Genomic DNA, 284477 nt, shown 5'->3' with positions numbered 1-284477 from the left:
AGGAATGGAAGATGATGAGCTAAGCAGGGTGGCAGGGGGGGCTGCATCTTTGGAGATTTATAGTCACCAGCCCCCAGTCCAGACGGACTTCTTGGCTAACATCAACAAGCAGCCGCAGAGCTTGTAAATGCAATGAACCATCAAGGTTAGAAAAAACTGCATCCGGCAGCTTTGAGTTCAGCATCCTTTTATCAAATGGGTTATTTGGCTATTTGAACAATCTATTGTAACTCAGTCCATTGATACAGACAAGAAGGTGATCAGATTAGGATCTGAAGAGGATGAGAAGCACCAAATCACATCTCCGATGTCATGGAGGCTAAATCTACACATAACCCAGATCCACACATAACACGTCATTCTCTAAGAGGCACCCGTGCAATCGCAGGATTTCAGCATTTACAGGCTATTTCCAGCACCATAGCAACCCAAATTGCACAATACATAACAGTGTCTGGAGATTCTCAGCCCTGAGCCAGGGGCCTAAGAAAAAGAAGTCACGGCAGCGTTGAGATGACACGTTTATTCACTGAAGGCATTACAATTTAGAATTTAAGATACAAAAGTTCAATGACTTATGGACTTGATGACAATTTTCTCCCATATAATCTAGAAGAGGAAAAAAGGGGGTATTACTGTGCCTCTGCTCTTCATTTTGATCAACAGGAGAGTGCCAAGTGGCAGGGACAGAATGGCATCATTTCGAGGGAGGGCCATTGCAGAATGGCCAAAGATACAAGAGCTGGACAACTGACTTAGACAGTTATCCTGACCCTTTTTTTTTTTTTTGAGACAGGGTCTCTGTCATCCAGGCAGGAGTGCAGTGGCGCTGTAAGGGCTCACTGCAGCCTCAATCTCCCAGGCTCAATCCATCCTCCCACCTCAACCTCCTGAGTAGCTGGGACTACAGGTGCATGCTACCACACCCAGGTAATTTTCTTTTTCTTTTTTTTTTTTTTTTTTTTTTTTTGTAGAGGCTGGGTCTCTCTCTGTTGCCCAGGCTGGTCTTGAAATCCTGGGCTCAAGAGATCCTGTCACCACAGCCTCCCAAAGTGCTCACGGATGACAACCATGAGCCACCATGCCCGGCCTGTTCTAACTCTCAAGAAAGCGGCTCTCAAAATGCATAGAGATAAGGTATATGTGTCCCAAGGGTCTGGAACATTCTGATTTTACACCTACAGAGGCCCCCAATGAAGGGCAATGGAGTGCAAAAAAACATAGCTACACAAGGATGAGACGCCGCCAGCACAAGGCAGGGGCCTGGGAAGGTCAGAGGGCCTCATCAGTCCCGGGCCACCAAAGGGCAGAGTGGCACTGCAGCAGCCTGCCCAAGCTCCCCGCTGGAAAATGCTCCACTTCCCAGATCGTTTATCCTCCTGGGTCCTGGTGGCTCATGGCCTTTTCCCAACAGCCACTGCTGCCACCTTCACTTCTTTTTTTTTTTTTTTTAAAGACGGAGTCTCCCTCTTGCCCAGGCTAGAGTACAGTGGCATGATCTCGGCTCACTGCAACCTCCGCCTCCCAGGTTCAAGCAATTCTCCTGCCTCAGACTCCACAGTAGCTGGAATTACAGGTGCCTGCCACCACGCCTAGCGAATTTTTTTTATTTTTAGTAGAGATGGGGTTTCACCATGTTGGCCAGGCTGGTCTCAAACCCCTGACCTCAGTTGATTCACCCACCCCAGCCTCCCAAAGTGCTGGGAGTACAGGTGTGAGCCACCGTGCCCAGCCTCACCTTCACGTCTCTCCCTTCACTTGGTGGCCCTAAACTCATGCTTCCTGTATCCCTCCAGGCTGTGGCTCTTTGAGGCTGTAGGTCCTGCTATTATCAACTATTGCTGGTCCCAGAAGTTAGAGAGGAGTTTTGCCAAGACATTGTCCATTGCTCTTTAAAGGCAGCAGGCAGAGCAGTCTGCCATGCTGAGAGAACCACGGTTGGCTGTGCACACAGAAGGAGACTCAGGGCAGTACTACTCCACCATGATCATGTTGGCCAACGTTTCTACCATTGTAAGTATTGTCCCCATTGAGTTGGCACATTATGACTCTGTCCATACAGGAGGCACAAGTACTCCTTAAAAAGCCTTGCAGGGCCAGGTGCGGAGGCTCACACCTGTAATCCCAACACTTTGGGAGGCTGAGGTGGGCGGATCACCTGAGGTCAGGAGTTCGAGATCAGCCTGGCCAATATGACGAAACCCTGTCTCTACCAAAAATACAAAATTAGTTGGGTAGGGTGGCAGGTGCCTGTGATCCCAGCTACTCGGGAGGCTGAGGCAGGAGAATCACTTGAACTCTGGAGGTGGAGGTTGCAGTGAGCCGAGATCACGCCATTGCACTCCAGCCTGGATGACAGAGCGAGACTCCATCTCAAAATAAATAAATAATAAATAAAAAGCCCTTCAATTTCCCTCCTATTTGTCCCAGGAGTGTGACACCCTCTACCCCAACCTTTGCAGTTCATCTGGTTCTTTGAGTGTGCACCTGAATTGTCCATCTTGCTAGCCTATTCCAGTTTATGACGCATTAGACAGTTTATCTGGCTTTCTGCTGTGACATTTCCCCAGTATCCTAACTTTCAAGCTGTACTGTAGGGCCAGATGAGCCGCCCAACCAACCTGGCTTCTCAGTACCCACCACCTGCTCACCCAGGGCCCACTTCTCTAGGAGGATAAAAATCAGACAAAAGTAATACTGATTCTTTCTTTCTCTCTCTCTCTTTCTCTCTCTCTCTCTTTCTGTCTCTCTCCCTCTCTCTTCTCTTTGTCTTTTTTTTTTTTTTTTGAGACAAAGTCTCTCTCTGTCACCCAGGCTGGCGTGCAGTGAGCCATCTCGGCTCACTGCAACCTCCACCTCCTGGATTCAAGCAATTCTCCTGCCTCAGCCTCCCAAAGTGCTGGGATTATAGGCGTAAGCCACGGCACCTGTCCTTTCTCTTTCCCCCTCTCTCTCTTTCTTTCTCTCTGAGATGGGGGTCTCACTATGTTGCCCAGGCTGGACTATAATTCCTAAGCTCAAGTGATCCTTCCTCTCAGCCTCATAAATAGCTAGGACTAGAGATGTGTGCCACCATGTTCAGCCTAATACTCATTTCTTTCTTTCTTTTTTTTTTTTTTTTAGAGTCTCGCTCTGTTGGCAGGCTGGAATGCAGTGGCATGATCTTGGCTCACTGCAACCTCCACCTCCCAGATTCAAGCAATTCTCCTGCCTCAGGCTCCTGAGTAGCTGGGACTACAGGTGTGCGCCATCATGCCCAGCTAATTTTTTTATTTTTAGTAGAGACAGGGTTTCACCATGTTGGCCAGGATGGTCTCGATCTCTTGACCTCGTGATCCGCCCATCTCAGCCTCCTAAAGTGCTGGGATTACAGGCGTGAGCCCCTGCGCCCAGCCTACTCATTTCTTAACAGAAGATTTGGGCCAGTGTAGTGGCTCACATCTGCAATCCTAGCACTTTAGGAGGCTGAGACAGGAGAATCACTTGAGCTCAGGAGTTTGAGACCAGCCTGGGCAACATATCAAGACCCTGTCTCTACAAAAAATTAAAAAGTAGCTGGGTGTGGTGGTACAATCCTGTAGTGTCAGATGCTTGGGAGGCTGAAGCAGGAGGATCGCTTGAGCCCAGGAGTTTGAGGTTGAAGTGAGCTACTACACTCCAGACTGAGCAAAAGAGTGAGACCCTCCAAATAAATAAATAAATAAATAAGAAAATATGGAAAATATATTGGGAGGCCGAGGCAGGCGGATCACAAGGTCAGGAGGTTGAGACCATCCTGGCTAACAGGGTGAAACCCTGTCTCTACTAAAACTACAAAAAATTAACTGGGCTTGGTGGCAGGTGCCTGTAATCCCAGCTACTCGGGAGGCTGAGGCAGGAGAATGGGGTGAACCTGGGAGGCGGAGCTTGCAGTGAGCCGAGATCATGTCACTGCACTCCAGCCTGGGCGACAGAGCGAGACTCTGTCTCAAAAAAAAAAAAAAAAAAGATATGGAAAACATAGATAGAAGTAAAGAATGAAATGAAAGTTATCCATATATCGCAAACCAAGAGATATAACCACAGATAAAATTTTAAGAAATTTCCTGAAAGATATTATTTGAATATATCATTATTGGACTTGGTTTGTGTATGTTTTTATGTATATATTCTGCTTTTGAAAACTCACATTGGTCATTTCCCTATGTAATTACAGGTACATGTGTGTGCACATTGTACATAGATACATACCCACACCTAAACCAAGTCCTTAACACTATTATAAACAACACTTGCAGTGAACATATTTGTCCTAAAGTTTTTCTCTACATCTCTATTTTAAACATACCTTATCAACATACAAACACTGTCGAAATGAATCTGTTTCGTAAACGCTCCCACTTCTTAACCCTTACATTCTAATGGACAGCCTGATGTCACAGAAAGCAACACGGAATCTGGAATCAGAATTCCTGAGACGGTTTGGCAGCATCACCGCCTCCTTCCTGTGACTTGGGCAAATCACTGAATCTCCCTGAGCTGTTTCCTCACCTATAAAATTGAAATTAAGGTAATGATAACACCTGCCGAGTCTCTTCCACCTCATGGGGTTAGAGTGAGAAGCAAATGAGATCACAGATGTGAGAAACTTTGTGTGGGTAAGTGAGTAGGCAAGCTGGTTATACTTCAAAAAAGAGCACTGCACACATTTTTGTCTATTTTAGCTCAGACCTTTGGTCTCCTGGAAAGATGTGAAATGACGTGGCATTCAGAAAAAGAGGTCCATGAAGCTGAGATGAATTATTCCCTGCTATAAGTACAATGTTTCTTTAGAAACAGAATGCTTGTGCTTTGGTACTGCGAGGAAAAATCGGCATTTAGGTAAAAAGTTTTCTTAGCAAGGCAGTTTTACTTTCTGCAGGAAGGGTGCTCCTCGCAGATGGAACAATGGTGAGAGCACACTTGAACAGAGGAGGGAAGCAATTTTTATCCCTTACGCAGCTTGTCCCTGTGACTGTGTCCTGCTTCCATTGGCTGGAGCCGGACCTCACAGTCTAAACTGAACCTGATTGACTGACAGCTTAAACATTTTTTAAATAGGTAAAAGCAATGGAGAACAGAGGAAAATAGGAAGTTGCTTGTGAAAGGACTTAGAAAAGTAATAATATTCTTAAATAAGGAAGGGGTATAGGCTGCGAGCTGGGGCATGCCTGTGAGCACATCCAGTACAAATATTTTGGTTAAAGTACAAGGACACAGAATGTACTACTTGCCTGTGAACATGTCTAGCACAAGCATTTTGGTTAAAGTGTAAGGACATAGAATGTGCTTATTCCTTTATATCTAACAGCTACATAGGATAGGGCTTAACAAAGAGTTATTAGCACAAAGCAAGAAGGCTTGAAGGGAGTTAGTCTTTAAAAGAAACTATTATTTCTAACACTTGAGATTTATTCTTTAATAAGAAGGAAAACTTCGAAGAGGAATTTTTTACTTGCTACATTTCCCTTTAATTCTTGGGACAGTTGGGACTACTTATTTCTATGTGAGGACATTTAATAAACAGAATTTGCTAATGAGTTTGAAAAAGGCCTGTGTTTCCCTAACCTTTACAGTAGCTAACCTGCTTTTAACCATTTTTGATTATTGTTTCCTTTTTTATTTGCTTTTTTTTTTAGACAGTTCTCACTTTATTGCCCAGACTGAAGTGCAGTGGTGCAATCATAGCTTACCACAGTCTTGACCTCCCGGGATCAAGCAATCCTCCTACCTCAGCCTCCCAAGTAGCTGGAACTACAGGCACATACCACCACAACTGGCTAATTTATACCCGGGCCTGCCATGTTCATTTCTTTTCATTCATTAACTCAACAAACACTGAGCAGTCTCCATGTGCCAGAATGTGCTCAGCGCAGGGGTAAGAACTGGTGCTTGCCCTTGTGGCCCTTAGTGTCCAGATAAACCGCAGAGTAAATGTGTGCTGTGACAGAGTGGGCACGGGGGCCAGGTAGTCCTTGTCCAGGAAAGTTCCTCAGAGAAGGACCACCTGAACTGAGTTTCGAAGGATTAGTAGGAAGAACTAGAGGGCTTTCTGGCACCTTCTTTATTATACAGTAAGGGCAACCCAGTTCTTTTTTCTTTTCTTTTTTTTTTTTAGACTGAGTCTCACTCTGTTGCACAGGCTGGGGTGCAGTGGCACAGTCTCGGCTCGCTGCAACCTCCGCCTCCCAGGCTCAAGCAATTCTCCCACCTCAGCCTCCCCAGTAGCTGGGACTACAGGCACCTGCCACCATACCTGGCTAATTTTTGTATTTTTTGTAGATACAGGGTTTTACCATGTTGGCCAGGTTGGTCTTGAACTCCTGATCCTCCTGCCTCTGCCTCCCAAAGTGTCGGGATTACAGGGCGTGAGCCACCGTGCCCGGCCAGGTAACCTAGTTCTTAAAGAGGCTGGACTTGCTGCAGTCAGGAGTGAGCCATACTTTCCTCCCATCGCTGCTTTGCAAACCTCCTTTGCTGACTCTTCCCCTCCCGAAGGACACTCCAACAGATCCCATGCCTTCCCAGTGGCTTCTAGGTGTTGGCCAACCATTCTTATTTTATATAATGAGTGTGGTCTGATTTAAATCAAAACCGCAATTTCATTACCAGTTCCAAGCTTCTCCCCTTCTCCCAAGGTGAGCCCAAAGAGGGGCCAGAGCCCATCTTTCCTGTCTTCTGCATCCTACCTCCTCAACTTGCTGACTGCTGCTAGCAGCTCCTCCAGGCTTGGGGCATGGAGAAGGAAGGGAGGGCAAAGGATCACACGTGTATTTTTACTTAGCTTGTTATGTTCACTGTGTTATCGAATGCCTGTATGATGGCAGGTGGCTAAATGCTGACTTTCTCTTGGGATCAATTGGGAAGGGTAGAGGTGGGGTTTAGGGACCCACTCACACCTCCAGGGCTCTCTGACACAAACAAGTCCCTGATACAGGTGGGGACTGACCTCTCCCCTACTCCCAGCTCTCATGCCACTGCCCCACTCCTTCACAGGCAGCCTTTGGCCCACTCTGACCCACCCATGGGCTTTTCTAAACTCATCACTAGTAGCGCCTCCGGGGGAATCTCTGCAGTCCTGCAGACATCAACCTGAGGGGTGAACTAGCAGTTTCTCTTTCTGGCAAGCACCCCACTCCCTAGAATGGTCCTGTCAGTGCCCCCCTTCCTTGCCTTGAGGAGGGAGAGTGTGAGGAGAGCCAGGCGCTCGCTACTCCCCAGTCTGGCCGTCCTTCTCAGCCACTCTTCACTCCCACGTATGTGGTGGGTGGGGGCGGGGCACACCTGCAGATCCAGCCTGGCTCTCTCTCTGCCTTTCTGCTGTGATGTGTCCCTGTCCTATCTCTGGAATAGGGGGACCCTTGTCACTCACCAACCTTTCTTCCTAGACAGGAAAAGTTACATAAACAAATGGGACTACATTTCAATCAACCGCTGCGGGTCATTTGACTGCATCCATCGCAGGAACAGGCTTTGCTTTGTTGTCGTCATTGAAGTCGTTTTATTTATTTATTTTTATTTATTTATTTTTTTGAGACGGAGTCTTGCTCTGTCGTCCAGGCTGGAGTGTGGTGGCGCAATCTTGGCTCACTGCAACCCCCACCCCCCAGGTTTAAGCAATCTCCTGCCTCAGCCTCCCGAGTAGAGTAGCTGGGATTACAGGCGCCCGCCACCACACCCAGCTAATTTTTGTGTTTTTAGTAGAGATGGGGTTTCACCATGTTGGCCAGGCTGGCCTCAAACACTTGACCTCAGGTGATCTGCCTGCCTTGGCTCCCAAAGTGCTGGGATTACAGGCTTGAGCCACCACACCTGGCCAAAAGTCATTTCATTAGCTAAATAGAGGAAAGCAACCTGAAGTGGAGGTTCCACATAAGTGTCAGTGACTACATGGTCACCAGCTACAGAATTCTGTTCTCAGCATCAGGGCAGTGGAAGAAGCCAAGTGGGAAGGGCTGAGTGGGAGGCCTGCCCCACAGGTCCAGCTGGACTAGGAACTGGGAGAACTGGCTGGAAGTGACCAGGAAGTTTGTGCTAGGACTCCTGGAGCCAGGAACCTGTAAAGATGGCCCAAGGAGAGGCTGGTGGAGGGGTCATTGGAGCTGAAGCCTCACTAGTCATAGTTCAGGCCTGGTACGCAGTGGGTCCGCAATACTTTTTTTGAGTCCCACCTTAATATAGCTATTCAGACAAGAGAATTGTCAGTACCATATCTTGCTTTCAGGAACTCTTATGCAATGACTATGAAGACAAAGCAAGGCTTTTCCCCTAGCACTCTTTGTTTGTTTGTTTTTTGAGACAGAGTCTTGTTGTGTCACCCAGGCTGGAGCACAGTGGCACAATCTCAGCTCACTTCAATCTCCGCCTTCTGGGTTGAAAAAATTCTCCTGCCTCAGCCTCCTGAGTCGCTGGGACTACAGGCATGCGCCATCACGCCTGGCTAAATTTTTTGTATTTTTAGTAGAGACAGGTTTTCACCATGTTGGCGAAGCCTGTCTTGAACTCCTGACCTCAGGTGATCTCCCTGCCTCAGCCTCCCAAAGTGCTGGGATTACAGGGGTGAGCCACCACACTTGGCTAATTTTTGTTTTTGCTTTTGTGTCTTTTGAGACAGTTTCACTCTGTCGCCCAGGCTGGAGTGCAATGATCTTGGCTCACTGCCACCTCCGCCTCCCAGATTTGAGCAATTCTTGTGCCTTAGCCTCCTGAGTAGCTGGAATTACAGACATGCATCACCCACGCCTGGGTAATTTTTTTGTATTTTTAGTAGAGACAGAGTTTCACCATGTTGGCCAGGCTGGTCTTGAACCCCTGACCTCAAGTGATCTGCCAGCCTCAGCCTCCCCAAATGCTGGGATTACAGTCATGAGCCACTGCACCTGGCTTTTTCCAACACTCTTTAATGAATTAATTTATTTTTTTGAGACAAGGTCTCAGTCTGTCACCCAGGCTGGAGTGCAATGGTGTGATCATGATGCACTGCAGCTTCAATTTCCCGAGTTCAAGTGATCCTCCTGCCCCAGGCTACCGAGTAGTTGGGACCACAGGTGTGTGCCATCACGCCCAGTTAATGTTTGCATTTTCTGTAGAGTCAGGGTTTTACATGTTGCCCAGACTGATTTCAAACTCCTGAGCTCAAGCAATCTGCCTGCCTCGGCCTCCTAAAGTGCTGGAATTACAAGGCGTGAGCAACCTCTCCTTTTTTTTTGAGATGGAGTTTCACTCTTGTTGCTCAGGCTGGAGTGCAATGGCGTGATCTCGGCTCACTGCAACCTCCGCCTCCCGGGTTCAAGTGATTCTCCTGCCTCAGCCTCCTGAGTAGCTGGATCACAGACACCCACCATCACACCTGGCAAATTTTTGTGTTTTTTTTTTTTTTTTAAGGGAGACGGGGTTTGTCATGTTGGCCAGGCTGGTCTCGAACTCCTGACCTCAGGTGATCCAACCACCTCGGCTTCCCAAAGTGCTAGGATTACAGGTGTGAGCCACCGTGCCCAGCCTAGCAACCTCTCCTTAAAATGAATTTTGAAGCAAGAGCATTTACATCTTGGGGGACCCACATTAATTTTTAAGATCATACTAGAAAGGCCAGGTGCAGTGGGAGATAGGGGCTATGGTAAGCTATGATTGTGCCACTGCACTCCAACCTGGGTGACAGAGGGAGACCCTGTCTCAAAAAAAATAAAAAAGGTTATACTAGATTTGCCATGTAAGAAGAATCAATACATTATTTTATTTATTTTATTTTATTTTATTTTTTTGAGATGGAGTCCTGCTCTGTTGCCCAGACTGGAGTGCAGTGGTACGATCTCGGCTCACTGCAAGCTCCGCCTCCCAGGTTCACGCCATTCTCCTGCCTCAGCCTCCCGAGTAGCTGGAATTAGGGATTACAGGCGCCGGCCACCACGCCCAGCTAATTTTTTTGTATTTTTAGTAGAGACGGGGTTTCGCTGTGTTAGCCAGGATGGTCTCGATCTCCTGACCTCGTGATCCGCCTGCCTCGGCCTCCCAAAGTGCTGGGATTACAGGTGTGAGCCACCGCGCCCGGCCTATTTATTTCTGTATTAAGTAAATTAAAGGTAATAGTAGAATTTCTGGGTTGAAATGATGGATTGAACATATGTATCTAACTTCACTTCCTCCTGAAATCCCACTAACCCTACAATAAACAGATTAATAAACAAACACAGTTAGAAACCAACAAAGAGAGAACAGGAGAGGAAAACAGCAGCCACGTTTTGGAAACCAGAAAGCCAGTGAGCCGAGGGGAACTGGTTTAGAAGACCCAGGAAAGGCAGTTTCTGCCCCGGCAGAGAGGAGAGCTGACAGCCAACTTGGTTTATGCTGCAGAACCTCAAAAAAGTACAGAAGCTGGCAATACCAGGGCCTCTGGCACTGGAGGAGAAAGGGAATGGACTAAAATCAGGGCTGCTGGAAGCTATTAGTCATCAGTTGGATTCCTAGATGCCCTCCTCGTCCATGTGGCTGGCTGACAGCTCCACCCCAGGCCCACCTCTGTAAAACAGAATGTCTGAATTGGGGGATGCCGGGCATGGCTGAAGATGTGGACTCCCTACCAAGTGCACACGAATATGTTATTCAAATCCCGCACAGCCTCCTGCTGGGCTCCTAGAAGGCTGGCAGCCAGGCTGTTACTCTCCAACAATAAACTGGAAGACTATTTCCTGGGGAATTTGGCTGGCCGTGAGGAAGTATCTGAAGTTATTGACAACAGGAGTTCCCTAATAAGTGGGTAACCTGATCATGCCAAGAAGGAGCACAAAGTCAGCAAGTCGCACTCGTATGCACAGAGCTTCCAATATGTTTTTTTTTTTTAGCCTCCATGTCTTAATTGCAAATAGATAAACAAGAATTATTGAAAATTTGAGAAAACTGATCTGAGGAGATTGAAAGAGGAAAACAGTAGTTTAGAGGAAACAGACTATGTAGAGAAAGAAAACTAAATTTAAAAAAGATTGGCCAGGCGTAGTGGCTCACGCCTGTCATCCCAGCACTTTGGGAGGCTGAGGCAGGTGGATCATGAGGTCAGGAGATCGAGATCATCCTGACTAACATGGTGAGACCCCATCTCTACTAAAAACACAAAATATTAGCTGGGTGTGGTGGCGGGCGCCTGTAGTCCCAACTACTCAGGAGGCTGAGGCAGGAGAATCATTTAAACCCAGGAGGCAGAGGTTGCAGTGAGCCGAAATTGCACCACTGCATTCCAGTCTGGGCGACAGAGCGAGTCTCCATCTTCAAAAAAAAAAAAAAAAAAAAGAACTCTCATTCATTGTTGGTGAGAATATAAAATGGTACCACCTCATTGGAAGACAGTTTGGCAGTTTCTTACAAAACTAACCATACTTTTACCATACAATCCAGCAATCACACATTTATCCAAGTAAGTTAAAGATTTATGTCTACACAAAAACCTGCAGATGGATGTTTATATCAGCTTCATTCATAATTGCCACATTGAAAGCAAACAAGATGACCTTCAATGGATGGATAAGTAAACTGTGGTACATCCAGACAATGGAATAGTATTCAGCCCTAAAAAGGAAATGAGTTGTCAAGCCATGAAAAGACCTGAACTTCAATACATATTGCTAAGTGAAAGAAGCCAACTGAAAGGCTACATGATGTATGATTCCACCTATACAACATTCTGGAAAAGGCAAAACCATGGAGACAGTGAAAAGATCACTGGTTTCCAGGTGTTAGGGAGAAGAAGGTTGATTCAGGCCAAGTCCCAGCTTTGTCGACAGGGACTGGTCCCCAGACCAGGAGCTATAGTGTCTTCTGGAATCCTGAGGCCTCAGCCTCCCACCTGGGAGAGGGATCCAGGAGTGTATCTGGCTGTGCAGGAGCCTCTTAAGTCAGCATTAGGAGCCATGAGGCAGCTGGGACCCTGATGGGCACGCACTAGTGACTGGGCAGGCAGGATTCCAACCTGAGCCCTTCTGCTGTGCATCTTGGGCAAACCCTTAACCTCTCTAAGCCTCATCTGTAGAGTGGAGGCTTTTTTTTAATTATTGAGGTAAAAATTACCAACAGTAAAATGCATATGCTTTGTAGTACAATTCAATTAGTTTTGACAAAGTGTAACCAAGCCCAAATCAAGATCTAGAGCATTCCATCACTCCACTGAATTATCTCAGACAAGTCCCTGTCTCTCCATCCACTAGGCACTAATCATCCATCACCAGAGATTAATTTTGCCTTCTTGGACTTCCTACAAATGGAATCATATGATATGTATTCTCCTGTGTGTTGCTTCCATGTAATGTTTCTGAGATTCGTCCATATCATTGCACGTATCAGTACTTCATTCCTTGTTTTACACTTAAAAACAATTTTTTTTTAACAAATGGGATCTCACTCTGTTGTCCAGGCTGGAGTCCAGTGGCACAATCATAGCTCACTGTAGCCTTGAACTCCTGGGCTCCAGTGATTCTCCCACCTCAGCCTCCTGAGGAGCTGGGACTATAGGCCCATGCCACCATGCCCCACTAATTTTTTAATTTTTCGTAGAAATAGGGTCTCCCTGTATTGCCCAGGCTGGTCTTGAGTTCCTGGGCTCAAATGATCTGCCCACGTCAGCTTCCCATGAAAGGGCCAGCCACTGCGCCTGGCCCTTTCATTCATTTTAATTCATATCCATCATTGCGTGTGCAGTGGCACGATGTCAGCTCACTGCAACCTCCGGCTCCCAGGTTCAAGCAATTCTCCTGTCTCAGCCTCCCCAGTAGCTGGGACTACAGGTGCACGCCACCACACCCGGGTAATTTTTTGTATCTTTAGTAGAGACAGGATTTCTTCATGTTGGCCAGGCTGGTCTTGAACTCCTGACCTCTAGTGATCCACCCACCTCCGCCTCCAAAAGTGCTGGGATTACAGACGTGAGCCACCCTGCCCGGCCCCATTTCTTTGTCACTTTGCCTGTCTACGGGCAGGTGGGTGGTTTCCAGTTGGTGGTGATTATGATAAAGGTGCTAAGAACATTTTTGTATAACTTTTTGTAGACAGGTGTTTCCACTTATATTGGGTAACTATTTATGCGATGGCCACAGAAGCACACCAGTCGTGTCTCCCTCACGAGAACCTGCCCCACTGGGGGCCCAGGTGGTTAACAGCCAACACTGCCCCTTGGGATGCACTTCTCTTAGCTCCTCCCCGCCCATGACTGGGGATGGTGGGAACTAGTTCTGGCCCATTCCTGCAGGACACAGGACTCCCCACTGGGCTCTGGGCCTCCCCATCAGCCTGGCTGAGACTTTCTCAGAGCTGCACTGAGACCTAAGTCTCACTCTTTTTTTTTTCTTTTCTTTTTTTCTTTCTTTCTTTCTTTCCTCTTTTTTTGAGACAGAGTCTTCTCTGTCACCCAGGCTGAAGCACAGTGGCACGATCTTGGCTCACTGCAACCTCCACCTCCCCAGTTTAAGAGATTCTCCTGTCTCAGCCTCCCAAGTTGCCGGGACTACAGGCATCCACCACCACACTTAGCTAATTTTTTGTATTTTTGGTAGAGATGGGGTTTCACCATGTTGGCCAGGCTGGTCTCAAACTCCTGACCTCAAGTGATCTGCCTGCCTTAGCCTCCCAAAGGGCTGGGATTACAGGCATGAGCCACTGCGCCCAGCCTCTTTCTTTTTTTCAAAACAGAGTCTCCCTCTGTTGTCCAGGCTGGAGTGCAGTGGCATGATCTCAGCTCACTGCAACCTCTGCCCGCCAGGTTCAAGCAATCCCTGTGCCTCAGCCACTCAAGAGTATCTGGGATTACAGGTGTCTACAATCGTGTCCAGCTAATTTGTGTATTTTTAGTAGAGAAGGGGTTTCACCATGTTGGTCAGGCTGGTCTCCATCTCCTGGGACCTGGGACTCTTTCTATCCAAACCTCCTTCCTTACCGCTCCTTGCACAGAGGTGAGACCTGTATTACCACCCGAAGGTCCTCCCTGCTCCTCCTGCTTCCCCTCCTTGTCCTTCCCCCATAGGAAAAAACGTGTCTAATCCTGTCCTGGTGTCTTCTTGGAAGACTCACACTGACACCACCAGGGGTGAAATGATGGGCTCATGCGTGGCCCACATTTTGGGAAGGACAAGCCAGTGAGGTGGAGACTAGGAAGCACCCTGCATGGAACCAGCCCCCGACATGGCGTGGTCAGCTGGGATTCTTGTCTGACAGCGGAGGAGGTGGGTCTGCAATGCTACTTTGCAAGCTGGAGCTGGAGAGGAGGTCCTCTCTTGCCCACCCAATGCTTCAGGCAGGAAGGTACAGGAAACCCCGGACACATGGGCAGCCCTCAGGTTCTCCTGGCCCCAGAACAGCAGTTTCATAGCAGGAAAGGGCCTCAGAGGAGTCTCTGGAACATGGGAAACTGAGCCCAGAGTGATGGTGCTGTGCTTGAGGTCGGCAGGCACTCAAGCCCATGGGTGCCTCAATGGCTTCGACTGACATAGGGACAGAAATAACACCCCAATGGCATTGCCGGCCTGAGTTTAAGGAGGCCCTGCAGGTGTGTGCACTCTGCTAGCTGCATTCAGCTCCCTGCCACACCCAACCTGCCTACCCAATGCACCACCCCCATTCACCAGTCTGTGGCTGTAAAGACTCAGGTGAGGCCTGGCATGGTGGCTCATGCCTGTAATCCCAGCACTTTGGGAGGCCGAGGTGGGTGAATCACCCGAGGTCAGGAGTTGGAGACCAGCCTGGCCAACATGGTGAAACCCCGTCTCTACTAAAAACATAAAAACTAGCCACGCATGGTGGTAGGCTCCTGTAATTCCAGCTACCTGGGAGGCTGAGGCAGAAGAATCACTTGAACCTGGGAGGCAGAGGTTACAGTGAGCCAAAATCACGCCACTGCACTCCAGCCTGGGCAACAGAGTGAAACTCTGTCTCAAGAAAGGAAAGAAAGAAAGAGAGAAAGAGAGAGAGAAAGAAAAAGAGAGAGAGAGAAAGTGAAAGAGAGAGAGAAAGAGAGAGAGAAGGAAGGAAAGACTCAGGTGAGCCATTCCCTAACAGGCAGGTGAAGGTGCAGGCCACCATCTGCTGCTAGCAAGGCTCTGAGATTCTCCGAGCTGCCGCAGGGGAAAGCTGAAGGGGCTTCCGGAGGAAAGTTAGGGTCAGAGGCATTCGCTTTCAAGACTGAAGCAATTGCAAGAGTGTGGCAGGCAAGGGGGCAAGGTCTGAGGGTATTCAGTGGGAGAAAGTGGGAGAGTCAAAAAGAAAAAATAAAAAACGGAGGGAGGAAAAGAAGGAAGGGAAGAAGAAAGGAGGAAAGGAAAAGGGTGGAAGGGAGGACGTTAAAAATAGACAAATCTTGCTCTTTATAGGTTATAAACACTTTCCCAAACACTAGTTTTTTTTTTGTTTGTTTGTTTTTTTTTTTTTGAGACAGAGTCTTGCTCTGTCACCTAGGCTGGAGTGCAGTGGCGCCATTTCGTCTCACTACAACCTCCGCCTCCCAGGTTCAAGCGATTCTCCTGCCTCAGCCTCCCATGTAGTGGGACTACAGGTGCCGGCCACCAGGAACGGCTAATTTTTGTATTTTTAGTAGAGGCGGGGTTTCACCGTGTTGGTCAGGCTGGTCTCGAACTCCTGACCTCAGGTGATCCGCCCGCCTCAGCCTCCCAAAGTGCTAGGATTGCAAGCGTGAGCCACTGCACCCAGCTTCTTTTTTTTTAATTCAAATATTTATTGAGCAGCTAAGGAGATACAAAGGTGATTTAAAACACGGTCAGAGGTGAGCAAATGCACAAGTAATAGAAAGCAAAGGGCGTTTCACCAATCACAGCAGTCAGAAGAAAGTGCTTTAGGGAACCAAGAGTGAGACTGTTTCCAGCCTGAAGAGGCATGGGTGGCAAATCAGAAAAGGGGATTGAGATTAAAATAGAAGACTACAGTCTAGATTGTTGATGGCACTCAGTATGGGCTATATTTGTCTCTCCTTTTCCTTTCTCCCCATCTTTGGGCTTAATTTATCAGTAGTGCCCACGACTGTTCAATGTGCTTTTTCTATACTTCCTTGCATATTTGCTTTGATATCTTCTACAGAACTAGATCTTTCGGTATTTTAGTTTTTTCCCGTTTTTTGAAGGATTCTTGTCTTTTTGATCTTGATGTTGATGGTTTTGAGTCTTTTCCATTCTGATTTGACTTGTGTGCATTTTTGGCTGGAGCATCTTGTACAGATTTCTCCACTGGCGCTTTTTCTTCAGTTTCCTCTTCATCAAAATCATCATCATCTTCATCACCACCATCATCATCATCATCTTCATCTTCATCAGCAGCAAGTTTTACTTTTTTCTGTGGAACCTTGCTACCACCGCCAGGGGCAGATTGCTTCCCAGATATACTGAAAGAGTTTCACATCCTCCTCCTCGCCATCTTCTGATTGCATCTTCCTCCACAGCTACTCAGTGCTGTCCACTAATATGCCCTGACCCTGAGCCACACTTCAACCGTAAGACCGCTGGTGGTGTGATTTCAAAGCCCCCAAGGGAAACCGTTGACCGTACAGACATTTTCAAAGTTGCCAGTGTTACTTTAATTGGACTGCCTTCGTAATTCATTGCCTCTGCTTCAACAATGTGCAATCATCCTTTGCACCAGCCCGTAAACTGATCGTTCTTTTTTTTTTTTTTTTTTTTTTGAGACGGAGTCTCGCTCTGTCGCCCAGGCTGGAGTGCAGTGGCGCGATCTCGGCTAGCTGCAAGCTCCACCTCCCGGGTTCATGCCATTCTCCTGCTTCAGCCTCCCGAGTAGCTGGGACTACAGGCGCCTGCCACCATGCCTGGCTAATCTTTTGTATTTTTAGTAGAGACGGGGTTTCACCGTGTTAGCCAGGATGGTCTTGATCTCCTGACCTTGTGATCTGCCCGCCTCAGCCTCCCAAAGTGCTGGGATTACAGGCATGAGCCACCGCGCCCAGCAAACTGATGGTTCTTAAAGATAACTGGTGCTCATTTTCATCATTACCCACCTCGAAGTGATCATCTTTGTTGGCCTTAAGTTCACAACTGAAAAGATAGATCTGGGGCCTCAGGGGACTCATGTCCATGTCCATGTCCATCGAATTTTCCATCGGGTGGCAGCATGCACTTAGGTGGCAGAGAAGGCGGACGGAGGTAAACAACCACTGCTCAAGAGAACAGCTGCGCAGGATGGAGTCACACCAGCTTTCTTTTTATTTATTTATTTATTTTTTTTTTGAGACAGGGTCTGGTTCTGTCACCCAGGCTGGAGTGCAGTGACATGATCTTGGCTTACTGCAAACTCTGCCTCCCAGGTTCAAGCAATTCTCATGCCTCAGCCTTCCAAATAACTGGAATTATAGGTGTGCACCACCACGCCTGGCTAATTTTTGTATTTTTAGTAGAGGCAGCATTTCACCAAGTTGGTCAGGCTGGTCTCAAACTCCTAGCCTAAAGTGATCCACCCACCTTATTAGGCAGGCAGATCAGGTCCTGCTGGCTGGCCTTTGAAGTCCTGCTTTTAACTTAGCCCCATGGCTGGGATGGGGCCAAGTGAGGAGACCTCATGAGGCTAAACTATCAATTCCCTGAAATGACAGTTCTCTTATCAATGGATCTTCCCCCTGGCTGCACTTCAGAATCCCTGGGGAGCTTCAGCAACTACCACCGCCAGGGCCCACCCCCCAGGGCTTCTGGAGCAGGGCTGGGGCCAGTGGTAGGGTTCAAGAGCCCTGCAGGTGATTTTAATGAGCAGCCAGGGTTGAGACGGCCTCAGTGTGGCTGGCACATGGGAGGAGGTTGGCCAAGCCCACCGGAAGGATCCAGAGCAAAAACGTAGCTGAGTGACAACTACCTGACCAAGAGGCAGAAGATGGCAGCCACAGGTCCATGTCTACAGACACGCTGATGTGCCCGGAGTCTTGCCTCTGACGCTTCCCATCCACACAGTGGGCACCTTCCGGAGCAATCTCTTCCAGGGTCATAGGAAGAAGGCAGGCACGCAGGCAGCAAACCCATTTTGGAAGGAATGAGACGTTCAGGGTACTTGCGATTGTTGGCCACGATGTCAAAGACTAAACCAGGTCCCTGCACACCTTTCAGAACACAGTAAATTGTCCCTATCGGGGGTACCTGGGCACGAGGACGGGAGAGTGTGTGGCTTTGGGGAAGCAGCCATTTTCCTTCTGGGTTCACCTTGCACCCCCAAGGGTGGTCCCATTACTTTGACTGAGTGATGGAGTGATTATGACCACAGGCTTTGGGGCCAGGCCCTCCAAGTTCCAGTCCTGGCTCCATGCTTCAAGTCCCAACCTAAATGCATGCAAGATACTTTGTTCCTCAGTTTCTCTAGCCATAAACAAAAACGAATAACAGTAGTTATCTCTTAGGCTGTTCTGGGGAATAAACAAGATACCGGTGTGAGGAAGCCTGACCCTTCGTAAGGGCTTGACAAATGTTAGCTATGGTTCTAAGCCTGAATGGACCATCCCGGGATAACCAGATCTGTCATCATTACAACACACCAGGAGTTGAAGTGGGCAAAAAACATCAGGTCAGACCTGCTGACGGGCCAAGGGCTTTGCAGCTTTCCATCAGACACTCAGACCGTCAGAGCTGGGGGCTTGGCAGCCTGCTGGCCAGGCGTTCCCAAACCTGGCTGTGCTTCAGAGAGACGAGGAGCTTAAAAGGCAACAGACCAAGAAGCTCTCCAGGTCATCCTGATGGGTGGCTAGGTTTGTGGACAGCTGGGCTGCTGCAGCTCCTTACCAAACAGCGGTGGTGGGGAGGTGGAGGCACAGGGAGAAGTGATCTATCCGAGTTCCTGAAGTCAGTCGGTGGCCAAGCTGAGCCCAGCACTTGCCATGTGACCCTCAAAACCCTACCATCTACCCTTCACTCAAGGGCTTCCTACAGCCATGAGGCCACAAGAGAACGCCTCATGTCCTCGTAAGCATTTTTGTAATCTAAAAGGCAGAAGAGTGCATTTTCTACCTACATAGTTAAACGCTTTCCTTTAGAAGAAAGGCTGGGGCCGGGCACAATGGCTGGCTGGGTGCAGTGGCTCATGCCTGTAATTCCAACATTTTGGGAGGCTGAGGCCAGCAGACTACTTGAGGTCAGGAATTCAAGGCCAGCCTGGCTGACATGGGGAAACCCCATCTCTACTAAAAATACAAAAATTAGTCAGGCGTGGTGGTGCGTGCCTGCAATCCCACCTACTCAGGAGGCTGAGGGAGGAGAATCACTTGAACCTGGGAGGCAGAGGTTGCAGTGAGCCGAGATCGAGCCATTGCACTTCAGCCTGGATGACAGAGCAAGATTCTGTCTCAAAAAATAAATAAATAAAAGAAAGTCAACTTCATGAAGTGACATTTTAGGTGAATCTGAATAGGAGCCTTAACCTTGTGGACAGAGGACCCCCTGGCTGGGAGGCTGGGTTGAGACCTTTACATTTGGAGGATTGTTTCCTGCAAATCAGGAAGAGGTGAGCCCAGCCGTCTGTTTTAGAATCCACTCTTTTCGGGCGGAGGGTAAATACCAGTCTGCCATTTGGAAATGGAGCTTGGATGTCAAATGACAGTCATTTCTCTTTAATGGCAGACATTTGTTAATGATTATATAAGTGTCCAGAGGTAAGGCTGAGACAGCCCGGACATCACTGATTTCCTAGAAATATATTTGCACCGAGGACCAGATGGCATTTGGACTGCCAGAGACACTGAGCCTCAGACAAGCAGGTCTTTGCTCCTGCCTCTCTCTCCTCTTGTTGGCCCGGCTGGCAGTGCCAGGACGGGACTCCTGTCCGCTGACTCCTGCACTGGTGGTCTCCTCCCCTGGGAGGGAGGGGTAGAGGAAGGGTTCATGGGACACACGCAGGCCTCAGGGTCAGTCAGCTTTGGAATGATTCCTGCCTGGGTCACTTCCTCCCAAATGGCCTTTGGCCAAGTGGGCCTCACTGTCATCACCAGAGAGCGTGGACAATGCCACCTATGTGGTGGAAGGAAGGTGTCCGCCCAGAGCCTGGCAGGCAGTGGGTGTGCCCTGAGTGACAGCAGTTATGGTCACCAGGCCTGGACTCCTCCCTGGCGTGACCTGTTTTGGGGCTGAGATGCTGGCTCACTGCCGTGCTGTGCTCTAAAAAAGGAATGTAGTCGCAGGTCCTAGGCAGGCAGGAAACAGAGACCGTCATTCCCAGCCCAGGGGCTCCTTGCAGACCTCAGTCTCTCCGTGTAAGATGAGGGCCAGATGGAGGGGCTCTGGAGCTCTTCTAGCCTCAACAGGCTATACTATATGAATGACTAGAGGCTTAGACTAGCCATCTCAACTCTGACTGCTCGTTAAAATCACCTGCTGAGGCCGGGTGCAGTGGCTCGTGCCTGTAATCCCAGCACTTTGGGAGGCCGAGGAGGGCGGATCGCCTGAAGTTGAGTTCAAGACCAGCCTGGCCAACATGGTGAAACCCTGTCTCAACTAATAATACAAAAATTATTCATGCGTGGTGGTGGGCGCCTGTAATCCCAGCCACTTGGGAGGCTGAAGCAGGAGAATCGCTTGAACCCAGGAGGTGGAGGTTGTAGTGAGCCGAGATCATGCCCCTGTACTCCAGCCTGGGTGATAGAGTGAGACTCCATCTCAAAAAATAAATAAAATCACCTGCTGAGCTCTTGAACCCTGCCAGTGGCCCCAGTCCTGCTCCAGAAACCCCGGGGTTGGGCCCCAGCCATGGTAGTTGCTGAAGCTCCCCTGGGGATTCTGAAGTGCAACCAGGGGAAGATCCACTGATAAGAGAAATGTCATTTCAGGTTATTGATTAGTTTATCCTCACGGGGTCTCCTCACTTGACCCCGTCCCAGCTATGGGGCTAAGTTAAAAGCAGGACTTCAAAGGCCAGCCAGCAGGACCTGCTCTGCTGCCCTGGCTGGGGAGAAAACAGGTTGGAGGAGGCAGGAGACTTGCCTGGAATCTGTTAGGGGAAGACATCAAGCATAACCTGGGCTGTGGGCCTGGTAGGGCTTCCTTGCACAAGCCCAGAGGGTCCTACTCCCAAGCACACCCACCCTGGGCTGGAAAGCGCAGCTCGCTCCAGGAGGAATCCGCGGTTCTTCCTACCTTTACCCAGGCCTCTTTCCAACAGCTGGGCCAGCCAGGCGGCAGCCTCTGACCCCTTCCAGGTCTTTGGCGGTCTGAAAAATGCTAAGGATTCAGACCCCAGTGGTCTTTTCTTCTTCTTTTTTTTTTTTTTTTTTTGGAGATGAAGTCTCACTATGTTGCTGCTCAGGCTAGGCTGGAACTCCGAGGCTCAAGCAATCCTCCTGCCTCAGCCTCTCAATTAGGTGGGACGGCACGTGTGAGCCACCAGGCCCAGTGAGGCCCAGTTACTCTAACAACATCATTACCATCCATTTCTTCAGGGCTGGCTCAGTACCCAGCCGGTACTATCTACTTTACATACATTAGCCAAGGCCAGGGCGGTAGCTCACACCAGTAATCCCAGAACTTTGGGAGGCCAAGGCAGGAGGATCGCTTGAGCCCAGGTGTCCAAGACCTGCCTGGGCAACATGGGGAACACCCGTCTCTATTTCATAAAGAAATAAGCAGTTGGGTGCAGTGTCTCACACCTATAATCCCAGCACTTTGGGAGGCGGAGGTGGAAGGATCACTTGAGCCCGGGAGTTTCCGACCAACCTGAGCAACATGCTGCAACCCCATCTCTATAAAACATTTTAAAAGGCCAGGCACAATGGCTCACACCTGTAATCCCAGCACTTTGGGGAGCCGAGGCAGAAGGATTGCTTGAGCCCAGGTGTCTGAGACAAGCCTGGGCAACCCAGTGAGACTTCATCTGTACAAGCAATAAAAAAAATTAGCCCAGCATGGTGGTGCCTGCTTGTAGTTCCAGGTACTCGGGAGGCAGCGGTGGGAAAATCACTTCAGCCTGGGAGGTCAAGGCTACAGTGAGCTGAGATTGCACCACTGCACTCCAGCCGAGGTGACAGAGTGAGACCCTATCTCTTAAGTAAATAAATAAGTAGAATAAATAAATTCAGCTGGGCACAGCGGTGCACACCTGTTGTCCCAGCTACTCGGGAGTCTGAGGTCTGAAGCTGGCTTGAGCCCAGGTGGCTGAGGTTGCAGCAAGCCATGTTCATACCACTGCACTCCAGCCTGGGTGACAGAACAAGGCCCCATCTAAAAAAAAAAAAAAAAAGAGTAAAAGAACTGAAAGAAAGAAAGAAACTTGGTAACTAGCTCAAAGTCTCACCAAGAGTAAATTTGCCAAGCCAGAATTCACTCCTAGCGTCCTAGTGTGACAGGCCCAATTGTCCATACCCCTTCTCCCAAACCACCCTGCTCCTGCTCCCCATGTGGGTCTGAGTCTACCACTGTCTAAAAGTGCAACCTTGTTGGTGCATGTGAAGCTGGGGTTTGAGCTCTTCACACAGCTAGTTCTTTCAGCTATGACCCACTTGCAGCAAAGCCCCATTCAAGAGCTCATCAAGGATTCTACTTTCAGCTGCGATGCAGTAGCTTTGAGCATATGCCAATTTTCCCACTGAAAACTAGAAAACCCAGATAAACACACACACACGCACAATCAGTTTGAAAGGGTTTGATAAATCCTGAGACAGCTAGAACTTAAAATAATAGTAAATACCTGATTTTTCCAAAGAAGGAAAAAAAAAAGAGAAAAAAGAAATAAAACTGGTAGATAAATAGAAAATAAATATTAAGGCTGGGTGCGGTGGCTCACGCCTGTAATCCCAGCACTTTGGGAGGCTGAGGTGGGAGGATCATCTGAAGTCGGGAGTTTGAGACCAGCCTGGTCAAAATGACAAAACCCCATCTCTACTAAAAATGCAAAAATTAGCCAGGTGTGGTGGCACGCACCTGTAATCCCAGCTACTCGGGAGGCTGAGGCAGGAGAATCGCTTGAACCGGGGAGGCAGATGTTGCGGGGACCCGAGATTGTGCCACTGCACTACAGCCTGGGTGACAGAGCAAGATTCCATCTCAAAAAAAGAAAAATAATAATATTCTTAAATTGTTATTGTTATTTACCTCTTTAAACTCTTACTCTTTCATGAGTGTATGGTGGAGTTTTTGAGGGGCTACAGATTGAATGTAGAAGCTAATATGAAAATCTGTCTTCTATTAAGCCATACATTAAGGAGATTTGTAAAAGTGTAAAATAATACTACTGTTCTCACTAAGCATTTTTGTTTTAGAAAATGTAGTTACTTGGCCGGGCACAGTGGCTCACACTTGTAATTCCAGCACTTTTGGAAGCCAAGGTGGGCAGATCACTTGCAGTCAGCAGTTTGAGGCCAGCCTGACCAACATGGTGAAATCCATCTCTACTAGAAATACAAAAATTAGCTGGATGTGGCGGTGGGCTCCTGTAATCCCTGCTACTCAGGAGGCTGAGGAACAAGAATTGTTTGAACCCAGGAGGTGGAGATTGCAGTGAGCAGAGATCATGCCGCGGTACCCCAGCCTGAGCAACGGAGTGAGACTCTGTCTCAAAAAAGGAAAGAAAATGTACATCTCTTTTAAAAAAATGTTATTTGTCTTCACACTAGCAGGTTTACTGTTATTTTAGAATGAATTGATGAAAATTTTAAATTTCCTCAATTTTCTGTCCAGGCTCTTGCCTGTAAAACCCAGCACTTTGAGAGGCAGTGTGGGAAGAGTGCTTGAGTCAATTAGTTTGAGACCAGCCTGGGCAATATGGCAAGATCCCAATAAAATAAAATGTCCTTAATTTTCATTTTTAATAGGAGTCGTTGATACATATAATCCACCTAACAAAAGCCCTAAATTTAGAGTCTTCAAACATTTTAAGAGTCTAAAGAGGTCCTAGGACCAAAAAATTTGACAGCTGCTATTTGAGAGCAATAAAAATAAAAACTTAATATAATCTGCCAGCAACTGTGAAAAAGTTTTCCCGTAGTAGAACACAAAACTTCCCTAGTCATTCATCAAATGAACAGACTTTCGTATTTTTTCCCAGTTTTTGGGAGGTAGCTTTGAAGAATATGTATTCAGATTTTTTAAATTTCTTTGAGCTTCTAAATTTCTCTCTCTTTAAAAATATTAGACACCATGCCCTTAAAAAGTTTAACAGCCCTCAACTGATCCATCCATAACCTGTCTACCATAACACAGCTCAACATTCTTTAAAGGAATACAACAAAATATAATACTCAAAAACACAAAATGTAATACTCAAAAACACAAAATGTACCTAGTTTGAAATTACCAGGCATACAGAGAAGTAGAAATATGTGACCCAAACTAGGAGAAAAATCAGTCATTAGAAATAGACCTAGCCAGGCACAGTGGCTCATGCCTGTAATCCCAGCAGTTTGGGAGGCAGACATGGGCAGATCTTTTGAGCTCAGGAGTTTGAGACCAGTTTGGGCAATATGGTGAAACCCCGTCTCTACAAAAAATATATAAAAATTAGCTGGGGGTGGTGGTACATGACTGTAGTCCTAACTACTTAAGAGGCTGAGGAGGGAGGATTGCAGGGAGGTTCAAGGCTGCAGTGAGCCGAGATTGTACCACTGCACTCCAAACTGGGTGGCAGAGTGAGACACTGCCCTGTCTCAAAAAAAAAAAAAGGAAAAAGAAAAATAAATAGACCTAAAAGGACAGATTATTAAATTAGTATGCAAGGATATTTAAACAGCTATTAGAAATATGTTCAATGGCCGGGCGCGGTGGCTCAAGCCTGTAATCCCAGCACTTTGGGAGGCCGAGACGGGCGGATCACGAGGTCAGGAGATTGAGACCATCCTGGCTAACACCGTGAAACCCCGTCTCTACTACAAAATACAAAAAAACTAGCCAGGCGAGGTGGCGGGCGCCTGTAGTCCCAGCTACTCGGGAGGCTGAGGCAGGAGAATGGCGTAAACCCGAGAGGCGGAGCTTGCAGTGAGCTGAGATCCGGCCACTGCACTCTAGCCTGGGCAACAGAGCGAGACTCCGTCTCCAAAAAAAAAGAAAGAAAGAAATATGTTCAATATGCTGACATATTTAAAGAAAAGGGTCCCAATGGAGAGAGAAATTGAAGAGCTAAAAGAAACCCTCCTGGAAGTTCTAGAGATGAAAATTACAATATCTGAAATAAAATTGTACTGAATAGGTTTAACAGAAAATAAAATACTACACAGGAAAAGATCAGTAAAGCTGAAGATGTAGCTACTACAAAAACTATCCAAATTGAAACACACAAAGAAAAAAAGACTGAAAGAAAGAGAACAAAACCTCGTGACTTGTGGGATAAAATTCTATAGCTTAACATTTGTTTAACTGGAGCCTCAGGAAGGGAGGGGAAAGGGCAGAAAAACTATTTGAAGAAATAATGACTGAACATTTTCCAGATTTGATGAAAAATTACTAACCCACAAATCCAGAAATCTCAACAAGCTTCAAGCAAGATAGACACAGGGAAAACGACACCAAAGCACATTATAATCCACTTGATGAAAACCAGTGATAAGAAAGGAGGTCCTAGAAACAGCCAGAGTTGGCCAGGCGCCGTGGCTCACGCCTGTAATCCTAGCACATCGGGAGGCTGAGGGGAGGCTGAGGTGAGCGGATTGCCTGAGCTCAGGAGTTCGAGACCAGCCTGGGGAACATGATGAAACCCCATCTCTACTGAAAAAAAAAAAAAAAATACAAAAGAATTAGCTGGGCATGGCAGCGTGTGCCTGTAGTCCCAGCTACTCAGGAGGTTGAGGTAGGAGAATTGCTTGAACCCGGGAGGCAGAGGTTGTAGTGGGCCGAGATCACGCCACTGCACTCCAGCCTGGGCGACAGAGTGAGACTCTGTCTCCATAAAAAAAAAAAAAATTAATAATAATAATAATAATAATAATAATAGGCCGGGCGCAGTGGCTCACGCCTGTAATCCCAGCACTTTGGGAGGTCGAGGTGGGCGGATCACCTGTGGTCGAGAGTTTGAGACTAGCCTGACAAACGTGGAGAAACCCCATCTCTACTAAAAATACAAAAAATTAGCCGGGCGTGGCCTGTAATCCCAGCTACTCGGAAGGCTGAGGCAGGAGAATTGCTTGAACCTGGGAGGCAAAGGTTGCAGTGAGCCAAGATCGTGCCATTGCACTATAGCCTGGGCAACAAGAGTGAAACTCTGTCTCAAAATAATAATAATAATAATAATAAAAGGAAACAGCCAGAGTTTTTTAATTTAAAAAGCACATTACAAACAGAGGAACAAAGATAAGAAATGGTGGTAGACTTTCATCAGAAACTTTCTAGGCCAGGAGATTATATCCAAAGTACTGAAACAAAAAAGTCATCAAACTATCTTTCTATGTACAGTGGAAATGTCTTTTTTTTTTTTTTTTTTAATGTCTTTTTTAGGCCAGGCGTGGTGGCTCATGCCTGTAATCCCAGTACTTTGGGAGGCTGAGGCAGGCAGATCACCTGAGGTCAGGAGTTCGAGACCAGCCTGGCCAACATGGTGAAACACTGTCTCTACTAAAAATATAAAAATTAGCCGGGTGTGGTGACAAACCTGTAGTTCCAGCTGAGGCAGGAGAATAGCTTGAACCCAGGAGGCGGAGGTTGCAGTGAGGCAAGGTCACGCCATTGCATTCCAGCCTGGGCAACAAGAGCGAAACTCCATCTCAAAGAAAGAAAGAAAAGAAAATATCTTTTTTTAAATGAAAGCAACATAAAGACCTTTCTCAAAGGGGGAAAAAAAAAAAAAGAAGAAGAAGCCAGGCAAGGTGGCATGCACCTGTAATCACAGCTGCTCAGGAGGCTGAGGCAGGATGATCCCTTGAGCCCAGGAATATGAGTCAACCTGGGCAACATAGTGAGATCCCATCTCTAAAAGAAAAGAAATAAAGCCAAGGGAATTGATCGCTAGCAGACCTGATCTGCAGGAAATGTTAAAAGCAATGTTTCAGGCAGAAAGAAAATGATACACGATGGAAATGCAGATCTACACAAAGAAATAGAAAGTGCCAGAAAGAGTTAATATTTGGACAAATACAAAATTTGTGGTGTTCAGATAAAGGTCTACTTAGAAAGACATTTACAGTATTAAAGGCATATATTAGAAAACAAGAAAGGCTTTATCCATTATAAGAAACTAGGAAAAGGTTAACAGTAAAATTCAAGTAAAATAGAAGAAACCAAATAATAAGGATATAAGCATAAATTAATGAAATAAGAAATGTGGTTGGGGGTGGCGGCTCACATCTGTAATCCCAGCACCTTAGGGGACTGAGTGAGAAGGATCACTTGAGCTCAGGAGTTCAAGATTGTCCTGGGCAACACAGGGAGACTTCTCTACCAAATGATAAAAGATTACCCAGGACTGATGGCACGAGCCTGTAGTCCCAGCTATTGGGGAGGCTGAGGTGGGAGGCTCGCTTGAGCCCAGGAGGTTGAGGCTGCAGTGAGCCATGATCACCTTACTACACTCCAGCCTGGGCAACAGCAGGAAAACCTGTCTCAAAAAAGAAAAATGTGCAGTTGAAGGCTGAGCATTGTTGTTCACACCTGTAATCCTAGCACTTTGGGAGGAGAATCACTTAGGCCCAAGAGTTGGAGACCAGCCTGGGCAACATAGCTAGACCCCATGTCTACCAAAAAAAAAAAAAAAAGAAAGAAAGGAAAGAAAGGAAAACAACTTAGCCAGATGTGGTGGTGAACCCCTACAGTCCTAGCTACTCGCGAGGCTAAGGCAGGAGGATTGCTTGATCCCAGAAGTTTGAGGCTGCAGTGAGCCATGATCATGTCTCTCTCTCTCTCTCTCTCTCTCTCTCTCACACACACACACACACACCAGGTACATATGGCTTTACTAGATAATTATTTCAAACAGTTTAAGAAAAAATAACCCCAATGTTACACAAACTCTTTGAGAGAATGGTAATAGATGGAACACTGCCCAGCTGATTTTACAAAGCCAATATAACCTTGATTTTAAAATCTGATAAGGATGTTACAAGAAAGGAAAATTACAGGTGAATCTTTCATGAACATGGATGTAAAGTCCCTTTGCAAAATATTAGCAAATGAAATCCAGTGACATATGAAAAGGTGAATACCTCTAACAAGAAACTTAGCTTATTCTACAAATGAAAGATTATTTTAACATTTAAAAATCAATATAGTTTACCACATTAAACTAAAAAAGGGGAAAAATTATATGTGTTTGATAACATTTCATATTCATTTGTAGTAATAAAAAGAAACTGACCAGAAAACAAGGAATAAGGCTGGGTGCAGTGGCTCACGCCTGTAATCCCAGCACTTTGGGAGGCCGAGGTGAGTGGATGGCTTGAGCCCAGGAGTTAGAGACAAACCTGGGCAACATGGCAAGACCCATCTCTACACAAAATACAAAAATTAGCCGGGCATGGTGTCACATGCCTGTAGTCCCAGCTACTCAAAGGCTGAGATGAGAAGATGGCTTGAGTCTGGGAGATGAAGGCTGCAGCCATCACACCACTGCACTCCAGCCTGAGCGACAGAGTGAGACCCTACCTTTAAAAAAAAAAAAAAAAAAACCAGAAAAAGGAAGAAAGAAATAAAAACAAAAGGAATAGAAGATTATAGAAAGTTAAGGAAAAATCCTCAATCTGATAGAATATCTGCCAAAAAAGAAATCTAGAGGAAATATCTTTGTATGTATGTATGTATGTATGTGTGTATGTATGTATGTATTTACTTGAGACAGAGTCTTGTTCTGTTGCCCAGGCTGGAGGGTAGTGGCATGATCTCGGCTCACTGCAACATCCACCTGCAAGGTTCAAGCGATTCTCATGCCTCAGCCTCCTGAGTAAACTGGGATTACAGGCATGCGCCACCATGCCTGGCTAATTTTCGTGTGTGTGTATTTTGTAGAGATGGGGTTTCACCACATTGCCCAGGCTGGTCTCGAACTCCTGAGCTCAAGCAATCTGCCTGCCTCGGCCTCCTAAAGTGCTGGGATTACAGGTGTGAGCCACCACACCTGGTCAGGAATCATCTTACTGAGTATGAAATATTGGAAACTTTCTCTCTGAGATCAGGTTTGAGACTAATACTTTTTTTTTTTTTTTTTTTTTGAGACGAAGTTTTGCTCTTATTGCCCAGGCTGGAGTGCAATGGCGCAGTCTTGGCTCACTCCAACCTCCACCTCCTGGGTTCAAGTGATGCTCCTGCCTCAGCCTCCCAAATAGCTGGGATTACAGGCGCCTGCCACCACACCCAGCTAATTTTGTATTTTTGGTAGAGACAGGGTTTCACCATGTTGGCCAGGCTGGACTTGAACTCCTGACCTCAGGTGATCTGCCCACCTTGGCCTCCCAAAGTGCTGGGATTACAGGCGTGAGCCACCATACCCAGCCAAGAGGAATACTTCTATTTAACATTATGCTTGAGGTCCAAAGGTAAAAAGAGAAGTAAAAGGTGTAAAGACTGGGAAAGAAGAAATAAGGCTGTCTGTATTGACAGGAAACATGATTGTATACATAGAAAGGAAAAAAATTATAAACTGTTAGAATGAATAATCAAATTTAACAAGGTTGCCAAATACAAGATCAATGTCAACAAAAGTCACTTGCATTTCAATGCATTCAGAACAAATAAGTAGAATATAAAATTAAAATAATACTATTTACAATAATACACATCTGCATGCAAACACACAGCACACATTGACTGCCTTAGAGCAAAACAAATGAAAGGCATGCAAGCTATCTATACTGATTCCAAGTCAGTATAGTGAGAAATGTGGCTCAAGCCTGTAATCCCAGCACTTTGGGAGGCCGAGACGGGCGGATCACGAGGTCAGGAGATCGAGACCATCCTGGCTAACACGGTGAAACCCCATCTCTACTAAAATTACAAAAAACTAGCCGGGCGAGGTGGCGGGTGCCTGTAGTCCCAGCTACTCGGGAGGCTGAGGCAAGAGAATGGCATGAACCCGGGAGGCGGAGCTTGCAATGAGCCGAGATCCGGCCACTGCACTCCAGCCTGGGTGACAGAGCAAGACTCCGTCTCAAAAAAAAAAACAAAACAAAGAGAAATGAATAAAGATCAAAATATATGGACAGGTCTGGGCGCAGTGGCTCACGCCTGTAATCCCAGTACTTTGGGAGGCCGAGGCAGGTGGATCACCTGAGGTCAGGAGTTTGAGACCAGCCTGGCCAACATGGTGAAACCCCATCTCTACTAAAAATACAAAAATTAGCTGGGCATTGTGGCAGGCACCTGTAATTGCAGCTACTTTGGAGGCTGAGGCAGGAGAATCGCTTGAACCTGGGAGACGGAGGTTGCAGTGAGCCGAGATCGTGCCACTGCACTCCATCCTGGGGAACAAGAGCGAGACTGCGTCTCAAAACACACACACGCACGCATGCGCGAACATGGACAGCTAGTTCATGGATTAGAAGACTCAATATTGTAAATATGTCAATTCTTCCCAACTGGTCTATAGATTCAATGCAACGTTTTAAAAATCTCAGCAAGATTATTTGGGGGCAAGCAGAAGTTGACAAGCTAATTCTGACATATATGGAAATGCAAACAGCCAAGAGTGACCAAGAACAAAGCTCCAGGATTTATACTACCAGACATTAACAGTTATTGCTAGCCTACATTAAGATAAATAGGCCTCGGCCGGGCACGGTGGCTCACACCTGTAATCCCAGCAGTTTGGGAGGCCAAGGCAGGCAGATCACCTGAGGTCAGCAGTTTGAGACCAGCCTGGCCAACGTGGTGAAACCCCGTCTCTACTAAAAATACAAACATTAGCTGGTCGTGGTGGCGGGTGCCTGTAATCCCAGCTACTCGAGAGGCTGAGGCATGAGAACAGCTTGAACCCAGGAGGTGGAGGTTGCAGTGAACCGAGATCAGGCCACTGCACTCCAGCCTGGGGGATAGAGGAAGACTCTGTCTCAAAAAAAAGAAAAACGAAGCTGAGAAACAGATCTGTCTGATTTGACTTATAACAAATGTAGTAATTCAGGGCAGTGGGAAAGGATAATTTTTAACAACCAGGGCTGAATCATCCAGACATTCTTTTTTTTTTTTTTTGAGAGAGGGTCTAACTCTGTCACCTAGGCTGGAGTGCAGTGTCTATTCATAGGCACGATCAGAGCACACTGTAGCCTCGTCTTCCCGGGCTCAAGCATTCCTCCCACCTCCACCTCCCCCTCCCAAGTAGCTGGGACTACAGGTCCATGCCACCATGCCTGGCTAATTTTTTTGTATTTGTAGAGATGGGGTTTCCCCATGTTGCCCAGACTGTCTGAATATTCACAGGGAAAAAGTAAATGTTGGCCTTTAGATTACAAAACATTTAAAAAATTTGACCACTCCTTCTTACCATATACAAAAATAAAAATGTGAAAAGTTAAAACAATAAATCTTCTTTAAAAAAAACACAAAACAAACTCAAAGTTTCATGGCCTTGGATAGGTAAAGATTTATTAAACAAGATACAAAAAGAGCCATAAAGGAAAACGATTGGTAAATTAGATTGGATTGTAATTGTGAATTTCTGTTCAGCAAAAATCATCTTTAAAAGAGTAAAATGGCCTGGAGAGGTGGTTCACACATGTAATTTCAACACTTCAGGAGGCCAAGGTAGAAGGATTGCTTGAGTCCAGGAATTCGAGTCTAGCCTGGGCAACATAGCACAACCTTGCCTCTCTGAAATTTTTTTAAAAATTAGCCGGGAGTGGTGGTGTGAGCCTGCAGTCCCAGCTGCATGAGAGAATCACTTGAGCGTGAGAGGTGGAGGCTGCAGTAAGCTAGGATTGTGCCACTGAATTCCAGCCTGGGTGACAGAGCAAGACCCTCTGTTTCCCGCCCCCCCAAAAAAAAGAGAGAAAAAGAGTTAAAAGATAAGCTATTATAATGGGAGAAAGAAGATAGTTGTTATATATACATATGTATGTATACCAACACATATGTATACATTCACATGCATATATATCTTAAACCTCATATCTGGAATATATGAAGTCTGCAAATCCGTAAGAAAAAGGCAGACGACATGACCAAACAAACAGGTGCAGGACCAAATAAGCTTGTCAGTTTCTGGGGCAATGTAACTGCAAATCACAATGATCTACAGGCTAAGCAGAATGGCTAAAATGTTTCAAACTGGCGATACCAAATGTGGTTGAAGATGGGGTTCCTGGAATGCCCATACTTTGCTGTGGGAGTGTGACTTGGTGGGACAACTTTGGGAAACTGTTGACTCTACTAAAGTTGAACATTTGCAGCCTTTCTGACCAGCAATTCACTCTTAGCTATGCATACCCCAAATAAATGCAGACATCTGACATACATTTACCAAAACACATGATGGGAATGTTCACACCTGCATCATTTGCGCCCTCCTTTCAAAATCTCAAATGTCCATCAACAGTTGACCATGGGGTACTCAACAACCTGAATGAATCGTACGAGCATCATGTTGGGTGAAAGAAGTAGGAAAGTCTATAACCAGACAAAATCAATTTTTTTTTTTTTTTTTTGAGACGTAGTCTCACTCTTGTTGCCCAGGCTGGAGTGCAATGGCGTGATCTCAGCTCACCACAACCTCCGCCTCCCGGGTTAAAGTGATTCTCCTGCCTCAGTCTCCTGAGTAGCTGGGATTACAGGTATGCGCCACCACACCTGGCTAATTTTGTATTTTTAGTAGAGATGGGGTTTCTCCATGTTGGTCAGGCTGGTCTTGAGCTCGCAACCTCAGGTGATCTGCCCGCCTCGGCCTCCCAAAGTGCTGGGATTACAGACGTAAGACACCGTGCCTGGCCCAGACAAAGTCATTTTATATTGAGAGAGGTTAACAGAGTGATGGTAACAACCAAGAGGGGACATGAAGGGGCATTGCAAGGCACAGGCATGTTCTGTTTTGTTTTGTTTTATTCTGTTTCGTTTGAGACAGAGTCTCATTCTGTTGCCCAGGCTGGAGTGCAGTGGTGCCATCTCGGGTCACTGCAACCTCTGCCTCCCGGGTTCAAGCGATTCTCCTATCTCAACCTCTGGAGTAGCTAGGATTACAGGTGCTTTCCACCCCGCCCAGTTGCTCTGTCGCCAGACCAGAGTGCAGTGGTGTGATCTGGCCTCACTCCAACCTCCGCTTCCCAGGTTCAAGCACTTCCCCTCCTTCAGCCTCCCAAGTAGCTGGGACTACAGGCATGCACCACCACTCCTGGCTAATTTTGTTTTTTGTTTTTTGGTTGTTTTTTTTTTGTATTTTAATAGAGGTGGGGTTTCACCATGTTGGCCAGGATGGTCTCAATCTCCTGACCTCAGGTGATCTGCCTGCCTTGGCCTCCCAAAGTGCTAGGATTACTGGTGTGAGTCACCATGCCCGGCCTGCATTTTATTTTTATTTTTATTTTTGAGAGTTGGAGTGGTGCTCTGTCTCCCAGGCTGGAGTGCAAGTGCACGATCTCAACTCACTGCAGCCTCCATCTCTGGGTTCAAGCGATTCTTATGCCTCAGCCTCCCAAGCAGCTGGGATTACAGGCACGCACCACCACACCCAGCTAAGTTTCGTACTTTTAGTAGAGATGGGGTTTTGCCATGTTGGTCAGGCTGGTCTCGAACTCCTGATCTCAGGTGATCCACCCGCCTCGGCCTCCCAAAGTGTTGGGCTTACAGGCATGAGCCACCGTGCCTGGCCAATGTTTTGTTTCTTAATATTCGTGCCAGTTACATAGGTATGTTCACTTTGTGAAAATCTGCCAAGCTACACATTTATGGTTTGTGTCCTTTTTTGTATATATGTTACACCTTGATAAAAATTTACTCAAACAAAAGAGAAGAGAAGGGAAGGGGTGGGGAGAGAGGGAAGATTGGAGAACAGAAAAACAGAGAGAAAGAGTGAAGGAGGGAGACAAGATGCTAAGAAAACGGGGCTGCACATGGGTCCCACCTGGTCTCCAGGTGCCTGGAGCACCCTCTCCCAGCGTCTGCTCAGGCACAGCGCACTCAGGCTAGGTCGACAGCAGATGGCTACAGCAAGGTGCCAGGGCTCTCTCTCACCATCCTCCTTCTCCTGAGGGCTTGGATGTCACTCAGCCTCACCCGTAACTCTGTGCCCACTCTCCCTGGGTGGGTGGAGATTTGAATGTCAGCCTCCGGATGAAGAAGGGGATTAATTTGATCCTCCACCTGGGTACCTCTGAGCAGGCAGGCCGAGGACTGAGCAGGTGGAAGGTGTGGATGAGCTGCAGAAATGAGCTTGACTTCTATTTGATGCAGCCTTCCCTGTCACGGTCTGAGCATGGGGAGGAGTCTGCTTGTCAGGACAAGGGTCGCCGAGATTGCAGCTGCCCCAGGCGAGCTTCCAGCTCTGGCCTGCCTGCATCCAAGGTGCCAGGACACTATGAAGAGTATCCCAGGCTGGGCCGGGGACAGCCACACTTCCTGAGCAGGATGCCAAGCCCCGTGGGGCCCAGAGCAAATGCTCCAGCCTGTTCTTTGTTTATTTCAATCTGGGACAAATGTTGCCGGAGAGGATCTCTACCGTCCTTTCCTGGGCTGACATTCTCCAAGCCCGTCATGGTCTGGAGCAGATGCAGCTGTAGGAGGAGGCAGGAGGCCTGGGCTCTGGGTCTTTCAGTGGCTTTGTGACCTTGGGCCCATCACCATGCTACTCTTGCCTCGCTTGTTCCCTCTGTGAAATGAGGGGTCAGCATCCTTTGTCATCCAATATGGTAACCATTAGCCATATGGCATGCAGCTTCTTAAATCTAGATTTAAATGAATTAAAATTTAATGAAATTTAAAACTCAGGCCAGGTGCAGTGACTCACACCTGTAATGACAGAATTTTGGGAGGTGGCAGTGGGTTGGAGCAGGGTAGATCGCTTGAGGCCAGGAGTTCGAGGGCAACCTGAGCAACAAAGTGAGACCCCTTTTCGATTTTCTTTTTCCTTTTTTTTTTTTTTCTGAAACGGAGTCATGCTCTGTCGCCCAGGCTGGAGTGCAATGGTTCGATCTCAGCTCACTGCAACCTCTGTCTCCCAGATTCAAGCGATTCTCCTGCCTCAGCCTCCTGAGTAGCTGGGATTACAGGCACATGCCATCATGCTCAGCTAATCTTTTTATATTTTTGGTAGAGAGGGGTTTCACCATGTTGGCCAGGTTAGTCTCGAACTCCTGACCACAAGTGTTCCGCCCGCCTTGGCCTCCCAAAGTGCTGGGATTATAGGCAAGAGCCACCACACCCAGCCATGTGGCTATATGACCTTTTCAAATTTTTCTGGGCTGGATGCAGTGGCTCATGCCTGTAGTCCTAGCACTTTGGGAGGCCGTGGCGGGTGGATCAACTGAGGTCAGGAGTTCGAGACCAGCCTGGCCAACATGGTGAAACCCCATCTCTACTAAAAATACAAAACTTAGCCGGGCTTGGTGGTGGGTGCCTGTAATCCCAGCTACTCAGGAGGCTGAGGCAGGAGAATCAGTTTAACCCAGAGGGCGGAGGTTGCAGTGAGCCAAGATCACGCCTCTTCACTCCAGCCTGGGTGAAAGAGCGAAACTCCGTTTCAAAAAAATAAAATAAAATTTTTCTGAGCAAAGTTTGCCCAAAGCCCAATCTAATCAACAGATAAAATGAGGAAGAGGTGGCCTGATCCCCCTGTGTTTCCCACAGTGATCCCCAGGCTCCTCCATGGGGCCCCATCTGTAAAGAAGGTCTGAGTACAGCAGTCCTACACTTACAACACCAATTGACCTCTGGTCTATAAAACGATGCCTCTTGGAAGAAGACTTAGTTCAAGGCAACAGTAGCCACAACTTATCAGAGTTTATTGTCTTCCAGGCTTGTTTTAAAGCTTCTATACTCTAACTCACATAATCCTCCAATACCCTATGAAAAAAGTATTACCATCCATCCATATTTACTGTACCTACAGATGAGGCTCAGAAAGGTTGAATAACTTGCCCAGGGCACACAGTTATGGAAATGGCAGGGCTGGAATTCAAGCGTCAGGTGAGTCTGACTCCAAAGCCCACTGTTGTAAGCTACTTCCCAGGCCTGGGATGGGTGGCCCGGAATCTCCTGAGGTCACCACACCAGAATACAGGTCTCCATCACCACTGGACAGCGAGTGAGTGTGTACAGAAAGTCTTAGTGTTTCCCTGGGACAGAGGTGTGCTTGGGGAAAGGGGGCTCAGCAGAGAAGCCAGGGCTGGATGGACAGGGAATCAATCCTTCCAACTGGACCAAAGCTGATGGCCTGGGGAAGTGATGGGGAGCAGAGATAGTCCCTCCACTCTGAAAGGAGAGAGGATTTGAAGGCCACTCTTATAGAACACTCCATGGCAGGAGGGATGGCCCCCATTACTTGGAGGACACCCTGGCTTAAGGCATTTTGAGGAGGCCAGCTCTGGTTTCTTCACCCTCCTGCCACACCCTCCCAATGGATTTCTCCCCTGTGGTTCTTCTTTAAGCCACAGTCGCTGTTCATCCAGGAGTGTTCATTTCTTCTCATCTAGGAAGCCTGTAAGTGATTACATTCAACATAGAGTTTTACTGGCCTGGATGGCTCAGGATGCTCCAAGGCTTTGCCAATGTCTCCCAGGGGAAAAACAAGCTATTATTGCAGGCTGGGCGGCATCCTCCAAAACCACCATTCCCTAAATACCTTTTGATTTGGATCCTTGGGTTCAGTTTACACAGAAGGTCAGGTGACCAACCATCTAGAGGAGTTTCCAGGACCTGGAGATGTCAATGCTAAAACCGGGGGGATCCTGGCAAACCAAAACAGTTTGTCACCCTAATGAGTGGCTACTGTCCAAGAAATTCATCCTTACTTTCAAAATGCTGCTGGTCCCATGGACTTCAGCACTCGAGGGCATTTTTAGAAATGTCAACTGGAGAACGAGGATGAGGGCGGAGGCCTTGCATCCATGCTGCACACGGCCAGGCAGGACCACAGAGTCGCCCAGGTCATTGATGCACACGAACATGTCCATGCACCTGGGAGCTTGGAACCCCTCAGTCAACACCGTGCAGTTGTGAAACTGGAGGAAAACCGTGGTATGGGCTGAGCTCACATCCGTAATCCCAGCACTTTGGGAGGCTGAGGTGGGCGGATCGCTTGAGCCCAGGAGCTAGAGACCAGCCTGGGCAACATAGTGAGACCTCATTTCTACAAAAAATTAATTAATTTTTTTTTCTTTTTGAGACAGAATCTCACTCTGTCGCCCAGGCTGGAGTGCAGTGGTGTGACCTTGGCTCACTGCAACCTCCGCCTCCCGGGTTCACACCATTCTTTTTTTTTTTTTTTTTTTTTTTTTTTTGAGACGGAGTCTCACTCTGTCGCCGAGGCTGGAGTGCAGTGGCCGGATCTCAGCTCACTGCAAGCTCCGCCTCCCGGGTTCATGCCATTCTCCGGCCTCAGCCTCCCGAGTAGCTGGGACTACAGGCGCCCGCCACCTCGCCCGGCTAGTTTTTTGTATTTTTTAGTAGAGACGGGGTTTCACCGTGTTAGCCAGGATGGTCTCGATCTCCTGACCTCGTGATCCGCCCGTCTCGGCCTCCCAAAGTGCTGGGATTACAGGCTTGAGCCACCGCGCCCGGCCGAGTTCACACCATTCTCCTGCCTCAGCCTCCCAAGTAGCTGGGACTGCAGGCACCCGTCACCATGCCCGGCTAAATTTTTGTATTTTTAGTAGAGACGGGGTTTCACCATGTTAGCCAGGAAGGTCTCAATCTCCTGACCTCGTGATCCGACTGTCTCAGCCTCCCAAAGTGCTGGGATTACAGGCATGAGCCACCGAGCCTGGCCTAAATTTTTTTTTTTTTAATTAGCCAGGCTGGCCGGGTGCAGTGGTCTTGCTCTGTTGTCTAGGCTGGTCTTGAACCCCTGGGCTGAAGTGATCCTTCCACCTTGGCCTCTCAAAGTGCTGGGATTACAGGCATTAACCAACATATCTGGCCAAAATGTAAGATTTTTTTTTTTTTTTTTTGAGACAGAGTCTTGCTCTGTCGCCCAGGCTAGAGTGCGGTGGCGCGATCTCGGCTCACTGCAACCTCTGCCTCTGCGTTCACGCCATTCTCCTACCTCAGCCTCTGGAGTAGGCTGGGACACAAAATTAAAGATTTTAAAGATATATATAATGCTTTCTGTTGTCCTATGAACAATACTAGAAATAACATACTAAGGCTGGACGCCGTGGCTCACGCCTGTAATCCCTGCACTTTGGGGAAGCTGAGGCGGGCAGATCACGAGGTCAGGAGATCGAGATCATCCTGGCTAACACGGTGAAACCTCGCCTCTACTAAAAACACGAAAAATTAGCCGGGCGTGGTGGTGGGCGCCTGCAGTCCCAGCTACTCGGGAGGCTGAGGCAGGAGAATGGTGTGAACCCAGGAGGCGGGGCTTGCAGTGAACCGAGATTGCACCACTGCACTCCAGCCTGGGTGACAGAGTGAGACTCTGTCTCAAAAAAAAAGAAGAAGAAGAAAAAAAAAATAACATACTGAGCTTTATTGTTGACTATTCAAAAGAAATGATTCCATTGAGAAGAATTTACAAGTAAACATTGATTTCATGTAGATAGTGTCAGTGTAATGTTACAAAGAAAGTCTAAAGTTTTGGCTAGAGTTTAGAAAATTTTCTGGATGTTTTCTTTTTCTTTTTTTGTTTTTTTTTTGAGACAAAGTCTCACTCTTGTCTCCCAGGCTGGAGTGCAATGGGGTAATCTTGGCTCACTGCAACCTCCGCCTCCTGGGTTCAAGCGATTCTCCTGCCTCAGTCTCCCGAGTAGCTGGGATTACAGGCACCTGCCACTGCGCCTGGCTAATTTTTGTATTTTTAGTAGACACGGGGTTTCACCATGTTGGCTAGGCTGGTCTCGAACTCACAACCTCAGGTGATCCACCCGCATCAGCCTCCCAAAGTGCTGGGATTACAGGTGTGAGCCACCGCACCCAGCCGTGGATGTTTTCATATGATACTAAGCGGAATATATTCAATTATTTGTCAATAGTGTAATAAAAGATATATCAGTTAAATCACCTTATATCTTTTTTATAAAAAATTATATTTACAACTCTATCAAACAAAGAGAGAAAATTAAATAATATATTAAAAGAGCTGAGAACCTAAAAATTAAAAATTAGAATACTTGGACCTCAGTGGGCAATCTGAGGAGCTAGAGCTACAAAAGTAGTTTGGAAATTGAGTCTTCAATATTCTCTTTAATGGAATTTATAAAAGAGAAGTAGTCAAATGTCTGACCAATGGAAACACTTAAAGAGAAATGGCTTTGGTAAACAATAGTCTTTTATTTATTTATTTATTTTGAGATGGAGTCTCGCTCTATTGTCCAGGCTGGAGTGCAGTGGTGTGATCTCAGCTCACCGCAACCTCTGCCTCTCAGGTTCATGCAATTCTCCTGTCTCAGCTTCCCAAGTAGCTGGGATTACAGGCATCTGCCACCATGCCGGGCTAATTTTTGTTTGTTTTTTGTTTATTTGTTGTTTTGAGACAGAGTTTCACTCTTGTTGCCCAGGTTGGAGTGCAATGGCACTATCTTGGCTCACGGCAATCTCCGCCTCCCGGTTTCAAGCGATTCTCCTGCCTCAGCCTCCTGAGTAGCTGGGATTATAGGCATGTGCCACCATGCCTGGGTAATTTTGTGTTTTTAGTAGAGACGGGGTTTCTCCATGTTGGTCATGGTAGTCTCCAACTCCTGACCTCAGGTGGTCCATGCGCCTTGGCGTCCCAAAGTGCTAGGTAAAGATGGGGTTTCACCATGTTGGAATCAAACTCCATCTCAAGTGATTCGCCTGCCTCAGCCTCCCAAAGTGCTGGGATTATAGGCATGAGCCACACCACCTGGCAGTAAATGTTATTCTAACAGAGATGTCAGTACTTTCTTTAAGTCTATAAGGAATAAATGATTAAAGTTGACAAAATAATAAAAGTGATTGGATATATAAAACTGATAAAGCTTGAAAAGGCAGAAAGCATTAGAAAAACAAAAAATGTAAGAGCCTTTTGAAATAATAAAGTGCCAATTCCCAGAAAAACTATTAAATTGTCTAACAAACTACATGAGAATGTATTTGCTGTTTTATGATAAACATAAACAAATATAGTAAACTTTGAGGTCTTTTAATTTACTTAATCCTGACATTTGGCCAGCTGACGTTTGCAAAGTTCTGTGGATTTTAAATAAACAAAAATTAATGAAACAGCCATTCTAACAGTGTTTTCAATACAGTTAATGACAGAGATACTGGCTATGTTAAAACCTAAGTATGATTAAGGCTAGAGAAATTCTAAATGTGGATGCTTTGGGGCCAGCAGAAGTTAAGAGGGAATCCAGCATTGTGAACATGATTGTTGATGATAGAAATGATCCTCTACTTAAACTTACCAAGAAAGCCATTGAAAGAGTTTGATGCAATTCCTATGTCAAATCGTGGTCCAGACTGGGGCGCCATTTAGCTAGCGATAGCTAACTAAACAGCGTGCTGAGAATCTGTAACATCAAAAACTGATTTGGAGATTATTACAATAATATGGTGAATAATTTATACTCTACCCTTTCATTCAAGATGTATATACATATTTGAAATATCTTCATACATTTTATTTTATTTTATTTTTTGAGACTGAGTCTCACTCTGTCACTCAGGCTGGAGTGCAGTGGCGTGATCTTGGCTCAGTCCAACCTCCACCTCCCTGGTTCGAGCAATTCTTGTGCCTCAGCCTCCCAAGTAGCTGGGACTACAGGCATGTGCCACCATGCCCGGTAATTTTTGTACTAGCTGGGACTACAGGCATGCGCCACCATGCCCGGCTAAATTTTGTACTTTTAGTAGAGATGGGGTTTTACAATGTTGGCCCTGCTGGTCTCAAACTCCTGGTCTCAAATTATCCACCCGCCTCGACCTTCCAAAGTGTTGGGATTACAGGCATGAGCCACCGTGCCCAGCCTCTTTATACATTTTAGTGTATTTCAAAAGTAAAAGAACATATATCAGTTTTATTATTTCTAGCATAACTTATGTTCCATACCAGTCATTGAACATTTTTAATATCATTCTGCCTATGGAATGGTGGAGTAGAAATTATCAGCCCTTCTTTTACTTTTTCCCAACTTTTATTATGTAAAATTCCAAACATACAAAAAGGTTGAAAAACTAGGACACAGACATTCATATCCCCATGAGCTACAATCAACAATCTAACCTGTGCCATGATTGTCCTTCTCCGTACATGTGTGTTTTTGAGCCATTTGAATGTGAGCTTCAGACATCATGACTCTTCACCCTTAAACACACAGCCTGTGTTTCTTAAAAATCAGGAGACTCTCGGCCGGGCATGGTGGCTCACACCTGTAATCTCAGCACTTTGGGAGTCTAAGGCAGGTGGACCACGAGGTCAGGAGGTTGAGACCATCCTGGCCAACACAGTGAAACCCTGTCTCTACTAATAATACAAAAATTAGCAGGGCATGGTGGTGCATGCCTATAATCCCAACTACTCAGGAGGCTGAGGCAGGAGAACGCTTGAACCAGGGAGTCAGAGGTTACAGTGAGCCAAGATGCTGCCATTGCACTCCAGCCTGGCAACAGAGTGAGACTCTGTCTTAAAAAAAAAAAAAAAAAAAAAATCAGAGACTGGTATGTGAGAGGAGACTCGCTCACACATCCAAACCATTATTATGCCTAAGAAAACTCACAATCATTTCCCCAAAGGTCCCATGTTTTTTCCAGTTTTTTCAAAGTTGAGGCCAATCCAGGGCGCTATGTTTCTTTCTTTTTATTTACAAAATAGATGGAGCTTTGCTCTTGTTGCCCAGGCTGGAGTGCAGTGGCGCGATCTCAGCTCACTGCAACCTCCGCTGCCCGGGTTCAAGTGATTCTCCTGCCTCAGCCTCCACAGTAGCTGGAATTACAGGCACCCGCCACCATGCCCAGCTAAATTTTTTTTGTATTCTTAGTAGAGATGGGGGTTTCACCATGTTGGCCAGGCTGGTCTTGAACTCCTGACCTCAAGTGATCCACCCGTCTCGGCCTCCCAAAGTGCTGGGATTACAGGCACAAGCTACCGTGCCCCGCCCAAGCTTGCTTTAAAAGAAGATAGCAGGCCAGGCGCAGTGGCTCGAGTTCAAGACCAGTCTGGGCAACATAATGAGACCCCCATCTCTAAAAAAAAAACTTAGCTGGGCACGGTGACACATGCCTGTGGTCCTCAGGAGGCTGAAGCAGGAGGATTGGTTGAGCCCAGGAATTTGAGGCTGCAGTGGGCTATGATGGCACTACTGCACTGTAGCCTGGGTAACAGAGCAACACCCTGTCTCAGAAACAAAATAAAAAAAACCAAATAAATAAATTAAAAATTAAAAGAGGATAGCAATAACTTTTTAACAGAAAGGGGGTTGATTAAACAAGGGTGTCAAATAGTTGATAATCCTTGAAAGTGAGGAAGGAAAAAATTGTGGTTCTTTTACTGTCTCACTTTTGTATGTCTTTTAAAACTTTCGTATAAAAAATTTTAAAATGGCCGTGTGGCCGGGTGTGATGGCTCATGCCTGTAATCCCAGCACTTTGGGAGGCCAAGGCGGGTGGATCACCTGAGGTCAGGAATTCAAGACTAGCCTGACCAACATGGTGAAACCCCATCTCTACTGAAAATACAAAAATTAGCCAGGTGTGGTGGCGGGCGCCTGTAATCCCAGCTACTTGGGAGACTGAGGGAGGAGAATTGCTTGATCCCGGGCAGCAGAGGTTGCAGTGAGCTGAGATCACGTCACTGCACTCCAGCCTGAGCAACAGAGTGAGACTCTGTCTCAAAACAACAACAAAAACAACAACAACAACAAAAACGGGTAGGATCGCGACAGATTGAGAAGATAAAGAACTCTTTAAGAAGATGTATAAAATGCATCTCCAAACTTCCCATCTTACGTGTGTGCCAGGGATTTACCCTGTGCTTCGTATTTCCAGAGAGCAGTTACTTACTGTTCCCCAATTCCACTCACATACCTTGAAACTATGGACAAAGTCTTTTTTTGTTTGTTTTTAAGATGGAGTCTTGCTCTGTCACCCAGGCTGGAGTGCAGTGGCACAATCTCAGTTCATTGCAACCTCCACCTCCCGGATTCAAGTGATTCTCCTGCCTCAGCCTCCTGAGTAGCTGGGATTACAGGCACGCACCACCACCCTTGGCTAATTTTTTGTATTGTTAGTAGAGACAGGTTTCACCATTGGCCAGGCTGGTCTTGAACTCCTGACCTCAGGTGATCCACTCACCTCAGCCTCCCAAAGTGCTAGGATTACAGGCGTGAGCCACCTTGTGTGGCCCTGGACAAGGTCTTCTGGATGATACACATTCTAGTATAGATAAATTATGCTTCAAATCAGTTGAGACCGAATGGCCCCCAACTCTACCAAGCAGAGCCCACAACTGATTGGCCACAACAAATGTCCCAAACAAGAATAGATTTACTCTGCAATAAAACACCTCCCAGATTTGTTTGTGTGCGGACTGGACTAACAAGGGTCTACATCTCCTAATACTTAATACGACCTAAGGGAACACCTGGCAGGAAAGGCATTGTTCAGCATTACAGCAAGCATGACACAAGAATCTTTCAAACAGGCCGGGTGTGGTGGCTCGTGCTCGTAATCCTAGCACTTTGGGAGGCCGAGGTGGGCAGATTGCTTGAGCTCAGGAGTTCAAGGCCAGCCTGGCCAACATGGTGAAACACCGTGTCTACTAAAAATACAAAAATTAGCTAGGTGTGGTGGCACACGCCTGTAGTCCCAGCTACTTGGGAGGCTGAGGCAGGGGAATCTCTTGTACCTGGGAGGTGGAGGTTGCAGTGAGCTGACATTGGCAGCACTACCCTCCAGCCTGGGCATTGGAGCAAGACTCCACCTCAAAAAAAAAAAAAAAAAAAAAAAGAAACTTGCAAAAAATCCAAAAAAAAAAAAAAAAAAAGAAAAAGAAAAAATCTTGCAAAGAGAGTATCTGCAAGATCAAGGAAAGCTGGCCTGATATTTTAAGACTCAAAACATCCATGTTGTAGAAACTTTTGCCTTGAGAAAAATATAAATAATTGCTCCAGTTTTGAATTACCTTCAGTCTCTGAAGTTATTTCTTAAGTGCTTCTTGGAAATTTAGGAAATGGGTTCTGAACTAAGTAAAGTCGAACAGGCTCCAGATTTATTAGAAAAAAAATCAGTGTCAAGGCAAAACAAAACATGATTTTTATCTGGAAATGAGATAAAGGTTGACGGAAGTGAAGAGAAGAGCATCAACAAGGTTGATCTTATACAGGCCACAGATCTGAAAAATTCAAGCGTGGTAAATAAACCCAGAGAATCCAGAATGTTTCTAGAATCCCCTCTAAGGTGGTGTGCATGAAATAACTCATGTAGTCAGTGACCACCATTTCTGAAGTCTTTTATTATACAAACACTTACTGCAGAAAAATTATAAAATGCAAACAAATGAAAGAGAGAAAAATTATCCATCTTGCCACATCCCAGGACCACATTGTTAACACTTATGTGAATACCCTTCCAGATTGTTTTCTATCAAGAACAATACTAATTTTTTCCCCACAAAAATCAGATCAAACATGCTGTTTGGACACCTGGGTTTCTTCATTTGGTATCTCCATGTAAAGAAATCTTTTTTTTTTTTTTTGAGACAATCTCACTCTGTCGACCAGGCTGGAATGCAGTGGTGTGATCTCAGCTCACTGCAACTTCTGACTCCTGGGTTCAAGCAATTCTCGTGCCTCAGCCTCCCCAGTAGCTGGGATTACAGGTGTGCGTCAACCACACCTGGCTAATTTTCGTATTTTTAGTAGAGATGGGGTTTCACCATGTTGACCAAGCTGGTCTGGAACTCCCTACCTCAGGTGATCCACCCACCTTGGCCACCCAAAGTGCTGGGATTACAGGCGTGAGCCACTGCAAGTGGCCTTGCTTTGTTTGAATAGAGACAGGGTTTCACCATGTTTTCCAGGCTGGTTTTGAACTCCTGAGCTCAAGCGATCCGCCCACCCCAGCCTCCCAAACTGCTGGGATTACAGGTCTGAGTCACTGCGCCCACCCATCTTTTTTATTTCTACCTAAATATTGTTAATGGCTGCAAAGACTATTTCTTCTGGAGTGTATCAAAATTCACCATTCCCCTACATTAGCATTAATGTCACTTCCAGGTTTTTGCTATTAGAAATATGCTGCAATGAGCTTTCTTTTGTTAAGCACTACATTCTGGACTACATGTCACATCTGGCATCCAGAGGGACATTTGCTTGCAGATGTTACAAAGCCTCACTGCTGGAAGGTACTCCTCCCCCCATCTCTAGGGATCAGAAGAACCCTAGAGTAACCCAGTTTGGAGGTACTCTATGTCTGGACTCGCCTTATTTAGGACATTACGAAGATCACTGTATAAAAGGAAGACAGCTAAGCTAAATCCCAGAACTTTTCCGAAATCTGTTTGTCATAAAGTTGAAAAGTAAACATTTTCCATTATTTATTAGCACTACATTTACGAATCCATTTGCCTTCAGGCTTCCTGCCTGTCTGGCGGAATTCAGGTTTGCTATGGGAAAGGATGAAGCAGATCCTAATGAAAAAAGGAAGATTTTTCAGTAACTGAAATGAAACCTACAGCCAAGGCAAGTCAGACCCAGAACACAGTTAATAACCATTAGTTATTTCCACTGTATTCTTATTTTACATCATCCCAGATTCTTTTTATCTCCTTAAAACACAGACTGACAAGAAAATTTAAATATTTTTGTTAAAGCAGTTACGGTCAATGCCCCACTGTGTCTGCAATTAAAAGAAATATGTATCCTGAATATTTGGGGATGAGATTTCTGTTTTGATTTTACTCCAGAAAAACCAATTACAACATGTAACCCGGCATTTCCAGACTTTGAAGTAAGTAAAAAGAATCCAGTTTCCTTTTCTCCAAATTCTTGGAGATGTCAAGTAGAACCCTAAAAGGCTGTAATTCACACGTTAAAACCCTGCTGAAAACACTCTCCCCTTGCATTTTGGAAGAGATACGTCACTCAACAGGAATGGCTCCCTCAGAATCCAGAATACACTCGTCAGCCAGCCGACCCTTGTTCTCAAGTGATCTCACGATTCCTAAGATGCTCTCAGGCAGCAAGTTCTACAGTATCTCAATTATTAGGGGATCCAGGCTGAGGGGTCACTTTAAACAAGATCAGTTCCTCTTGGAAGATGCCTTGTGGGGACCTTTCCAAGACTCAATTTTATACTCAATTGATACTTAGTTCTGTAGGTAACAAGAAAACAACAGAAACATTTTGGAAACAGAAACTCCTGAAAATCACAGAAACATTTTAGCAAGTTGTGTTCCTGGATGTCTCCTGAAAGCAGCCTGACAAAAACTTTGTATGGAGATGAGTTTTAATGCCCTTTAAAAAGCTCTTTTAAGTCCATTATTAATTGCCAGAATGAGTACACTGAGGAAAGGCCTTGTCCGGTGCTGAGACAGACATTAAAACAATGGTACCATGATTAAATAAGTTTTTTATTGTCACATTTAACTGCTTTGTCAGATATACATTGTAGATTTCAGTATGGCATCAAAATAAAAATATTTTCCTGAATGTCAAAATCTGAACAGAGGAGATGGTAATGGCACTTAAAAAAAATAAATTCACACTGGCGCTGAAGCTGCGTAGTAGGTAGCTGATAAAAACTGGAACACATTTGCAGATAAAGTGGTCTGCAGCGTTTTAAATCGAATGGCAGTGGTGTAAGGCCAACCAAACCAGAAGAGTAGTTAAAAGACAGACCCCCATAGAGGGGCGATCCAAAGAACGGCAGTTCTAGCGTTTCATTTTCGGTCTATATGATACTGTCTAATTTAGTACTGGAACTGGAGCTCAGTGAGTAAATGTCTATCCTATAAACTGAAACTACTTTTTCAGAACCCAGATTTTAAGCCTCTCCAACAACTTCCTTATTCTTACAGGTTTTAACTAGTTCAAAGGAAAGGCAGTTAAAACTCCAAGTATTAACCTCTTGGCTGTCCTTGTCATAAATGGCGGGTCTTGCAGTTTCCAAACCAGAAGCCCAACATGCTCCTGAATGTCTTAGTGGTTTCACACGTTGTGGGCAAAACTAGAAAACAAGTAGTCATTAAATAAAAATATAAGTGCATCCCAAGAGAGTCTCTACACATACCGCAATTATTCCCTAAAGGGCAACTTAAAATAAAATAAGTATGGTTATTCAGCTTGAAAATGAATCTTTATTCACCAAGATTCCCAAACAGTTTATTATTAAATGTCTTTCCTCCACAAATAAAACTAACACTAGGATTTGTCAGAAGATCTAAATGAGTTATATCTCCTCTGTATGAACTCAGCTAAACCTACCGTGTCTGGAATCTGTTCATTATAAAACTCACTCCTTCTATTCTCCACTGCTGTGTGTCCTCTAAGATTCCATACAGGTGCCAGTGCAACACAGTAGTCACTGTAATCCACCAAGAAAAAAATAATTAATTTATTTTATGACATATTTATTTGGATGATTACTTACTGGTAATTAGTATCTCTACTTTTTTTTTTAAAGGCAACCATTTTAAGTGATAATACATATCAAGCTAGTAGAAAAAAGTTGAAAGCCCTCTCTTTTATCTCACAAAGTCATGCAGACAAGAGAAGGTATATCTGATTTGTTCCAATCAGGTTTCTTGGAATTATCAAAATTTCTTTTCTGGCAAAGATGAATTTGGCTCATCATAGAAAGGAGTTCTTTGAAGGCTGCTGCTAAACTTGTTTCCCTTTGAAAAAGTAAATTTCAAGGCATGATAGTGCAAGAGGTAAGTTTTTGATTTATAGAACATTTATAGACTAATTGTGCTTAGTCTCTAATTTCCAATTTATTTTAAAGAACAGAAACTATGCTGATAAGTTTCACTTTGCCTAAATTTACCAGTACATCCATGAATCGCACCAGAATTAGGACAATTTGATTATCTTAATGATTCTGCCATGAAGCTTGCACACTGTATCCAAAGGAAAAGACCCACGGATGGAGCCTCCCACAGGTTCTGTGCACAAGGACTCTCTTCTTGGGAGTCAAGGTATCTGAGAAAGCAGTTCCCCCCAGATTAAGTTCTCAAAAACCCTCTCAGTAAGCAATGAAGAAAACCAGTGCTAGGTGGAGAGTTCCTTTTGTTTAGTTAAATCTGGGAGGTCTGAGTGTTCCTGGGGTCCTCGTCGGGATGTGTCACGGGTCGAGAATCTTTCGAATGTGAGTATTCACTATTAGAAGGCTCTGTAGGGTCAATCAAATTTTCATAATCACTGTCGTCTGAATCCTCGCCACTGTCTCCAGCTGCTCTTTGGGGAGGAGGAAGGTCAGCCCCACTTCCAGGATACTTCAGTCCGGCACTGGTGGAAGCATAATTGGAAGAGCCCACAGCTTGAGGTCGAGGCATAAAGACACTCCTTTCCATGCGAGAGTGGCTCAAAGTACTTTCTTGATTGTTTGGGTGAAAATCAGAATAGGGGGGAGGAGGATCAGAGGCCTCTGCATCTCCAAGTGTACTTCTACCTTCAGCTGCAAACCCAGAAGAGGGCATCCGAGGACTGAATGCCGGGTCCAAACTTTCAGACGGCATCTGTCTGCTTAACACTGCCTGCTGCAATCCTGGATGAAAAAAAAGAATATTCTAACACTTTCTAGATTCTCACAGCTTTTCATCTCAATGTATAACATGGTCAACCCGAATGTTCCGGAAAACAGCAGTGAGGCAATGAAGCTGACTGTTACTATTAATTATTTTACAATTGCATAGTACTTGATAATTTACAAGATATTTCCCTACACATTAATTCATTTAAGGCCATGACAAATTTCTGAAGTGTTATCATTATCGTTATGACTACTGTTTCCATTATAGATGCAAAGAAACCAGAGTTCTGAAAGGTGAGGTGATGTGGCTAAGGGGACAGCTGGAAGTGGGCCTGAGACTCAGAATGCAGGCTCTGCCGCTCCACATCCTGTGCTGGTTCCCTGGCGTGGGGCTTGCTGTGTCACGCTGTGGGGCCCAAAGGTTGAAATGGAAACGTCCTGTCCACGGAATGGAAATGTGAGATTCTTTCTTTGGCAGCCTCCTATCAAAAAACCGATTTCTTTATAGCTACCTGTCATAATACACTTATACACCTTAAAACTTTAAAAGCCCTATGTTAAGTAGGTACTGAACCACAGCTTTACTCTATTTTTATTAATGCTGTGAAAGAACCCACATAGTCCACATAGTCTTGAAAGTTTTTGTAGGTAACATTTAAATTTTTTAAAAGTATTATAAAACTGATACACACTCGTACAATATTTAGATTATTTAGAAAGGATGAAAGAAAATAAAAGCTGCCCACAATTCCATCATCCCAATAACACTGTCAGGATGAAAAGGACACAGGATTTCTTTTTTTTTTTTTTTTTTTGAGACGGAGTCTCGCGCTGTGTCACCCAGGCTGGAGTGCAGTGGCGCGATCTCGGCTCACTGCAAGCTCCGCCTCCCAGGTTCACGCCATTCTCCTGCCTCAGCCTCCGAGTAGCTGGGACTACAGGCGCCCGCCACCACGCCCGGCTAGTTTTTTTTTGTATTTTTAGTAGAGACGGGGTTTCACCATGTTAGCCAGGATGGTCTCGATCTCCTGACCTCGTGATCCGCCCGTCTCGGCCTCCCAAAGTGCTGGGATTACAGGCTTGAGCCACCGCGCCCGGCCAGGACACAGGATTTCAAGCGAAGAGACCTAAATTGTAAGTATCAGGCCCTCACTTCCTTGCTGTGTTACAGAAGTCACTAATCCTTGCTGAACTCGGTTTTATTATCCAGCTTTGAGTGTTTGTCTGTACACATGTGTATAAAACATGGCTGACATCACCTAGTTTATACTGTTTTATATCCTAGTTTTTTGTTTGTTGAGACAGGGTCTCACTCTGTCACCCAGGCTGGAGTATAGTGACACAATCATGGCTCACTGTAGCCTTGACCTCTCGGGCTCAGGTGATTCTCCCACCTCAGCCTCCCAGGGAGCTCGGACTAGAGGTGCATGCCACCACACCTGGCTTTTTTTCTTTTCTCTTTTTTTTTTAAGTAGAGACGGGGTTTGCCATGTTGCCCACGCTGGTCTTGAACTCCTGGGTGCAAGTGATCCACCTGCCTCGGCCTCCCAAAGGGCTAGGATTACAGGTGTGAGCCACCATGGTTGGCCTAGTTTTTTTTTTGTTTGTTTGTTTTTTGAGACGGAGTCTCACTCTGTCGCCGAGGCTGGAGTACACTGGCGCTATCTCGGCTCACTGCAAGCTCCGCCTCCCGTGTTTACACCATTCTCCTGCTTCAGCCTCCCGAGTACCTGGGACTACAGGCGCCTGCCACCACGCCACCACACCCGGCTAATTTTTTGTATTTTTAGTAGAGACGAGGTTTCACCGCGTTAGCCAGGATGGTCTTGATCTCCTGACCTCGTGATCTGCCCATCTCGGCATCCCAAAGTGCTGGGATTACAGGTGTGAGCCACCGTGCCCGGTCTAGTTTTTTTACTTAAAATTATATATTGGGGCCAGGCGCAGTGGCTCACGCCTGTAATCCTGGCACTTTGGGAGGCCAAGGCAGGTGGGTCATGAGGTCACGAGATCGAGACCATCCTGGCTCACGTGGTGAAAACCTCTCTTTACTAAAAATACAGAAAAATTAAGCCAGGCGTGGTGGTGGGTGCCGATAGTCCCAGCTACTCAGGAGGTTGAGGCAGGAGAATGGCATGAACCCAGGAGGCAGAGCTTGCAGTGAGCTGAGCCACTGCACTCCAGCCTGGCTGACAGAGTAAGACTCTGTCTCAAAAAGAAAAAATAAAATAAAATAATATATTGGGCATTAACTCAAATTCACTTCAATGGCTGTATAATATTCCATCATACATATATATACTATAAATAAAATTTATAACTGTAAATTGACAAATTATAGCTATACATATTTATAACATACTGTAATTTATTCAATTATTTTACTTTTGTTGACTTAACTACTTTAAATTCCTATTTTGGCCAGGCATAGTGGCTCACACCTGTAATCCCAGCACTTTGGGAGGCTGAGGCAAGAAGATTGTTTAAAGCTCAGGAGTTTGAGACCAGCCTGGGCAACAGAGTGAGACTTCATCTCTAAAAAATGAAAATAAAAATTCCTATCTGTATTTCTTTCTTTTTTCTGAGATAGAGTCTCGCCCTGTGGCCCAGGCTGGAGTGCAGTGGCGTGATCTTGGCTCACTGCAACCTCTGCCTCCCGGGTTCAAACGATTCTCCTGCTTCAGCCTCCCAAGTAGCTGGGATTACAGGTGCCTGCCACCATGCCCAGCTAATTTTTGTATTTTTAGTAGAGATGGGATTTCACCATGTTGGCTAGGCTGGTCTCAAACTCCTGAGTTCGTGATCCGCCCGCTTTGGTCTCCCAAAGTGCTGGGATTACAGGCATGAGCCAGCATGCCCAGCCTCTATTTTGTTGTTTTTTTTTTTTTTTTGAGACAGTCTCACTGTGTTGCCCAGGCTGGAGTGCAGTGGTGTGATCTTGGCTCACTGCTACCTCCACCTCCCAGGTTCAAGCAATTCTTCTGCCAAGTGCACGCCACCATGACCAACTAATTTTTGTATTTTTAGTAGAGATGAGGTATCACCACATTGGCTAGGCTAATCGAACTCCTGACCTCAGGTGATCTGCCCGCCTCAGCCTCTCAAAGTGCTGGGATTACAGGCGTGAGCCACTGCGCCTGGCCCTATCTGTATTTCTGATTATTTCTAGAAAAATGTAACAGTAAATCAGACTGTTATATTTGCCTGGAAACATGAATTACATTTTAACTGGATTATATATATATTCTTATTAAATTAGAAAAGTTTAGCCCTAACCTTATCTTTTACACTTGATATTATCTGCCATATGTTTATAAATTTTACATACAGATAATAATTCTGGTGGTGTTACAGCAAACATGGCTGTTATGCTGGAATTACTAGGTTCATGGGCCTAATTCTCATTCAGTTTGTTCCTTAGCCTAATGGTGTCTATTCATCCATGGTTACGAAAATTAGACATTTAAAACCTTTACTATGACCGAACATAAAGCTAAAAGAATATTTGGTAGCTCCTCTATGAGGCTATATTAAGACAGGACACAGGCTGGGTGCAGTGCCTCACGCCTGTAATCCCAGCACTTTGGGAGGCCGAGGCGGATGGATCACCTGAGGCTGAGACCAGCCTGGCCAACATGGTGAAACCTCGTCTCTACTGAAAAAGCAAACAAAAAAAACAATTAGTTGGGCATGGTGGCGGGCACCTATAGTCCCAGCTACTCGGGAGACTAAGACAGGAGAATCACTTGAAACCAGAAGGTGGAGGTTGCAGTGAGCCAAGATCACGCCACTGATTCCAACCTGGGTGACAGAGGGAGACTCTGTCTAAAAAAAAAAAAAAAAAAAAAATACAGGACACAGTGTTCTGCTGGGTATGCCAGGGTTAACTAAGTAGCAACCACCACATTCACTGTAACTACATCCGATTGTCAATATATACACAAATCTATATCAATAACTTATTGGGATTTATTCTAATTTCCACTTCAGCTTTTCTACCTTTGGTCTTCTTTTTCTTCAAGTGTCAGAGAATTGAGGGGGCTACTATGAAAAACAGCACTTGCCCTCCAGAGAAACTGAACAAGAGACTACTCTGCCGCAGCCAGGCTAATCTGAGACTTGATGAGCATAGAAAGAAGCATATCATTTATTGTATAATATAATCTGATGTTTAAAACAACATTTCCCTGATACTGAATCGTAAAATTAATAAGAAACTTACTTCTTTCTTGTTCCTTTTCATTTTTCCTCTGAGTGATTTGTCTTCTTAATTTGTTCACTTCCGCCTGACAAGATTCAACAACTCGCTCACTCTTTTCAACATCTGCACACACTGCCTGAGGAAAAAAACGACAACAAGGTTAGCTTCAAGTTCAAGCACAAGGCATTCCATAAATTCAGCGCTGATTACAACTCCAGGAAAAGTCCAGATGGTTTATTGAGTTAAAAAGCAGCCACATAAGGTAGAACAAAATCAAGAAAGCCCAAAAGACTAGAATTGTTATTATTCACTGATTCGCTTTAATTTTAAGATGATTACGCTATTTAGCTTACAAATTGGTAAGATAGGAAAGATTTACTCTTTGATTAATCATTTTTATTGAAATGAAAAGGGAACTGTTGGTACCAGTTTAGCATACAAAGGAAGAACAAAAGATAAGACAGGAATAAGATGCTTTCAACTTTTATTTATCACCAACATTCAAAAAATCAGATAAGACAATTTAACAGAAAATATTTATAAAGAAAAGTTGAAAAAAAGTTTCAAAGTCAAGGTTTAATAAATGGTAGTTTTTGAGACTGCATCTGTGTAATGTAGCTATTTATAACCCTGAGAAAACTATGTGATTTGGTATTTTCAAAGCAGGCCTTATTCAATCAACAATGAAATATAACAGCCACTTTTGGCCAGTGCTGATATTCTGAAAAGGGCATGGTCATGAATTCAGGACAAAAAGCTATTTTCCACTGCACGTTCCTTCCATAGCAGAAATACCAGAAGCTTCCAGAAAGTAGGCTGGTTATCAGTGAGTCTGTATAAAGCTCCCTATACTGGTAGGTGCACAGTGACCCTAGTTTGGAGCACTAGACTGGAAATGGCTCTTGTATGCTTCTCCTTTTGCCCCGGGCTGAACTCAGCCTGTTTTCCTCTTTTTCAGTATCTGCCTTCATTCCTCTTTCTACTCATTGAGGCCTTCATCCTTTTTATTTTTATATTTTAGAGTTGGGGTCTCACTCTGTCACCTGGGCTGGAGTGCAGTGGCAGTGGCAGCACAATCGTAGCTCACTGCAGCCTTGACCTCCTGGGCTCGAGCAATCCTCCTTCCTCAGCTTCCCAAGTAGCAGAGGACTACAGGTGCATGCTGCCACACCTGGCTAATTTTTAACTATTTTGTAGAAATGGGGTCTCATTATGTTGCCCAGGCTGATTTCGAACCCCTTGGCTCGAGAGATCCTCTTGCCTAGGCCTCCCAAAGTGCTGGGATAACAGGTGTGAGCCACCATGCCTGGCCAAAGCCTTTTTCCTTAAAGTCAGGCCTTTCTCTGGATCTCGAGCGCTTCATCTTTACCACTTTCTTTGCTGTACTCAAAGGCAAGTTCAAAGGCTCTTCTGTTCTTAGATTTTAGAGCAAACTACTCCTAAGAAGACAGCGGGGATGATGAAAAGAATGTGGGAAAGTATCGTTAGCATCTAGCTCAGTAGTTGGCTCACAGATGTTTCCATCGATGCCTGTTGCATAAATGACTAGGAATGAACAGGCTCTGCCGAGATCCTTTCACTTCAGGGAGGCAGCTGGGGGCAAAATGAGTGAAATAGGATGAAGAAGCAGAGCTGCAACCAGTTATGGGTGCCTTTTGATATTGTCTCGACTTAGAATATAACTGATGGAGATAGCTGTGTTCTTAGCAAGACTTTCTACATTTTCCTAGAAAAACTACTATCACAAATGGGGCCGTAAGTATTTGAAACAGTAGCATTAACAATCTACTTCAGGCACAGAGTGAGTGAGCCGGGCTTCTGCAAGACGGCACGAATCATTATTCCACAGCTTGACTCTGTTCTGGGAAAGCAGATTCTGACTTTCGGATCCTAACTCTATTTGTCAGTTGGAAGATAATTAAAAATTAAAGTAGAATTAAAAACTTTTGGGCAAGACAAATAAGATGAAAACTAATAAATAAATCAGTTACCTGAACTTTCTCCTGAAGTGCATTGTAAACCTGATAAATCGCCCTGATATCTTTCATTACTCCATCCTTGTCAAAAAAGTCAGTACTAGAAGGCAAACAGAAAAAGATGTCACAAGGTTACCATAACCGCTGTGAAATGGAAAGGCATTTTTCCTATCTCTTCCACTTTATTGTTTAAATGCTGTGACTCCAAGGTGACAGTGTTGAAGGAATAATGCTCATACCACAAGAATTACAGAAATTTTAAAAACCCATGTTACCAAGATCATTTAAAAAATAATAAAAAGAGGCCGGGCGCGGTGGCTCAAGCCTGTAATCCCAGCACTTTGGGAGGCCGAGACGGGCGGATCACGAGGTCAGGAGATCGAGACCATCCTGGCTAACACGGTGAAACCCCGTCTCTACTAAAAATACAAGAAAATTAGCCGGGCGAGGTGGTGGGCGCCTGTAGTCCCAGCTACTTGGGAGGCTGAGGCAGGAGAATGGCGTGAACCCGGGGGGGCGGAGCTTGCAGTGAGCCGAGATCGCGCCACTGCACTCCAGCCTGGGGCACAGAGCAAGACTCCGTCTCAAAAAAAAAAAAAAAAAAAAAATAATAAAAAGCTATGTATTTTTCAGTGACTATGTTTAGGTTTTAGAACCTCAGAAATAATACTCTACCCAAAACTTTTGTATCAATTACAAAAAATATTGTGGTAAATGATTTTAAAAATTCATGAAAGTAAATTCTCTTTTCAATAAGAACAAAATTTTGATACATGGTGGTGGTATCTAGACAATTATCTTACTGTATTCTTCAGTTTTAATCATATCAAACTTGGTTTTACATTTTTCCATACACCTTTTAAATGTTATTAACAAAAGAAATATTGCTGACAAAAGAAAAAACTAGCACTTTACCTTTCAACTTACCCATGTTCTTTAATCACTTTGGCATAACTCTGAGAAGTATTTGGCACTGAAGACACTTTGTACTCTTGCTGGCTAGTATTTCCTAGATTGGGAATAGCAAGTGATATCCTTTGATTATACCTATGGGAAAAATTCAGAAAGAGATCATGTTAAATGTACCATTCTATCATATTCAAGTGAGATTGACAGTTTGAAAAAAAAAAAGGGCTAGGTGTGGTGGCTCACACCTGTAATCTCAGCACTTTGGGAGGCCGAGGTGGGCAGATCACCTGAGGTCAGGAGTTCGAGACCAAGACCAGCCTGGCCGACATGGTGAAACCTTGTCTCTACTAAAAATGAAAAAAAAATTAGCTGGGCATGGTGGTGCACACCTGTAGTCCCAGCTACTCAGGAGGCAGAGGCAGGAGAATCACTTGAACTCAGGAGGTGGAGGATGCAATGAGCCAAGATTGTGCCACTGCACTCCAGCCTGGGCGACAGAGCGAGACTCTCTCTAAATAAATAAATAAATGAATAATTCTTTAAAAAGGGCATGTGTGGTGGCATGTGCCTACAGTCCCAGCTACTTAAGAGGCTGAGGTGACAGGATCAGGAGTTCAAGGTTACAGTGAACTACGATAGTGCCACTGTACTCCAGCCTGGGTGACAGAGCAAGACCCTATCTCTAAATAATAATAATAATAAAGTTAAAATAAATAAAATTAATTAACTAAGAAAAGAATGGGGCTTGGTGATAGGAGTCTTAGTTGCTGACATTGGTAAACTAACAGGAAGGTCTCATGGAGCACCTCCTTCTACAGAAAACCCAAGGATACATGAGTTAGTAATGTTTTCCCTCCTATAAAGTAGAACCTTGCTTATCAACTCCTTGAGAGCAGAGGTCATGCCTTACATATCTTTCATATACCCACAGTGACTGACACAATGCTGAGCCTATTGTAAGCGCTCAAGAAATACCTACAGATTATGTAATGAAATCTTATAAAAACCTTTTTAACAATTAACAATTATTTTCACTGATGTCAATTTAATTTATTCTACAACAAATAAACTTCCAGAGGGAAACCATTCTGCTGTTTACAAACAGACAACATGATCATATAATCATATGGGTGTTTTTTTTTTTTTTTTTGCTTTAACAAGTTCACAATGCAAAACCCTTATTAACCAGCAGGTGGATCAATTTCACAATTTTGTATATGAAATTTATGTTTCAAAATTATAGTCAGACTTCCGCAGCAATAAAACTGCATTTCCACACAGTGGATTATGGAGAAGCAAATGATGATTTCCAGCTATTTATTCCTTATAAGGATTTATGCATAATAAACACATCTTATTAATGCTTCTTGATCCAAAAACAATTTTATGTAAATAACTGACAAGAAAAATACCTTCTGTAACCACAAAAAGAGCTAAAGAGAATAATACAAATTTTTATTTAAAGATGCATAAAATTTTGGGAGGCCGAGGCAGGTGAATCACCTGAGGTCAGGAGTTCGAAACCAGCCTGGCCAACATATCAAAACCCTGTCTCTACTAAAAATACAAAAAAATTAGCCAGCATGGTGGTGTGTGCCTGTAATCCCAGCTACTGGAGAGGCTGAGGCAAGAGAATCGCTTGAACCCGGGAAGCAGAGGTTGCAGTGAGCTGAGATCGTGCCACTGCACTCCAGCCTGAGTGACAGAGCTGGACTCCGTCTCAAAAAAAAAAAAAGCATAAAATGCACTATAATGCACATTTTCAAAGTCATGAATCTCAATGACTTGTACCAACGTCCGTCCTTTTTTTTTTTTTTGAGATGGATTCTTGCTCTGTTGCCAGGCACGATCTCAGCTCACTGCAACCTCCGCCTCCAGGTTCAAGCGATTCTTCTGCCTCAGCCTCCTGAGTAGCTGGGAATACAGGCACATGCCACCACACCCAGCTAATTTTTGAATTTTTTTTTTTGTCTTTTTTTTTTTCCTTTTTGTGGAGAACGGGGTCTCGCTATATTACCCAGGCAGGTCTCGAACTCCTGGGCTCAAGCTATCCTCCCGCCTCTGCCTCCCTGAGAGCTGGGATTACAGGCTAGAGCCACCGCACCCGGCCTAATTTTTGAATTTTTAGCAGAGACGGGGTTTCACCATGTTGGCCAGGATGGTCTCGATCTCTTGACCTCATGATCTGCCCACCTCGGCCTCCCAAAGTGCTGGGATTACAGGCGTGAGCCACTACGCCTGGTCCCAACATCCTTCTTATATGTGAGACAGATGGAAAAGAAAGCTTTACCTTCTATTTGGTCTAAAGAGTACGTATTCTAAAGCGTGAGTGGAATTGTTGGCAGTGGAGATGAAGCTGAAGAGGAGAAAGACGAGGTCGGGCACACCGAGGATGCGGGTGAGCTGCTTGTGAAGAACCTGCTCTCTGTAGGACATCTGCTGCTGTGTGTTGCGCCGGAATCTGTACCACCCAATGACTTTCTGAAAGAAAAGTGTGAAGAGTTGCATGAAATCTTACAAATTTAATTCTGAATGTATCCATACAAACACAAGTGCACAAATGTTCACAGAAGCTTTATGTGCAAAAGCCCCACACTGAAACAACCCAAGTGTCCATCAGCAGGAGCATGGATAAACAGACTGGTTCCGGCACACACTGGATCCTGCTTAGTAAGAAAAAGAACACGAATGAGTCCCAAAATAACTATGCTGAGTGAAAGAAGCTAGACACCTCCTCACTAAAACAAGTATAGGTTATAGGGTTCTATTTATACAAAATGCTAGAAAATGAAAACTAATCTACAGTGACATAAAGCAGATCAGTGGTTAACAGGAATCAGGGGAGAAGGCAGGACTGGAAAGGCATAAGGAAGCTTTTGTAGGTGATAGAGATGCTCGTTATCTTAGTATGGTGATGGTTTCACAAGTTTACACATACATCAACCTTCTAAGAGTATACATTTGAAATATGTATGATATGTCAATTTTACCTCAATAAAACTATTTTAAAAGTGTGGCTTTGTCAGCTCTAACTACAGCATAACTAAACTAGCTGATGAAACTGTTATGCTCTCTAGAAGAATACTTCTCATAATGAGATTTGTTGGTCATCAGGAAGACAGATGACTTTAGGGATATCCGAAAGACTGCTGAAGTGCAGATTCCTGGGCCCCACCCAAATCTGCAGAATCAGAACCTCCCAAGACAGAGCCAGGAATCTGAATTTAAGTAAGTTTCTGAATTTTTCTTTTGCACACTGAAATTTAAAAACATCTGTTGTCAAAACATTTAATTATTTATTAGAAGATCAATCTTCATACAGCTTCCTTCTTTGAAACCAACTCTGGGCTAAAATCTTGTTTTAAGAAGTAAAGGTAGTTTAAATCTATTAGTGTCATATTAAAATTAAAATTAACAGTAAATTGAGATTGTTTTGACACTTTCATGTAGAAAGTAAACCAACTTTTGCTGAGGCTAGCTATGTCACAAATATTTTCACTAATTATACCACTCTAAGTGAATAATGTTTTCTCCATTGAGTTCATATCACATGCAAAGAACTACAGAGAACAAAGAAATAAGTTCCCGACTCAAGGAGTACTACTGAACCTAAAACAAGTCTTCCCATAGATTAAAGCAATTAATTCTGATATTCCTTAAATAAAAAGAAAACCCAAGCTTTTCTTTCAGGGTATAATCTTTTTTTTTTTTTTTTTTTTTTGAGACAGAGTCTTGCTCTGTTGCCCAGGCTGGAGGGCAGTGGCACGATCTCGGCTCACGGCAACCTCCACCTCCTGGGTTCAAGTGATTCTCCTGCTTCAGCCTCCCGAGCAGCTGGTATCACAGGCATGCGCCACCATGCCCAGCTAATTTTTTTATTTTTAGTAGAGATGAGGTTTTGCCATGTTGGCCAGGTGGGTCTTGAACTCCTGACCTCAAGTGGTCCATCCGCCTCAGCCTCCTACAGTGCTGGGATAACAGGCATGAGCCACTGTGCCTGGCCTCAGTATATAATCTTATAGAAGAGATGTTTTGTCCAAAGTTACAGAGCTCATAGTGACAGCCAAGATGTGGAATCAAGGTGCCTGCCTCTTTCCACTGGGCAACACTAACTTTCACATTCTACATTAGACATGATGGTGGCCATAAAAAAGGTAAAAGTAGTTTTCATTTCAAGAAAATGTGGATACAATTAGATAGAGCTATTGATGTATGTGAACACGGCACATTTCATTCTAAGATTCAATACTCTGTACCCAACTCCTATTTGGAATGTTGGAATTACCTACTCAGTAGACCTCAGGCATGCCCCACACTTCCCCTGCCTTCCTGCAAAGACCTGAACGGTGCTCAGCACACTGGCTGTTTTCATGAAATACTCATTGACTAATAGAATCTTTCAAGTGGCTATTGGATGAATAACAGTGCTTTTCAGTTATGCCAATTTGAACTATTTTATTTCATTGTTTTTCCTAGCTGCCTTTTTTTTTTTTTTTTGGTTTTTGAGATGGAGTCTTGCTCTGTTGCCCAGGCTGGAGAGCAGTGGCATGATCTTGGCTCACAGCAACCTCCACCTCCTAGGTTCAAGCAATTCTCATGCCTCAGCCTCCCAAGTACCTGGGACAACAGACGTATGCCACCACGGCTGGCTAATTTTTTGTATTTTTCGTAAAGATGGCGTTTCACCATGTTAGCCAGGATGGTTTTGATCTTCTGACCTCATGACCCACCAGCCTCAGCCTCCCCAAATGCTGGGATTACAGGCATGAGCACCGTGCCCAGTCGATTTCTTCTTTTGTGAATTTCCTGTTCAAGGTCGTTACTCATCTTTCTCACTTAAAATTTTGAAATCTGCCAGGTGCAGTGACTCACACCTGTAAACCCAGCACTTGGGGAGGCCAAGATGAATAGATCGCTTGAGCCCAGGGCTTTGAGACTAGCCTGAGCAACATGGCAAAACCCCGTTTCTACTAAAAAAAAAAAAAATTAGCCAGGTGTTATGGCGCATGCCTGTAGTCCCAGCTACTTGGGGGGCTGAGGTGGGAGGATCACCTGAGCCTGGGAGGTCAAGGCTACAGTGAGCCATGATCATGCCACTGCACTCCAGCATGGGTGACAGCGTGAGACCCCCATCTCAAAATAAACAAATACAAATCAAATCAAATAAAAATTTGAAATCTGTTTAAAAAAAAATACTTCCTGGTACTTCTAATATGTAGTGAATGCTCTAGAAAATTGTGCTCCAAAAAGAATCTGTATAGAACAAATTTTAGTTTTAGAAAGTATAATTAAGATTCATGGCTGGGTGCGGTGGCTCATGCCTGTAATCCCAACAATTTGGGAGGCTGAGGCAGGTGGATCACTTGAGTTTGAGACCAGCCTGGGCAATATGGTGAAACCCCGTCTCTACCAAAAATGTAAGAATTAGCCGGGTGTGGTGGTGCACCCCTATAGTTCCAGCTCCTCAGGAGGCTGAGGCAGAATTGCTTGAACCTGGGAGGTGGAGTTTGCAGTGAGCCGAGATCGCGCCACTGCACTGCAGCCTGGGTGACAGAGTGAGACTCCATCTCAAAAAAATAAATAAAAAGTTTTTTAAAAAAGTATAATAAAGGTTCATAATTTAAAATATGAAAAATGAGGGTGTAAGGTAGCATCTGAGAGGTGAGGGATGGGCTAAGAGATTCCAGAATGTCTGCTCACAGGCAAATCACTAATATGAGAGTGCTGGACCATGTGATGCCTGTGGCTGCTTTAACACCCCTTCCTGGTTGGGCAGGCAGCTTGGTTAGACTACTAGAATGGAGCACCTCTTCAGCTTACTATCATGTATAAAGCCATTTGCCTTTCTTCTGACCTATCCTTCCACACTTCCTATTCTTCCTTTTATCCTTACCTCCTCCTGTACATTAGAAAGGCTATTGTTTTAATCTAACTGCACTTACTCCTAACACTGTTAAACAAAGTCATTTTGTTTCCCGCTTGACAAGTTGAAAACCTTTTTTTTTTTGAGACGGAGTCTCACTCTGTCGTCCAGGCTGGAGTGCACTGGCGCCATCTCGGCTCACTGCAAGCTCCACCTCCTGGGTTCACACCATTCTCCTGCCTCAGCCTCCCAAGTAGCTGGGATTACAGGCGCCTGCCACCACACTCGGCTAATTTTTTGTATTTTTAGTAGAGACGGGATTTCACCATGTTAGCCAGGATGGTCTCGATCTCCTGACCTCACGATCCTTCTGTCTCATCCTCCCAAAGTGCTGAGATTACAGGCATGAGCCACTGTGCCCGGCGACAAGTTGAAAACTTTTATTGGTACTTTCTTTCTTAAGAAATGGTTAGTAATGGATCTGTTTTTATAGAATTAATATCCCAAGGTAAAAAGTAAAACCCATACATAGTACAACACAGTAAATTACAAATGGCATTATTAGTCACTACTGCAACAAGAAAACTTTGGTTTATTTTCAGTTGTATTCAGACTTGCTTACCTAGTCTATACATAACTAGAACATCATATGCAAATGTTGATAGAAATAATAAACACATGACCTTTTGGAGAAACATCTGTGTTCACCTTTTTTTTTTTTTTAAATTGAGATGGAGTCTCGCTCTGTCTCCCAGGCTGGAGTGCAGTGGTGCGATCTCAGCTCACTGCAACCTCTGCCGCCCGAGTTCAAGCAATTCTTGTGCCTCAGCCTCCCGAGTAGCTGGGATTACAGGCGTATAATAATAATGGTATCAGGCTATAAATATCTAAATTTTTTTCTATTCATATATCAAAAAATCTATGTAGGTTAACAAAACTCTTACATATTAACATCAAATCTTATTGTTCCATTTTACATTCCTGTCTGGTTTTAGCTTTGGGAGATAAGGAACGATTTCAGAATCACACTGGGCAACAAACAGAACATACCTTTCTCCGATCTTTAAGAATCCTGTCCAAACTCTCCTCATTCACTTTGCTTGCGTAGTCATAAAAACTGTTTAAGAGAAAAAAATCTTTTACTAAAACCACATAGTTTTGTGACATAGACGTGCTGAGCTACACGTGTCTGTGGTAACCCTAATGAAGACCTAATTTCTCACCTTACGTAGGCACACAAAGAGAAATCAGTCTAAATGCTTTTCTGAAATGAGGTACCTTTTGCATCGAAGAATACTCAAGAGATTGGTACATTCAAGAGATATTACTTCCACATGTGGGAGGTGCCGATAGCAAGTAATTATAAAATATGGGGTTTCAAACGGCTATGACATCTTTTCTTTGTTTCTAGGTATCAATTACTTACGAAAAAAAGATAACATAGCAGCTCATTTTCTGAGAAATGAAGAAGGGAAATAAACATTTGTGGGATGCGGAAGACGACGCTGGGCTGCATACTTTTTCAGGTTGTTTCATTCCATTCTTGCCTCAGTGCTGGGAGGTATTAGTTTGACCCAACAATTCCACAAGTTTTATTCCCAGTTTCATAGATAAACGCACCAAGGCCAAGTGACTTCCTCCAAATCACATGGCTGGCAGACAGAAGGGCTGGAATTTGAAGCCAGGTCTGGCTAGCTTCAAACCTAATACAATCACCTCCAAAATAGACCAACATGACCAGGATCCCGTGGTATACATCCAGGTATAATGATGCATGGGCCTCCTCTATCACTTGATGTGGGCTTGGGAAAGCCACACTTCTACCTCTTTCCCTACCACCATAAGCTCGGGCCTTGTAAGACAGAAAGGAATTCAAGATATGGTTAAAAACAAACAAGCAAACAAACAAACAAAACCACTGACTTGAAAGGCAAGTGACACAAGCTCCAGCTCCTGTTCTGTTTCTCACTGTATGATCTGGGGCAAGTCACTTCACCTGGTTTCCATTCCATTTTTTGCAAAATAAGGAGTTTGGACTAGACAGATATTATCTAAGGTTTCTTTTGGCTCTAATAACTGAGTCTATTCTTTAAACTCAAATCCTTGTTCTAGTACTGCTTTGCTGACAGTATTTTAATGAATTCCTCAGAAGGCTGAGGCAGGGTACACCTAGTGAAGCTTTGGACAGTCAAAACCAAATCAGACACCTTCGTAGACCAGAGGCAATGTGTGAACCAGAGTCTAAACAATTTCACTTGCTCTGAGATTCCTCTCAAACGAACTGCTGACTGCTCATCTTGCTTCCCCATTCCTCGTTCGGTTATGTGTAAATCTCAAAGAGGTGAGGTTCTCAGCAACTGATGGCTTCATTTATAGGTAGCCATCTTGCATGGTGACAATTCTCTGAAGCAATCAATAGGTGGGGGTGGATGTGCGAGGGTGAATGTGACACAAGTCTCCAGGGGTTTGTGGGCAAGGGGGCTAGGTGTTTGGGCCACCTGACAGTGGGAGAGTGGTCAGGGTGAAAGCTGCAGGGAACAGCAGGAAGAGGCAAGCGAAAGGGCTGGCTGGTGTTACGGAAGGAAGTGCTGATCAGGAATGGTGATAGTATTCATGTGGGCAATGCTAGAAGGAAAGTATTGGCCTGGCTTTTGGAAAGGGATAAGAAGTTGGGTCTTGGGGGAGTTTTATGAAACACAGAGTTGAAATCATGATCCCAGCCATTAGGTGGAAGGATTTAGGGCTGAGAAAGAAGGCATAGGCCTGGTGGTGGTTTGGGAGGAAGTCCAGTGAGTAAGAGACCCTGGACTTACTCTTCCTCACTCCTTTCCCTCCAGATGTCTCTCTGTTGTATGCTTTCTCCTTTCCGAACGTTTCTCCCCTTATTTCTTTTTCATTTTGTCCTTTAGTTGGTCATAATATGGCATTAGTGAATACAGTAGTCCCCCTCTTACCTGTGGTTTCACTTTCCAGTTTCAGTTACCCTTGGTCAATCTCTCAAATATGTTTGAGAGTTAGTGGACACATTCACATAACTTCAATCATCTCTTACTGTGCCTCATTCATAAGTGAAACTTCATGATAGGTATGTACATATAGGAAAAACCACAGTACATATAGATACGGTTCAGTACTATCCACAATTTCTGGAGTCTTGCCACATATCGCCCGAGGACAAGCAGGGACTACTGTATTCACTTCAATGAACACAAAAAGAACATTTTATATTCCCTTTTCTTACTTTTTTTTTTTTTTTTTTGAGACGGAGTCTTGCTCTGTCACCCAGGCTGGAAGTGCAGTGGCGCGATCACGGCTCACTACAAGCTCCACCTCCCGGGTTCACGCCTTTCTCCTGCCTCAGCCTCCCGAGTAGCTGGGACTACAGGCACCCGCCATCACGCCTGGCTAATTTTTGGTATTTTTAGTAGAGACAGGGTTTCACCGTGTTAGCCAGGATGGTCTCAATCTCCTGACCTCGTGATCCACCCGCCTCGGCCTCCCAAAGTGCTAGGATTACAGGCATGAGCCACCGCGCCCGGCCTTTCTTACATTTTTAAAGTTGAACACTAAACATTTTTTATTCCTCTTAAGAACATCCATTGAATTATTTTATGTTGATTAACTTTTTTCTCTATAACTGAAGAGCCCTTGATAGGCTGAGAGGAAATACTTCCATTCTAAATCACTATGGCCACAACTGACACTCTCCCCTTCCCTTTTCCTAACCTAACACAATGCCGTGTACATAGCACTCAATAAATCCATGGATTTGGGTACCCTCGTGACTTTACAGCCACAATCAGCTACAGGCCAAAATTCACTAGCTTTTCATCAATCAATCCTTTCAATAAGGACTAAAAGCTTACACGTGGCTTACCTAAAAAGTTTTGAACAAGGCTGATGGTTATGGATTTCTGTAATTAGAAAGAGGAAATACATCTTAGTTAATCATATAAGACATAGGCAACTATAAAATAGCTCAGGATTTTTTTTTTAAACCAAAATCTCTGACAACAAAGACAGCTTTTTCCTCTGCTAAACAGTTGCTACGTGTATACCAGTGAAGGCAGCACGACCTCTGAACACTCACCCTCAGTGACACACTCTCAGAATAAAGGAGACTACAGAATGAAAGTTCTATTTCTATTTGCCCATGTATGATGAGCACACGTCTGAAAGATATTATTCAGGAATATGCAGCTATTATGTGCCTTATTCAATCTTATCTATTTAAAAAAGCATCACAGGAAAAAGCAACCACTGACTGGAAGCATTTAATCAAGTGGGATAAAAGCTGTGAGGTGACTGGGTGTGGTGGCTCACGCCTGTAATCCCAGCACTTTGGGAAGCCGAGGCGGACGGATCACTAGGTCAGGAGTTCAAGACCAGTCTGGCCAAAGTGGTGAAACCCCGCCTCTACTAAAAATACAAAAATTAGCAGGGCGTGGTGGTGGGCACCTGTAATCCCAGCTACTCGGGAGGCTGAGGCAGGAGAATCGCTCAAACCCAGGAGGCTGAGGCTGCAGTGAGCAGAGATCGTACCGCTGCACTCCAGCCTGGGCGACAGAGTGAGTTTCTGTCTCATTAAAAAAAAAAAAAAAAAAAGCTGTGAGGACAGCCTGGGGACAGAGGGCCTTAACCACCCTCGTCCTACCATTAATAACCAATAATAACTCATGACAACTTGAGCCAGGTGTTTTGAAGTGGAAGGAACTCTGGAAGTCTATTAATCCTTTCAAAGATGGTCAGTACCGAGGGAAACAATCACTACAGGGTAGATTGTAACAGCTTCTGAAAAGTTGCTGTGATTAAGCAGAGTGAACAATTTCTTCGAGCTCATCAGGGGGCTTAGAGTCTGGGTTTCTTTATAAGACCGTGAAACTAATTGACCATTCAGTTATATTAATCACATTCTCCTAGAGAGCAGCTCATTACCTGCTGTTTAAAAAACCACAGCCTCAGAGTTCTAGGCTGTAATCTTAACTCAATTAAAAGGAAACCATAGGCCGGGCACGGTGGCTCAAGCCTGTAGTCCCAGCACTTTGGGAGGCCGAGGTGGCGGATCACAAGGTCAGGAGATCGAGACCATCCTGGCTAACACAGTGAAAACCCGTCTCTACTAAAAATACAAAAAAAAAATCATCTTCTACCTTAAAGAACTGTCATTTAATGAAATTCCTGGAGTAAGTTCTGAACTCTGAATGCACACTGTTACCAAAGCAGTTTCTTTCAACTTGACAAACTGGATTAGAAGCACGCTAAAGACATTCTATGGAGATTGTGTGGTATTTTTTGAAGTTAAAGCTTTCTAAGATGTTTTGCAATACTAAGCACTCATGGAAAAACAGGGTGATTATCTCAAACATGAAAAACTGCAGATCGAAATGAAGTTGGAGGACACCTTAATAGACAGGTAAACCTCTGGAAGCAGGCAAGGGCTGGGCAGCCTCACCTGGAATTTCCAGAGTTTCTGTGCCTCAACAACACAGTAGACACCTGTTCATGTACACGTCGCCTCGCAGCACACATTTCTTTACAAATCCCTGCTGTGTGGCACCATTGTTCTTGCTTTTCTTTCTGTTGGGTGAGTTGAACATTTCTTCTCCTTCCTCCTTCATTCTTTCCAATAATTGTTACTGCATCACCTCATTAACTAGGGACACTTCTGTTGCTGCCTTCTCCCTGCCACTCCTAGAACTAAGGGTGGACAGCTCTGCTTCAAGTGAGTTAGCACAGCTTTTTCAATTCATACATATTCAAAACAAGATGCAGACATTTCATGTTCAAAAGGTGATATTCTTTTTTGTTGCTGTTGAGACAGAGTCTCACTTTGTCACCCAGGCTGGAGTGCAGTGGCACAATCTCGTCTCACTGCAACCTCCGCCTCCCACGTTCAAGCGATTCTCTTGCTTCATTTCCTTTTTAATTTTTTTTTTCTGTTGCCCAGGTTAGAGTGTAGTGGCACAATCTCTGAGCCACCGTGCCCGGCTGTTTTAGGGTTTTAAAGAATTAAGCAAAATGAAAATAAAAACAAAAACACCCTTGATGGGCCAGTGCAGTAGCTCACACCTGTAATCCCAGCACTTTGGGAGGCCAAGGCGGACAGATCACAAGGTCAAGAGAGCAAGACCATCCTGGCCAACATGGTGAAACCCCATCTCTACTGAAAATACAAAAATTAGCTGGGAGTGGTGGTGTGCACCTGTAGTTCCAGCTACTAGGGAGGCTGAAGCAGGAGAATCGCTTGAACCCAGGAGGTGGAGGTTGCAGTGAGCCGAGATTGTGCCACTGCTCTCCAGCCTGGTGACAGAGCGAGACTCTGTCTCAACAAAACAAAACAAAAACACCTGTGATGAAAGACTAGCTCTACTGTCTTACACATCACAAGTCTTTTCTTTTTTGAGATGAGATCTTGCTCTGTTGCTCAGGCTGGAGTGAATTGGTATGATCACAGTTCACTGCAGCCTCAAACTTTCGGGCTCAAGCAAACCTCCCACCTCAGGCTTCTGAGTAGCTGGGACTACAGTAGCACAACACTACGCCTGGCTAATTATAAAAATTTCTTGTAGAGACAGGGTCTCGCCACCTTGCCCAGGCTGGTCTTGAACTCCTGGCCTCAAGCCATCCTCCTGCCTCGGCCTCCCAAAGTGTTGGGATTACAGGTATGAGCCACTGCACCCAGCCTCAAGCCTTTACTTAGTAAATAAGTCAATAATGTGGTGAGTGAGTTTTATACTTTTGATCCACTAGGGCAGGGGTATCCAGTCTTTTGGCTTCCCTGGGCCATACTGGAAGAAGAAGAATTGTCTTGGGTCACACATTAAATATACTAACAATAGCTGATGAGCTTTAAAAAAAATTGCAAAAAAATCTCACAGTGGCCGGGCACGATGGCTCACACCTGTAATCCCAGCACTTTGGGAGGCCGAGGCAGGCAGATCACCTGAGGTTGGGAGTTCGAGACCAGCCTGACCAACATGGAGAAACCTCGTCTCTACTAAAAATACAAAAAAAATTAGCTGGGCGTGGTGGTGCATGCCTGTAATATCAGCAACTCAGGAGGCTGAGGTAAGAGAATCGCTTGAACCTGGGAGGCGGAGGTTGCAGTGAGCCAAGATCGCACCATTGCAATCCAGCCTGGGCAACAAGAGCGAAACTTGGTCTTAAAAAAAATTTTTTTTAAAAACCTCATAATGTTTGAGGAAAGTTTACAAATTTGTGTTGGGCTGCATTCAAAGCTGTCGTGGGCCACATGCAGCCTACAGGCCGTGGGTTGGACAAGCCTGCATTAGTAGGTAGTTCAGTCTCTTGATTCCCCCTAATCCTGACCTAACTTCAATACATACCCTTGGGGCCAGACGTGGTGGCTCACACCTGTAATCCCAGCACTTTGGGAGGCCGAGGCAGGTGGATCACCTGAGGTCAGAAGTTCGAGACCAGCCTGACCAACACGGAGAAACCCCGTCTCTACTAAAAATACAAAAATTAGCCAGGCGTGATGGCATGCACCTGTAATCCCGGCTACTCGGGAGACTGAGGCAGGAGAATTGCTTGAACCCAGGAGGTGGAGGTTGCAGTGAGCCGAGATCACACCACTGCACTCCAGCCTGGGTGACAGAGCCAGACTCTGTCTCAAACATAAATAAATAAATAAAACACCCTTGTCCCCTACCCCACATACTAGAAGCCTATCAGAACAGGCTTAAAATTAATTATTTGCTCCCAACATGACCAAACTTGCCATTTGCCAACAGTATTTCCTTCTTTTTCTTTTCTTTTCTTTTGAGACAGAGTTTTGCTCTTGTTGCCCGGGCTGGAGTAGAATGGCACGATCTCAGCTCATCGCAACCTCCGCCTCCCAGGTTCAAGCGATTCTCCTGCCTCAGCCTCCCGAGTAGCTGGGATTACAGGCATGTGCCACCACATCCGGCTAATTTTTGTATTTTTAGTAGAGACGGGGTTTATCCATGTTGGTCAGGTTGGTATTGAACTCCCAGCCTTGGGCGATCCGCCCGCCTCGGCCTCCCAAAGAGCTGGGATTATAGGCGTGAGCCACTGTACCCGGCTAGCCAACAGTGTTTCAAACCATAAACCACTCATCTCCACATATTCTGTATTTTAGTCATATGAACAGGCCAGATTCCCTGTGTGTTTTATGCAGACCTTGTTCTGTGCTCCCCTGAATGTACTGCCCATTTAGTTTACCTCCTGACACACATCTTAACTGATTTCCCCACTAGCAGTTTTCCTCTCAACTTCGGGCACTTCGGGGATTTTCTTTATTACTTTCTTACAGCATTCTTCTCATACTGTCTGGTATTTCTTCCTGCCTGTCTAATCCTCCCCGCAGCTCTGGAAGGCAGGGATGATTCTGGGTATTTCCTTCACTGCCCAGCACACACCTCACATATGAAAGTTCTTCAATAAATGTTTGCCGCATAAATACATGAAAAGTTCCTTGCTTTGTTCAGAGTATTAGGATATGCGGTTTGGTGATCTGCCTGAAGTGTACCTGAAAGGACTATGACCTCTATTCACCAAAAGGAGGCTGATCCACAGAGAGTGGGTGCATCTATATCTACAAAGACTCCTTCATCTTCCCCAGATATCTCCTCCAAAGTGGTATCTGGCTTATCCCTCAGAAGGCTGTATAGGTTTAGTAATATCCCATGTAAACAAATGTAAATATCCTTGCTGGATCCCTTTAGGAAGGACCAGCACAACAGATGCATTTGTTATAGTATGAGGTGATATTGGCAATGGGGAGAGCCTAATTTGCAAACTTGAGGTTCATGGTGGTTTTGAAGAGACTATCGATCAAGTGGTCACACAGAAATTCAGTGAAAGTCACCCCCATCGGTGGGAAAGGAATACTTTAGAGAAGACCCATACTTATAGTTAGATATTCTGTTTTCTCTGACTTTATAGTGACATAAAAACATCTCGTATCATTTATTAGTGCAAATAATCTTAGTTTTTTTCTTTCTTTCTATTTTGAGACAAGATCTTGGCTCACTGCAACCTCCACCTCCTGGGTTCAAGCGATTCTCCTGCCTCAGCCTCCTGAGTAGCTGGGATTACAGGCACCTGCCACCAAGCCCGGCTCATTTTTGTATTTTTAGTAGAGACAGAGTTTCACCATGTTGGCCAGGCTGGTTTCAAACTCCTGACCTCAGGTGATCCACCCACCTCAGCCTCCCAAAGTGCTGGGATTACAGGCATGAGCCACCATGGCCAGCCTTTTAGTTTCTTTTCTACATACTCTTTGAAATTTTTTTTTTTTTTTTTTTTTTTGAGATGGAGTCTTGCTCTGTCCCCCAGGCTGGAGTACAGTGGCACGATCTCGGCTCACTGCAACCTCTGCCTCCCTGGTTCACACCATTCTCCTGCCTCAGCCTTCCAAGTAGCTGGGACTACAGGCACCAGCCACCATGCCCGGCTAATTTTTTTGTATTTTTAGTAGAGACGGGGTTTCACTGTGTTAGCCAGGACGGTCTCGATCTCCTGACCTCGTGATCCGCCTGCCTAGGCCTTCCAAAGTGCTGGGATTACAGGCTTGAGCCACTGTACCCGGCATACTCTGAATTCCTTAGGATAAAATCAGTTCAGGGCAAAACAACAAAACAAACATTAAGTAAACATACAAAAAAGATATTTCTGAAGTCATTGAGAAATTTACTTACCAATTACTTGCAGAAATTCTGTGTTGCTGATTTGTGAGTCACTGATGCTAAACGTTTCCTCTTGTCTTACCTCTCCCAGTAAAAATCCTTCCTAAAAGTAATTAAAGAAAATAGTTGCAGACTAAAAATAAAAATGACTTTTACTGAAATTAAGAGGAATTGAGGACATATAAATTTATAATTTTCACAATAATCCAAACAAGCTTCCCATGTAAACCACTGCTCCATAAACCAACAAATAGTCTAAAGCAATCTGAGGTATATCTATTAATTGGATTGTTCCAAAAAAGGATTACAAGATAAAATATTATTTTAATCCCTTCAATTCTTCCCAGTTTTTGGAAGAGTGAATTTCATCACCTAAATCTTTTTTTTTTTTTTTTTTTTTGAGACGGAGTCCTGCTCTGTCGCCCAGGCTGGAGTGCAGTGGCCAGATCTCAGCTCACTGCAAGCTCCACCTCCCGGGTTTAGGCCATTCTCCTGCCTCAGCCTCCCGAGTAGCTGGGACTACAGGTGCCTGCCACCTCGCCCGGCTAGTTTTTTGTATTTTTTAGTAGAGACGGTGTTTCACCGTGTTAGCTAGGATGGTCTCGATCTCCTGACCTCGTGATCCGTCCATCTCGGCCTCCCAAAGTGCTGGGATTACAGGCTTGAGCCACCGCGCCCGGCCTCATCACCTAAATCTTAAGGATCATAACCAATGCCAAAAAACTCAGGAAGTAGAACTATTTCATAGTTGTTTTCTTGAAATCACATACAATGTATTTCGTTGTTGGAAAAACATCGCTGATGATGAAAAGATAAAGTTAACACAATGACAACTAAATGCTTTTATACGGGCTGGCATAGAAAATTAGGATTTTAGCAAAACAATTTCCTATCATTCACATGAATCTTTTTCTTTAATAAATGCAGAGGTTAATTTATTTACACTTTTGGAGGGTATTAACCATCACAGTTGATTCTAGATTACTTGGCTTATTACCTACTCTTTGTGTACTTGCTGCCATGTTCTGCACAAGCACAGCTGGGAGGAAACATACTCTAAATCTTAAAGTAACTTTCCTACACAGAGGGTTGAACTGAGAAGCTGTCCTGGAATCTCTCACCCCAGATACCACACGGCTTACTCCTTTCCTTCATTCAGGTCTCTAGTCAAATGGCACCCTATCAGAGAGGTCTTGCCTGATCAACTTAATGGAAATAGCATCTGCCAGGCACTCTGCCCCTTTTATCTTACATTCTCTTTCTTCTTAGTCTTCTCATTATCCATCATATTACATATTTATAAATAAATACATTTATTATCCCTTGCCAGAACGTAAACTCCACGAGAGCAGGGACTTTGTGCTTGTTCACTGCTCTATCTCATCACCCGGCACAATGCCTAATACTTACTAGGTGCCTCACTAACACTCGTAGAATAAATTTGTTGAAACAATGCCCTTGTACAATATATCCTTCTATTCTAAGTTGATCCTTCAAATCAATTAATGAAGTTTCCTAGTTTAAAAACATTTCCAGTTTAAAGTGAGAATCTATGGGAGTGGGGAAAGACAGACACTTTACAGCCTAATTTTTGTATTTGATTTGAGGAGGGGGAGTGTCCTAAAATACCAAATCATCACAGAGCATTTCTCAAACTTAAGAAATACGTAGGCTGGGCACGGTGGCTCTCACTTGTAATCCCAGCACTTTGGGAGGCCGAGGTGGGTGGACTGCCTGAGGTCAGGAGTTTGAGACCAGCCTGGCCAACGTGGAGAAACCTTGTCTCTACTAAAAATACAAAAACTAGCCGTGTGTGGTGGTACGCACCTGTAATCCCAGCTACTAGAGCGGCTGAGGCAGAAGAATTGCTTGAACCCAGGAGACAGAGGTTGCAGTGAGCTGAGATTGTGCCACTGCACTCAAGCCTGGGTGACAGAGCAAGACTCCATCTCAAAAAAAAAAAAAAAAAAATATATATATATATATATATATTCCCTTTAAAAAAAAAACCTCTGAGACCCAAAGGAGTGTCCATGACTACTAATTTGAGAAACACTGCCTAAATAAGCTTGTTTGACCCTATGAAAATCTTTCAGTTATGAATTCTCACCACAAAAGCAGTTTTGTCTTGTCACAAGCAAAAGACAAAACCAAACCAAAACCCACTTTCAAAAAATCAAAGGGAAAAAATAATTTCATATTCACACAGAACTTTAGACCTTAAGAACTTAGCTATATTCCTAGTGTTCTACACTATTGGGTTGCTGGATTTAGCAAAAAAGATACAAGACACACAATAAAATTTTAATTTCAGATAACAAATAATTTCTTCTGTAAGTTTTGGGATATACTTATACTACAAATAAATTGCTATTTATCTAAAATTCAGATTAACTCAGTGTGCTGTATTTCATCTGGTAACCCTACAACAGTCTTCCGTTTGTGGAATAACGATATAACTCAACAGTGACATCAAGAAATTCTAGGTCAGGGCCGGGCGCGGTGGCTCAAGCCTGTAATCCCAGCACTTTGGGAGGCCGAGACGGGCGGATCACGAGGTCAGGAGATCGAGACCATCCTGGCTAACACAGTGAAACCCCGTCTCTACTAAGAAATACAAAAAACTAGCCGGGCGAGGTGGCAGGCGCCTGTAGTCCCAGCTACTCGGGAGGCTGAGGCAGGAGAATGGCGTGAACCCGGGAGGCGGAGCTTGCAGTGAGCTGAGATCCGGCCACTGCACTCCAGCCTGGGCTACAGAGCGAGACTCCGTCTCAAAAAAAAAAAAAAAAAGAAATTCTAGGTCAGATGTGGTGGATCACGCCTGTAATCTCAACACTTCAAGAGACCAAAGAAGGAAGATCGATTGAGGCCAGGAGTTTGAGATCAGCCTGGGCAACATAGCAAGACTTGTCTGTAATTTCTTTTTTAAAAGGACATTCTAAAGCCAAGGATAAGAGGACTGTTTATACATCTACTGGTCTGGATTATCTGAGCCACTGTTACTTTATAGTAGGAGTTGGCAAACTATGGCATGGGGACTAATTCCAGCCTAATGCTTATTAATGTATGGCCTGTAAGATAAGAATGGTTTATATGTTTTTATTTTATTTAAATATTATTATTGAGACACAGTTTTGCTCTCGTTGCCCAGGCTGGAGTGCAATGGCGTGATCTCGACTCACCACAACTTCTGCCTCCCAGGCTGAAGCGATTTTCCTGCCTCAGCCTCCCTAGTAGCTGGGATTACAGGCATGCGCCACCACACCCGGCTACTTTTGTATTTTCAGTAGAGACGGGGTTTCTCCATGTTGGTCAGGCTGGTCTCGAACTCTAGACCTAAGGTGATCTGCCCGCCTCGGCCTCCCAAAGTGCTGGGATTACAGGCATGAGCCACTGCGCCCAGCTAATAATAGTCACTTGAATGTTTTACTGTCTATAGCTGCTTTCTCCCAATAATAGCAGAGTTGAATAGTTGCTACAGAGACCATATGGCTTACAAAGCCTACAAGTTTACTATCTGGCCCTGTACAGAAAAGTATGCTAGCCCCAGGTCTACAGATGAGTGGTTTTAAATTAATTTCTTGCCTGTACAAAGTAAGTATGTACTACAAAAGTAAACTGTTGGTTCTTCAACCTTAAAATTGAAATTATTTTTAAGGACTCCACATCTATAATTGTGGGAAAGTTAATATAAAGAGGCATGGTCATATAAAACACAGTTGCAAACTATTGGCATTGGTGAAAATTTCTATGAAGTCTAGTACCACGCCCTGCACAGAGTAGATATTAAAGGATATCTCTTGAATTAATTTTTTTCAACAGGTAGCTGCTTGTTCTTACAGTAATCTTGCCATATACATAAACTGTGATATTACTAGGCATTCAAGAAATAAAGGACCCATTTTTAATAGTCCATGGACACTAGGGTATCACAAACCCTTACATATGGAACTATATTACATTATTAAATAGCTGGTTGTAGTACCATAGGCCATAGTGTTCAAAGCTGCCTCTGGAAAAACCCATGATGTATATATTCCTATTCCTATCATTAAGTTCTACCATCAACACTGAAGGGATGAAAGGTACAATAATTTAATTGCATTCAGTTTACTAATGGAATCACCTCTCTGTGAAATCAGTTTTTATTAATAGAAGCTAAGATTGCTGACATCAAACCAAATGCAGTTCCTCCTTCTGCAGTGTACCATTTTGCTTTGTAATGACAACCAAAAACCCCACATACAGGTTTAATGAGTTTGAATCATTCACTGTTAACATAACTTAAAATAATCCCCTAATTTGGTGCCCAAATTATATACACCCTTTAAGAGAGAAGTGATCTAGTTTCACAAAGCATTTCCAATCAGAGGTCAATGACGTTAAAAGACAATTCGTAAAATAAAGGCACTAAAACAGAGAGGATCTGATCCTCTTGTGGGCTCCAAAGCCTATGCATTTCCGATCACTCACTAGTGGGCCTGTCACTTCCCTATTTCACTGTGACTAGTCCCGTGGTCTTAGAACTCCGGACAAAGAACTAAACACGCAACTTCAAGGAAATACAAAATAGAACCTGCACCTAACGCTCCTGTTTACATTCTCCATTTTGCATCAGGGCGAAGAAAACACACAACCGTGTCTAACAAGTATCAATAGTGACAGCCATGGTTTCACTCGTAGCACCCCCAAGACAACCTGTAAGACCGGCGGGTGGGGCTGAGTACCTCGCCTTCTGGACTAAACGCCCGGCCTCTAGATTCCTTCCCGACCCCGTGCGCCCCTCATAAGTCTAGAAACCTGATTTTCAGGGAGGGGCAGGCGCTGGGTTTCCACCGAGCGACTCCTGACACTGCAGGAGGCCAGGTGGGGCAGCTTTGCTGCATGGGAGGCAGCTGTGCCGGGACGGCCGAGCGGCTGAGAGCGCGAAGCTACCGGGCCCGTCCCAGGGGGGAAGGAGCCCCCAGAGGCAAGAGCTCACCGGGGGCGGGAGCCGCCCGGGTCACCAGCTCCTCCGGCCGGCCCTGGTGCCCAGGGGGCGAGCCGCATGAGGTTCCGGCTTAGCCGCGAGCGCCGGCCCGAGACAGAGGCTGAAAGCCCCCAGCGGCTGCGGCAGGGGGCCCGGCACCTACGTGGTCCGCGTTGCTGTTGGCGCTGTGGAAACACACAGCACTGAAGGTGTAGCCCGAAATGGACGCCGCCATGATGGAAATCTCTAGCTCCCCCATCATGCCCCGCGGAGGGCACACGGCCTTCCGGCCGGCCCGACCCCTTAGCATCATGGGAAGTGGAGTCTGCGGCGGGCAGCGGCCGAGGGCCCTGAGCCCGCCCAGTCCTGAAGGCTGAGGAACGCCTGTTCGGAAGGACCCCGGCACCGTATCCTCCGCAGCGGTGTCGCTTGCGACACACCTCAGACAGCGATTGATAATTCCGCAAACAGTTCTTTCCCTTTGCAAGTGAAACTCTTAGTAATAAAAGTCAACATTCTAGCCGAGCGCAGTGGCTCACGCCTGTAATCCCAGCACTTTGGGAGGCCGAGGTGGGCGGATCACCTGAGGTCAGGAGTTCCAGACCAGCCTGACCAACATGGAGAAACCCCCGTCTCTATTGAAAATACAAAAATTAGCCGGGCGTGGTGGCACATGCCTGTAATCCCAGCTACTCGGGAGGCTGAGGGAGGAGAATCGCTTGAACCCAGGAGGCGGAGGTTGCGGTGAGCCGAGATCGTGCCATTGCACTCCAGGCTGGGCAACAAGAGCGAAGCTTTGTCTCAAAAAAAAAGGCCAACATTTAGGCTGAGGGCAGTGGCTCACGCCTGTAATCCCAGCACTTTGGGAGGCCAAGGCAGGTGGATAATTGAGCCCGGGAGACAGAGATTGCAGTGAGCCGAGATTGTGCCAGTGCACTCTGGCTCTGTCTCAAAAAAAAAGAAAAAGAAAAAGAAAAAAGGCCAACATTTACCAAGCTCAAGGATAAAAGGACAGAGGTAATTCAGGCAAATAAACAGTTTGGTATAGTAGTGACATAATGTGATAACAGATAATACGACTGCTTTGGCTGCAGAGTTGAGACTGTAGCGTCATGGGGTGGGAGGGAAGTGAAATGGTGGTTCAAGGCACCATCATCTCTCTCTCTCGGAATTTTGTATCCTCTTACTCACCGAGGCAGTTTTGCCTCCCAAAATGGCATGTGGCAATGTTTGGAAACATTATCAGATATCATAATGCAGAGTCAGGTGCCACCGGCATCTGGTGGGTGGGTAGAGGCCAGAGAAGTGGCTAAAAATCTTACAGTGCACAACGACAGGTCCACAACAAATAATTATCATCAGTGGTGACAAGGCTGAGAAACCCGGTGTTCTGCTTCAGCTTTTAATCTCCTCCTTGCCAAATCTATGCTCAACATAGCAAAATGGTCGACATTTACATGTAAAAATTAAACCATGTTGCTTCCTGGCCAGACACACAAGTCTTGCCAAGACCTGGCCCCTATTACTTGTCTGACTTCATTACTTGCTACTGACCCCTTTATTTACGGAGCTTCAGCTACATTGGTCTTCTTTCTGCTTCCTGGACATCCCTAGCTCATTCCACTTCAGGGCCTTTGCGCTTGCTGTTTTCTTTGCCTGGGATGCTTTTCTCCCAGGCAGCTGCATGGTTTACTATTTCCGCCCTAGATGCTTTGATGTGCCACTGAGACCTCCAGTCCACCTTGCAGGATTGATTGATTGCTGCAGGTCAGCTGTCTCCTGTAAGTATGCCTAGTTGAAGAGAGCTTCATTGCCTAAGGCCAGTCCTCCCCTTTGTGGGCATCCAGCATTCAATGCCTGGTTGAGGGAGATGAATACAGGGGAGGGCCAGGAGAATTTGCTGAAGTTCTGTTGTAGTGGTACCTCGGTCCAACTACTTCATTCAGCCAATCCTGCTTCTTTTTCTTCTCCAACAGATGATGACTCTCAGAATACTCCCTAATCAACTTCCTCCCTGTTTATCTCAGTGTCACACTTTGCTCCCTGAGAACAAAACCTATGACAACCTCTTTTAGGTTTTCACTTAGTGCTGCCACCCCCTCAGACAGTCCTTCCCTGGTACACTATCAAGGATTGCAACCTTCACCCTATGTTCTCAGTAGTACTTCCCTGTTTACTTTTCCCTTTACCACTTATCATCTAGCAGCATCTCTGTGTTATTCATCTTTCCTGTCCATTGTCTTTCTCCCTCTCGGAGCACGTTCTGAACTTCATGAAGACAGGGATTCTTTTATTTTTATTTTTATTTTTAGATATAGGGTCTCGCTCTGTCACTCAATAGCTCACCGCACCTCAAACTCCTAGACTCCAGTGATCGTCTTGCCTCAGCCTCCTCAGTAGTTGGGATTATAAACGTGAGACACCACATCTAGCAAAGACAGGGATTCCTGCGTATTTACTGTTGCATGTCCATCATCTGGAATAATGGCTGGCATGTAAATGTTGCCCAATACAGGACTGTAGAATGAATGCTGCATGAAAAAGTGAGAGGGTTTTAGGGGAGATAGTTGTGTTTGATCAGCAGGGTGCTGGAGGGGGATGGAGACAAAAATAGCTGATAAAAGGTGTAGGCTTGCTAATAAGGAGGTGCCTAGGTTTGCTCACTGAAGAAACAATTTGGGATGTAGGAAATGAGAGAGGAAAGAGAGGCAGATGAACTGGGAAAATTTAGGGGGTGAAGGAGAAAGAGGATGAGAAGAGGAGATGAGTGGCTACAGTGAGGTTCTGGACTTTGGTGACAGAGAGATGAGGATAAAGAATTTTTAGGCTCTGACCAGGCTTGGTGGCTCACACCTGTAATCCCAGCAATTTGTGAGGTCGAGGCAGGTGGATCGCTTGAGCCCAGGAGTTCGAGACCAGCCTGGGCAACATAGTGAGACCCTGTCTCTACAAAAAAATTTAAAAATTAGCTGGGCATGGTGGTAGGCACCTGTAATCCCAGCTACTTGGGAGGCTGAGTTGGGAGGATCACTTGAGCCCAGGAAATCGAGGCTGCAGTGAGTTAAGTGATCATGCCACTGGGCCGGGTACAGTGGCTCATGCCTGTAATCCCAGCACTTTGGGAGGCAGAGGCGGGCAGATCATTTGAGGTCAGGAGTTCAAGACCAGCCTGCCAGCATGGTGAAATCCTATCTCTACTAAAAAGACAAAAAAATGAGCCAGATGTGGTGGCATGCGGCTGAAATCCCAGCTTGTCGGGAGGCTAAGGTGGGAGAATTGCTTGAACCCAGGAGGCAGAGGTTGCAGTGAGCCAAGATCATGCCACTGCACTCCAGCCTGGGTGACAGAGTGAGACCCTGTTTAAAAAAAAAAAAAAAAAAAAGTAGATCATGTAGATCATGCCACTGTACTCTAGCCTGGGGGATAGAGTGAGACCCTGTCTCAAACAAACAAACAAAAGAAAATCTTCAGCAAAACACCCATAGTGATAGAGCACACTCATGTAGTGGTTATGCTTGAAAACTTTATGAAAGATTGCTTGGGTCCCAATCTCAGCTCCAGAACTTACTTCTATGTGCCCTAGTTAGCTCATCTGTAAAATGAGGCTAATACTAGTATCTACCTCATGTGGCTATCTTTTTTTTTTTTTTTTTAATGGAGTCTCGCTCTGTTACCCAGGTTGGACTGCACTGGTGTGATCTCGGCTTACTGCAACCTCCACCTCCTGAGTTCAAGCGATTCTCTTGCCTTAGCCTCACAAGTAACTGGGATTTCAGGCACCCACCACCACGCCTGGCTAATTTGTTGTATTTTTAGTAGAGATGGGGTTTCACTGTGTTGGCCAGGCCGGTCTCGAACTCCTGACCTCGTGATCTGCCTGCCTTGGCCTCCCAAAGTGCTGGGAATGTGGCTATCTTTAGGAGTAACTGAAATAATACATTGGATGCACTGAACACAGTTCTTGGCACACAGTGACAGCTGTACGATTGCTAGCCATCATTTCTATTATCATGAATTAGTTTAAAAGGTAAGAGATCCATAGGCATTGACAAAAAAAGATTTCCAAGTACAGTATATCACTGGAATATTGTTAAATGAAGATGTAAAATGCAAACATGCAAATAGTAAGATTCCATTTATATGTATCAATACAATGCAAAGCATTGCATGAGAATGCCACACTTGGCTATGATGGGCCTGAAAGTGGGAACGAGAAAGTCCAGCTTCATTTGGATTATGCCCATTTGAGGAAACTGCGACTTAAGATGTTTAAATTAAGTAACTCACTCAAGGTCATACCTTGTATGGACTAAGTTGTGATTCAAGTTCAAGTCGGTTTGCCTCTACAGTCCATGATCAGGTGGGAAAATGCAAAGGAAAAGAGTGAGTGATGTCAGGCACTGAAGGAGAGGAAAACTGGGCAAGTCTTGGAGGCCTTTCAAGAGGGAATGGGAAACAAGGCATAGCTGGGGCCTGAGGAAGGGCCAAGTGCCAAATGGCTCACGGAAGGTTTACTCAGAAGCTGCTGCAATGGCCTGAGTGGCCAGAAGGAAGTGAGCCCAGGGACCAGGAAGAGACCAAGAGGAGCTGTGCAGGGAGGAAAGGAGGAGGATGATGCTCCGCTTTGGCAAGTGACAGTGTAGATGGTCAGGGACCACCTGCAAACACAGAGGAGAAAGGGTTTGGAGGGGAGGCACGGTGTGGGGATGGTAATGCAAGTGAGTTCAATTTTGAACACATTGAGTTTAATGTAGCAAGGGACATCCAGGCAGCTGCAATACAATAAAATAAGAGAAAATACAAATCTGGAGGGAGAGCAAGAAGTTGGAATCAGAAGTCACTAACACAGGCATATGAAAAGGTGCTCAACATCACCGATCATAAGAGGAATGCAAATCAAAACTATAATGAGATATCATCTCACTCCAGTTAAAATGGCTTCTATCGGCTGGGCACAGTGGCTCACACCTGTAATCCCAGCACTTTGGGAGGCCGAGGTGGGCAGATTACGAGGTCAGGAGATCGAGACCATCCTGGCTAACACGGTGAAACCCTGTCTTACTAAAAATACAAAAATAGCCGGGTGGGGTGGCAGGGGCCCGTAGTCCCAGCTACTCGGGAGGCTGAGGCAGGAGAATGGCGTGAACCCGGAGGCAGAGCTTGCAGTGAGCGGAGATTGTGCCACTGCACTCCAGCCTGGGTGACAGAGTGAGACTCTATCTCAAAAAAAAAAAAAAAAGGCTTCTATCCAAGAGACAGGCAATAATAAATGCTGGCGAGGACATGGAAAAAAGGGAACCCTTGTATACTGTTGGTAGGAATGGAAATTAGTCAAATCATAGTGGAGAACAGTTTGGAGTTTCCTCAAAAGACTAAAAATTGAACTACCATATGATCCAGTAATCCCATTCCTGGGTGTGTACCCCAAAGAAAGGAAATCAGTGTATCAAAGAGATAACTGCACACCCATGTTTGTTGCAGCAGTGTTTACAATAGCTAAGGTTTGGAAGCAACCTGAGTGTCCAAAAACAGATGAATGAATAAAGCAAATGTAGCACATAGACACAAGGGAATACACAAAAAAGAATGAGGGCCAAAGTTGTCTGTCTGCCAAGACAACAGAAACGTGATCATTTGCAACAACATGGATAGAACTGCAGATCATTACCTTAAGTGAAATAAGCCAGGCACAGAGACAAACATCACATGTCCTCATTTACTTGTGGGATCTAAAAATTAAATCCATTGAATTCATGGACATACAAAGTAGAAGGATGGTTACCAGAGGCTGGGAAGGATAGCGGGAAGTTGGTGGGGAGTGGGGATGGTTAGTGGGTTAAAAAAAAAAAAAGAATAAGACCTACTATTCGATAGCACAATAGGGTGCCTATAGTCAATAATAACTTAATTGTTTACAATAACTTAAAGAATGTAATTGTATTGTTTGTAACTCAAAGGATAAATGCCTGAGGGGATGGATACCCCTTTCTCCAATGTGCTTATTTCATATTGCATGCCTGTATCAAAACATCTCATGTACCCCATAAATATATACACCTACGTACTCACAAAAATTATTATTTTTTATTTATTTATATTTATTTATTTATTTTGAGACAGAGTCTCACTCTGTCGCCCAGGCTGGAGTGCAGTGGTGCGATCTCGACTCACTGCAAGCTGCACCTCCCAGGTTCATGCCATTCTCCTGCCTCAGCCTCCCGAGTAGCTGGGACTACAGGCGCGAGCCACCACGCCCGGCTAATTTTTTTTTGTATTTTTAGTAGAGACGGGGTTTCTACTAGCCAGGATGGTCTCGATCTCCTGACCTCGTGATCTGCCCGCCTCAGCCTCCCAAAGTGCTGGGATTACAGGCATGAGCCACTGCGCCTGGCTGACCTAAAACTCTTAAAGGCTCACTCAGCCCCAATCAAGCTTGCTTTCTCTAGCATCTAGAACCTAGAAAAGATCAAAACAACCACTTGCCCAGCACTAATTGGCTGTGGCATCAGGTGGTTTTATTACTCTGTAATAAGGTTACTAAAGCTCTTTCTTGAAATTTTTTTTTAGACAAAGTTTCACACTGTTGCCCACGCTGGAGTGCAGTGGTGCAGTCTCTGCTCACTGCAACCATCCTCTCCTTGGTTCAAACAATTCTCTTGCCTCAGCCTTCTGAGTAGCTGGGATTACAGGCAACTGCCACCATGCCTGGCTAATTTTTGTCTTTTTAGTAGAAATGGGGTTTCGCCATGTTGGCCAGGATGGTCTCGAAATCCTGATCTCAAGTAATCTGCCTGCCTCAGCTTCCCAAAGTTCTGGGATTACAGGTTTGAGTCACTGCGCCCGGCCTTTTGTTTAACCACTATGCACATGGATTTCCATCTGCCATTTTTTTTTTTTTTTTTTAAATACAGAGTCTCACTCTGTCGCCAGGCTAGAGTGCAGTGGCGCAATCTCCGCTCACTGTAATCTCCGTCTCCCGGGTTCAAGTGATTCCCCGTGCCTCAGCCTCCCGAGTAGCTGGGACTACAGGCACCCGCCACCATGCCTGGCTAATTTTTTGTATTTTAGTAGAGACAGGGTTCCACCATGTTGGCCAGGATGGTCTCTATCTCCTGATCTCGTGATCTGCCCGCCTCGGCCTCCCAAAGTGCTGGGATTACAGGTGTGAGCCACCGCGTCTGGCCTCCCATGTGCCTTTTACCTTACCCTATTACTAGTGGCTGCCTGATGATCTCAGAACACCATGTATAGGAGATGCGCTTCCGATTCTAGGAAGGATTTCTAATGCTGTTTTATCTTTAGGGACTTGCTACTGCGCTTCTGTCTGCCAAGCCAACAGAAACGTGGCTTAGAAACAATGCTTTTTGGTTGGAAGGCAGTCTTGCTAGGGGTCTTTGGGGGCCTTTCCTAGGACATTGGACCAACAGCATTTCACAGCTACTACAGAAAATACCCCAGACTTTGGCCCATAAGATCTCGCGTATTATACTGCAGATCTACCTATGGCAGTCAGACCTAGAGGCAGATGCAATCTCCGGTTCGTGGGTTGGGACCAGTCTTGTGGAACAAAGTCACCGCCTACTTCTGACATGGTACAGGGAGGAAACACACAGAGGTTAAGATTTAGGCAAGAGGCCAAGCGCCGTGGCTCACACCTGTAATCCCTGCACTTTGGGACGGCCGAGATGGCCGAGGTGGGCGGATCACTGGAGGTCGGGACTTGGAGAGACCAGCCTGACCAATATGGAGAAACCCCATCTCTACTAAAAATACAAAATTAGCCAGGTGTGGTGGCGCACGCCTGTAATCCCAGCTACTCGGGAAGCTGAGGCAGGAGAATCGCTTGAACTCGGGAGGCGGAGGTTGTGGTGAGCCGAGATGGCGCCATTGCATTGCACTCCAGCCCGGGCGACAAGAGCGAAACTTTGTCTCAAAAAAACAAAACAAAACAAACAAACAAAACACAAAAAAACCCCAAAACACTTAGACAAGGCCAGGTGCCTGGGTCGAGGCCAGGCATCCTCTCACTTAGCAGTCTTTCTTTCACAACACACTGATCCCCGTGTTCGGCATATTGTGGGGAGTTGCAGGGCATTCCTTTCCCTGGACATAAATTTCCATCGTTTACTGGTGACATCAAATGACAAGAGGCCACAACTCAATTTTGAAGTCAGAATCTCAGCCAGAAACGAAGTTGGCCTCTTGTCGAGGAGCCAAATAACTGGATGGACGCTCTCATCCGCTTCGCAGACGAGCGCACACGGTGCGGAGGTGAGGTGATTTCTGCGTTTGGGTAGAGCGGCGTCGGCTTTAGGTGTCCACAGTACCGAAGCTAGTCTTTTACCAAAATGCAATATCTCTAATGGTCCCTCACAAACAGCAGTCCCCAAATACAGCCGCGCTTGGACCTCGACGAAGGGGGTACCACTAACACTTTGGGGAGAGCCCACGGTTCGCGCCGGCGCCTGGAGGCCGGGTACAGCGCGGAGGGGTTCGCGTCCCCAGCGCAGCCCCAGAGCGGGGGATGGAGCAGTCGAGAGGGCGGCCTCCCGCCGCCTAGAGGCGCCGGCCCGCTTGTCCGCTCTGCCTGTGCCCCGTCTCTATGGCGGACCCAACGGCCGTCCAGGACGTGGAGCGAGATGAGCTCGGATGCTGACGGCGGCAGTGGCGCTGAGGTGGCTGCGCTGTCGGACAAGGGCAGTCCCGGGGAGGACGGTTTCGTCCCGTCGGCGCTGGGGACCCGCGAGCAGTGAGTGTGACGCTGGGCAGGGGAGGATGAGCCGTGCCGCCCTGCCTGGGCCCCCGAGAAGGGGACGGCGGGGTAGAGACCCAGGGCTCGGGGACAGGGAGACCCTCGGGAGCGTGACGGCAGCAGGGCCACCTGGCGGGGGTCTCAGGGGGATTTGAAAGAGTGGAATCTCTAGGGGTCGCCCTGCGCGGTTAACCGACGTTTCAAGTGATGGGAGCCCAAGGGGCTTGTGGGTGCGGGACAGGCTTTGAAGCTCCTGGGAGGCCTTCTGAGAGTCTCGAACCGAGGCCCAGGCTTGGGGGAAAGGGGGAGAGGGCGAGGCTGGCGAATAGAGCTGGTCGGCGAGAGTGAGAGACCGAGGGAGAAGTGCTGGGCCTGGGAGCTGAAAAGGCTAAGGGTAGGAGGGGAGGGATGTGGGAGCTAGAAGTGGGGTGGGAATAGCGGATGGCCCGAGGCGGGAGCGAGGAAGAGAGTGGGGGATCATGGGGTGAGAGAAAACGATCTGACGTAAAACAGACGCTCAGGAATTATTAAATGAATTAATGTGGGTGGATCAACGACTGCAGGGAACGGCTGGGGAGAGGTAAATTGGCGGGATGAGAGGGAGCAGGGATTCTAGAGAATCATTGTAGGAAAAGACAAGGCAAATGAAAAGGATCCGGAGGACCGGGTGCGGTGGCTCACGCCTGTAGTCCTAGCACTTTGAGAGGCGAGGCGGGCGGATCACGAGGTCAGGAGATCGAGACTAGCCATGACCAACATGGTGAAACCCCGTCTCTACTAAAAATGCAAAAATAAGCCGGGGTGGTGGCGCACGCCTGTAGTCCCAGCTACTCGGGAGGCTGAGGCAGGAGAATCGCTTGAACACGGGAGGCGGAGGTTGCAGTGAGCGGAGATCGCGCCACTGCGCTCCAGCCTGGTGACAGAGCGAGACTCCGTCCCAAAAAAGAAAGAAAAGCGTTCAGAGAAAATTTAAACGGAGGGCTAGAAGACTGGAATAGGCAGAGACAAATAGCACGGGAAAGAGACTGTGTGCCTGCACGCTTGAGACCAGATGTGCTTGTTTCATCAAGTTTTGAACTTGGGTCAGGGACTTAGGGATACGTGGACAAATGTCTGTGTTTTTTTAGGCTCAAACTTATTGTTGTGCGTCAGATACTGTCCTAAATGTTTTACATGTACAGTATAAATGTATTCTGCTTGCCCAGGTATTTCATTCTTTTAACTCAAGGGTGTAAAAAGATTGAACTATGTGTACTTATTAATAACACTAGTGATGTTTTAAACCTCTGTCATAAATAGCTCTGTAATGTATTAGAAACATACATTTAATTCATAATACAGTTTAATTCTAAAGTTTCGCTTTGCATTTCATTGTTTACATAGTTGGGATGCTGTCTATGAGAGAGAACTGCAAACTTTCCGAGAATTTGGAGATACAGGTGAAATCTGGTGAGTTAGGAAAAGAATCAAGTTATAATCTAGAAGATTGTATGTATATGTGTGTGTTTAAACAAATATGTATATATTCAAGTGCTTATACACAAAGAAAGCCTAAAAATCCTGGGACCCCTGGATTAAGTCTGGCTTTAGTGGATAGGTTTAAAGTATGTCTCTTCTTTTATTATTTTTTATTTTTTACTTTTTTTTTTTTTTTTTTTTTTTTAAGAGAGGTGGGGTATCATTCTGTCATCCAGGCTGGAGTACAGTGGCATGATCATCATAGCTCACTACAACCTGCACCTCCTGGGCCCAAGTGATCTTCCCGCCACAGCCTCCTGGGTAGCTGGGACTATAACTGTGTGCCACCATGCTCAGCAAATTTTCTTTTTTGTAGAGACAGGGTCTCACTGTGTTACCCAGGCTGTCTCAGACTCCTGGCCTCAAGCAGTCCTCCCACTGTGGCCTTCCAAAATGTTGGGAGAATGGGTGTGAGTCCTCTTTTAAAATCTCACATTTACATTTGATGACAACATTTCACCCTGTAATTGTCCTTTTTCAATAAACAATAAAATTTTGAGCCACCAACACATACAAGTGTTAATGTTGATACAGAGAAATGTTAGTAACATACTGACCTTGTCTATTCTGTTGTATTCCTGGAGGTGGTTTCTTCTAAATTACAGTAGAGACAAAGCTTAAGCAGTCACAGATGTTTTCACTTTCAAATAAGAGTTTGAGCATATGGTATAAATAGCTTAAATGGAATGTAGTGGTGACTTTTGCTCTGTACCCCTCAGTTATTTGACTGATTCTCTCTAACAGGTTTGGAGAAGAGAGTATGAACCGACTAATAAGGTGGATGCAGAAACACAAGATTCCATTGGATGCTTCAGTGCTTGATATTGGAACTGGAAATGGTGTTTTCCTGGTTGAACTTGTTGGTACTTTTAGTATTTGTTCGTTAGAGACAAATTTTAAAATGAAAATTTTTAAAAGCCCTGCAATTGTGGATATTAACCATGTAAATATAAAACAGTAAAGCAGTCATACTTTGAGAAGTCACATAGTACAAAAGGGAGGCTACATGGATTGTGAGAGAACCTAGGCAATCTCAGTCCTAGTCTTGACCCTTCTGGCTATAGCCTTATTCTTGAGCAAGCCACTTAATTTTTCTAGGCTTCAGTTCTTCCCTAAGGGTTGTAACTAGGTGATTGCTATTGGTTTCTTGTAGCTCAAAACTCTGGAAATATATATATATACACACACATACATATATACATACACACACACACATATATATAAATATGACCTTCTGGCATTCCAGTAGGACATACATATCTTAGGTGAGCATATGGTTTGAAAAGCGCATTTTGTCCATGGAACTGTGTTTTGGTAAACATTCCACTGCTAGCTAAACCATCACTGTTGTATGCCTGTAGTGTGCTCTTGCTATGCTGTGTGCTATGGAGGAATTATAAGACTTAGGTTTCATCCTAGATAGTTTTACAGTCTTAATTAGTACAGAAATAAACATAAGAGTGAAATTTGTTGAGTAACCACCACATGCCAAGCTTCATGTTTGTCATTGGCAACATGAAAATTTAGACTTTGTGCTTGAATTGTTTACATTACAGTAGAGTATGGACTGACACAGACAATTGTGCTATCACTTGATGCATGCAGTAATACACTGAATATAGAAAAGAGGGTGATTAATTTTGGAGTGGAAGGATAGGGAAGCATCTTGGAGGAGTTAATATCCAAGTTGGGTGGAAATTTCAAGGACAGTATGGTGACCTAGTGGAGTGTAAAGAGGGAGAAAATATCAACTAATGGAAATATTATCTAAAGGCATGAAGGCTGAAGCAGTATTTTATGTTCTGGGCCTGTAAATAATTTGACAAATTGAAATACAAAGTATCCGGTGGCTCAAGCCTGTAATCCCAGCACTTTGGGAGGCCGAGACGGGCGGATCACGAGGTCAGGAGATCGAGACCATCCTGGCTAACACGGTGAAACCCCGTCTCTACTAAAAAAAATACAAAAAACTAGCCGGGCGAGGTGGCGGGCGCCTGTAGTCCCAGCTACTCGGGAGGCTGAGGCAGGAGAATGGCGTGAACCCGGGAGGCGGAGCTTGCAGTGAGCTGAGATCCGGCCACTGCACTCCAGCCTGGGCGACAGAGCGAGACTCCGTCTCAAAAAAAAAAAAAAAAAGAAATACAAAGTATCTGTGGGGATGGACAGACATGAGGATTAAGTTAAAGATAGGAACCATATTATGCTTTGCCATGTTTAAGAGCTTCAATTTTGCATTTAGGCTATGGGGAATTGTTAAAGTGTTTTTAGTAGTGGAATATGATTAGAAATACTTGAAATAACCCTTTTTGAAACATTGAGATATAGTATGTGTACATTAAAATGCACAAATCAGAAGTGTACAGCTAAGTGAATTATCAGAAAGTGAATACATCCACGTTAACAATCACCTGGTCAAGATGTAAAATATTACAGAACTCTAGAAATTCCCCTTGAACTGCCTACCAATTGTTGCTCTGTCCTTCCTTTTTTTTTTTTTCAGGAAGGGTCTCACTTTGTCACCCAGGTAGGAGTGCACTGGTGTGATCATGGCGCATTGTAGCCTTAACCCCTCAGGCTCAAGTGATCCTGTCTCCTCATTTTTTGATTTTTTTTGTAGAGACAAGGTCTCACTCTGTTGCCCAGGCTGGCCCTCCTTCCTTTTTAAAAGTAACCACTATCTACCAGTCATGAACCAAAGATGAGTTTTAACATCAGATTAATTTACCTGTTTTCATTTATACATTTGAAGGTATAAATGAAACTCTTTTTTTTTTTTTTTTTTTTTTGAGGCGGAGTCTTCACTCTGTCCCCCAGGCTGGAGTGCAGTGGCACCATCTCGGCTCACTGCAAGCTCCGCCTCCCGGGTTCGCGCCATTCTCCTGCCTCAGCCTCCCGAGTAGCTGGGACTACAGGCGCCCGCCACCGTGCCCGGCTAATTTTTTTTGTATTTTAGTAGAGACGGGGTTTCACCTTGTTAGCCAGGATGGTCTCGATCTCCTGACCTCGTGATCCGCCCGCCTCGGCCTCCCAAAGTGCAGGGATTACAGGCGTGAGCCACCGCGCCCGGCTAAATGAAACTCTTTAGGATGTGCTATTTCTGGTGTCTTTCAGGTTTTTTTTTTTTTTTTTTTTTTTGAGACGGAGTTTTGGCTGTTATCACCCAGGCTGGAGTGCAGCGGCACGATCTTGGTTCACGGCAACCTTCACCAGCTGGGTTCAAGCAGTTCTTATGCCTCAGCCTCCTGAGTACCTTGGATTACAGGCACACGCCATTATGTCTGGCTATGTAGTTCATTTTTATTGCTGTATAAGATTCCTTTGTGTCCAGGCACGGTGGCTCATGCCTGTTATGCAAGCACTTTGGGAGGCTGAGGCAGGTGGATCACGAGGTCAGGAGATTGAGACCATCCTGGCTAACACGGTGAAACCCCGTATCTACTAAAAATACAAAAAATTAACTGGGAGTGGTGGCGGGCACCTGTTTTCCCAGCTACTCGGGAGGCTGAGACAGGAGAATGGTGTGAACCCGGGAGGCAGAGTTTGCAGTGAGCAGAGATCAGCCTGGGCAACAGAGTGAGACTCCATCTCAAAAAAAAAAAAAAAGATTCCTTTGTACAATGATATCAGTTTCATTTATTCTTTGTTTACTTACATAGGTTCTTTTGAGTTTTAAAAGTTTACTGGTAGAGGCTAATGATTTATCCTTCAAGATTAATAGCCTATAGATTGTTTTCTTTCTTTTTTTTTTTGAGATGGAGTTTCACTCTGTAGCCCAGGCTGGAGTGCAGTGGTGCCATCTTGACTCACTGCCACCTCTGCCTCCTGGGTTCAAGCAATTCTCCTGCCTCTCAGCCTCCCAAGTAGCTGGGACTACAGGCTCATACCACCATGTCTGGCTAATTTTTTTGTATTTTTAGTAGAGACAGGGTTTCACCCTGTTAGGCTGGTCTTGAACTCCTGACCTCAAGTGATCTACCCGCCCTGGCCTCCCAGAGTGCTAGGATTACAGGTATGAGCCACCGTGCCTGGCCAGTTTGTAGATTCTTTTAGGCTTTCTTCACTTATGTACACTATGAATAGTGGTAATTTTATTTTTTTCTTCCCAATCCTTTATAAATTTTCCTCTTATTACATTGTTTAGGACCTGCAGTAGAATGTTGAAAAGAAGTGGTGATAGAAGACATCGTTCTTTTCCCTTTTCAGAAAATGCTTTCAATATTTCAGTCTTAGGTGTGATGTTAGCTGTTTGTTTTGTAGATAACTCCATATCAGATTAAAGAAGCTATTCCTGCTTTGCTAAGAGAGGGGTGTGTGTGTGTGTGTGTGTGTGTGTGTGTGTATGTGTATGTGTATGTATGTATGTGTGTTTCTTGTTTTTTTTTTTTTGAGACGGAGTCTCACTCTGTCACCCAGGCTGGAGTGCAGTGGTACAGTCTTGGCTCACTGCAAGTTCCACCTCCCAGGTTCAAGTGATTCTCGTGCCTCAGCCTCCCCAGTAGCTGGGATTACAGGTGTGCACCACCACACCCAGCTAATTTTTTGTATTTTTAGTTGAAATGGGATTTCGTCATGTTACCTAGGCTGGTCTCGAACTCCTGAGCTCAGGTGATCTGCCCGCCTTGGCCTCCCAAAGTGCTAGGATTACAGGTGTGAGCCACCACACCTGGCTGGTTTCTTTTTTTTTTTTTTTTTTTTTAATTTGGAGACGGAACCTCACTCTGTCTCCTGGGCTGGAGTGCTGTGGTGTGATCATAACTCCCTGCAGCCTTGAACACTTAGGCTCAAGCAATTCTCCTGCCTTGGCTTCCCAAGTAGGTGGGATTACAGGCACCCAACACCACACTTGGCTGTGTGTGTGTTTCTTATGAATCTTATTGTTTGTCAAATGTTTTTCCTGTTATCAAGATAATCAAGTAATTTTTCTCTTATAGTCTATTAATGTTGATAAATTATGTTGGCCCATTTTCAAATGTTAAGTGTATTTCTGGAATAAACCAAACTTATATATGCCACTAGATTCAGTTTAATATTTTGTTTAGGATTTTTGCAGCTCTCTCCTGTTGGAGATTGTCCTGTAATTTTCTTCTGATGCTATTGTCAAGTTCTGTTGTCAGGTTATGCTGGTATCATTAGTTGAAATTCTATTTTTTGAAATTTTAAGAATGGTGTTACTCGCTGGGCGCGGTGGCTCACGCCTGTAATCTCAGCACTTTGGGAGGCTGAGGTGGGTGGATCATGAGATCAGGAGATCAAGACCATCCTGGCTAGCACAGTGAAACCCTGTCTCTACTAAAAATACATAAAATTAGCCGGGCGTGGTGGCAGGCGCCTGTAGTCCCAGCTACTCCGGAGACTGAGGCAGGAGAATGGCTTGAAGCCGGGAGGCCGAGCTTGCAGTGAGCCGAGATCGTACCACTGCACTCCAGCCTGGGCGACAGAGCGAGACTCCGTCTCAAAAAAAAAAAAAAAAAAGTGTTACTTCTTCCTTCAATGTTTGTTGGAATTCACTGGTGAAACCACCTAGATGAAGGGTCGTTTTTGGGAAGTCTTTTTCTTTTTTGAGGTGAATTTTTCTTTTCCTTTTCTTTTTCTTTTTTGAGACAGAATCTTGCTCTGTCACCCAGGCTGGAGTGCAGTGGTGCCATCTTGGCTGACTACAGCCTCTGCCTTCTGGGTTCAAGCGATTTTCCTGCCTTAGCCTCCTGAGTAGCTGGGATTGCAGGCATATACCATGCCTGGCTAATTTTTGTATTTTTAGTAGAGATGGGGTTCTGCCATGTTGGCCAGCTGTTCTCAAACTCCTGACCTCAGGTGATCCATCTGCCTGCCTTGGCCTCCTGGAGTGCTAGTATTACAGGTATGAGCCACTCTGCCTGGCCTGAACTTCTTAATTGAAGTGTAGTTTATGTAGAAAGGTGAGCATAAGTGGTACAAAATGAACCCCTTGGGTTATTCACCAATGCTACTAAAAAAAAATAAGACATTTCTAGTACCATAGAAGCCTCCTTGTGGCCCCTCCCACTCCTTCCCTTCTAAAGGTGACCACTGCTGTCACTTCTATCATCAGATAGGCTGTTTTTGGTATTAACTGTAGTAGCTTCTTACGGTTTTAATTTGCATTTCTCTAATGAGTAATGATGTTGAGCACCTTTTCATGTGCTTATTTGCCACCTGTATATCTTTTTTTTTTTTTTTGAGACAGAGTCTCGCTCCATTGCCCAGGTTGGAGTGCAGTGGGATGATCTTGGCTCACTGCAACCTCCACCTCCCGGGTTCAAGTGATTCTCGTGCTTTAGCCTCCTAAGTAGCTGGGATTACGTACGCCAGCACGTTCGGCTAATTTTTTTGTATTTTTAGTAGACACAGGTTTTACCATGTTGGCTAGGCTGGTCTCGAACTCCTGACCTCAGGTGATCTACCCACCTTGGCCTCTCAAAATGCTGGGATTACAAGTGTAAGCCACTATGCCCGGCCTGTTTATCTTCTTTTTTTTTTTGAAACGGAGTCTTGCTCTGTCGTCCAGGCTGGAGTGCAGTGGCGGGATCTCGGCTCACTGCAAGCTCCGCCTCCCGGGTTCACGCCATTCTCCTGCCTCAGCCTCCGGAGTAGCTGGGACTACAGGCGCCCGCCACCTCGCCCGGCTAGTTTTTTGTATTTTTTAGTAGAGATGGGGTTTCACCGTGTTAGCCAGGATGGTCTCGATCTCGATCAAGACGGATGATCCACCCGTCTTGGCCTCCCAAAGTGCTGGGATTACAGGCTTGAGCCACCACGCCCGGCCTGTTTATCTTCTTTAGTAAAATGTCTGTTCAGATCTTTTGCCCATTTTTAAATTGGGTTGTTTACTTACTAAGTTTTGACAATTTTTTTTTTTTTTTTTTGAGACGGAGTCTCGCTGTGCTCCCAGGCTGGAGTGCAGTGGCGTGATCTCGGCTCACTGCAAGCTCCGCCTCCCGGGTTCACGCCATTCTCCCGCCTCAGCCTCCCAAGTAGCTGAGACTACAGGCGCCCGCCACCACGCCCGGCTAGTTTTTTGTATTTTTAGTAGAGACGGGGTTTCACCATGTTAGCCAGGATAGTCTCGATCTCCTGACCTCGTGATCCGCCCGTCTCGGCCTCCCAAAGTGCTGGGATTACAGGCTTGAGCCACCGCGCCCGGCCGTTTTGACAATTTTTAATGTGTTCTGGATATAAGTTCTTCACCAGGTACAGGATTTGCATGTGTTTTCTTCTATTCTTTGGCTTATCTTTTCTTTCGCTTAACAGTATCTTCTAAAGAGCAGAAGTTCTTAATTTTGATGAAGTCCAATTAATTTTTTCCTTTTTTGGATCCTGCTTTTGTTGTCTAAGGACATTTAAGGACTCTGCCTAACCCAGAGTCACTTAGAACTCCTGTGTTTTTGTTTAAAGTTTTAACATTTTACTTTTTACATTCTTTTTTTTTTTTGAGATGGAGTCTTGCTGTGTCACCCAGGCTCAAGTACAGTGGCATGACCTCGGCTCACTGCAACCTCCACCTCCTTGGTTCAAGCGATTCTTCTGCCTCAGCCTCCAGAGTAGCTGGGACTACAGGAGCACACCACCATGCCCATCTAATTTTTGTATTTTTAGTAGAGATAGGGTTTCACCACGATGGCCAGGATGGTCTAAAACTCCTAATCTCGTGATCTACCCACCTCGGCCTCCCAAAGTGCTGGGAGTACAGGGGTGAGCCACCGTGCCCAGCCTACCTTTTACATTTAGACCTTTTTTTTTTTTTTTAAGATGCAATCTTGCTCTGTCTCCCAGGCTGGAGAGCAGTGGCCTTTGGGGTTCAAGGAATTCTCCTGCCTCAGCCTCCTGAGTAGCTGAGATTATAGGTATGTGCCACCATGCCTTGCTAATTTTTATATTTTTAGTAGAGACAGTGTTTCACCGTGTTGTCCCTACCTGGCCTATTTTTATGTTTTTAATTTCATTGAGTTCTGTTCTTTTTTTTTCTTCTTGAATTTACTTTGTTCCTTTTTTTACCTTGTTAAGGTGGAAGCTTAGGTTATTGATTTGAGACTTTTCTAATGAAATTATTTAATGCTATGAATGCTATGAATTTATCAGTAAGCACTGCTGCATCCCACAAATTTTGATATATTGTATTTAAAAAAAATTGTTCTATACCTCACCTGGATTGTTTTTTAAATTGTTGATTTGTTGTATTTTTATTCATTCCAAAATGTTTTCTAATTTTTCTAATTTTGTTTTCTTTTATTCATGAGTTATTTAGAAATTTGTTTAATTTCCATGTTTTGGGGATTTTTCTGTTATGTTTTTGGTACAGATTTATAGTCTAATTCGGTTATAGTCAGATAACATGCCTTGTATGATTTGTATGATTTCAATCCTTTCAAATTTGTTAAGGTTTGTTTTATGACCTAAGATACAGTGTGTCTTGGTGAATGCTTCATGTGAGCTTGAAAAATGTATGTATCGCCAGGTATGGTGGCTCATGCCTGTAATCCCAGCATTTTGGGAGAACGAGGTGGGCAGATCCTGAGGTCGGGAGTTCAAGACCAGCCTGACCAACATGGAGAAACCACGTCTCTGCTAAAAATACAAAATTAGCTGGGCGTGTTGGTGCATGCCTGTAATCCCAGCTACTCAGGAGGCTGAAGCAGGAGAATCACTTGAACCTGGGAGGCAGAGGTTGTAGTGAGCCGAGATCGCGCCATTGCACTCCAGCTTGGGCAACTAGAGTGAAACTCTGTCTCAAAAAAAAAAAAAAAAAAAGTAAAAAAATTTAGCCAGGTTTGGTTGGTGGCAAGTGCATCCGTAGTCCTGGCTACTTAGGAGACTGGAGTGGGAGGATCATCTGAGCCTGGGGAGGTCGAGGCTGCAGTGAGCAATGATTATGCCACTGCACTCCAGCCTAGGTGACAGACCTTGTCTCCAAAAACAAAAAAGGAAAATTCATGTGTAAGTTTCTGTGTGTACATATGTTTTCACTTCTCTTGGGTGAAATTTCACTTAAGAGGGAAATTGTTGGGTCATACGCCAGTTAAGCATACTCTAAGTTTAACCTTTTAAGGAACTGCTAGACCATTTTCCACAGTGGCTGCACAATTTTAAATTTCCATCAGCAATACATGAGAGTTTAAATTCCTCCATATTCTTGGCCGGGCACAATGGCTTATGCCTGCAATCCCAGCACTTTGGGAGGCCAAGGCCAGTGAATCACTTGAGGTCAGCAGTTCGAGAACAGCCTGGCCATCATGGTGAAACCCTGTCTCTACCAAAAAATAGAAAAATTAGCCAGATGTGGTGGTGTGTGCCTGAGTAGTCACAGCTACTCAGGAGGCTGAGGTGGGAGAATTGCTTGAACCTGGAAGGTGGAGGTTGCAGCGAGCCAAGATGGCACCACTGCACTCCAGCCTGGGAGACAGAGTGAGACTCTGTCTCAAAAAAAAAAAAATTTTTTTTTCTCTATATTCTCACCAATACTTTTTATTATCTATCTTTTAAATTATAGCCATCCTAGTGGACTTGATGTTCAACCCCTTTTTGTTTAGTTTTTACATGTTATATCATTTTCCATCGTTATACTTTTAACTTATTACTTTTTTTTTTTTTTTTTTTTGAGACGGAGTCTTGCTCTGTCGCCCAGGCTGGAGTGCAGTGGCCGGATCTCAGCTCACTGCAAGCTCCGCCTCCTGGGTTCACGCCATTCTCCTGCCTCAGCCTCCCGAGTAGCTGGGACTACAGGCGCCCGCCACCTCGCCCGGCTAGTTTTTTTGTATTTTTTAGTAGAGACGGGGTTTCACTGTGTTAGCCAGGATGGTCTTGATTTCCTGACCTCGTGATCCGCCCGTCTCGGCCTCCCAAAGTGCTGGGATTACAGGCTTGAGCCACCGCGCCCGGCCAACTTATTATATTTGAAGTGAGTTTCTTGTAGCCAGCATATAGTTGGTACTTATTTTTATCCTAACAATCTCTAACCTTTAACTGGTGTATTTAGAACATTTATGTTTAATGTGATTATTGGTGTGTTTGGATTTAGGTCTGCATTTTATTGTTTTCTCTTTTTTACCTGTTTTTCTTTTTTTTTTTGAGACAGAGTTTCACTCTTGTTGCCCAGGCTGGAGTGCAGTGGGGGGATCTCGGCTCACTGCAACCTCCACCTCCAGGGTTCAAGCGATTCTCCTGCCTCAGCCTCCTGAGTAGCTGGGATTACAGGTACCCACAACCATGCACAGCTAATTTTTGTATTTTTAGTAGAGATGGGGTTTCGCCCTGTTGTCCAGGCTGGTCTTGAACTCTTGACCTCAGGTGATGCGCCCTCCCCTTGGCCTCCCTTTGTGCTAGGATTACAGGCTTGAGCCACTGCGCCCAGCCTAACCTCTGTTTTTTATTCTTCTCTTTTTCCTTTCCTGCTGGTATTGGCTTATTTGAACATTTGTGAATATTTCAATTTAATTTATGTGTGTCTTCTTGAATGTATATCTTTGCATATGCCTGTTTTAGTGGTTGCTTTAAGCAGTTGACTGTGTCTTTTGATACGGCTTTTCTAGTGTTTCCTGTGTGGATTACAATATATATAGTTGTCAAAATCTCCTTGGAATCAGTATTTTACCACTATAAGTGGAATGTGAAAACCTTATTATGTTGGGTTCTTGATCTTTCCCCTTTATGTTGTAGTTGCCTTTAATATTACCTTTATGTTGAAAATTCCCTTAGATAATATTATGATGTTTTTCAAGCATTTTAAGGAATGCACTAGGCTAAAAATATTTAATTATATTCACCTAGATACTTATTTCACCTTTGTATTCTGGATCTTCTGAGCTTTTTTGTTTTCTTTCTGTCTGAGAAACTCTTCCTGGAAATTATTTTAGAGAGAGTTTTCTCGCAATAAATTTTTTTAGTTTTCCTTTACCTGAGAATAGCTTTATTTCTCCTTCATTCCTAAGTTGTTTTTTTTTTTTTTCCTGAATATAGAATCTTTTCTTTTCTTTTCTTTTCTTTTTTTGAGACACAGTCTCACTCTGTCACCCAGGCTGGAGTGCAGTGGCACAATCTCAGCTCACTGCAACCTTCACCTCCTGGGTTCAAGCGATTTTTCTGCCTCAGCCTCCTGAGTAGCTGGGATTATAGGTGTCTACCACCACGCCCAGCAAATTTTTGTGTTTTTAGTAGAGATGAGGTTTCACTATGTTGGCCAGGTTGGTCTTGAATTCCTGATCTCAGATGATCTGCCTGCCTTGGCCTTCCAAAGTGCTGGAATAACAAGCGTGAGCCACCACAGCCAGCCTGAATATAGAATTCTGAGCTAGCCGTTTATTTCAGTACTTTAAAAATGTTACGGGCCGGGTGCAGTGGCTCACGCCTGTAATCCCAGCACTTTGGGAGGCCGAGGCGGGCAGATCATGAGGTCGGGAGGTCGAGACCATCCTGGCCAACATGGTGGAACCCCATCTCAACTAAAATACAAAAAATTAGCCGGGTGTGGTGGCACATGCCTGTAGTCCCAGCTACTCAGGAGGCTGAGGCAGGGGAATAGCTTGAACCTGGGAGGCGGGGGTTGCAGTGAGCCAAGATCGCGCCACTGCATTCCAGCTTGGCGACAGAGCAAGATTCTGTCTCAAAAAATAAGTTATGTCACTTGTTTCTGACTTCCATGTTTTCTCATGAGGAATCTGCAGTCATTTGAATTTTTGTTTTCCTATGAATGTGTCCTTTTTCTGAATACTTTTAAGATTTTTTTTTTCTTTGTCTTTTGTTTTTTGCAGTTTGCTTATGATATGTGCTGCCGCTTGGGTTTCTTTGGCTTATCCCATTTGTTGTTCACTGAACTTTTTGCATCTGTAAGCTTATGCCTTTTGCCAGATTTGCGATATTTCTAGCTTTTGTTTTTTCTATTTTTTTTCCTGTATTGCTGTTTTTCTCCTTTCCTTTTGGGAGTCTGTACACATGAAATGTCAATTTTTCTATTGCTCCACAGGTCCCTGAATCTCTGTTCAATTTTTTTTTTTTTTTTGTTGAGACAGAGTCTCGCTCTGTTGCCTAGCTGGAATGCAGTGGCCGGATCTCAGCTCACTGGAAGCTCCGCCTCCCGGGTTCACGCCATTCTCCTGTCTCAGCCTCCCGAGTAGCTGGGACTACAGGCGCCCGCCACCTCCCGGCTAGTTTTTTGTATTTTTTTTAGTAGATACGGGGTTTCACCGTGTTAGCCAGGATGGTCTCGATCTCCTGACCTCGTGATCCGCCCATCTCGGCCTCCCAAAGTGCTGGGATTACAGGCTTGAGCCACCGCGCCTGGCCTCTGTTCAATTTTTTAAAAGTCATTTTTGTCTTTATCGGCCAAGTGTTATATTTTTATTGATCTGTCTTCAGGTTCACTGACTTTTTTCTCTGTCACCTTCATTTTGCTATTAAGTCCACACATTGCAATTGGTTGGTATGTTTTAATTTTTTTCTGCATTATTTCTTTATTTACCATTATGATTTATTTTTTGTAGAAGGTAGTTCATTTGTCCAAATGGTTTTTCACAATGAATTTTCTAATTGCATCTCTGTAGTATTTAACATGTGTTCTGCCCCTTGTCTTGTCTCTAGGTTGGACATTAGATCTAAATTAAGGGTCAGCAAACCACAGTCTGTGGGTCAGATCTGGACTTCCCTTGTTTTTATAAATATTTGTTGGAATAAAACCATATTTATTCATTTGCATATTGTCTATGGCAGCTTAATTGATGCATTGGTAGAGTTGACTGGTTATAACAGAGACTGTATGGCTGGCAAAGCCTAAAATATTTATTCTGTTTCTTTATAGAAAACGGTTGCTGGCTGGGCGTGGTGGCTCACACCTGTAATCCCAGCACTTTGGGAGGCCAAGGTGGAAGGTTTGCTTGAGCCCAAGAGTTTGAGACCAGCCTGGGCAACATGGTGAAACCCTGTGTCTACTAAAGACACAGAAAAATAGCCAGGTGTGGAGATGTGTGCTGGTAGTTCCAGTTACTCAGGAGGCTGAGGTGGGAGAATCGCTTGAGCCTGGGGAGCAGTGAGCCATGATCACGCCATTGCATTCCAGTTTGGGTGACAGAAGGAAACCCTGTTTCCATAAAAGAAAAGATTGCTGACCCTGGACTGAGAGATTTTTTTTTTTTTTTTTTGAGACGGAGTCTCGCTCTGTCGCCCAGGCTGGAGTGCAGTGGCCGGATCTCAGCTCACTGCAAGCTCCACCTCCCGGGTTCATGCCATTCTCCGGCCTCAGCCTCCCAAGTAGCTGGGACTATAGGCGCCCACCACCTTGCCCGGCTAGTTTTTTTTTTTGCATTTTTTAGTAGAGACAGGGTTTCACCGTGTTTAGCCAGGATGGTCTCCATCTCCTGACCTCGTGATCCACCCGTCTCGGCCTTCCAAAGTGCTGGGATTACAGGCTTGAGCCACCGTGCCCGGCCGAGAGATTTTTTATTAGATTTATTTTTTTGGCAAGTAAACTTATTAGGTGTTGGTGTATATTTGCATATGTGGCGTAGAACATTTGGTTATCTTTTTGTTATATTAACAGCCATTGAAGACCGTTTCTTATAAGTACTACTTTTTCATTGATCAGCTACATTTTTGATGGCTACTTTTCCTACATTTTTGATGAATGTTTTTGCTATATCCTTTTAGGTTACTATTTTTCTTTTACTATCTTCTGGCTTCCATTCTTTATCACTTATTGTTAGCCGTGAGCCTTATTGTTGTCCTTTTAAAGGTCATCTGTCTCCTTGTATCCCGCATCCCTACTCCCTGTATGTTTTTGAGATTTTTTTTGTTTTTCTTGTTTTTCTTTTTGGGACGGAGTCTTGCGTCATTGCCTGGCCTGGAGCGCCATGCACCATCTCTGCTCACTGCAGCCTCTGCCTCCGAGGTTCAAGTGATTCTCCTTGAGTAGCTGGGATTATAGGCATGTGCCACCATACCTGGTTAATTTTTGTCTTTTTAGTAGAGACAGGGTTTCACCATGTTGGCCAGGCTGGTCTCGAACTCCTGAGCTTAGGTGATCCGCCAGCCTTGGCCTCCCAAAGTGCTGGGATTACAGGCATGAGCCACCACGCCCGGCTGATTTTTCTGTTCTTTTCATCAGATACACTATAATGTGCCTAGGTGGAGTTTTTTTTGCTTTCATCTGCCTTGAATTTATAGTGTTTCTTGAATCTGAGGCTTGGGTCCTTTGTCACTATTGAAATATTCTTAGCCATATGCCATTTTTTCTTCTGCCCTGTTCTCATTTCCTTTCCTCTCAGATTCCGCATATGGATTGTATATATATATATTTGTGTGTGTATGTGTTTGTGTATGGACTGTGTATTAAAATTGTAGGAGCTCACTATAACCTCCACCTCCCGGGTTCCTGCCTCAGCTTCCCGAGTAGCTGAGATTACAGGCACCCGCCACCACGCCCAGCTAATTTTGTGTTTTTAGTAGAGATGGGGTTTTACCATGTTGGCCAGGCTGGTCTTGAACCCCAGTGGATATAGAGGGTTGTGTGTGTGTATGTATGTATAGTCATACACCACATAACAATGTTTCAGTTGACAGTGTACCAGATATACAATGGTGGTCCCATAAGGTTATAATATCGTGTTTTTACCTTTTCTATGTATAGATATCTTTAGGGCTGGGCACAGTGGCTCACACCTGTAATCCCAGCACTTTGGGAGTCCAAGGCAGGTGGATAACTTGAGCCCAGAAGTTCAAGACCATCTTGGGCAACATGGTGAAACCCTGTCTCTACAAAAAAAACAAAAACAAAAACAAGAAACCAAAAATTAACCAGGCGTGGTGGTGGCATGAGCCTATCCAACTACTTGAGAGGCTGAGGTGGGAGGATTGATTGAGCCAGGGGGCAAGGCTGCAGTAAGCCATGATTATCCTGCTGCACTCCAGCCTGAGTTAACAAGACTGAGACCCTGTCTCAAAAAAAAAAAAAAATCTTTAGATACACAAATACCATTATGCTGCAGTTGCCTCCAGTATTCGGTACAGGAAAATACTATACAGGTGTGTAGCCTAGGAGTAATAAGCCATACCATGTAGCCTAAGTGTGCAGTAGGCTCCACCATTTACGTTTGTGTAAGTACACTCCATGATGACACATAACTGTGTGTGTGTACATGTTACATCTTATATTCTGTGCTATATTCTGTCTTTTTTTTTTTTTGAGTCAGAGTTTCACTGTTGTTGCCCAGGTTAGAGTGCAATGGCATGATCTTGACTCACTATAACCTCCACCTCCTGAGTTCAAGCGATTCTCCTGCCTCATCCTCGTGAGTAGCTGGAATTACAGGTGCCCACGACCATGCCTGGCTAATTTTTGTATTTTTAGGAAAGACGGGGTTTCACCATGTTGGCCAGGCTGGTCTCGAACTCCTGACCTCAGGTGATCCACCTGCCTTGGCCTCCCAAAGTGATAGGATTACAAGCGTGAGCCACCACGCTCAGCCCATATTGTGTCTTTGATATTCTTTCCTGTTTTTAATTTTCCATTCTTTCGTCATTCTGTGTATGACAGGGATATTTTCTCTGACTGTTCTTTGCTAATTTTTTAAAAATTTTTTGCTATGTCTCATCTGCTATCAAGCCCACCCGTGAATTTCCTAATTATTGTGTTTTTCAATTATGTTATTTAGTGTTTCTTTGTTTTATTTTTTATTTTTTATTTTTTATTATTATTATTATTTTTGAGACAAAAGTCTTGCTCTGTTGCCCAGGCTGGAGTGCAGTGGCATGATCTTGGCTCACTGCAAACTCCGCCTCCTGGGTTCAAGTGATTCTCCTGCCTCAGCCTCCTGAGTAGCTGGGATTACAGGCAGCTGCTACCACGCCTGGCTAATTCTTGTGTTTTTAGTAGAGATGGGGTTTCACCATGTTGGCCAGGCTGGTCTTGAACTCCTGACCTCAGGTGCTACGCCTGCCTCAGCCTCCCAAAGTGCTAGGATTACAGTCGTGAGCCACCGCGTCTGGCCTTGTTTGTTTCTCTGTTGTAGTTCTCAGTTCTCTGCTAGAATTCTCTTACTTGTCATTGTCATTTCTGTCAGTTGTTTTAAAATTTTTTTCTGATAATTCATTTATTTGGGTCTCCTGTCGGGTCTGTTTCTAAAGTCAATTTCTCCCCTTGGGTTTGGTTGTTTCCTTGAATGTCTGCTCATTTTTGGGTGCCGGAAATTGAATGTGAAAGACATTGGAGATAGTTTGAGGCCCTGAGTGATATCTCTAGAAACCTAAAACATCTATTTGTGATTTTTATAAGTTGTACTAGAAGATTAAACAGGCATGGGAGAAGAAGGAACCGGTAGGCCGAGGTGGGCGGATTACAAGGTCAGGGGGTCAAGACCATCCTGGCTAACATGGTGAAACCCCATCTCTACTGAAAATACAAAAACAAAATTAGCTGGGCGTGGTGGTGGGTGCCTGTAGTCCCAGCTAAGTGGGAGGCTGAGGAGGGAGAATGGTGTGAACCCGGGAGGCAGAGCTTTCAGTGAGCCGAGATCATGCTACCGCACTCCAGCCTGGGCGACAGAGCAAGACTCTGTCTCAAAAAAAAAAAAAAAAAAAATGAAAGAACCAGTAAGAATCAGTTAATAGACTCATCCTGGATTCTAGGTCTCCCAGAGAAGGAGTTAAAGGAAATAGAGAGAAAATAAGATCTGAAGGAATAAGGAGGGATACAGCTAAAAGGGTAGAAGGTTGGCATCAAAAAAGAGAATATTAGAACTTTAGATTAAAAACAAAAATAAAGGGAGCAATCTACCTGTAGAAAATAATTGGTATACTTGTTTCTTGAGTTTAGATTAGGAATCAGTTACTTAGGGTTAAAAAGACTTGGTAGGTCTTCATGGATTTGATGTGGCAGTGGGTTAAGTTTTTTTTTTTTTTTTTTTGAGTTTCGCTCTTATCACCCAGGCTGGAGTGCAATGGCGCAATCTTGGCTCACCGCAACCTCCACCTCCCAGGTTCAAGCGATTCTCCTGTCTCAGCCTCCCAAGTAGCTGGGAATACAGGTGTGTGCCACCACATCTGGCTAATTTTTATATATTTAGTAGAGATGGGGTTTCTTCATGTTGGTCAGGCTGGTCTTGAACTCCTGACCTCAGGTGATCCACCTGCTTCAGCCTCCCAAAGTACTGGGATTACAGGCGTGAGCCACTGCGCCCAGCCAGTAAGTTAAGTTTTAAACGAAGTAATCATTTAGTAAATGGTGAAGAGGAGGAAGGGAATTTCAGGCTACACTGTACTTTGTAACTTACTTTAAAATCTTTTTCTGATAATTCATTTATTTGGGTCTCCTGTCGGGTCTGTTTCTAAAGTCAATTTCTCCCCTTGGGTTTGGTTGTTTCCTTGAATGTCTGCTCATTTTTGGGTGCCAGAAATTGAATGTGAAAGACACTGGAGATAGTTTGAGGCCCTGAGTGATATCTCTAGAAACCTAAAACATCTATTTGTGATTTTTATAAGTTGTACTAGAAGAATAAACAACTGACAGAAAGTTTTTCATGTTTCTTTTGAAATTATTTTTAGTCTCATTGGTCTAAAAATGTTCATCATTGTTAGGGGGTGTGTAAAAACCAGAAGCTTCCATGCTTTTGCCACAGACACTACACAGCCTAGATGGATTAATGGCTAGTAAACACCAAAACTCTCAAGTCCAATGAGTTAAAGAAACTTCTTGGGGATACTGATACCTGCCCACCCTACCACATAGTTTTTTTTTTTTTATTTTGGAGACCGAGTCTCGCTCGTTGCCCAGCTGGAGTGCAGTGGCACGATCTCGGCTCACTGCAAGCTCCGCCTCCCGGGTTCACACACCATTCTCCTGCCTCAGCCTCCCGAGTAGCTGGGACTACAGGCGCCCACCACCATGCCCAACCCTGTTAAGTCAGGATGGTCTCCATCTCCTTACCTCGTGATCTGCCTGCCTCGGCCTCCCAAAGTGCTGGGATTACAGGCGTGAGCCACTGCGCCTGGCCACCTCTCAGGTTTTTTGTAAAGATCTAGTGGGATGTATGAAATACTTTTAAAGATGAAAAAGTAATATACAAATGTAGGGTGGTTAAAAATCACTGTATAATTACACTGAAGGGAAAATTTAAAAATTGATAGCTTATTATATTTGCTTTGATTTTATTCATATAATTTAATTGGGTTAAGTAAAATTTATGACAAATTTATGTGTGAATTGGAAATTATCAGTATCAAAAGTTAATGTTACCTTTTTTTGACTGAGGGCTTATACATATATTTTCATTATTTTTGAGAACATGAATTTCCTTTTGAAAAAGAGATAAAATATTATGAAAACAAAGGCGTTGTCATAGCATATGAACTTACAGTTTTTATTTAGAGTCTACAATAAAATTTAAGCATTATGAATTATTGGATTATATGTCATTTTCTCTACAACAAAAATAAGACAACCCCAGTCCTAAAGGAATATTATAATTCATAAAACATTATATTAAAATTTTATACTAAAGTATAAAATTATTTCTCTCTGTCTAGGCAAAATTTGGTTTCTCTGATATTACTGGAATTGATTACTCTCCTTCTGCAATTCAGCTTTCTGGAAGTGTTATAGAAAAAGAAGGTTTATCTAACATTAAGTTAAAGGTAATATTATTTATATTACTATCCTATTTATAATAGAGGTTAAATGTTTCTAGAACATATTAATTGACAAGTTTTAAACTCACGTAAATTAGGGATCAATCATAAATAATACAAATTGAAACATTTTTAAATAGCTATATTAAAAATTTAGTTGGTTTGGGGAAATTATTTTTTCTTTTGTATGTTTGTTCATAAACTACTGCTCCTGATGTTTGCAAATACACATAATACTTAACTATGGATTAACCAGATCAAAAGGGTTTTTTTTGAGACTGAGTCTCGCTTTGTCACCTAGGCTAGAGTGCAGTGGGGCCATCTCGGCTCACTGCAAGCTCCACCTCCTGGGTTCACGCCATTCTCCTGCCTCAGCCTCCTGAGTAGCTGGGATTATAAGCGCCTGCCACCACGCCCGGCTATATTTTTAGTAGAGACAGGGTTTCACCGTATTAGCCAGGATGGTCTCAATCTCCTGACCTCGTAATCCGCCTGCCTCGGCCTCCCAAAGTGCTGGGATTTATAGGCGTGAGCCTCCACGCCTGGCTGATCAAAAGGTTTTAAATGCGTCAAGTAGTAACGTCACCAAACATCATTTACTTTATTTTTGTGTCCTATAATCTGTGAGATGATGATTCCTAAATTTATATTTCTAGTCCAGGCCTCTCTTCTGAGCTCTAGAGTTATAGACAGGCATGCCCCATGTTTTTGGCTTCCCAAATGGTATGTTTTTTGACAAATCAAAGGTTTGTGGCAAGCCCATTGAGCCCATCTGTTGACATCGTTTTTCCAACAGCATGTTCTCACTTTGTATCTCTGTGTCACATTTTGGTAATTGTTGTAATATTTCAGAACTTTTCATTATTATTTTGTCTGTTATGGTGATTCATGATCAATGATCTTTGATATTACTATTGTAATTGTTTTGGCGTGTTGTGAACTGTGCCCATGTAAGATGGTGAACTTAATTGATGAATGTTGTATGTTCTGATTGCTCTACCTACTGGCTGGTCTCCCGCTGTCTCTCCTTCCCTCCCTCCCCCTCAAGCCTCCTTCTTTCTTGGAACACAGCAATATTGAAATTAGGCCAATTAAAAACCCTATAGTGGAATGGGCGCGGTGGCTAACGACTGTAATCCCAACACTTTAGGAGGCTGAGGTGGGCGGATCACTTTGAGGTCAGGAGTTTGGGACTAGCCCGGCCAACATGGTGAAACTGTGTCTCCACCAAAAATACAAAAAATAGCCAGGCGTGGTGGTGGGTGCCTGTAGTCCCACCTGCACTCCAGCCTGGACAGCAGAGGGAGACTCTGTTTTTAAAAATAAAACAGAGGCAGAAGGATCGCCTGAACTGGGAGGTGGAGGTTGCAGTGAGTTAACATTGTGCCACTGCATTCTACCCTGGGTGACAGAGGGAGACTGCATCTCAAAAAAGAAAAAGAAAAAAACAAATACAAAAAATAAACAACCCCCACCTCAACACAGTGGCCTGTAAGTGTTTAATTGAAAGGTAGAGTCACACATCTCTCACTTTAAATCAAAAGCTAGAAATGATTAAGCTTAGTGAGGAAGACGTGTTGAAAGCTGAGATAGGCCAAAAGCTAGGCCTCTTGTGACAAAATTTAGTCAAGTTGTGAATGCAAAATAAAATTTCTTTAAGGAAGTTAAAAGTGGTATTCCAGTGAACACATGAATGATGAGAAAGTCAAACAGCCTTATTGCTGATACGGAGAAAGTTTTAGTGGTCCAGATAGAACATCAAACCAGCCACAGCATTCTCTCAAGCCAACGCCTAATCCAGAGCAAGGCCTTGACTCTTTTCAATTCTGTGAAGGCTGAGAGAGGTGAAGAAGCTGCAGAAGAAAAGTTTGAAGCTAGCAGTAGTTAGTTCATGAGATTTAAGAAAAGAAGCCATCTTGACTGGGCATGGTGGCTCATGCCTGTAATCCCAGCACTTTGGGAGGCCGAGGCGAGAGGATCACCTGAAGCCAGGAGTTTAAGACCAGCCTGGCTGACATACTGAAACATTGTCTCTACTAAAAATACAGAAAGTTAACCGGGCATGGTGGTGGGTGCCTGTAATCCCAGCTACTTGGGAGGCTGAGGTAGGAGAATTGCTTGAACCTGGGAAGCGGAGGTTGCAGTGAGCCAAGATCGTGCCACTGCACTCCAGCCGGGGCAACAGAGCGGGTTTCCATCTCAAAAAAAAAAAAAAAAAAAGAGAAAAGCCATCTCCATGACATAAAAGTGCAAGATAAAGCACTAAGTACTGATGTAGAAGGTGTAGCAAGTTAGCTAGCAAATAACCAGTGAAGCTGGCTAAACAGCACACAGATTTTCAATGGAGATGAAATAGCCTAATATTGGAAGAAGATGCCATGTAGGAATTCCATAGCTAGAGAGGAGAAGTCAGTGCCTGTCTTTAAAGCTTCAAAGGAGAGGCCGACATTATTGTTAGAAGGGGCTAATGCAGCTGATGACTTTAAGTTGAAGCCAAAGCCCATTTCCCATTCTGAAAATCCTAGGGCCCATAAGAATTATGCTAAATATTCTTTGCATGAGCTGTATAAATGGAACAACAAAGCCTGTATAACGGCACATCTGTTTACAGTATGGTTTACTGAATATTTTAAGCCCATTTTTGAGACCTACTGTCCCAAAAGAAAAAGACTCAAAGTATTACCGTTCATTGACAATGCATGAATTCACCCAAGAACTCTGATGGAGATATATATGACGATTAATCTTGTTTTTTTTTTTTTTTTGAGATGGAGTCTCGCCCTATCACCCAGGCTGGAGTGTAGGGGCGCAATATCAGCTCATTGCAAGCTCTGCCTCCCAGGTTCATGCCATTCTCTTGCCTCAGCCTCCCAAGTAGCTGGGACTACAGGCACCTGCCACCACACCTGGCTAATTTTTTGTATTTTTAGTAGAGATGGGGTTTCACCGAGTTAGCCGGGATGGTCTCGATCTCCTGACCTCGTGATCTGCCTGCCTCAGCCTCCCAAAGTGCTGGGATTACAGGTGTGAGCCACTGTGCCTGTCCTGTTTTAAGGTTTTAAAGAATTAAGCAAAATGAAAACATAAACAAAAACACCCCTGATGGGCTGGTGTGGTTGCTCACGCCTGTAATCCCAGCATTTTGGGAGGCCGAGGCAGGTGGATCTCGAGGTCAGGAGAGCAAGACCATCCTGGCTAACCCGGTGAAACCTCGACTGTACTAAAAATACAAAAAATTAGCCGGGTGTGCTGGCAGGCGCCTGTAGTCTCAGCCACTTGGGAGGCTGAGGCAGGAGAATGGCGTGAACCCAGGAGGCAGAGCTTGCAGTGAGCTGAGATCGAGCCACTGCATTCCAGCCTGGGCGACACAGTGAGACTCCGTCTCAAAAAAAAAGAAAGAGAAAGCCTTCTGGAAATGATTCACCATTCTACATGTCATTAAGAACATTTATTTTGTAATTTTATAATTCATGGGAGGTCAGAATATCAACATTAACAGGAGTTTGGAAGAAGCTGATTCCAACCCTAATGAATGACTTGGAGAGAGGTTCAAGATTTCAGTGGAGGAGTTAACTGCAAATGTAGTGATAGTAGCAAACTAGAATTAGAAGTGGAGCCTGAAGGTGTAACTGAGTTGCTGCAGTCTCATGATAAAACTTGATCAGATAAGGAGTTGCTTCTTATGGTGGATGAGCAAAGAAAGTGATTTCTTGAGATGGAATCTACTGTGAACATTGTTGAAAAAGGATTTTGAATATTCCATAAACTTAGTTAATAAAGCAGTAGCAAGGTTTGAGAGCATTGACTCCAGTATCAAAGGAAGTTCTACTGTGTGTAAAGTGCTATCAAACAATATCATGTGCTCCAGAGAAATCTTTCATAAAAGAGTCAGTCGATATAGCAAACTTCATTACTGTCTTATTTTAAGAAATTGTCACAGCCATCCCAGCCTTCAGCAACCACCACCTTGATCAGTCAGCAGGCATCCTCATCGAGGCAAGGCCCTCCAGCCAGAGAAAAGATTATGACTTACTCATGGTTTCGATGATGGCTTGTTAGTGTTTTTTAACAATAAAGTATTTTTTTGGGGGATGGAGTCTCGCTCTGTCGCCCATGCTGGAGTGCAGTGGTGGGATCTTGGCTCACTGCAACCTCTGCCTCCTGGGTTCAAGTGATTCTCCTGCCTCAGCCTCCTGAGTAGCTGGGATTATAGGCACCTGCCACCACACCTGGCTAATTTGTGTATTTTTGGTAGAGATGAAGTTTCACCATATTGGCCAGGCTGGTTTCAAACTCCTGACCTTGTGATCCACCCGCCTTGGCCTCTCAAAGTGCTGGGATTATAGGTGTGAGCTACCACGCCTGGCCATTTTTGTATTTTTTTAGTAGAGACGGGATTTCATCATGCTGGCCAGGCTGGTGTCGAACTCTTGACCTCAGGTGATCCGTCCACCTTGGCCTCCCAAAGTGTTGGGATTACAGGCATGAGCCACCACTCCTGGCCTACAATAAAGTATTTTTTAAGGCACGCATTTTTAAAAAAGACATAATGCTATTGCACACTTAATAGACTATAATACAGTGTAAACATAACTTTTATATGCACTGGGAAACCAAAAATTTTGTGTGACTTGCTTCATTGTGTTGTTTGCTTTGTTGTGTGGGTCTAGAACAGAACTTGCAGTATCTCTGAGGGATGCCTGTAAAATCTGCCTATTCAAAATTTCCATTTGGAAAGCTAATAGTCTGTCAACTTAATTAGTCCAAAATGAAACTCATGATTTCCTCCTCAGACCTGATTTCTCCAGTCTTTCCCATCTCTATTAATAGCACTCTCATTCACCCTGTTGCATTTACCCAAAACCCAAGGAGTCATCCTTGGTTCTTCTTTTTCCTTAAAGTCCTATATCCAATTCTGTTAGTCATATGTGTGTGTATATATATATATATATATTTTTTTTTTTTTGTAGAGACAGTGTCTTGCCCTGTAGCCCAGGCTGGAGTGCAGTGGTATTATCACAGCTCATTGCAGCCTCAATCTCCTGGGCTCAAGTGATTGTTCCACCATAGCTTCCAGAGTAGCTGGGACTACAGGCCTGCTTTACCACACCTAATTTTTTTGTAGAAATGGGGTTTTGCCATGTTGCCCAGGCTAGTCTTGAATTCCTGGCCTCAAGCAATCTGCCTGCCTCTGCTTTCCAAAGTGCTAGGATTACAGGTATGAGCCACTGCTTCTGGCCAGTTTTATCTTCAAAATATATCAAGAATGTGATCATTCCTTGTTATCTCAATTGCTCCCTGTGAAGTCCGAACCACTATTACTTCTTGTTTAAACTACTACAGTAGCCTTTGATTTTTGCCTCTCCATTTCCATTCATGCTGCTCTGATGTTCTTTTACCACAGGGCAGCCAGAGTGATTTTTTATTTGTTATTTTTTGAGACGGAGTCTTTTTCTATTGCTCAGGCTGGAATGCAGTGGCACCATCCTGGCTCACTGCAACCTCGGCCTCCTGAGTTCAATCTATTCTCATTCCTCAGCCTCCCAAGTAGCTGGGACTACAGGCATGAGCCACCACACCCAGCTAATTTTCTTTATATTTTTTTAGTAGAGATGGGGTTTCAGCATGTTGGTCAGGCTGGCCTTGAACTCCTGACCTCGGGTGATCTGCCTGCCTCAGCCTCCCAAAGTGTTGGGATTACAAGAGTGAGCCACTGTGCGCAGCCTAATTTTTGTATTTTTAGTAGAGACCGGGTTTCACCTTGTTAGCCAGGCTGGTCTCAAAATCCTGACCTCAAGTGATCCTCCCACCTTGGCCTCCCAGAGTGCTGGGATTACGGGCATGAGCCACTGTGTCCAGCCCTGGCCAGATTTTTAAAAATGTAAATCTGTTCATGTCACTTCCTTGCTCACAATCCTGAATTGACTTCCCCATTGCATTGTAAATGGATTCTGAACCTCATCCAGCCTTACAAACTCCTTCATTTCTTACCTTCTTCCTCTTTTATCATCAACACTCCAGTCACACTGGCTTTTCCTCTGTTCCTGAAACATGTCAAGTTTGTTTTGAATCTGTATACTTGCTGCCCTCTGCCTAGTATTCTTGCCTCAGATCTTAGCATGTTTGGTTCATTCTCATAATTCAGATCTTTGCTCAAATAACACCTTAGAGAAAACTTTCTTTATTTTTATATTTTGAGATGGAGTTTTGCTCTTGTTGCCCAGGCCGGAGTGCAATGGTGCCATCTTGGCTCACTGCAACCTCCGTCTCCTGGGTTCAAACGATTCTCCTGCCTTAGCCTCCCGAGTAGCTGGATTACAGGCATGCACCACCATGCCCGGCTAATTTTTGTACTTTTGGTAGAGGCGGGGTTTCTCCATGTTGGTCAGGCTGGTCTCGAACTCCTGACCTTAGGTGATCTGCCCATCTTGGCCTCCCAAAGTGTTGGGATTACAGGCGTGAGCCACTGCACCTGGCCGAGAAAACATTCTACTCTATTTTCCAAACTATTTCTCTTCCAAGTCAATTAGTGTCTTATTTCTCTGGTTTTTCTTTTTTTCTTTTTTTTTTTTTTGAGACGGAGTCTTGCTCTGTTGCCCAGGCTGGAGTGCAGTGGCGCGATCTCGGCTCACTGCAAGCTCCGCCTCCCGGGTTTACGCCATTCTCCTGCCTCAGTCCCCGGAGTAGCTGGGACTACAGGCGCCCGCCACCTCGCCCGGCTAGTTTTTCGTATTTTTTAGTAGAGATGGGGTTTCACCGTGTTAGCCAGGATGGTCTCGATCTCCTGACCTCGTGATCCGCCCGTCTCGGCCTCCCAAAGTGCTGGGATTACAGGCTTGAGCCACCGCGCCCGGCCGGTTTTTATTTTCTTCATGGCACTTTATCTGAAGTTATTTATTTAGCTTATTTATCTTTTATCATTCTCTTTGTAGAATATAAGGTATATTTTCTTCTTTTCTTTTTTTTTTTTTTGAGGCAGAGTCTCACTCTGTCACCTAGGCAGGAGTGCAGTGGTGTGATCTCTGCTCACTGCAACCTCTGCTTCCCAGTTCAAGCGATTCTCCTGCCTCAACCTCCCGAGTAGCTGGGACTACAGGCAAATGCCACCACGCCCAGCTAATTTTTTATATTTTTAGTAGAGACGGGGTTTCACCATGTTAGGATGGTCTCGATCTCCTGACCTCATGATCCGTCTGCCTTGGCCTCCCTAAGTGCTGGGATTACAGGCATGAGCCACTGTGCTTAGCCAATGTATATTTTCATACAGGGACCTTTTCTATTTTGTTTACTGTTATATCCAGCTGAAAAGTACCTGACAATAGATGTCCACAAAATATTTGTTGAATAGATGAGTATTTTTTTTCTGTTTTTTTTTTTTTGAAACGGAGTCTCGCTCTGTCGCCCAGGCTGGAGTGCAGTGGTGTGATCTTGGCTCACTGCAAGCTCCACCTCCCAGGTTCACACCATTCTCCTGCCTCAGCCTCCCGAGTAGCTGGGACTACAGGCGCCCGCCACCTTGCCCAGCTAATTTTTTGTGTATTTAGTAGAGATGGGGTTTCACCGTGTTAGCCAGGATGGTCTCGATTTCCTGACCTGGTGATCCGCCCACCTCGGCCTCCCAAAGTGCTGGGATTACAGGCGTGAGCCACCGTGCCTGGCCAGATGAATATTTTTATATAGCCATTTAGGATGAGGAAGCCTCTTCAAAGTTAGCTCTTCAGAGTGATAGTCATTATTTTGCTTCAGGTATCATGAATACTTTGGACATGAAGGAAGGGAGAAGACCCACCTTCCAATATACATCAACATAATATATACATTTTTAAGTCAATAAGTGTTTTAGATTAAACATGGTTTATAATTACTGTATTAAATTTGTATGAATAATTGTGAGCTAGTTGCCTAATTGTTTTTTTCAAAATGAGTTTTCAGAATTTTCAGTGGTAAATTGTGAATATTTTATAAAATTGAGGCAGATTGCTATTTCCGATGCTTATTATGCCATCAAGTTATTGACAGTGAATGAGATGGTGATGTATGACTTTACACATCTAAAGTGCATGAAATCTACCAACTTAAGTAATTGCAGTTTAAAAGTTATTTAATTTCTTAAGCCTTATGCCATTCGTTATTTCCATTAGTAATTTCGTGAGTTGCTGAGTCAAGACCCAAGAAATTCTTTTTTTTTTTTTTTTTTTTAAAGGCAGGTCAAGTGAAGCAGTGGTAATAGAGAAGGAAGGAAGAACTTTGTAACTGGTTGTGATCTATTAGTTGTAAACACGACTGCACTCGGACCAGCCAAGGCCCAAGAACTTTTGATTTACCGTGTTTATTTTAGGTTACACACTAGGAATATAAGCTAAAAATCTTATTCCCATAGCTGAGTGCTGTGGCCACATCTACTTAGGAGGCTGAGATGGGAGGATTGCTTAGCTCAGGTTTTCAAGTCTATCCCGGGCAACATAGCAAGACTCCTGTCTCCAAAAATCTTATTTCCAGTGACTTTAGTTCCAAATAAATTGTCATTTTTAAGAATATGTCAAATATTCTACTTTTTGACAGAAACAGTTTTTTCATAAACTAGGCTTGTGAGCTCCATAATGTGCTGGTATTATTAGGGAATATGGCTGTCTTTGATTTGTTTCCAAATTTGTAGAGATTTGGAATGTTCAGGAAATATCAGTCTCTCTTATTAATCTTGGCTTTAATGATCTTGGAATGAAGCTCATAAAAGGTATAAAGTTGAAAATATGTTTATTATATATAAAATGCCATTATAACTAATGGGTCCTTTTATTAATAACCTTTTACAGGTTGTCACATTCTGTAAGGATTTTGTTTTAATTGTTCTCACATAGACATTGACTTTTAATATAGGTAGAAGACTTTTTGAATCTCTCCACACAGCTGTCTGGATTTCATATTTGTATTGACAAAGGGACTTTTGATGCCATAAGCCTTAATCCTGACAATGCAATTGAGAAGAGGAAGCAATATGTGAAATCTCTCTCCAGGGTGTTGAAAGTAAAAGGCTTTTTTCTGATAACGTCATGTAATTGGACCAAGGAAGAGTTGCTAAATGAATTCAGTGAAGGTAAATGACTATATGGCATTTAAATGTGTGCTTACCTCAGGTTTCATGTACTTAAACAGGTTTTCTCCCTGTTTTGTGTTAATAGTGGTTTACTTTTCTATTTGTGGGAATTGCCTGCTTTTTTCTCTGTTAATGACCTTGACAATAACTTTTGACTGTATATGCAAAGCACAGAGAAATAACATTGGTTGAGATCCAGAGGTCTTCTAAAAAATTTTCTGAGAAATCCTGGCAGTTAAGTACTAACATTTATGAGCCTGTAAAAATTAAGTTCTCAGCCTGGGCAATGTGGTGAAACCCTGTGTCTGCTAAAAATACAAAAAATTAGCTGGGATTGGTGGCGCGTGCCTGTAGTCCCAGCTACTCAGGAGGCTGAGGTGAGAGGATTGCATAAGTCTAGGAGGTGGAGGTTGCAGGGAGCCAAGATTGTGCCACTGAACTCCAGCCTGGGTGACAGAGTGAGACCCAAATAAAAAAACAAAAAAACAAAATTAAGTTCTCTATTTGAATTGTACAATCTTTTATTTAAGATATATAATCTATTATTTATAGAATCAAACAAAACATATATTGTGCTTCTGACTTCAGTGCACTGATTTACCGGCAAATCCATAATAATGCAGATGGAAGAAGTACTTTTGTCTTAACATGATGAGAGTTTTAATATTATAGATACTTTAGCTGGTCTTGCCCTAGTGGTCATTTAGGTCTTCAGAGATTATAGAACAATTCTTGTTTTCAGAGGATATAGAACAATTATTTTTTTTTTTTTTTTTTTTTTTTTTTTGAGACGGAGTCTTGCTCTGTTGCCCAGGCTGGAGTGCAGTGGCCGGATCTCAGCTCACTGCAAGCTCCGCCTCCCGGGTTCCCGCCATTCTCCTGCCTCAGCCTCCCGAGTAGCTGGGACTACAGGCGCCTGCCACCTCGCCCGGCTTGTTTTTTGTAGTTTTAGTAGAGAGGGGGTTTCACTGCAGGCTTGAGCCACCGCGCCCGGCCAGAACAATTATTTTTAAGATTGCACAGAATTAAAATGTAGGGAATTGATAGAAGATTCTGGTGCCTGAGGCAGGATCCTTTTTTGCCTAGTTAGCAATGTGTAGTTAGTGCAGTATCTGCTTAGTGGAGATCTTATGAGAACTGAGAATCTGTAATCTAGACACAAAATATTTTGAGTTCTCTGGCAGACTGTTCCTTGCATTTTTTAAGAAATATTTTATCTGCCAGTTTTTCATGTAGTGCACAGGCATTTCTGGGAAAGTATCTTGAGAATCTACGGATATTTGCTTGTTTTTTCTTAGAATCCTTTTCAGATTAGTTTCCTCCCCCCCCCCCTTTTTTTTTCCAAACCCTGCATTTTTTTTTTTTTTTTAAGGATAGGATAAATTTTCAGGATGGAGTCTTGGGTAAAATGGTACTCAATATTTGGTTAAATTTTGAACCTCAACTGTCACAAGCTAATGGGAAGTGAATTACCTCAAGAGAATAGTTTACTGTGTACCATTATTTATAACTGTACTGCATATACCTTATTTTAGAGTTTGTTTTCTTTTTAGTATTAAGGGAATAGGCTGAGAGAACACTTAACACATGTCCTTTTGTGTGTGTTCAGTGGCTTTGACAGATTATATAATATAAAACCTGAAGTGTTTGAGGCTTGAAATATGAGCTTATGGCTTCATTACTATTGCCTCTGGAAAACAAGAATTATATGTGATTTATTGTCTTTTATTACATGTCATTTATTTTATTATCTTCCATGTTAAATTTGTTTCCTTTAGAACTGGTGAGGCCCTGTATCAATAAGCCTTTCCTCTTCCTGAACTTTGACAGTTTTAATAAATGCTCAAAGTTACACTGTGTAGGGCAAGTTTCTTTCCTGGTTTTTAAATACAGGTGTTCTTTTTTACTCCTAGAACCAGCAGACAAAAACATATTTGTCTGTCTTTGATAATGAGGAACAGACTTTAGCCTGGTTAGAGTACTTAAAAATGTGTCTTTGTCTGAAAACTATTGAGTAAACTATGTTCAATTTTAGAACGAAATACAGAATTTAAGTGAAGTGTTATCATGGGAAATGTTACATAAATAATTATATACAATTGAAAACATTTTTTAGGCATGAGTCCCTTAGAAAATGGTATTTGAAGTTAGATACGGGACAGTAACAGAATACACTGCCCTGCGTCACTGCCAAAGGTCTTGTTCCTGACTACTCATACTGGCTGCCACATTCTCTTTGCACAAAGTAAAGCTTGTTTCACCAATCTTTTAAGGTTCTTTTCTTATTTGAACTATAAATGTTCATAAAACTGTTGAAACAGATGTTGCACTTTTTCCATGATACCCCTGATTATACAAATACTTTATGTTATAGTTTTTTTGGTGAGGGTTACCTGGAACCAGTTGCCCATGTTCTAATTTGATGTCCAAGGGACTTGACTTCATGACAATGAACGAAAACAGTAACCACCCATCTTACTTCAGAAGTAATTTAAGGGAGTCTTTCTGAATCTATTCGGGTTTGGGGAGCTATCCTTTATTTTATTTATTTATTTATTTTTTGAGACAGAGTCTTGCTCTGCCCCCCAGGTTGGAGTGCAGTGGCACGATCTCGGCTTACTGCAAGCTCCGCCTCCCGGGTTCACGCCATTCTCCTGCCTCAGCCTCCCGAGTAGCTGGGACTACAGGCGCCCACCACCACGCCCAGCTACTTTTTTGTATTTTTAGTAGAAACGGAGTTTCACTGTGTTAGCCAGAATGGTCTCAATCTCCTGATTTTGTAATCCGCCTGTCTCGGCTTCCCAAAGTGCTGGGATTACAGGCGTGAGCCACTGCGCCTGGCTGGGGAGCTATCGTTTAAAAGAAAAAGTAATTCAAATTTATTATCTAAATAATTGAAAAATATCAATAACGTCAACACATAAGCATACAGATTAAAATAATTAAGACAATTCATTTATCATCAGTGGAGTACAACCACTATTAATATTTTGGTGTATTCTATTTTGAAATATAATAATTCCAGTTCTGTAGGATTAGTTCACAGAGTTAAAAAGTTAGTCCTGGAAAATTTATACAGACAGAAAATTTTTATTATTAAATATCCAAAGTATTTGTAAAATTTTTGAAAACAAATATGGGTATATAACTATGTATGTACCTAGCACAATGCATTTTCCAGCATTAAGATACATCATATTATTTTATTAAAAGAAATGTCCTAATTTGGAAAAGTTTTCTTTCTTTTTTTTTTTTTTTTGAGACGGAGTCTCGCTCTGTCGCCCAGGCTGGAGTGCAGTGGCCGAATCTCAGCTCACTGCAAGCTCCGCCTCCCAGGTTTATGCCATTCTCCTGCCTCAGCCTCCCGAGTAGCTGGGACTACAGGCGCCTGACACCTCGCCCGGCTAGTTTTTTGTATTTTTAGTAGAGACGGTGTTTCACCGTGTTAGCCAGGATGGTCTCGATCTCCTGACCTCGTGATCCGCCCGTCTCGGCCTCCCAAAGTGCTGGGATTACAGGCTTGAGCCACCGCGCCCGGCCGGAAAAGTTTTCTTGTGATAAGCTTTTAATAAGCATTATAATATTGAGTTATTATGATTTGGTGAAATTAGATAACATGAATTAAGATGTATAATGAAATAGTATGATAGACCAATTGATGCCATAATATAATTTTTATTTTTATTTTTGAAACAAGGTCTCTCTCTCTGTGTTGCCCAGATTGGAGTACAGTGGCAGGATTTTGGCTCACTGCCGCCTTGACTTCCTGGGCTCAAGAGATCCTTTCACTTCAGCCTCCTGAGTAGCTGGAACTACAGGCACACATCATCATGCCTGGATAATTTTTATATTTTTAGTAGAGACGGGGTTTTGTCATGCTGTCCAGGCTGGTCTCGAACTCCTGCGCTCAAGTGATTCTCCCACCTAGACCTCCCAAAGTGCTGGGATTATACCATGCCAGGCCCTGGTTGGCATTTTAGTAAGTGACCTTCCAGCTTTGTTTTATTTTTTTTAAAAGCAAAATAATAAAACATTTTATTTCATAGTTTAGGAAAACACTACATTACCTTATTTGGATCTTTACAAAATCACAGTGAATTTGATGGGGTAGGGGAGCGCATTAGTATTAGTAGCCTCAGGCTGGGATTAGAGGCCTGAGCCACTCCACCCAGTCAATATACATCATTTAAAACACTTTTTTTTGGTTTACAAGAGTTATTTGAGCTCAAAGCATGGAAATTTAGAAAATACGGAACCCCACCCCTGCCTCAAGAAAAAAAAAATTCCAAAACTGATAGTTCCATCAATAAGGGAAAAGCTTGATTGTCGTTTTATTTTACTTTAATTTTAAAATTTATTTTGAGACAGAGTCTGGCTCTGTTGCCCAGGCTGGAATGCAGTGGCATAATCTTGGTTTACCACAGCTTCCATCACCCGGGCATCTCCCACTTCAGCCTCCCAAGTAGCTGGGACTACAGGCGCAGAGGCGCAGGCCACCACAATGGCTTATTTTTGTATTTTTTGTAGAGACGGGGTTTCGCCATGTTGCCCAGGCTGGTCTTGAATACCTGGCCTCAAGTGATCTGCCCACCTCGGCCTCCCAAAGTGCTGGGATTACACCATGCCAGGCCCTGGTTGGCATTTTAGTAAGTGACTTTCCAGCTTTATTTGTTCTATTTTTTAAAAGCAAAATAATAAAACATTTTATTTCATAGTTTAGGGAAACACTACATCATCTTATTTGGATCTTTACAAAATCACAGTGAATTTGGTGGGGTGGGGGAACGCATTGGTATTAGCCTCTTTGCATAGAAATCAGGATCATGGTAGAGGTAACTTGATAGCCTATCTCATTTAGTAAGTGGTGAAGCTGAGACTTGAACCTAGGATTTTTGATTCAAAGTTAATTTTTTTAAAACCATACTGTGATGCTTTGAAAGTTACTAGTTCTTTATCTTCCTAGGACCTTTATTAGTTAGTTAGTTTGAGTCTTCATCTTTGTTATAAATTATTGTTTTTAATTCTGCTGAAATACACATAACATACCACTTTATAACTATTTTTAAATGTACACTTCTGTGGTATTAAGTACATTTACATTTTTTGTGCAATTGTCCTCACCATCCTTCTCCAGAACTTTTTCATCTTCTACAAATTCACTTACATTTCCAAGTTATTTTGCCTTTCTGTATTAAGTGCTTTTATGTGTGTGGTGTGAATTAATTAGATTGCTACATATAAAGCACTCAAAATAATGCCTGGCACATAGTAAGAACTCAACACAGGGCCAGGTGATGTGGCTCATACCTGTAATCCCAGCACTTTGGGAGGCTGAGGTGGGTGGATCACTTGAGGTCAGGAGTTCCAGACTAGCCTGGCCAACGTGGAGAAACCCCATCTCTACTAAAATACGAAAAATTAGCTGGGTGTGGTGGCGTGTAACTGTAATTCTAGCTATTTGGGAGGCTGAGGTGAGAATTGCTTGAACTCTGGAGGCAGAGGTTGCAATGAGCTGAGCTTGTGCCACTGCACTCCAGCGTGGGTGATGGAGTGAGACTCCGTCTCAAAAAACAAACAAATAAACAAAAAAATTCGACACATGCTAGCTGCTTCCTACAAACGAGGTGATAGAGGCTAACAGAGATACAGCTTTGGGGGGGTGACAAACAGGAAGTTCAGGAAATGGGAGGTGGATGGAAAGCCTGTTTCTTTGCAATTTGTTTTTGGTCTTGTCTTTTCCTTGTTAAATTCCAAGTGATTTTGGGTGAGCATACCTATACTGTACATACATAGTAGAACTGAAAAACCATGAAATGAAATTCAGCACAATTTAGAGTTTGGACTTACAGTTTTACAAAGGGTTGAAAGGTATAGTGTTAATGCATGCATATAAATAAATGTAACTATGAGACTCAATCCTTAATAAAAGTATTTAAATTTTATCTGACAGGATTTGAACTTTTCGAAGAGCTGCCAACACCCAAGTTCAGCTTTGGAGGCAGATCTGGAAACAGTGTAGCAGCATTGGTTTTCCAAAAAATGTGAGACTTTTTCTTGGACAAATTCAGGTAGCTACACAGAATCTACACAGCAAAGTTAACCTGACACAGAAAATCCTTGTGCAAATAAATGCTTAGTGAGTACACAGGATGCACATGTTGAATAGAATATACTGGATTGGTAAAAGAAAATAATAATAATGAGCATCTAAGTGGTTGGGTTTTAGAGATCAATCAATAATTTTTAATTTTCTTTTGTATTTGAAATGTAAATAGTTTTTGATTAAAAAGATTTCCTGTAACTGCTAAACAGTTAAAAACTTTAAAGTAGTAAATGAGTTTATAGAAAGCATGTATTCTTGATTTTTGCACCTTGGTAAAGTTGAAAACTTATTTATGAAAATTTGACCAAATTATTCCAGCATCAGAATAATAAGCAAAACAACTTTGTTAGTGTTTTGTTAGACTATTTATGAAATATAACAAGAAATACTATTTTGTGTTGGATGGTGGTTATTTTTAAACTTAATACCTGTGAAAAGGCCTCTTACCTTTATGTATGTGATTAAACAAAATCAGAGAAATACATCAGTTGCTCAAAAGTTATCAAGCCTGCATTTTGCAGCTATGGTCTTCTATACACTGTAAGGGATAAACAGGTAGTAGAAGGAAAGAGAACTAAGGAATATTATTTGCTAGTGCTATGTTGAGTTGTCTTATTAAGTAATTGAATCCTTTCAATATCTTCTTGAGGTATGTATTGCTTGTTCTTGTTTCTACTTACAAGGAAAATGAAACTGAGAGAAGTGAAGTCACTTTTATGAGGTCCAGCAGTACAGGATGGAGCCAGGATTTTTATCTGGGTCTGTCTGACTTTAAAACACATTCTCTTCTAGCACATTCTGCCTCACAAGTGCTAAGTCTCTGCCTTTATAGCATTTACAGTACAGCTGGAGACCTATGATGATTACATATAAAGTTTAGTTACAAAAGATGGGTAGTTATTTTGTTAGTGTTCATCTGTGCAGTATCAGAATAGCAGCCAGTCAACTCTGTCTCATATCATCCTTCATTAATTTTCCCCATCTCCGTACTCAAAGACTTGCCTCTATTAAGAATTTTGTCATTCTTCTGTGAAAGAGTAGTGTAAGTTATATAAGCCTTCAGCGATACATGCACAAAGATATTCTAGTTAGGAGTTAATTTAGCAAGAGAAACAGTTTAGTAATGTTTTTGAAAAGATAAGGCATATTCATACTTAATACCATTTTGTATTTATGGTAACATTTTAATATTGTTACCATTTTTGCATAATACATAATTTTTTTTATAATACACATTTTTGCATAATTTTTTGAAGATTTTCAGCTTTGTGTGCCGGTTGGGTTACATAACTAACAGACTTTTTGTTTATTTGGCAAATGTTACTCCTGTATTGAGTAAATCTAACATTATGTCCCTTTTCTTTTTGGGGAGGGGTAGACGGGGGAGTGAGTTTTTCATTTAGATAAACATTGATCAACCATTAAGACAAGATAGTTGTGGACTTTCCTTTTTTTTTTTTTTGAGACGGATTCCAGCTCTGTCGCCCAGGCTGGAGTGCAGTGGCTGGATCTCAGCTCACTGCAAGCTCCGCCTCCTGGGTTTACGCCATTCTCCTGCCTCAGCCTCCTGAGTAGCTGGGACTACAGGCGCCTGCCACCTCGCCTGGCTAATTTTTTGTATTTTTTTTAGTAGAGACGGGGTTTCACCGTGTTAGCCAGGATGGTCTCGATCTCCTGACCTCGTGATCCGCCCGTCTCGGCCTCCCAAAGTGCTAGGATTACAGGCTTGAGCCACCGCGCCCGGCTATATGTGGACTTTCAACAAAAATAATATTTTTGAAAAGCTTTTATTTTCAACATGTAAAAACTGAGAAATGACTTCAGAATTATGCAATTTAAATTTTTTACAAAATTGTGTTGATTTTACAAGACAGGAGATTTTTTTTTTTTTTTGAGACGGAGTGTCGCTCTGTCGCCCAGGCCGGAGTGCAGTGGCCGGATCTCAGCTCACTGCAAGCTCCGCCTCCCGGGTTTACGCCATTCTCCTGCCTCAGCCTCCCGAGTAGCTGGGACTACAGGCGCCCGCCACCTCGCCCGGCTAGTTTTTTTTTGTATTTTTTAGTAGAGATGGGGTTTCACCGTAAGACAGGAGATCTTAAACTGTAGATAGTTTTATAGTTTTTGAGATCTGGTCTTTGTTTTTTTTTCACATTAATATTCTTTGATTTCAAATATAACATAGATAAGTACTCTTTTAGAATTTTGAGTTAAGTATATGGTATTTTAATGCACTAATCCTACAAACTAGGCTTTCTGTGTGACTAGACTGAGATGTTGAGTCTGATTCACAAAAAGCTTGGAATGGTTCTTTGTTGAAAAGCTTTTCGAGTCACTATTTGGAGCATGTTTGTGCCATTTGCAAAGGTGAAGTTTTTTATTTATTTATTTTTTTAACCATAGAGCTTTTTGATAAGGTTAAGAAAAGGAAGTTGTCATCTCTTCTTATTACTCTAATCCTGCTGGAAGCTAGCTTCTTGGGGACTAAAACCAGAACAAATGGAAGGTCCAAAAATGCTAATAAGAAATTAGTATTTTCACATAATACCAAACTGTTAAAAACAAGGCCAGCAAATGTCCTCAGGTTCCTGAAACAAACCATAAATACATTATTTAACTTAGTATTGTTAAATTGTATAAATATGTGGGTAACTGTGACAAATTATGCAGTTATAAAAAGGAGCAGTAAGTTACGTAGTGAATGCTATTTTCTGTGGATAAGAATTTGGAATTGTAATTTCATTTAATCGAAAGACGCTTATTTTGAAGAAACTTGTTTGAAATGCAAACGCAATTTCTCGGTGCAGCCTGCATGGAATTGCTGCTTTTCACTATGATGTTACTGCTGCATAACAGGCCACTTCTGTGTATAGGAAGTGCGTGTGCAAGTCCAAAGGGAATTGAGGCCTGAATGGGTGGGTTACACCAATTAACAAATACAAAGTTTTCAGTACATTTTGTTTTAAGCCAGGTGCACAAGTTAGAGTTGCTTTTTGGGACTGGCATTTATGTATGTGAGAATCAAACCTGATATCACTCTTGGCAGCCTGACTAAAGCCATTTAAAAATAAGTACAAACTGTCCTTGAATGATTTTTTTCCCATTGTAGTAGCACTGAGTTTTCCTTTTTTCTTCATCTGTGGTATGCATGCAATCTTCTGGGTTTTCTTTTTTTGAAGAAATAAGGGAGCTAAGTATATACAAAAGACTTTTAGTCTTTTTATGAATCATGTGCTTCAGTGGACTTACTTATTTTAAAATTTCTATGATACTATAATACGGTACTGTATGTTGACCTCAATTCACATTTATCCAGAGTATAATAGAAACCTCAATTTTTAAGGAACCTACATTATTAGTTAAGTTTCATATGGCCTTGAAATAATTTTCTTCAAATTGGTATACAAAGAAATAGCGTTTTTCTGCCTGTGTTAATGACTTTCGTTTATGTTCTTTTAAATAATTTTATTTTATGAATTGTGTGTGTGTTTGTGTGTGTGTGTGTGTGTGTGTCTCTCTCTGTCTAGTGGCCTACAATGAAAATCTGTACAGATGTGAACAGTTCGTCTCCAGGGGAGAGTCCTGGGGTTTGAGTTCCTGTTTTGGGCTCTGTAAGCTAACGTGTATGTGCTCCTGGACAGCCCTCTGCTTTGATAGTATGAGACCAAGTGTCTTGTGTTCCACAGTAGTAACCTCTTTAGCTAATGGCGTGTGGGCGTGTGTGTGTGTGTGTGTGTGTGTGCGTGTGTGTGTGTGTGGGAGGGGGTGTTGATGGGCTCTGAAAGAAGTCTTGTCTCATACACTTCACTGAATGAAGGCTGCCCATGACCTAGAGCTTGATTGTGGGAGGTGAGGAGCATATATGGCTGAAAGACAATTGCATAGTGGGGAAAAAAATTAGGAAATCCTTATATTTCTCTTGGTTAGGCAGGAAACAGAGATGTCCATAGAAGAAGGGGGAGCTCATCAGCATGTTTTATTAACAGTTAATGGAAGAAAATTAATGCTAATTTATTCTTCATATACACCATGCAATTTGTTAGAAAGGTAAAAGAATAGTTTGAAATTCTTTGGTCAATTGATGGATTCCTATGTTCAGGGCATAGAAATGAAACTCAACATCAAGCAGACAAATACCCAAGCCCACAGGCTACATAAATGCTGAATAAAACCAGCTCTACAATGGAACTGTGAAAAGCAACGGGTAAGAAGCCTAATGAATGATTGAATATGACCTTAGCAAAATCCCTGGAGTGTTGTTGAAAGATCATTCATTTCCAGCTTAGATGTCAAGATGGGCTCTAGTAACCAGGAAAAAAAGAGAGCTTGAGTCAGTACTTACTGAGTTTTAAAAATCTTTTGCAACACAGTGTATTAGACTGAGCATTAAAAGGGCTTCTCTAGATGAATTTTGAGCTGTCACTATAGTTTAGGCCTAGGGAAATAAACTTAAAAAGATAGGAATAATTCCTAAGACATGAATGTATCAATATCCTATCCTGCTTTTCTGGAGTAGGACTTCAAAAACTGAGATGTATAGGCTGGCAGAATGTACTTTTGTCATGCTGATACCATTGTAAAAAAGACTTAAACTAGGAGATCAATTGAGCCCTAAAGTATTTGCAAATTACTTGCCTAGCTTGTTAGAAGAAGAAATAAAAAGCCAAAATCTACATTTTTGTTTTCAAAAGAAATGATTTGTTTCCTGAAGAGATGAGAAATGATAAATTCTTCCATGTTATATTTTTACGTACGTATTTTTATTACTGTACCGTATCAGCAAATGATAAGTATTTGAGTGATCTTTATTGTTCATAGTATCTGGAAGCATCTTAAGAAAAGCAAATCTAATACATCTGTTTTCCCAAATATGTAAAAATTTACACATGATCCAGCAATTAGCATATCGTGTATATTATCCGAGTAGCTTAGGAAAAAATATGAAAATACTCTGGTTGAATAAGGGGACTGTGAACTGTATTTCTCATTTTTCATTAATATATTACAGATCAGGCAGCTTATCATCAATGATGATAGCAGAATTGAAATGGTGTTGGGATGGCTGTAGTTCCCCAGCTTTTAAGCCTGCCTTACTGCTGCAAAGAGGAGAGAACCGTTGGGAGGAAGAGGCTAAATGTAGAAGAGTGTGGGTGCTGTCAGTTCACATTTTCCTCCTAACCCTTCTCTAATAGGAAAATGTCAGGCCTTTGTTCCCATCTAATTTTAGTACATCCTGGCTAAAAAAATGTTGGGATGAAAAAATGTTAGGATGATTTCCAACCATGGAACTTTGAGGGGTGGGGTAGGGGAAGGAAGAGTGGAGGAAAGAGCGGTTTATACTCCATATCCGTCTGCCTCTCTGCAACAGCAGCTAGCCCCTACTCTGTTGATTTTGGTAATGAAATAAATTTAGATGCATTGAAGCACTGATAATTAGGTTTTCCTTCTATGTTCTCAGTAAGAAGCCTAGTTGGTTTCTGAATGGGGACAGTCATAATACGGTATTTAATAAAACATACCTGGTGAAATTAAAGAGCTGTAGGCAAGCTTTGGAAGAAAGACCTGAAATTGTGAGTGAAAACTACATGTGGTGCTGTGTATAAATAGAACCTTTGAGATGCATTTGTGTTTCAGGGAAGCTGCTTTTATACTGTTATTTTGAATGAGAGTAATGTTTTGATTTTTGAGAAGCGGTCATAAGCAAGGCATACAAGAATGAGCTGTTTATCCCCTTTGTAAACTCTGACAGGCCTAGAGGGAAAGCCCAGATTCAGTGAGAGAGCCAGTTGAATCAAGCAATTGATAATATAGTTTGTTCAAGAGATAGGACAGAATTCTTTGCTTTGTAGTTGGAAGTATCAATTGTTGTAGTTGTTATTTAATTTAAAAGTAATTAACTGGGCCGGGCATGGTGGCTCACGCCTGTCATCCCAGCACTTTGGGAGGCCGAGGCGGGCGGATCATGAGGTCAGGAGATCGAGACCATCCTGGCAAACACGGTGAAACCCCGTCTCTACTGAAAATACAAAAAAAAAAAAAAAATTAGCTGGGCGTGGTGGCGGGCGCCTGTAGTCCCAGCTTCTCGGGAGGCTGAGGCAGTAGGATGGTGTGAACCCAGGAGGCGGCAGAGCTTGCAGTGAGCAGAGATCGTGCCACTGCACTCCAGCCTGGGCGACAGAGCAGACTCCGTCTCAAAAAAAAAAAAAAAAAAAAAAGTAATTAACTGGATTAAACTAAAAGCAATTCTGAATACTGGAGCTCCCTAAGAAATAAGCTGTCTTCCCCCAGTATTCAGTTAGTGAGCCTAGGTTTCCTATTGGAATTTGTATGACGAAGACATTATGTAGCAGAAGTAAGATCATTTCATTATTTGCAATGAATTAAGGAGATTATTTTCTGAACTTGAAATTCAGTTGAATTTATTTTGGTTCCTTTCATTTTATAACAGCAGGTAATTTGTTAAAATCTATTAAGCAATAGAATAGATGTCAAACAAATGATTTTAAAAAATATTTAATTTTGGAGAAAAATGATTAGACCTAGCCAAGTCACTTTCCTTTTCTGGTCTTCAGTTTTTCTCTCCATAAAACAAGGGCATTTAGGTGGTATTTAACATTCTGTATCCTTTTTAGCTCACGTTGCCATAATAAAATACCGTAAACTTGGTGGCTTAAACAACAGAAATTTATTTCTAGAAAGGTAGTTCTGGACGCTGGAATTCCAAGATCATTGTGCTGGCAAGGTATATTTTATTTTAAGGCCTATTCTCTAGGCTTATAAGTGGCTGCCATCTATGTGTGTCTGCATGACTTCTTTATGTGCATTGGGGTTGGAGGAGAGGGAGCGCATAAGCTCTCTGGTGTCTCTTCTTATAAAGAGCACTAACTCCAGGCAGGCATGGTGGCTCACGTCTGTAATCCCAGCATTTTGGGAGACTGAGGAGGGCAGATTACCTGAGGTCAGTAGCTTGAAACCAGCCTGGCCAACGTGGTGAAACCCCGTCTCTACTAAAAATACAAAAATTAGTGGTGCACACCTGTAGTCCCAGCTACACCGGAGGCTGAGGCGGGAGAATTACTTAAACCTGGGAGGTGGAGGTTGCAGTGAGCCAAGATCACACCACTGCACTCCAGCCTGAGTGACAGAGCGAGACTCTATCTCAAAAAAAAAAAAAAACAACCAAAAACAAAATAAAGAGCACTAACCCCATCCTGAGCGCTTCACTCTCATGGCCTCATCTAACCCTAATTATTTCATAAAGGCCCTATTTCCAAATACCATTGCGTTGGGGGTAGAGGGTCAGGGCTTCAACATGTAGATTGTAGGGGGAAACCAACATTCAGTCCATAATACTCCTGAAATCAATTGAGGCTTAGAAAAAGCCCTATGAAATAGGCTTCTAGAATAGCTGTCCGTTGGTATGCACGAGGGATACTGGGACCACCTGCTTATAACCAAATCTATACATAGGTGAGTTTTCCATCCCAAGAATATTGTATTATCAATCTGAGTTTGGTTGAAAAAAGCCAAGTATAAGTGGACCACATAGTTCAAACTCATGTTGTTCAAGGGTCGACTGTATATGTGGGGAGATTAAATACTCCATTTGCTAACTGTCAGTTGTTAGGTAACTTGATGGTTCTTTTTAACCAAGGTATCTGTACTCATATGTACATATGTACGTAAAATATTCGAAGCAGTCAGATGAATATTCAGTCTAAAAAAATATTTGTCCATGTTTTCTTAAACTTTGTATTTGAGTATTGTCACTGATATCTTCTATTTGATAAGTTTGTATGCATTTGACCAGAGGTTTTTTTATTTTTTAATTTTTCTTTAAGATAGGGTCTCACTCTGTCACCCAGTCACCCAGTCACCCAGGCTGGAGTACAGTGGTGTGATTATGACTCACTGTAGCCTTGACCTCCCAGGGTTAAGTGATCCTCCTGCCTCAGCCTCCCTAGCAGCTGGGGCTACAGATGCATGCCACCATGTCGGGCTAGTTTTCCTATTTTTTGTAGAGATGGGGTCTCACTATGTTGCCTAGGCTAGCCTTGAACTCCTGAGCTCAAGTGATCCTCCTGCCTCAGCCTCTCAAAGTGCTGAGATTACTAACGTGAGCCACCGCACCTGGCCTAGAGATATCCAGGAAACTTAGGAATTTGCATCTTATTGTTTAGTCCAGTTCCATTTTTATATATAGAAAGATTGAGATCGAGACTGGGCCTTAGAAAAATTGTGATAATTTGAGGAATCTCCCCAATATGTTTCTTTTTTGACACAAGGCACAAACTACACACAGATGATCTAATTTGCCACTCTAAGACGAGTATAGAATATGGGTATAGTATATGGGTCTGCTCTTCTTATATATAGTGTGCTGTATATACTATAGTATATGTAGTATATGAGTATAGTATATGGGTCTGCCCTTCTTATATATAGTATGCTGTATATACTACAGTATATATAGTATATTGAGTATAGTATATGGGTCGGCCCTTATGCCCTGTGTCTCTCCAGGCTACTGTCAGTTTGTCTCTGTAACTGCTTACTTCCCCAGTGAAATTGAAGTATGTTAAAGGTGCTAGCAAAGTACCTTCTGTATAGTAGGCATTTAAGGTTGGTTTCTGTTCCATACATTTCTTTGAAACAGCTTGGAGAGAGAAGCAGTGCTTTAGACCCTGCATATTAGGAATGTGAATATTAAGTGAGAAATGTAAAGCAGCTTAGCGGGATTGCTGCCACACACCAAGGCCAAATCAGTGTTCTTTCCTCCAAGGACCCTTCTTCCCATGAAGCTGATATGTTTAATTGTTTGAGATTTTACCCCTCAGTGCCACAGTTTTAGTGTATTCAGTTCCATTGTAGGCATTTGTGTTCCAGGAGTGATTAAATGAGTGAAGAGAGGAGGAGTGCTAGATAAGTGAGAGGGAAAGTTTAGGTAGGCCTTTCAGAACTTCTTAGAAATAATACTGTATAGCTTCTTCTTCCTTAGTCTCTAGCGCTGGTGCTGAAGCACTTATTTATTTTTTTGACAGACCAAGTCTCACTGTATTGCTCAGCTGGAGTCAAACTCCTGGCCTCGAGCAGTCCTTCTGCCTCCACCTCTTAAGTAGCTGGGACTCCTCAGCAGTCCACTGTGCTGGACTTGAAGTACCTTTTTTTTTTTTTTTTTTTTTTTCAGTCATTTAAGAAATCAGGACCAGATATTATAATGCCAGATTTTCATGAAATGTCCTTTGTGACGTGTCAGCAGAGACTAAGAATACCCCTTGGATTTAGATCGTTATCTGTTTTAAGTGGTAATTTTTTTTTTTCTTTTTTTTGAGACAGTCTCACTGTGTCACCCAGGTTGGAGTGCAGTGGTGCAATCATGGCTCATTGTAACCTCAACCTCCTGGGCTCAAGTGATCCTCCAACCTCAGCCTCCATAGTAGGTTGGACTACAGGCATGTGCCACCATGCCCAGCTATTTTTTGTAATTTTTGTAGAGACAGGGTTTCGCCATGTTACCCAGGCTGGTCTCGAACTCCTGGCCTCAAGCAGTCCTCCCACCTTGGCCTCCCAAAGTTCTGGGATTATAGGTGTGAGCCACTGCATCCAGCCCCAGTAATAATTCACTAAGAAATGTAGGTATGATGGGGGAAAATGTTAATGTGGGTGCATTTGAATTGAAACCAAATGGACAAGGATATGATATACCTTCCTTCATTAGGTCTGAGTGCCAAAGCATTATTCCAAGTGACATCAGACAAAAGAACCAAGAGCAAGTCCCTGTAGGATCATGCATTAGGAAGCTGGTGGCATTGGATTTAATGAAAGTGTTGAATTGGATTTGGGTCTTGTATTGGCCATTTAGGAAGCAGTGGCCTGAGATTTTATAATTGATTGCTACTTTGCATCATCCAGATTTGATATCCTTAATCAGTGATTCAGGTTTATTTCCTTTGCTGTAAGCTAACAGTGCCATTCGCAGTGACATTTTCAAGTTTGATGTTGAGTAATACTTTAAATACTTTATCTGATTTGTCCTTAGTTTATACTAGAATTGACAGTGTAGTGTAGAAGGCATGGTGAATCAGTTATTTATGCTACTCTAGGAAACATTTGGTTTGGCCAGGTTCGGTGGCTCACACCTATGTAATCATAGCACTTTGGGAGGCCAAGGCGGGCAGATTACCTGAGCTCAGGAGTTCAAGACCAGCCTCGGCAACACGGTGAAACCCCTTCTCTACTAAAATACAAAAAATTAGCCAGGTGTGGTGGCGTGCACCTGTAGTCCCAGCTACTCAGGAGACCAAGGCAGGAGAATTGCTCTTGAAGCCGGGAGGCGGAGGTTGCAGTGAGCCAAGATCGTGCCACTGCACTCCAGCCTGGGCGACAGAGTGAGACTCCGTATCCAAAAAAAAGAGAAAACATTTGGTTTTTTGGGTTTGTTTATTTCTTTAGCCTTTTTATTGGTGGTTATATGACTATCTCAATGTCTAGATTGCGTAGTATGACTATAGACATGTTGGCCAGAGCCATATTGCTTTCTCTAGTTCATCCTAGAGGACATTAGTCTTTTAACCATTCTGAGAGAGTTCTACAGAGTTGAGGTCAATATGATATGATGTACCTCTTTACAACAGAACAGAATCAAAGCTCCAGTTATTTATGTTAGGTAGTTTAACAGTACAGTGGTTGACTAACCTGGTTTTGATCAAGGTGTGTTTTTTTGGTTTTTGTCCCTTGTAAAAGTTAAGAGAAGCTGTAAACTAGTAATTGAAATAGTAAGCCAACTTCTCATTCATGTCAATTCTTTTATATTGTAGGTACAGTTCAACCTATAGCTGCAGGTTACGCACATACAAAATCAGCAAGGCTAGTCTCTCTTAGAACAGTCATGGGTATGAATTCAAACAAAAGATCTTTGCTTTTGGTTAATATAATAGATTGACAAACTGCTGAGGAGAGTTAAGAAATTCACAGGCTACTATGTAGGCTAAATGTTCTTTTCATACTGCTCCCAGGAATGTTCTACCCTTTAGAACTCTAGAGGCTGATTTCTTTTCTTGACATTTTAAATCCAAAGGATTCAGCCTTTAGATTGGGTTTTTAAGCTCTGTGAAATCACCAACTGTATCTAGTTTTAGTTTCCTTTCTACCTAATGAAAATGAAATTTACTCAGTTTCATTTTTAGGGGGAAAGGCAGGAGAGCGGTAGCTTTGAGCATATCACTAGGGAGGAATTAAAAATCGATTTTTCTTGAGACAATGACTTATGGCAGATAGTTGACAAGAGAAAAATTAAGTTTTGAGCTTATATCTCAAATACTGAATGTGAATTCCTCTAAAGAATGTTTAAGAAAAAAAGTTGAAATGGTTTCATTTAAAGATGTTAACATAAACATTTAGCCTGGTCTACAGTTGAAATATTGTCTAGATTAAATGTAATTTATAATATAGCAATATGAAAATACTGTAATTTGTTTTTAGATATGTTTTTTGGTGGGGTAACTGAAGCAAACTAGGGAACTCACCATGTTATAATGATAATAATTAGAGTCTACTTCATGTAAGATCATAAACAGATGCTTTTGAACCTTAGTATTAGAATAATAAAATAGGTTTAATAAGTTTTACATATGCCATTTACTTTGAATGTAGTGAAAAGCCTTTCTTACACTTTTTTAAAGCTTTTTATTTACCATACATAAACTTTTAAATGTTTGTTATTCATGCTTGTGTTTTCTTGTAGCACATAATACCAGTAGCTACTATTAATTTTGAAAAAAAAAAAAAAAAAAAAAACGAAGTTGAAATAAGTTTTAACTGTTGCTTGGTTCTTTTTAGCTTACTTACCAGAACTCTTCCATCCAGTGAGTTGCAAGCGTGACATTTGCTGTGTTTTCAGCACCTGCCAACTTGGAAAGCAGGGTTTGTGCTCAGGACTTAGGCTCACAACCCATACTTTGTGGTGCACAATGCTGGCCCAGCTGGCATGCTTTCGTACCTCAATGGTGCTAGACAGTCAGTTACAAAGCTGTGTGGCTTCACATGCGCTGATCTCAATAGTCACTCCTCTCAAGCTGCTTTCAACTCTTACTTTGTATCAAAGGAGTGGGATTGGTATTATTAAACTCATTGCTGAGGTTATTTTTCAATGAAAATAAATTGTTTAGTTCTTGGATCAAAGAGTAATTTTGTCCTCAGGAACCAAATACCGCTTTAAAAAGGTGTGTGTATATATATCATGTGTGTATGTATGTATATACATACACGCATGATTCCAGCTAGAGCTATAATTCATTTCTTATTTTCATCAGTGGATAAAAAGAACAGACAGGAAAGAACAGAAGGATTAATGTATCATGTGATCCCTACATGCTAATGTAGGTAGGGTTATTAGTTGTAGCTGCACAAAGATGTGGGAAAATTTACAGAACTTTTTTTTCTGAGTAAGACATGAAAATTGCCCCCATGATAGGCTCAGATTTTTTATTTCCATCTATAATCAGAAACTTCTTATATTTTCCAAAGAAGTATATTTTGCTAACATATTTCTAGTCACCAATCTTTTTGAAAATACTTAAGGTGGACTTGGTGATGTCTGTCTTCTCATAATTTATTATAAGTAATTTTAAAAGGTTCTGCTTTAAAAAAGATCTTTTCAAATGTAGAAAGAACAGTGTGAAATGTGAATGACTGGCTTTTAATACAAGGGTTGTGACAAAGAGGCAGTGGCTTTTGGAAGCCAAATAAAGGGGTGAATACACGTGCATCTGCATACTGCTGTTGGGTCCAGTGTATAACTTTTGGCGTTTGCTTACTTCACTTGTTAGTCTGAAAAGGATAGTATGTTATTCTCTCAAACCAGTTGATAATTTTTTCGTGGTGAGCTCTTTTTACAACCATACATACAGATAGATTCGATGGGAAAAACTGAACATTTGCTGGTACTTGTTCCAGCCTCAAAGCTCAGCTCTTTGTTTGAATGTCACATTTATCTGGTTCTAAAGGCATAAAAATAAAACACCCACTAACTACCTAGGACACTCCTTAGTGCATATCAAAACCCAACCTTTACCCTCCTCTGCACAAATGTGCTTAGGTGAATACTTTTATTAGCTTGTTGATACAAGTTTTAGTAGGTTACACCCTTAATAAAACACACCCTTATTGTCTCCTGTTGCTTAAGAGCTTTAAACTTATAATAGGGGAGCTCTCTAATATAGAATGATACTCAGTTTCTATCTCCCAAGCAGTTTTGAGTGGAAATGTGTTTCATAGTTTACACACAAGTGTGCCTGTATTTGGTAGTCCTCCTTTGGGGGAACTAGGATTGCTGTGTTTTATCACTGGTTTTCATATATTTTGTTTGTTTGTTTTTCTTTTTTTTTTCCCCCTTTTTTCTTTTCTTTTCTTTTTTTTTTTTGAGATGGAGTCTTTTCCTGTCACCCAGGCTGGAGTGCAGTGGTGCGATCTTGGCTCACTGCAACCTCTGCCTCTCAGGTTCAAGCGATTCTCCTGCCTCAGCTTCCTGAGTAACTGGGATTACAGGTGCCTGCTACCATGTCTGGCTAATTTTTGTATTTTTTTTTTTTTTTTTTGAGACGGAGTCTCGCTCTGTCGCCCAGGCTGGAGTACAGTGGCCGGATCTCAGCTCACTGCAAGCTCCGCCTCCCGGGTTTATGCCATTCTCCTGCCTCAGCCTCCCGAGTAGCTGGGACTACAGGCGCCCGCCACCTCGCCCGGCTAGTTTTTTGTATTTTTTAGTAGAGACGGGGTTTCACCATGTTAGCCAGGATGGTCTCGATCTCCTGACCTCGTGATCCGCCCGTCTCGGCCTCCCAAAGTGCTGGGATTACAGGCTTGAGCCACTGCGCCCGGCCTAATTTTTGTATTTTTAATAGAGACAGGGTTTCACCATGTTGGCCAGGCTAGTCTCAAACTCCTCACCTCAAGTGATCCGCCCACCTTGGTCTCCCAAAGTGCTGGGATTACAGGCGTGAGCCACTGTGCGGGGCCATCATATATTGGTCTTGAAGTAAAAGACTGCAAGTAATCCCTGCATTTTATATTTCCCAGGGTGTTCTCTGGCTTAATCAGGTTAGCATTGGTTGATGATAACAGAAAAGTTACAAGTAATAGTTTTTAGATTATTTATGGATTTATTCCTAAACTGGCCTATGAATTTGCATTTAGGTGTCTGGTTGTGTTCAAAATCTGGTTTTGATTTGGTTTGACCATTTCAGATTCAACAAAGAGAGTTTAGCTCCATGTCCCTGCCCCATTGCAGCTTTTACATAGCTTTAAATCCAGAGTTCTACGTTTTTAGCTACTCTTCTGAATTGAGCAGAACTCTAATATAACAATTTTTTGGGTAGAATTTTTTCATAGTAAAGAACTATGGAGCTGAGCACTAAGAAGTGAGGGTGTTTTATAATATAGCTGTAGGATTATTACATCATGTGGGAAGAGCCTATAGTATGGAAGGTTAAGTGTGACACAGGTCTTTATGTATCTTTTTAGTCTTTGGAGATACAAATCTAGAAAATCAGAAGTAACTATTTATTGGTTAATAGCATAACTTCTTAAGCAAGTATATTAGTTCTAGACAGCCTCAAGAAAGCCTCAGAACCAGAAAAACAGGCTGCTTTCGGTTGGAAAGGAGGTGTTACAGCAGAGGAACTGGCCATGACCACCATCCTTGGAATGTGAAATGCAAATCATCCTGAAAGCAACAAGAATAATGGTTGTAATAATTGTTTCCACGCTTGGGACCCTGCATCTTGTTTTTTAAGTTGACCTGATGAACTAGTAATTGTAGGAATAAACTGAATGTTTGCCAGCAGGAGTCACTCTAGGCTTCCTAATAAAAAGTTAGTAAATTAAACTCTTGTCCTTAAAGCCCTCAAACGCTGAGGTGATTGTGTGATATCAGATAGCTTTAGGGAAACACTGACTCTTTTGGTTAAGCATAGCAGCATTCTTAAAATTATTCCTTGGGCCTTCTTTTGTTCACCATCGGTTCTTGGATCTTGTTCCTTTCGAGATTGGTCCTTAATGCATTTTTAAAAAGCAACGTATATGGGTAAGGGTATCAGTATCTTAGTATTCTGTATTCTGTATGTTTGTTCATTTTGGCTTTCTTAGGATGAATTGACTCTATCCCACATCATGTAACTTGAAATGAATAGACTCATATCCTTTCCAGTGATTGCTGTCCATTCTAATCATGCAGCAGAACTCAGTGGAGTGAGCTGTAGTGTGAAAGGAGATGTCAGTTCATGCTTTTCTGAAAAGAATGGGTCCAGTGTGATGATATTCTGAAATATTTCAGCAATAGCCATGAAATGTAATAGTTTCCCAAGCGCACAAAACTCAAGAAGTTAATTGTTCATTTATGTTTGATACTGGGATTGAAACATTGGATTAAAACCAATTAAATGTTCCTAGAAGCAACAGAAAAAGTTTCCCTATTTATGAATAGAACCATTCAAATGGCGCAGACACAATCCATGTAAAGTAATGAGGTGTTTTGTTTTTTTGGCAAAGGAGAACACAAAACAGGCATGGGGGTTTTAAAAAACCTTCTCTTTAAAAATTGCTTTTTGGATACAAGGTCAATAAAATAACATACACCGGTAGGAAGGAGTAATGGGAAATCTAGGGCTTCACTTCACAAGGAAAACAATCCCCCTCCCCCAGGTGAGCAGCACAATGAAAATACTCTGCTTATTCTATCAGGGTTACATTCCTGAACTTAAGTCAACATCCTAAGTTACAGAACTAAACATGCTCTGCCTCTGCTTAGCAACCACAAATCCTTCCTTCGCCAGTTGCATGTATTTTGGATGTGGCTTCTGAAGTACACATTCCTTCATTTTGATCAGCGCCCCGAGTTAGGAAACTTGCGTTTTATTTTCCCAAAGTGTGACAACACTTCAAGGTCCCCCCCGCGCCGCGACCCCATCCGCCCGCTGTCCTGCACGCCACTGAAGTGACCGTTTCTTTTAAACCTCGGCACCTAACAACCCGGAAGCTGCACGCCTGAAGCCTATGTGGCCCAGCGTTTTCATCCCGGCTCGTGCGGGGGGCGGGGAGAGAAGCCCGTAGGGCCCCTGGCGCGGGGCCCGGGCAGCCGCGGTGGCGCGGAGCAGGCCCGGGGCCACTTCCCGCGTCCCGGGGCCTCGCAGGCGCGAGCGCGGGGAGCGGCGCGCGGCGGAGCCCGCAGGGCGCCCTCTAGCCCCGCCCGCGGCGCGCCGCGAGCCCCCACTCCCCGCCCATCGGCGGCTGCGCGCACTGCACACTCGCCCGCCGCCGCCGCCGCACGCCGCCTGGCGGCTCGCGGCCGGCCGCGGGCCGACCGACAGGGCGCCCTGCGGGCTCCGCCGCGCGCCGCTCCCCGCGCTCGCGCCTGCGAGGCCCCGGGACGCGGGAAGTGGCCCCGGGCCTGCTCCGCGCCACCGCGGCTGCCCGGGCCCCGCGCCAGGGGCCCTACGGGCTTCTCTCCCCGCCCCCCGCACGAGCCGGGATGAAAACGCTGGGCCACATAGGCTTCAGGCGTGCAGCTTCCGGGTTGTTAGGTGCCGAGGTTTAAAAGAAACGGTCACTTCAGTGGCGTGCAGGACAGCGGGCGGATGGGGTCGCGGCGCGGGGGGGACCTTGAAGTGTTGTCACACTTTGGGAAAATAAAACGCAAGTTTCCTAACTCGGGGCGCTGATNCCCCGCCCGCGGCGCGCCGCGAGCCCCCACTCCCCGCCCATCGGCGGCTGCGCGCACTGCACACTCGCCCGCCGCCGCCGCCGCACGCCGCCTGCCTCCTGCACGCCGCCGCCGCGCCTACCGCCCGGGCCCGCGACGCAGCCCGCTGAGCGCCGGGCCGAGTTCACGCAGCCGCTGTCGGGCGGCTCCGCGGCGGCGGCGGGCGCGGGCGGCCTGGCCGGTGCCGGTTAAAGGGACGAGTTGCAAATACTTCAGGAAGTGACAAGTCGATTTCCTCCTCCCCGGGAGCCGCTCGTACAAAGCGCTCGGCGCCGGCAGGCGAGCGTGCGCGCGGCGGACGCGCGGCGGGCAGCCCGAACGACTTGGCGAGCGCTGGCGGTGACGGCGCGGGGTCCGCGCCCGGAGCGCCCCACCGCGCACAGTAAGCGACCCGGGGCCGGGCGGCGGCGGCGGTGGCCGGGGGGCTGGCCCCGAGCGAGGTCCGGGCCGTGTGCGTCCCGGCTGCCGGCTGGAGGGAGCCTGGCTCGCGTGTGCAATGGGCTTGCCTGTTTTTTTTTTTTTTTTCTTTTTTACTAGTGTTGCTGGTTGTCTTTTTTTCTGCCTTGTTTCGCGTTTGGATTGGGTCGGGCGGTTTCTCCGGGCGCTCGGTCTCGCCCCTGATGCAGGCGTGAGACTTGTCAGAGCACAGGCATGGGGACGAACAAGCCTGGCTACGGCGGAAAAGTCTGCGCTCCCCAGGCCAGGACGGGCGGGCGGGCGGGCGCGGGGACTGCTGCGTCCGGGGGTGTCGTCTCCGCGTCTCGACTTGAGCCTTGACTAGCCTCTGCGGAGGAGGCGGGGAGTCTCGGGAGCCGGGTGTCCCCATTCGCCCCTAAGTTCCCGCATCGTTTGCAGACAACTCTTTTGTTCGCGGAAGTTTGCACCCGTCACCCCCGGGATGCGGGCGCGAGGCGGCGGGCTCCGCTGCTGCTGGACTGTCCGGGGCGGTCAGGATGGTGGTGAAGGGGGCATTCTGTCCCGGGCGGGGGAAGCCCGCAGGGAGGCCACGGCTGGGGCTTGTGAGTGGGGGCGTCCGCGTCGGCGTGGCTTTTGCACATGGCGAGAAGGGCCGTCCGGCACAGGCACACTGGTCAAGTCACATTTTTGCCTGTCTTGGATTTTGCAAGCCCGTGGGAGGCAGGTTACGCGCTCAGGGTTTCTCTTGGTGGGGCAGAGACGAAAGAATCGAGGACACCCAGAATCCGGGGAGGGTTTGCGGTTTGTGTTGTCCCAAGTGTGTTCTCGCTCCCCCGCCCCCCACCGTGTCCCCCAGCCCCCAGCTTTCCACCCCCGTCTTCGGACTTGGGGAACAATGCTCGTGGTTCGGGCCGGGGCGCCGCAGCAGCGACGAACCGCACGGACAGGTTTGCCCGGGTCCCTCGCGTTCGGACGCCCCCTGAAGCCGAGCTCCTTCCATCTGACCGCCCAGGCTCATTAACACGTACTGTACTTAGGACGATGGTGAACAAAGAAAAGCTCTTTGCAGCGTTTGATGAATGGGATTCTGCCTCCTATAGGCCACACTCCGAGTCTTCCATACGGTACAATCTCTGGACTCGGTGGTGTTAGGAAAGTGGCCCCCGGAATGGCTTGCATTCCGGGTCTGGGATCCTGGGGTGGGCATTTGTGCCGCTGCGCTCGCCTTGCTGGAGCGGGTGCAGATGGAGCCAGGCTGACGGTGGTTCAACAGGAACAAATGTTTGTTGAATTGTTGGATGGTGGAGAAAAGAGACTGTTTCCTATTGACTGCTGCAGGAGTTGGAATGGCATTGTTTATTGGGCTGGGAAGCCAGGCAAGCGTCTTGTGCTGCTTACAACATATTAGCAGACTTCCAAATGACATGCTAGCATATGTGTTCCCAGCAGTCCCCACCGGCTGGCAGGGAGATTCCTCCTTGCTCCAGATCCTGGACTCGTTTAAAAGATGCCACCTGGTTTGAGGAATTGGGAAGGAATGTAGTTAGCCGACCAGGTGAAACTGACTGTTCCTTATTAGGCCAGATTTTGGTTTCATTTTAATTTAGCTATTTAAGAGTAACGTGTGTCAGTTACAGTTTTGATACTGAATTGCAGGTCTACAGGGTCCCCCACCCCACCTTTAGCTGTGGACTACATAAACAGCTACTTGTCCCAATTGATCGTCCCATTCAGTGGGAGAAGGTTTGGATCAGGATTGGTAGCCCTTGACTCTGTGTCTGCACTTGGCTGTCACCCATCATGCGACCCTGGGAGTGTGCCGATCCAGCTTCCAGGCGCTTTTTCAGGTTAGAAAGCTAAGGAGAGGTGTGGGGAAGGCCTGTATTTTTTTCTTCCAAACGTTCCTTCAGAGAACGAAGCTATTTTAATTCAAATGATGTTGCCCAACTACTTCCTATTTTCTTTTGGGAAGGTGAGATTCATGTGCAGTCATTTTGATATCAAAGACAAGTTTTTAAATAGAAACTAGCAACCTCATTGCTGCAGAAGTGGACTTGAATGTTACATTATTCTCAGGACAAAGTAGAGCATTCCACTGTCTTGGTTCATAATGTTTTCAATCAGTTTCCCCCTTCTCTTTTCAACTTGGGGTATGTTGCACATAGCATTTTGGAAGTTCATAAAGTTCTTTTGGAAAGAGCTTCATGATACCTTTTTGTCATTGTGGTGGTTACGCTTAATTGACATTTTATGGGAAGTCCTGGTCTTATTTCCTGGGCCCTTTCCGTCTCCATGTCTTAGTCTTTCTCTTTCCCCTTGTTGATTCCCTTACTGCCCCACTAGCTTCCCCATCCTCCCTATAGAAGCCTAGCGGGCTTGGGTTCCTTTAAGCGGGTCCAGTGAGCAGGCGCCTGACCCTTGATTGAAGCTCAGGAAGGGCCAGCCTGCTCTCCTCCCCTTCTGGAGGCCAGAGCGAGCCGTGTTTAAATATTAGGAGCTGGCAGCAGGGGACGCTGCGGAGCTCTTTTAAAAAGCACAGCCTTCTCACTCCTTGCCTTGGGCCCTGAAGACTGAGCTCTGGGCCCACCTTCGGATTGTTCAGTTGATGTTTTATTTGGGTGGCGTGACTTTCTGCAGTTAAATTGCGCATTGTATGGAAAACTTTCTGTTCTTACCCTTAAATAAAAAGACTAAAATAAGCAAATACTCAGATCGGCACAACCCCCATCATTACCACCACCACGCACACCTCTCTGATGTGTAATAAAAGAAACCTGCAGGCATAATTTGTTATGTAATGTGCTGATAATACAAGTTTCGGTTTTCTATGGAAACCAGATGTGGAGGGACTCTCTTTAATTGATCCAGCAAGGGGAAGACTAATAGATTAACTAGTCCTTGCAAACCCCAATGGTGTTTTGTTTGTTTAACTTTAGGGGAGAATCCCTATAGGGCTTTGGAGAGGTTTTTACCCTTAGCTTCTGCTTTGCTGCAGCTGTCCTTTTTGTCAGACTCTTCTTCTCTTGAAAGAACCGGTTTGTTGCCAACACGAAGCACATGGCTGGAGCTGGCGGGGCTCAGTGAAGCTTAGTTCTGCTGGACTCTCCTCCTCGCCTCATCTGGCTGCTGCCCTCCCCTCCACTCCACAAAGGGTCTGGCCAGGGGACTTGGGTGCTGGGAGGAGTGTTGATTGTTGTCCCTCATCTCCTTCCTGAAGTGTCAGTCCGATCATCCAGGGAGAGTTTCTGTTTAAACTTGTCCAATGAATACACCTTCCAAAAATCATTGACTCTCTTTCTCTGATTAATTTGTTTGTTTCCTGCGTAACTTTGAGAGTTTTTTCTGGATGGCTGAGTCACCTTTATTATGGCCCAAGGTTGGGGACGGCACTGTAATAGCTGACCCCATTAACAGCAGTTTCATTGCCTGCCGGGATGTGAACTTTGGAAACAAACCCAGAGGCTTAGATATGCTGATGTGCCCTGAGACTTGCTTAGAAAATTTTTGTTGTAGCGCAGTTTACATTAACATGATTAATGACTGCGCCACTGAAAAGTCCATTTCAAAAGCAATTTACCGTTCCCTAGGGTTCTTCTTACAGTGAAGTATTTTTCTTTGCCAAACAACTTTAAGGTAACTTCTTTGATGCTTAATCCAAACCTCCTGTGCACCGGGTTTTGGGGCAAGATTTGGGCTTGGTGTATTGCGGGTTGTGGTTTTGGTGGTGCCTGTCTTAACCTTACCGAACTTGGGTTGGGGGAACTCGAATTCTTATCTCAGAAAGTTCTCTGAGATCTGAGCAACAGACTGCTGTGCTGGCTAGGATGGGAGGGAATCTTCCAGAGGAAACTTGGCTTCTGGGTGTCTTGGAGTGATGCAAGGAGGCTGGAGCTGAAGATTTTATTTTCTTTCTCCTCACAGTGATTGGAGATACTTGAGCTTTTCTGAAAAATAGAGACGTCCTTGGGTTTTTCTTGTTTTTTCTTTTCTTTCTTTTTTTTTTTGTTAAACGTGGGTTGATTGAGAGGGGGAAATACTGATGGGTGGATCTGAAAGCAGCCTTAGGAACCCGAGAAAATAAAAACACATTTGAAGGACTCTGGAAGATTTTGCATTTCAAAGGGTCTACCTTGTAGAATTTCACATCACGTCAGGGGTTACAGAGAAGTGTGACAGGCACCCCCGCTTCTTTAATGGTTCTCCCTCTCTCCTGCTGTGGGGGCTGCACGGGGAAGCTGGCTTTTGCATGGGGGATGGGGGACAGCTTGGCCAGACCATGCTGGAATATCATGGAAACCACATTGCCTCTTGGGCATCTGTAAGTCTCGGGAAGGACTTTTTCCATGGTGCCACTCTCATGAGGGTGAAAGCAAATCATGTTGGTAAACAGCCCATTTGACCCCAGAATGCGGTGGCAGGCTAACTCCTGACTTCTCCACTCACTCTTTTTGTTCTCTCATTAAACAAAGAAACAGATTCTTCCCCTGCGCTGGTATAATGTGATTCCCAAGGATTTAGCTGAAATGGGTGCAGATTGTTCAAAGAATAATAGCAGCACCCACTGGTTGTTGAAGGCCCACCCAGGGCCCTGGGCTTTGTATACACTTTCTAATTCTCAAAGCAAACCTGCAGTTATAGCCGAGGCTCAGAGAGGCCAAGTAACTGGCCCAAGGCCACATAGCCAGAAGGCAGAAAGCCAGGAAGGAGCTCTATCCCTTCAGAGCCTGCTTGCTTTCTATACGCTGTGCTGTGTATTCATACGATAGAGGCACTGGGTTCTGTTTTATTTCAAAGCAGAAATTTTATTTAGTCTTGTTAACACCACAGGGAAACCTAGAACTTTTAACTGCCTTTTCCCCTCCACTCTCCTTTCCTATGGCTGTGTGTGTGTTTTTTTTTTTTTTTTTTTGGAGTGATTGCAATCTGTGTGTACTATAGGAGCAAAGGTAGTGCCATAGTTTGGGAGGCTGAGATGTTTTCCTTCAATCTCAGAAAAGGCAGATTCACAAGAAAACATTTCCGGTGACCTTCTGGGGGAAACAGGAAGTAAACCTGGCAGCCCACTGGAAGCACTGCCATTTATTCAGATTCCGTTTTCCATTCAAAGAGATTCTTAAAAGCGTTTCCAACTTTTTTTCTTTTTGCGTTTGTAATTCAGATGTCTCAGAGTAAATTATGATGTGGTGTTTGCCACTCCAGGTCTGTACAATATCATATTTTGTTTATGTGCCTAAAGTAATCAAGTCACTGAACACAATTGTATATCCTCCAGTGTGGCTGAACTCGGTACGCCCCAGCCAGGGCTGGGCAGCGGCCCTGCATTCTGTCTCAGACAGATGGCTCTTTGCAGGTTGGTTCTGGGGGCGAGGGTGTGTGAGTGTGCGTGTGTTTTGAAGGAAGAATAAGGAGACCCATCTCTAGCAAGGCCTGCCTGGCTGGGCATGCTGTCCTTTCTGCCCCTGAAGAGTTTGTAGGAGAGTGCTGGAACTTCTAGAAGCTAGCGTAGTGGTTCTGAACCTTGGCTGCACATTAAAGTCACCCGGGAAGGTTGGAAAAAAAAAAAATCTAGATGCCCAGGCTGCATTCAGGCCCAATTACATCACAATCTTGGGGAGGGAGGGCAACAACCCCGCACTGGTATCTTTAAAGTTCCTGAGTCGATTCTCTTGTGCATCCAAGACTGAGGAGTGAGGGCTGTAATATACCTAGGGGTCTGTTCCTTAGTTTCCCTATTCCTTAGCAGGAGATTGGGGGCTTTCATATTCAGGAGTGGAGCAAACCTATTGGCATATTCTGCTGCTACTGCTGCTATGTCTTGGTGAAGTGGCATCTGAAAGGCACCATCCCTAGGTGAAGTGTCTGCTGTGGGCATCCTCGAGGTCATTTCTGTTTCTGCTGGGCCAAGATTCAGCACAGTCCCTCTGAACCACCTTCTTCCCAGATTGAAGGGGGCAGATTTTACTCAGGTTGTGGTGTCAGGGTAGTTCTCATGCAGGCCCTTCCTCCCCACAGTCCTAGTGGTCTTGTTCCTTTTGGGGGTTTGTGCCCCTGGGGCTCAGGGGAGGAAAGATGCAGTTAGGTTCCAGGGCATATCCTGGCAACTCTCAGTGAGTGGTGAGTCTTTTTCACCCAGGTTTGCAGTGAATGTCACTCTATCAGGCACTTGGTTGTCCCTGACAGCTCAGAGCCTGTCTTCCTGTGAACATACTCAGGATTACATTTCATAGAATTGTGTTTAGAATGGCCAGGGTGCTTGGAGAGCGAGAGCTTCTTGGGCCTGCTGATGTAAACTTCTGGAAGAGAGGTCTGATCCTTAAGAGGTGAGGTGAATCTCCCAGGGTCCTGTAGCCAGTTCTCAAAGGTGCAGCCTCTGTCTCCTGAGTCCCTGCCCTACTGCTGTGCTCTCATGATGTGGAACCTTATTCTTGCTTGCAGGACAGCCTGCTTTAGCATAGACCAGCAGGTGAACTTGATCATTGCTCAGAGAGTTCATTAGCCAAGTGAAACATGCTATCCATCCCCGTCCCCACCCACCAGCCCCAATGGAAGGTGCTGAAACCTTGTGAAGGTGAGTTTGATGAAAAAGGTTTTGGCCTCTATGCCAAAAGTGTCAGTCTGCCTGGCTGTGTCGTGGTGGTGGTGAGTAGTGAATAAGGGCTCTTCCCCCCGCTGTGGGGAGTTGGGTTTGGGCTGAGTGAAGGGAGAAGAGAATTGGTATTTCCTCAGGGCTGCAATGTCCATGTTCATTCAGCAGACATTGATTGGACATCTGCTGGATGTCCGGTGTGGAGCCGGGCACTTTACTTCATTAGTTCATTTAATCCTTGGCACAACCTATGGCTCAGGGACTAGCCTAATTTCATTGCTGAAGACATGCTGCCTGGAGAAATCACTCACCCCAGGTTGAGAGGGGAGGTTGGGATTTGAACTTGGCCCAGCTGACCTCAGTCCTGTATTCTTTCTACCACACCCTGCTGCTTTTCCATCCAGTGCTCACCAGGGGAGGAGAGTTCCTGCTGTAAGACATGTGCATTGCCCAGTGGGCGTTCCCTGGCAGCTCCTGTCCGGGTGCCATGCTGCAACTTCTAGGAGGGGGCGTGGGTGGGCCCTCGAGCTCCTGGATAGCTGGGTTTGTACAGGTCCTGTCTGGGGCCATTGTGTGTCCTGGCAGCTGGACTGTGCCTTGTGCAGGAGAGGTGGCTTATGCAGGTTCCAGTTGCTGCTGCCTGCCCCCACCTCGTGGAGGCCACCCTCCCTCCCAGGCTGCCCTCTGGCTGAAGCCTGAAGCACCCTGACAGACAAAGCCCAGCTGGGAGAGGCCTCCGGCCCTGCCTGGAATTCCCCTTGCTCTGGCATTGGTCTTGGCCATGGGCCTGGGAGCGGAGGGAGTTTCAGTCCGCTGGCTGGGAGCAGCTTCTCTGCATGTTTGGAGGTGGAAAGAAGTTCTCTGCAGCTGACTCTCTCCATGATCTGGGTGAGGAGAGGGAGCCTGGCTCCTGAGCCCCGGGGGCAAAGAGGTGTCTGTGATTTTGAGTCTCCAGAAGGAGAGCGGGATGCAGGGAAGCCCCTCTGTGGCATGATCGTGAGGACCGGGCTGTAGGAACCGTTCTCCCACAGAATCCCTTTGGCGGTCACACGATTGAATTTCCTGGCTGGAAGGTAGTGGGCACAGACTGCCTACTTGCTGGACCTAATTTGCCCTGTAACCCTCTCTGGGCCTCCGATTTCTCACCTTGCTGGTCCTGCCACCCAACATTTTTAGGAAGATCAGTTTAGAGCTTGTTTGAGAAGCCCCTTGCAACAGGCGTAGTGCCTTGCAGAGCGATGCCAGGTAGGAGATGAGTGTGACTGGGCAAGCAGGGTTTCTGCTGCAAAGCTCGTGGTCAGCTGCATGCCAACCAGGTGCTTCTTGTGGTTGCAGGAAGAATGGGGACTCTTTGGCATCACAGAGGAACTTTGGACAGAATCTAGGTGAAACCCAGTTCTGTATCATTGAGGGCAAAAGTAGCATTCAGCTTTGGAATCAGAAGCCTGGGTTCAAATCCCAGGTCTGCCCTTTGTTGGCCATGCCTTGTGCCTTCGAGCAGGCGACTGTCTCTGGCCCCCATTCCCTCATCTGGAGTATGGCAGTGCTGACAGCAACCCCAACCCATAGGTTCAGGGCCCTGAATGAGACCACACGTGGGGACACTTAGAGCTCCCCAAACATTAGTGAATATCTCACACAGCCTGTGGCAATCGTGTGCTGTTGTGAGGACTGAAGGAGGGCCGGAAGGACGGGAGTCAGGCAGGTTGTCCTGAGGAGGTCAGTCAGTGGTGACAAGATACAGGACAGAGCAGAGGGGACTTCAGCTGGAGTTGGGCTTGGCTGGACGGGTCACGTTGGGGCAGATAGAGCCTTTTCTCCTCCAGCATCCTCCTCTCTCAGGTAGCGCAGGGTTTTCTTGGGAGGAAAAGTTGAAAGTATGCATTACAGTTTAGTTTGCAGTGTGTCTGTTACCAAGAGTTGAGACTGGTGAAATCTTTTAAGTTTTCTCTTTAGGAAACTAAATCTTTGTTTACCAAAAGTGATTTAGTTTTGGTCCTAAGCATAGAAAGTTAAATGCATGTATGGGTCGTGATGTGGCCTCACCATCTTGGCTCTGCTGCGACCCACACTTCTGTAAATGAATTCTTTGGAAACCAAGGAATTAATGGCTGCACCCCTACCTAGACTGAGAGTGAGGGGCCCACTTACCACCTTTTGGATTCTGTTTAGATGCTTTGCAGTGGGCACCTTTGTTTTTTGCTATTCCTCTCATGTTGGGGGAGCTGCCTTGGACACCTGGAGTCAGCGTCTTCTGGGTGCGGGTTATGTGGTTGCAGCTGGGGCGTCTGCCCCCCGCTCAGCCTGCGGTGTGATTTTGGCTGCTTCTAGATCCCTTTGCCACCTGAACCTGACCTCAGTGTCTGCAGGAGCAAGAGCTCATCTAAGCTTGCTGAAGCTTTGAAAGGAGCCCTTGGCTTGGAGGACAGAGGGAAGGGTCCAGGCTGCGCCACCTGGGCTTCTGTTGGTGCAGGCCTCTGACTCCTGATGCGTCTATTCCCTGGGTCTGGTGAGCATCACTCTTCATGAGTCTAGGGCTGGCTGGCATCCTGTGGGGTGAACAGGATGGACAGTCTTGACTCATGAGATTTCCTGCTGCACTTTGGGTAGCTTTGAGGGAGACCCTTTTGTGTGGGGTGTGAAGACTCATGCTGTTCTGGGAGGGGGCCCTGACTCCAGACTGTGGCAGCCCCTCCCCTCTGGGGCTGGTCCTAGAGCATCCTCTCAGAGGAACCACCAAGGTGGCTGGGCATGGGTGGCCTTGAAGCAGACCTTCTGCTAGGACGATGAGATCCTGAAGCTTTGTGAGCGAGGGCTGCATAAGGGAGGTCTCCGAGGTGTCTCGGCTGCCTCTGGTCTCATGGATGTGACAGAACTCATCTGCCAGGTGGAGTGTGTCATCCTCGCCCACTGTGTCCTCCTTGGGTGTGTCACTGTTCCTGTGATAAGCACAGAACATACCTGCCATGGCGGTGGCCCCCAGGCTCAGTGCAATTCAATCAGTATGGAGTAACATCTACTCTGTGTGTCAGGCACGTCGTCAGGCCCCAAGGAATTCAGAGATGCATCTACCGAATCCCTGATTTTAGGGAGTTCATAGCTCATGTTATGGACAGTCAGACTGCAGGTGTTTATTGAGGTTCTACTATGTGCCAGACACAGTGTAATAAATGAATGAAGATATGTTTACGCAAGGTACTGGTGAGTCACACTGTCCTCTGGAAGTCATAGAAGGTCTCTCTAACTGAGCTGAAGAGAGGAGGGCAGGGAAGGCTTCCTGGAGGGGGTGACAGCTGACCTGAGCCTTGAGGAATGAGTAGGAGTTTAGACAGATGAAGAATGGGGAGGAGGAGATATTCCAGACCAGGAGAGCGGCATGAGACTGCGTCAGGGAATCTGGGAGACCTGGAGCCTGGGTGAGAAGAGTGTAGATTTCAGAGGGGAGCGGAGCTGATCTAGGTCAGAATGGCAGTAAAGGGAAGGACGAAGTGCTGGGAGAAGGCCCACCTTCGGGGCGCCACTGCCCAGGGGCCCAGCTTTTTGACCTTGGAGTGACCTTCCTGGAGAAGCATGGGACTAGCCTCTGAGAATTTTCATCAAGTGCCGCCTTGGCCAGAGTGATGTGGTCTTTGTTTATTTTTAGGCAAAACTCTCGCATTTAGCGGGGGCACTTGGGATTCCCAAGAGCTTCTAGAACCTCTTGCCTGTGCTGCACTGGAACTAAAGAAGTCAAAGTTCTGGCGTGTGAGTTGAAACAGTCCGATTCAGTGTAAGACTATTTTTTCTTTAAAGGGAAAAACAGGCCCCTAACCATGTTGGTGCGATGGAAGAAGGAGCTTCCGTGCCTCTTGGGCTCTGTCATAGCCTGTTCTCACCGGTGTTCTCAAAGGCAGGGGGAAGCTGCTGACACAGACACTCGAGAATGGCGGGCCTGAGTCACCTGACTCCTGGAGGCCAGTGCGCCTGAGGCCTCCGCTGCCCTCAGATGCCAGCCCAGATTCCAGGCCCCGTTGACTGTGTGGCATGTGACCTGGGCCCAGAAGAGGAGAATTAAGAAAAATACTGAACCTGTGCAGAGGCAGAGGCAAAACTGCAGTTAGCAGCCCATCTTGGCTTTGTGGGGTGTCTTTTCCAGGGCTGGTAGGGTTTTGCTCATCTGCATTTACTCCTGAGGGAAGAAGAAAGTGAGTAAGTTAGCCGCAGATGGTTTTGATTTTAACAGTAAACCTCTCTATTCAACTCATTCCTGGGGAGGTTAGCACATGCCTTCACCTGTTAGAAAAGAAAGTAAAAGAGGATCTGGCCTGGCTGCGTCCACATAGGCCAAAAGTTGAGCAGCAAACTGGAGTGAAAGAGCTGTATGGCCAGAAGTTGGAGCAGAGAGGGGATCAGACACTTAGGCTCAGGAGAGTATGTGATAGACCACAGGAAAATGAGTTCTAACTTGCTTTGGGGAAAAAAAAGATTTTTTTTTTTTTTTCTTGAGACGGAGTTTCGCTCTGTCACCCAGGCTGGAGTGCAGTGGCGTGATCTCGGCTCACTGTAACCTCCACCTCCTGGGTTCAAGTGATTCTCTTGCCTCAGCCTCCCAAGTAGCTGGGACTACAGGCGTGTGCCACTACGCCCAGCTAATTTTTGTATTTTTAGTAGAGACGGGGTTTCACCATGTTGGCCAGACTGGTCTTGAACTCCCGACCTCAGGTACTCCACCCGCCTGGGCCTCCCAAAGTGCTGGGATTACAGGTGTGAGCCACTGCACCTGGCCAAAAAATGATTTTTAAAAGCATGTGTGAAGTTCAGGTAAGTCCTTAGATGTTACACATGACTTCAGGAAGTCGTTGTTCTGAGACATGACGTGGTGGCATGCTCCTCTGCTCACCGAACTACTGGGTCTGCCAGCTTCCTGCCTGGCCAACCCCTTCCCCTGCGCTTGTAAGACGACGACTGAGCATGGCTGATCCTGCCCGTTTCTGGGTGGATCAGTGGAACCTGGGGGAACGAGGGTGGAGTCCCTTATGGGAGGCAGCCATTGGCCTGGCCAGGCTTTGGGCGCTGTTGGAGACAGGGCTGATTTCTAGCCCCGAGTGTAGGCACAGGCGGGAGCTGGAACCCAGGCACTTGTTCCCTGAGTGGCTGACTGCTCGTCTCTGATTTAGCTTTGGCTCAATTTTTGTCCTACCCCCTGGTTGCTACTGGAGCCAGCATGGTGGTCACAGCCACTGGTGGCTTATGGCCCTGGAGGAGAAGACAGCAATCCCAGGTTGCCCTCTCCTCTGCTCAGGGCTGATCCTGGCAGACATGGAGGAGGAGATAGGCAGGAGGAGATAAGGAGAAGACTTGGGAGGGATCTGGGTCTTCATGCCAAATGCGGGAAGAAACAAGCCATCATTCAGTTCATGTTTGAGCTGCATCAGCCCATGTGAAGGCCCCTGCACCTCTGGAAAGAACTGCAGGGAGCATCTCTCTGACCTCCCATCTCCAAGGTGGAGGAAGCATTTTATAGTTTTGGAGGTGATGTGGGGAAGGGCCACAGCCGGAACTTCATGTGATGGTCTAGCATGCTGCACCTCACTGGGTCCCTGCACGATAGAGGGGAGCCGCCTTGTGAGAGGTGTTCCAGTGAGTTACTGCTGGTGACGTGGGCTCCAGAACAGTGTCTGTAACAGGAACTAGTAGAGTTCAACGTCTTAGATTGCTTAAAAAAAAAGATAAAAAGGTTGATTTTGTGTTTCTTAATGATTTCCTTTATAAATGGAGCCTCTTATAGTACGAGGCAGTACAGATGAGCCCAGACAGTTGGACAGAATGTTGGGTAGGGCTGATGTCAGTTAGAAAAGCCTGAGAGAAGAGAGAGTAGGGCACAGAACCAGTAAAAAGAATCCCCAGGTTCTAGTGCTGCCACTTGATGGCTTTTGACTTTGGTTCAGCCACTTCACTTCTCTGAGCTGTGATTTTCTCATCTGTGGACTGGGAATAATAGTGCCTACTTAACAGAGGAGGAGGAATAAATAGGATAGTGCAAGTCCAAGCACCCAGTTCTTTCCCATTTTCATTGGCCCAGCAAGTACTTTTTGAATGCCACTGTGTGTTAGGCTTCGCAGTTAATTCATATAACCACCCTGAGAAGTGAGTACTTTTGTAGATGAAGAATGTAGGGTTCTGTAAGGTAAAGTGCCCAAGATCGTTTAGCTCATGGGCAGTAGTTCTGGGGTTTGAACTCCCAACTTTAGGATTGGCAAGCTATAGCCTGATAACTAAACCTGGCCCACTGCCTACATTTGTTAGTAAAGTTTTACTGGGAAGCAGCCACACCCATTTGTGTAGGTAACATCTGTGGGTGCCTTCACACCAGAGCAGTAGAATTTACAGATCACGGTGTCTACAAAGCCTAATATATTTATTGCTTGGCCCTTTACAGGAAAAAAATGTACTGACCTCTTCTCCACATGAATACTCTGCACTCCAGACCTGGGCTATTGAGTATGTTAGGTGTAGCCACATGTGGCGATTTAAATTAACTAAAACTAAATGAAATGAAGACTTCATTCTTTGGTTGCACTAGCCACATGTCACATGCTCAGTAGTCGCATGTGCTGGTCACCTCTCACGTTGGACAGCACAGACCCAGAACGTTGCTGTCATTGCAGGTAGGAGCACACGAGACTGTGTCCCAGTGTGGGGAGAATCCAAATCTGAGGGAACCAAAAGTGCAGAGGAGACATTCTAGTGAAAGACAAGACAGTGGACCTTCCTGCTCCCAAAACACAAAATTGAAAATTAGTTTGTTGACTCTAAGCTGATGGAGGAATGTCTGCTGTGGCAGAGGGAACCTGGGCCTGGAGTGAAGAGGCTATCCCTAGATCTTATGACGGTTGGCAGGCCCCTGCCATGCCCCTTTGCAGCCTGTAACCCCAGCTCCTTGTTCACTAGGGCCACTGGCCTCATCAGCTCTGCCATGTCCAGTGTCCCATGTGTGTTTGCATGCTGGGTCCTGCAGAAATCCCATTTTCATGTATTCAGATCTGTTCTGCTCTGGGCCATTTGGGCCTGATGGGTTATACCATTGTTCCTACTGTGCTGGAATGGGAAATACGTGGTCTGATGAAGTGACCATGTTTTCCATGGGCATCAGATAAAGAACTACTTCTACTTCATTCATTCAAAATGATGGCTATTGTGTGGCATGAGAAAGGAAGGTGAGTTCCAGGTCCCTCAGCTGGCTAGTATCATGTGACTTACTTCTTAAAATGCTGTCCACTGCTAACACTGATGCCGTGTGTTGAGTAGCTTAGAGCTGGGCTGAACTGTAGCTCTTGTCTTGCTTGGTCCATAAATGCTCTAAATAGGAATCTCTTTGGAAGCTAACTGGGGGCAGAGTCATTTTGAGGGATGAAGGCAAATATGGAGGGCATAGATCTCCAGTTCATCAGACCCAGGCATAAACACACCGGTGCTGGCCCCATCTACCCCACATCCGTGCATGCTGATGGACTCTGAGTGTGGAGAGGAGCTGTGTGACTGCAACCAGAGGGCTGGTTGTAGTCCAGGCCGTCTACATTGGAGTCTCTGAAATGCATTGTACAGTCAGAAGTCCGGTCCAGCGCTCCTGTTGGGAATGGCTGGCTTTTCCATGTTTGGTTTACATGGGTACAGTCTACATGAATCTTCACACTTTAAACAATGCCCACTCCCTCTGTAATCAGGATGGAAACCTTTATAACATGCAAGAATAAGATACCAGGAGGACTTTTCAGGACCTTGGGCAAGAGTGAAAAGAAGAAGAAAATCAGATAAGTAAAAGCCTGGTGAACTTAGCTCTAGAACAGTTGCATGAAGGAAGTGCCTAGTAGGGAGGAAGTTGTGTTTAAGACGTCATACATGGAAGATTTTTTCCCCACATGGTTTAAAAGGGAAAAGAATAGCCTTGGAAGGCCAGCCTTGATTACGTGTCCCCCTCCTGTCCCGCTGCCACCTTTGACACTGTGCTTGCCTCTAGCCAGCCACTCCTGGAAATGGTCTGCGTCTTCCTTCTTCAGCCAGTGGAGGGTGAGATCATTCGAGATTGGGCTCTGCCCTTAATTTCTCACTGCTGTCCTAGTAGTTGAATTAGGGAGACTAATTCCATGTGCCCAGAAGAACCCAGGCACAAATACGTTTATAATGGAAATTATCTGTTTTTAGAGTGCTGCCGTTTTCTGAGCACCTACTGTGTGCCAAGCACTCCGCATACATTCTCTCTCCATCTGCTCATCGCACAGCCAGCTGGGGGTGACTAGCCCCACTTCACTGGGCAGGAACTGAGCTTCTGCCATGTCCCTGAGAGAGTGTGACTTGTGATGGGCTAGAGCCTGGCTTGAAATCCAGGTCCCTCTGCTCCAAAGCCGGTTTCTCCTTACCACCTAGTTTTGTCCCCAGTCGTGCACATGCTGCTGTTTCAAAGAGAAGTCTCTTGCTCCTCTGCATGGGTCCCTGATGACATTTTTATCACGGCCTGTGGGCAGAGAAGTAGGTTGCTCACTGTGGGGTGACATTTAAGAAAACCAACTCCATCAAGCTTTCCCTTTGAATGTGTTGTTATGGTACAAGAAGTCTTCATTTGTCCTGGGCTATTTTGAAATAAAAGGCAGGAAACTCCCCTCTTGTTTCTATATCTTGCATAGAAGTCATCAAAACAGCATCCTCTGTTCTGTGCAGTAGTCATGATTGAGGAAGCAGCTGTTCTCTTCATGGTGACCCAACCAAAGCCAGCAGTCTGGAGGCGTCAGGGATCCAGAATTGTCTGTTCCATCTGCTGGGTTTACGTGCATGTGTTAGAAGTATTTGGCATGGAAACTGTTTCCCTACCCCACCTCGTGGGCGAGGCCAGAAGGGAGCTCTCTGGTGGGGGCAGGGCAGACCCCAGACTCTACTTCAGATAATGCCATGGTTTGCTCCATGGAATGGGTGCCACAGCCTCCCATGGGATCAGGCCAAGTGAACAAACTGGATCAACTGTCTCTCCAGGTCCATGGGTGGGAAGGCAGGCCTCTGCTGGCTGTGATTGGGAGTTTTATGGGTCTACTTTGTTGTGCATGGAATTTCACACAGTCTGAGCTGTCTAGTCATTTTCAGGCCTCTAGCTAACTCACCGAATGAGCAAGGGAGTGGTGCCAATGAGAATGCGTGACTGAATCGCTAAGGCCAAGCGAGTCCATTGAGGTCTTCAAACCAAGATGAAACTTAGCTGTTTGGGTGTTTTCAGGGGGTCTGAATCGTCAGCATCATTTAGACCGGAGTTTGCACTCTGGTGGTCTGGCGGCCAGATGTGGTCCTCACACATGATTTGTTTGGCTCATATGATGCTTTACAAATTTTTAAATTTCTTGAGAACATAAAAAGGAGATTGTGCAAAGAAGTCTTTACTTTCAGTTTGTCTTAACAAGCCAGAAGAATAGTAGCCTGGGTCTTCTTTCCCAAACAGCCCACCACAGTTAGCTGTAGCCAGAGCCGTCCATGGTGGACCAGGCATATATCATCTCGGTTCCTGTGCAGCATGCTTCTCTCATTTATGTTTCCTACTTGGCCCTGGAAGGCATTTGAGTTTGAGATCCCGGGAGTGGATAAGACATTCAGAAGACAGATTCAGATTTTCTGGCTCTCCAGGTTATTAGCACAGGGCGAACCATGGTGAATGGCAGTGACTAGTAGAAATGCCCAGGCTGTTCGCAGTGCTCAAGGTCATCGCCATCATAATCCTGCTACCTCGTGTTCCACCTGCTAGTAAACTTGCAAAGATAAGCCAGTACTCAGGGCACTAATAGAAACTCTGAAAGTACAAATAATGTCCCTTAAGTCTCAGGAGCCAGTCTCAGCCCAGGGGCCCTTCTACCCCCTGAATGGCCCTGTGATGCTGGGTGACCTGGGGATTCATTTTGTACCCCCGCACCCCCCCGCCCCCTGCCAATCACTCAGGTGCTTCACCTAGTTTAATCTTCTTATCTGAAAGTGCCTTCCTGAGGCCGAGGCAGGTGGATTACTTGAGCCCAGGAGTTCGAGACCAGCCTAGTCAACATAGAGAAAACCCATCTACTAAAAATACGAAAATTAGCCGCGTGTTATGGCAGGCACCTGTGGTCCCAGCTACTGGGAGGCTGAGGCGGGAGGATCGCTTGAGCCTGGGAGGCGGAGGTTGCAGTGAGCCAAGATCGTGCCACTGCACTCTAGCCTGGGTGACAGAGTGAGACCCTGTCTCCAAAAATATATAAGTAACTAAATAAATAAAAAGTGCCTTCTGGATTTTAATAGATACTGCAAGGGATTTTTTACAAATAAAGATTTAATTTTTAAATTCTCATGATAGGCAGCCTAGCTGCTGTGTACCAAGTAGATAACTTCAGGTGTTAGACACATTTCTTAGGGTAGATGAAACATGCATCTCAGCTCATTCTTCTAGCTCATTCTTTTGACAGAGACCCAATACAGCAAGTGGAAGTAAAGCAAAGATTCGCCAGATGGTAATTAATATTTTTCAAAGAATTGAGGTGTTCTCTTCATATTTCTTCAAGTATCTAGTAGCAATCCCTCCTGTCATTTATCTTTTTCACTCAACCCTGTTTTTACCTCTTCTTGTGGCAACTATTCTGTGACTTTTTGTTTCCTTCTGATTCTCACACATATTTCACCGCCTAGTCAACCTTTGGGATTCTTGGTGTCATTCCAAATGGTTTGCTGAATTTGAAAAATGTAGCCTGTCAATCCATTGCCTGAAAGCCCTTCCCACCCCTTTTATTTGCAGCAGAAACACGGCATCCTCACCTGCCTCCTTCTCACCTACTGGTCAGGGCATTGTGCACCTGGGTGGTTGGTTCAGCCTCTGATTCTGCTGGGCCAAGAGCCTTGAGAAGGGGCCCCAAGGCTCTGACAATGCCACTGTTCTCCTTCAGTGCATTCTAGGGACTGTTGGAACTCCTGAAGGCCAAGGATCATCTTGATCTAGATGTAGATTTCCAGGGCCTGGCCAGAGGACGTGCTGGGGGTGGATAGTAGGTCACCTGTCCAATTCTGACCTCATCACTTTTGCAAGAAAGTCAATTTTTATGGATCCCAATTTTCTCATCTGCAAATTGTCCTCCCAGTTACTAGGGTTTTAGGTACCAAATCCAGTAAAAATGTGTTTTTCAAACTTTAGGGACTACCGGACTCAACCTGGAGGGCTTAACTAAGCACAGTTGCTGGGTCCCACCCCTCATTCAGTTTGTCTGGGGTTGGGGACTGAAACTTTGCCTTTCTAATGAGTTCCCAGGCAATTCTCTACTGATCCGGGGTCCACGCTTGGAGAACCAGTGCACATTGCTGAAGCAGGTGCCAGATACCCCAGTGTTCCCCCCAGCAAGGATGTGGGTTGGCCTATGTGGGTCTCGGCTGCCGTGTCTTATTTTCTGGGAAACTTGAAACTAGGTTCCCAGAGATGTTTTGTTTTCCATTCAGCCATCTTCGTGGAAGCTGTCTTCAGACTCTGCACTGTGATAGCTGGAGACACACTAACACACACCATCCACTGTCCATCTCGGTTTCCACCCTCCACCTGGAACCCAGATACTAATGGAGGCAGCCTTGGTGAGTTTGAGTTTCGAGCTTTTGGTTTCCCAGATAGGTTGATTTTGCCCGTTCTCACCAAAGACAGGCTGCGTTTGGGTCGAACTGACAGAGCTGTCATGGACACAGCAGGTTACCCTGTACTCGAGAATGCTTCACGAGGCTTCCCACTCACTGCCGTCGGTCCAAGGCTGGGCGCCCTTTGTTTCAGGTGCCCTGAAATCAGTGTCTCTGTGCAGTGATGGGAAATAGAGTGCTTAACCATGTCCAGAATCAACTGCTGTACCCTTTCTTTCCCTTACCTGATGACACCTGAGCCTAGCCAGGGCTGCTGGAGGTGAGAGACCCTGGGACCCATCTGGGGAAGCAGGCCCAGAGCCAGGATGTGGAGTGTTGGAGTCCTTACATTCAGCCAGTGGGCACATCTAAGTGGTTAGTGGTGGTTTCCTCTCATTTGAGGATTTTAGTTGTCCAGAGTGAACTGCTGGTCTTGTGTCTTTAGCTCCAGATGTAGTCACTGGGAGGTGGCGGGCAGCCACTGGCTTTGCCTGGCCTTGCAGTTTTGCTCACAGTATTGTTTTGTCAAGGAGTGTTCCCCCTGCTACTCTCGCTCCTCAGAAACAAGGGGACACTGACTCAGTCATGGCTTTGAATGGAGCGTTTCTGTGTGGTTTTCTCCTTGCCCCAGTACTCTGCCTTCTGCAGCTCCCAGTCCCCAGCAGCTGGGCACGTTGGCCCTTGTGCTTTCATATCCACGAAAACACGTGGGAAGCGCGTGCCCAGCACATGCCTTGATCACATATTTGTAACTCGGGAGTCTGAGATGATCGTGACATTCTCGTATGGGGCTGTGTATGGCCACTCCCATTCCCCAAGGGAGAACACAATTACTGTATTGTCTGTCGGCATTCTGGGCGAGCTGCTTGGGTCAGGGCTGGACTGTTGGTATACTGGGGGATGGAAATAACTGTTTTGCAGCTTCCTACCTTTATGCTGCCATTTACAAAAGAAAGACGTTTGGGATGACCTCTTAGAATCCCCTGGGTCACCTGGCTTTGTTCAGCTGAGTAAACCACCAGCCTGTGTACCTCCCCGTGTCCCCAGCTCAGCTTGTTTGCCTGCTATTCAGGCAGGAGAGCTCTGGGAGGGCAGACCGCTGAGAGGTGGAGAGAAACAGAGTGATGGGAGGCAGGGAGCAGGGTGGCGGCTTGTGGCTGTCTGGTGTGCGGAGCTTCCCCTGCCTGGGCCTTGTGAGAGGGCTGGCACTGGCTGATATTGTGGCGGCTGATCTGTCTGGGCATCCTGAGGCCCCTTCCATCAAAAGCTGGGAAGGGGCCCTCCACCCCCAGCCCCATCCCCCTAGCTTGCTGGAGTGTCAGACGTGTCATTTAGCAGCATCCTAATAGAATACCCTCACCCCGTCTCTGGCATTGAACTCCTGCCCAACACTCCTGCTGCTTCCTCTAGGAAATCTCCCCAGATCTTTACCACCCCACTTGGAATTCCAGGCTCACTCCTCTGTCCGTGTGGATTTATTATCATATGACATGCCATGCCTTGTGGGAAACCTAATTGAACACTTGCTGTTTACATGAACTTATTTATGTATTACCTGCCATCATCCCTCAGTCCCTAGCACAGCCAGCCTGGTGTGTGTCGGACTTGGGACGAGACTGATACCGGGAGGAAATACTGTCCAGAGAGAAGCACGACACAGGGCGTGCATAAGAGTTACCAGTTTAACTACAGTCACCTAGAAATACTTTTTGTTTCTGAGTAAAAGTCTGTTCTAAGGAGTGCAGCATCACATGTGTATATAATCTTCCCCTTGACCCTTTTGGCTCTCTGTGGAGGCTCCCAAGACCTTGGCCCTCCCTGTCCCACTGGGGTTCCTGCAGAGGCCTGGTCTGTCCAGGCTCTGCCTGGCCCAGGGCCGGCCCTGCAAGTGCTGCCTCCCTCACATCAGGCCCTGACTGCAGCAAGATTCTTGCTCCTAAAAGAAGAACATAGAAAACAAGGCTGTTAGGGCAGGGCCCTGGGCTCTCGGTTTTCCCATGGTTGGGTGTGAGAGGGCTGCTGGCCATCCTCCCGCCCACAGAAACTCTGATGAGTGTTTGCAGGTTCCTGAGGAGGTGTGAGCATGATCAGATACTGGGGTTTTTGTGCTGGTCACTGTGTTTTTCTGTTATGCTGTGCTGCTGTGGAACCCAGAAAACTTTGAGCTCAGCCCCTCCGTGGATCAGGAGGTGCAGTGCTTGGGATTAGTGTTAACAACATTTTGATAGCTATCGGAAACCCCCCGCAAGCAAGAGAGATTTCAGTATCTTTGGCACCAAGAACGTTGAGACTTGACTTAACGTGGTGATTGTGTTCTTTGTTTCAGCAGACATTTCCTGAGCAGCTCTTTGTGCCAGGTTCTGGGGACTCAGGGGACTGAGGCTGGGCTCATGCCCTCCAGAAGCACAGTCTGTTGGGGCGGCAGCTCACTGGTTCGTTTCATGGCCCTGTGATTCAAGCTCTGCATTCTGCACAGAGGCAGAGCGCGTGACCTGACTCAGTGTGGGGTGTGGAGGTCTTCCTGGAGGTGGTGACACCTGAACTGAGTTTAAAAGATGAGATTAGAGAGTCTGGAGGCTGAGAGGGCAGCAGGGAGCAGCGGAAGCAGGCGGCAAGGTCTAGCCCCAGAGACCAGCATGAGCAGAGGCCTGGAGGCAGGAAACTGCATGTGGTATTTGGAGAACTCCAGAATGTTTTAAGAATAGGCAGTACGTGGATGTGTACAAACTCAGCAGTGAAAAGCAGTTTCCTCATCCCTGTCCCCAGCTACACGTCTCCCTCCTTCCTGGGGGGAGCTCCTAATGCCATTTTCTTTTTTGTCCTCCCAGAGATATTCCATATGCATGTGCAAGAATATACAGATATATACATGCACAAATATGTATATAAAAATACAGTGTTTTTTATATTTTTGATTTTAGAAAATATTACCTATTTCTTGTGAAAGTCAATACCTCGTTTGGTTCAAAATTCAAAACATACAAAAATCAATTTCTTGAGGAGTCTTCTCTCATCTCTGTTCCCAGCTACCCATTTCCCCTCCCGGAAGACAGCTTTTATGTTACGTTTCCTTTGTATCCTTCCAGGACTTCTGTATTACTGGCACAATTCTTTATTTAGTTTCACCCAAATGGGAGCTTAATATACCCATGGTTCTGATCTTTGGTTTTCTGCTTAGCACTATACCTGAAGATGGTTTCCTCTTTGGACGTGTTGGGCTCCTGAAGCCTTTTTTTTTTTTTTAATTTTTAAAATTAAAATTTAAATTGACACATAATTGTACCTATTTATGGGGTGCATAGTGATGTTGCGACACATATAATGTATGATGATGGGCTCCGGGTGATTAGCATATCCACATCTCAAACGGTTATCATTTCTTTGTGTCAGGAATGTTCAATATCTTTCTTGTAACTATTTGAAACTACATAATATTGGTAACTCTAGTCATCCTACAGTGCTATAGAACACTAGAACTTACTCCTTCTATCTGGCTGTATTTTTGTATCCTTTAACAAATCTCTTCCTATTCCCCGCCTTCCCCCTACCCTTCCCAGCCTCTAGTCTCCTCTGTTCTGCTTTTTACTTCTATGAGATCAAAATTTTTTAAGCTTCCACATATTCTCATAGCCTCTTAGAAAGCTGCGTTTTGTCCTTTGCATGGTGTTGCAGTGTGTTTTTATCCTGTCCTTCCTGTTAGGCAGTTAGGTCACTTCCCACCTTGGCTGTGCCTCACGAGATGATATGTCTTATTTTGCTCATGAGTAGGACAGTCTGCAGGGCAGGCTGATTTGGCACTTGAGGCACGTGTGTTCACAGGGACAGTGAGTAAGGAGGATAGAACTGCACGAGGACACGGGCAGGTTGTGTTTTACGCTCATTTCTCTAGAGGTTGACTGATTTTTCCTTGTGAAAGGCAAGTGACTTTTAAGTTGGATTCTGCTGAGTTTTGGGGACGCTGTCTTACTCCTTTACTGTCTCCCATAAGTAACCTCTGCGAAAGGAGACCTGGCCCAGTGTGGTCTCTGGAAGCAAAGTTCGCCCAGGGGTGTGGTTGGTGTTGCTGGGGAGACTGCCTTACAGACTCTGACCTTCAGGCCATGCCCTGCAGGACAAGGCCAGCCAGAACCGAGGCCTGCAGTGCGACTCTGCCAGCGTTGTATGCTGGGGCCTTGTGGATGTGGATGCCACCTCTGGCACTTGCTAGACTTGGGCCTCGTGAACATCACAGTTCTAGTCAATAGTTTGTTGATTTATTAACAATTGAACTGAGTAAGAGTGTCCAGACAGAGGACCTGCCAGGGTATGGGAGGGAGAGACTGCAGGGTGACTTTGTACCATCCCCTGAAGGTTGTGATGCAAGTTTATGAACTTTATCTTTTGAGATGGGTTCTTACTCTGTCCCCGAGGCTGGACTGCTGCGGCATGATCCAGACTCACCGCAACCTCTGCTTCTCGGGCTCAAGCAGTCTTCCCACCCCAACCTCCCGAGTAGCTGGGTCCACAGGCATGCACCACCATGCCCAGCTAATTTTTTTTTATTTTTGGTAGAGATGCGTTTCACCATGTTTCCCAGGCTGGTCTCGAACTCCTGAGCTCAAGCTATCCACCCGCCTTGGCCTCCCAAAGTGCTGGGATTACAGGTGTGAGCCACCGCGGCCGGTCCAGATTTCTGAACTTTAGCGGTCCCCATTATTTTATCATGCTATTTTTATCATGCTATTTTAAAAATATTCTCTGCCTTTTAGTGCATTTTTATTTAGTTTTTATTTCACTCATCCATCAGTTGTTAATAGTTTTAACTTCCGTGGGAGTGGAGACTGTGACTTATGTATGTTCGTGTCTTCAGCCCCTACCATCATCCCAGCAGTCACAAAGTAGTCACTCAGTAAGGGTTTGTTGAATGAATGGGCACAATTGCCTGCCACGCAGGCTTTTGTCAGGGCTTGTGGCATGCTGTTAACTATTCATCAGCACACTGGAAACTGGGTTTTGGTGCTTCAATGCCAGCCTCTGACCAGTACTAGTTAAATTTCATCCATTCTGATCCCATCCAGCTATTCAGTCTGATAGGGTTTCTTTTTTTGTTTTTATATTTTATGACTTTAAAAAAATTATTATTTTCTGAGATAGGAACTCACTTGGTTGCCCAGGCTGGAGTGCAGTGGTGTGATCAGGGCTCACTGCAGCCTTGGCTTACCTAAGTGATTCTCTTGCTTCCACCTCCTGAGTATCTGGGGCTGCAGGCACATGCCACCATGCCTGGCTAATTTAATTTTTGTCAAGATGAGGTCTCACTATATTGCCTAGGCTGGTATTATTGTTATTTTTAAGTCTGAGAACATCATCTGTGCCACCTCCCTTGGATCTGCTCCTGATCGAGGTGGCTAGTGTTGGTGGTTTTTATCTTTTTTTTTAGATGAAGTCTCGCTCTTGTCACCCAGCCTGGAGTACAATGGCGTGATCTCGGCTCACTGCAACCTCCACCTCCCAGGTTCAAGCAGTTCTGCCTCAGCCTCCTTAGTAGCTGGGATTACAGGCGCCCACCACCATGCCTGGCTATTTTTGTATTTTTAGTAGATACAGGGTTTCACCATGTTGGCCAGGCTGGTCTCGAACTCCTGACCTCAGGCGATCCGCCAGCCTTGGCCTCCCAAAGTGCTGGGATTATAGGCGTGAGCCACTGTGCCTGGCTGTGTTGGTGGTTTGATGTGTAACCTTTCCTTCTCCTGCACATTTTTGAACTCCTCCATCCAGATGACACTGGGCAAGAACCCTTTTCCACAGCGAGGTGAAGGCTAGTCCACGTTTGGTTTGGGAGGTGCGTGGAGGAGTGCTCAGAGTCCTGGCTTTAGAGTTTTGCTGCTGACTTAGTGAATGAGCTTCCTGAGAGCAAGGAAGTACACCCAGGCCTGGTTCAGATGGCTCCACTAGGGGGACAGTGACAGCTACAGCTGCAGCTGGTGTACTTGGCAGTCCGTCAAGCACTTTGGGGTGTGCTGCGGACAAACAATAGAATGAATCTTTGTTTCTGGAGCCTGGGCCATTTCTAATGAGGAAGATGATTACTCATTTTTGGAAGTTGGGTTAACTCTTCCACAGTCTTTTGAGTCTTGCTTAGATTTGTAACGAAAAGCCTAGAAGAGTTCACCTTGGCGTCCCAAGGTGTTTGCTTTTAAGCCGGGTGACTCTGGTTGGCCGTGTAATTTCCTCTTTAACACTCCTCCACCCAGGTCTTTGCCCTAAGTCAGGAGGCCTGATTGTCATATCCAGAGTGCTTAGAAGGAAGTGGGGCAAGTGTTTACAAATGAGGTGCCCCTTTCTTCTCCTGTTCCCCCACCCCCATGGCATGCCAAAAAATAAAGAAGGAGCTCAAGACCCGTTGAGCAGCTGTTCCCCTAGACTTCTTAGATTAATTCCCTGGCCGGTTCTAAGTAATTTAAAGCCACATGCCTGGACTTAGCTTTGACTTAGGACTCCATGAAGGCTTTCTTCTTCTTCTTTTTTTATTTTTTTGCGAGACAGGATCTCTCTCTGTCACTTAAGCTGTAGTGAAGTGGTACTATCATAGCTCACTGCAGCCTTGACCTTCCTGGCTCAAGTGATCCTCCCTACTCAGCCTCCTGTGTAGCTGGGACCACAGGTGTGTGCCACCATGCCGGACTATTTTTAAAATTTTATAGAGATGGGGATTTCTTCATTTTGCCCAGCTGGTCTTGAACTCTTGGGCTCAAGCAGTTCACCTGCTTCAGCCTGCCAAAGTGCAGGGATTGTAGGCGTGAGCCACTGCGCCTGGCGGTGAAGCCCTTCTTTGCAGGAATCTTTTTCTCTGCCTTAAGAGGCAAGAATCTGGTGCTATTTTGATCTGTGTATAGACAGATGGCTGTTGTTACACATGCAGCAGCTCCCCCGCCATTGTGCTGTGGCTGCTGGTGGGAGTAGTCTTACTAGAGTTTATCCTGCCCTCCAGAACCCTCCCCTGCAGGTAGATAGCTTTGGCTGTTTGACCTGAGAGGTGCCACAGAGCTCGGGTATACTTGTCATCTGACAGACCTGCCTGTCAGCTTAGAGTCCCTCCAGTTTTGTTTTGGCAGATGATGGCATTCTCGAATGTGTGGTAGAGCTTGCAGCGTGATGTGGGGGTAGAGGGGAGAAGGCGGAAGGCTTACCATGTGATTGATGAGCCTGTCTGATTAATTTCTACAACAGACCCTGTAGGTTGGTAGATATGACTCAGTCAGATCAGGAAGGGGGAAGTCCTGAAGTGTGAGCTGAGGTTAGGATGTGACCTCTGATGAGTGGGTGGCAAATGGGCAACCTGGTGCCTCTCGTGCCTATAGCAGCTCTTACAGAGCTTGTTGGGATCTTCTTGTATCACCTGTCATGTCCCAGTGTGGTACTGTCTTCAACCAGTGTGTTGGGGCCCCAGACTGCAGGCCTCCTAGATAAAGAGATCACTGCCCTCGCAGCTGTGTTCCAAGGCCCAGCTGCTGAGAGATTACCTTCCCTCTGTGCAGTGGCTCTGGGGGTTCTGTGAGAGCTGTAGACACCAACGGGAATGCTTCTCCTTGCCTGCTGAGCGACTGGAGCTGCACCGGTAGGAAAGCTGTGTGTGTAGCCTGGGCTGGGGGTGGAGTGTCCTGCAGGAGAGGGAGAGTCCGAGAGCCCATAAACATTTTGTAAAGGAAAAGGAGATTCTTGTCCTGAGAGGTAGAAGATGAAGATGTCAAAACTGGTCACTGGCTAACTTCCTGGCTCTCTAAGAAACTCCTGTAAATCAGGTTGTCATTGAACGACACCAAGATGCCCCTGTATGCATAAAGATTAAACTCGGAATATGCAATCCTGCATACAGCCCCATCCTCACCCCATGGATATGTAAGAGAGGGGGCTGGTTCTGCAACACCACCTCCTCCCTACCTCTGTCCCACCCATTGCAAGAATGTCACTGTGGCCTGCTTCTGACTCTGCTTTATGGAAGGTCATAGCCAGGGCACTTGATGGCAGCAAGTAAGGATTTGGCCTTTGCCTTTGTCCAGTTTCCTGGACCTTGAACTGCATATCAGGTCTGAGTGGGACTGGAAAGGCCAGCATAGCAGTTGATCCAAGACGGGCATCATCAACTTACTGTCCTTTCTCATAGTTCATTCAGCACCTTCAAATCTATTGATTTTCATGCTCTCTCCAGAGCTGCCATTTGCCTATGACACGTGAGGAAACTGAGGCCCAGAGAGGCATAAAGACCTGGTGAAAGCCACATACCTGATATGTGACTGCAGTTGCAGTCTCACTAGTCAGAAACAACTTATCTGGCCCAGCATCCCTTTTGACACGTGAGGGAACTGAGGCTCCGAGGAGGGAAGTAACTTGGCAAATTGGGCAGAGCCAGTAAGTGGCACTGTCAGGCCCAGAGCCCCCATCCCCTAAGTCCTGCTTGATCCACCTAGGCCACACAGCCTTTTGTTTGGGTCTTTCCATTTTTGTTTTTAAATCTTTTTTTTTCACCCCTCTTCTGTGGGTTTTTAGTCATGGTTTGAGTAAATTCAGTATACTTGTAAATAGGTCCGACTGAAGAACAGGTCATGGTTGTCTTAGGCTAAGTGGCTTAACATGATGGTAGATTATCTTTGGGGCCTGCTGCAGTCTCCTCGTTGTCCTCTGATTCTCTTCCCATTCTTTCCCTTCCTCTGGTTTGGAGCAGAAGGCGGCATCTAGCTCTGTGGCCACTCGGTAAGTGTGAGTTCTCCTCTCTCCGTGCCTCTTGTCCCTGTCTTCTTCCTTTTGAGTGTATCATGCAACGTCCGGTCTAGAGCGAGCTCTTCTTTCATAGTGTTTGTGGGTTAAAAGTACATGAGCGGTCGTGAGAATTACGGGAGTGCGTATAGGAACCTCGTCTGTCAGTTATTTTTCACTGATAAATGAACTCTTGACAAGTCATGCATGCAGTTGGCTTCAGTTTCAAGAAACTACATGGGCTGTCTCATTCCCATGTTCAGATTTGTTTTGGCTTTTTGGATCTCAGCACTTTTATGTCCCTGAATAATGTCATTCCTCCCCCTCCTCTTGAAATGTTATTTGCTTTAAAAAGAAAATCCCTGCAACATTGAAAAGTCCAGGAGAGCAGAGTTCCGATTTGGTTCAGCAGCTCAGTTTACTGTTTTGTCTTGTTTTGCTTTCCCCCCTTCCATTAAGGAGACACATAGGGGAGCTTGGGCCACTTTGTTCAGCTAGGGACACAGGTCAAGTCTCTTTCAAGCTGTGTAGTGCGACTCCCAGTCCTTCCCCAAGTGTGGCCTTTGGCAGCCTTTGATTACCTGAAGGACTAGATCAGGGAATATGTTTTAACCCCAGTTACTGAAGAAAGCACCTCCAAGGACACACCTTCCTGTGGAGGGAGGGGTGAGGGAGGGGTGAGTATGCCCTCTCTGTCTAGGGTCAGCAGGTGCTTCATGCCTGCAGCCAGCCACTCTCACTCGCCCTGCTGAATGTCCACCAGCCCACTTGCAGGAGCAAGGTGCTTGGAGGACTCAAAAGCATATTCTTGGCCCCTAGAAGCTAATGCTGTAGCTGTGAAGACGAGATGCTTTTATCCAATTTATAAGCATTTAATAAGGGTCTGTGCCCTGCTAGGAATTGTGCCTGCCTAAGGATTTCAGTGTTTTTAGGGATATTTTTGTAGTGCCCCCACCTACAGGGCGTTACCTCCTTAACTTATAGCTGAGGCGGGCAGAACAAGGGTGACTTCTTACCTGTTACAAAGGCAGAAAGCTGAGCAAAGTTACAGAGCTCAGCCAGGGCCCTGCAGCTCCTCTGGGACTGAGCTAGGCTGAGCGTGGACTCAAGTTCAGTGCTCTTGCTGTGATACTGACTTAGCAGATAGGCATCAGTCAGGTTGCTGCTGTGGGCAGGCTGTGTGCTGAGGCCACAGGATGACTGAGGGAGGGCCACACCTAGGCTGCACATGTGGAGGGGAGGGCTCCCCACAAACAACCTGGAAATGAACTTTGAGAGAAGGGCAGGGTGGCTGTGGTGGAGGCAGAGGCAGGAGGCACAGGACCAGGGGAGATAGGGACAGATGGATACAGGTTCCAGCTGGGGTTGCAAGAAGCTATTGTGACTCCCTGCAGGCCCAGAAGCACCCTGAGCTTCCTGGGAGACACTTCACCCTTTGCAAGTTATCCAGCACGTCTGTACATCCATGCAGTTAAAAATGGAAAGTGATGACTTCCTGTCCCACTTCTACCCTCTCCAAGATACTCGTCATCTGCCCATTTTTCCTGCCTGCAGTGGAACCCCTAATACCATGTTTCAACATCAGTTCCAGAAGGTTGATGTTTGGCTGGGACACCTTAGGATGGGCTGTATTAGAGAGTGTGTATATTGCAAAATTGGTGCCTGCTTTGGCATTTGATCATTTAGCTGACAGATCAAGTACTGAAGGGATGATTAACAATGAAACTTAAAGATCCTGGAGTAGTGGGGTCCAGGTGTTAAGACAAAGACTTTGGAGTTCAGTAGATGTGGGTTGAATCTTTGTGCCTTGTTCACAACTGGGTGACCTTGAGCCTGGGCTTCAGTTTCCCCCTCTGTAAAATGGGATGACAGTAGCGCCCTCTGACAGGGATACTCTGAGGTTGCAGTAAGCACAGGGCCTGGCCCTGTTGCTATGGCTAGTATTTTCCTCGTGCTGCGTTAAAAGGTAAGCTCTGTGTCACCTGTTACTTCTGCACTAGCAAAGTACTGATGAAAGGGGTTTTCTTTGCCTCTTTTTTTCTGTGCATTGAGGGTGGTGCCGGCAGGTCTGTCTGTCTGTTGTTTCTCAGTAGGACCTGAAGATATGGGAACCCCGGCTGCGGGGTCATTGAAATGTTCACTATAGTATGGAAGCTGCACATTCGTGGGCTCTGTCCTCTGGTTGAAACACCAGACTGTCTTTCCGGTATCAACTTAGTCTGGGAAAGTAGAGGCCCTGGATAAAGTTCTTAGGCAGCTTTTAACTTTTATCCTTTAGACTCAGATGACTTAGTTAGTATATAAAATCAGCGAGCGGAATCGTCCCCAAGCAGATTAAATCCCTTTGTCTTGGTGGATATGAAGCTTGACTGCAGCATTCGGCTCTTCTCGGAACCCTTCTTGCACTTTTGGGTTGTCACAGAATTTGGCAGGAGACAACATGACCCACTAAGCAACACCCTTCCCCAAATGTTCATATACTTGCTTCTAGATTCTGTCTACAGATGGTTTTTGTCACACCAACAACTGAAGCTACAAAAGTTTCAAAGTGCACAAAGACCTTGCGGAATTGCTGTCTTTCCCTCCCATTTCCTTTGCTGAATGGGAGGGGGAAATGGAAGCTCTGAGAGCAATGGCTTCCGTGAGCCACCAGGAAAATCACTGTCAGTGGCTAAGTTCATGTTTGGGTTTTGATCTGAGTCCTGTTTTTAAGGTGGTAAAATTAACTGTGAAACTAACGTGTGCGAGTAGTAAGTACAGACTAAATAAAGACACTAAAAGAACGAAAAACTTGTCTTGATGATTTCTAGTATGGTCAGTTTCTTTTAAGGGATAGCCCTTCAAAATGCATTACAGAGCATTTGGTAAACTCCTCCAATCTTCTTGAGATTTATATAGGATTGTAGAGTTTGCAACACTTTCTTGTATGTATTAATTCATTAGCATGCAATCCTCTTTTGAAGTGGATGAGCCAGGTGGGGCTCCCACTTGCTGGAAGCTCAGAGTCCCAGGCTACAGTGATAGCAGACAGCTGTGTTCAGTGGTGGCAAACAAATGAAGACACATTGAAGACTGTAGAACAAAAGCAAGAAAATTTCATGTTAGCAAGAACTTGTGTGAGAGCAAAGCTTTCTCCCCTGTTTCTGTGGTGTCAGAGACAGAGTGGCCTGGGGATTTGAATCCTGGTCTTGCCCCTGCTAGCTGTAGGATATTGGGCAAATGACTTGATTTCTTTTCTTGGAGCCTCAATCTTCCCATCTGGAAAATGTGCATGCTGCCAACCATAATGCCTGTTCATAGGAACGTGAGAGGATTAGCTGAGAAGAACCCAGCCTCTGGTGGATGCCCAGGGAGAGGGGAATGGAGGTGAGGGTGGAGGGCTGTGGCTAGAAGTGTGGCTGTGTGGGGCACATGGAGGTGGAGGTAGGCTCTGGGCCTGGGGCGTCTTGCTGACCACGGCAGCAGCCACCTGTGTGTGTGCCCTCCTACCCATAGGCCTTGCTTTGGGCACAATGCTGGCGAGTTTGGGGCTGTTCTTGGGCAGATGCACTTTAGAGGTGAGGACTTGGGAGGTGGGCAGGGGCCCTCTGCCACCTTGTCTGCACCCAGGGAGCCTACACATGGATCAATGGAAAGTCTGACCTTGCTTTTTGCTCTTTTCAGTGGAAATCCTGGTGAAGATGAGTCATTGAGTAGGGGCTCCTGGGGTTGAGTCAGAGAGCACTGTGTCCCCGTGATCAGGTTGGGGTGCCAACCAAGGGGAGATCCTCACCCAGCCCTCCTTTGGCGGATACTGGGTAGCCCTAGCTGTGTATGGAGGCAGGCTGGAGGCCCCCTATCATGAGCACTGCCCAGGGAGTCACGGGAGAGAGGTGGGAGGTGAATGCGGGGACTGGGAAGTGACAATACAAGACTTAAATACAGGGCAAGGAAAACTGCAGTCGAGATGCAAGGATGGTGCCCGATGAGAGTGCGGCCCACGATTGCTACTTGTGCAAAGGGGAATGGACACCAATGCCTGGCCTTCTCTGTGCCGAGCTCTTTTATATGTGTTTTCTTATTTAAATCTCCCAGCAGCCCCAGGGCAAAGGTATTATCCTCACTGTGTTTATTTAATTAATAATAATAATAATAATAGTAGTTACTGTTATTTTTTGAGACAGAGTATTGCTCTGTGGCCCAGGCTAGAGTATAGTGGTGTAATCTTGGCTCACTGCAGCCTCTGCCTCCCAGATTCAAGTGTTTCCTGTGCTTCAGCCTCCTGAGTAGCTGGGATTACAGGCATGCACCACCATGCCCAGCTAATTTTTATATTTTTAGTACAGTTGGGGTTTCACCATGTTGGCCAAGCTGGTCTTGAACTCCTGACTTCGAGTGATCCACCAACGTCAGCCTCCCGTAGTGCTGGGATTACAGGCATGACCCACTGCACCCAGCTTAATTATTTCTTTTGATATAAGATCTCCCTTTATCACCAGGCTGGAGTGCAGTAGCATGATCATAGCTCATTTGTAACCTCAAACTCCTGGGCTCAAGCGATTTTGCCTCAGACTTCTGAGTAGCTGGGACTACAGGCGTACACTCCCACGCCTGGCTATTTTTGTTTTAGTTTTTATTTTTTGTAGAGATGGAGTCTTGCCGTGTTGCCTAGGCTGGTCTTGAACTCCTGGTCTCAAGCAGTCCTTTTGCTTCAACCTCTCAAATGCTGAGATCACTGGTGTGAGCCACTGTGACGAGCCTCACCCCCGTTTTAAAGATGAGGAAACTGAAGTCAAGTGATTTTATGGCAAAGGCCGGGGCTGCCAAATTCCACAGCACACACACGTTCCCCCATCTCCCCTTGCACATGGTCTCCCTGGTATAATCAGTGGGCTTTAAAAAAAGTTTTAAAAATTTATATGTAGCCTAATACAGTCTTTTGGTGGTTAGTTCTATGAATTTTGATAAATGCATAGATTGGGATTTTTTTTTAATTTTTTAATTTTTTTGAGACGGAGTCTTGCTCTGTCTCCCAGGCTGGAGTTCAGTGGCACGATCTCAGCTCACTGCAAGCTCCGCCTCCTGGGTTCACGCCATTCTCCTGCCTCAGCCTGCCAAGTAGCTGGGACTACAGGCACCCGCCACCATGTCCAGCTAATTTTTTTGTATTTTTAGTGGAGACGGAGTTTCACCGTGTTAGCCAAGATGGTCTCGGTCTGCTGACCTCGTGATCCGCCCGCCTCGGCCTCCCAAAGAGCTGGGATTACAGGCGTGAGCCACCGCGCCCGGCTGGGATTTATTTAAAAAAAATTTTTTTTTTTTTTTTGGAGATCATGTACACTCATGCAGTTACAGGAAATAATACAGAGAAATCTCACATACCCCTTACTCACTGTCCCCTAATGGTAACATCCTACCAAACTAATGCAGTATCACAAGCAGAAAATTGTCACAGATACAGTTGAGACACAGAGTATCTCCATCTCCAAGGATCCCTCCCGCTGCCTTTTCCCAGCCATGCCCATTTCCCTCCTGCTCCCACGCCCCATCCCCAACCCCTGACAGCCATTCATCTCTGCACTAATTCTATAATTTTGTCATTTTAAGAAAGGGATATAAATGGACTCCTAGAATAGTGAGCCTTTGGGGACTGGCTCTTTCACTCTGCATGAGTCTCTGGAGGCTCATCCAGGTTGTGGTGTGTGTCTCTGGTTGATTCCTTTTTATTGCCGAGTAGTATTCCACAGTGTGGCTGTGCCCTGCCACATTTTGTTTAATTATTCATTGAGCGAAGGGTCTCTAGAGTATTTCCTGGTTTGGGCTGTTATGAATAAAGAGCTGTTACAAACATTTGTGTGTGAACGTAAATCTTAATCTCTCTGGAATAAATGCAAAGGAGAACTCTTGCTGGTAGTTGTTTGAATGGGCATTTGAAGGGGTTTTTTAGGGGATGGAGGGGCAAGGCACTGGTGGGAAGTGCAGACCTGGGTGCTGGCTCACCAGGGTTCACATCCCAGCTTTGAACCCGGACCCTGAGTGAGTTGCTGTATATGGCTGTAAAATGGGGATAATTCAACCTGGCTTGTGGCTAATGTGTGTAAAGTGCCTGGTAGCTAGTAGGTGCTCAATAGATAGAAGTGATTCTTGATATAGGTTAAGAGAAAACCCACTAGACCATGGCAGGGTCTGTGCCCCAGAGGTGGCCTGTGGGAGGGCTTTGCGAGGCTTCCACCTTGCCCCCTGTGGGATCACCCAGTTATTGTCTTTTTCCTGGCCGTGCCCCCGGCTTCTCTTTGAGAAGACCCTGACCGTGTTTGCAGACTGGGCTCGAAGTCTCCGGCCTGGTCCTGGCATTCCCCAGTGAAGTTGGCCAGGCCAGGCCCACGGGTCATAGGAATCCCAGGAAATTCTAGATCATGCTGGGCTCTGCTGGTCTGGATTCGCCTCACAAATTCTGAGAACCTGCCCAGATCATTTCAGATGTTGCTACAATTTAGCTCGATTCCGGAAATGTGTTTTGAGCTGTTAGGGTATGTGAGGGATTGTGGTAGGTGTTGCAAAGGGTTCAGAAAAAATTGCTCTCCTAACAGATCAAAGCAGCCAACTCCAGCTTCTAATTTCCTTTGGGAGCCCCCACAGCCGCAATGATAAGGTCTCCCCTGAGTGTGACATTCGGACCCCTGGGTCTGGTTTGAGTCTCTCTCTAGCTGCCATCCTGCTGCTATGCCCTCTGCGTGCCCTGTGTGCCAGCCACCAGCATTCTCACCATTCCCATACTCCGAGGCTGGCCCGGCGGCCACGCCTTGCTTACACCCTTCCCTCTGCCTGGGTGCCCTGCCCTTCCTGATGAAATCTTGCCTGTTTCTTAAGAACTAAAAGTACCATGGGCGGACGTGGGATGGAATATTCAAACCTCACATAGGGTTGGACATGGTTCCTCTCCAGAACCATCATTCCCTTCTCCAGGCAACCACTGTGTGGGACCATGCTGGACTCCTTGTTTGTTTGTTTTTGAGGCGGAGACTCACTCTGTCGCTCAGGCTAGTGGACTCGGCTCTTCTTGCCTTTGTCACTTTATAGCATTTCTTGGAGATTGTTTCATATCTGTATAGTTTGAACTGGCTTATTATAGTATTTTTGAAGGCCACATGGTATTCCCTTATGTAACAACACCGTAATTTATTTAACCAGTTCGCCTTGTTTGCAGGCATCGAGGTTGTCCCCACTCTTGGGCTCTTACAGTGCAAAGGAGTCTCTTTAAAGCCTACCTCTGACGTCACGTCCCCCTTTCTGCCTGCCTCTGAAATGTATTGGCTGGGTCACTGCACTCTCTGTGAGACCCCCCAGGGCAGGGATTGTGCTACACCTGCCTTCTCCTTTCCATGCCTGTCACATGTGCTGACCACCCAGTTGCCCACGCGCTTTTGGTGCTTCTGCTGCCTCTCCGAGCCCTGGCCCCTTGTCGGGACTCTGCTGGGGATGGAGCTGGAGAGAGCTGGGCCGCCCCATCTTTGCCTCGTTCTGGCTTCCTGCTTTGTGCAGAGCTGTGTCTGGATGGGCTGATGTGTTCCCATGGCGACAGACTTCCACAGTTTCATTCTTACCGGCCTCCTCCTACTTCACCAGAGGGATGGGCCATCATATAGCCAGGCCCTTATTGACAGAATTTAGCTCGTTTCTCTTTAAACACGTTTGAGAGGATGGCCGCTTGGGCGTCCATTGCCGAGAAGAGGATCTGGATTCCCAGCCTCCCCCATGAAACTGCTAGCAGTAGCTGCTGTTGATTGAGCACTCACCTGGATGAGCGAGGCAGCGTGCAAAGGACTTGGGCTCTGTTTTCATCAGATACAGTAACCTTGTGAGGCAAGCACTGTTTTCCCTGTTGTACAGAGAGAGAAACTGAGGCTCTAAGAGTAACTTGGCAAAGGCCACTCAAACAATGTATTTCAAGAGCTGGGATTCCAACTCAGTTGTGCTTGACTCAGGATCTGAGCCTCTGTAGCTACTGAACTCACCTGGCTTCCTAGAGAGGATGGAAATGGGGGAGGAGGGAACGGGCAGCTCACCTCCCAGGCCTTGTGCCTAAGGCTGGCTGCCTGAGAGCTGAATTGGGGCTCACACACAGAAAGATGATGGCTGCCATTAGGCCTCCTCCACTGAGGAGACACAAAAGGCTGCTTTGAAAGGCAAATCCAGGAGCACCTCTCTGGCCTGTTCCTGAACCCAGCTGCCTGGCCAGAACTTGCAGGAGTGGTCTGAAACTCTTTCCTTGAACAGACCACAGTTGGTCAGAACGTGTCACTTCTAGATTGATGTGGTGTTGAACCTGTGCACCAGATCTCTCAATGAGACCTGGGAATCTTCAGCCTCCCCTGGGCTCTCTTCCTGAACAGTCAAGCTTTGGAACATGTATTGATTTCCCTCCTCCCCTTCTCTGCTTTTGCACTTTGGATGAACCTTGTTTTCGAAGAACAGTAGAAGGTAATTTTCCTGTGCTTGCCAGCTGGCCTGTAATTGAGCAATTTCAATAACACCCACTGTAAAGTCTAATTGAAGTAAACAGGAAAATATGATTTACAATCTGGACAGCAAGTAAATACCAGGGTGCAATTAATTTTTACACAGAGCAGCAGATTCTAAAACGTTTTCCTGTGTTGAGCAGTTTGTTTCTGATTACAGATTAGGAGCTGCTTTTCTATTTAATACTATTATCATCATTCTTTTTTACTTTTTGGTGGTGATCCTCAGGTTCCTTGTGTCTGTGTGACTTTCTTTAAAGGTTTAGCTGCATGGGGAAATAGAGACGTGAGTTTGTAAGGAGGGATTTTTCAAACCTGAACTGAAGGCTGCACTCTTTCTTCATTTGCTTGGTGGGAAATGGTGGTGGGTTAATTGGAGAGGGGCTGCGGATAGGCTGTGCAGAATGGCAGTGCTGAGTGGGTCCCATCACTACTGGAAGCTCACTTAGTTTAGTTCTTTCTGGGGAAGATGACAAAGCTGTGAAGGCCCCCAGTGTTGCAAAGATGTTGATGTTGAAATGTGGCACTTCCAAGGACCAGAAATGTATGCCTTTTTTTTGGTGGGGGGACGGAGTTTCACTCTTGTTGCCCAACCTGGAGCACAGTGGTGCGATCTTGGCTCACTGCAACCTCTGCCTCCCAGGTTCAAGCGATTCTCCTGCCTCAGCCTCCCAAGTAGCTGCAATTACAGTGCATGCCACCACACCCAGCTAATTTTTTGTATTTTTAGTAGAGATGGGGTTTCACCATGTTGACCAGGCTGGTCTCGACCTCCTGACCTCTGATGATCCACCTGCCTCAACCTCCCAAAGTGCTGGGATTACAGGCATGAGTCACCATGCCTGGCCAAATATATGCCTTTTTAAATGGACCCTCCTTATTGTTCCAGTAGCTTCTGTTCATAACTGGGTGAAGAAGGGAGCCAGCATGCTGACTGCTGGTCCCCTGCTGCCAGTTGGCTGCCTGAGGGCCGACCCGTTTGGTGTTGGATGTGGGGATGAGGCATATTCTGACCCTTGGCCTACTTTACTGCATCCTGGTGTGTGCTAAAGCTGCCTGTAAAGCCAGCTCAGTGGTAAGATGTCACGTGACTTGAGTATGCTGCAGGGACAGCAGATTGTTAGCCACCCAGACCCTGAGATAGCTCTTAAAGGTATCACGTGGCTGGACCCCAATCTGTTGTTCTACCCACCAGGCCATTTTACAAGTGAGGCAGCCCAAGGCTGGCATGGCAGGGGTGTGGGGAGCTCTGAGAAGGTAACTCTGGGCCTTGGTGACTCTCCCTGAGTACATCTCCTTTAGCAGAGAGGTGGTTCCAATCCCCTGGGGTTTCCAGTACTGTGGGAGGGGTGACTCTCAGGGCCTTGGTCTTTCTTAGTCCTGAATCCTTTTGCTTTTCTTTTGTCTTTCCAGGGAGTTGACCACACTTGGCCATTTCCCAAAACGGCCCCACCCCAAGGGTGAGCGGCCAATGAGGAGCTGTTTCTGCTGACATCAATTCCCCAGGAGATACCCAGCCCAAGTCTGCCCAAGTGAAGATGGCTGATACCCACCCTGGGATGGAGCCCAGCGCCTGAGGCCCTTATCATGGTGATGGTCCTAAGTGAAAGCCTCAGCACCCGGGGAGCTGACTCCATCGCATGCAGGACCTTCAGCCCTGAACTGGTGAGGACCTGGCAGGCTTCCTGCTTTCCCTGACCATTTCTGAGGCCTGATGTACAGATAGGGCTGTGGACTGAGCACCCAGGCTTAGCAAATTGAGTCCTGAGCCCCCAAGAGCAAAGCTCTGTGAGGCGTCCTGGGCTGGGGCGACAGGGCACAGGAGCAGAGCTTGACTGACAACTCGCTGGAAAGAAGGAAGTCAGCTCAGATTTGAGGTCATCTGGTGAATGAGGAGGGGAGGCTATCCCCTGGTAAATAACAGCAAGTGTGGTTCTGCAGCCTGCCAGGCCAGGACTGACATTCCTTCTGTCTCTACCCGTTAAGGGGAGGTGGTTTCCAGAGAGGGGTGGTGCCCTGAATGGGGGCTAAGATAAGCCTATCCCTCTGAAGGGTGGTGCTGCCTCAGGAACATCAAGAGTGGGAGACGATGGGGAAAGACGGTGTGGTGAGCTATGGCAACAGCTACCCTCTGCCAAAGGTGGTTCACCCTGGACCATGTGGTGGACTAGTGCAGAGAGGCAGCTCACTCGGCCTTCTTAGACTGCAAGCAAAACCAACCTTCAATAGCTGAACCCTGTCAGCAGACCTGTCCTTCGAAGCCCAGTTCTCAGATGTGAGTGGGGGCTGCTCGCCTGTGGAGGGAGCGGGAAGCCACGCTCAGTCATAAGCAGTCTTGTGGAGATGGGCGAGTCTTCAGAACTCTCTGCAGCTTCCGTGGTCAGGAAGGCCCAACTGCCCAGGGTCGCCTCACCCAGGACCCCTCCTGGCGCCCTTCACAGCCCCTCGCGAGGACCCACGCTAAGCCTCCTTGGTGGGCCGCCTTCCCCTATCTCATGCCAGTGAAACCAGACCTTGAGCAGATGAGACCTAGGTCTCTGCCTGTGTCAGGAGCTTGGGAAAGCCACCGAGATCTGTATTCTTTTCGCAGGCCTCACAGAGCGCCTTCCGTGTGTTGGGCACTAGGCTGGAGAAGTTTGGGGAACAGGATGAGCCAGAGCCAGGCCCTGTACTTCTCACCCTTGAGAAGCTCTGGGTCTAGAGAGAGGGTGTCTGGAGAGCTGTGAATACAGTGACAACTTGAGGATCCCATGAACAAGAACTCGCAGCCGAAGCCCATGGGAAGCCCAGGGCGTGTAGAGGAGCAGGGCCAACCTGGCTGTAGCACACCAGGGAAAGCCTTGCAGAGCAGGGATACTTGATTTAGCCTTGAAGGGTGAGAAGAAGTGGCTTAGAAACCACTGGGTCTAGCCTCCTCGTTTTACAAATGAGGCAGCTGCAGCCTGGAGCAGGCAGTAACTGCCTCACTAGCTGCACCTCCCCTTTCCCTCCAACCCCTCCAGCCCCACTTCCTGAGCCTGCGTTCAGGCCTCTGCCCACTGCCTGGTGTCTGGACACCAGTGTTGGCGGCCCTCCCTCAGTCAGGTCTCTCCAGCCCTTACCAGGCATGACACTGGTGCTACTCTGCTCGTGGGCCTCAGCCTGTAAGGTCTCCATGGGGTGTCACCCGCAGCTGCAAGGGTAGGGACTCAGCTTTGCTTCTCCCCATGTCCCCAGCACTACTGGGGCAGGGCAGACAGCAGGCACCTGAGGTGTGTTTGCTCAATGGCAGCCTTGGTCACTGCAGCAAGGAGTAGAGCTGCTGTGACCATTCAGCTCTTCTGCCACTACCCCGTTCTTTCCAGTTCACATTTGCTATGTAATGTGATTACTTCTTACCAGCCCCACTGCCACCACTCTGGTTCCACTTGCTCTTCTCTCACATGGATTCTTGTGGTAACTGGTCCCCTGCCTCTGGCTCTTTTTAACCTGTTCTCCACCCAGCAGCCAGAGAGAATCCTAGTCAGAGCTGTCCTCCACTGTGTAGAAGCTTCCACTGGCTTTACACTGAATGCTTAGCAAACACCCAGCCCTTACTAGGATGTATGTGGCCCCATGTATTCTTGTCCATGTGACTGCTCTGACCTCATCTCTGCCACTCTGCCCCCTCTGCTCGGTCCCCACTGGCCTCCCTGTTCCAACACGGTAAGTGTGAGCCTGCCTCAGGCCTTTGCACTTTTTCCTTGGCCTGGAGCTCTCTCCCCACAGTAGGACATGCTCCCTCTCTCCTTCCTTCTCTGGCCACTCAACCTACAGTTCAGTCCCAGCACCAGCTCCCACCCCTTACCCCCACCACACTTTCTCTCCTCTTTTCCTATCTTTTTCCCTCTTAGGTACTTGGCACTTTTAAACATGTCCTTATGGATCTTGACCGAGTCCTTATACTAGAATGGGAGCTTTGTGAAGGGAGGGGATGTCTCTCTTTCTTGTTGCTGAATGCACGGGGCCCAGCGCCTAGCAGGTGCTCAGTGGATGTTTGTGGATGAATGAGCTTGCAGGTTCCTGTCGCCTGGCCTCTTCTCATTCACCATTGTCTTACTCTCTCTCTGGCTACTGCTCCAGTTCACGACTGAGTGGGTGTGACTAGAGTAGCTCTGACCAAAAAGAAGAGACCTCAAGGGTGAGGAGCCATCTGGAGGTCCCGAGGGAGGAGCCCTTCCCGGGTCCAGCTGTGCTGTTGGCTGCAGTGGCCGCCTCTGTGCTTGGTCCCTTCTCAGGGTGGGACTGCCTGGTGTTGGCTTCAGAGTTGTTTCCAGGACATGTGGGCCCAACGTCAGCTGAGCTGCTCTTCCAAGAGGTGTGGCCTGAGCCCCTGCCAGGAGGAGCATGGCCTCCCAGCCCTAGCCAGGGAAGGAAAACTCAGAAAGGGAAAGCAGGCAGGGAGAGCAGGCAGCTTTGCTGGAAGGGATTCTACCACGTGTTCTCTTGTGGCCTCACAGATTAGAATCTGTGTTTTCTTCCTGAACTCTCCCTTGCTTTGTTGGAAAGGATCCTTCTTTCTGCTGCTTTTTGTTACTGACCTGTCCAGGCCCAGAACCACCCAGTGTTGGGCCCATCTGTCTTCCTCCTCCTCTTCTTTCCCCTTGGCTCCAGATGAGAGCTCTGTTGTGGGGAACAGCCCTGTTGGAGAAGAGCTTTCTCATTGCTCAGTTTGCTGATGCGCCCAGAACACAGTGACTGGGTGCCAGTGCTTGGCCCGGCCCAGCTCAGTGCTGCCTGCCCTATAGCGTGGGCCAGCAGGAAGATGTTGGGGGTGCGGCTATGCTGAGGGTCTTGGGAAGTGTGTTCGTTCATATCATGTTGCTGTAAGGAATACCTGAGGTTGGGTAATTTATAAAGAAAAGAGGTTTACTTGGCTCATGGTTCTGCAGGCTCTATAAGAAGTATGGCACCGGCCGGGCGCGGTGGCTCAAGCCTGTAATCCCAGCACTTTGGGAGGCTGAGGCAGGCGTATCATGAGGTCAGGAGATTGAGACCGTCCTGGCTAACACGGTGAAACCCCGTCTCTACTGAAAATACAAAAAATTAGCCGAGTGTGGTGGCGGGTGCCTGAGTAGTAGTCCCACCTACTCAGGAGCCTGAGGCAGGAGAATGGTGTGAACCCGGAAGGTGGAGCTTGCAGTGAGCCGAGATTGCGCCGCTGCACTCCAGCCTGGGTGACGGAGCGAGACTCAGTCTCAAAAAAGAAAAAAAAGCAGCATGGAAAAGTATTGCATCTGCATCTGTTTCTAGTGAGGCCTAGGGAAGCTTCCAGTCACGGCAGAAGGTGAGGGGAGAATAGGTGTATCACGAGGTGAGAGAGGGAGTGAGAGGGAAGGGAGGAGGTGCCAGACCTGTTAAACTACCAGCCCTCACATGAACTAGAAGAGCGAGGACTCCCTGATTACCATGGGGAGGCCACCAAGCCATTCATGAGGGATCCACTCCCATGACCCAAACACCCCCGCCCAGGCCCTGCCTCCAGCATTGGGGGTTACATTTCAGCATGAAATTTGGAGGGGACAGACACCCAAACTGTATGCCCAGAGGTCCATGTACCTCCTCCCTGTCCTTGAGCCTCACGCTACCTGCTGAGGGGCAGGGGTGCACCCATTTCTACCCCATTTACAGACAGGAAGCTGTGGCTCAGAGAGCCCAGGGAGGGGCTGCCCCAGGCACAGATTTCAAGCCCAGGCCCTTGTCTGCTTCCCCCAGCACCTTCTCGCATGGGCCCTATTCCAGAGGCTGTGATCACCTTGGAGCCCCTCCAGGCTTTGGGGAGAGACACACGATGTAAATAACTGAAGAAATACCGAAAATAATCTTAGTCTAGTGATGACATCCACAGGACAGAATGTGAGATACGCTGATGCTAGCATTTGCTCTGAACAGCCAGCAGAGGTTCAGAGGAAGTTGACGGGGTTTTGCTTTAGCTTCCTAAACTGGTAACATCATCCCCGTGTAAATACCATCAAGATAACAACAGGAACGATGGAAAATAAATTTTCTTTTGTTTTCTAATCAGACTAAGAAGATGACAAGTAGAGGTTTAAGATTTAAAAGGAAAGCATGACTGGGGGGGAGGCTGGGACTGGTATCAGCACAGGCCACTTTGGAATTATGGGAGCAGACCCCAGAGGCACAGCTCACCCTGGGTCCCCAGAGTCAGGCCTCAGTCACAGAGGCGGGAAAGTCTCAACGTGCAAGGGAAAGTCCCCAGGGTCCTCGCAACCCTGGGTGTCATGTGGCACTGGAGGAGGAGCTCGTGGCCAACTCTGAGGCCTGTTGAGGGGTGTGAGGACTTGGTCTCCCTCCCAGCCTTCTTTGGGGTTCATGCCATGGTTCTCTGGTTCCCCTGTTTTAAAAAACGAAATGCTGGTGAAACAACTGCCTTTCCCTCAAAGAAAGGTGTAAGGAAAAAAAGGACTGACCAGTGCTCAGCATTTTGCCTTTCCCAGCACAGGGCCCACCTGCCTGGGGAGAGATGGCCCTGAGGCTCAGCTGTGCCCATGGCCCTGACTTCGCTTGCACGGCCAGCAGCCATGGCTGGGTCCAGTTCCCTTTTCCCCGACTCTGCCTGGTGCCTTCCTCTGTCGAGTGGGCTCTTCCTTCCAGTGTTCTAACATTAGCTGCTCCCCTGGAAGGCAGCCCAGACATTTGACCTTGGAGCACTGTGCTCCCTCAGCTCCTTCCCGCACGCCCACGCTCAGGCCAAGAGTCTGTTCTCTTGTTTCCAGAGTGACCACCTCCCTTGGCCAGGCCCACTCTTCTCTCTGCAGCCCATCCTCCCTTAAGGCTGAAGACCAAAGGGAGCTGATGACTGGCTGCTCCTGGGCAGAGGGCAGTGTGTGGCTCCAGACTGCCTGACTTTCCCTATAACAACCAATACTAGTCTTTTGGAGGGGCTGATCTGGTAGATAGACAAGCACTTCCTTCTGCACTTGTCTGATTAGGATGCCAAAGGCTAAATGACTTTTCTTATTTGAGGAGTTAGTAGCCATGTCAGGCCTTATACACAGTTGCCTGGGCACTGGGGTTCTTCATACTTTGGGCCATGCTAAGTTGGCACTTTGAGCTCAGTAGCCCCAGCCAGGATCTCTGGCAGGCCCCAGGCTGGCCTGAAGTTAGAACGCAGGAGTGCATAGGGTCCAGGGCAGCGTGATGCCTTTCACCCTGGGCAGGCAGAGATACCAAGGGGCCCGCCCACGCTTTGGCTAACCCCGGAGCCTCAGGAGTCAGGGCCACCGTATCTCTATCAGCATCTTTGAGAATCTTCATCCAAAGGCATTGTTCCCTCCTCAGCTTCTCTTTCTTGTCTCAGGCCTGGATCTCCTTTTTGCTTTCGACTGCCACAGTCTCGCGGGGTTACATTTTGGGAGTGTGGGTGCTCCGCTCGTTCCCCCGTAGGGCATGAGTGTGAGCCTCCCCCAGGTGCTCTGTGGCTCCCTGTAACACCGTGTCAGGAGATGGAAGATGTGACTTAGTTGCTTTAGTCGATAACGTACAGAGGAAAGTTACGAAGAACCGTGGTTGTGGCCTGGCATTTTCTGCAGGGCCAGTTCCTCATTTGGAGCCTTAATTGTGTCTTTATTTAAGCCAGGGCTGCTTTCTTTAGTCAGACAGATGGCCCTGAAGCCTCCATTTGATTTCCAGCTTTTGCCTTTCCTACGAGGATCTAATTCCAAAAACCTTTTCTCGTGATCTGAGGAGTCTCACAGAGATGAGGCCCTGCCCCAGGGTGGGCTTGGGAACAGAGGCTTCACAGTGGGAGAAACACAAAGGGGAAATGTGCTCTGGTCTTATTTCACTGCAGACCTCAGCACTGCAGGGCTCGGATGCTCGCTGAGTGCAGACACTGAGTGTCTTGTGAAACCTCAGAGGGCCGAGGGGTTCCCTCAGGGCCTGATGGGGCCTCCACACCATGATTGGCTCATTTCTTCCCACTGTGGGTGCAGGAGGTTCAAAGTGTTGGAAAGGCTGTGTGTGTAGGAATGGTACATACCAGTGGGAATGTTAGTATATACCGGGTAGCCTGGGGAATAAAAGGCCCTGGCCAACCTAGAGCCAAGCAGGAACTCTGCTGGTTTGCCCATGTGGAGTTGGACCAGGGAAACCTGCCAGCGGTCAGGGTGTACTGGGGCCTGGCACCCTGGAAAGCTGTCAGTACATGACGTTCTGGCCTGGCCGCCACTGGCTTAGCTTCACAGATGGGGCTCAGAAAGCAAGATGGGCCCTGATCTGGTCTCAAGGTAAAGCACGAAATTAGTCAGGGTTCCTCCTTTGTCAGCGCCAGAGGCCGTCCCCAGCTAACTCACCCCAAGAGAGAACTCCCTGGAGCACGGGGAGAGCTCTCAGGGCTGGAGAGGAGGGGGCCAGTCGGGCCCCAGAAAGGGCATGACTGGAGCAGCTGGGAGGACTTTAGAAGCAGGTGCCCACGGGCAGACTGAGGGCCTCCCTGCTGGGTGGATCAGGCCCAGCTCTGTGGTTCAGGAGTCAGCCATGGAACCAGTGTCTAGGCCTGAGATCTGGGCCTAGCCCGGGGCCGGGGAGGTGGAGGCACCTTGTTTGACAGTCCCACTAAGACATGATCCAGTGAGGGTGAAGGTATCCCAATTCAAAATTTGGGGTGCTGCTGACAGAAGAAGGGGGCCGCACCACTGGGCTGCGCAGTTTCATCTCTTCAGTGAGGAGCAAGCAGTGGCTTGCCTGGGATGGGGAAATGGAGAAGTCGTTCCTTCGAGTTGGAAAATCATTGTGTGCACCATTGCTGGTTCGTGGGAACCCTTAGGTAGAGGGCTGGAGACCGGCATGAGGAGGCCAGGCCAGCCTGCGAGGTGGCTCTGACTCTCAGGCTGGCCTCTCAGCCCTTCCCCACTGAGGTTTGACTTTGCGTGAGGCCAGCGATTTTGGGAGACAGTAACTTCTGCCCAGTGAAAATCCATTTCTGTTGCCTGACATCCACTGGGTGTGTGGCCTCAGGAGTGGGACAGGCTGGCGCTGACAGGTGCCTGTAGCTGTGGTGCCTGCTGTCGGCTGTGAAGTTGAAACCAAGACAGCCCTCCTTTCTCAAGAAGCTTCCGTTCCCATGGAGCAGAGAGTCAGTACAGGAACAGATGTTCCAATACCTGCCATGTTCATTAAATGAGGCGATGGGAGAGAGAAAAGTGGGTGGGAGGCACCGCTTTAGCCAGGATGGTCCAGCAAGGCCACTGAGGAGGCCACGGGGCAGGAACAGCGCAGAGCGTGCTGTGTGAAGATCCCGGCACAAAGCGCCTGAGATGGTAGTGACTGGCCTGGCGCCACTGGGTGGTGTGAGTGAGGAGGGGAGGACCAGAGCAAGATTGGGGGTACTCAGGTTGGCTCATGTGGAGCACTGTGCACTGTGGAGGAGAGGTAGTGGCCGGGATTTGATTCTGGTTGTGGTGGGAAGTTGTTGGAACAGGATGACGTGGTCCGATCTCTGCTTTAAGAAGATGGCTCTGGGTTCTGGGTGGAGGGTGGGAAATGGGGGCCCAGGGTACAGGCTGTAAGAGCGGTTAGGAGGGGCGTTCACTGGGGCTGGCAGTGGCTGGGATCAGGGCCAATGGTGGGGTGGCGAGGAGTCTGTTTTCCAGGTTGGAAATGGCAGGCCACTCTGGGGACCTGCTGCAGATGCTGGTAAGTCCTCACTGAATGAATGAATGAGCAAGTCGAGTGAATGTATGAACGAGTGCCTGGGGTGCGTGTGTGCTGGCCCAGTGCTGTTTCTGTGGGCAGACAGACCCCGGCATCTCTGGCAGTGTTCCTTGTGATGGCCTGGGTCAGAAGGGCCCTGAGGTCCCCCGTGGTCTAGAACATGCCGGCTTGGTGAGAGGCGGCCAGCAAGCACTGTTCTGCTGGCCAGGCAGAGGGCGGCTCGCTATGTGGCTTCCTGCTTCGGTGTGGAAAGCCCCAGCCCCTCCTGCATGCGTGCCAGTGAAGCACACAGGGTGCTCCAGTGTTCCTGCTCTCTCTGCTCTCCCCAGCCCCCATCCTGGTGTGGCCTCTGTGGCCTCCCAGCCTGGGTTGCCTTCTCCCACCTGGCAGGCATGGACTGGGGGCCGAGTTTCCCCAGGGGGTGTTTTCCTTATGCCCAGGTGTTCCCTTAGTGCTGGGAGCCACCTCCCTTGGCAAGCCAGACCCTGGCCCGACTTCCCTCTCTGAACCTGGGAACTGGGGGCCTGCCTGGCATCCACAGGCTGAGCTCTCAGCTGTGCAGGCAGCGCAGCCCCAGCAGCAGGGCTCTCATGCGCTTGTCATCCACTTTCCATTGCATGACTTTGGTGTGGTCTCAGCTGCACCTCTCAGCTGGGATTGTGTGGCGGGGGATGGGAGGAAGCAGGTGCAGCCGTTTTGAATTCTTCCCAGATATTTCCACAGATGGTGGTAGAGGGGATGGTTACATCACTGTGGAATCCAGGAGGGTGACCGAGTGTGATGATACTGTTAGGATCATTTTACACTGAGGAGGGCGACCTGTAGGAGGACTGCCCCGTTCCCCTTCAGCCCTAGAAGCTCCTGTGGTCCTCAATACCAGTCTAGGCATCCCTCCCAGGAGGCCGCCCCGGTGTCCACCCCCATCCCAGCACACTTGCCCTGGACATCCCCTCCAGCCCCGATCTCCCCGTGGTTTGTCTGTGACTGTCTTCCATGAAGTGTGAGTCCTCCTTCACCTCTGTGTCCCCAGGCTGGTCAGGATGGACCCTTAGTAACCCTGTGGGATGAACACAGTGTTGACCTCGTGCAGAGGTCCCTGGATTGGGTAGATGGGGATGAGGTGAGGGAGCTGGTGCCAGGTGCTTGCCACCCTCTTACCTGGATGGGCCAGGTGTTCCCAGTCAGCCCCACCGTCCTGCCAGGCCTTCAAGAGCCAGAACCTGGGCCCTCGTCCACTTACCAGCCTGGAAGCCTTGTCTGTTTGTGTCATTTTGATGGGGAGTGTTGGGGGTTCCTTTCAGAAGTTAGAGCCTTCTGTGACAAGCTCATTTCTCTGGGCCTGAGAGCTCCTTTCACCATTGTACGATCAACCCCCAGCACAGCCCGCCCAGAAAGAATCACCACCCCGTGCCCACTGAGCGAGTGGGCGAGTGAGTGAGGGAGCCTCGGAGCACTTGAGGCAGAGCTGCTTCCTGGGGCTCTGGCTGGGTAGTCTCTGCTCATGAGAGGACCAGGCAAGCCTCTTGACCTGGGTATCACCTAGCATGAGGAACCCCCAGAATATTCTACACCCAGCTTACTGTGTAGCCGTGGAGCAAGTGCCCTGGATTTGGGGTTCTTCTAGGCCTTGTTGGCCTATTTTCTGCCCAGTGGCCATAGCGTTCAGTTGAGGGTAGGCGGGGGGCATCAGGAAAGATGTAGAATGTTTACAGTGGAAAGGAAACTATTGTGGAAATACAGTGCCAAGGAGTTCAAAAGCCATCGCTGTTATGTTGAGACCAAGTATAACCCTTGAGTTTCTGTTTCAGTTCAGAGAAAATGCCTCAGGGGGCCTCAGTGTAGCCACAAAACAGTCTGCAGAGCAGAGGCCAGCCCTTCTGAGCTCTCCCCATGCTTCTCACCAGTGCAGGAGAGCTGTTCTCCCTGGATCTGGAAGGGAGGGGTCTCGGAGTCAGACCTGGGGCCCTCTGCTCCCTACTTGAGGTTCTTCGTGTCCCCAGGGAGGTCCCCTCCTCTTTTGGTCTCTTCTCAGCCCAGCTCAAGGAAGCTTGTTCCACTGTTTACCATCCATCCTGCCCCTGGGCCGCCTCCACATCTCTTATGTGGAAAAATCCCCTCATGTCAGAAGTGATGGGGCTTTCTGTGTGTTTTCAAAGCCCATTAACTCAATGGACTCCATAACTCACTAGAGACTTGGGACAAAAAAGTCTGGGCCTAATTCTGTGCAGATGTTTTCTCTTTGAATACCTTTTCCTCCTTTCCCTGATCTGACATTGGCAAAGGACAGTCACCCTTTTATTGTGACTTTAGAAGGGATCAGTAGAGAGTCAGTGCAAAACATGCTTCCTATGATTTGAAGAGTGAATAGCTTTTCTGGTTGTTTTCAGCACACGCCAAAGAAGATGAGTCAAGGACCTACACTTTTCTCTTGTGGAATTATGGGTAAGTACTCAAGGCCGTCCTGGAAGCTGTCCTCCTAGTCCTTCCAGCCAGGGTCTGAGTCCTCCAGGTGAGACGCTCAAAGCACTTTCTGGACACAAGTTCAAAAAGAGCAGCCCCGGGACTCTTCTGTGTGTTTTAACTATTTTGGTCCCCTATGGTGCCTGAGTGAAGGGACGGGCACTAATGTGTGGTTTACAACTCCCAACACTGAGAATTTCTGTCTGATGATTAAAGTAATTCATGTTGATTTTTTTTTCATTCAGAAAATGCACAATAGTGTAAAGTATGCAGTAAAAATCTCTCATAGCCCCAATGCCCAGGGAGAGTTACTGTTGATGTTTTTGTGTATGTTTATGTTCTTAGCATTTTTTATATAGCCCACTGCACGATGAACATATAATTATGTAAAACTATATTTGTTTGCTGTTTTCACTTGGAGTAGTTACCATCATCTTCCCACAGCATTAAAATTGTTCATTCCATGCATGTTAATGGTTTACAGTGCCGCATTGTGTGGTAAGTGTGTCAGGATGTCTTTAGTGATGTAATTACATCTAGGCTGGTGGGTCAAGGGGCTGTTTTATTTGCTGTTGTGATGAACAGTGACTGTGTAAGTGCCTAACTCCTTGTCTGCCTTTGAGATGATTTGCTAGGATAGTTTACAGGAGTGGAATAGATAGGCTGGAGGGCAGGGGCATTTTTAAGGCTCTTGATTCATTTTGCTGACATGCCTTCCAGAGAAGATTGCCTTGATCTTCTGTTTCTGTGCAAGTGTGAATTACTGTTTTTTATAGGGGGCAAAAAAGATGACCATTGATTATGTTGATTTCTTGATGCCTCAGGTGATTGGGCATTGTTTGACCTCTCAGTGTCCCTCTGTGGCTCTCCTTGCCCACCTTTGGGGACGTCTTGCCGGATGAGTTTCTGTAACGTCTATGTGGACTCGGAAACCACTCTTGGATGATGGATGACGACTGTGGGCTTTCAGATTCGAAGGTTACTTTGGTCAGACCTCAGAGTTTCCCTTGCGTTTCCTTCTCGGTCCTTCCTGCACGTGAGGTGTTTTGTTTTTCTTCTTCAGATACAGTTGCTGTAGATGAGGCGATATGTTAGATTGAGCCCTGTGCCAGGCTTCGTACATGCCGGGCCCCGCTGGCTCTGCCAGCGGCTTCATGCACATACGAGAGAACTGAGGTCTAGTGAGGTGGCCCTCTGCAAGCTCCCTCAGTAGGCAGAGTTGGACTCAGGTGGGCGATGAAGGGAGATTGTTTTCTTCTCAACCATATGCCATGGCTCTGGGACATGTGGCGGTGCTCTTGATGCTGCCGCTGAAGAAGATGGAGACAGGGAGATCAGCTGGCCCTGGTTTTCCGTATGACATACTTCGGAGGCCCGTCCCCACAGGACTGAATACCTCCCCCATGGTTTACGGCTTTCAGCAAACCCTCAGTGCCCCAGACACATAGCTCAGAAGCCTGCCTCATTGCCTGCTTCCTGGGACAGCCTCACCTTTGAGCTTCCTTCCTGTGTCATGCTGGGAAAGAGAGAGAGGCCCTGGCATGCCCAAACCTTCAACCCTGCCTAAACTTTAGCTGTCAACCGGGCCAGACCAGTAAACTGGGTTGTGGAGATGTTGGTCTTTATTTCAAGGATTTCTAGTCTTTGCACTATAAGTTACAATAAGGTGAATGTGTGGTGGGTTTGTGATGGCAGAGAGACTCACCCTTGTAGGGGCAGGTCTTGAGGCCCAGGGACCAAGGCAGAGGCCCTGGGGAGAGGAGGTCTGTGGCGAAAAGCCCAGATGGCCCAGGAGAATCTATTGGAGGCTGCGGAGCCCAGCAACCTGCTTTCTACCGGGGAGGCCATGGTTTCCAGGAGGGACTACGCTGTGTCTCCAGACTCCTGTTTACAGAATGACTCTTTAGGAAGTGCTGGCGGCGTCCCAGTGCCTCCGTCCCAGGCTCTTCTCCTCTTCAGCATGGTCCTGTCTTCCTTCTGCTCTGTGGGACAGTGCCAGGGCACTACGAGGCAGCAGAGGGAGAAGCGGGGAGCCGTTGTACTGGTGGGAGATCTTTGGAGTCCCCTCGTTCTCCTCTGCTGCTCTCTGTCTATGGGCCTCATCTTTCTGTTGCTCAGCCCCTCCCTGATTCAGGAAAACCCGGACCTGCATGGCTGTGCATCACTGAGGTGTTTCACTGACTGCATTTCGTTTCGTTTGCAGTGACGTGCTGTCATAGATACGACTTGAGCACCTGCTGTGTGTCAGGCACCTGGTGAGGGATAGAGTGGATCAGACCCTGCCCCTTCCCTCAGGGAGGTTTCTGTCTGGTGGAGGAGAAAGATCAATGAACAGTGAATTCCGCGCTGCTTAGGCCAACTTCCATGAGATGTGGAGGCCCTTGAACTATGGGGATACCACCCCGTCTTCCTGGCTAGGTTTCCTCACCTTGCAAATTGTGGGGATTTAAGGTGACGGCCACACACTAGCGCACATCCTCCCTCCCGCCTCTGTCCCTTTCCTGCACTTGCTGGGAGAGAGGGGTCAGCAGTCAGGAGCCTTACCCTGTGCACTCTGTCTAGTGGAAGCTCAGGTTACCTCTCCAGCCCTTCTGGTGCTCCGTGAACTGGGAGTGCACCCCAGGCAGCAAGATTTCATCAGAGAGGTGTACCTGCTTTTCTTTTCTTTTCTTTTCTTTCTTTCTTTTTTTTTTTTTTTTTTTTTGAGACAGTCTCACTGTCGCCAGGCTGGAGTACAGTGGCATGATCTTGGCCCACTGCAACCTCCACCTCCTGGGTTCAAGCAGTTCTCCTGCTTCAGCCTCCTAAGTAGCTGGGATTACAAGCGTGTGCCACCACGCCCAGCTTATTTTTGTATTTTTAATAGAGACGGGGTTTCATCATGTTGGCCAGGATGGTCTTGATCTCCTGACCTCGTGATCTGCCTGCCTCAGCCTCACAAAGTGCTAGGATTACAGGCGTGAGCCACCGCGCCTGGCATGCCTGCTTTTCAACAGTGGGGAAGAGAATACTCTGAGGGGCTGGCTGGACTTTTCAAGAGGGTTTTGGGCCCTTCTAGCTCTTGACAATGCTGTGCAAAGATAAAACACCAAATTATCATAATCACCAACCCCCAGCCTGTCTCCTGAAGATAAAAGATTCATGTTCTGGTGCTGATCAGTGGAATTCTCCCATGAGAGCTGGGGACAGTTAGTCCTGTGACTCAGGAGTTTTTCCTCCTGAGCCCCCATGCCAGGGTCCTTGCTGGAAGCCAGTATGAGTTCAAGTTTCCCGAATGTTCTGCAGAAAATCTGGGCAAGTGCAGTAGAGCAAGGAGCACAGCACCCTGGTCACTTCCTAAAATGCCACCGTTTCAAGTAGCTCAGCCTCCTCTGCACCCACTTAGATAAAACACGTAACTAATATAAATCGAATACTCACAACAATGCCTTTTTAATTTTATTTTTGTTTTTTTTTTGTTTGTTTTTTTTTGAGATGGAGTCTCACTCTTTCTCCTAGGCTGGAGTGCACTGGTGCAGTCTTAGCTCAGGGCAACCTCCACCTCCTAGGTTCAAGCAATTCTTCTGCCTCAGCCTCCCAAGTGGCTGGAATTACAGGCGTCTGCCACCATGCCTGGCTAATTTTTGTATTTCTAGTAGAGATGGGGTTTCACCAAATTGGTCAGGGTGGTCTTGAACTCTTGACCTCAGGTTATCCACCCGCCTCAGCCTCCCAAAGTACTGGGATTACAGGTGTGAGCCACGGCGCCTGGCCTATGCTTTTTATTTATTTTTTTAATTAAAAGCACTTCACGCCCTATAATTGCAAGCTGGATACCAGGCCCCTCCCCACTCTTATCCCCTACCCCAGTTTAGGAACTTGATACAGAGAAGTGGTTTTGTGCTTCTCAGTGTGGAAGAGAGAACAAAGCCAGCATGGAGTGTGGATGGGAGAAGCAGGGTAGAGCTGAGCACTGCCCAGCCAGCCCTGCACCAGGATTGAGTGCCCCTTATTAGGGTGCCAGCTCAGTCCCCACCACAGGGCTCCTGCCAGCAGAGGCTGTTTTGACTCTTGGCTTCCTTTCTCATCTCCCAGAGCATCCCCAGCTCACCTTCTTTGCTGAAATGGAATTTCCTCTACAAAGCTGCTCTGGGAAAGAGCCATTTATATGACTGGTTCTTGTGCTCTCGACACAGGAAACATAGGTCAGGTGGCAGCTCCGTGGTGCGGCCCACCCACTGGACAGCCGACTGGGCGAGGGAGCCAGCCCTTGCTCCTGACTCTGATTTCTAGTGGGTACAAAGAGGGGCCCGGGCTGTGGCTGAGAGTCATCCTGTGTGGGGAGAAGCAGGGCCACATGTGGACTCTCAGTCCAGGCTCCCTCCACATCTTCTGCCATTTGCAGTGGGGGACCCAGGGTCACACGTGTATTAGTTTAATCTTTTTTGGTGAAACAGGCAAGTGGAGTGAACGCAGTCTCCATTCACCACCCTTGGCTAATTGCAGCCATTCAGTGCATTTGTATTGTAGGGACAATAGGCACCACACATTCCATTTTCCTCAGCACTCAGGCGAGGAGGAGACCTGGAAATCACTCATATGTAAGAAAGCGAAGGCAATACCAATTATTTTAAAAAGGCTACTAGGAAAAGTCTTGTAAATACAAGTCAGTGGACAGAGAACAAAACAATTCATGTGCTAAAAAAAATTGGATGGAAACCCATAATTACTTTAGGAGTTATGGTAATAAATTATTTATTAATGTAAATTATTTCACAGGCAAAGAACATAGAGGAAACTTGAGCAGAAGGATCATACATTATGTATAAAAAGGAATTGTAAAAATATTATAGCAGCCCTCCTTGTGCCGCCCCAGTTCAGGTTTGTCCGCATTTTAATTATAAGCTCTTACTTTCACGGTTTAATTACTTGGCTGTTAAAGTCTACTCTGTACATAAAAGGGTTGTTCCCTGGGGCACTCTCTGTATTAATTTCTACAGGGTAAACCAGTTGGCTGTGTTGAGCTGGGGAGGACTAAAAGATTTTGCTTTGAGATTTGGTAGCTTTGGTCTTTAAACTCAGCCACTGTTTGTCATGGAAAGTGGAAAGTGATTGCACGTTGTAGGAAAAGGGTGGCCGTCAGAGCTTGAGTGTTTTTGATTCTCAGAACAAATAAACAAATGAATGAATCAAAATGAATGACAGCAATAACAAAATCAGAGCTTCTCAGGCCCAATTTTTGGTCTCTGCCACTTTTTCTGTTTTGCAGAGACAACCATTTTGAATGTGGTCATTGGGCCAGGTCCTCCAATAAGAGACTGCGTGTTAACCAGTATAGGGTAGAATGAGATTTGTTTTCATTGAAAAAAAATTATATCCATATATAAGTGTGTGTGTGTGTGTGTGTATATATATGTATATGTATATAGGATTTTTTAAGGTTTGCTTTATTATTTTTATTTTTATTATGGTCATATGTGTGATTTTTAAAAATCTCTAAAATAGTTTGTCCATGTAGGGTATTTAAATTCTTCCTTGTACCATTCATTGGTTTCAGGCAGTGTTTCAGGAATAATAAAGCACAGAATGGAAGTAGATGTAAAATGTGGTTGGCACATGACAAGTGTTGCCAGTGACAAGTGAAAACAGAGCTTCCCAGGGCTGCCTTCTTACCCAGGTTGGGCTGACTTGATGGGGAGGGGACCACAATAGTGCCAGAGGACAGGAAATGGCCACTGCCAGCCTATCTGGGTGCCTTGCCTTCCACATGAAGAGATGGTCAAGTTAGGCAGCCTGGCCCAACTGCAAGAGCATGACCTTGGGACTGCAGACTCTTTTGACATCCGGGCTCTGTCATTTGCTGGACGTGTGTCCATGGGGGAGATGTGACATCGTTCTGAAGCCCAGTCTCCCCATCAGTCAGATGGGGACTGCTGTGACAGCCCATGAGATGAATCACGTGCTTGGGATGCACATTCATGCTCTTCCTCAGCTTCAGCAAGGACCCTATTAGAGTGTTAGCTGATGAACAGTAAATACGCATTTGTTGACAGTTTCGTGAAAAGCTCTGCCTGTCGCCAGTTCCCTCATCTGTTTAATGGCACCCAGCTTTGTTGTGCACATCAGTTGAGAGATGCATCACCAGCAGCTGCCCGTTTCCCATGCTCTGTGCACACCCACAATCAGGATGGAAATCCAGAGGAGATGGACCAAACTGACCTTGTTGTCCCTTCAGAGTTCTTGTTGCCATTGCAAATACTAGCTGTTCCCTTACATTTATGAATGCCTGGGGGGTGGAGTAGGAAGTCCCGGTCAGAACCGAAAGGGCTGTCATGAGACCCTAGTCTACTCCACCTTGTGCAGATCGTGAGATTGAGGCCCCTGTTCCCAGTGCCCCATCTGGTATGGTTTTTAACCTTGAGGATCCTACCGGGCATCTTTTTGTCAGAGCCAAGACTTCCCAGAAGCAGCGGCAGCTGCCATGGGCCACCACAACTCTGCTGGTAAGGGCAGGGCCCTGGTAATGGCTCTGAACCCCGAACTTTGTCCTTAGTAGCCTCTGTCACCTCCCAGAGCCCTGCAGACCCGCCTTCCTTCTTCCTTGGATGTGGGTCCTGATGGAGCGCTATCTCTAGCCATTCGAATTCCTTGTGCCTTGTGTGAGGAACTTGGTGTCCTGTGTTGCTGTCCCCCAACCCAAGACACAGCTGCCATTTTACAGTCCATCTCAGGTGCGTGGGCAGGACCTGAAGCTAAGGCCTGGCAGGCAAAGCCCGAGGACCTTTCATTCCTGACACTGCTCTGAATTGAGTCTCCTTCTGGTCATATAAGCAAAGAGACCCTCCAGGGAGCCAGAGGCTCTCAAGTCCATTTAAAAACAGATGAGACAATCATGGGGGAGCTCATGTCATTGCCCTGCTTGTGTCCCCCGCACCCCCACGTTCTTTTCGTAAGATCAGTTTAGCAAAACCACCTTCAGAAAGACACCTCGGCTCTCTTGATTTTCCCATTGGTGATTTGGTGAGCTTCTCCCCAAACCAAGCATAGAATCTTTGTGGCCCTGAGGCCAAGTTCACACAACCCAACCCACAGGGCAGGGGAGAGATACTCATTGTCAGCACAAGTAGATAGGTGTGAAATGTAAGAATGAGTCAGCTGGTCCTGATCTGACAGCAGGCTTGCTAATTGGGGCATTTTGTATCTTGGTCTGTACTTGAGGTGCTTAACCTTTTCTGGAAACCACATTCTGCTGTACTTATGTGACCATAAGGCACCATTGAAAACATAGTACAAGCTCTCCAGGGCTATAAAGCTCCTCTATCTTTTGAATATATGAAGGCTTATAGTCCCCCAAGAATCTGGGGCCCTGGGAATTTTCCTTCAAATTTAAGGGTAGAAATGGAAATAAGAACATTTGAGGTCAAATACCATTCGTGTTCCTCTGAGTGTTTTTCTTGCTTCAAGCTCTAGGATCTGTGCACACAGCAGTCTTCTGCCCTTCTTAGTCAAACAGTGACAGGACCAGAGCCTTGTGAGTGCAAATTTGGGGATTTGGGTCCTTGTCTCTGCATATGTAGGCATCTCATTCTCCTGTTCTTTGTGGCATAATCAAAAGTCAGAAACTGCAAGCTCAGTCATCAAGCCTCAGCTTTGGAAGAGCCTAGTCTGTCCAAGACTGTGAGAGAACTGGGCCCGAGGATGCTTGTGTGGCTCACCCTCCCATCTGCAGGCAAAGGCTCATGTGTGTTTGCGCTACACACAAATGCACATGCTCTCACGTATGTATAATTTCAGACTTGTGAAGATAATGCTCACTGGGGACACGGAGAAGCTTTACATGCCCTAAAGGCTAAAGCAACAGGCACAGCATAGAACTGAATGGGCTGGTGCTGTGCTCTCAGGCTGTGGGCTGTCGCGCCCTGCTCAGGTCTGCCAGCGGCTTGGTGTCAGGCTGCAGGTGGATGGGGGCCCTTCTGTGTATCTTTAGGACACAGCTGATGGGCCATTGCGTGTTCTCAGGGAGAAAGTGGGAGGCTTCACACTCATCTTGTTCACAGGAGTAAATTAGCTTCTAAGGCCTTTGCTAGTGGCTCTCCATCGAAAGCATGTTGTGTAGCTTGAGAAGGAGGCCCTAAGGATCCTCATCCTGTCCTGTGAAACTTCTAAGTACTTGAAGGGTGAAGTGATCCTTCTCCATTCTTCTTCCTGGAATTGGCCCAAACCGAAACATAAAACACCAACTTTCAGTGATGTTATGAATTCAAATTTGTAGAGACCAGAATTGTCAATCCTCCTGAAGCTTCGGGGCAGTGGGGCTGGATGGTCTGGATGGGCTGCCATTCTGACAGATGTTTGAGAACTCAGTTCTCCATGTCATCCGCTTTCCAGAACAGCATTTCTCAACATTTTTGCATTGAAATAACCTGGGGAGCTTGTTAAGATGCAAATGCCTACCCAGAGAGATTCTGATTTACCAAGTCAGAGACGGGGTCTAGAAACCTGCATTTTAACAAACACCCCCAAAGGATGCTCCTGTAGGTGGCCCAGAAGCCACACTTTGAGAAATCTTAGTCAGAGAAGCCAGGTTTCCATTCCAGCCAGATTCTACAGAGGCTGGCACCCAGTTGCAGCTCTGGTTGAGTCAAGCCTCAGCTAGGAGAGCGTTTTCCAGTACCGTTAATTATCCTTATGATGACTGCTGCTTTTGAGAGCCTACTCTATACCCTGTATGAGATGCCTATTTAATTCTCATAATAGCTATGAGGAACTGAGTAACTTAACACAGCTGAGGTTTGAACCCAGGTCCTTGCCCTTTCCGCTACACCAAGTGACTGTTGCTCAGTAGACTCCTACATCATGGCCATTGTGACTTGAAAGAGTTATAGTTGTTTGTGCAGAAGTGATACTGAATGGAGGGGGCAGGGGCACCCCGAATCCTCTTCTTGGAGGCCTACCGAGGCCCTTTGTACGGTGTGACGTGAGGGCCTAGCGCTTAGGGCAGTTTGCCATTAAAAATTAGCTTCTATTCCTGTTTCTTTTGTCTGGTGATCTGACCCAACAAATCGCTTTCTGTTCCCTGAGCGAATGGGGAAAACACAGGGCTAAACATAGCCTTGATTGTTTTTACTTTTCTCATATTGTACTTCTCAAAGCGATAAAGATAGAAACAATTACAATATTATCTGCCTGCAGACTGAACAAGTGGCCACCTGGCTGGTGTTGATACACAATAACAGTGCTTTGCATTTTCTGAGTGTCTTAGACATGACTCTGCCAACCCATCTCCTGGCTGAGTCACACATGGCCACATGGCCCAGGTGGGGCAGACAGTTCAGGGCACAGCCCAGGTTGGACTTACCTGGCCAAGGAAGACTCACCTTTGCCAAGGACAAAAGACAGGTGTGTCCAAGGGGACACCACATCCTCTTGTAGCTTTTATCTGCAGTTTGCAATCCACTCCCTCATTCATGCACCACTAAGGTCTGCTGTGTGCCTTGCTCTGTGCTAGGCACTGGGGAGCCACACTGGGGCTGTGCTTGAGAGTCTGTGGCTTTAGGAGGAGAAGTAGATGTGTAAGCAGATCCATAAAGTTCAGGTACCTCTGTGCTGTACAATCACAGAGCTAGGAGAAGGCGTATCTTCAGAGGATCTTTGAGTTGGCTTTTTAAATGAGGAGACTCTTGGTGAAATGAGGATAAAGGCAGGAAAAGAACATTCCAGGCCTTTGCAAGGGTGTGAATGAGTGAAAGAGCTGATGTTGGGGGAAGCTACAACGTCTTTTCACAGTTAAAAACTGACTCTTCGAATCTTCCCTACAACAAATCTTATAGGCCATAGAAGCGTACTCTGTAACATAGAAGGAGTAGGTCCTGTAGGAATTCATCACCCAGCTCTGATGTCCCTGGGTTTTGGTGGTTACCTCAAGGCCCAGCAAGTTGGACTTCCAGCCTTTCTGCATATAGGTCTTACCTGTGCTTGCTCCTGCAGTCTAGTTACTTAAACTTTAGTTTTATAAAGAATCGCTGGTGCATAAGAATTACCCTTTTGGGTTGTCTACACAAAGCTGGGTGGAGGAGGTGTACTTTGTGGGCTGGTTCAGGAATTCTTCAAGGATGGTTTTGACTCTATGTGATTATTTTCTGACCTCCACTGTCATAGGAGGTTTGCTACCTGGAGTGTAGGGTTTGTTGGGGGAAATGATGAGGAGATGGGCCCGGGTGCCAGTCTGAAATGCTTGTCTTCTTTCCCAGAAGCAGCGGATGACAACCGAAGCGAATAGGCCACAATAGGTGGGGGCTTCAGGAAGTTATCTAGAGGCAGTGAAGAGGTAGGCCTGGAGTAGGGAGGCCCTGTGGGATCCCTTCAAGAAGCACCAAGATCGCAGGCTGGCCATGGGAAAGGAAGGGCAGATGGGAGGGATGGTTTAGCTGCCTCCCGATTTCCCTTTCTTCTATGATTTCCCTAGAGATGGGAAAAATTCCAGGCCAGTGGCGCAAAAATGGAATAGAAAATGGCATCCTCTGAGAGTGGGATCAACTCCTTTTCATCTCACGGGTTTCCCCGAGGCCTGGCGGAGACACAGTCTGTAGTATGTCTCAGGCTCCGTGAGCACCGGCCACCCTTGCTGCTCTATGCCAAACCCGTTGGTTTTTTCCTCAGTCGGCCACATTCCTGGCCCATCTGGTGCCTCAGTGCCTTGTCTCAAAAGAGAAGTTAGTGGCCAGCGTTTGGTGCAGCAACTTCCTGAAAACCCAGAGGAGCCAACTCAGCAGAGGGCGGGCTGTGGGCCCCCACCCTGACCCTGGCTCACTTCCTGAGTTCAGCAAGGGCACAGCACCAGTGGGCTTGGTGGTCACATCCCCCACATATTCGGTAAGACATTTTTTCTCAGAACATTTGGAGACTATAGAAAAACAAAAGAGAAAAAATAAATTAACCAACCAGCTGTCTGCCAATCCACTTTAACATTTTGGTTTATTTCCTTCTTACCTTCACATACAACAGACATATTTTGCTAAGTAGAAATCACACCCTCTATACAGTTTTACATCCTATTTCTTTATGCTCAACTTTATATTATTAGCATTTCCCCACATCATTTAATGTTCTTTGAAACTCTACTTCTTCATGCTCCATGTTATTCCTTGATAATTTATTTAACCAGCCCCTGCTGTAAGATGTTTTAATTATGTTTACCATTTTGCTATCGCTCATCATTTTGATGAACATCATCATACATAAATCTTCACTTTTTTCTTAGGATAACTTTCTGTTTTCTTTTAAATTAGATAACTGGGATATTTGTGACTCTGTCAACAAGAGTTTATATTTCCTTTAATTTTACTTTATAGCCGGTCACGGTGGCTCATGCCTGTAATCCCAGCACTTTGGGAGGCCAAGGTGGGTGGATCACTTGAGGCCAGGAGTTTGAGACCAGCCTGGCCAACATGGTGAAACTCCATGTCTACAAAAAATACAAAAATTAGCTGGGCTTGTGGTACACGTCCATAATCCCAGCTACTTAGGAGACTGAGGCACCAGAATAGCTTGAATCTGGGAGGTGGAGGTTGCAGTGAGCTGGGATTATGCCACTGCACTCCAGCCTGGGCCACAGAGCCAGGTCCTGTCTGAAAAAAAATTTTTTTTTTACTTTATATTAGTTTATTGGACTTTCAGCTGCTGACCAGTGTCAAGTTGAAGCTGATTTAATAGAATGGTGAATACCCAAAGGGAATGGTTTCCTTGGTGGTGAAGCCTGTCTGAACAACCTAATATAACTTGCAGGAAGGGGTACGTTGGATGGTTTTTGGAAGTAATTGATCCAGTCTAGTTGGAGGAGCAGATATTGAGACCTGCTGTGGTCAGGCCCTGGGAAATTTCAGAGATGAGATGGACGATGTATGATGAAGGAATTGGATGTTTAGCGACAGTCTTGCTTTGTTGCAGCTGGCTTGCCTGGGCTTTTGGAAGGTTTCTCTCCTGCATCTCCAGCTTCTGAGGCCCTCCATGAATACAGCCTCTGGATAATTTCTAGCAGTGTCCCCTGCCAGGGTCCCAGCCCCTCAATCTGTATCTCATGACCTTGGCAGGATGCCCAAGAGGAAGGAGTACCACTGTTAGCTGTGCCTTAGCTTTTCCTCTGGGCTCCTGGCCCTCCCTTTGGGCTGCACAGGTCATTCCCGTTGAGTCAGTCAAGAAGCTGCTGCTTGTGACGCTCAGCTGGCTGTGTCTCTTGGTGCCCTTTGAGGAGTGGCCACTGGTAGAGGAGATAGGTTTGTAGTCCTTGCTGCCTCGAGCACTCATGGGTTAAGTCTCAGTTTTCTGCACCTGAGCCCATCTTGCCTTACCCATAAACTCCTTAAGGCCAGGGCCAGAGTCAGGCTCCCCTGCAGTCTGCCTCAGCGCTGCAGTGTAGTGAAAAGGGCCTGTGCTCTGGGGCCTGACTAAGCTGGGTTTACATCCTGTCTGGTGCTAGCTCTGTGGCCTTGGGCTAGTTGCTCAATGTCCCCCAAACCTTGATCTCCTGATCTGGTCCATGATGGTACCTGCACTCAGGGTGCTGTGTGGATTACACAGCCCGGGTGAATGCTCAGTAAGTGATCTGCATTGCTGTGAGACCCTGCGTGCATTTAAATACCTACCAAATATCATTTCAGGTTTCACTTGTATTCTTCTCTTGACTGACTCAAGCCATTCACATGTGCATGATTTATAAATATATATAGGTTCGAGAAAATAGTACTAACAGGTTGTTCCCTGACAGCATGGCATATTTCTTAACTTTGCTTTTATACTGTAGACTTGAATACAAGAACTATGTCAAATTTATCTTTGCATCTCCTAAAATTCCCCACATGGTGCCTGATTTCATAGTAGAAAAACAGTAAATAGTTCTTGAATATTTCACAAACTAAAGGGTCAAGTGCAAATGTAGCATTTCATAGCAGGATAGGTTATTTATTTGTGTATTCAAGTAAAGACCTGAATACATAAGTTTAAGTGGTGCCCTTAAGTCTGTGAAGCCCAAGACTTGTTCTTATAGATTTTAATTGCTTTAAGTGAAAAATCGAGTGAACACAGAGAAAATGCTGTGATTGGCAGCCATTGGTGACATCGATGTTGAGCATTTTGATGGAGGTGATCTAAATCAGTACCAGCTCCAGCTTCTATTAGCAAAGGCTTTCAAGGTGGAATTGGGGTGAACTAACCTGGCAGTGCCCCAGCCATCTTTTGGCCTTGGCCATCTGAGATGCTGAGACATCTTTGGTTGTGGTCTTCTGCCAGGGCATCGAGTCCCCGTCCTGAGAACTGCAGAGAACCCAGTGGCACTTAACGTATGTCTTGTCCTGACTGTCTTACTGGCCAGGGCAGGGCTCAGGGCAAGTTGGTTTCCCACCCATAAGATGAGAAAGCATTTTGGATGAAAAATATTGCTTTGGATTCTCCTGGGAGACAGTATGGTACACTGGAAAGAAAACCATATCAGGAGTCCCAGGGGTGTATCTGGATTCTAGGCCCTGCTCTGCTTCCAACTTCCAACTCAAAGCCTTGAGATTCACTTCTCCTCTCTGAGCCTCAGTTTCTCATCTGTAAAATGAGGTTGGACTGGATGGTTTCTAAGGGCCTTTTGGCTCTAAGATACTGTGTTTGAAACGGGCTGTTGGTGTGGAGATATTAAAGGGCTGGAGTGAAGGCCTTCTCAAATCCTGTTTTCTCCTTGTCATTTATGAACCAGAAAATGACAGATGGCGAGACCTGGACAGGAAATGCCCTCTTCAGATTGACCAACCGAGCACCAGCATCTGGGAATGCCTGCCTGAAAAGGACAACTCACTATGGCACCGGGAGGCAGTGACCGCCTGTGCTGTGACCAGTCTGATCAAAGACCTCAGCATCAGCGACCACAACGGGAACCCCTCAGCACCCCCTAGCAAGCGTCAGTGCCGCTCACTGTCCTTCTCCGATGAGATGTCCAGCTGCCGGACATCATGGAGGCCCCTGGGCTCCAAAGTCTGGACTCCTGTGGAAAAGAGACGCTGCTACAGTGGGGGCAGCGTCCAGCGCTATTCCAACGGCTTCAGCACCATGCAGAGGAGCTCCAGCTTCAGCCTCCCTTCCCGGGCCAACGTGCTGTCCTCACCCTGCGACCAGGCAGGACTCCACCATCGATTTGGAGGGCAGCCCTGCCAAGGGGTGCCAGGCTCAGCCCCGTGTGGACAGGCAGGTGACACCTGGAACCCTGACCCGCACCCCATGGGAGGGGGCCGGCTGGACCTGCAACGGTCCCTCTCTTGCTCACATGAGCAGTTTTCCTTTGTGGAATACTGTCCTCCCTCAGCCAACAGCACACCTGCCTCCACGCCAGAGCTGGCAAGACGCTCCAGCGGCCTTTCCCGCAGCCGCTCCCAGCCGTGTGTCCTTAACGATAAGAAGGTCGGTGTTAAAAGGCGGCGCCCTGAAGAAGTGCAAGAGCAGAGGCCTTCTCTAGACCTTGCCAAGATGGCACAGGTAAGAGCCCCAGCATCCTGGAGTCACCTTGGTGCTCACTGGAGCCTCTGCTGGGTCTGGGCCGTCCTAGACAAGCATAGAACACCAGTTTCAGAAATACCCAGGAGTGGGTTAGTTTCCTTGTTTTTAAAAATCCTTTTCAAAGAAAGATTATTTCCAGTTGGTTTTTTAAAAGCGTTTATTTCTTTCTATTTACAACCAAATATTCCCTTTCACTGTGAGTGCAGTGCTAGGGGTACAAGGGCAGGTGGATGGGGAGAGGTGGGCTGTTGGTGGGCAGACTCACTGGACCAAACACTGGTGTTCCCCTCCGGCCCTTCACTGAAGCCATCTCTCCCAGGAAGCCGCCCCTGCAGCTGCTGCAAGAAACGTTTACACACACTGGGATTCAGTGTCCCTTGGATTTTGCTGGTCCTGAGATCAGGGGTGTGGGTAATGGTTTCCGAGAGCTAGTGATTGTGGAGAGCTTATTCCTTTGATTAAACTGTTGAAATGTGAGGCCCTCAAGATGCTGTGACCAACATTCTCTGAGCTGCCTCTGCAGTCATCCTTGCCCTTTGCTGTAGAAGTATCTGGCCACACGCTCCTGTCACTTGGACTTTATCCTCTTTGTCTTGGAGCTCTGCCTTGTGCTAACACTGATCTTGGATATTGATTTGAATGAGATGAACTTGGAGTTCATACTCTGTCATCAGGAGTGTCTCTGAGCCTGAGAGTTGGCTGCATCTGGTTCTGGCTGGGGATGAGGAAGTGGTGCTGGCCCTTGTGACCTCTGACTCAAGGATGGGTGGATGTGATGGGCCACAACACTATTGGCTCTGTGTTCATCTAGGAGCTGTCAGTTGCTTAATGCCGCAGTCTGACCATCGTCTTTTCTGGACTTATTTATGTAAACATTGGTCTCACTGGGTTTCAAGGGGTGAAGATCTTCTTGTTGGTGAGGATGGTTTCAGAGGGGTTGGCCTTGGTCACTCAGCACTATGGCCACATCCAGGGCAGGCGGGCTCATCGTGCTCACTGTGTTTTGGGCGGGCATAGCTGACTTCCTTCCAAGCCCAATGTTGTTTTCTCAATTGGATCTTCTTTCCTTTTACAAAGAATGTGCAGTTTCTCTTCATAGGGTTTTGTTATTCTCTCCTTTAGTTCCTACTCCCAACATAGAGGTCTACCCAGAAAAGAAGAGGTGCAGGTGTCTTAAGTCTAAAGCATATCTGGCCCCAGAGTCCAGACTTTCTGGCTACCTTTGTTCAAGAGCCTGGGCACTGGCTGGGGCAGTGGGAGCGCAAGATGGTGGTGTGCTCGTTCCTCCCCTGTGTCAGTGGGATCCGCCTGGGGGAGAGCCTGAAGGGGTGTGGGTCAGCGCTCCTGCCCCTCCTCAGCTAGTTTCCACTTCTTCCATCGTGGCTCCAGGCGTGTGCCGTTCTTTTTGCAGTGTAGTGGAACGTTCTTGACTTTACTAGCTGGACAGGGATTGAACGCATTTATTGGACACCAAGAGGAATTTCCCTTCTCCAGAAAAATGTAAATAGGTAAAAAGTCTGGAAAGGTGACAGATTTGGGTGACTTCTGAGGAAAACCCAGAGCCCAGAGTTCTGGGTATGATAATGCTTCAGTCACATTTTTAATGCTGAGCATATTTTATTACCTAATGAGTAGATAGATAATAAAAACAACATACATGTTATTATATGTTACTAGCCACAGCTGGAATAACACCACTGGCATCATTGGAGACATTTCTTGACCTCGTTTGGTTAGATACTATTTAAAAATACAATGCTCAGTGGGGCTGCGCCCAGTTGTATAGATGGCTTCATTGGCCCCAGGCAGGCCTCCCAGATCTGGGAAGGTGCGTGGAACCTGAGGAGGCTGCTCTGGCTCAGCCTGTCTGTCCTTGGCCGCCTTCTTGGCAGCGGGTCTTGAGCAGAGGGAAAGTAGAGAGGGGCCTCTGGAAAGTGTGTGTGCCCAAGGCCTATGGCCAGAGCCCTGAGGCTGGGCCCGTGAACGCTGAGCCATGCCCCCACCAAGAGTCTAGACCCTAGTCAGCCCTCTTTTCATGGGGCTCGGCCTGCTTTGGCTCCATCATCAGTTGATTTCTAGCCTGGGGAGGTGGGCCTTGCTTTTCTGTGGGGCCCTGAGAACGAGGCCTAGGGTATCCATACTATGTATTTATCAAGAGCCCTGGACAGTGCAGGGCCTCGTGCATGGTAACCTGATGAGCTGGGCATGTTGCTGGTGTACAAGGACTAACATGTTGCTAGATGGCCACTGAGGTTAGACCACTAGCCACAGACCCCAGTTTCTACATGCTGTGGCTTCACTCAACATTTGGGACCACTGAGAAGGGGCTGGGGTCTGCTCTGCATGCCCATGGAGGCAAGACTTGGAGTTGGGCTTTCCATATCTTTGGAAGGGTAGGCTTGTACCCAGGTGTGGCCCACGCTTCCTTCCGCTGGGCTCTGGCTTCTCTTTCGTGGGCCTTTTGATCTTGGTTTACACATTGCCTTTGGGGGTGAGAGCTCCACTTGTGCATTCTTGTAAAGGCGCCCTTCGTATGTGGGTTCTGAGGCCAGGTGTGTGTGAGTCTGCAGAAGGCCTTTTCAGTTAGACCTTTGGAGCAGCTGGCCATTCTGAAGAGCCCCAGCTCCCCTAGAGGCCCCGACTGGGGCCCAGAGCAGATCTTGAGGGTGTGCGTGAGTACATGGGGTCTTCCCTCTGGCCATGATTCGGTATGGCCAGGTGGACTGTGGTAGTTGGAGCCCCTCCAGCCTGCCCGCAGGAAAGGGTCCAGGGAGAGAACCCAAGAGAGTAAGAGGGCAGGAAGCTCCGAGGTCCAAGGCCCTGTCCTCATCTGTATCCACAGTTGAGTTCAGCAGGAGCAAGTGCCCTGGGGTGTAGACTCTGTGCTAGAAGCTGAGGATGTCAGGAGATGTGACCTCAGAGCTTGTCCATTCCAGTCCCTCTTGAGGAAACTGAAGCTCTCTTGGTCCCTATGCTTGCCAGGGCTCTTTTGGGCATGGTGTTCACTTTTGGATCTGCATTTAGAAGGCGACATTGACACACTAGAAGGCCTCCAGAGGTAGGGCCGGAGACTGGAAGCCCTAGGCAAATTGCTTGACATGTCTGTGCAGCAAATGCCACCACTGCCACAGGACTGTGGGAGGAGCAAGAGAAACAACGTATGTGGATAATGCACTATCCATATGGGTGTGTGTATATATATGTGTGTGTGTCCACATCTGTTGATATGTGTGTGTGTGTGTCTGTGTCTATAGGTACACACACCCCCCCCACCCAGTGCTTTGGCTGGCACAGGCTGGGTGCTGACAGATACTCATGATCATCGTCACAGTCACGGGACTTGGAGGGAAGGTGTGGGCTGCTTCTGGATGCCTCCAGAGGCAGAGGTAGGAGCAGAGGGTGGACGTTCCTGGGAGGTGCCCTCGGTCTGCTATGAGAATGCCTATTTTTCGGGAGGCTGAGGTGGGCGGATCACAAGGTCAGGAGATCGAGACCATCCCATCCCGGCTCACACAGTGAAACCCCGTCTCTACTAAAAATACAAAAAACTAGCCGGGCGTGGTGGCGGGCGCCTGTAGTCCCAGCTACTCAGGAGGCTGAGGCAGGAGAATGGCGTGAACCCGGGAGGCAGAGCTTGCAGTGAACTGAGATCGCGCCACCGCACTCCAGCCTGGGTGACAGAGCGAGACTCCGTCTCAAAAAAAAAGAATGCCTATGCCTATTTTTCTTTGTTTGTCCACCGTTTTCCCTGTGTTTCCATCCTCCCTTTTCTGTTCATGCCACTTTCTGTGTCTTGTTTGTTCGTCTTCTTGCCTCATCGCTTTTCTTTTGTAAATGGGAAGGAGGCCTGCCCTGCAGCTCAGCTCAGCCTGCAGTCAACTCTGTGTTCAGAGCCCAGGGTTATGAAATGGTGACAGAATTGGATTCGCCCCCCCTCTTGCCAGAGGAAGTTGGCCGTGTGTGAGCATTCTCCTATCTGTCACCCTTGAAACGAGGGTGGAAATATCCCGGGGGCGCGCTGGCCACCCTACCCCTTCCTAGCCGCATCCCTGGGGGACAGCTGTCCCAGTTAACTCTTGTCTGTTGGGGATGAGACACACAGGGTGGGGTGTCGACATTGCTTTCAGATTGTCTTTGCTCATGTCTTCTTAAAACCCCAATGCCAAGAGAGCAGGCAGAGATGCTGAATGAGGCTGCAGGTGAGGTGGCCATCTGGATCCTGAGTCGGGGAGACTGACTGTAGTGAGGAAAGCGCTAATGGGGGAAATGACGCAGGGACCTAGTCCCGCAGTGGCTGCCCTCCCTGTACTTGTAATTACAACCACTTGGTTCCACAGAGCAAGTTGCCCAAAGGCAGCTCAGAGGACTGGCTGTGCTGCTATCCCTGCGCAAGCCTGGCCCCGTGGGCCTCCTGCACAGCTTTCCTCCTCACATGGTGTTTTTGGCCCTCCTGGTTGGTGTTCTCTGTGAGGCTGCAGCCTTCCTTTTGCAGAATGACAATGTGTGCCATTGAGGGCAGGGCCCAGCCTGAGGGTGTGACTCGTTTATTAGCAGGACTTTTGCTGACATTTTCCTTACTGCTTTTTTGAGACCTGGTTTGACCACCCAGCATTGGTTGGCTCCCAGCAAGACTTGAGCTATATGAGGCCATTTAGACATAGATCACATGTGTGTGAGCAAAGATTTCAGAAAAAAGCAACAATTAAAAAGATCACCCATTGAATGCAGTCCCCCTGGGTGTCATAGTCCCTGCTGTATTTTTAACTCCAAGCTGGTCATCTTGAAAGAGCAACAACAGAAGCAAGATGTTTGTGGGGAGGGGTCAGGATGCCGAAACAGAGGTTTGATTGATTGCAGCTGCCCACACACTGAGTCCCCAAACCTCCCTGAGCAGGCCTCAGAACAGGCAGCAACTGTTGTGTTAGCAGATGTTTGAGAGACCGTGAAAGCTGGCCAGGGGCAGTTTGGGGTAGAAAAGAAGCATGAGGTAGAAACCAGCATGCCAGCATGGCTTTGGGAAGCCGCTGAAAGCAGTATTCCTGGGGGTGAGTCCAGGAGAGCTGGGTGGGCGGGGCTACAGGGGCTGTGCAGGATGAGGGGTTGCTGCAGGAAGTCGTGAGAGCTTGTGCAGATGCTCATCAGTGACTCGCAGCTCTTTGCTGGACAGGTCCTCTCCAAGTGAAGCCCCCCAGCCAGCTTCCACTTTCCATCTTTTGTGCCGGTGGGGCCACCTTTGAGGGACAGTGGCCCTTCTTGGTCGCCATGGGGTTGGCTACATGACTTCTTGCTCAGGCACTCCCAGCAGCTGCAGGCCAGCTGTGCCTTTCCTTGGCCAAGTTTCTGTGTGGCAGACCCAGCTTGCCTGCACCTTTGTGACTTTCTCCTGTCCACCCTGCCAGTGGCTGTTCCCCTTCAGTTGCTTACGGTTCCCGCCGCCCTGCACCCTCAGCACCCTTCCTCTCAGGGTGGGAAGCTGTGCCGATGGCAAGTAGAGGAATTCAGAGGTGGAGCACCCCTTATAACACGGACTGCAGACAACGTGAAGATCTGGTGAGAGAGGTAGGCTTGGAAAGCCCTAGAAAGCCCATTGGAATGAAAGAAATGCTAAATACAAGTAAAGGCAAAAACTTTTGTGGGCAGGCACATGGGAGTAGTTGCTTCTGACTTAGAGATAGTTAGGATAGACTTGAACAAAGGAAGAGAGCCTGTAAGACCTGGGCTGTCAGAGTTTAGGGATGTCAAGGGGGCAGCTTTGGATGCTGAACTAGCACGCCTCCTTCCGTGCTCTTGACAGACATTGCTAATCAATCATGGCAGCCTTTTCAGGTGAACTTAGTGGAGGTCTTAGAATCCTCCCCTTGGCAGTCTTGGCAGCCATTGCTAATTGATGGGTAACTGAACGTTATCTGCTATCTCTGTTCTAACCCATCCCCTCACTTGAGGATGAGGCCTCTAGAGTCCAGGAAGAGTTGGGGCCTTGCCCAAAGTCACATGGTGAGGCACCCCGGAAGGTGGGAACCCTGACCTCTTGACCCCAGGCGCAGTGCTCCCGCTGCTGTGCTTGGTCCTGGGTGAGGACCACTCAGCTGGCCCTTCCAGAGAACTGATGTGCATGGGGCATAGAGAGTGTGGCTGTGAGAAGTAGGAGCTTCAGAGTCAGATAACTGGGGCTGTGTCCCCATTCTGCCACTTTTGAACTGTGTGCCCCAGGCCTCATGTCTGTGTCTGTAAAATGGGAATGGCAGTGCCTGTTGCTCACGAGTGTGGGAGGAATCATGTGGCATGGATCTGGCACATGGTTGGCACTCAGCAAATGCCAGCTTTGATGAACAAAGAAAGCCCGGGCCTGCTGCAGCCTTTCTCCCATGGTAGCTCCCCTCGTACCCTCTGCTGCTCTGGGCAGTGTCCTGGGCTCTCCACTCTTGGTGGGCTGGGATCCTGCCAGCCGTGGCGCATGCTGGCGTCAGGCTTCCAGGAGACTAGTTTCAGCTCTAGTCCTCGTCTTCCCTGCTTCCCATCCTTTCCCTCCCTTTCTTCCCTTTCTTTTGACGGAGTGTTGCTCTGTTGCCCAGGTTGGCGTGCAGTGGTGAGATCTTGACTCACTGCAGCCTCCGCCCAGATCCCTCCTTTCTGTCTCTAGTCACAGCCCTCAGGTTGCACAAGCAATCTGCTTAAGGTCACTGGGATCGAGGCCGAGTGTTGACACAATAGCTTTGCTCTCCTGGGGAAGAGGAAAATGGGAGTTCATCTGGGGACTGCTAGGGAGGCAGCTTTTAGTGCCACTTACTGATTTCCATGCTTCAATTGAGAGCCATCCTGAGCAGAGAATGTTTGAGAAGCTATGAGGCTCTGGGAGGCCCCGGCTCTCTGAAGTAGGGGCCCTTTCCTAAGCCAGCTGCTCAGATGAGAGCCCCGGGTGTGCTGGGAGTGCTCTTGGCTTGCCAGGCCCTGCTCTGGTGCTGGCAAAGAGGCTTCAGAGAGCCTAGCAGGCTCTGCCCTTGGAAGGCTTATGGGCCGGAGGGAGAACGAGGCCTTACCAGCTGAGGCCTCACCACATCAGAGGATGTCGCCAGTCTTGCTTCATGGAAGCCAGAGTAAGAACAGCCTGTGGGTCAGCTGGCTCTTGCCCCTTTGGCTGGTTCAACTCCAAGGGCCCCCAGTGGAAGGTTTAGAGAAACTCTCATGTTTTTCCCAGGCTGCTGAAGGAGAAGCAGAGAGCATGGGCTGAGACGAGGAGACAGAGGGCTGGTGGGAGAGCGGGGCCTCAGGCTGGAGCCCTGCCCACGAACGGAGCCCCATCCTCATCCTGGGCAACTTATGGAATCTCTTCATGGTTCAGTTTCCCCATCTTCAAGGAAGGGTGGCGACGCCCTCTCTCACTGTGTTAAATGTCTCATTAAATGAGTTCATTTGTATGAAGTGCTCGGAGCTTAGTACTGTGTGCCCAGGACATGTGCTCAGTAAGAGTTGGCTGCCATATTGGGAGTCGCACTTTAGGAGTAAGGGGAGAAATTTGGCAAAAGGAGGGACCTGCTGTTCTTCAAGTGTGAACTATCCTCCCCTCAGGAATTCCTTGTCTCTGCAGCGCTGACGTGCTCTGCCACATCCCTGCTCCCCAGAAGAAGGCCTCACCTGAGGTCACAACTGAGTTGTTGAGCGGTGCTGCAGGGGTATGAGTCCCGGGCTCTGTAACTCTGAGGGCAGGGATTTGCCTTATTGCCACGTGGTAGAGGCCTCTCATATCCGAAGGGAAACAGAGGTACGCTGTTGTTGGAATAGAGCTGCGGTTGGAGTCAGAAGAGCTGGGTTTGAGAGGCACTCTGCCACCTGGCTGTGTGGTGACTGTGAGCCGGTTGCCCTGCTTCTCTGAGCCTCGGGTTTCTGACCGTGCGTGCATCTGCCCAGGTGTAGCCATGAGTGTCAGGTTACCTGGAAGCCAACACACTGCAGGTTCCTAGACCTTGTCCGAGAGAGTCTGAATTAGCAGGTCTGGGGCAGAACCCTAGTACCTCGGGGTCCCAGAGATGGGCATATTCCTAGCCCAGTGACTCCACAGATGCCCAGGGACTAGTTTGTGTCATATGGAGATGGCATTGAGAGTTCAGGTCCCTCAGTCAGGAGGTACCAGCTCAGCCTGGATTAGGAAGGGTCTGACCTGGAGGAGGATCCAGGTCCTAGGGTGAGTGCCCACTGAGCTGCTGTACCAAGCAGAGCAATGGTTTCCCCGCCTGCCAATGAAACTGCCCATGCAGGAGGGCTCGGGGTTGACTTACGCTGAGTTGAGTACAAGGCGCTGCTTCAGAAATGTCTGGAAAGCCTGTTCTAGTATATGGTGTTGAACGTTTCCGAGGCAAGTTCTCATGGGTGGGTTGTTAAGGACAAGTTCCACACCCTGTTTGATATCCTGCCTTGTGTGCAACGGCAGAGTGAATGAATGACAGGAACTCTGAGTGCAGGGTAGAAGCATTAGTAGGTTTTAAGCAGGGGAGCAAAAGCACCCCGTAAAAAGCTCCTCTGGCACGACAGTGAGCAGCATGGACTGTAGGTTCTGGGGGAGGTGGGGAGGCCAGGCAGGAGGCTATTGGCAAACATGAAGGTGGGCTAGACGATGGTGGGGGCAGTGGAAGTGCTGATAGGCATAAGGGGCTCAAGAAATGTTCTCAAGATAAAAGCAGCAGGGCTGACTTCCAACTCACCCTAGTCATAGGCTTCACTGGGCAGAGAATCAATCATCTTAATCCCCAAAGGTGGCAACTTTCTTTAAACTACCCTGTTTAGTGTTTGTTCATCGTAAGTCCCTCTTGTTATCTAACCTGCAGTCCTCACTTTGACTGTATTTCTTCTTGATCTGTTCTCAGTAGAACTGAAATCCAGTGGATCACCATGACCTATTTTGTCTCTGTATGAAAGTATCTATGGGACTCTCTTACCTCCTGTCCTTGCACATCTGTGATTTGCTAGCCCAGCTGCTGCTTGCCACTGGGGAGGCCCCATTCCTTACCCTTTCCTGTCAGCCCTCAGTTTGCAAACTTCTGACTGCTTTGCCCAAGCTTCTCTGTTCTTGTCCACTTGAAAGTGGCTGCCCATTCTGAACTCTGGGCTGGAGAGGGGCTCGGGGCAGCTTAGGGCCACAGGAGGATTCTTTCATGGTTTCTAACGCTTGTCACGCTGGATCTTGTCTCAGCTCTGCCACATCTGGTCAGTTTACAACAGCTGGGACAGCAGCTCCCGGAAACAAGGGGCCTGTGATGGCCTCCTCAATTCTCCTAATGAAGCCGAGTAATCCCCAGCTGGGCCTCAGAGGATGCAGCGAAAGGGAGGTCTGCCTTATTCCTGCTTCCTTATCTGGGACATCAGGAGAACGCCTGGTGGGAAGCCCCTCCCACCCCGAGGTTAGCATGGTGCCTGCGGGCTGTTGAGCCCGGTGAGGGCCAGAGCAGGAAGCACAAAGAGGTGCATCACCGAGATGGGTGTGGGATGGAGACAGAGCTGTGCCCAGAGCCCAGCACGGCTGGTGCCTGACCGGGCCTTTTCCCGACACCATGCAGGCTGCTGACCTTTGTGGGTCCATTAGTGTGAAGCCTTTACTTTAGCCCACTTCGCCTTTTGCAGCATGGCCCTCTGTCGCCCCAAGCACTGCACCAGTAGAGAATTTCTCCTGCTGACAGGAGCCCATTTATCTACCATTTTTGTGGTATCAGCCATCCGGAATTACCACTCTTTCTTGCAACTTCAGGCCACAGTCAAGAAATCAGAAAGCAAACGCCACACGAAGAACAAACCCTTTGCTGCAGTCCCCATGCTGGCGGGAACTTGGTTTGACTAGACTCAGAGTGGGTGTTAATTGCCAATTTATGGCCAAAAGATTAACAATGCCTCCTTTGAAAGTTAGACATAGTAGAGCTCTTGGATAATTCCTTTTTGGGAGGGGGAGGAGTGGCTTAAAAAAAAAATCTCTTGGAAAACAAAAGCAACAATTGGTTGCAAAATATAATGCAACCACCAGAAGCTTAATTTGTGAGCAGTAACGCGAGTTCACATCAGTAATGTGTCACTAGAGGTCATCAGGCACCCCCCCTTTCCCTGAAGGGCCACAGACTGCATTTACTCCTCATGGAGTAGTGGTGGCAGTATGGAGGCCCCCGCTGTTTCACTGCTGGAGCTCCGTGGGTGGAGTGGGTGAGGCAGGCCTCCTGGATCAGCCAGGGCCTGTCAGAGGCAGAAACCAGCCCATTAGATGAGGTGAATTCACTGTGAGCAATGGTTAGCTAGGTTTCTGAAAAACTGAAAAGCCAAGAAGAGAAAAAGAAGTATTAGTATCACGCAGAAGCAGCTACAGGAAGCCACTCCCCACTTTGGGCTAGGGGACCCCCGGGCAGAGACTGCACTTCTGAAAGCTTGGCAGCATGGGGTCCATTGGCCCCACTGGGCTAGGGCAAGACCTGAGAGGCGGGGGCGCCGGCCAGCTGGTCCCGCAGAAAGGGAAGGTGATGAAATTGGTTCTGTGAATGTTGGAAATGCAGCAAACGGGAAGCAACTGCTGCGAACGGAGCAGATTGCTCCTGCAGGTCACGCAGCATGGCTGGATGATGGTAACGGCACAGGAAGCAGACGGGAGATGCACGGCCGTCTCTGTCCCCCAGCCTCGCTCTGCTCAGCATCCTTCTGTTGAATGCTGTCTGACGTTCTCCAGCGGGGCTGGAGATCTCTTCTAGCGCACGTCGCAGCTCCGTCCTAGTTTGTTCTTCACTCAGCAGATCCTTGCCTGGAGTGTGCTGGCCACCTGGCATTCAGCTAGGCCCTGGGGATGTTTCTGCAATGCAGAAAGGGGGATGGATGTCATGCAGGCCAACAACAGGCAGGCAGGGCCATTTCAGATGGCGATATTTGCACTAATGAGAATCCAGCAGGCCAGCGTGGTTTGGATCACCAGGCAGGATGAGAGAAGATGGAAGTGGGACGTGGCCAGCTTTAGATTGAAGGAACAGGGAGGCCTTGTTGAGGAGATGACACTGGCACAAATCACAGATGATGAGATGTGTTCAGCTTTGCAAAGATAATTAGGGAGAACGTCCCAAGTAGAGGGAAGGCAAGCCCCAGAGGTGGGAGTGGGCATGGTGATTGTAGGGCACAGCGAAGCTGGGGTGACTGGGGTCGGAGTGGGCGTGGTTGAGTGCAGGGTACAGCGAAGCTGAGGTTCCTGAGTCGGGGGTGCAAAGGATGCTTGAGAGGTCAGCAGGGCCATCACGGTCGTCCTTGCAGGCTGGGGTGAGGAGCGGGCTTTTTGCCTGGAGCCCAGGGTTGGAATGCCATCGGGGCCTCTGGGGCCAGGATCTGATGGGATGCTCAGTCACCTGCCTTACCTGACTGCTATGCTTATTTTCCACCTTGGGGGTTTGACCGCAGACGGCCCCAGGGAAACCGGTGCAAGGAGGTCATGGCAAGAAGGCACATGAGGGTGAAAGCATACCAGAGAGATGCTTAGGCCCCAGTGTCGGGCACAGGCTCAGAGGAAGTTAATCAGGCACCTCTGCAAGTGCCTCTCATGATGATGAGTGTCACCTCCCACCCTAGGCTCACGGCGGGTCTGAGTTCTCCCCTGCCATATCTGCACACACATCAGCCTGGCCCTGGCTTTGGGAAGTGGGTCACTAACTCCTAATCCGTGGGCCACTGTTTGCAGGGCATCCTCCCTCAGGCGTGTGGGCCTCACCCACCCTGTGAGCGGCTCCTCCTGTTCTGCTCTTCAGGGAAGAAAATGGAGTGCTGAGGCCATGTGTCACTGGCTGCGTGGCAGAGCGGTGAGTGGGGCCCACTCAGTCGTTGGCCTCGACAGCCCGTGGGCCCCCGTGTCTCCATAGGGCTGCCTTCCTGAGGTGAGCTCCCCCACCACTTGTGAAGCACAGGGCTCAGGGAAGTCTGGGATTTGCCCTAGGCTTTGGGTTCCCTGATGGTCAGGTGGGGATGGTGACATCCTCACGTGGGGCTGTTCCCAGCCTTTGGCCCAGGGCCTGGTACTCAGGCCGTGCTCAGAATGTATGGCTTTTACTTATCACATCCCTTGGGCCCATAAACAGACGGATCATTGAAACCCCAGTGGCCCTGACTTCTCCTCCCAACCGTTGAGCAGACTCTGCATTTCTTGAGCTATGAGCAGGTTGGTAAAGCCGGGCATGGGGGTGATAGAGAGGCTCTGTGGTCAGCACCATGGCCTCTTTGGAAGAGCGCTTTAGTTCTGCCTGGCACTGCGGTTCAGCTGTCCAGTTGTACAAGTCCAGGACATGAGGGAGAAGGGCCCAGTGATCTGGTGCTCTGCCACACTGAGTGGAGGCATGTGGACAGTGCGGGTTACATCCTTCAAGTGGACACATCCAGAATTTGAAATAATCCTCTTACTGCCCAAAGCAGAACCTTTGAACCATTTTTTTGGTGACTTTGCTGAAGACTTCTGAGCCCTTGGCCACTGCCTTCTACCCCCCACGACCCCCAAAATGGCTTGTCTTGAATGGTGGGGAGGAAGTCCAAGCCAGCCCTGCACTTTCCCAGGCCAGGGGCCTGGCTGGCCTCCTCTCTTGGACCTCTTGGCAGCTGCTCCAGAGGCAGCACCGGATGCCCTCCACTCACTTCCCTCTCGAGGGGCACCTTTGGAGTGACTGGCGCATCAGGCCTCGGGAGGGAGTGGCAGGAGAACCTGGCATTCTGTGTCCCAGAAGGAAAAGGCCTGTCAGTGCCCACACTTGAAACTTGGCACACAAGGGGAAGGTGGTTTGAGGGCTCACTGTAACGGCGGCTGTGCCACACCATACCCCGCCAGGCCTGGTCTGTGCACACTTGCTGGGCCCGCTCAGCCTCCATGAGGTCCCCTCTTGCCTCATGGCCCCTGGCCCCACTTCTCATCTGCCTCTTTGCTCTTGTGCCTCCTTAGGAAGATGAGACAAGGAGAGCACCCTTGTGGGCTGCCTGGGCCTTGTCGTACCTTTCTGGCTCCGTACCATGTGTCCCCTGTGGAAGGACAGGTCCTGCCTGGGATGGACTCAATGCTGTGCTCTTGTCTGCCAGGCAATTCTAACAACAAGTGCATGTGCCTGTATCCCCTTGCTAGTTGGTAGCCAGCTTTAAACAAGCCTGATTCACCTAGAGAGTTTCCATCTCACTGTAATCTACAACAGTCTCGGGCAACAAAATTTTCTGAGAATTGATGGCAAATAAACATGGGAACAAATACCTGGCGGCAGGGGAGCCAGTGGCTAGAAAGACCCTGCTTTGAGGGGTGCAGTCCTGCTCAGACACAGTTTAGGTGAAGGGGCGAAATGGCTGTGTGTTTGGGGAGAGCATTTCAGCAGATGTTGGCTGATTATGCAGCATTAACTGTATGGCAAGAAAAAATATCTCATCTGAAATGATGTGAGGTTAATTGTCCCTCAGCAGAGACACCAGATCTTCAGCTTGATTCACACAGGGAAAACTATGAGCAAATATGCATGCCGGCCTCGGCTGCAAACCCAGGACAGCAGGAAATGGAAGTCAGTGTCTGGCTTGGGCTCCCCTGCCGGGAGGAATCTGGGCTCCAGAGATAGGTGGGCCTGGTGTGGGGTTTGGTGTGCCCCTCACCAGCCGAGTAGCCCTGAGCAAGTTGCTGCCCCTCCCTGGGCCTCAGTGTCCTCTTCCTCATGCCGTGGGAGTTAAGCAGCCTGATGAGGGAGAGCTTCTAGAGCTGGCAGCTGTGCAGTACTGCCTGGAGAGGCTCAGCACCGGCTCGGAGTTCTTGATCTTACTTTGTTGCTGCTTGTGATCTTCCAGTAGGGTCTCTGCTTCTTATGAAATCTTCCATTTGAGGCATCTCTGGAGGCATTATTCTCGTTAGCTTGAGGGGCAGTCCAATGAGGGAGGCAGCAGCCCTCTGCCCTGTGACCCTGGCGGGGGCTGGGAGGCTGTAGTTCGAGAATGGAGAGAGTTGGGTGCCTCGCATCCCAGGCACCAGGAACAGGAGCCTCTCCCAGCCCTGCCCAGTCCTCCTCAGCCCTGCAGATGTGGAGGTTCAGAGGGCAGCCTCTGACCGTGCAGGTGGAGTGCCGGGCCAGAGCTGTGGGCTGCTGACTGTTGGCAGGTGAGGTGGGGGAAGATTTGCAGAAGAAACTCACCTGTTGTATTTTCTCCTCCGGATAGCCCCGTGAAGAAAGCACATCGTTACCCATTTTAGAGGCCGTGGCTGAGTCTTAGAGGAAGCAGTCCAGTGAAACCAGAACTTAAGCCATGTATATAATTTAAAATTCCTAGTAGCCAGTTATTAAGAGAAGAAAGTGAAATGACTTTAAATAATATATTTAACCCAGTATTTCTAAAATACTGTCATTTCCACGTGTCATCGATGTAAGTAAATAATTAATGCATTATTTTATGTTCTTTTTTAGTACCAGTTTCAGAGATCCACTGGTGTGTCAGGTGACAGCAGGTCTCAGTTTGGCCTGGCCACTGCTCCAGCATTTAGCAGCCACATGTAGCTTTGCCGAGTGGGGCTTTGGGGTACCGGTGTAAGAGTGGGAATTGGGGGTCAGACTTGGTTCCCACTTGGTGCTGCCATAGACCCTTTTCCTCTGGAAGACCCCAATGCGAGCTGATAAAGGAGGAGCTGGGCAAGAGGCTCCTGCCTGAGGTGCTGGGTGCTCTGGGCTGTGCCCTCTGCCTCGGGTATAGCAGGCCTCAGGAGACCTGAGGACCAGAGCGTCTGGTGCCCACAGGCTGTCCATGGTGGAACTAGAGGTTCCTAGGCTCACCTGCTCCACCTTCCTCATGGGGCTGGTCCGGGAGGCCCGGGGAGTTCACTGTTTCCCTGAGCATCCTGCCCTGGTCTCTGAGGCATGCTTTTCTACTGTACCCATGCAGCCCCGCTCAGCCTACTGTTCCTGGTGTGTGGCCAGGGCAGGGCTGGGGGAGATGGGAGGTGGCAGGAGACGGGGTGGTACAGGAAGACAGGGGCTTCTCATCAAGGGGTGCTGAGAAGACAGCTTTGCAGCGTGACAAACCCTGGGCCATTTTTCCACGGTCGTAGTCCTGCATTTCATGACTGGGCTGTGCCTTTGTCCCCACACGTCCCCTGCTCGAGCCACTCGTGTCAGGTTCTACACAGCTGGCCAGCTGCAAGCCCCATCAGCAAGGAGCTCCTTGGGGTGAGCCCCCACCTACCAGCACTCCAGCAGTGAGTGTCAGCCTGGAAGGTTGCAGTGGCAGGTGGAGGGAAGGCCCCAGAGTGGAAGGAAATATGGCAGAGATGGCTTTGGACCAAGCCGAAGGTTCCAGAGCTATCCTGTCTCTGGGGCTTGGCAGCCTCTTAACCATAGTTTTCCTGGAAAATTGCATTTGTGGCTCTGGTTTGCCCCGCCCTTCTGGGAGGGATTCACAGGAATGTCAGGGCCTCTAGCTTATCAGCCCGGGAGCTTCAGAAATGTGGCCCTGCCCACCAGGGGAACTTTCTGGGCCCTCAGAGTCTAGGCAGCCAACAAGCTTGTAAGTTGGTTCAAATCAGCATGCATTGATTGAACACCAGCTGTAAACAAGTGCCTGGGCCAGGGCTCAGGGAAGACTAGCATGTGCAAGACCCCATCCTTACCTGTAAGGTAGGTGCAGGCTACAGGGCTGGGGTGGAGATAGCTGTGTCTGCGTAGCCGACTATAAGCCAAGTCACAGTAAGATGAGCCAGTCTCGTCCTCTGAGGATCAAGATTCAGTTCTAGATTGATCTCTTTGTTCAGCCACTATTTATTTACCTAGTATTTGCTGTGAGTCAGGCCCTTGTAGGCACCAGGGATGCAACAATAGAGAGGATAGTTAGCCCTGGCCTCCTGGAGGTCGCCGGACCAACAAGTCATCATCTAGAAATGTGGAAAAGGCCATGTCACCTGTCCATGTGACCAACGCCCAGCTCTGCCTCTGAGCCTTGGTTTTCTCACCCATCTAGCAGGATCCGTAATAGCAGTTGCCAGGATGAAATAAGATGATGGACATAGGGCCTTCATTTCTCACTTAGTATGCATATGGGATTGTTCTAGGAAGTGAGGGACATGTTTTGGGTTCTGCCTGTCATGGGCAGGGCCTAGCATTGGCTTCTTTGCAGGGGAGCTGAGAAGCTCTCTAGTCAGGGGAACAGGCTCAGGCTGCCCCTCAGTTGGAGTGGAGAGGAGACACAGGCACATAGATGTTCCTAAGACCAGGAACAGACAGTCGGGCTGGAACTGGGGTTGGAGTGGAGACCACAGCCCTGAGAGCCACCTGGAGAGTTGGGGCTTTATTCTGTGGGCATTGGGCAGCCAAGGGTAGCCCTGGGCAGGTGTCCAGAGACTTGAACCTCACTCAGGCGGTAGACAAGTTTGCGGCAGTAAGAGAAGGCTGTGCCCATACATTTGGTACCCTTCAGTGGAGAAGGGGGCTGTGGAGCTGTGCAGAGCACTGGAGGCTGTCAACTGGTTGGGCCTGGAGCCCTTGGGAATTTCTTGCCTGGTTCTCAATGAGGGTCCAAGGGCCTGGTGCACACAAGCAAGGGCCACTGGCTGGGGTTGACCTCTGTAGGGCCAGTCAGGTGGGTTCTCCTTCTGCCTTACCAGGAAGGGAAAGTTCATTAGGGAAAAAGGAGCTTTGTCAACTTTGTCCTAGGGGAGCCAACCTGAGCCAGAAATCAGGAGCCAAGAAAGCCAGAGGCAACACTCCTGGATCAAGCCGCAGCAGAAAGAAGCTTTGGGACTTCCCTGTGGCCCCACGCAGTGAGATGATGGGGACTTCTGCCCTGGGCAGGCTACTTAACCTCTCTGTGCCTCAGTTTCTTGGTCTGAAAATTGGGTAAAAGCAGTGCCTGCATACAGCAAGTGCCTAATAAATCATTGTTTTGGAATACGGGACTATCCCATTTCTGTGGATGGTTGGGGTAGCCACTGAGCATGAGTACTGAGGGCCTGGCCTTGGGCACAGCCAGGTCCTGTCTTTTGCCGTCCTTAGGTGACTTGCTGAGGGCCGGAGAGTTGGCTAACTTTGTGCCATCTGCGTGGAATTTTCTACCCTCAGAGCTGTAGCCCTGCGGGTTTTGAAGACTGTGGGGCCTTGTAGCCCCTGGTAAAAAGGCAGATTGTGATGGCGGAGCTGGGCTTGGAGCCCAGGTCGCTGCCTTCCCGGCCCAGTGTTCAAGCTCCCCAATCTGACCAGTTTCCTAGAGGCGAGCAGCATGCCAGGGTGCACCAGCCACCATTGACTTTTGGTCCTGGAGGCCTGCTTTGGCTGGGGTTTTGCCCGCTTCCCATGAACACCAGGCACCCAGCACCTGGGAGGCAAGCCAAATATTGTCACATGTGCTGGATTGCTTTTGAAGGCTGCCCGGGGTAAGTGAGCCCCAGTTCTGAACCTCCCTTCAGGGGCTCTGTGAAGGTGCTGGAGGCTGCTCTCTGGCAAGTCTTGTGCTCGATCTGCTGGTGTCAGGCAGCCCTGGGGGCCAGCCCGAGAAGAGGTGCCAGTGTGTGCAAGTTCCATCCCTTCTCAAGTGGAGACCAGCACCTGCTCACAACAGGTGTGTCTTGGCCAGGTGAGGCCTGAGCCTCATAAGCTCCTCAGTGCCTGGTGCTGTGTGAATCTGGTGCCCAAGCTCCCTGGAAAGCATGGAGGCATCCAGGCAGCACTGACCGCAGGGCCTGGCACGGTGTTAGCTCACTTAAACCTCGCAGTGTTCATGGAGTACACTGACGAACAGGGAGGCTGGGCATAGAGGTGTCCTGTGCCTGGCTCGGGAGACCTGGGAGATTTGGCCCAGAGCCTCCTGGGTGGGTGGGAGGAGGTGAAGAGCAGTAGCATCGGTCTCTGGAGACTCCCAAGGGTAGAAGTACAGGGAATACAGGCTGCTGGTCGGCGCCCTGGGGTAAATGAAGGCACACGACGAACCCTTGTTAAAGGCCCAAAAATCACCATGGAAAGCTTCCAGCTCCCAGAGTGCAGTTCACCATCCGGCACGAAGACATCACCTGGCAGCACGATGGGACTTCAGAAGCTCGGTCCCCAACCCAGACCTGCCGGATCAGAGTCTCTGTTTTAACAAGACCACCAGGTGCATCGTGAGCTCCTTCAATATGGAAAGTGCTGGATATGGGAGACGGGCCCTCTGTGGAAGGCCATCTCTGGTTTGTCTTTGGTTTGGGCAGCCCTCTGGCTCCTCTTGCAGCTGGGGACAGGTTGGGCCTGTTCTGCAGAGTGGGGGCCAGAGCCTTACTTGGCAGCCACTCCAGTGCTAGCCTTTCTCTAGCTTCTGATGTTGGTCGCCTGCTCACATTGTCTCTTTTCCCAGGAACGAGGGCAGTATGGTTCATGTCAGGAACCTTAGCCAGAGCTCTGTACCTCCTTTGGCCTAGGCTCCACTCCTTGGAACTTTGGACAACACACAAATGACAGCACTGATGGCTTTGGTCATGCACAGGCTTGCACTTTGTGTGTGTGTCCCATCCACCACTGCAGCTCTGAGAGGCAGGGATGAGGCTCTGGGAGGAGATGCAGCCTGCCTTGTGGTCTTCTGGGGTCCACACTCACATGACATTGAAAGACAAGGACAAGAAGAAACAGGCTTAGATTTGAGACTTGCCCCTCAGTGTGCAAAGGACTCAGTGACCACTTCTTGTTCCTGCTCTGTGTGAGACCCCCTGTCACCTGGTCTAGGCTTGTAGACAGGTGGGCAGTCCAGGCTTGAGGCACGGTAACCAAGCAGTGGTGACAGCTGGTCCTTGAGGCCAGGGCCTGTACCTGTGTGGTTCTTTAACTAGACCTCTAGCACCTACCAAGGTGTCAGTGGTTTCCCAAAAAATCAATGAATTGACAGGAACTTGCTCTGTCACCCAGGCTGGAGTACTGTGGTATGATCGTAGCTCACTGTAACCTTGAACTCCTGGGCTCAAGTGATCCTCCCACCTCAGCTGGGACTACAGATGCATGCCAGTATGCCAGGCTGATTTTTAAATCTTTTAATTTTTTGTAGAGACAGGGTCTTGCTATGTTGCATACGCTAGTCTTGAACTCCTGGCCTCAAGCGATCCTCCTGCCTGAGCCTCCCAAAGCACTGGGATTACAGATGTGAGCCACTATGCCCACCCTCTAAAATTAATTTATTGAATACATGGATGGGTGGATGGATGGATGGATGGATGGATGGATGGATGGACTAACGAATGGAGGCAGGAGGCCTGGATTCTTCCCTAGTGGGCACATCAGCTCCTACATTGATGAAACTCAGTAAGCAAGGATGACACCATTGTTTATTGGGGACAGTGTGGCAGGCACTGTGCTAAGTGTTCGTGTAGTTGTGGATTATCTTTAATACAGCCCTGGAAAGTGGGTATTGTTGTGCTTGTTTTACGGAATAGGCTGAGGTTCAGAGTAGCAGCCATGGTCACAGGACCAGCTGTGGCCGTGAGGCCCATGCTTGTTCCACTCCCCAGGAAGGGGTCTGGGCAGGGCTCTGGGTGCCAGGCCCCTCCCATCTCAGGTGTTGTCCACAAAGCATTCCGGTCCAGTGAGGGCTGGAGTCATGGAACTGAGGGTTGGCTAGGACTTCCCGCCTTGCTGTGGTGGACACATGAGGATCCCTGGTGTGAGACAGCCAAGCAGCCCGGCTCACCGATCGGAACCCAGACCTGGGATGGCAGCGGGGATCTCACATGACGTCATCTAGGGAGCTTGCTCTGGCCCCTGCTAGGCCAGCCATCAGAGCCATCTAAGACAGTCTAAGGTGACAGTTGTCACTGTTCTGGATGAAGTAGGCTAAGATTGGATCATTACTGAAATCTGAAACTTGAATTTAAGTGGTGACAACACGCAGTGCCCAAACGGGGGCAGTAATGGTGGCCTTGGTAAAGCCCAGGAGCCTGTTTAAGGAACCCCCTCGTGCTTTTGACGGGCACCAGAGGTGTTGGGGTGGTGGGGGCAGAGGACCTAAAAGGCCCCTTCCCTCCTCCCCACTGCCCTGGCCTTGAGGCCTAGAGAGACCTCGCAGTGCGGGACGGTGGCTGTGAAATTGTCTCAGAGCCCACCAGCTGGGAGAAGGAAAAGCACGGGACAGGCGCAACCTTTATTCCGGGTGTCAGATCCTGTTTGGGTCCTTTCAGGAGGCCTGGCTTACAAGGAGAGCTAGACTCTGCCTTTTTCCTCTGCAGCTGAGGTGGGTTAGAGGGGAGCCATGGGCCCTTCTCCTCCTGGGCCTCTCTCAACCTTCTGGGGACCATTCTCATCACAGCATGACCTGGGGAACACTCACAGAGGACAGAGGTCCCAGTGTCTGTTGGGTTCTGTGTGGGATGCGACATAACCTCCGTTTAATATGCTAACTATAGATCTGCTGAGTGGACAGACCCCTGGAACCTCCTGATTAGGGGGACATTCACTGTACTCATGACTCCAGTTATGGCCATGTCTTCCAGGAGTGGTGACAGCTGTCACCTCAGAGAAGGGGTCAGCACACCATAGCCCACAGGTCAGATCCTTCCATTGCCTGTTTTTTTTTTTTTTAATTTCAGTGGCTTTTGGGGTACGGGTGGCCTTTGGTTTCATGGATGAATTGTATAGTGGTAAAGTCTGAGATTTTAGTGCACCTGTCACTTAAGGGAGTGTACATTGTACCCAATATGTAGTGATTGCCTGTTTTTATAAATAAAATTTTATTTTTATAAATAAAATTTTATTGGTACACAGCTCTGCCTGTGTACGTACATGTTGTCTCCAGCTGCTTTCACGCTATAACGGCAGGGTTGTGTAGTGGCAGGGCTGGGTCATTATGACAGAGCCCGATAGCTTACAGAACATAAATATTTACTGTCTGGCTCTCTAAGAAAAGTTTGCTGGCACCTGATCTAGATGACCTTACATCTTGGTTTCCCCATTTGGAAAGTCACTGGATTTGCTTGGCAATTTCTCACCAAAAGCTAAAGCTGGCCCTTGATAGGGCCCAGGAATGTGGCAGGGCTACAAGGCAGTGGCTCTGCTGTCTCAGGCTCTGCCGTGCTCACCGTTGGCCTGGTGTGGGCCCTTCCTGTGCCCCGCAGGTGGTAGGCAGGCATGCTGGTGAGGGGGCTGTGGGAAAGGGGCACTTAGTGCTCATGAAGCTTGGCTAACTGGAGCCTTGGTATCAGAGTGAGTTGTGTATTCAGCTGATCTCGGTGCACAAAAGTGTAATTTTTAAAATGAAAACTGCATTCTCCTGGGGCATTCCTCTGGAAGCACCGGCTGGGTGGTTTGTCTGGTCTTTTCCACGCTGTCTTGTGTTGCCCTCATGCTTGAGACACTGTAGGCCACAGCGAGGATGGATCGTTTCCTCTGCTTTCATTTGCTGCCTCAACTTCCTCTGTCTCCTGAAGCATTTTGGTGGGGTTGTTACACTCCATATGGTGGAACAAAACCCAGACGTGAACTGCAAGGGCAGCGCTGGGCTTCTCGCCACTGAAGACAAACCCCTAGGAAGTTCACTCTGGGCTAGGCACAGTGGCTCACGCCTGTAATTCCAGCACTTTGGGAGGCCAAGGTGGGTGGGTCACTTGAGGTCAAGAGTTTGAGACCAGCCTGGCCAACATGGTGAAACCCTGTCTATACTAAAAATACAAAAATTAGCTGGGTGTGGTGGCGCACACCTGTAATCCCAGCTACTCAGGAGGCTGAGGCAGGAGAATCACTTGAACCCAGGAGGCAGAGGTTGCAGTGAGCTGAGATTGTGCCATGACACTCCAGCCTGGGTGAAAGAGTGAGACTCCATCTCAAAAAACAAAACCAAACCAAGGTTGACTCTGGCCTGGGACCCAGAAATCTCTCTCTCAGCCAGATATCTTCTGGCCCCTTAGGTGGACAGCCAGCTCAGAAATTGCTAGAGGAGATGAGCTTGTGGTAACAGAGCTTGGCCCGGCAAGGTGGTTTTGCAGCCACTCTGTGAAAGTAAGGGTGGGGAGGGTTGGCTCAGATTTAAAAGCCTCAGCCGGCCATGGTTTTATCCTATGCCCCACCTGAAAGTTAGGCAGTGGAGGCTGTCTGAGGGCAGATGCTGCCGTTGTCTGAGAAACCTGTAGCAGCCAGGCTGGAGCCAGGAGGCTGTTACGTGGGCTGGAGCATCTTTGGGGACCCAGAAATGTGTTAGAAAGTTCTTACTGTAACCAAGAACACTTCCACCACTGCTGTTGGCACTGGCCTGTTTGGAGACTGACAATGAGAACATGAGGGGCAAGGAGGAAAAGCTGCTGATCAGTTGTGTCTCTCCCTTTAAATAAAGCTGCTCCTTGTAGCTCCTCTTAGTCCCTCCGTGGTGAGGAGCTCTGCTCAGACTTTAGGCCTATCATGGCTGAAAGCAGGAAGGCTAGAGGTGGAGAGAGTCACGATTTTCCAAAGGGTAGTTTAGCTTCAAAGACTGTATGTGTCCTGCAAGTCCTGTCAGTGTACACCAAGCTCCCACTATGTGCAAGATGCTGGCAGAAGGGGTGGGTGCACGTCAGCCACCATACCTGCCCATCCCCACCATTGACATCCCAGTATCTGGGACACAGCTACTGTTATTGTCATGCCAGGTTACCACCACAGACACAGAAGCACAGACCTAATTAAATAACTCACCTAGGGCCATGGTGCCAGCTCTAGGCAAGTGTGGGATTCGAACTTGGGTGGTGTGACAGGCAGTCTGTGTGCTGAGCTCATGCAGTGCAGCCTCAGAGGGGGCACAGGGAGCAGGGTTTGAGGACCAGCAGGCTGGAGAAGCTTTGATAGGTGGACACGGGTCGCATGGGTGGAGGCAGGGAACATGGCCTTGGTGTCCCATCCCCAGGCTGTGGCCCTTTAGCTCACTGCACTGCAGCTGCGCCTGGGTTGCCGGGGTGAAGTACAGGGATGTTGCTGGAGGCACCTGGCCTGCTTCTAGGATCTCGGCTTCCTCCACATGCCGTGTGCACCTTCCTCCCTGTCTCCCACAGTAGTTTGTTGTTCTCCAGGACTTGTATGGATGGTTCTCAAAGGTCCAGCAAAATTAAATAGATCTCAACTAAGGTGACGCTTCTCCAGGTCTGAATATGCTTGTGTCTCCTAGAAGGGGTGAGGAATACCTCTCTTAGCCCATTTTGCATGTATGAGTGGGAAACACCAGTAACATGTTACCGGGGTAGGGATGTGGCAGTGGGCAAGAGGGTCCCCCTTGACATCTATTCAGAGGTCCGTAGCCTGGGACTCCTGCTGAGGTGACCTGGGGTGCTTCTGGTCCCGAAACCTCCTTGGGTGGCATCGTGTATGGCAGCACGGAATATGGTTAGAGGCCTCCACATTTGCCAGGCAGGATCCCTATCCCCCAGCACACCAGAGTTTTCCTTAGTTTGTTGCATAGCAAAGCCCCTCCCCTGGGCTCTTGCTCGCTGCCCTGGCCCTGCCCCAGACTGTCTGCTTGGTGAGCCTGGGAACTGACCTGGTTCTTTGACTGTGGGAGAAAAGTCACCAGTCACAACCAAGATGCTGCCAAAGTGCCCACCCAGTTCCATGGTCTCAGTAATATTTGTGGTTAGTGTGACCTACATATCATCACAGCTGCTTTCAGTGGCCGAGTAGAAAAGCGAGCAAGTAGAAAGGAACCTTCGTGGCTGTGGAGAAGCTGTGGAATAGGCTGGCTGCGAGCAAGGCCTTTGGAGCAGATGGAGCTGGTTGTAGCTCTAGCTGTGGGACCTTGAGCAAGTCATTGTATTTCCCTGAGCCTGTTTCCTCATTTGTAAAATGGGCATGAAAAGAGGGAGTTAAGTGAAATAATGTCTGTCACATGCTCAGGGCTAATGGCACACAACAAATGCTCAATTAATGGTAAATAGTAATATTCTTGTCGGTAGAGGGTACAAACACTTGTATATCAGCTCAGGACTATGTCAGTTTCAGATTCACTGACATTTCTGTTTCTACTGGCTAAAAACTTAATGCATACATGTAAAGAAGTCTAAAGTTCAGATGACAAAAAATACAGTTTGGAAATGTAAAAGCACAGAAATTTAAATTCCTCTGAAATCCACCTACAGAGATAATGATTTTTAAATAATTGGTGTAGTTCGTTGCAGTCCATTTTCTAAGCAGTTATAATGCTGAGTAGTGACTCTTGACACTCTAGCCCCAGGAGTTCATGGATTCCACAGGTGCAATACAGATTTTAAATCATCAGCATCTACCAATGTGTGGAACAATGACAAGAAATACGAATGTGTTGCTTTAAAAGGGGGAAAGAAACACGAATTAAAACAAAATATATGAGCTTAGCACTGCTTTCTTACTCTATCCGATAGGAAAAGCAGACACAGTTTAAAAACACTCCTGGCTCGTGCAACATAGAATTGAATTATTTTAGGCTGTTCAGTTTCAAAGACTGTGAATGTTGATGCTCTTGTAGCCTTAGTTTGTAATAGTGCTATTTCCTTTTTAACACCACAGAACACACTCCCATCAGCGGGAGGGCAGTGCATCACCTATGAGTTAATCAATCCCGCTGTCCCTTCGGGAGGGTCGTGTTGTCTGGCCTTAGGGGCTGGGCTGGCCTGGCTGCACCAAGCACAGTTTGACCAACTGTTTCCAGCCTGTCCGTGAACAAGAGCCGTTTCCAATATTGGTCTGTGCCATGAACACTAGAGCAGGGGTGCTGATGGGGCAGTGCCCTGTGATTCATTTGGGTTTGCTCTAAACGAATAGTCTATACGTGAATTCAGGGAGTCTGTGTTCACTGTGGCATTGTACCCAAACCGGTCCTCCATTAGGGCCATGGCGCCTGGGAACACCTGTGCTCCCACTCCAGCAGGGCTCCCGGGAGCCTTTGGCCCTCTCGATCATTCAGAGCATGCTCACCGTGGGGCCTGGTGTGCCTCCAGACCACCTCCACAGCGGGAGCGCCTGCTCTAAGTGAGCAGACCCAGACGCCTCTTGGTTGTGTGTCAGCCTCCCACATCTTGGGCCTTGCCCTGTTCCAGTGGGCAGAATCCCGGCCTCCTCCTCATTTCCTTTGTACTCATAAAGGACCCATGTTCAGGTTTCTCTTTGCTACCTGTTCAGTCCAGCATGTCTTTCTGGGACCTACTGTGTGCCGGGTACTGTACTGGTGCCGTCGAGCAGGAAAAACAGAAGCAATGCCCCATTGCCTGCTGCTGGATGGATCCTGTTCTGGGGCCAGTTCTGTTTGGTACGACGTACCTATTGTGTGCACACACTGCTCTTGGCACTGAGGACTATGTGGAGCAGGATGGCCATGGACCCTTCTCTCTGGCAGCTTCCGTCTAGTATAGACAGGCAGACAATATTAGGAGCAAAGCAGATTATGTTGGACAAAGTAAGTGCTGCAAAGACAAGGAGCATGGGTAATGGGACAGAGGCGACGAGCAGAGAAGTAGAAGGCTCTTCCACCTGAAAGGATGACATGAGTGACCTCCAAGGCTGACGTGTGTGGGAGGAGCTGGCTGTGGCTGGTGCAGAGGGACCGCAGCAGAGAACAGGCTGCTGGATATTCATCTGTGCCTGCTGAACTCCTGCCACAGTCAGGAACCCCAGCTCTGCCACTAAGCACTCCCTGGACGACAGTGGACATTGCCTGGAGTGGCCATGCTTACCCCAAGGAGAGGCCATCTCCAGAGCCCCAGTGCTGGGCAGCTCTTCCTTATTCCTCAGCATCCTGTGTTTCCTGCTGGTATCGGCCTGAGAACGTTCATGGGATGAGATGTCTTGGTGGGGAAAGCCAAGGAGGTAGCAAGCTCAAGGAGCCCCTAGTCTTCCTATTGACATCCAGGAGGGTGTGGCTTTCAGGCCCCTCCCTAGGCCGGCAGGTCCTGACACTGACCGGAATTCATGTGGAAATGCCGAGCCTCTGAATGGCCTCCTGCTGTGTGAGACTGGGTGGTGTCAAAGAGGCAGTCCCAGGGTGTGGGTGGGAAGATGGGAGATGACAGTGTCCTGAAGCTAGCCTTGTCACCTGAATGTGACAGGACACTGTGGTCAGTCCACCCTCTCCAGCCAAGAGTGTCCAGTGTGGAGTGAAGTTATAAATGGGCCTGAGGAGGCAGCCCCGGGCCCTGGAGCTCAAGTGTTGCCATCATCTAAAACAGGATTGTCCAAGGCCAATGACCTGTGTGCACCTGGGGCTTCTGTAACCTGGGTACTACTTTGGGACCTGTGGCTCACTGCAGTCTTGCCTGTTGGCAAAGCAATCATTGTGCATTTCCTGCCTGTCTTGCTTTCAAAAGGAGCCAGAGGAGCCTGGTGTGACTTCCCCTGTGGAGCTCCTCAGACAGATACGGGCAGGGCGAGCAGAGGCACGCCAGGGCCTCCTTACCTCCTTCTGAAAGGGGCCTACTCACAAACCCAGGGACTCGGAGCTAGGGGAGCAGAAGGTCCCAGGCCTCAGGGAGGCCAAACACCTACAGCCCTACCCACAATGCCACTCATGTCCACAGAGCTGTCCCTTCCTTTGTAATGGAAGGGAATGGGTTCTGCTACCACCTGAGCTGGGGCTGGGGACCCCGGCACATGCCTGGAGTCGGGCTTTGTACCCTGGCGATGTACAGGGGAGCCAAGGTGAGATGGCTTGGGAGATGAATCAGAGGTGTATTCTGCCTTCCAGTAACTCCTTCTTTGTTCTGCTGGAAAGTCAGCCCTCACCATCCCTGCTGCCATCCCCATGCCTGCAGACCTTTGGGGAGCCAAACACCCCCTCCCTGGGAGCGTCCTTCCTTCCCATCCTTGCCAGCCTGGTCACAGACCGGAAGTGGCCCTTCCCAGAGCTGATGTTCCAGGGTGGTCCAGTTTTAGTCCTGGTGTGGAGAGAGGAAGTCCACTCAGAGCCAGGGGTTGGGAGGGCCAGGCCCCAGGCTCCAGGTCCTTTGTTTGAAGATTTTTTTTCTGAGCACCATAGCGTTGCATGACGATGACAGTCGCACTTGACATGGCTGGGCGCAGCGTTTCACTCAATGTGCATTTTTCTCATTTAATGCTTCCTAATTATTTCCTTTGCTAACGATAGGAGCCTCTTTCTTTAGGATAGCACCTGAGGCCGGGCGCGGTGGCTCACGCCTGTAATCCCAGCACTTTGGGAGGCCGAGGCGGGTGGATCACAAGGTCAGGAGATCGAGACCGTGGTGAAACCCCGTCTCTACTAAAAATAGAAAAAATTAGCCGGGCGCAGTGGCGGGCACCTGTAGTCCCAGCTACTCGGGAGGCTGAGACAGGAGAATGGCGTGAACCCGGGAGGCGGAGCTTGCAGTGAGCCGAGATTGCGCCACTGCACTCCAGCCTGGGCGACAGAGCAAGACTCCGTCTCAAAAAAAAAAAAAAAAAAAAGGATAGCACCTGAGTTCCCAGAGCCACAGTTTTTCAAAATAAGGAGGCTTGTGGCTAGTGTCCAGCAGGTCCCTTAATGGCTCTAAATGCCCGTCCTTCCTGCGCCCTCAGCAACCTGGCAGACTTCGGCCCAGGAAGAGTACTGATGGGAGCTGCCTGATCGGCTTGCAGAACGCTGCCAGGTGGGACCGGGCTCCTGGGGCTTTCCAATTGAGTTTCTGCACAGCACTGGTCAGTATAAAGAAGCTGGAGAATCCAGCTGGCATCAACCCTGAACTGGGCAGCACGTGTTCCAGACGTGGCCACATGTGGACCCCCCCATCTGCCCAGCACCTTGGAGGTCCCAAAGTGTGTTCTTGCACCCTGTTCATTTCTTTCTTGCAAGATCCCTCTGAGATAGGCTCTGCTTGCGCCATGTGGATGAGGAAAGCAAGCTCAGACTGGGAGGGTCCTGGCCAACGTTACCCTGAGAAGAAGTGGTTAAGAGAGGGCTTTGACCCAAGTCTGTCTGGCTCATGAGTCTGACCCCACTGTGCCAGCGAGACCCAGCTGGGCCTCTTTGCCCTACAGACGAGTGCCATCAGCTGGGCCAGTGCCCTGGCAGGGGCTGGCAGCCCATCTTGCTCTTGTAAGACCTCTTGAAAGTGTAACATGGAGAGTGAGGCCTGGCCATCCAGAACCCTGGCAGTGCCTGGGTATTTTCAGCTCTGTGAGATGCCCCTATTGAGTCAGCATCAGGGTTCCCAAGCCAGAGCCCTTCTGGCAAGCCTCTGCTTTACTCCAACCCTCCTGGCATAAAGGAAGCTGGTTGTCCCAGCCTGAGGCACAGCTCTTCCGGAAATCTGGAGGACATTACCTCCTGGCTGGCCTTGAGCTTGGGGCTTCATCAGAGAAACATATCAAAGCCTATGGGCTTCTCCCCATTCACTGAGCAGGGATAGAAGTTGTATCAAAATGGTTTTTGAAGAGCAAGACCCTACCAGTGTCATTGGGGCACATAAGGTGAGGCAGGCAGCCCTGAAGGCTCCGTTTAGCTTAGTTATCTGCAGAGCCCTTGGGGACCTGGTTGAAAAATGCTGTGCGGGCCTCAAGGGCACATGGGTCCTACCTCTTAGGGCCTGACAGCACAGTTTCCTCCTGGCCAAGGCGTCTGAGTTCCCAAGGGAAGGTAGGGCCATTTTGTCTACAGCTCCTTTGATTGGTCGAGCACACACCAACACAAGGTGTCGTCTGCCTGTGTGGGCTGGAGAGGCAAGAGGCTCCTCTGTCCTGGGGACAAGCCTGAGGGTTCCAGCTAGGAGGAGATTTTTGCCTTTCTGTGGTTTGCTCGGCCAGTCCCTGGGTACTCTTGCTACCTTCCGTATTGAAGGAAGTGGGACCCCAAACTGGAGCCAGATAGGACAGATGGAGAATGCTGCTGCTTCAGGCCCTCCACCACAAGGCTTCCTTGTGTCATTAAAATACATACTGTCCTTTCCCACGACCTCTGGGACTGGTGTTTGTTATAGCCCTGGAATGTGAGCACCAGGAAACACTGAATGTCACTCACCTCCTTGGACCCCTTGCCTCTGCGGGTAAAGCCACCAAGGCCCAGAGGAGGGAAGTGGCTGGCCATGGTCACCCAGGGTTATCACTGTGGGTGAAAGGCTGGGACCAGATCTGAGTGCACCTGTGGGCCGGGCCCCTTCTTCTCCCCAAGGCTGTGACCACAGCCTCCTCCGACACCTGACAACAGCATGAACTCAGCCCATCACGGTGCTGCCCGGGGCCTCAGTTTCCAATCTGTGAATCGGGCATGAGTTGCTTGCTCAGTTCACCCCTGGGCAGGGTTGGATGTGGACGTATTGTGCACATGGTAAGACCCTGGCTAGTCCTAAGCGCTGGTGTATCGTTCACACCTACTGAGTAGAAACAGACCCTGGCTAGTCCTAAGCCCTGGCGTTATGGTTCACACCTACTGAGTACAAACAGTTGGGAATTGATAGCTTTTCCCTCTGCGGGTTTTCATAACCATCGCTGGACACCGGCAGGGACAAACTTGGGAAAGTCTTGGGACCCAAGCGGAAGAGAGGACTGTGAATGAAAAACTAGAGGGGATAATTCCAGCGTCAAAAGGATGCTCGTTCTTATCACACTTTGATGTTGGCTTTGAAATTCTCCAGGCATGCTTTTGGGAAGGGCTTCTGGAGGGCAGGGGCCTCGCTTCCTGGCCCCTGAGTTCACGTTGCTCAGGATAGCACCTGGTGGACCACAGATGCTTCACAGATGCTTCACAGATGGGGGACAAATAAAGGAACGAGCAAGCAAAGGCTGTCTGGGTTGAGAACCACCCTCAGTCGCAGTTGTCCTGATGCTGGGGCTGGCGTGAACATTCCAGGCCCAGTCATAGTAGACAGCAGGGGTGGCGTGTTCCTGCCATGTGCCAGTGCCTAGTCACTGCCGACCTGAGGCAGGGGCTAGACATCTGTGGAGCTTCGCTGACCTTGACCCTCCAGAGCAGGCAGGGCCCAGGGCCAGAAGTCAGCTGACAGTCTCGACAGTACTCCCCTGAGGAGGAAATGAGGCCGCTGGGCCTTGCTGTCACGGGGGTGGGGGCGGCAGGGGAGAGCAGCAGGAGGAGTGGGGTGCGTAGTCCAGGTCCCTGGTGCCCGTGTGTGGGCTTGCGATTCTGTCCAGCGGCCGGGCTTCCTGCTACAGTGCCTGCAGTTCAGCAGTGAGGGGCCACAGCATGCCTTTATACTGCCTCCCTTGGCAGCCCTCTCAGCTTCGTCCCTGCCTGTCCCGTGTAGCTGGGAGGACAGAGCAGGCCCAGGAGGATGCCAGGCAGCACCCTCTGCTCAGCTCCACCCCTCCAGCCTCCTTCTGCACCTTTGGGAAGGTGCAGAGGGAAATGGAACACGAGGGAACTGAGTGAGGGCCCTGTGGCCTCAGCTCCTGGAAAAGGCTGGCAGCAAGGCCACAACGGAGGCTCTGAGAGCAAGGTGGTGGCCACCTGGCTCTGTCTCCCTGTGGCACAAAGGGAGAAACCGAGGCTAGCAAGGACAGAAGGCTTGGCTTTGCCCCCATGCTGAGTGCAGCTGGCCCTGCTCCGCCACCGCCTTGCTACCACCTTTGCTGCAGTGGCTTTGGCTTTGGGGTGGTTTGGGCAGGAAGTGGCCTCTGAAGGGAGGTTAGGGGCTCCCAGTGTCCGGCATGGCTAATTCACATGCATGGAGCCCCTTGGTGTGACCCGGCACCCATGAGTCCCCGCATTTCTTTTTCCTTTGTTGTCTTAGGTTTGTTTTAATTCTCATTGTTGAAGGCAAGAGGGGGGTTCAGAGTTTAGGGCACAGAAAATCCACCTTAGGATGAACCATTTCTTTTCAAATACATCTCTCTCTCAAAACAAATGGCTGATGGCAGAGGAATGTTGGCCTCCTAGCAGGGCTGGGGACATTTGTACTGGGGAAATAGTCTGGAAATTGGTCATCTGTAGAAGTGGTTTTCCTTCTGGAGGAGGAATGCCTCACTTGGGGAGGCATTAGGTGGAAGAAAACAGCACCTCTGGAGTCCTGGGGTTAGGGTTCAGCTCTTGGCCTTGCTGTGCTCTGGCTAGGTAAGCTCTGAGCCGCAGCGTCCTCATTTGTAAAGTGGAGATGAGAAGAATAACTTGACTCACAGGGTTGGTGTGAAGATCACATAGGCCAAAGGGTGTAGAGCACCTAGCACATCTGGCCACACTGTGAGTGCCTGGCAGATGGCACCTGCTGTCATCACCATCATCACCATAACCACCGTTACTTTCAGCATCACAAGCCCCACTACCAAAACCACCATCATTGTCATTTTCCAGTGTGGAGGGTCCAGCTGGAACACTTAGAAGACCCAGGCTCATGCCTGGTTCTCAGATTCAGGGTAGACGACACCTGTCCCCCAATGACCTGGGCCTCTTTTACCTTTGGCCTCCTCCAACTGGTAGAGTCCTTCCTTGGAGGGAGAGGTCTGCCTCCTTAGTGCTTACTCTGGGAGCAGGGCAGAGCCTACAGTATTGTAAAATTATCCTATACTTAATAATATTACTAAGAATATCCTGGCTCCATTAGGAAGAAAGTCATCTGATAGATAATTATGCCATTTGTACCTGTCGCCAGCTCATCTTGTTATGATGTTAGCTTTTACTGCTAGAAGTATCTAGTGGATGGCCGGAAATCTGCAGGCAAAGTGCAGAGGGACTGAGCCTGTGAGGAGAGGGCCTGGGCAAATGACTGCCCTGGGCCTCAGAGTTCTTATCTGAAAAATGGGAACAGTAGTGCCTTCCTAAAGGCACCATGGAGACTTAAAATGAATGGCACGTTTCCTGGGACTTACGTATATTTGGTTGCTTATGGGGACTTACGTATATTTGGTTGCTTTTGGGGTCTGAAGGAGTACAAAGAATCAAGTGCACACTTCCCAGTGTGTGAGGGAGGCCAGGAACACTGCCAGCCTGAGTTCTAGGTAGGGCAGCTCGCTGGCAGTAAGCCCTCCGTCTTACAGGGGTACGCTCTTCATGGTAGGCGGCCTTTATCCAGTTGTGAGAAAGCAGACTGAGGCTTGATCTGGAAGCTTTTTTAGAACTGGCATTGTCCAAATCCTTGCAGTGGTTGGGATTTTGGCAGTACCTTGTGTTATTCGACGGAGGGCAGACATGTTGGGGGAAACAGCTGCTGACTTGCCTGGGGGTGGGGCCAGCCAGGCCTGCTGTTTCTCTTTCCCACCATGGCTTTGATGCCTGGGGCAGCCTGCCCTGTAGCACCCTCTCTACCCCATCCTCCATTCTACTTGGTCAAGTGGGTGGTCAGAGGGTGCCAAGCTGGTCCAACAACAGCAGGAAGGCCTCTGCTAGGATTAGTTTGCTGCCATCTACTGAGACAACAATATTTTCTCTTGGAAGACATGGAAACTGAAATAATCCAGGCTCGTTTCCTTACTCCCAGGTTAGAGGTTGAAGAGGTAGGTGCAGAAGGTTCTAGCTGGAGCCCATAAGTTTCAGAGCTGGAAGGGACCTGTCATGTACCTGGTGAAACTGAGGCCTAGAGAGCTGCAGTCCTTTGCCCTGGGTCACTTAAAAAGTTAGCTGATGATGGGGCAGTGACCAGACCTGGCCTTCCACTGCTGCTGTTGCCTGCCTTTTGCAGTCTGCCCAGCAGGCCTGCAGCTGCTTCTGCAAGTCAGTAGGACAGCTGTCACTCATCCTCTACCAGTTCCATCCTGTCTCCCATAAGTGGCTCGCTTGTTGTGGCAAGCACTTTCCACCACCAGTCTCTCCAGTGACACTGCACATTCCTTAAGGGCTGGGACGGTGCTTTCTCCTCTCAGGGCGGCTTCCCACAATTGCTAATCCTGGCCAGGCCTCTTAGCAGCAAGAGGAGCCCCGAACAGGCGGGACAGGTGGACTAGGTCTGAGTTCTGTTTCATCTGTAGGACCTTGGGCAAGTTACTTAATCTTTCTGAGCCTGTTTGCTCATCTGCAAAGCAAAAAAAGAGCACCTTTGGGGGCTTGTCGTTGGTGCACGCACAGTGCCTGGCCCATTGTGAGGACATGGTGGAGGGCTCTGCTGTTGCATTTCTAGTGGGTTCTCCCTTGTGAAGCCCCCACGGCAGTGATTCTTGAGGTCTGTCTCCTGGCATTCCTGTGAGGCAGGAAGGACAGAGGTCATTATTGCCATTTTACAGATGGGGGAGGCTCCCAGGGACGGGAGATGTATGATGACCTTATGGCAGGTGGTGGAGAGCCAGGCCAGGAGACAGCAGGCCGCAGCCTATCCTCCCCCAGCGTCCCAGACCTTCCCCTCCATGGAGACTGCAGGCTCGTGGGCACTGGCACGCTGGGCTGGAGGCAGCCACTGCCCATCTGTCCCTCTCCATCCTGTAGGTTCTGCCCAAGGCTTGGCCGTCTGCTGTGCCCAGGCCTGTGGTCTTGAGCGTGGGGTTTTCCAGCAGATGCTCCCAGAGCCTTGGAGCCTCGGTGTGTCATGGTTTCCTCCCAGAAGCTTGGCTGCTGCAGTGTTCCCAGAGACAGGGTTTTTTGGAGGAGGCAGGGCGCGCCATTGTGCCCTGCGGGGCCAAGCAGATTTTCAGCATCCTAGGAAGAACCAAGAATGCAGAAGTCTGGGGGTGGTGAGGCCTCAGCCAGCCCCATGGCATCCCCAGTGCATTTCCTGTTGACTCTCCCCGTGCCCACACCCACTTCCTTTCCCATCCCTGGCTCCACCCTGAGCCCTCTGCTGGCTGATAGCTCCATGTGGCTACTGACCTGCTTCATGTACGCTGGGCTGTTCTGGGCTTTGTAGGAAACAGTGACCACAGGCCAGGGTCATCCCTTGAGCTATAAAGCTCCTACTGTGTCTGGTGAAGCCAAAGACATTTTCCTTGGCTCATCTCAAGCAGCCGTCTTGGGTCTGCCTTCAACACTTCAGTGAGGTGCCCTGGGGGAGGGGGTGACCCCAAGGGACACATAGCCCCCCAACCCCGTGGGGTGACATGGGAAGGGTACAGGCCTTCCCTGCCGTCTGCTGCTTCCTAGCTGTAACACTGGACACATACCTTCCTCCCCGAGCCTCAGCTGCCACACGCGTGCATTGTGACATGCATCTCTGCCACACTTGTTCTGAGAACAGTCCTGCTAATGTAAAGCTCCTGCATGTGGTGGGGTCTCGGTGAGCAGCTTTCCCTTTCTTCTCTTGCCTGCCTGTCTACAGGGAGCTTCCAGTTCCTGAGGAACTTCACAATGTACAGATCAGCACTCTGCTTGAGACCCTGAAAAGCCTGATTGTCACTGCTTGGGGCGTGGGGTTTATGAGCAAGAGAAACACCTGAGGCCTGGAGACTTCTCAGGGAGATTTGCAGTGACTTTCTGCACCATTCATTCAAGTCACTTAGGCTTAGAGTCCCCATTTATGAAATGGGTCTAGTAATAAACCTGAGCGCTGCAGGGCAGTGATACACATTAAATGAGATGGTATTTCCCATGTGCTTGGCAGAGCGCCCAGCACAGCCTGACCATCAGCACATGTGGCCCTGATGCCTCGCTCCACACCCCTTCCCAGTGTGTGCTGCTCCCAGTCCCGCCTCTTCGCTGAGTGTGGGCTCCTCTGAGGTGGAGGCTGTTCTCCTTCTGCTCCCAGTTCCCATCACCTGGTGCAGGATCTGCCAAGGGAGGGCTTGGTGCCCAGGAATGGCCCAGCCAGGAGGCTGGCTGTGTGAGATTCCATGGATAGGGCCTCACTTAGAACCTGGAGAGGTCGACACCCATATAGCCACATTTGCCTCTTTGCTTGCCTTGGGTGCCTCTGCAGTGGGCAAGAGATGCCAGCAGTTTTCCCAGATTCCCTGGCATCCATCATGGCTGCTTCCAGCCTCCCCTTAATGGAATGAATCACCCCAGTATTGCAGGCTCAGGAGTTAGATAAGAAGGGAAGTCAGAGTTCACAAAAGGGGGTTGGGTGGAGGCCAGGTCTCCCAGCAGCAGGAGGAGACTGGGCGAAAGAGTGTCACAGGGTGGCCATCTGAGCTGGAGGGCAGGGATACCGAGGGAGCCGTAAAGCCCTGCATCTATTGGGAACCTCGTGTCATGTATTCCAGAGGCTCCCGGCTGGGAGCAGAAAGACCAGGGAGGAAACAGAAGGTACCGGTGCAGCAATGGGAGGGCTTGGCCTGGGGGAGATGGTAACAAAACGGTTCCGTTTGTTCTGGGATTCCGTACACACTTGGCTGGAGAATGGCATGTTTCTCCTCCCTCGCCTGTCAGGCATTAGAGACCTGGAGAAGACGTTTGAGCCCATTGCAGGGCCAGAGCAGATATAGCCCATCTGTATTGAAGCCACAGTGGGAACATTCTTGAAGGCACATAGCAAATGCCTAAAGAAAGCGAGCTGCACTCGCACAGGCGATCAGAGGGAGAGACGCTGTGATGTGAAGAGGGACACGGGGCTTGTGGGTCTTTGGAGAGCTGTTCTTCATGGGAGGATCCCTGACTCCATCCACTAGATGCTCATTGTTCCCCCTCCCCCAGTCATGACAGGTGATCATCAGCTGGGAGCAACATTGCTGTGGTGGAGAACCACTGGCTGGAGTGAAAGACCTTGACCTCTCTGGTGGCTGCAGTCCTGAGTGCCTGTTACCTGTTTGGCCTCAGACAGGAAAGCTGATCCTTCTGAATTGGGCAGTGGCAAAGGAGACGCACCTTCTTGGTGCCCACTCGGCTCAAATGCCATACAGTGTGGGGTGGAGCTGGGCGGCAGGGCATCCTGTTACCTGTAGACACAGAGGCCTGCTGCCCCCTGGGACAGGCTGTTTACCTTTATTGGCCCCACGTTTTCCATCCTCCCTATCCCTGAGTCCAAATCCCCAGGAGCTGGGAAGGTTGGTCACATGATGGTTTCCTGGCGCACTTCTGCCAGCTCCCGGGTGATGCTGGGGTCTCCTGAGCCCCTCGAATGAGGCCAGGCAAGCAGGCGTTATGCCAGACAGCCGCCAACAGTGTGCGTTGCTGCTTTCCATAAGAAAAGGCGCCTGAGACCGACTGCCAAAGCACAGAGCCATCTTGCCCATTAATCAGGATTTCAGGATTCTTGGAGTGACCTTAGCAACTGCCTGGCAAAATCCCTACTCAATTTACCCTCACCTGTCTGCCTTCAGCAGAGGCTGGGAAGGCTGTTGGTGGAATGGGGGTGGGGTGGGGAATGCTGCTGGCGTGGGCCCCTCTTGGGCCCCTAGAGCCTGTCTCAGGGGCTAAGATTTTGCATCTCTCAGCAGGGCCTGAGGGGGCACTCAAAATTAGTGTTATTTTTATTATTGCTCTCAATTGTTACTGTTCTCCATTTTCAATTTTAATTAAAGAGAAGAAGGGATTTCCCAGTTACTCTCTTGAGGAAGAGGCTGAGAGAGCAGATAGGTGGTCTTACCACAGAATGGCGGTGATGGCAGGGCCCACTCTGCACCTGAGGCCTCCAGAGAGAGCCTGAGTTGCCCTGGCTACCCCATCCTATGCTGAGGGCTCCGGCCAGCTCCTTGTGGGCACAGGTACTCTGGGCCCTTGCTTCAGGCTGAACCTGGTCATGACTCTGTTGCGGTCCCCAAGGTGACCCCTGCTGGGTGCCCTTGCCTTGTGGCCTGGCTTCAGCCCTGCAGGTGACAGTCACGTGGCTCCTCCTCCTGGCATTCAAGGGGAGAACAAGAGGCAGGCTCCTCAGAATTTTGAATGTGGAGGGGCCACCATCACCCACTTAGGAACAGATGTTCTTGCAGCACCAAGTCCTGCAGCAGAGGGACTGATGCGCTGTCCCCTTCCGTCTCCCAGTCTACCTGTCAGAGCAGGCTCTGGCTGGAAAAGCCAGCCCAAATGGCCCTCGTCTGCCTCCCTCCCCCATGCCCATACCTGCTGCCACCCCCAGGACCCATCTGCCCTCTCAGGTCCCCTATCCACAGCCATCTGGGAAACTGACATCCCAAGCTTCTCTGAGCACCCCAGGAAGGTCACCTCTCAGGCCTCCCTCAGTGGCAAAACCCTTTGAGTGGTGCATTTCTGAGCGGTTTCTGCCAGGAGGAAACCCTGGTAATTTGGAGAAGGGTTGCTGAATGCCAGGCAGGTCAGCCAGAAGTGATGTGCATTTCACTGAAAGAACAGAATTGCCACCCACATCTTCATCCATTTCTAGGCTAGGAGCTGTCCTGGAATTCTAAAAGGAAGGAAGGTAGGAGGGCGGGCAGTGAGTAGCGCCAGTCCCGTGTCTCTGGGGGTTTTAATTGGCCTTTGCAGAGCCAAAGCTCCTTGGTTTGCTGGCAGAGGACGTGAAGGGGCTGTAGCCACTGGTAGTGCTATGGGTTGCGGTCTTAGCTGTCACTGGGTAAGGGCTGTGTTCCATGACTGTGCTAGCCCAGCTGACTCGTGTGAGCTAGCTCTCCTTATCGGCATTTTCCAATTGAGGAGGCAGGCTCGGAGGGGCCAAGTGACCAGGTGGTAGACAAATAGCTGCAAAGTGGCCAGGCCTGGGTACCCTCTTCCCCCAACTGTAAGCAGCTCAATAGTAATGGCCTGGTGCCTTGTGGCCCACCAGGTGCCCTGGGAGCAGGTGAGTCATATCCTTGTTGGAGCAAGGCTATGTGAGATGGCTCTCCCCCACCCTGCCAGTTTTGCCCTTTCTTCCTGAGCAGGTGTGGAGGCCACTGGCATTAGCAGGAAACACTAGAATGTTCCAGAGACCCAAGGGACCAGCCTTTTCTGGGGACAGATGCCATGTGCAGATGGGCCACTCCAACCTCCAGATGCCCTGTGTCTCTCTGAGGATGGGGCGGTGGTCAGAAAGGGCCCTGTATTCCTAGCCTGCCAGCCACTCCAGGAGCTGCCCAGCATGCACAGTTGCGCCTCATCTTCTGAGCCTTCCATCCTCACTGCTCCCCGGGGCAGCCCTGTGAGGGAAATCACGTTTTTAATTAGCCTGGTTCGGGATGGCGGCTCTAAAGCTCCAGGCTGTGAATGCAGCCTCTTCGCCTTTGGAATCCGCTGCCAGTGGACACAATGTAGCTGTAGGAATGAAAACGAGAAAGAGAAAGGCCCACAGGCTCAGATTTTTAATTGGCACTGTCCTCCCAGCCCTGCACCCGCCCGCCGGCCCTCCCGGGGCTCTGTTTGGGCGGCCGGGCCCGGGCGGCGAGTGATGGAGCCTTTCACAGCTTCAGACTGATTTAAGTGGACCTGTATAGATTCCTGCAGCCGCGCTGAAAGAGCCAGGCGCAATCACCGCGCCGAGAAACCCTGGGAAATTTATCAGCCACCTGCGCGTCGTGAATAGGGAGAACTGCTGAGGGCCCTGCCGAGCCGCCTGGGCTTCAATGGCCCCACAGCCCAGCCTCGCAGAAGAGGTTTTTCTAAAGCTGCAATTAATTTTTTTCCCTCAATCCACTGGAAGTTGCTTTCTTGCTTTCAGCTGGGTGAGTGGGATCCTTGATTCTGTGATTCTCCCTTAACCTGAGTGTTCCAACAATTGATGTTTCTCTCTAGAGACAGAGAGCTGGCTTTATTTCCTGTCGGCCATCGAGGAAGGGACTTTTTTGTTTGTGTTTTGTGTGTCCTTTTTGTGCTCTTTCTTTTCTTTCTTTAAGATCATCTCAAGCTAACAGTGAGAAAAAAGGCATATGTGAGCGATTCCGCCTCGACAGGTCTCACAATACCATCAGGAATGTCCGTTTTTCTTGCTTTCATGAAAACACTGTGAGGTCTCACTTAGAGGAGACAGTAGTGGAGATGAAGGAAGGAGGGGAGTGCACATAGTATGGAAAGGAAAAAGACAGTCTCGCCGGACCGCCAGAGAGCCGTGTGCTGTGACTTCAAGAGGTTTCTCCTAGACCAACCTCCACCCTGCAGGGACAGTTACGGGGACATTTCTTGGCTCCTATTTAATTTTACAATGAGAACAAATTCCAACTGTATAAGAAGAGAAGGCCACCCTTTCTGCCTGGAGTCACTGTCATAAAGCTTCTGTGATCGGCAGCTGCATGTGCCCATTTTTCTTGGGGATGCTCACAGGGATTTCAAGTTCCGTGTTCAGTCAGGGACATTGCTGCCGAAGGATGTTAACCAGTTTGGCTGCTGTGGCTGAGTGGTATGCCTGCAAGCCAGCCTGAGCACCCATCTGCCTGTTGGGCCACCGGGCAGGTTCTGCAGATGGGAGTCGTCAGGCTTGAGAAGGTGACATCTGGGCCGTCTGGGCTATGCCAGGCTGCCCTTCTGTTTTGGCAAAGTCACTGCCTTCATTGTCCCACCCTTGAAGCTGGCCTGCTCTTGTCACAACCACCGGAGAGGCGTTGGTGTGAGAATGAGACCCGCCACTGTGGACGTGTTCACATGCGTGGCGCTCTGGCTGTCCTCCTCTCTTTCCCTGGAGCCCATGCCTTTGTTAAGATCTCCAGGACCTGCTGGCATGGCAGATTGCCCTTAAAGCCTCTCAGCAGGGAGGGCTACTGTTCTCAAGGGTGGGAGACAGAAGTGGCCGCCCTGTGGCCACTGACTGCAGTTGTGGTGACTTCCAGTTAGGGCTCTGATGGCTTGTTCTTCCTCGAGGAACTCTCAGGTTCTCAGGGTGGGCGTGTGTGCACATGCATATGCACGCACGCCGTTGGTTCAGATGGATACCTGCTTTAGGCTTCCGGCTCTCCAGCTGGGTGACCTTAGCAGACTCCTCAGCCTCTCTAGGCCTGTGTTTCCTCAACTATAAAAGAGTATCACTGGCACAGGCCTCCTGGGGGTTCTGGAGGAACCAGCGAGTCACGGTGTGCCAAGTTCCTTTTGCAGTGCCCAGAACATAGTTAGGGTCTAGTTCATGGGACCTGTAAGTCTTAGTGCTTGCCATCTTAATAAGATGCACCTGTTGACACCTCGGACAGAGGGTCAAGAAGGCGCTCCTCTCTGGCTCCCAAGAAGGGGCCTCTTGCAGGCACAGGGGATCCAGTGTGTTGGTGGGGGGTGCTTTTCCCCTAGGCCATGGAGGTGGCTCCCTCGAGGATTTTAGAATCTTACCTCTGAGTTCTCTGAGTTCCCTGTGACTCTTGACTCCCCTTTTCTAGTGAACATGGGCCTCAGTGATGACACGTGGTGTCTGGCAGCTCCTTTTTGTGGTAGCCACTTGCCGATAGAAGGAGAGGCACCTTCCCAGTGGGTTCTGTGCTTTCTCTGAAGCACCAGATGTTGGTGCCAGGACAGAGTCGGCTCATCTCCCCACTTGGGCTGAGCCAGTGATGGGCTCAGTGATGGTCTTAGCCAGAGGCTGGGGCCCTGCCCTGAGGCTGGTCTTGGGGTAGTGTGATAGGCACCCGTCTTCTCACTGCTATACCACAGCTCACACTTCACATCTGCACTGGAAGGGTCACTGGGGGCTCAGAGTTAAACTGGCCCCAGCATTATTGGTCACTGTAGAAACTGCAACATCTTGAAGTGAATCCAGCATAGCGAGAGGTGTGTGTATGACCTGTGAGCATTTACCTTTAAGGGAAGGAACTGGATGAGAGCCAATCGGGGTCCCCCGGAGGCTGCCTGCTCTGGGCACTGTGCTGGTTTCTTGCCTGTTTTGTCTTACTGGTTTTGTCTTCTGGGTGCTTTCAGCCTCTCCCCCACACATCATTTGTCACCTAGGCGGGGTATGCTCCAGAGAAAAGTAAAATACCCACAGCCTTTGTCCCTTCCTCCCATCTGGCTGAGGGCTCTACCTAGTGTGAGGTCAGCGGGGCGTGCCCTCTGCGGCCTTTGCCGGGCTGTTGCCTCACTCTGCTCTGCCGCAGGGAGGCCTGTCTTTTTCCTCCTCTCATCCTGCGCTGGGGGCCGTATTGCATGGTGGTCAGCACTTGATCCCGGATTCGGACTGCTGGCGCTCAGATCCTCCCCACTCACTCCCCGTGTGGCCTCAGCAAGATTCCAAACCTCTGATGACAGTAGCGCCCCCTCCCAAGGTTGAGGTGAAGGTTTAGTGGGACGATCCCATGGAGCTCAGGGTAAATTCTTAGTAAACATTAGCTCTGCCATCATTCGGGGCTCTGCAGCTGCTAGGACACCAGAATGGACCTCCAGAAATGCCCTGCCTTTGTTCCCAGGACAAGACAAGATTCTAGGGGATGACAGACTGATGGGATTTATGGCATCTCCACCTTTGGGTTGGTTTTCTGCACAGGAAGAAACGTGGATTTAAGAATGATTTAGGGCGGCTCCAAGGCCTAATGTGCTCCAAGGCGGCACATTCTTCAGGGGCCATCTTGGTGCGCCCCCCTACTCCCCTTGTTATCCCAGCCCCTGCCTGCCATTTTCTGGGGTCAAGGCTTGGCTGCTCAGGAACATGATCCCTCCCCACCATGCAGAGCTGTGCAGGCTGAGGGTGCTGTCCAGAGAGGCGTGGAGGGCCCGAGGTTGTGCTGCTCCTCACACTCACAGACAAGCCCAGGGGGTGCACCCGAGAACGCACCTGTAGCAAGGTGCAGCCGTCAGGGCTCCCTGAATTTCCTTCTTTGCTGCTCCAGTTGGTGGGGTGGCTCTGCCCAAGGGCCGTCAGCCTTGTAGTTGGGAATTTTTCCCAAGCAGCAGGCAAGGATTGCTGGGGGTACCTAGGGGTAGAAAGTGATTTTCTGCCGTCCTGAATTCTGGTGTTTATGGTAGCAATGAGGTGAAGCGTGGTGGTTAAGGGTGGGTGCAGGCTTTGACAGACAGATCCGGATTTGAACCTGGCCCTGCCACTGCCCCTTGGTGGGAGTTTGCCCAAACCAACCTCTGTCTCTCCGGGTATAAACAGGAGGCTGGCAGAACCTGTTCCTCGTGCCTGGATGATGTGCTGATGGAGGTGAGAGGTCCCCCCATGCCCGCCCCAGGCATCTGTCTCCAGCACCTTCACTCAGACTGCAACTAGGCGCTGTGGGATGCGGGTGCTGTGTTTGTATATTCTGCCAAGCATTTAAACAGTAATGAACAAAAGGGGAAAATATAGAAAGCAGGGGGAGCCTATCAGGAAATTCATAGTTATGTTGAGGTGTGTCCCCGGGGAAGTAAAAAGAACAGAGACCCACCCCGGCCAACACTTCTGGAGCCTGAGTTGGGCTTCTGAGTGGGAGCGCCACCTGCCAGGCACCCTGGGCCTTGAGCTGGGCCTTCCCCGGATCCCTCCTGATCCAGCCTGCACAGCCGCCTGGAGGGGTCTGCCTCATGATGCCCACCATGACCTGCCCAAGGCCACTCAGCTAGACAGGGCAGATTCTCTATTTCTGTGTCTGTTTGGTGGCAAACAGCATGCCCTGCGCTGCGTGCCCACTGCTGAGGATGGGCCCTGTCGTCAGCCCTCTTGGGGATCTCCTGACACTTCCAGTGCCCTTTAAGGAAACATTTCCTGAGTGCCTGAACCTGGCACAGAATCCTGACTTCCTGCTGGGGTGGGTCTGGCCAGGTCTGGTAGAGAATACAGAACCCCACTCCCCATGGCCCACCCCTGAATCCCTGTGGTCCAGAAGCCCTGAACTAGGGTCTCCCTGTCAGGGCGTCACATTGGGTTAGAGCGATGGGACTTATATGGGCAAGAGGCTGAGCCACCCCAGGAAGGGTCCCTGGTGGGTAAGTCTGGGGTGAGTCTCCCCACATCTCCACCCAATAGCTAAGCAAGTGTTTGGTTTGCCTCCAGGTGGGAAAAGCCTTAGCAAATGTAGTCTTCCAGCAGGTCCTCTGGGGCTCAGGGAACGCCAGGGCCCCACACATTTTGTTCCCACTACTCACTTCTGGCACTGCAAGTGGGGGCAGAATGTGCCCAGGAATGTCCTGCCACACCCACCACCAGCGGGCATGTCCATGGCCAGCTGCCCTGCTGGACGTGCTGGGACGTGCTGGCCAAGTCTTGCTGGTCTGCCACTTGTCCTCGGCCCTGAAGGGCTCCAGTAGTCAGTGAGGGCCAGCATGGCCTCTCCCGTCCCCAGCATGCCTGGGATCTTTGCTTTCACGGACTGCTTGTGGGTGGGGTGAGGTGGTCAGAGGTTCTCCTTGTGCTGCATCTGCCTGGGGCTGCTCGTGGGCAACATGGGCCCCTCCCTCTGTCGCGGTGCAGCTGGCACCATCAGCTGCTGTTCAAACCCCTCTGAGCCTGGCGCTGCTCATGATCTCATTTCAACTCCAGGCGGCCCCTCTAGGGCAGTTTTATTTCCCTATTTTACAGATGGGAAAAGAGAAACTCAGATTGCGTAACGTGCCCAAGGAAACACCCGTCCTAGTGTTTTGTTTTGTTTTGTTTTGTTTTGTTTTGTTTTTGAGTGGAGTCTCGCTCTGTCGCCCAGGCTGGAGTGCAGTGACGCGATCTCAGCTCACTGCAAGCTCCGCCTCCGGGTTCTCGCCATTCTCTTGCCTCGGCATCCCGAGTAGCTGGGACTACAGGCACCCAGCTAATTTTTTTGTATTTTTAGTAGAGACGGGGTTGGTTTCACCGTGTTAGCCAGGATCGTCTCGATCTCTTGACCTCATGATCCGCCCGCCTTGACCCCACCCCAGTGCTGGGATTACAGGCGTGAGCCACCGCACCTGGCTAATTTTTTTGTATTTTTAGTAGAGATGGGGTTTCACCGTGTTAGCCAGGATGGTCTCGATCTCCTGACCTCGTGATCCGCCCAGCTCGGCCTCCCACAGGGCTGGGATTACAGGCTTGAGCCACCGCGCCTGGCCGCTCCTAGTGTTGAGAGGCAGGATCCCACCCCAAATGGATCATCATTTCACTGCTTCATTCAGCCACCTGGCCCTGCTTTTCCAGGCATCAGGGATGCAGCCCACAGAGGTACTCAGGCAGGAAGGGCCCACCAGCTCATGGTGTGGGAGGCTCCAGGATGGAGAGCGCAGTTCCCTCTGCCTGGACAGAGAGGCTCCACGGAGGCTTTAATGGGACTGGGGTGGCTGTTTCAGCTGGGCTGTGCGGAGGAAGAGTCTTTCAGGGAGAGAGAGGTTTAGGAAGGGGGTGATCTTGGCCTATGGAGGGCACTCCATGGGAGGGACTCTGTGTGTCCAGGAGAGCCTGAGTAGGCAGGGAGGGTGTGAGTGAGATGGGACTGGAGATACCAGGCCTTTAGCCCTGGAGTGAGGCATTTGCTTTTTATTCTGAGAGCTTGGGGAGGAAGGTGCTGGATCAGGTTTGAGACACGTTGGGCTGAGAGGACCGTGGGACATCAGCAGGGACATGCTCATTGGGTCTGGAGCTCGAGATGGGATCTGGCCTTAGGTGGCCATTAGGGCTGCTGTGGTCAGCAGTACAGGTCTGAGTTGGATTTGGTGCCCGGTCTCAAGTTGCATCGAAGCTAGTCTCAGTGCAGTGGCCTTGCAGGGTAGGGCAGGGACACCTGGGGCTCAAGCTGAAGACCCTCATTGTGCAGATGGGCCCAGAGCAAGCAAGACTTTCCCAGGGCATGGCCAGCACAAGGCGGCTGGAGCCAAAGTCAGGCACCCGGGTCCTGCCAGGTACGTCCTGGACCCACGCTGCCTCGTGGCACGTCTCATTGTCTCCTGCCACCTGCGGACCCTGTGAGGCCCAGCACCAGAAAGGGTGACCCAGCTCCTGGTCAGAATGGAGGACAGATGGAGGTCCCCAGAGATGCGTTTAGACCCCATTTCCAAGGGGGCCCTCTCGAGTGGGAGCAGGGAGCATTTTATCAGAAAGGGCCGCCTCTGGAGGGTCGTGGTGACTGCTTGCTTCTGGAGGTTTCTGTGCTGAGGCCTGTTTGGGCAGATAAATCCGTTGTGTTTCTGCAGCGCTTGCCTGCCTTCTCCTTGTGATTTCTGTTTCATTGTTGGGAGGAAAGAAGTCTCACTCCCAGCAAATCAAAAGGAAATCTAGCTGCATCTGACTCTGTGAACTCCACCTCTGCATCTCATCTGCTCAGTGGGTGTGAAAATACGGCCGGTGGAATCGGGGCTCCGGCCGGCTTCACAAGCATCAGAACTGCAGGCACCTGGCCCAGGCGTCCGTGTTCTGTGTGTGTCAGAATGCTCCTGATGCTCCTGTGGCTATTGAGGCTGCTCACAGACACGAGAGACCATTCCCCCCCATAACCATTGGTGACCAACAGGCAGCCTTCTCCTCTAACCTCCGCAGGATGGGGCCCAGCCCAGCAGCTGCCCCGAGTGGCCAACGTGGGCCTCTGTGGACAAGGCAGGTGCAGCTGAGGCTGCAGGTGCAAAACTGCCCCAGGGTGGGCGGGCAGGAGGCCACCTGAACCTCTGTAACAGCAAAACAGTGAGTGTTTTCCTGGGATCTCCCTCTTCCTATTGTTCTGTGAAAGCACCTACCAGCCATGTGAAAAGCCTCCTGGCTAACCACCCACATGCAGGTGTCTGGCACAGGGTGGCACACTGGCCGTTCAGGGGTCGGCCCCTCCTGATGTTTGCATGTCCCCCTTGTGTGAAACTCACATTTAATTTCATGATTATTAAGTGCAGGAACCTGGGGCTGGTAGAGTTCTTTTGTCCACAAATTTTGCAAAGTGCTGTTAAAAAAAAATGCATACGCTTTATTGCTACCAATAAAGAGAAAAGGAAAGAAAAGAACTTTGGTAGAGAAACACTGGGAAATTTTAATATGGAGATGGGGTGGGGATTCCCCTTTGGGAAATACAAGTGATCATGTGAATAGGATTTTGGCCTTTTCTAACTTAGTGTGTCCTTTGCTCTTAAGGTAAATAAACACACACAGAGATAGACATTGCATTTCATGTTTGGATAGTACCTTCATGTGTTCGAAAATTAAAACAACATGGAGTAAACTCTTGCCCCATCTCTCCCATCCCCCATGCCCTCAGACAGACTGCTAGTTTCTTGTGCTCATTTTTACAAATGCAAGCAAATAGGAATTTCAGTTGTTCTTATAACAAAGCAGATAACAGCATGCAATACATACCTTGCTGTACCTTGTTTTCTTGAACAGTAAACCCTGGAGGTGTTTTCATGCCCTTTTTTTGGCTGCGTGGTGTTCCACTGCTCGGATGTGCCCACTTTGCGGGGTCCCCTGCTGACTCTTCTGGGCTTCTTCAGCTGTGAGTTTCGAGTGCATGAGTCCCTTTAGACATGGGAGATCCGTCTTCTGCTGGGTTAATTCCCATCAGGATCGCTTGGTCACACGTCGGGTGCCTTTGGCCTCTTGGAGGATGTTGTCATGTTAACATTATAGGAGCCCTTCCTCCCTGCATCTCAGTTTCCCCACTGCCCAGAGGCTCGTCCAAAATTTGACATTTTCACAACCAGATAGGTAAAAAACAGTTTCTCTGTCATTTTGGTTTGCAGTTTTCTAATCAGTTGAACATCTTTTTGTATATGTAAAGGCTATTCTTGTGTCCTTTTCTGTGTTCTTTTCATTTGCCCTTTTAAAATAATTGTGTCGGTCAGGCGCGGTGGCTCATACCTGTAATCCCAGCACTTTGAGAGGCCGAGGCGGGCAGATCACAAGGTCAGGAGTTTGAGACCAGCCTGGCCAATGTGGTGAAACCCCGTCTCTACTGAAAATATAAAAAGTTAGCCGGGCGTGGTGGCGGGCGCCTGTAGTCCCAGCTACTCGGGAGGCTGAGGCAGGAGAAGCACTTGAACCCAAGAGGTGGAGGTTTCAGTGAGCCGAGATCATGCCACTGCATTCCAGCCTGGGCAACAGAGTGAGACTCCATCTCCAAAAACAATAAAAATACAAGATAATTGTATCTTTGGTCTTTTTCTTCTCAATTGTATATTAGGGAGATTAATTTTTGCCTGTGATATGAGTTACAAATACTTATTACTAATTTGTTCTTTGTTTTCTGACTTTGCTTTTGACATTCTTGAGCTTTACTGAGATATAATTCATATACCACACAGTTCACCCATTTAAGGTGTACAACTTAGTGGTCTTGAATATATTCAGAGAGTTCCACAGCCATCATCACAATCAATTTTAGAACATTTTTATCACCTCAAAAGAAAGTCCATACCCCTTAGCAGTCACTCTCCATCCCCTTCAGCCACCCCCACTCCCAGCCACAGGCAACCACAAAACTTCATTCTGTCTTGATGGGTGTATTAGTGCGTTCTTACGTTGCCATAAGGAAATACTTGAGACTGGGTAATTTTAAAGGAAAGAGGTTTAATTGACTCACAGTTCCTCATGGCTGGGGAGGCCTCAGGAAACTTACAATCATGGCAGAAGGGGAAGCAAACACATCCTTCTTCACATGGTGGCAGGAGAGAGAAGTGCTGAACAAAGCAGGGAAAGCCTCTTACAAAGTAAACCATCAGATCTCGTGAGAACTAACTCACTATCACGAGAATAGTATGAAGGTAACTGCCACCATGATTCAGTTGCCTTCCACTGCATCCCTCCTACGGCACGTGGGGATTATGGGAACTACAATTCAAGGTGAGATTTGGGTGGGGACACAGCCAAACCGAATCAGTGGGTTTCCCTATTCTGGACATTTCATATCAATGGATCCACACAATATGTGGCCTTTTGTGTCTGGCTTCTGTCACTTAGCATCACGCTTTCAAGGGTCTTCCACACCGTAGCATGTATCAGTATCTCCTTTCTTTTTATGGCCAAATAATATTCTGTTGTACGGCCAGACCACATTTTATGTATCCATTCACCAGTTGATAGACATTTGGGCTGTTTCTACTTTTTGGATATTATGAATAACGCTGTTGTAAATGTTTGTGTGCAAGTTTCTGCATAGACATGTTTTCATTTCTTAGACGTGGAATTGCTGGGTCTGATGGTAACTCTGTGTTGAACATTTTGAGAAGCTGCCAAACTGTTCTCCACAGTGACTGCACCATCTTACATTCCTACCAGTGCATTTGGCGTTTTTTGACATGTTAAAAAAAAAAATGTTTTTACCAAATTTATTACTTATTTGTTTTATGGCTCTGGATTTTGAGTTTTGGAAAGGCCTTTTTTTCTCTCAAGATGATAAAGGAAGTCTCCTGTTTTCTTCTAGTACTTTTATGGGTTATATTACACTCTTTGGTCTGTGTTGAGTTTATCTTGTATGTGGTGTGAATATGGAGCCAACCTTTTCTTTAATGTAGCTGCCCGTCTGTTTCAGTATTGTCTGTGGAGAATGCCATCTTTTCTTCTCTGCTTTGAGATTCTACCTTTATCATATACTAAACTGGGTCTGTTTCAGAACATTCTGTTTCATTGGTCTCTGTAGGTATACATGTACGTTCATACTAATATGCTGTTGTAGTTTTGGAGGCTTAGCAATGTGTTTGGCATATTATATGATACGGACTAGTCTAGGAGGGTTAGCTTCCCCACTGTTCTTTACAGAGTTTCCTGACTAATCTCACTTGTTTATTTTTTCATTAAAAACTTGAAAATTAGTTTGTCCTAAGACCATGGGGATTGGGAGTGCTGTTGATATTTTAGATTGGGATCATATTAGACTTATGAATTAATTTAGGGAGATTTTACACCTACTTGAGGTTGAATCTAACTTGACACAAGATTTATTTCTATTTGTTCAGTCTTATTTTTCTGTTCTTTAAAGTATTTTTTTGTTTTCTATCAGTTTTACCAGTTCTTACAAGTTCATTCCTAGGTATTTTATCTTTTGTGTTGCTGGCGTGTCTTCTTGCTCTTGAAAGCAGGTTTTTTTTTAGCAAGAGCAGTTGGATATAAGCAGAGCTCCCAGACCCCTTTGCTGTGGCTTCGCTGTGTCCAGAGAGAGTCACAGGCACAGTTGTGGGGTGGAGTGTGGGAAGGGGGGATCGCACTCTCCGTGGCCTCCTTGGTGGTCTCTATTTATCCCTCCAAACACTTCTGAGGCTTTGAGGCTCTTATTAGCCTCATGCACATGAGAAACTGAGGCACAGAAGTTTAATGATTTGCCAAGGTCCCTCAGGGCACACCCGAGCTGGGATATTCCAGCCCAGGCCTGTCCAGCCTGTACTACCCCACCGTCCTGCCGGTGGACCGCGTGCTTTCCTGAGCATAGCCCAGGAGTGATGAGGTCTGATTGCACGTCACACAGCTGTGCAGTCTGGGGCACATCCCTTCTCCTCGTTCAGCCTCTGTCTGCTCATCTGCAAGAGTGGCTAAACCGGTTGGTGATTTGCTCACTTCTCCAAGAAGGATCCCCTTTCCCCAGTGTGCCCTCCATGGAAGGCGATATCTGGAACAGAGCTGTGAGCTGCTGGGGTGGAGCCCAGAGGCCCCCGTACCCTGCAGTCCTGTCTTCAGCACCCCGACGTGGCCCCAGGCAGCTGAATGCGAACGAGTGCCCAGCAGCCCCTCTGAGAGCCTCAGACATACCTTCTGCATCACTAGTCCTGCTCAGAAGCCACCCCCGACACTGTGCGCCCTGCTGGTCAGCTCTGTTGAAGGTCTGTGGGCGCAGGCAGTGTGCTGGCCTCAGCCCCCGCCAGGACCCTGTGTGCTTTGGAAAGGTTCCTCGACTTTTGTTAGGCAAAGAATTCTCTTCACGCCAAGCTGCGAGCGAGGTGGTTTCACAAGTCCTGTCCTGAGTGTGTGCTGGCTGGAATGTACACCACAGAAACAAAATGTTTGTTTTCCAATTGTGAGAGCGCCGGGAGGCCCTTTGGCGTCAGCTCCCACACCTTCTGTGTTCGGGCAGGCCATCTGCCATCTGGGGCCTGGTGCAGAAACAACGTCGCCACCGTGTGGCCTGTGGGGTGCCCTCAGAGAGGCCACTGGGTTGGCCACCATTCAGAGGACACGCGTGGCTCTGGGCCTCCAAGGCCTGTTCTTACCCACAGCACCCTGGGGTGTAGGCCGCAGGACCCCAGGGCTGTGCAAACAGAGGCCTAGCCGGGAGGGCCAACCGGGGTGGACCCTTCCTTCCCACCTACCCTCTGCCCCCAGGCTGCACGACGCACCCACTGTGAACCAGGCCATGGCATGTGGGGTCAGGGTTCCCTGCACGCTTGGCAGGAAACGGGGTACACACAGGAGCTTGGGCCTGCTTCCGGATTGGCTGCTGCAGAGGTGGGTTTTGGTGGGAGAGAAGGTATCTGCCAGTGAAGAGGGAGATAGGGCGGGGCCGTCAGGATGGTGCTGACCCAGGGCTGGTGTAGAGGGTGTTTATGTGGCTGAAAGAGGTTTGCTGTAGAAGGAGCCAGAGCATGAGTGGAAACAGCAAGGGCGGAGGGGCCCAGGCAGCAGAGCCTGAGGAAGAGGGGACTTGGGGAAGGCCATTCGAGAGTGGTGGCCAGGCTCTGGCCTGCTTGGCGGGTTTAGCCCAATGAGCACCACTCCGGTGAACTTTACAACTCCCTAGACCAATGGAGTGACTTTCCAGGGCTCCGTTATGAGGAACCCTCTGTTGCTGGAGTCCACAGGGGACCTGCTGGAGCCCGCGCTTGCCTTCCTCGGGTCTGGCAGGGGAGATAGTAGGCTGGGCCTGCTGGCCCTAGGTCTGTCTGCAGAGGCCCGGGTTTTTAGGTGTCTGGGCTGGGGTTGGGCTGTCCCGAAGATTAATTCCTCCTTCCCCGATTCCTTCAGCCTCTGGAGGCCATAGGTCATTTTCCTTATAGTCCTCGTCCCCAGCTGGGCCCTAGGCCTCAAGTTACCAGAGGCAAGGCCACACTGCGTAAAGAATCCAGTGGGAGGGGTGCCCCCGATGCGCAGCATGGGGGCCCCAAGAGCGCCACCAGAGCAGGGACAGCAAGGCCCAGGGATGGCTGGGGGTGTGGAGACCATGGAGAGAGCCCCAAACTGGTGCCACCCTTCCCGAAGTGACTCAGGGTGGCCTGGACTGGCTGCCACACAGCACACCTGGCTCTGGCACCACCTGGGCCTCCCAGACCTGGAGGGGATGTCAGATTTGGGGCAAGATACCTTGTCCACAGAAAAGGGAAAATGGTGCCTGCCCTGTGGACCTGACCAACCCGAGTCAGTGCCTCCAAAGTCTGTCCCCTGAGGTACTGGCTCCTGCAACGGCGTGACCACAATCTGTCTGGCATGTGGCAGGCACTCAGTACACGTTTGTTGGCCTCTGCAGAAATGAGCTGAGGAAACTGTCACAGGAAGGCGGGCACTTCCCTAGTAACTGACCAGGGCCAGCCTTCCACCCCGTAGATATTTACCACCCCCACTGGGCCATTTGCTTCTAGAACCTGTGGTCTGGGAAGAGCCTTGAGTATCCATTGCCGAATCCGTGGAGCTCCAAGGACCCTGGAGGACCTTCCCGCTCCTGGCAACTTGATTTCCCTATTTTCAGGCCCTGGCAACCTGGCTTCCCCATCTGGGTTTTGCTGCCAGTGTTGCCCTGGTTCCTGAGGGCAGTCCAGACTCAGAAGGGCTGTCTCTTTTGGGGTCCAAAGGTGGTAAGCGTTTCACAAAAATGGGCTGGACATGATGCTGTCCCCCGCTTTTGTTTTTTTTTTTTTTTTTTTGGAGAGACAGGGTCTTGCTCTGTCGCCCAGGCTAGAGTGCAGTGGTGCAATCTCGGCTCACTGTGACCTCTGCCACCTGGGCTTAAGTGATCCTCCCACCTCAGCCTCCTGAGTAGCGGGGACCACAGGCATGCACCACTGTGTCAGGCTAATTTTAGTTTTTTTGGTAGAGATGGGGTTTTGCCATGTTGCCCAGGCTGATCTTGAACTCCTGGGCTCAAGCAATCCACCTGCCTTGGCCTCCCAAAGTTGTGGGATTACAGGTGTGACCCACCCCACCTGGCTGATGCTATCCCTTTTTAAGACTGGGCGCCAACACGATCCTGGGCGAGCAGCTGGCCTGGCCTACACAGGAGGTGGCTGTGAAGCAGCAGCAGACCAGATGCCCAGGGGGAAGGGCCCTGCAGAGCATGGGCAGTCAGCCCCTAGGGAAAGGTTGGCCACGCCCACGACCTTCGAGGCATCTCTAGCACCTGCCACCTCTGAGGAAAAGAAGCCGCCGCCACCTGACCCCTCTGGCCCCAGGGGCAGGGGCAGCAGCTTCCTGTGAGAAAGAGTACAGCCTTCATGCAAAATCCAGATTTACCAAAGATGGATTAAAGATGGGCCAGAAATATGCTTGTGCCTTTTTTTCTTTTCTGAAATAGTTTTTTAAAGAGCCCAGGAAACCACATGCCTTGCCGTCTTGGTTGTTTCTGTGCCAGCTTCCAGCACAAATGGGACTTAGAAAATTTCCAGGCTGTTGGCCATCCGTTCTCATAGCCTGGTGTTTTCTTGATACTTGGAGAATTCTGTTCTCATGCAAGCATGTTTGGGGAGGAAATGCGTCCGCTCAGCCGGAGCCGGGGCCCTTGCAGCTTTTAGCAGGGCAGCTGCCAGGCCAGGCTCTGCTCCTGACGTGTGAGCTGGGCTTGTTGATGGCCCTTTCTTAGAGGGACTTGAGGTAGCTCCATGAAGACCTCTAACACAGAGCGCCATAAAACTGGACTAAAAAGAGGGAGAGAGCAAGGGAAGGAGGAGACACAGCTGGGCCCGCCATGAGGAGCGGTGACACAGGAGGGAAGTGGTCATCATTGCCCAAAGAGAGGCGCTCGAGCACCTCCGGGAGACGGGCTTGGCGCAGGCTGGGGCCCAGAGGAAGCCTCGCGGGCACTACGCTTAAGACACCGACTAATCCAGGAGAGGCGTCCCCGGCACCCGCCGCTCCCCAGCACGTCTCAGGCGGACTGGGGCCAGGAACTGGACTCCCCACAGGGCCCCGTGGCCAGTCTCTGACCATGGCTTGACATTCCTGTTCTAGAAAGAACAGTAGTACTAAGAAGCAGGTGCATAACCTCTAACTACATTAACACCCAGGGTGCTTTGACCTGTGGCTTTAGATTGGGTCCCTAGAAGCAGGGCCTGAGCTGGAGATTCCTGTGCCAGTAACACCAAGAGGGATGCTCCCAGCAGGAACCTTCAGGGAGGCGAGGGAAGCCCCTGGACCAACAGAGGCCCAGCAAAGAGGTAGGCTCAGCTGAAGTCGCTTCTCAGCCTGGTGCTTCGGGAGCTGCGAAGTGTGACTAGCACGTGGGACTTGATCCTGCCCAAGGCGAGGGGCAGCTCCTGTCCCTGCACCTGTCAGTCATTGGCTGGAGGTGACCCTAAAGGGAAAGGGTAACCTCCTTCCTGTCCTAGGTCTCCCAGCCCAGAATAGTTCTGGAAGGGACAGCCATGAACTGTCAGAGCCAACACTCAGCAGTGGAGAGTGGGCACTGCCATGGGTTTGGGACTCCAGGCGGGACACCAGTAGCCTGGCTTTCCTCTTAGGATCCTTGCAGTGGCCCTTGCCTGGCCAGAGACAGCAGTTCTGCTTCCCAGGAGAGGAAACGGGAAGTGAGGCCACTTGGTCAGTGGAGGAACTCAGTGCCTCCAACTGCAGAATCTAGTTCCCCACTCTCCTCTCCGGAACCCTCCAGGTTCTGGGGAGAGCCAGGGCCCAGGGGATGAGAATGCCCCGGCCTCCTTTGGAGGAGACAACCAGGACAAAGGGGAGTGGTCACTGTCTGCTCCCAGACACATCACCTGACCAGTCAGCTTTGTCTTTGTCACCGGATGCCCACTCCTGCATGTGGGGGTGTAGTTCATGAGTTCTGGGGACTCCCAGGCCCCAGGCAGCAGTCCCTGGAGAAATCCTGGGGCTGTTTCCCCTCCACTCCCCAGACCTTGCCCTTCGCAGCCCAGAGTGGGTTCTCGGTCACTACTGATAAAACATGTGGTTTAGTTCCGCTCAGGAGATGTTTCTAGAGTCTCTACTACGTGTTCACCCTGCTGGCCCAGGAACAGCAGCACCTGGCAGAGGGAATGAACTTGTTGGGCTGAGGCTGGACAGAGTGAGTGGTGGTCTGCCTGGCAGCAGTACAGAGCTGATATGTTGAGTCAATGAGTTTGCTGAGGCGGAACTGGATTTCAGCTTGTACCTAGAAGGCAAGGATCAGGCCACCTTCGTCTGTATCCCCGTGCCCAGCCAGGGACCTCCCACTCAGGAGAAAGTATAGGAATAAATATCTGCACCGAAGAGCCCTGCAGAAGAAGGGTCATTGCTCCTAGCTGGGAAGCCCTGGGGAGGCCGGCTGGGGCGGGCTGAGCAGGAAACCCCGGCTGGGGCCGGTGGGAATGGCCAAGGAATGGCCAGGGCCTCTGTCGTGTCTAGAGCTGAGGTCTAGGGGGGTCTGATGGAAAAGGCAGGGCCTCCATCCCAAAGTTGCCTCTCTGGCAGGCTGCTGTGGTCTGCCTTTTGCAGACTCTAGGAGTAGGTCTTGATCCATGTCCCTGGCCACTAGCCTGAGGCCATGTGGACAGTTTCCACTGAGCTTTTTTACCTGGGCAGGCCTGTGCCAGAGTAGGTGGCCCAGCCCAGAGCTGGGGCTGGGTGTCAAGAGAGCAGAAGTCGGCGGGCTGGGGGACAGTTGGTCCTGGAGCAGCAGTTTCACCTTGGAATAATGTGTTCATACGGCACTTTGAACTTAGCCATTTTGCAGCTTTTTGCAGACATTTTTGAGGGCACGCAGGCCTCCAGGCTTCCAACTTGCCTATGCAGTGTTCTTCCATGGGGTAGCTGGAGCTGCTAGGAGATGCTCGGCGGGACCTTGCCCCCGGGGCGCGGAGGGCACAGGGCACAGACACCCTGGGTGTCTGCCTGGGGGTTGTTCACGAGGGGTGGGGCTCTGGGCAGAACACACACCGCCCCATTGTGGCAGTCACATTCCTTCCTGACAGGTGGGGCTCGCCACCAGCTGGGGCAAACAGTGGGTGGTTCTTGGCTTTCTCTCACTGTGGCTGAAATGGCTGTTTTGAGTCAACAGAGTTCTCAAGGTTTCGCTGGCTTTGTGGCCAAGGAGCTGCTATATTTGAAGATACTAGGGGCTGAGTGGCATTTTGGGGTTTGCTTGTGATGAGGTTCACCAGCCCTTCCTTGTAGACTCCCCCTGCATCACAGCAGAAAGGGCCCAATTGGTCCAGAGAGCCCTGAACACCCTGACTTGGCAGGCAGGCCGGCTGCCGCCCAGAGGTGGAAGAGTTGCCTGGCGCCGTGATGCCCATGCGGACGGAGTCTGCCTCCGTGTTGCCTGTCTAACCTTAGCCCCTTCCAGAGCACAGTGAGGCCAAAGCCACACGTCTGTGACGGGTCCAGCTAATGGGTCCCCAGCGCCCGCGCCTGGCTGTGGCTAACACATAACATGTCTTACTTTGTTTGGGCCGCTGTGACAAAGATGCCTTAGACTTGGGAACTTACAAACCACAGAAATGTATTTCTCTTACTTAGAAGCTGGGAAGTCCAAGATCCAGGTGCCAGCAGGCTTGGGGTCTTGTGAGGGCCTGCTCTTCATAGTTGGCACTTTCTCACGTCCTTACCTGGCGAGAGAGGCACCTGCACTCCCTCTGTTATGAGCCCTCATCTCATCTGTGAAGGCCCCTACATGACCTCATCACCTCCCAGAGGCCCCACCTCTTTATACTTTTGCACAGAGGCTTAGATTTCAACATAGGAATGGGCGGGGGGCGGGGGGGGGGGGGCACACATTTAGACCGTAGCACCACGATTAGTGCCCAGACCCACACAGTCATGGTGGCCATAAGTTAGACACCCCTGCCACTTGCACCTTATGCCAGAGGCGGTCAGTGGGAAGCTCCGAGCAGGACCGAGAAGGTGAGCACAGACAAGCGCTGTGCGGCTTCTGTCCGAGTGCGCAGGCTGCGCTCCTGCTCTGTTCATGTGAGAGGCCACAGAAAACACTCGCAGCAGACCGCGTCCCAGGCCCTTCACATGACAGCTCGCAGAAAACGCGAGCACGCGTTCGGGTGTCAAGCACACTGGTCTCAACAGATGTGGCTGACACCCAAGGCAGTCAGCCTCAGTACCCGTCACCCACCTAGAACCTGTTCACAGCACATCATCCAGGCTGCTGTGGCCTTGACTGGACGTGATTATTTATTCTTACATACCACGGCTTCTATACAGGCCAAGAAACAGACTGCTCAGGGTCGGGAGAGGGTGGGTCTGGCTCCCTGGGGACCTCAGGCTCTGATGCATCCTGGTCTCATCCTAGGCCTCCTCTGTCGGGGCAGCCTGGCTCAGCAGAGCCTGGGACACATGGCTGAGGTCACCCAGGGTGGGCCTTCTTGCCCCTGTTTTGTGCCCCCTACTCAGTTTTCCTTCTGTCCTGGCTCAGGTCTAGGCCAGTCAAGAGGGTGGCTGAGAAGCAGGAGGAGCCTCAGAGACCCTCCCCCTCGAAAGCACTGGGGCCTCCACCTTACAAGCGGCAGGTTTGCCTTGGGAGCTGCTGGTCCATCGCCCAGGCCTGGCCTGGGGCAGGCAAGGATCCTGGGTGCTGGTCCATTGTCCAGGCCTGGCCGGGGGCAGGTGAGGATCCTGGGTGCTGGTCCATCATCCAGGCCTGGCTGGGGACAGGCGAGGATCCTGGGTGCTTGGTCCATCGCCAAGGCCTGACCAGGGGCAGGCGAGGATCCTGGGGCTGTTGTGCAGGGGTTGCCGTCTCTAGCCCTCTGTTATGGTTGGGGGAGTGTGCTGTGTGCACACCACTGGGCTGTGTCAAATCCCACCATGGCCCAGAGGGTGGACCTGTGGCTCCGTGGGGGGCCAGCTGCAGGGACGGGGCTCCCTCAGCGGCCTGGGCCAGCATCTTCAGTCTAATGGGTGCCCCTGCCCCTCTCCTGAGTCCCCGTGCAGAGCTCCCTGCAGCACCTCAGCCTTCACCTTTCTCAGCTAATCAAAAGATGTCAAGAAAAGCAAACCCATCAGAATGGCTTCCTCCACGGAGTGTTCAGGAACAATGAGCGTGCCCATGGCAGGCACATACACTTTCCTCCAGAGAGAGCACCTTTGATTTCCCGTTCGCTGAGGCTGGTTCAACAGCTTGTTGGCTGTGACAGCCGGTGGTCACCTGTATTTCAAAGAGACACACAAACACTGCAGCCTTTGAAAGGATCAGGCCCTCGGGACAGGTCTGTGGTCTTGGCGTCGGCAGGCGTGCGGCGAGGGAGGCGGCGGGTGCTCCAAGCCCTGCTTTGCTCCCACAGTCCACCCGTCTGCCGGGAAAAGACCAAAGGCTGGAATTCCCCCCTGCCCTCTGTGTGCAGTTCTTCCCTCGCTCCCCTCTGGTATGTGACCTTGTTGCTGCAGTCCTGTTAGGGATATCCAGGACTGGGCCGGGAGTGCCCCTCACTGTCCCAGCCTCCGTCCTCTCTGTGGCTGGACCGTGGAGTGTGCATCATTCTGAGGAGAAGGCTGGATTTTGTGCTCTGTCCTGGGAGCAGGTGTTGAACTGCACACACTTGTGCACAGTATCAGCCCTGCCCCCATCGCTGGCAGCTGACGCCAAGCAGAACCGGCTTGCGTACCCTTGAAATCCATCCTGTTCAAGCTATACCTGCCACTGGAGAAGGCCCCAGGCTGCCTCCTGCCCCAGGCCAGGCCCCACACGGAGGGAGCACTTGGTGGGCGGAGAAGCTTTTGTGCAGCCTACTCTCTCTCTGGGGCCTCAAGGGGCCCAGCAAGGCAGGCAGGGAGCTGGTGAGCACTAGAACCTGGAGCTTGGCCTCTCCTCAGCAGCTCAGACCCCCCAGGCCCCAGCACCTGTGGAGGGCATGGGGCCACTCCTTTCTAGAGGCTCGGCGTCTCCAGGTGAGGCCGAGAACTCATGTTTCCCCAGCTCCCTGCATGACTCTATTACACACGAGGCTCAGGACTTCAGCTCGGCCCCTTCTAGCCTGTGTCTCCCACTCTGGTTGTGGAGAGTGCGGTAGAGTGGGCGTCGTGTCACCCTGTCTGGCAGTACAGCCTGGCGTTTCCTCCGAGTCAGATCTCTTCTCAAGGGGAGCATCGCGGTGCATCAGTTATGTTTGCATAGAGGTCCTGCCTGAAAAACATCATTGATTTCACCACCATTGTAGGGCGTTTGGGTTGCTGTCTTCTTTTCTGTTTAACAGTATGTTGCCGAAGTTTTACACACATCTTAGAATGTTTTCTTAACACAAAAATCCGAGTAGTGAAATTACCTGATCAAGGAATTGGATACATTTTTCCCAGGTTGCGCTTCAGAAAGGCTGTGGACAAAGTGTTAGGAGCATTTCTGTTTCACTGCAGCTCCCCAGAACTGGGCCTGCATCAAATTTGTGTGCTTTGCCGAGTTAGTAGGTGAAGAATGGAATTGAGCGTGTCTTTATGAGCACAGAGCGCTCATTGGCCGGAGGTGCATCTTCATGAGTGCGTTGCTCATGGCCCCTGTCCTTGCCTGGATGGGAGGAACCCGGGACTCGATTGGTCTTGCCACAGCCTGGTGGTCCAGTCGCTTTGTGGGGTGTGCAGTCCTGGGGCTCCGGGAGGGGAGTAACCCTTAGTAACCTGTGTGTCTGCCCCTCCACAGAACTGTCAGACCTTCAGCAGCCTCAGCTGCCTGAGCGCAGGGACAGAGGACTGCGGTCCCCAGAGCCCCTTCGCCCGCCACGTCAGCAACACCAGGGCCTGGACCGCCCTGCTCTCAGCCTCCGGCCCAGGGGGCAGGACCCCCGCTGGGACTCCGGTCCCTGAACCTCTTCCCTCTTCCTTCGACGACCACCTCGCCTGCCAGGAGGACCTGTCCTGTGAGGAGTCAGACGGCTGTGCCCTGGATGAGGATTGCGGCAGGAGAGCAGAGCCAGCCGCAGCCTGGCGGGACCGCGGGGTCCCCGGGAACAGCCTCTGCTCCCTGGATGGCGAGTTGGACATCGAGCAGATAGAGAAGAACTGAGGGGACGTGTGGGCCCAGGCAGGGCTGGGGTGTGCTGGCATCGACAGCCCTCCCTTTGGGCACTAGGTGGGCCCTGGAAGGGGAGCCCAACTCGTGGGCCTGATGAAAGTTTCCTGAGTGGGGTGTCGGGTCCCAGAGAGGGAGCCCACCCGCTGCCTTGGGGAGAGCCTGGCCTAGCCGCGTCACCAGTGGGTGTGTCAGCCTCTCACCGGCTCCCCGAGTGTGGCAGCCACCAGGTCCACAGAACTACTGCAGCCCAGAGGACAGCTTTGGAGTTTGCGTCTTTTCTGCCTCTTTCCCCCTGGGATGTTGGGCAGTCTCTGTTGTCCCCGGCAGAGCTGGGCACCGCTCTGTATCCCCCTGATGGGGGCTGTCAGGGAGGGCCTGGGGTGGGGGCCAGGGGCCATCTGCTGTGTCAGGGCCCTTCTTGGCCTCGCTCAGGTTCACTTTTGGAGAGCCGGTCCCGCAGCTTCTTTCACTCAGTTTTACTCCGTGCCTTCTCTCCCAGGTCTCCCTGCTTCAGGCTTGGGAAGGTTCGGGAGATGTTTCCTTCTGTAACACCAGAACCATTTGGCCTTAATTCCAGTGTGAGAGACAGAATCCCTGGGGTGCTAGACTGGCCCCCCAGAGGGTAAGCCCATGTCCGGAGTCTCGGGCCCAAGGAACAGTTTGGAGGGGTGCATGTTAGGGCCTTCCATGTTGGGCAGAAATTTGGTGGGTCTGTTTTCTGAACGGACTCTCTTGCCTCTCCTGCAGCATGGAGAGCCTGACCCCATCGCTCTGCCACCGCTGGGGCAGGGTTAGCAGATGGCAGCCCTTCTCTGTGGTTGACTGGTCACTGAGTGATAAGTGTGGTTGGTTCTGGTGAGTGTAGGGATGGCACGATACCAGGGCAGCCTCTTGAAAATGGCCTTGGGAGACAGGAGCTGGGGGCAGGTGGACAGCTGCAGGCCCTGTGCCCATTCAGGGGTGAAGGGCTTCCGCTGACCAATCTGCAGAGGCCCCTACAGGATTCCACGCACCTCCCATTTGTCCTTGAGGACTGCTGGCTGTAACCAGGGCACACCACCCACCTCAAGACAAACCCCCGCCCTTGTCAGCTTAGGGGGAGCCCAGTCCTGAGGGCTGCATCTCTGTCGTAGGCCCAGCCATGGGCACAAAGCTGGACTGATACTCCCCGCCCCTACCCCGCCCTGGCTTCTCACCCTGGGGCATCCAAGGAGCCTAGCCCCCTGAGGGTTTGCTGTCCTCTCCGGGTTTGTAGCTGCTCTCCCGCCACCTTGCAGATACCACCACATGGGCTCTGCTCTATGGGAATCTGGCTTTTAGTGAATTTGGCGTCTTCTGCAGACAATAGCAATTGGGCTGGCTTAGGAGTAAGTGGCTCATTTTCCCATAAGGCTAAAAATAACTGGTGTGCTCCCTCGCGTTAGCTGACATGCGTTAAAAGCACTTTTGTAGTCATTTTGCTTTTACTCGTCTTCCATGGACGAGTGAACGCCTTGCTTCTGCAGGTCGAGTCCAGATGCTTCTCGCCTTTCTCCTCAAGAAAGCTGCTTTTTGGGAAACCTTGTTTAAACCTTCTTTTTTTTTTCACTACATCAAAAGGATGGTGGTTCAAGTTCCCAATATGTGGGTGGCACTTCTTACAAATCAGCTATAAGAAGCTGGCAGAAAGCCCCCAGCTCCACGGCCCTGAGAGATGCTGTTGCCATCCCAGGGTGGGTGGCACATGGGGGTATGCCGGGCACTGGGCAGGTCCCAGAGCGGGGGAACCAGCTCGCCTCTGGTCGCTGTAGCTCCTGCCAGAGGCACATCTCCTTGTGATCCTGGACAGCCAAACCCAAGAGCTGGTGGCTCTGAGCAGAGACATCTTGGCCTGTCCCTGCCTGGGGGTCATGGAGACCATGTCTTCTTAGAGCAAATCCTTCTTAGAGGAGACCGGGGCAGTTGCTGGGTGAATGTGGAGAGCACATGGCCATGCCTCACTCCCAGAGTATCACCGGGCACGAGAGGTCCTGGCGTCACACAGCCGGTGTGGCCACCGAGGGCACACAGCCTCTAAAGCAGGCCTTCCTGTGGAAGGCAGAGGCAGTGAGGGAGGCGGGCGGTGCCAGCCGAGGCTAAGGCGTGCAGCAGCCCCCAGCTACCTTTGCTTAGGGTAGAGGTGGGAGGCACATGGTGACAGGTATGTGTCATGGGACTGGGGTGTGGGTGACCTGCCCTCAAACCCTGCCTGCCACCTCCCCACTCAGGCCTGGTGGCAGGGAGGGACAAGCTGTGGAGCTGGCCGAGTCACAGCCACCTCCCCACCTCCCTGCAAGGTGGTCCCATTGACCAGCAAGCCCAGCCTCCGGGCGCTTAGGCAGAAATGGCCCAGCCTCCTCAGACTCCACCTGCCTGTCCTGTGCCACTGCCGCCCCTAGCCCAGCTGCCTGTCCTGGGCCACCACTGCTCCTAGCCCGAGCCCACCACGCAGCAGTCGGGAGAAGATGGTGGCTGTCCCTTCTGCTTAGAGAAAGAAATGGCCTTCAGCTGGTTTCGTGTTTGTCTCTTGACTGGAGAGAGTAGACCCTGTCTATAAGGTGCCACCCCATCATCCAAGCCGCCACACAGCCCAGAGCGGCCTGTTCCTGCACTCCACCCTGCTGGCCCCAGGACTTCTGATCTCAGTCCTCTGGGAGGGAGGCTTGCCCAGGAGGTGCCCCCCACGTTGGTGTCCCCCCGGGCAGCAGGCAGACAGCTCACCCCCACCAGCATGAGGGCCCCAGCTGGGGGCAGCGGCAGGAGCCTCGCTTTTGTCACAGCCTTGCCCGCGAACCCTGCCTCTGAGGGGAGACCAAGGAAGGCCAGAGCCAGGAGCAAGCCGTGCCAGGCCATCTGCCTGCTCGTGGGCCCTGAAGAGCGGGCTAAGCCTACAGGAAAGCCGAGTGGGAGGAGGGGCTTAGCGCCACGTGCATCCCACTCATTTCAAAGCCACCAAACTGCCAGGGGCTGCCGTCCACCTGTGGGGCCTGGGAGCCGGGACCACAGCCTCGCCATTTTCGTTGCCACACCCTCTTGCCTTACTCACGGTGGAGGCCAGAGTTGCACGGACAGACGTGCATCTAGGCCCACGGGGAGCTTGTTCTGACCAGACGTACAGATTTTCATTCTCAGAAAGCCTTACTTTTCAACCAAATTTTTGTAGCCAGTTTTGTGAATTTGTACACTGAAAGAAAATTTAAATAAAGGGGAAGTCCACACTAAAAAGAAAACAAACCCCAACTTCCAAATGGGTCTCCTGGTGCAGGGGCGTGAGTGGCCACGCACTGGGTGTGCTGCCTGTCTGAGCAAGCTCCCCTAGCTGCGGGACCCCTGGGCCCCTGCTGCGGGCTCGGCCGTGGTGTCATGCCTGCTGCACCCCCGTTTCCACTGACGTGCCGTCTGTGACTATTGGGGGGTGGTCACTTGAATGATGGTCATTCCAGACGTCAGCCGGCAGGGATGCAGTAGGCTGGCCGCGCACCGGCATCAGGCACCCTGGCCCCACACTGGCAATGATGCCGCACCTTGCCATGTCCACGCTGTTGGTCAAACCCCTCTGTCATGCCTCTTTAAAGAGAAAAAAGAAAGGTTTTGTTTGTTTTGTTTTGTTTTTTAATGGCAGAACGAAGTGGAGATCTTGTAGCCTAGATAGGATAGTCTGACCTAGCGTAGTCTTTTTGGCAAATGATTTGTGTTTTCAGTGCGTGGGGAAGCTGTCCTGGGGGCTTGGGTGACAGATAGCACATAGGCTGTTTCTGGGGTTGCAGGACCTTCCCTGGGCTGGATGTTGTGGGTGTTGCAGAGCTTCAGGAAGTGTGGCGACCAGAAAGCGTAGACCCGGGGCCCAGGGCCTGCCTGCCCCTGCAGCCTGGCCTCCCCGCACAGGCCGTGGCTTGCGCTCCAGCCGCTCTAGTCTCTCAGGAATTTGCTTGTTACTTTTACTGTGTAAATAAAGCTTCCTGGTTCAATACCCAAGTGCCTAGTGTCAGCTGTGTGGTTTCTGTGGGGTGTGGTGAACCGGCAGGTCCCTCCTGCTCACAGGAGCATTAGCTCTGGGCTGAGAGGGACATAGATTGGACCCTTCTGTCCCCTCCAAGCTTCGGGGTCTGAATCGATAAAATGGGGCTAACAGACATCACAGAGCTATGGAGAGGCTGGGGGATGGGAGAAGGCCTGCCCGTGGTCACAGCTGCATCATGGGGAGCCCTTCTAGGGCTGGGCTCTCCTGGCTCTGGCCAGGAGCCCCAGGACAGCAGTGGGGAGACACTCCTTGTGTCACTTGAGTTAGAAGCCATGGAGGAGTCGGCCCTTCTGAGCACATCAGCTCAGGCTTCGACAGCGCTGGGAGGTAAGGCCATACGGCAGTGTGCGGAGAGGGGCCCAGCCTGGCCCGGAGCCCTGAGGGGCCTGGGATGGCCCCCGCCACCCACCCACCAGGGTGGTTGAGGTGGCATAGACAGGTTCACCAGCTCCGGGCTTCTGCCCCCGCTGCAGGCAGCACAGTGCAGACTTCTGCTGCGTGAGTTGCGGGGCCCCAGAAGCACGGAGCCCAGCCCAGCGTGGGCCACCGTCTCCGTGCGTGGCCCTCTGCTTACCCGGACTCAGGAGATGGGGGTGTTTGTGGCCTGGAGGACAGGCGTGGAGAGGTTTGCTTGATTTCCATAGCTCAGCACTTGCCCACATGACCTGCCCATGGAAGTCTGGCCTAGAACGCTTGTTAGGGCCAGAGCAGCCCTCTGGGAATGAGGCTCTGCAGCCCCCACTTCTCTTTTGGTTTGTTTTTCCTTTTAGCAAGATTTTTTTTTTTTTTTAGTCTATGAACACTGAACTTAAGAAACAGGTGAAACAGGGCTGCTGCTGGGAGGTGAGGCCCTCGTCCTCACTGCCATCCCTGCAGCCCTGCCTTACCCAAGGCCCAGGGACTCACTGATGCGAGGCTGGGCGCATTGACTTCCCCAGCACACCTCACCCCTGCCTCCATATCTGACGGATGACTGGCAGGCCAGAGGCCAGCCGGGGGCTTCTACCAAGCACAGTGCCCCCACCGTTGTTTCCCACCTGAGGGTAGGGCACAGAGTGGCCCTGGAAGAACCTCTGGCCCTTACCAGCCCCTTGCCGTCCCCAATCCCTAGATGAGGTCCCTGGCTGGGTAGCAGCTCCATTCTGCCCCCACATGGGGCCTGGCCTCAGGCCTCACTCCAGGCCAGGCGCAGGTGCTTCTGACATGAGACACGCATGTAGTCTCCTTATCTGCACAGCGATCATAACCCTGTGGGCTTACGAGAGAGAATCAGTGCAAACCCCACGGCCACCCTGGACAGTCACTCTGTCCAGTGTGCAGGGAAAGGGCTGGAAGGAAGAAGGCCGGAAGGAAAGGCCCCAGAGAGCACAGTGCTCAGACTCCCGAGTGACTTCTGGTTTCTTTTTATATACTCTTCTGTTAAATTTCCCGTAATAACACATACTGCTTTTATAATGTTAGAAAAAAAAAAGCCATGTAGAATGTAGGCTGCCCAGTGTGTTTACCACCTAAACCAGGACAGTTCTGAGAGGGGCAGATGGAACTGTTGACACGCACTCTGGGACGGAAGGCGGACCCAAGAGCGCCCACCCCAGAGGTGCGCCACCCTCGCCCATCCCGCCCTGTGTCCCCACCTCTGCCCTGAGGTGAACACAGGAGTCTTTCCACCTGCCAGCTGCCAGCCAGCCTCCCCGAGAGGGGCAGGAACCGCCCAGCAGGACAGGCCCACCCAGGACAGCGGCACCAAGTCAGGCCTCAGCCTTTCCGATCCTCCAGAGGGCTCAAGGTGAATGGAAGGAGGGAAGAACTGCAGTCACCTGGGCCAGTGGTGCTCACATCTGACGTGAAGGCCTCTGCCTCACTTGGCCCAGTTCCCAGCCTCGTCAGCGATGAGGGCATGGACACTGGCTGGCCTCTGTCCTCCGTCCGACACAACATGCCGTCTTCTCTCTGGTTAGGGTTTGGGTGGGACGGAGACTGCGCCCCTGTTCCTGGTCTGCCCTGGTCTCTTTGCCAGTCTGAATCTCCTGGGCCTTTTCGGCAGGCCCTGGGGTTGCTGAGCAGGCAGGGGGAAGTCGGTGGCTGGGGGGCATCCTGCCACCTGCCAAGTAGCTGCGATGGGAAGAGATGGGGTTCCTGTGACAGTGATTGGGACCCCAGACCCAGCTAGGCCTGGACTTTGAAGTCTTGTGAGGCTACCAAATCTCTTGTTGGACTAAGCCAATTTGAATTGAGTTTTCATAGGTGGTACATTGAGCCCAGGGCTTGGTACTGCGTGGGCCCTAGAGCTGGAAGGTGCAAGGATGGGTGAGAGACCTGCTCTCCCTGCCCTCCCCTCCGCCCCCTACCCTGCTGCTACTCACGGTTGCCTGACCTGGCAGCTCCGGAGCCTGGGAGGTGTGGCTGGGCCCAGGCTGCTGCTCACTCCGGGCCTTGGGGGGAAAGACGCCTGGGAGCGCCCCGGAGCTGTGGCCCTGGGTGTTGAGTCTTTTTTTCATGGCAGTTCCATGACATGTGCTGAACACAGGGCCTTAGCCCATTGCCAGCCCCGAACTCCAGCCCCACATGTGGCCGGTGGCTCCACACCGTCCCTGCCAGGGCCCGGGCCCCCCTCAGCATGCTGGAAATGGCCAGGCTGCCAGAAGGACCCGGGGGGAAGGACGTTATTCCTCACTTCTGGGCAGCACCGATCCCCAGGCAAGCATCACAACTCATCAGCTCCAGCCAGGGGACAGGGCACCCCGCAGGGCCAGGAAGTGCCTGTTAAAGAAGTGAATCCCCCCATTTTATAGATGGGGTAACAGGCTCAGGGATTACACCACCCCACCACAGGTGTGGCTGGACCTCACCCCTCAGAAGAGCTCATCTCTAGAGCGAGGACACCGGTTCCCCAGCTCAGCCGGACAGTCAGCCACAGGGGCCACCACATGCCTCCCCCACGGGAGGATTCCAGGCAGGAGTGGGAAGTGGAAGGGGCTGGAAAGGGCCTGGGAGGCGGGGCTGGACCTTCCTGCAAGTTGCAGCTCCACCCCTCACTAACTGTTTGCCCTCAGCAAGCCACTGTAGCTCACTTCACCCAACTCTAGTCCTGTGCAATGGGAAGGATGACAACGCCCACTTCACTGAGCCCACCACGGCTCAGAGGGTGGCATGCTCCCGGCACCAACAAAGCAGGGGTCTGCACCTCCAGGGGCTATCCCTCTGGGCACCCCTGTCCTGGGCAGCAGCTGGAAAGAGGAGGTCTCAGCTTGAACTCCTTCCCCCAGAGGGGTCGCTGTCTTGGCTGGAAGGTTCCCCATTAAACACAAAAGAAAGGAGAAAAAACTAAAGACCCACAGACAAACCCAGCATCACGCACAGCCCCTCCAGGCCGCCACTGAACTGTAGCCGCCGCCTGAACATCCTGTGTTGTCTCCTAAGGAGCTGCCATCAGGGGACTCCGTCAAGGGGCCAGTCATCTGCGTATTTTCCAACGAAGGGGCCAAATGGCCTCCCTCAAATCCAGTGACACTGGCCTGGCTGGTGGCCTCTCACCTTGCTGAAAAGACTATCACCATTTTCCCCAATCCTGATTTAATGGTGGCCGGCCTTGCGGGGGCTGCACTTGCCCCTCCCTCACGTGGGTCCCACACTTTTTCATCATCCACCTTCATATGATGGAAATCCTGTTCCGGGGACCCATGGCTTCTCTCATAAGAAGCGGTCTCCAGGCCCGGCGCGGTGGCTCATGCCTGTAATCCCAGCACTTTGGGAGGCCGAGGTGGGCGGATAGCCTGAGGTCGGGAGTTCGAGATCAGCCTGACCAACATGGTGAAACCCTATCTCTAGTAAAAATACAAAAAGTTAGCCAGGCGTGGTGGTGGGCGCCTGTAGTCCCAGCTACTCAGGAGGCTGAGGCAGGAGAATCGCTTGAACTTGGGAGGCAGAGGTTGCGGTGAGCTGAGATCACTGCACTCCAGCCTGGGCAATGAGAGCAAAACTCCATCTTAAATAAATAAAATAAAGAAGCAGTCTCCCAAGGGTTATCAGTAGCTTCTGAACTGATCTGGGGAGAAATGGAGCAATCAAGTCATCTGTTGAGCTGACTGATTCTGAAACTTGAAACTTGAGTTATGGGTGATTTGCTCCCAGGGGCCCTGTGGGAAGGCCGCCATGTCGTTGGTCGGGAAAGCAACGCTCACTACTACCAGGCCACAGGCTGCTCCGTTAGGGAAGGCAGTGCCAAAGTTTGCCCTGGACTGCCTTGTTCCAGATGGGGCCAACAGCAGCTCACTGGCCCCCTGGGCCTCAGTTTCCCCATCTGCTAAGTGAAGGGGCTGGAGCAGGTGAGGTGTTTCAGGGCCCTTGTCCCTCGTACCTCTGATATTCAGTGGCTCAAGCATAAGGCAGGACCAGAGACAGTGGCCCAGACCCTGCTGGTGGCCTCCCCCATACAGTTCTTCCTAGCAGTCAAAGCCCCAGTCAAAGGCTGCTGGTCAAGGCGGAGTTTATTGAACTGTTAGTTTCCTCCTGCACACACCAGGCATGACACCTTTAAGTCTGTCCAGCAATGGCTCCAGAAAGTACCCTGTGTGCCTTGGGCGCAGAGGCTGCAGTTCTTGCTGTGTGGCACGGGAGCCTTCACAGTTCCCTCAGGAGCTGCCCCTGGTCTTTGCAAAGGTGCCTGGGAGGACAGGAAAAGCAGCGGGCTGGCATTGTTTCGGGGGTGGGGTGCTGGGCAGTGTGCCTAGGCAGTCGCAGGAGGCTGACTTGGTTCTGGGCTGCAAGATCTGTGCATAGGAGGCCCCTGGGTTTCTTCCAGGCTCTTCACTGAAATGCAAAGAGTCTGAAGAGGAGGCAGCGGGGCCGGTGCCTCTGAATCCGGTTAGGTGGAGTTTCCCGCATTTAAAGGACCAGGTGCGCATGGTGGGTGAGTGAGTTCTGGGGTTTGGGAGATTCCCAGAGGCCTGACAGCTCTGTCCCACCCTCCTGGACTTCACGACAGTGAGCTGAAGTCAGGGCCCAGGCAGGGGAGCAGGCCACCCAGGCAGGGAACAAATGCCTGCCCGTGCAGCAGGGCAGAGGGCAGAGGGCAGGGCTGTCAGGGCCTTGGGTGGTCTGGGCACTGGGGTGGGTGGAGGAGAGGCAGGGGTGGAGGAAGCAGGGCTCTCCCAGGAGGCTGTCACTTGTCCGTGTGCTGCAGCAGCAGGTCCACCGCCTCTGCGAGGTTGTCCACGTACCCATCAGCCTTCACTTCCGGATGGTGCTCGTCACTGGGCCTGGAGAGGATGGCCGGAGGTTAGTAGGTGCCCCCACGTTGACCACTCTGCAGCCACACCCACCCTCGCAGCATCTAGCACGGGCCTGGCCTTAGCTTGAGGAAACCTCCAGGTCCTGCCAGGCAGCCTGGCCCGTGACCACTGGCCATCCCCCTCCTCCCCGTGCCCTACTCAGGCACACTGTGCCCTCAACCTGGACACCTCCCCAAACCTGTCTCCCACTGGGAGCCTGCTCAGCCTTGTGGTGCAGTGACAGCCAGCCCAGCTCCCTCTGAGCCTCCAGCACAGGCATCTCACCTTGGATGGCGGGGACATGAACGTACCCTGCTCTGGGCTCCCCAGGGGCTCACCCCACACGCCTGGGCTGGCCTAGTGGCCCATGGGGGGAGCCTAGTACATGTGCACTGTGGGGACAGCTGGGGGTAGAGACCCGGAGCTCCTGCCTGCCCTAATGCTGGGGGCCCCCGTGTCAGTGACAGCACATGCCTTCTGGTTGGTGCCCTGTGAGGCCACGCGCACCCAACAGAGGAGGCACCGGGCTCCTGGATAAGCTGCTTTCTGGCTGGGATTCTGGGGGCAGGAACCTCCCAAAGCCTTCAACCATTCCCCAGGCATCTCCCGAGGTCTCACTGGATGCTGAGGACACAGGAATGAGGCCATGAGACAGTGCAGAGGCCTCCGGGCCCTCCCTGCCAGGAGACTTTCTGGAAGGGGCTGTGGGCTGAGTCCTGAAGGCAGGCAGGGGCTATGGGTAGACACATGGGTGGGAGAGGAGAGCCCCAGGCGCAGACATCCCAGAGTCTTTTTTTTTTTTTTTGGGACCAAGTGTCACTCTGTTGCCCAGGCTGGAGTGCAATGGTGCGATCTTGGCTCACTGCAACCACTGTCTCCTGGGTTCAAGCGATTCTCCTGCCTCAGCTCGTGAGTAGCTGAGACTACAGGCACCTGCCACCATGCCCGGCTAACTTTTGCATTTTTTTAGTAGAGATGGGGTTTCGCCATGTTGGCCAGGCTGGTCTCCAACTCCTGACCTCAAGTGATTTGCCCGCCTCAGCCTCCCAAAGTGCTGGAATTACAGCAGTGAGCCACCTTGCCCGGCCCACATCCCAGAGTCTTGACAGTCATCTGAGGAAGTGGCACCTCATCCTAGGGGTCTGTGGGCAGCCTGGAGGGCTGTGAGCAGAAGGCCCCTCCCCACAGCCTTGCACCCACAGAGGCGCTGCTGGAGCTTGGCAGGAAGTGGGGACCAGCCCATCTGCAAACCTACCACTGCCAAGGGACGTGTTGCTCGGATCACCCCACGGCCTGGCCTAAACTCCCTGAGAAGCAGGGAAACCGCAGCCTCCCGGCAGCAGCACCCCCACTTTGGAAGCTGCCACCCTGGTCTAAGAGGAAGTGCTTGAAGTTGGTTCTCACATCTAAAAGCCGTGTTATCCCTTTCAAAGGGTTTGGTTTCTGCAAAGGGCTTTCTTTACCCTAAAATGACTGTCATGGGTGGGGCGCTTTTTCTTTTAAGGGTTCTCAGCCCAGTGGCCTGGAGGCTACCTCCTGGCCCTCAGGGACTGCTGAGGCTGTAGACCTGGACGGGGACCACAGGGGCAGTCTCTGGGAGGGGATGGCAGTGTGGGCTCCCCTGTGACTGGGAGGGTGTACCTTTTGGCTCTTGTCCAGGTCCCAAGGACAGAACCCTGTCCCCCAAGCCCCTCCAGTGCCCCCACTTTCTCGCCCACCCACTTGTATGGAGCTACGGCTGCTTCCCCTCCTGCACAGTCTCCAAGCACAGCACTCAGGAGCCTCACATCCCTCTCCCTTCCATCCTCCAAGGAAGAAATGGTCACCCCCATTTTGAACAGGTGAGGAAACAGCTCAGAAAGGTTCAGAGACTTGCTGAAGGTCACACAGCAGGGAGAGCAGAGCTGGGATCTGAGTTCTACTCCCAGCCCGTGTTCTTTCGAGAGCTTCCACCACTGCTGGACATTCCTGCCCCTTCCAGCAAAGGGTGGTTGACAGCACCCGCTCCAAGCAGGGGCACCCACAGATGCCAGTACCAGTGGGGATCACTTGGCTGGCCCTCCCAAGTGTGGCCACTCTGCTGCTCCTGAATGAGCACACACCAAAGTATGAGCCTGGGGGACCAGGCAAGGGGACGAGTGTGCAGCACCCTCACCCGCACCCGCCCCGCCCCGTCAGCGCCCTCACCCGCGCCCGCCCCGTCAGCGCCCTCACCCGCGCCCGCCCCGTCAGTGCCCTCACCCGCACCCACTCCATCACCCGCGCCCGCCCCGTCAGCGCCCTTACCTGCACCCTCACCTGCACCCGCTCCATTAGCAGCCCCAGCAAGAACAACCCATGTCAGTGTCGGGGCTATAGAGGCCTCTTGTGTGGGCCATTCTGTGATGGCACACAGGGTGTCCACGATCTAGGAGAGGGGCTTTGAAGCGTGCGTGATCCTGTCAGTGCTGAAATAGGGACTCGGCACCGCGCGATCCTGCCTCAGTGCTGGAATAGGGACTCGGCACCACCACGAGGCCTATGGTATGGGTCACGCTGGAAAACTGCGTGTGGATATCCACTTGCGACCCTGCAGTTCCACTCCTAAGTATGTACACAGCAGAAATGCATCCTCACAGTCACCAAAGGCACATTCTAGAATGTTCCACACAGCTTTAGTTGCAATAGCAAAAGTCAAACACTGGACAAATGCCCGCCGGGGGAGGATGGGAAAACAGACAGTGGCAGAATCGCACACTGGAATACTCCACAATGACTCAAACTGGGATGAGCTCCCGCCACGGCAATGGGGGTGAGTCCCTGACCTAAAGAGCAACCGAGGCCAGGGTCGAGGAACACACACAGCAGGACTGACTTACAGAGAGCTTCAGAGCTGGCAAAGGCAGACTAGAGACAGAGGGTGGGATGGCGGCTTCCCAACGGAAAGGTGAATAGGAGTGCCGGGAATGTTCTAGATCTTACCTGGGTGGGGCTAACATCCTATTCTTCACTTTTAGAGCACTTTACTAGTGTTATACCTCAGAAAATTTAAAAGCCGCATATGGGCCAGGCGTGGTAGCTCACGCCTGTCATCCTAGCACTTTGGGAGGCTAAGGCAGGAGGATTGCTTGAGCCCAGGAGGTGGAGACCAGCCTGGGCAACATGGTGAAACCCCATCTCTACAAAAAGAAAGAAAATACAAACATCAGCTAGGCGTAGTGGTGGGTGCCTGCAGTCCCAGCTACTTGGGAGGCTGAGGTGGGAGGATCGCCTGAGCCTGGGAGCTGGAGGCTGTGGTGAGCCGTGATCACACCGCTGCACTCCAGCCTGGGTGACAGATGAGACCCTGTCTCAGAAAGAAAGAAAAGCCACATGTGATGCTCACAGATGCTATTGTAAAGGCCAGAGGGCCAAATCCTACCTGCGGCCTGTTTTTATATTTTTAAAAGGGTGTAAAAAGAAGAGAATAATATGCAACAGGGACCAAATGGAAGCTGGCAGAGCCTGAAGCGGTAACAGTTCGGCCCCTACAGGAAAGGCCTGGAGCCCTGGGCTGGGCTGTCCACCGTCCCCCGGGTCTCTGGACAGGCCCTCCTGGGAGCAAGTTCTTGCTCTTGGGAAGCGAGTGCTTCCACTCAAGTGCCCTGCTGCTGCAGGAGACGCGGCTGCTCTGGGCTCAGCAGGGCTGGCCCAGTCTTCCTGGGGCTGCCAGCCACGCCTGGCTCCAGGCTGTGCAGACACACCCTGTCCTGGTACAGAATGAAGGGTGGGCAGGAGTCCAAGGTCCCCTCGAGGCTGCTGATGCTCCCCTGCTTACTCAGATCCCTCTTGGAGGACAGACGTCATGAGGGGAAGAGGCTTCTCTCAGCAGCTCTGCCTCTGAGACTGCTGGCCCTGGCCAAGGGCACGGCAAGCTGGGCAGGTGGGGCCCTCCGAGCGAGACAGAGACAGAACCAGACGGCTGGCTGGATCAGTAAATTAGCCCCCTGGCAAAACAGCTCTCTGCCTCAGTTTCCTCATCTGGCCATGAGGATAAACCTGGCTCCACCCCCTACCAGCCACGTGGCCTCAGGCAACTTCCTTAAGCCCCTGTGCCTTGGTGTCCCTGCCTCTAGACCAAGGTCATAATAGCATGTGCCACAGGCTCCCGTGAGGAGGGCAGGAACTGATACTTGTGGCACGGACAGGTTGGTTGGTGCAGGTGTGGGTGCTGTTGTGGCTAAAACTGAAAACTCAGCAGTCCTGTCCAGGAAATGCACCATAGGCTAGGGCTGGGCTGGTCAGGGAGGTGGAGCGTGACCGGCCTTGAGCCTTCCCCTGGGCACACAGGCCGGTGAGGGGGGCAGATAGGCAGGCGGACGGACATACGCTGATGTGTAGGCTACGTGGGCTACAGGGAGGACAGGGTGAGTGGAGAGGAAGCCCAGCACAGGCACTGGAGGGGGAGGGTCAGGAAGGCTCCAAAGCAGCACCCTAGGGGGCATCCCAACAGCCTGGAGTCCCAGCAGACCTGGCACTAGGGAGGGTGCCTGCGGGAAGGGCCAGCAGACTCACTCCTGTGCTGCAGCTCTGCCCCCTCTTGCCCTCTGCACCTGCGGCGCTGCTACTCCCTGGTCTCACCTCTGCCTGGCCTGTGTGCATGGCCCCAGATCAGCGCTGCTGGGCTGCTCTCAGCTCCCACTAGGGTCTGAGGACATGAGCTCCAAAGCACTGCTCGCCACCGCCATGTGTGCACCCAGCCCACACTTACGAGGAGTCGGGGGCTGAGGCCGCGGCCCAGGTCTGCCGTCCTCTCTGGTCCTGCAGCCTGTTCCCATCTGATTCCCAGCTTTTCTCCCGTCCGATTCCCAGCTTTTCTCCCGCAACAGTGAGAGGTTTGGGCTCCTTGCTGCCCAAAGCGGGACAAAAATCTCCCAGCAAACACCGCCCATGAGTCACCATCCAAGCCCTGGGTGAGCGGCCCCCAGGACCTCCCTCCTTGGACACCTACCCCAGGTGCCCTGGGGCCACGCTTACTGTCCAGGCAAAAGAAACCAGCCCCGAGAGGGAACAAGAGTTCTCCCCATAGAAGATGACGCTTTGTAACGAGAATCCGGCCAGCCCCACTCCGCACACGTACCTAGCCGAATGGCGTCCGTGGCTAATTATGTTTAATTACATATCATTTAAATTCAAGAATCCACTAAAAGAAAGGATTGCATTAGCACCCGGCTGGTGTTTGCCCACACACAGCGGAAATGGTGGACTTTTATGTCTTAATTACGTGACGCTGCTGTGGGCTGTGTCTCCCGGGGAGCTGGGGTAGGCAGGAGGGGACCTGTTCCTGGCCTGGTGGCCCCAAGCCCCTGAAGCACCTCTGCTTTGTCCAATGGCCTGGGCAGGAGGGGTCCCTGCCCCATGCTGGCCAGTGCTCTGTGACCTGTGGACCTCAGAGATGTCACGGTACAAAAGCTGAACCAAGAAACCCAGCAAAGGTGCGTCCTTGGCAGTGGGGACAGAGCGGAGGGGGTGAAGCAGAAGGGGCTGCAGACCATCCTGCCCTGAATGGCCCTGCTGGGACAGAGCCAGAGGAGGAGGAAGAGACAGACAGAGGGACACGGCCACACACGGAGGGAGGGGACAGGCACGGGACACAGGAACAGAGAGAGACAGAGCACCAAGTGTGGGGAAGGGGCCTGCAACAGACAGGGAGGGGCTGGGGCTGCCCCCGTGGTTCTGTGTCCTGGCCACGTGGGCCTGCATAAGCCCCTCTGCCCTTCCCTGGCCTACAGGCCTGGCTGAGGACTCCCTGTGGGGGTCACAGCACTGCTCCTCCCCCTGCCCCAGGCCCAGCCCAGGCCCCCAGACAGCTGAGCACCCTGCTCTGTCCCCAACAAACTGCATGACCCAGGGCCGGTCTCTTCACCTGCCTGAGCCTCGGTTTCCTCATCTGTAAGGTGGCATAGGGCCTGGCTCTGGGGGCCACTCTGAGATGAAACAGATGAAACGAGGCAAGACTGAACACAAAGCTGGCGTTTCCCCTGCACCTGGGGACCCTGCAGCTCACCCTGGCGCTGGCCCCTGCACCCTCCCACCTCCACCCTCTGCCCTCCAGGGTTCACAGTCCAGTTCCACACTCAGTTGTCAGCACTGCTGGGAAAGAAAGAAAAGGGCCTGGAGTCTGAGGGCATTGATGGGAGAGGGAGCAGGGCAGGGACGCTTCCGGAAACAAGAACGTTAAGGCCAAGCACTGCTCCCATCCATCGTCCTTGCTGCTGTCCTCCTGAGAATGGCGTGGAGACACCAGGCCTTTGCAGGGCGGCTTCCTCGCTAAGCCAGAGTGCCTGGTCCTCGGGGCCTGGCTGGGAGGTGGACGCAGCGAGAGATTTCCCCAGGCACCTGCAGGGCCGCCGTGGGTTCTCCTCTCCTCTCCTGGGTGCAGCCTCCCTCGGGCTGCATTTGGGTGTCTCTGGCTGAGGACCTGCTTCTGGTGTGGGGTGGCCCTCCAGGCACCTCCCCCATCCTTGCGCAGCAGCCTGCAGGGTGAGTCCTGCTGCCCGGGTTTTGGAGGTGGAAGCGGAGGCATACGGCTGGGAGGCGTGTGGGCCGCAGGACCAGGAGGCCGGCCTGGAGAGAGCATGGCTTCCACCGGGCCCCACAGAGTGACCTGGGCCCCTGGGGACAGGAGGTCTTCTGCCAAAGCCTACTCCCTTCCCTTTCCCCCTTCCCCTCCACTGGCTCCTCCATCCAGCCTGGTCCCCTCTCCTCTCTTGCAGCCAGAGTAGCTTCCCCAAAAGCTCACCCACCTGCTTCCTGCCTCCCCTGTGTAAACTGCTGTGGCTCCCTACTGCCCACATCATAGCCTGGTTCCTCAGCATGGCACATGAGTCCATCCTGACTGGGCCCCACCCGCGGACCTCCCTCCCCACGCCAGCCACTCAGTGCCTGGGCTGCTGCTCTTCAGACATCCCAGCTCTCCCTGCCATTGCCCATGCCATGCCCTGGAATGCTCTCGAAACCTGCTCCACCTGCAAACTCCTACTCATGCTTTAAGACCCCACTCACTTGTCCCCATCTCCCACTCTAAGCTCCTTCCACAGGGCGAGTTGCTGTCTTCTGAGCATGCAGAATGCGCCCCCCGCCCACTCCATGCCATCACAGCTGGGGGCTGCTCTGCCACTTCACCTGCAGGTGCCAGTGTTGACTTCGCTTCCTGGAGGGAGAGGCCAGGTTTCCTGCCCTCGGTGGTCCTCCCACAGGCCTGACCCAGAGCAGGCACCCAGGAAGTGCCCACCAAATGAATGGACAAAGGCCCCAGCTGGGCAGGCCAGCGCCTGTCATCCCAGTGACTCCTCCCGCTCATGCCCTGTCAGCCGAATGCAGGGAATGGGTGAGTGACAGGCAGAAAACAAGGCGGTTCTGTGCCTGTCGCCGGCCAGCTTCACAGGGACAGTCTTTGTACCAGTCGAAGGAAAATGGTGGCCGGGCCACAGCAAAAGAGCCCGGTGAGGGCAGTCTCCCTGCCGCCGCCTCCGGGGCACACGCAGGCCAGCACTGCCTCCTGGGGAACGCTGACCAAGGGGAGACAGGTGCGGCCTCTCCCGGAGGGGCTCTTGAGGGACCTGCACCGCCCAGGGCTCCCAGTGGGTGGCCCACCCACCTCCACCTTCTCCTCACCCTGCAGGGGCAGGGGAAGGGGCAGGGTTGGGCAGAGGCTCTCACGCCTGGAGGCCGCAATAGCTGCCCCTGGGGAGGGGCAGGCATCTCCGTCCCCATTTGCTTTGGAAAGGCAGTGGCTGGGAGCCAGGTGCTGGGAGCGACTGCCCCGTGAATTCAGGGATCCGGGCAGTAGCATCAGAGGGTGACGCCAGTTCGGCTGTGCTGACAGACTTGCAGGACAAGGACGGAGGGTGATTCATGAGGTGGAAGTAGTGAGGCCAGGCAAGGGGCATCCTTCCATCAGAACCCCAGGAGCCCAAGACCCCCGGAGGCCTGGGGGGTTATTTCTAGAAGGGTGTTCACCAGAGCCTGGCCCTGGCAAGTGCCTGGAGGATGCGGCTGGGAGACCTGCCTCCGCCTGGACACCCATAGCTTCTCTGAAGGCTGATTATCAGATGGTCTACACTGGCACGTCACGGACACTAGGCCTGTGCCACGGGGTTCCCTGCTGTTCACGTGCTGGCCCAGCACGGCCACCCTCAGGACAGCAGCTTGCTGGGACCCAGTGAGGTGGGCAGGAGGCCCAGAACATCCCACATCCAGTCCAGACCATGACCTGGCCTGAGCTGGGCTCCTGGCAGGTGCCCGAGGGTCGGTGGCCTCCTCATGGGATGGTCGGGTGGTGGGGTGGAGATGGCCGCAGATCTCAGGCAGGCGGCCCTGAGCCCTCTGTGCCCTGGGTTCTGGAAGTGGGTCGGGGGATGACATGCCCAGACCCATGTACCTCTGGGAAGGTGCCATGTCCTGCTGCTTACAAAGAAACCCGAGCAGGAGCTCCTTCCCACGGAGCCTGTGCATCCAGCCAAGGCCTCCCAAGCCCCTCTTCTCCCAGGGCCTGGGGGTCAAGAGGCACACAGAGGACTCTGACCTGGTCCCTGCCTGCAAAGAGCTCACATGGCACCCGAGCCCAGCACTCCAGCCCCAGGCCCAGGCCTGGTGCCTGGTGGACACAGGCTCCAGCCTCAGCTACCTGTTCTCACTCCTCTTAGGCCAGCTCTGCCCACCGGCCTGGGGACTGCTGTGAGTCAAGCTGGAGCCCCGGAGCCCAGCCTGGGGACCCTCCAGCCCAGGGCACCTCCTACCATTGACGTTAGCTGGGTCCTGGCAGGAAGGGTGGCCTGGAGGGACCGGAGGGTCCAGGGCCACATACCAGCCCTGAGGCGAGGGCCGCAGGGAGGCTCCCAGCCTGGAGACCTGCCCTCCCCTTGCCCAACCCGCTCACACATACAGCAGCTTCTTGGGCTGCTTTAAAGCCACTTGGCAGAAAATAAAATCCAAAGAAAAACTCAGGCCTGGAGGAGTCCTCATCCTGGGCCTCTCTGGGTCCCTCACCTCTCTGGCCAGGAGCAGGGATGGGGACACACTTCCCCTGGCTGGGACCTCCCTTGGAGGTGCCAAGCTCCCTTTCCCACTGGCCCAGCTGAGAGCAGGAGCAGCGGCCTGGTCAGGTGCCGATCCCCCATCCGTTTGGCCATCTGCTCTTCTGTAACGAGGAGGGGTGGAGAGGGAGGAGGTGACCCCTCCCCCTGAGCCCTTCCACATGGAATCCGTGCGTGAATGAGAAAGCTGTGCACCCTGGTCGGGCCTGCCCAGCCCAAACCACCAACGTCCGCCTTCCTTCCACCTGGGGTGAACCAGACACCCACAGGGCTGGGCACGAGGGCACTGCAGGTATCCAGCGAGGCTGCGGCCCCCAGGCGGCACTGTGTACAAAGACAGCCAGGGCAATGGTGAGGAGCCTGCATTCCCCAACTCTGTCCTGCCCCGGCCTGGCCCCAGGCCCAGTACCGCTCCCAGGGACTGCAGCTGGCCACACCCCACCCTGCTCCGTCACTCCCTGTCCAGGAGGCCTGACAACGGTGTCTCAGAGCTAAGAGTGAGGTGGGGTCCTGTGCCCCCAACCAAGAGAGACACCTTCCCTGTGTGCACATGTGTGGGTGGGTGCAACCCAGAGATAGGAAAGGGGCACGACCTTGGACCCCTACAGTCTCCTGGTGGTCTGGCCCCCATCTGGATGTGTGAAGAGCTGAGGTGGGGCAGGGCTGGGCTAACTGAACCCCAATTTTATTCCATTGGGGGGCAGGGCTGGGCTAACTGAACCCCCTTTCCTTCCAGTGGGTGGTACCCAGGGCCCAGAGCCTGCCCCGGCTGACCTGTCCTCTAGCTAGTAAGGACAAAGTCTGTCCTCGCAGAAGGAGGCACTCACTGAGCCAGTCCCCTGGGACTCTGAGCCCTAGTGGGTAAACCGAGGCACAGGACGGGACTTGCCCAAGGTCTCACACACCCCCAGGAGCCACAGACTCACTGGCAATAGGCCTGCCTGCTGCCCACAACCCAGAGCTCTGCACCAGCCAGTGGGCAGGCCCCGGGATGCAGGCGAGGCTCCTCTAGCTAGCAGATGTGTGGCCTCCAGGACATCAGCGATACCACAGTTGGCCCACGCCTCTGCAGTGAGCCAGCTGCGGGTGGCATCTCCATGTGCTCTGCACAGCGCACCGTGGGGTGCGCACCACGATCCGCTTCTGAGATGAGGAGAGAGACCCCAGAGAGGAAGGGCCATGCCCAGAGTCACAGCCAGAAGCAGCAGAGCTGGGGTTTAAACCCGGTTCATCTCCCTCCCACAACAATCGAAATCTGGGCTCACGTCAGCGAATCCTCCCTGGGCACACGGGGCATAGCCTGCATCTGGGCGTCTCTGGTGGGCTGGTTGACTCTGGCTAGACCCGGAGGCCTGTAAGCAGGGGCCTTCCCTCCCACCCAGCTCCCCCGGATGGAGCCGGGGCACTAAGAAGAGGCAGTGCAGCGGGGGGTGGGGCACAGCATATGTGGAGGCAGACGGGAGCTGGAGAAGAGGAACGGTGCGTGCTGGGAGTGCACGCGGGGCCTGGTAGCCCACCGCCTCCCCTTGGCCGGTGCTCTGTGTGGGGCCACCCAGATGCCTGTGTTCCTTGGGATCTGCAGCCTGGTGGTCAACAGGACCTGGGGGGCCAGGCCTGAGGCAAGGGCATGTGCCAGGCAGGCAGAGAGCAGTGGGGCTGGCGGAGAAGGGCTTTTGCCGTGAACCTTGGCACCCACCAGTCTCTCTCCACAGGGAGGAAACGGGGCTTATTTACAGCTGGGTTTAGCCAGGTGGCACCTTGTCAACCAGAACCGACACCATGGCGCCAGCTATTTCCTGCGTGGTTCTCGCTGCCCCACTGACTTCAGGCACCGCAGCGGCTGAGAACAGAGGTGGGACGCACTGAGAGGGACTGGTGGTGATGCTTGGCTGCCCACCAGCTGGTTGGTGGTCTCCAGAGACTCCCTCACGTGGCAAATGCAGTCCCTTGAACTCCGGACCCTGACTGGAGTGTGCGGCAAGTGCTCACCCGCCTGTCTCAGGCCCTCACCCAATTCACGTACATAGGGCCCCCAGTCAAGCGCACATAGAACTTTTCAAAACTAGGAGCTGGAAATCTGGCTTCTTGAGAAAATGTGAACGATCCCACAATATGGGCTGACAAACCATGGGCAGCAGAGAGTACTGCAGGGTGTGACATGGCAGCTGCTCCCTTGAAAGGGGCAAGGTGGGCCCAGCCTGCCACACTCCCGCCATTCTCTGTCTCCCTGTTCCCACACCAGGCAGCCGTCACTCTAGTGCACTTCCCCCTGCCCCTGTGGGTGTCTCTGAATCTGCTGCCCTGCCCTAAAGCTTTAGCTCCCTGGGCCTCATTCCCCAAGAACAAGTCACCTCCTCCAGGAAGTCTTCCCTGAAGCCTTCCTCCCTCCAACCCTCGCCTCCTCAGTTAGGTGCCCACTCTGCACTCCACGGCAACTGTGTGGACCCCATCACAGCACCCATCCATCTGCTACAGTGGTTTGGTTACCTGTGTGCTGCCCCCTCCACACTGAGATCCCTGAGATCAGGGACATTCTGTTAGTGGCCTCACGGCCTTGGATCCTAGTGAGCACAGGAGCAGTTGGCCAACTGCCTGAGCGGACAAGCAGGCAGCCTCCTTCCTCCCGACCACTGGGGACTGTAGGTGATTGCCCAGCACTGGCTTCCTGTGAGCCCCGGCCCTCCTAGAAATCTGGGCTGGGGGGCAGTCCCTCCCCATGAGTGGAGGAGTGATGGGCAGACGGGCAGGCCCCTGGGGCTCAGGGCCTTGGCGCCCTGGCCTGAGCTCACCCTCCTGGTCCTCCCTAGAGTCCAGCTCCAGCACGAGGGGCCGCATGTACTTCACCTCCTCAGGGGAGGCCCCACCGCGTGAGACCCCGGGCACCCAGCTACAGAGAATTTCCTTCTGGAGACCAACTGCCCTGGCTGGAACACCCTCTCCCCACATCCAGACTGAGGGGTGTGGGCATGCTGGCCACTCCACCCAGGCCAGCACCCAGATCGGGCCAGCCCTGTTTCTGGCCAGTGAAGCTGAGCCCTAAGGGGCAAGCCCCCCACCCTGCCCCGGCCGCCTGCAGCCCTCTGTGCCTTTGGCGAAGCAGGCACCAGTGCCCCAGGGCAGGGGCCTAGGAAGATCCGCAGACGCCAGTGATGGAAATGAAAGCTCTTGAAGCCGGGACTGCACCAAACCAGTAACCCGGGATCCCGGAGGTCTGACGGGAGACCCATCACCGCAAGGGGCCTCACTACCAACAAGGCCAGACCCTGTCTCCCCGACATGGCCCACAAGGGGGCCCTGGAGCTGGCCGCTGCTTACCCACCAGCTGCCCCCCATCCCCGCTCCCCAGCACTCATGTCCTCAACTGCCCCTGCCTCACTTGGCACCTTTCTCTGCCACCTCCTCTGCCTGGACACCCTCTCACCTCCCTCACTCCGCCAGCCCCAACTCAGAGATCCCTGCCCCGTGGTCTCCAGGACCTATCCTACCCCCCAAATACATGCATGATCAATGAATGAAGACCTGGAAGGTCTCTGGGACACAGGTCTGGGGGACCCAGTTGGGACCTTCCAGAATGGGGGCTGACGGTGCCATGGGAAGAGCACCCCGCGTGGGCAGCTCTGTCCACAGAGCATGACACCCAGTTCAAGGCGACGGCGCAGACACAGCTCTGGGCACTCCAAATCAGGCCCCAGGCAGGGGCCAGCACATTCCCCAGGATGCCCACAGCACGTCCCCACAGGAAAAGTGGCTTCACTTTTTCTCCTTGTTTATAGAAAGCTTTGAGAGCCAGGCCTCCCTAATCCCAACAACAGGAGGGACTGGGGCCTCCCACAGCCAGGCTGAGGAACCGAGAGGGGAGCGGGCAGGGCTGGCGGCTGCCTGGCAGGGAGTGTGGAACCCCTGGCTGCTCCACCTGCAAGCCCGGAGGCGGGGCTGGCGGAGGGGGCCTAGGTTTTGGCCATGGGAAGGGCTGGCCCTGAGCTCTGTGTGACCTTGGGCAAATGGCCACTCAGAGCCTCCCTTCTCTCATCCCGAAAGTGGGGCTGAAGAGAGCCCCTCCTGGGGCTATGGTGGAGATTCACCGAGATGGTGCAGGTGGTGGGCATGGCAGGCGCTCACCTGGGTGGATGGGTGGACAGGTGGATGGGGATGGACAAATGGACGGCTGGAAAGATGATGGATGCACAGGGATGGACAGGAGGATGGATGGCTGGGGACGGATGGGTGGATGGGAGGGTGGGTGGGATGAGTGGATGGATGAGTGGACAGATGGACGACAAATGAATGGATGGACAGATGGATGGACGGATGGATGGATGGGAATGGACAGAGAAGGGTGGACGGCAGGCACTGCATCAGGGTAGATGGATGGGGGATGGATGGATGGGGATGGACAGGTGGATGGATAGATGGACGGACGGAGATGGATGGACAGAGATGGATGGATGGGGATGGACAGAGAATGGTAGATGGCAGGTGCTGCATCAGGATGGATGGGTGGACGAATGGACAGGGACGGACGGGGGATGGATGGATGGGGATCAACAGGTGGACGGATGGATGGACAGAGATGGATAGACGGGGATGGACAGAGAAGGGTGGACAGCAGGCACTGCATCAGGGTGGACGAATGGACAGGGATGGACAGGGGGATGGATGCATGGGGATGGACAGGTGCATGGGTAGACAGATGGATGGGTGGATGGCAGGAACTGCATCGGGGTGGACATGTGGACAGGGATGGATGGAGGGATGGACAGACAGATGGGTGGATGGACCGTTCACAGCAGATCCTCGTGCTGGCCCTGGGCTCATGGGAACTCATGCTGACGTGACTGTCTGGAGAGCAGACCCCGCCTCAGGAGACGGCGGGGAGGTCCGATGCCCAAACACCTCAAGGGGGCTTCCCCATGGGGTTCTCAATAGAACCTCAAGGCCGCGCCCAGCCAGGCCACCAGGCTCACGGCGCCGCACTCCTGCCCCGCAGTGACCAAGCAGGCCCTGGACAGCTGACTCCCAGACCCTGCAGAGGCACCTGTGTGACTGTGCCTGGGGACCAGGGCAAGGGGCCACCCTGGACTCCCCGAGACAGGGAAGTGGAAGCCCCTGTGGGTGCTGACCCAGCCTGTGACCCCTCCAGACTGATGGGACGCTCCTGTCATAACATCACTCCTGGCAGTGCCAGTCACCGAGTCCTCCCACTGGGGACCTGGTGAGGGGCTGTCATGCTTCCGCTCACTTGGTTTTCACAGCAGCTGGGGAGGTAGGTGCCACAGCCGCATCTTACTGCTGACCAAACAGAGGCTCAGAGCCGGGGCTGGGAGGCCTGGATGCCTCGCCACCGTGTGCTTGGAGATGCTTGCAGCCTGGTCCAGGGTCCACCAGGAGCCGGGGCCTGGGCTAGCAGGTGCCCGGCAGGGCTCACCTAAACGGCTCGCTTTGGCAGAGGGACAGGCCTGGGCAAAGGGCCTCAGAGCAGAGCAGCCTCTTGCAGCTGTTCATAATATTTTGATAAAAACACGTTAAGCACCTGGTGTGTGTTTAGATTAAAAAGACCTGACTCCACCCCTCCCAGCATGCACTCCAACGGCCAGACCCCCCCAGGTCTGCATGCACCCCCCACCCAGGGGCACAGGCGGGGCCCACGCTGGGCTCACGGCAGGGCACTCACTCTGGGCCGCCTCAGAAGTGTCACCCCACCTCCGCTCCTTTTCAGGCCAAACCACATGGGGGCAGGGAGGCCCCATGTCTAACCCAGTGGCCCAGGAGAAAGCAGGGGTGCAGAGAGGTGGCACCAGTCCTCCCCCAGTGCTCAGGGTGCCCTTGCGGGTCCTAGGGGTGCTGGAGCCACTCAGCCCCACTATTTCAGAGCCTAGTGTCATCTCCACTGCCACTCACAGACCTGAGTGCTGCGCTGGGGGATCTTTTTGACAGGTGGCAGTGACACTGATGGGGACTTGCTATCCTGGGTGGTGACACCAATATTCGGCCCAGTAGGCAAAGAAACTGAAGCGGAAGGCCAGGCGAGGGGCCTGCCTGGAGCTCTACGCCACTGTGTTAGGCAGGGCCCCCCAGAGGCACAAGACTCATAGGATCTATGTCGATATATGAAAGGGAGTTTACTAGGGAGAACTGGCTCACACAGTCACAAGGCGGTCCCACGATAGACCGTACGCACGCTGGGGAAGACAGAAGCTGGTAGCAGCTAAGTCCGAGTCCAAAATCCTCAAGAGCAGGGAAGCCGACACTGCCCGAGAGCTCCAGCTAAAACACTGGTACAAGTCCCAGAGTCCAAAGGTCAAAGAACCTGGAAGCTGATGTCCAAGAGCAGGAAGCACCCAGCACGGGAGACAGAGGAAAACCAGAAGACCCAGCAAACAGTCTTCCCACCTTCCTCCACCTGCTTTGTTCCAGTCACGTGGGCAGCCGATGAGATGGTGCCCACCACACTGAGGGTGGGTCTCCCTCTCCCGGTCCACCGACACAAACATCAGTCTCCTCTGGCAACACCCTCACAGACACACTTTACCAGCCAGAAACAATACTTTACCAGCCATCCAGACATCCTTCAATCCAATCAAGTTGACACCTCACATTCACCATCATGGTGGCACGGCAGGCCTCACACCTGCAGCCTCTGTCCTGGTCCGTTTGCTTGGGAAGCAGGTCCCTTAAGGACAGGCCTCCCCACCCGCCCACCCAACTTCATGGTGCCCCCCTGCTCACAGGCCAGGCTGCCCCTCCCCGGGTGTTGTTTAGGGTCCCACGTGTAGGGCTCTTGTTCCAAGAAAAGCGCGGCCCCAACTTAGAGATGCGGCTGTGCTACCTCCATGGCTCTCCAAGGCTTCACACGGGACTTCCTATGCGTGTCGGCCCACTCTGCGTGTGTTCCACCTAAAAGGGACTCGTGGCCGGGCGTGGTGGCGCAAGCCTGTAATCCCAGCACTTTGGGAGGCCGAGACGGGCGGATCACGAGGTCAGGAGATCGAAACCATCCTGGCTAACACGGTGAAACCCCGTCTCTACTAAAAATATAAAAAAATAAGCCGGGCGAGGTGGCGGGCGCCTGTAGTCCCATCTGCTCGGGAGGCTGAGGCAGGAGAATGGCGGGAACCCGGAAGGCGGAGCTTGCAGTGAGCTGAGATCCGGCCACAGCACTCCAGCCTGGGCGACAGAGCGAGACTCCGTCTCAAAAAAAAAAAAAAAAAAAAAGGGACTCGTGCAGGCCCTTCAGGAAGGAAATGACACCGCTCCACGCCTACCTGAATGGCCAGCGTGGAGAGGTCCAGTCACACCGTGTGCTGCAGAAGACATGGTGTTATGGGAACTCACGCGAGGCTGGCGGGAGCACAATATGGTGCATCAGACACTGTGGGGAAATGTTTGGTGAGAATCTCCCACACTAAACACATAAATGCCGCGGGACCCGGCAGCCTCGCTCCTGAGTCACATACGTGAAATGAGGCTATGTCCACCAAGAGCCGTGGACAGGCATGTTCTGATCAGCTCTGTTCATAAGGACCCCAAGCCAGAAACAGCCCGTATCCAGCAACAGTGAAACGACAAATACATCGTGGACCAGCCTCGTGATGAAACATCACCCACGGATGCCGTAGGACAGTCTGGCTGCACAGAACAACACGCGTGAAATGAACGAGTGGGTGTACATGTGTAGGAGCCCATTCACTTCAAGTTTACCATCAGGCAGAAGAGGGGGGTGAAGGCACGGGCTGGCTCCCTCTGGAGAAGGGTGTTGACTGGGTGGAGGAGGCTTGGTGTTGGAGGTACTCCTCGTCTTCATCTGGGTGGCTGTGCGGGGACAGTGATGTGTACAGATTCATCAGCCACACACTTCAGATTCACGCACTTCGCTGTACGCACGTTAAGCCTCAAAGAGTTATCTTTACTTTTTCTTTTTAAGTGTCCCAGGTAGCCTAGAAGGGCACAGTTATATTTGTACTGGGACAGATCCAGAGG

At 48.9% G+C, this 284477-nt stretch overlaps 4 protein-coding genes, 1 long non-coding RNA gene and 1 pseudogene across 10 annotated transcripts in view; 2 read left to right on the top strand and 4 right to left on the bottom strand.

Moving 5' to 3' along the window:
• Window positions 1-16027: 16027 nt before the first annotated feature.
• LOC112632014 lies at window positions 16028-17110 on the bottom strand (annotated as a pseudogene).
• A 29414-nt stretch (window positions 17111-46524) lies between these two features.
• ABRAXAS2 (abraxas 2, BRISC complex subunit) lies at window positions 46525-76528 on the bottom strand. Its single transcript, XM_025397730.1, has 9 exons — window positions 76418-76528; window positions 71298-71388; window positions 65492-65528; window positions 62665-62731; window positions 58042-58232; window positions 55770-55889; window positions 54858-54942; window positions 52888-53002; window positions 46525-48680 (listed from the first exon to the last, which is right to left on the bottom strand). Exons 1-9 carry the CDS (start codon window positions 76514-76516, stop codon window positions 48211-48213), a joined length of 1275 nt encoding a protein of 424 aa, XP_025253515.1. The 5' UTR covers window positions 76517-76528; the 3' UTR covers window positions 46525-48210.
• Window positions 76529-84785: 8257 nt separating this feature from the next.
• EEF1AKMT2 (EEF1A lysine methyltransferase 2) lies at window positions 84786-132504 on the top strand. 4 transcript variants are annotated; one of them, XM_025395982.1, is made up of 7 exons: window positions 84854-85003; window positions 86390-86455; window positions 87269-87383; window positions 105044-105151; window positions 114023-114239; window positions 120190-120307; window positions 132178-132504. In XM_025395982.1, the coding sequence occupies exons 1-6, from the start codon at window positions 84894-84896 to the stop codon at window positions 120282-120284; spliced, it is 711 nt and encodes a 236-aa protein (XP_025251767.1). In that variant the 5' UTR covers window positions 84854-84893; the 3' UTR covers window positions 120285-120307; window positions 132178-132504. The 4 variants fall into 4 exon arrangements, with proteins under 4 accessions (XP_025251769.1, XP_025251767.1, XP_025251766.1 ...); XM_025395984.1 differs by lacking the exon at window positions 132178-132504 and having other exon boundaries at window positions 84786-85003; window positions 87269-87387; window positions 120190-120733; XM_025395981.1 differs by lacking the exon at window positions 132178-132504 and having other exon boundaries at window positions 120190-120733.
• Window positions 132505-137125: 4621 nt separating this feature from the next.
• FAM53B (family with sequence similarity 53 member B) lies at window positions 137126-262128 on the top strand. 2 transcript variants are annotated; one of them, XM_025395974.1, is made up of 5 exons: window positions 137126-137474; window positions 174371-174622; window positions 185038-185092; window positions 198825-199597; window positions 257764-262128. In XM_025395974.1, exons 2-5 carry the CDS (start codon window positions 174545-174547, stop codon window positions 258124-258126), a joined length of 1269 nt encoding a protein of 422 aa, XP_025251759.1. In that variant the 5' UTR covers window positions 137126-137474; window positions 174371-174544; the 3' UTR covers window positions 258127-262128. The 2 variants fall into 2 exon arrangements, with proteins under 2 accessions (XP_025251759.1, XP_025251760.1); XM_025395975.1 differs by lacking the exon at window positions 137126-137474 and adding an exon at window positions 138534-139064.
• On the bottom strand, window positions 167251-173420 carry LOC112631221. Its single transcript, XR_003121089.1, has 2 exons — window positions 173273-173420; window positions 167251-167531 (listed from the first exon to the last, which is right to left on the bottom strand). It is a non-coding gene; the product is annotated as an uncharacterized LOC112631221 (long non-coding RNA).
• A 4515-nt stretch (window positions 262129-266643) lies between the features above and the next one.
• LHPP (phospholysine phosphohistidine inorganic pyrophosphate phosphatase) overlaps window positions 266644-284477 on the bottom strand; it is a 153282-nt gene continuing 135448 nt past the window's right edge. For both annotated transcript variants that reach the window (XM_025395977.1, XM_025395979.1), the window contains one exon: window positions 266644-267432. In XM_025395977.1, the coding sequence (XP_025251762.1) occupies window positions 267336-267432 (97 nt within the window). In that variant the 3' untranslated portion in view covers window positions 266644-267335. The remainder of the gene's footprint in view (window positions 267433-284477) is intronic.

This window comes from Theropithecus gelada, chromosome 9 (genome assembly GCF_003255815.1).
Source record: "Theropithecus gelada isolate Dixy chromosome 9, Tgel_1.0, whole genome shotgun sequence".
Classification (NCBI taxonomy): Eukaryota; Metazoa; Chordata; class Mammalia; order Primates; family Cercopithecidae; genus Theropithecus; species Theropithecus gelada.
Note: the sequence above shows the minus strand (reverse complement) of the source record. Positions and strands in the feature narration are given on the sequence as shown.

What these genes read in the sequence shown, in the direction of transcription:
- FAM53B (XM_025395974.1), top strand. Translation starts at nt 174,545, where the DNA reads ATGGTGATGGTCCTAAGTGAAAGCCTCAGCACCCGGGGAGCTGACTCC. An exon ending in GGACCTTCAGCCCTGAACTG is followed by an intron (nt 174,623 to 185,037) that starts GTGAGGACCTGG and finishes GGTTGTTTTCAG; the next exon opens with CACACGCCAAAGAAGATGAG. An exon ending in ACCTTGCCAAGATGGCACAG is followed by an intron (nt 199,598 to 257,763) that starts GTAAGAGCCCCA and finishes GCCCCTCCACAG; the next exon opens with AACTGTCAGACCTTCAGCAG.
- ABRAXAS2 (XM_025397730.1), bottom strand. Translation starts at nt 76,516, where the DNA reads ATGATGGGGGAGCTAGAGATTTCCATCATGGCGGCGTCCATTTCGGGC. An exon ending in CTCTTTAGACCAAATAGAAG is followed by an intron (nt 55,890 to 58,041) that starts GTAAAGCTTTCT and finishes TTTTTCCCATAG; the next exon opens with GTATAATCAAAGGATATCAC. An exon ending in CACTTCAGGAGAAAGTTCAG is followed by an intron (nt 53,003 to 54,857) that starts GTAACTGATTTA and finishes TTTTTTCCTCAG; the next exon opens with GCAGTGTGTGCAGATGTTGA.
- EEF1AKMT2 (XM_025395982.1), top strand. Translation starts at nt 84,894, where the DNA reads ATGAGCTCGGATGCTGACGGCGGCAGTGGCGCTGAGGTGGCTGCGCTG. An exon ending in GCGCTGGGGACCCGCGAGCA is followed by an intron (nt 85,004 to 86,389) that starts GTGAGTGTGACG and finishes TTGTTTACATAG; the next exon opens with TTGGGATGCTGTCTATGAGA. An exon ending in GGAGATACAGGTGAAATCTG is followed by an intron (nt 86,456 to 87,268) that starts GTGAGTTAGGAA and finishes TCTCTCTAACAG; the next exon opens with GTTTGGAGAAGAGAGTATGA.